At 41.7% G+C, this 286,805-nt stretch overlaps 7 protein-coding genes across 16 annotated transcripts; 4 read left to right on the forward strand and 3 right to left on the reverse strand.

Annotated features, from left to right (window-relative positions):
* Positions 1 to 1,999: 1,999 nt before the first annotated feature.
* NIPA1 (NIPA magnesium transporter 1) lies at positions 2,000 to 28,259 on the forward strand. 2 transcript variants are annotated; one of them, XM_080375351.1, is made up of 5 exons: positions 2,000 to 12,869; positions 16,115 to 16,162; positions 20,071 to 20,161; positions 21,460 to 21,620; positions 22,931 to 28,259. In XM_080375351.1, exons 1-5 carry the CDS (start codon positions 12,500 to 12,502, stop codon positions 23,440 to 23,442), a joined length of 1,182 nt encoding a protein of 393 aa, XP_080231477.1. In that variant the 5' UTR covers positions 2,000 to 12,499; the 3' UTR covers positions 23,443 to 28,259. The 2 variants fall into 2 exon arrangements, with proteins under 2 accessions (XP_080231477.1, XP_080231478.1); XM_080375352.1 differs by lacking the exons at positions 2,000 to 12,869; positions 16,115 to 16,162 and adding an exon at positions 16,174 to 17,839.
* A 4,176-nt stretch (positions 28,260 to 32,435) lies between these two features.
* Positions 32,436 to 44,802, forward strand: NIPA2 (NIPA magnesium transporter 2). The gene is made up of 8 exons (XM_080375354.1): positions 32,436 to 32,715; positions 35,307 to 35,363; positions 38,939 to 38,999; positions 39,358 to 39,580; positions 41,272 to 41,328; positions 42,143 to 42,233; positions 42,779 to 42,939; positions 43,829 to 44,802. The coding sequence occupies exons 4-8, from the start codon at positions 39,442 to 39,444 to the stop codon at positions 44,464 to 44,466; spliced, it is 1,086 nt and encodes a 361-aa protein (XP_080231480.1). The 5' UTR covers positions 32,436 to 32,715; positions 35,307 to 35,363; positions 38,939 to 38,999; positions 39,358 to 39,441; the 3' UTR covers positions 44,467 to 44,802.
* A 2,798-nt stretch (positions 44,803 to 47,600) lies between these two features.
* CYFIP1 (cytoplasmic FMR1 interacting protein 1) lies at positions 47,601 to 123,799 on the reverse strand. Of its 2 annotated transcripts, none has more exons than XM_080375303.1 (31): positions 123,575 to 123,799; positions 105,409 to 105,532; positions 105,130 to 105,219; positions 103,684 to 103,761; positions 102,527 to 102,628; positions 101,118 to 101,299; positions 99,662 to 99,758; positions 99,386 to 99,514; positions 98,007 to 98,111; positions 97,754 to 97,845; positions 96,396 to 96,513; positions 95,594 to 95,716; positions 93,113 to 93,238; positions 92,642 to 92,808; positions 91,197 to 91,344; positions 89,157 to 89,310; positions 87,806 to 87,962; positions 87,144 to 87,240; positions 86,715 to 86,791; positions 86,513 to 86,621; positions 85,849 to 85,968; positions 83,658 to 83,857; positions 76,506 to 76,593; positions 64,086 to 64,229; positions 62,432 to 62,522; positions 54,738 to 54,868; positions 52,370 to 52,442; positions 51,088 to 51,182; positions 49,705 to 49,943; positions 48,692 to 48,839; positions 47,601 to 48,223 (listed from the first exon to the last, which is right to left on the reverse strand). In XM_080375303.1, exons 2-31 carry the CDS (start codon positions 105,523 to 105,525, stop codon positions 48,059 to 48,061), a joined length of 3,762 nt encoding a protein of 1,253 aa, XP_080231429.1. In that variant the 5' UTR covers positions 105,526 to 105,532; positions 123,575 to 123,799; the 3' UTR covers positions 47,601 to 48,058. The 2 variants fall into 2 exon arrangements, with proteins under 2 accessions (XP_080231429.1, XP_080231430.1); XM_080375304.1 differs by lacking the exon at positions 123,575 to 123,799 and adding an exon at positions 111,718 to 111,739.
* On the forward strand, positions 64,236 to 76,387 carry LOC308058877 (fibronectin type III domain-containing protein 9-like). The gene is made up of 2 exons (XM_080375373.1): positions 64,236 to 67,870; positions 69,861 to 76,387. Exon 2 carries the CDS (start codon positions 69,997 to 69,999, stop codon positions 70,666 to 70,668), a length of 672 nt encoding a protein of 223 aa, XP_080231499.1. The 5' UTR covers positions 64,236 to 67,870; positions 69,861 to 69,996; the 3' UTR covers positions 70,669 to 76,387.
* Positions 123,800 to 130,302: 6,503 nt separating the features above from the next.
* TUBGCP5 (tubulin gamma complex component 5) lies at positions 130,303 to 157,840 on the reverse strand. 7 transcript variants are annotated; one of them, XR_013926006.1, is made up of 25 exons: positions 154,726 to 157,839; positions 151,683 to 151,736; positions 151,496 to 151,604; positions 149,336 to 149,432; positions 148,615 to 148,725; positions 147,984 to 148,063; positions 147,364 to 147,499; positions 146,214 to 146,331; positions 144,695 to 144,784; positions 144,080 to 144,173; positions 143,521 to 143,767; positions 143,116 to 143,318; positions 142,262 to 142,377; positions 140,653 to 140,921; positions 139,570 to 139,768; positions 137,960 to 138,148; positions 136,837 to 137,019; positions 136,472 to 136,556; positions 136,248 to 136,368; positions 135,065 to 135,243; positions 134,177 to 134,302; positions 133,498 to 133,586; positions 132,361 to 132,461; positions 131,235 to 131,349; positions 130,303 to 130,939 (listed from the first exon to the last, which is right to left on the reverse strand). XR_013926006.1 is itself a non-coding variant. In XM_080375312.1 (24 exons), exons 1-24 carry the CDS (start codon positions 155,055 to 155,057, stop codon positions 131,303 to 131,305), a joined length of 3,363 nt encoding a protein of 1,120 aa, XP_080231438.1. In that variant the 5' UTR covers positions 155,058 to 157,839; the 3' UTR covers positions 130,303 to 131,302. The 7 variants fall into 7 exon arrangements, 5 of the variants coding, with proteins under 5 accessions (XP_080231438.1, XP_080231437.1, XP_080231440.1 ...); XM_080375312.1 differs by having other exon boundaries at positions 130,303 to 131,349; positions 147,996 to 148,063; XM_080375311.1 differs by having other exon boundaries at positions 130,303 to 131,349.
* A 50-nt stretch (positions 157,841 to 157,890) lies between these two features.
* On the forward strand, positions 157,891 to 190,585 carry CHST7 (carbohydrate sulfotransferase 7). The gene has a single exon (XM_080375331.1). The coding sequence runs from the start codon at positions 184,132 to 184,134 to the stop codon at positions 185,536 to 185,538; it is 1,407 nt and encodes a 468-aa protein (XP_080231457.1). The 5' UTR covers positions 157,891 to 184,131; the 3' UTR covers positions 185,539 to 190,585.
* Positions 190,586 to 197,279: 6,694 nt separating this feature from the next.
* On the reverse strand, positions 197,280 to 280,453 carry SLC9A7 (solute carrier family 9 member A7). Of its 2 annotated transcripts, XM_080375379.1 has the most exons (17): positions 276,930 to 280,452; positions 243,721 to 243,920; positions 242,324 to 242,401; positions 241,551 to 241,627; positions 240,423 to 240,535; positions 238,959 to 239,064; positions 238,528 to 238,669; positions 234,593 to 234,698; positions 234,148 to 234,236; positions 233,923 to 234,036; positions 232,653 to 232,764; positions 231,160 to 231,313; positions 224,151 to 224,210; positions 219,186 to 219,249; positions 216,568 to 216,650; positions 213,066 to 213,171; positions 197,280 to 208,025 (listed from the first exon to the last, which is right to left on the reverse strand). In XM_080375379.1, exons 1-17 carry the CDS (start codon positions 277,192 to 277,194, stop codon positions 207,777 to 207,779), a joined length of 2,118 nt encoding a protein of 705 aa, XP_080231505.1. In that variant the 5' UTR covers positions 277,195 to 280,452; the 3' UTR covers positions 197,280 to 207,776. The 2 variants fall into 2 exon arrangements, with proteins under 2 accessions (XP_080231505.1, XP_080231506.1); XM_080375380.1 differs by lacking the exon at positions 224,151 to 224,210 and having other exon boundaries at positions 276,930 to 280,453.
* Between the last annotated feature and the right edge of the window lie 6,352 nt (positions 280,454 to 286,805).

Raw genomic sequence — 286,805 nt, forward strand, 5'->3', positions numbered from 1 at the left:
TAATTTGAACTTTTAATGAAAGAAAAGGCTTGCGTGAGAAAGGTTGTCTCTTCAGCTGCTTAAACCAGAAATTAAGTATAATGTTATGTTTTCTCCCAAAAATCTTAACAGATGATAGCTCTAAAACTATCCACAAATCAGTTCATTTTCACAGCTATTTAATTCAGTCTAATACATAGACTAGCAATCTACACAGGGATGGAGATCCCACCCTTCTTCTTGGCAAGAAATCATAGGGGCCCCAGCAAGAGAGGCAGGGGGATCAATGAACCCATGTGCCAGATTGCCCTTGAGCTGTACCACTAATTCAGAGTGTGACAAGGTATAAACATGCCCAAAGGGCACCTCTTTTCCCATGATCATCTCAATGGGGCAGTTATATGGGCAATGGGGCGGCAGAGTTTCTGCCAGCACAGTAGCCCTTCTCACCCCTTCTTTCTATCTGCAGGCTGCCTCTGGGATGAGGAGTGATGCTGGATGACACCTGTAGTGGAATGAAGCTGGGTTAATTAGCATTGATAATATACAGCTGTGGGCTGGCTTCAGGGGCGGTGGGTTGGCTGATGTAGATAAGGTGCAGCTGTGGCTGGTTAAGATATTGGGCAGCCAGTGAAGAGAGAGCAGCCAAGGAAGAGAGGGGAGGAAGAGAAGGGGAAGAGAGCGTGCATGCATACCCTGGGTGAGGAGAGATGAGGAGAAGGCAGCAGAGGGACTGGCATGAAGAGTATGATGGTATGAAATGGTAAAAGACCTTGTTGCAGCTTGATAGTTTGGGGAGTGCTGCAACAGCCACCTACCCCTGTGGGCTCCCCTTCTGGGGGTAGTAAGGGAGGACATGGCAGGGCTTCTCCAAGGATCTGAGTACACTCCTCTCTGGTGCAGCGATTGGCACTGCTGAGCAGCTGGTATCTATTGAGTGGGTCCCTGGGTAGGCAGTAAAGGTTAGCTGCACCTGACTAGTGAATCCTGTATCCTTATGTTTTGCACCTGGAGATGGCAGTCCATGATGATACCAGTAAGCAAGTCACTCAGACTCTGTAAAGTGTCATATAAAATCCTATTTATTAAACTTAACACTATAAAGAGAGAGTATAGATAATCTTATGTCCCTTTAGATGGTGGAAATACTGGAAACACCAAGTCACACAGCATTGAACAGGCCTCTGGTCCACACACAGCACATTGTGCAGACCCTCTCTGTGGAAAAGGTTACATCATGTTGGTCATTCAAGCTATTATGGGATTTTCTTACAAGAAAACAACTTTATTCATCATTGCTACTGTCCAACAGAAAGGATGGTTACATGAGGACTTTATGCTGCGCTGCTAGATAAGGGCAAGGACACAGAGGTGGTGAGATCACCAGGACTGGGTGGAAGCTGTTGCGGTGGGCTGGCAGAGGCTGTCCTGCAGCCAAGGGGGGTGCGCAGCAGGGCACAAGCCTGAGGGCCAACCTGTACATGCAGCAAAGCACAGACCTGGGCTTATTCACGTTGACTGTTACGTGGATCACGAACTCCTCGGTGTACAACGGTCTGCTGGTCAGGACCACCACGCCTTGCCCAACTCCAGCTGAAGGGTTCAAGGAGTGGGGAACAGAGGTTGCTCTGGGTGCAGTGAATGTGAAAGAAACCTGACGGGCTGCTGCCTGCGTCTGCACGGCTGACCACAGCTTCCTGCAGGCTTTGGAGGTCAGCCAGGAGCAGCCGGGGGAACCACAGCAGCAAGCTGCTGTGTGCAGCCTGGGAGCCAGTGTGTAAGCTTTTGGGGACAGACCCTGTCATAGCCTGGTGAACAGGCTCCATGGCACTCAGGCCCAGGCCCCAGAAGATGTGAGCTCATTGCCAGGGAGCAGCCACAGGAGAGCTACTCTAGAAGGGAAGGCAAGCCAGGAGCTGAGGGTGACCACAGCGCAGGCAGTGCCTTCAGCAACAGGGGATTAAGTCCTCTGAGCTGGGCAAGCAGGGCAGGTTGGTGACAAGCAAAGGCAAGGTGACAAGTCCGGTCTCAGGTGAGTATTAAGAGATGCAAACAGTTCAGGCACACCAGGGACCTAGCTGAGAGCACACACCGCTATGACACAGCTCACACCGGCCTCGAGCTCCAGCGGAGCTCCTGCATCAATGGGCAGGGAGTGTGGGTGGGGGTCCCAGCTGAGGCTGGTCAGGGCAAGTCACACCTACAGGGCCCTGACAGCAGCACCCTCCAGCCCTCTCACACAGCATTCTGTTGTTGAAGAAAATGACAGTCCCCTTTATCTGGATGCCCAAGTGATCTGACATCTTTCAACTTCTCCAAGAAGCTGAGGACTTCTGCCTCATAGCAGCCTTCTTCCTGACTTCTACCTTTCCTGTACAAATACAATGAGTCACAGCTGTATGATACAATATTGCTATATCAGCATATACTTTCACTAGAAGGCCATATTAGAACTGCATGGGAAGGATGAATTTGAGCATTTTTTGTCTGAACCATCATTTTAAACTTACTTTATGTTTAACACACAACTGGCCAGACTGTCAAACTAACTGACTATAAAAATGTGTGTGCTACAGTGACGTTACTGATTCAGTTTGTAAGTATTTATTATATTGAAGAAAAATAGTTTCATAGCAAGGACTTTGTTCATTTATTTCTAACATATAGGGAGGGGACTGAAGTTAATGATTGCTGTTGCATAACATTTCGAGAAATTATCTTGATTTCCTGTTGTTCCTACACTTCGTTTCAGTATAAGAGATCGATTGCAGTAATATTTAAGTGTCTGACTAGAAAGGAGATAGAAAGCACAAAACCACCTTCAAACCCCTTCAGAAACATTAGTCATTGGAACACAGGTGAGCAAGAAGAGTAGAACAGGAGAAGAGTTTGAAGTTTGAAAAAAAAAAAATCCAGGAGCAAACCACCACTAAATAAACAGCAGAGAGGGAGCTCCAGAGAAGGAGAGGAACTCTGTCAACACTCAAATACCAAGTACAAACCAGCAGCCAAAATGACAATTTTCCTAGCTGTTATGTTTTGTATGAATGATGCAGATTGTAGTTCTTGTCATGTGATGACAGGAGATAGACCTAAGGTGCTCTCTGATGGAGGGAGCACCTCTGAGCACCACCTCAAAGGAAAACCAGAGCTCATCAACAACAATGCACTGAAATGTTTACCCCTAAGTCGCTGCTAGGCAGTGGACAACTGCCTAGAAGGGCCAAAGAAGATGGATGGATGCTGCCTGCAGTTTCTTCGGAGTGACCATCTGTCCCCACAGGCTCCCTAGCTCTTCCCCTGGGAGCCAGCCAGGTACTAGCACGACCTCACCCCTACAGAGACATTTCCTGTGGCAAAGGAGAAACTCCCGTCATATATGCATACCGCGCCATTTGGGCATTCAAATGTTGTCATGCTATTTTGGGATGCAGAGAAGTGCCGCTTCCTCCTCGGCAGTGTGGGAGAAGATGCACCAAGCCAGCAGTCTTCAGATTGCTTTTCTACATCCCCCCCACCATAAGTACACTCTGGATTTGGGGCGTTCTTCCCATGTAAGAGTTGCTTTTGGTTTGGATGGGTGCAGGGGGAGTGCTGGCTGGAGTGCAGCAGGGGACATGGCAAGAAGAGGGCAGAAGGAGAAGGGGGCAAAGATGCTCCTGACAGCCAGGCTGAGAATGGAAGCAGAAGTCTGTAACTGCTGCAAGCCACAGAGTGAAACCAGTACCCTTCATCAGGGACACCAGGACCAGAGAAAATAGGAGAATGCTTTTCCCAGCAGCTCTCAAAGTCCATGGATTGCCTTAGCCACAATTCTTGGTGCTGCCTGTCTCCTCATCCAGAGGGAACCTTTTAAGCACTTCACCTCCTGACTCTGTTCCCAGGCCAACTTCTTGCTTTCCTCCTTTCCCTACTCATCTCTCAGCGGCTCCCCAGGGACAGGCCACCTTCCCTCACTAGGCGTTGTATTCCCCAGGTCCCTAAAGGAGCAACCATTATCAGTTTGAGAATAGCTGTGCTAAACCGCCACATCTTCTCCAAAGACTATAAACAGTAGCCCACAGCCCAGGGTCCAATTAACTAAGTAATTTGTGAGGCTTTACTGAAGAAAATTGTTGCCAGGCAAGACAAGAAAAGCACACACACACACACATAAAAGTGGAATTTTTGATGTTGATTGATATTACTTAATAACTCAAGGCCTCAAGAGAAAAAACACTAATGTGAAAGTTAGAAAACTGAGGAAAAAAACCAGAAGTAGTTAGAAGACAGCAATTCAACACGACAGAGGACTAACCTGCTCCAAGGAGCAACAAACACAGGTGTTTTCCCGCATGACTGACAATGGTGTGGCCAACAAGAGCATGTCACCCTGGGGTGCTGAGCCTTGCATGCTAAGTATGTTAGACCTAGCTATCTTCTGTGCCTTCACCAATGAAGAATCATTCTGTACTCAAAAGCCTGTATATTGCTGCTTGCAATCCTCTGGGCATGGAAAAAGATACCTAAACATTAGCAAATCAGTGGAGAAGACAGCTCACAGCCCAGACACTCAGGTGGTATTGAGGTGTGCCACTTCCTGCTCAGCACGCTGGTGTTAATAGATCCATGTGCTTCATCTTAAGTACTGAGAAGAGCTCAGGACTGAATCTCAGCGGCTCACTTGTAATGCATTCATTTCACAGTTCAGATGAGCAAGTGTTTGCATGTATTTGCTTTAAGCACTACTGCAAATAGCAGGCTGTTTTCTTACTTGACAGAAAAAAAATTCCCATCTACTTTGTCTCAGCATCTCAGCAGGGTGGTCATTTTCTCAAACTACTGCATGGCTGTAGCCTATCTGCTAGCAGCAAAGCAAGCCATGGCTTTGATTCTGCTGCTACTCTTTTTCCTGTTATTTAGATCATTCGGTAAGAGTTTGTGTCACAATATAGGTGCCCAGGCTCTACAGGGAAGAACACTTTTACATCCCGCTATATTGTCATCAACCACTCAGCCACACTGTCATCACAAAGGAAGAATAAGCTGATCCTTGGTGGCCCCCCATGACTTGTACACGATGATAGCTTATATGCACAGCACTCCTTAGCCATTCCCCCAGCAGGAAGAATTGCCGTGGGTATAGGAACCTGCAGAAAGAACCAACCTCTACCCAAAATGTGTCTTCCTCCTAAGCCAGGCAATAGTCCTGGGTGCAGTGCAGTGTTAGTGAAGTATACATCTGGTTCCTGAGTCAAGTTCTCTGTTTTCCTACTTGATACTGCAGCTGGCCTATTTCCTTTTCCCTACACATCAGACTAATGGCCATCTCAAAATCCAGCTGGCCTTTTGTTTTTTGTGGAATAGGACCTCTGACAACGGTGGTTGAAAGCCTTCCCTGCTCTAACCTGGCAGGTGTTGCTGCACTTAGCATTGTCCCTGAACTCAGAGTGGGGCAGAAGTTAAAAACAACAAAACTAACAGATGAAACAATGATTTATTTAAGGGCCAAAAGAGGGAAGTCTCCCAGATATTAATTTCAGGGGTTGGCAAACTTGGTTGGCAAAGTCAGCCAAATAGAGTCCAAAAGAAACATTAAGGTAGAGAATTATTCTTTTTCAGCTACTGGCTAAATCACAGAGAGGAAGGAGGTTCAGGCACTCCTGCTGTTCTATTGCTGAAGTAGCAATTATCTTATCTGCCTTTCACAGTGCTATTATGCACTCAGCCTCATTTGAAGGAAAGATGTTCTGAGACAAAAGATTTAAAAATACTCTTTCATTCGCAAGTTCCTTTTGTAAAGTGTTGGTTTGTTCTGTTTCTTTTTTTTAAATCACATTTATTTGACATAGGAACCTCATCATTTCATTGAGTTTAGGATTAGATCATTAGACCTGAGACACTATTATTTGTTACAGCCGTCTCTGACTCTCAATCACAAGTTCTCATGTCAGCAGTGGTTATCATTAAAATCTTCATTAATATACTCTTAATCATTAAAACTAGAGATAGTATGATGTACACTAATGACCACTTTCTCTCTCTGCAGTCTGTACATAGGAAGACTTGCCCCGAATGTTGATGCTACCTACAATATCTGCTGGACATCTCATATAGCCAGTAAATGGTTTTAGGCACTTCAAAGCTATTGACAGCTAAGCACAGGGGTTCCTGTTCTCGCAGCTCATTCTGACAGTGTAGCAACCCTAATGCCTTTTGTGTGCAAGTCAGTTGTCAGGGTACCAGTAATCATGATCTTTGTATACCCAGGACAAACATAACACTGTGCCAACTATCAGAAGAACTGTAAGAGGGACTGACCCCTTTGGAATAAGTATTTGAGGAGCAAACACCATGAAAGAAATCTTTAAAACAGATGCGTGCCAGAGAGACCCCGAATGTGTAAGTAGAATACCTGAAACAAGAAGAAACTCAGTAACTCAGTCTAATAGTTCTCCTGTGTCCCTGGTACCTCATCTGCCAAGGACCAGAAACATCACTTCCATTTTCACCTAAGTTAGTTAGCATTCCTGCTGACTGCTTTGTGTGAATTCACACCAAATTCAACTCAAGCCTTTTCAAGTCATCACTAAAACCCACTTTATGTTAGGATCCATGACATACAACAGGGCATTAATATTGACCTATCACATAATAGGCACCTTAACTACCGAAAATGACTTTTTAGTGTAGACATTGCCAGATTTAGAGAAGATGAATGTATTTCCCTAGAAGGTGACAATGCCTTTCTGACATTACCTGAAATCTTACTGTTACACTTAATATAAATATAGCCTTGTCTTATGAAAAGGTGCAGATCAGCATGTGTGATGATTGCAGAGTAACACCGAACATCTGCCAAACACAGTGTGACTAACCTTATGCCAATTAGTTTCCTTCCAGCTTAGCTAAGTAACTACCACAGCTGCCTTTCATTACCAGCTCTGTTTTAAATATTCAGCTTGGTTTCAAACAGTAAATATTAACTACTAAGCAAGCTGGCTCTGCAGCTGCTCTGATTTGGAGCAGAGGAGCTTCGTGGAAAGCCTTCTTCTACCATGCACTGCCTAGTAGACTCTCCCTAGCAATGGTTTGCATCAGCCCATCACCATTTCTCCTGCTAGGACTCTGTTTAAGCCCATTAGCTGGGAACCCCAGCTTATCAGTACTGTTGTCCCAGAGCAGACAGGCTGTTTCTTTGTACCCTCAGGGGCAATGGTGAGTGAAGTCAGAGAGGTAGCTTTGCTACTGAGAAGGCACATATTTAGTAGATAAAACATATTACTAGGACGGTGACTTATTGTAAACACCTGGAATTGAATAACTGGGTTCCTGGAGCATAATGGTTTACAGTCTGCAAATGGTTTACAGTCGGTTGAAAGTGCAGCTTCAAGAGGCAAGTAGTTAAATATGGGCTATTCTCATGGTGAAATTGGTACCCTGTTGCTCAGTTTGATAACAAAAAAATCCAGTTCAGATACATTGCAATGCATTTACAGTCTTCCAACAATATTGCCTTGAAAATCCATTCAAAGTGCCCATATAAAAATAAACTTTACAAGGAAACTCGGGCTTTGGTGTACAGGATGCACTCAGCCTTACAAAGATTGATCTCTGAGCTGGCAGCTGACTGCTATATGTCCTATGGCGTCTGCTGGAAAAGATTCTTTTCTGAGGAACAATGCAGAAGAAAATCCATATAGATATTGTTAGAACTACCCAGCAAATCTTATGAGAGAGTTTACTTGAATAAGAGGAGTGTCTCTGATGTTCTTCACCTGAGACAATTGGACTTGTCCAAGTCTCCAAGGTACACCCTAAAACTTGGTCTCTACTCATTGAATTCAGCAGCTTAATGGGAAGTCACTACCACCACAGGTGATGCAATGATTATTACACCCTAGTTTGGTATGCACCTTATGAAGTGACATAGATCACCATGTCAATGTGACAACACATGTAAGTCTGAAATACAGTCCAGAACTCCCTTTAGCTGAAGCAGAAAGTTAATGCAGCTAATTAACAGGGAAAGACAGGCAAATTCTTCGCAGGCAAGATTGTGATAGAACCTTCTTTTTTTTGAGGATGATGACCATACCTTCATCAGAAGAGTTGTTGAAAAGGTTCATGCTAAAAGACTAGTAGCGTGTGCTAGGCTTTCACCATTCTTTTAAGACAAAGAGTATACATGTACTATATTCACCACATTAAGATGGTGTATTCAGCTTCTGGAAATCAGCATGGAAGAGTGTGCCCTGGTCAGAGTTCGCAGCTAATGCAGGTGGACTATATCATATGCTACAAGATTAACTGGAAAATCTGTGCTTTTTCCTGTGTTCCCTAGTCACTGAGGACCTAGAAGTGATTTCTACATAGCAAATATGACTAGACATGTTAATTAATGTGGGTTCTCTGCAGCATGATCAGAACTAGCTGACTAGCCTCTGCCTGCTGCGTGGACAGATTCTGTCTGAAGAGATCTGTTTTCCTCACAGGAGAGCTGAAAGGGTATGATCTGTTTGCAGTACACCTACCATGCTTTCTGTCAACAACCTAACATCAGTCTTGCACCATCTCTTCAGGAAGCATGCTGAAGTTCTCCAAAACTCCAGAATTATATGTCGCCACTGTCATTTAGCAAGCAATTTGTTTTCCATGGGCAAAAGTGACAGTACTCATTCAGACCAGACTTTTAAGAATTGCACATCAATAACAAGCTCCACTGCATGAATCTTGGACCCTTTAACGAAAGAAACCTAACCTGCCCTCACTTTTCTGCTCCAGACTGCACTGGATTGTGCTGATTTGCAGCCCGTTGTTCTGCCCTGGAAGAGAGCTGGGTACACCTTGTAACTCATAGGACAGAGACCACAGAAGCTTGTGTGACCTCTCATACTGCAGATAGGATTATAGAGCAGCATTTTGTTGCAGCTTCAGACATTCAAATTCAGACGTCAAGGCTGAGCTTGATTTTCTTAGTTCCAGCTCCAGCAGATGTTTCCAGGAGTCATGTGGCCACTGTCTATAATGCAGTAGAGCTCAGTGCTACTATTTATTTTCACAAAGACCATTATGGACTTTAAAAGCCCAAATCTGGGCCCAAAGACTTGACACTATCTTCTCTGGTCCAGGTCGACAAAGTCCTTATTAATGGAGCAGAGAGCAAAAAATCTGGCAGGACCCATGAGTGCAGTGCAGTAGCTTTCAGCAGGTTTCCATTCATTCTCCTATCTGCCGGTATGGATGCCCACAGCAAATCAAGAGCTGAATTACAACCAAGATTCAAGTCACTTCCTTGCCAAAGCAGGACCCATTCATACCAGTGATGGCCCACTTACACCAAAGCCACTTTTATACTCCAGGCAACTGCTCCTTAGAAAGGATTTTTAGGTCATCTTTAGGCCTAGATTCAGTGGACCATTACACAAGGCTTCATATAACTGCCCTTACTGTGGTCTTTGGCTCTCAAGGGCGGGAAAAAATAGCAAGGATTGTCACTGTCTTCTTGGCGTTTTCTTTGCAGTCATAGTTCCTACGGCTTCAATTGCTGGCAAAGTGGATCTCTACGGTGCTTCTGCCAAGCAGAATTACTGCTGTTGCCTCAGGGTCTGATATAGCTGTTGGTAAACTACCACCCTGCTCTCCCAGCTATTTTGTAAGGAGCTTCAGATTATCTTCTGGGCACAACTGCTGTGTTCTCATACAGAATGATCTGATTTTCCTCTAGCCTAGATAAAACACCAACCACCACTTTAATTAAAAAAAAAAAAAATTTACGTACATAAAATAAACAGAACAGAGGAAATCCAAGGCATTACAGAGGAAAAAATACAATCCTTTAGATCAGAGTTTTCTTCCCCTTCAGATCAGGGAAAACCCCATCCTAACCAGAACAGGTCCATCAGCACTGCAAAAAAAGAGTGGAACCTCTACAAATTTTGCTCACTCATTTCCAAGAGACTTACTTCAATCATTCATCCCTTCCTCTGGGTAGGAGCCCTACATAAGTCTATTAAATACTGCTCTTACTTCATGACTAATCCTGAACACCCATACTCTACCAGAGTAGAGTTGGCTACTTTGATAAAGCACCCTGTACAATTTTTATACCAGCTCTCACATATTGCTTGAATTAAGCAGTAAGTGGCCAAGAAGTGCGGAACTAGATGTGCTATCAGTGCTCAGACTGGAGTTGGGTAAGACCGATGGAGAGGAGCAGAGTTTGTTGGAGGAAATACCGCATAAATCTGAGCTTTCTCCTATGCAATTTGTGTGTTCATGAGACATCAGACTGCTGTGACATCAGTAACGCTGCAATATTATAATGTATAAGCCCAACTAACCCAAAGCATGTTGTTTTGCAATACTAAAAACACAATGACACAATTCAGCAGGAGAAATGATGCTATCACAATGAAACTCAGTCTCAGAAGACTAGATGGACTGTAGGAGTTTATATACTGTATATATGTAACGGTTTAAGAAAGGTCATCTAATTTCCATTCAAGTAATGATAGCTGTTATCTTTAAGGTACCTTTATGTTTTGGTCCAAAATGTTTGTAAACTAGCTAATGCAGATTTTTTTGCATCAAGTGATCTCGTAAGACATTAGTGAAGTCACGCTCTGTTTTTCAAGATATTTGAAAATTTAATATTTATCAGTGCTGTGCTTATTACTTTAGTCTATGACTAATCCTTAAGAACACTACATCTATCATATGGCAAGTGTAATAGTAACTAACTGAATAAGGCAGATTAAGCGTATTTAGCATTACCTACCCAAATATGTACTTTAGAAAGGCATACGTAAGTTTTACAATTAGGAGATAAAAATGACATGGCTAGAGAGAAATAAACTGTTTTTTTGATTTCCCAGGCACCTGTTTTTATCTTGGTTCAGCCAGAGAAAGATTTTGAATATAACAACTGGTCAGGTTTGAGCTTTGTTTAGAAACTTGCCTGATAATTAGATGCAGAGGCCGTTAAATATATATCATTTTTCCACTGTGCAAGCACAAATTCTTTCCTGTAATAAATGTCAACGTACATGTTACTAGGCTGTATATAGATCAGAAATGGATATTTATAATTAGCCTGCATTTGTCTTCACCTCTATCTTTGTTTCCAAGGGTTGCTATGGATAGCTGTTCTTCCACCTCCTGTGTTCTGATTTTACAGGTCTTGTGAGTCTCACAAGGATGAATCCTCTCTTCTATAGCATTCAATATTAATACAATGACCTGATGAAGCAACCTAAGTGAAAATATGGGCAATACTGCAATAAGTATTACATGTTGCCATTAAACTTGAACAAAAGACTCTTGCAGCCTTCCCGTGCCTTCCTAGGACAGCCACCTAAAGCAGCGTAGGCAAACTGAGAAACATGCTAACAAGAGAAACATTCTCAGTGGGTTGCCTCTTCTCTAAACTCCTATTCCCTGGGGATGCTAAATGTTATGCTAAGAACTATGCCCAATAGTTATAAAGACAAAAATGTCCACTTTCATTTACACCAAGCCAAGATACCATATCCCCTTTCCTTCAGTGGATATTGCCACAGTAATCCATTTATCGATTGATTTATTTCAACACTCATCTGGGAATGATAAGAACTGCAGTGAAGTACATGCTACAAAATACTTCTGCCTAGCAAGGAAGATTGCTTTCAGCTCAGCACTTCATGCTTTGAGAGACTAAATTCTCTCAAAGAGAGACCAGTGGCCCCATGATGGCCCAGGGGTGTTGCTACCAGAGGGACCTCCAGCTGTTCTCCGGGGTGGCAGGACAATTTCTGTTGTGCTCTCCCAGAACCTGGAAGTTGCAGAATGATGGCTGGGAGAGGCTGGGGGACGACTCATTTTGAGCAGCCAGCCTCACCCTGTGCCATTAGGAGAGAGTGAACTTTTTCCTGGAAATAAATGTAGATTCTGGGATTTACTGCCCGACAAAACCGGAGTGATTATGGATCCCACCACTTTCAGGCAACGTGCACGACCCCTGGCAGCAGCCAAGCTTTCCCGGTCCGTAGCCACACGCTCCCTCGCTGTGTCCCCAGCCCTGTCCCGCACGCTGACCCCGTCGGTGGCCGGGCGGATCGAGCCACAGCTCTGGGTCACGGGCGGGGGCTGCAGGTGGCCTTCGGCTCGCTCCAGCCCAGCTGCCACAAGGCGCCGTGCGCTCGGCTGGCCCGGGGAGCCGGCACCGATTTTAAAAGCCCCAGGGGAAAGGCAGAGGCACCCCGGCCCGGCAGCGCTCCTGCAGCCCGCGTCCCTCCGCGCATCTGCTCGCACCCCCCGCACCCCCCCGGCCCGCGGACACCCGCAGCTCGCTCCCGCGGGGCCGCAGCTCCTGCCCCGCATCCCCCCGCCAGGGAGCCGCACCCGCGCCCCAAGCCGCTGCGGGCCGCCAGCAGCAGCACCGGGGCCGGCACGGCAGCGCTCCGCCCCGTGCCGCCTCGCCCCCCGCGGTGCCAGTGCGGAGAAGGGCGCCACAGAGCCGTGACGTCAGAGCGGCGGCTGAGGGGGGAGAAATGCCCTTGCTATGACGTCATCCTGCTGCCGTCCCCGCGCGGGACGGGCGCCAGCAGCCGCGGCTGCCGCCGGTGCCCGCCCGGAGCCGCCCCCGGCGGGGCGGGTCGCGCAGCTCAGCTCGGCGCGGCGCAGCGCAGCGCAGGGCGGGTCCCGGCGCAGGAGCCGCTGCCGGGTGCGCTGGGCCCGGGCAGCCGCCGTGCCAGCAGCTCTCGGCGGGGCGATGCGGATGGCGGTCGGTGCGGCAGCGGGCGAGGGGGCAGCGCAGAGCCCCGGCCCCGCCGCCGTGTCGCTGGGCTTGAGCGTGGCCGTGGTCTCCAGCCTGGTGAACGGCTCCACCTTCGTCCTGCAGAAGAAAGGGATCGTGCGGGCCCGCGGGCGAGGTAGGGGCCCGGCGCTGCGGTGGCCGCGGGCGGGAGCGCCCCCTCCTCCCCCGGGCTTCCCAGCCTCCCGCTCCCTCCGCACCGCCGCCTCTCCCCGGTCTGCGGAGAATCGCCGCCGGCACCGCGCGGGACGGGTCCCCCCGCCCGGGAGCCGCCTGCCCGCCCGCCCCGGGGACGCTCCCTCCGCTCGCCCCTGCGCAGCCCCCGCGGAAGGACCGCGGCGGCTCCGCGCTGCGGCGGCTCCGGCCCGGCCCGGCGGGAGAGAGCCGGGGGCAGCCGCCGGGCCCGGCCCGCGGAGGGCAAGCGGGGCCTCCGCGGGACAGGCTCCCTGGGTCGGGGCAGACCCTCTGCCGGGGGGGAGGCGGTGTCGCCTGGAGCGGGGGGCACCTTCCGGGCGGCAGGGCTGGGCGAGCCGGCCGTGGTGCATCACCCTAAGCGCGTTCGGCACGGCAGGCCGCCGGCTGGAGGGGGCGGCAGCGGTGTGAGGAACGGGCGAGGGGCGGCAGGTGGCGAGCGGCGCGGGCCGGTTACCGCGGCCGTCAGCAACAGCTCCCGGTGCAGCCGGGGCCGGGCCGCTGTGTGTGCAAACGCGTGTCGCTCCTGCGGCGCTGCCATGGGCTTGCGGGACTTTGCAACCCCTCGCTTTGGCTCCCGTAGTTTCTCGCCACCAACTGCGCCAGCACGCCTCGTCACCTGTTTATTCTGGCTCTTCCATGGACACGGGCGATAAGTGCCATCAGTCACGTGGTGGTTTCCTTTTTGTAGGGATGGGAAGCACACCAGCAACGTGAAACCATGTCTTTCTTTCATTTTTCAGATTGAAATCCCATACCTCATTGTTGTTTCCTGAGATTAACAGTCAGGAGCTGACTGTGCAATCTGGGCAGTTTAGCCAAAACAAAGCTGTAAATTCACAGAGTATGAAGATCTTCTGTATTTTATTCTGAAATTGGCGCTCCTCAAAGCATGTAGCCTCTGAATAGCATTTGCTAGTTGTATCTTGATGCTTTGAACATAGGAAAATGCAATATATTTGGTTGTTCTTAAAACTGCGCTGTTACACGAGGGGAAAGTTGTAAACACAGGTTGTGTGAGGCCTCACAGGTTGCGTCAGGCCTCTGAATTGTGTATCTGTGGTCAGTAGCTGTTCTGTAGGTGATGGTGTCTGTGTATGAGCACGTGTCCATAGGTTCTGGGAACTCTTTCTTACAAACAAATCCTTTTTAGTGACCACGACGTGCTAGCTATTTTCTCTCTCTATGTGTATGTATGTAAAGGAAAAAAATTAATATATTTATCTAGATATATGTACACACGCACATGTCTTTGAGATGGTTAGTGTTAGGCAGCAGTGCGTTTCCAGTGGGTGCTGCATCTGGCATGTTCAGGGTGGATGCGGTGGAGCAGAACAAGCTTGCAACTATGTTGCTACTAGCAGGCAGCCTGATCTAATGAGCTTTTTTTGCCTTCTGTGCAATAACCTTACGGTTAAGGGCCTCAGACAAATGACTGTTTTGCCAGCACAGTCTCCGTTTCCCTCCAAGATGGCTGTAATACACTTTTATGGTCCGCAGAGAGATCGTGTTTGTATCATAAATACAAACCTTTTTTTTTTTTTTTTTTTTTGTAAGGGAAACAATGAGGGAATGTGAGAGAAAGGAATGACTTTCCATCCCAGGGCAGTTGGAGGAAGTTTCTGGTTTGTAGTTTAGCGGAGTCTAATTACTCCTGAAGAGTTTTCAGTGGAGCAGTGGGTTAAGTGGGTGAAGGCCGTGTGCCTGCTCTGGCAGCTGTAAAACATCCTGTTTTGAAGGTATCGCTGGTGTTTATTTGCATGTCTTGCCGAGCAATTTGTAGTGTTTCCTATTGCCGTGCTCAGTGTGCAGACATCCAGGGAAATACCCTAGGCTTCTCTCTGTTTAATGGTGTGAACCAGCACGGTTCTGTCTTGAATCTAGCAGTCGGAGCTGTGAGCCCGAGATAGTGTCAGATGATGTCTTTTTTTCCATTGGTTTCAGTAGGTGTTGTATAATTAACAAGGAGGTACATGGAGTCTTTTTTGTCTTCTCTCTTGAATCAATAATATAGTATCAATGCAATTAGTAATCCTTGCTTCGACAGAAACAGCCACGGATGACAAATATTTTGCAAAGTTGTCTTTCTTGAGTCAATATTTTCTGTAATTTGTGCCCCCAACAGTGGTTTTATTTTATATGCAATAACAAAAGTCTAAAAGATGATTGCACCCACTCTAAAGCTGGCCATTTTCATTAGTCATTTTCTATCTCATTTCAACTATATAGTGTGATTTCTAAGTGCTTAATATTTTATACATCTCCAGACTTACAGATTATTGTGGTTTTCTTTCATTTGGGATTTCAGCATAGGTACAGTACTGCATATAGCTTCAGAAGCTGTTGAGAGAGCATCTTTCCAAATAAATGCATAGCTGAATTGCTAGAAAGAGGAGCAGAACATAAGAGCAGAACATGATGCTTGGTGAAGGTCATGCTTGGTGAAGGCTGGGCTTTAGGTTGGTAAGCAGTCATTAGCCTTGATGTTCGACAGAAGCAGGACTTATAAAACATGGTGCACAGGTTCCCTTGGTGCATCTCATGGCAAGAGCCTATAACCTGACAGTGAAAATAATCATCCTGGAGCTTGGGAGGCACTAAAGGACAATCCAGAGTTTTCACTCCTCTCTTTGAAACAGGGCAGTACATCAGGAATTCAGAAGTTTCAGTCATAGCACTTTCCAGTGCTCAAATACAGGAGGATCGCTTCACACTGTGGTACTGCCAAAACTGCATGCCAAAACAATTTCTCTGCTACAGTTTCACTGAGGTTATATTAGCAACCTAATTGGTGCAAATCATGTTTTGTTTCCATAGGTTTCCCATTCTCCTAGCAGTGGTTCTAATCTGTATGTTTAAATGTTAGATGTCATCCTCAAATGCATTTGGTGACGTTTTGGATGCTCTTCTATGTAATACTGCATTAGCATCACATAGGTACTTCAAATTGGAAATCAGAACTTCTGACTAATAAGTTGCCTTAAGATCTAACTTGGACACTTAGGCCAAATCTGAGCATCCTCTCTTTTTTCCTCTCACTCCATTGCCTTGAAGAACAGGGTTAAGATGAAGGTTCTCAATAGTTGAGACTGTTGAAATTGTTCTGGTTTGTAGTTCCAATATTGCAATTTTATATTTTTCTAATATGTCTTCCTATACTTCCTCTTCCAGGTACTTCGTACTTAACAGATATAGTATGGTGGTCTGGCACTATTGCAAGTAAGTATCTTAAAAGGTTTGATTTTTATTGAAGGGAGAAATTGCACTTAGATGGTGAAATGAGACATCGGGAAATTGAGGTTCTCATCTTGAATCTCATGCTCGCTTGTCATAAAATTCTCATCCCTCAGAAATACCCCACCTTTAGTAAACTCTTACTCTGGCTACTGTGTCTGATAGTGTTTGAGAAGGCAAAGAGCTGGGACAAACCTGAGTCGGACATCTTTCTGCATTTCCAAACCATCTGGTACTTGCAGCCTCTAGAAGCCACACGCTGCTCTGACTCTGGGTTCCTGCACTGTTTGTGTCTCTGGATTGCACTGGTCTGCTCAGTTTTTAATAAAACTCAAAGCTGAATAAGAAATTGTCACTCTGCCCAAAAGGGCTTGTTGAGCACATGTTATTTTTTAGATCAGAAAGCACTTAGCCAGCCTCAATCAAAAAAAAAATCTTTTTGATTTCTCATCTGACAGATACAGTTTCAGTTTTGCTTTTAATCTACAAGATTAATATGAAGCCTGGTGTGGTGCTGATATGGGATCAGTGTAATTTTACTCTTAGTATCTTTGTAAACTCTGCTCACACTAAATTCCCTCTCTGATGTGAATCCAGAGCATGGGGAGCAGCTGGCTTTCTCCTCTTGCAGTTCAGCCCTAGTTAACTCATGAGCTTAAAATCATACTCCACAGCCCACCTTGAAACCCTAACCTAGCCTCTTGCGAATTATTTTGAAACATCCTGATGCTGTTTCTGAGAAGTACGTGAGTCTAGTTGTGCCCCTTGTTTCTTGACAGCAAGGTAACTTTCTGATTTTGTTGTCCTCAAGCTATGCAAAAGGAAAGAAAACTGGTAGATCTATTGAAGGATAAAGTTCACAGCAAGTGTAGGAGCCAACAGACTTCAGAGGAAAGTCCTCAGCTAATTTAACCTGCGTTTAGGTAGTTCTGTGTCAGCTTCCTCCTCTGCTGGGATCAATACTGCCTAAGTAGCAATAAATCTGTGCATTAATCTCTGTCATTTATCACTCGTGAGGCTCCCATCTTGGATCTCCAAGCAGAAGGAGTTAAAATCGGAGAGGTTATAATTACAGGAGTTTATCTTGGTGAATCAGAGAAAACTATTTCATGCTTAAAAGAGCTGACCAAATCGAATGAAGGCAAAACAGCCAAAGGGAATGATATCAGTTGGCTTTTGTCCAGTAGCTAGGTGCAGATATTTCAAAAACAAAGTCTCAGCAAGTTTACAGAGGAACAAGGGAAGAATTGCTTGAAGATATTATAGATTCAGAACTGCAACAATGTCACAAACAGCGATAGCAAGGGCCAGGTAGGCACCTGTGGGATGCAGAGAAAGGCGATGTTTGTGGAATTAGCGATTTCCCCAGTTATCTGGGTGAGATTATAACAGCTGACATAATTCTCTCCAGCAGGGCATTTGGAGTTTGGATGACTAACAAAACCCACATAAACTCTATCAACTTATTTTCACGATATTTGTTCAGATGGTGAACAAGCAGTTCTGTGTTGGCATGCTGACTCAGCATAACACTGCCTAACCATTCTGGGGCCTTGGGATGATCCACTGGATTACTGAAGACTTCAAAGGAAGGGCTACAGATTCTGCTGAGGGACTTTTTCTTACACTGTAGTCAAAAGAGTGATTGCAGCATGTGTACAGGTATTTCAATGAGCATTAAACTAATTAATTGGCTAATTAATTAGTTTCAGTGCAGGTTTTGACAGCAGTGTAGATGCGGCTGGCTTTTATAGTGGATACATCTATTTTAGTGCTTTATTGCAGGTGGGGAAACACACTTGTGAAGTGCATCTCCTGTTTGTCTCCACAGACTGGGATTTTTTTACATTGTTGAGCAGTCTTGTAGCTCCTGAACTGGACTTTTAAGATGAAACTAGGCTGGAAGATGCACTCTAGGAACATACCTAATGCACACCAGCTCCAAACAGACTTTCAGTCCATGGGAGCAGGCTGAAGTTAGTCTGAAATAAACCCCCTGACATTCATAGAGCAGACGTCTTTGCTGTACAGGTCTACTGCTGGTCTCCTTGCTAATGTAGACATACCAGTGTGCATGAAGTTTTGTGTTGCAATAACTTTGGGGATATTGGTATTCCTTTAGCAAATTTACAGCTTGGTGTGCCTTCAGGAACTGAAGTAGAGTCTTGACTTAGAGCACTGAGGTATCTAGAGAGGAATTTCTGTCCAGAGAGGACTGGATAGGTGTGCAGCAAAAGTCCTCAACATCAGCTAGATGGTAACAATTACTGAGATTCTTTTTTTAATCGGTCTTAATTCAGTCCTGGTCTGTCATTTGTGGTAGTAAGAGACTTACTATTACTCCATGGTGGTACTGAAAACCTCTGGTAAGTTCAGTTGCCTTACAATATGTGCAGTTTGACTGAAGCTTCAGAGACCTAATTTATGGGTTGGTGTTGGTACCATCTGTTAGGACTCTTCCAACAGAAAGCTAAAGTGCCTGACCTCCAAAAAAAGCAACCTTCTGTCAGTCAATTAGAAATGTATTGTAACCTGCAGAAACACAGTGTGCCAGCAGTGACCTGTCCTCTGTGCAAGATCTGCCCCAATGCCTTCAGATGCCTTGAAGATAATGCCAAAGCTGCCACATATATCTACGGAAAACAAGCCTGAGCCTGATAGCTGATTTACTCTGTTCCTGGGGCAGGAAGACCATCACCAATTCTTGTGCTCCAGAAATGCTGCTCATTAACTTCTCTGGCTCACTCCTGCACGTAGGGAAAGCCTCAGTGAATTGAATTAGTATAATTTTGCCATACTCTGCAGTTTTGTAAGTTTGTTTGTCCCCTTCGTGTTTCCTGTAGGTTACACAGGTCTTCAGCTCTACTGCTAATGTGAGCTAATTTGGTAAATTAATTAATGTTTGCACAGTGCTTTGCAGGCGTAAAGAACAGGATGATGGTAATGATATTTGATAGTCAAGGGCAATGACAGCCTGAGTATAAAGACAGCTTGGATTCTTGAAATGTTTTGAAATACAGATAATGGCTTTTAACATCATCTGGAAATTTGAGCTGTATGTAGTTTGTGTTCAGTCTCAAGGTTCTTGCCAGTTACCACAGACCCTGTAACTATGCAAGCATCGCATTGCCCTGTTATGAACTTGCCAGCACTTGCAAAATCATCCATCTTTTCTTCTTTAACTGAAAACTTGAACACACGAACTGTTTATCAAAGCTGTGGTGTGCAATAGTGTGGTACCTCTTGGAATTTGCTTTTATTGGGGGAAAGAAAAGAATATGACTGTGAGGCTGTTACTATGAATCGTCAGGGATCTCTTCTTTTTACCGTGGTCCTGAATCACTTTTGATGTTATATAGTGTTGTGAAAATTTAATGTGGCCTAGTGTGTGTTAAAAAGCCCTCACGCATGTGCTTAGTATTTCATTAGTAGATGCCTTTCCTCAGCACTGTCCTTATTTCTTCCATGTGCTCCTGCCCCGCCCCCCCCCCGCCCCCAAGGTAACACTGCTGTTAGGAACTGTAACCAAGTTACATGTATGCACATTCTAAAGATGAAATCATGGGTTATTTGTACTTTTAGCCTTCCTTATATAAATATGTGAGTGCAATCCATGAGTGTTTCTAAGTCATAGTCTTATTTGTAAGTTAAATGAGATTTACTGTGCTCTCTTGGATCTTCTTGTGTGGCAAATATAAATCTTATATTAAAAAATAATTTTAAAATATAGAAAAATTCCAGTCATTTTGTTTAAGTGCAAAATTAACAGAGCTAAGCAAATCTGTAACATCTGTTTTCTAGTTAGGTCAGTCTTTCCCAAACAGTATTGGGTAAGTTTTCATTGCTGCTTTTTACAAAGGGATTTAAAGGCTTATTTCTGGTTCTCTTGGCAGTGGCCCTGGGTCAAATAGGGAATTTCTTGGCCTACACTGCAGTCCCAACTGTGCTAGTGACGCCCTTGGGAGCTCTTGGCGTTCCATTTGGGTAAGAGTTTGCTTTTCTTGTTCTTATCTGAATGTTGTTACTGTTTAATAAAATGTCAGATAGATTCAGTGATCACTGGAGGTCCACTGAGAAGATAACAGGCTTACGGCTGTTAATGATGTGTTACAATGTCCTATTTTCCTATTTACCCCAGCAAAGCGGTGGGATGGGAAGCTGGGGGAGGCAATAGTGAAGAAGGCGTTCCTGAGTATCTTCTGGTTTAACTAACACTATGATCTGGAACAGATAAACTTTTTTTTTCTCTTCACTGTGGTTATTCTGGACTCTTCTGCCTATTCTCTTACTCGCAGTTCCCTTACTATGTAGATCTTTCCTTTTGTCTCACATTCTTTCTCTCCCCTGCTTTCCACAGCCCACGTGATTATTGATGCTGATTCCCATTTAATTGGATTTGGCCTCTTTCCTGAAGCAAGGGAGTCCCTTGCATATGCACGCCCCCAGCTTCTTGAGTGTTATATTCATGGGGTCGGTGGGGGGAACAAAAAATGCAGTGAGTGTTCCTTAAAAGGAGTTTAATTATGCAACTAAACGTTTTGTGAATAGCTAGACTTACAGCTGTGAAACTACTGCAGTGTAGAAGTACAATTCTTCAGAAACAAAGCTGTGCGCTGCCTCGAGACTTTTCTGTTGGCTGCTGTTGGCTGCTGAACTGTGCATCTGACTGCACTGGTCATCTGTTTCAGAGTGTAGATTGCTTTCTATGGGCTTCGTGCTGTCTTTAGTTTCATACACTAAGCAGCATATTGATGGTGCTCTACTTACCACCCACTATTTTGTCCAAAGCCACATAATTTTGTGTATTTTGGTCAGCTGGGTGTCTAAGCAGAGTCCTGTGTTCTTTGTAACCAAAGGTCACTTTTATCTCATGACTGCTCAGCACCTGTAAAATGGGGCTTCATGACAGCTTACCAATTTGTTAATGGGTAGATATCTGTCTCGGGTGTCAGATGCCTGGTTTGGGGGGGTTGGGTTCTTTTTGGAGGAGGTGATGTGCTGGTGTTCTTTGGGGTGTTGTGCCTGGGCTTTTTGTTGTGTTTTGGGGGGTTTCGTTGTTGTTTTTCCTGGCAGGAGGCATCAAGGATTGAGTAGGACTGCGACTACATAAATCTTTCTTAAAATAACTCAGAAATGCATTTTGAGGATCCACCAACATTTGGTCATGATCCATCAACATTTGATACTATCCCTTTAAGAGGGAAATTCATGTGGTGCATCACTGTTAGAGCATTATTAACAGAATGTAGTCAAACTTTTAATTTTCTTCCTCTTTGTGAAAGGTCCATTTTAGCTTCTTACTTACTGAAAGAGAAACTGAACATTCTTGGCAAGCTGGGATGTTTGCTGAGCTGCGCTGGGTCTGTTGTTCTCATCATCCATTCCCCAAAGTCCGAGAGTGTAACGACTCAGGCTGAGCTTGAAGAGAAGCTTACAAATCCAGGTACTTTGTTCTTTTATTAACTCATAATGATTTTGTGAGTTTGATCAAGAGCACTTGAGATGAAGGGGCTTACCACTTCTACCAGTCAGGAAAATTGACTTGTGAAGAAACCATGACCTGACAGAGACAGACCAGTACAGCTTTTGTGCAGGAAAATGATGCCTTGCTGTACTTGGAACATCGCTGGGATACATGTGCGCAGAAAGGAAAATGTGGGTACTTTTGAAAGCATTATCCTGTGCAGCAAGCTCAGAACAATGGCCATTTGAACTTGTGTATTTTTCTAAAATGATGAAAAAGTGTATCTTGCTACTTAGAGATGAAGGGTACAGTTCTAGGATCTTAATTTAAGCTATCTTATGCAAAACAAAAATGCTGATTGTCTCTTGTTCTTTAATTCTGCGTTTTCTTTTTTTATTAAAAGTTTATGCTAGATACCAGTTATGTTCCAAGCAGACTTCTTTGCACAATAAAGGTGTGTAGAAATAGACTGTTGAGACATATGCTGAAATGCCTGTTCTTTCTCACAGAGAATGTGAAGCCTCACTAGCTGCTGGAGGACACATACTAGTGCTAATATGTGCCAAATCCACTTTTATTTTTCTTGCATAAGAGCTAAACTGCCAACTATTGTTATTTCCTTTAATTGCTTTAGGTGAGAGAAACTCAAACCTAGTAACGTCAACTATTCGAAAAATCTGCAAACAAAGAAAAGAAAACAAATACCTTGATCTAAATTTACCGTTTCAATCTGACCAAAATTAATTGGAAATTAATTTCTTTAAAACTGTAAAGCATGAATTGTTTTTCATCAGTCTAATCTGTATACTGATGCTATTATGTAAATGATAGGGCCTTCCAGTTTGTCCATACTCATCTTGCTCACTTCAATGGGATCTTAACTTTATGTTTAAGTTCTTGCTGGATCCACCTACCATGCTCTGTTGCACTGGTTATGAATGAGGTGTTATCACTGCTGTCTCTCACGGGGGGCTTTAAGGAGTAAAGTCCTGATGCAAGAGAGAATAAAATTTAAAAAGCCATCTTAAATCCAGTTCAAATCTGCAACAGTGTGTATTTTACTACATGATGATCTGTTTTACCCAAAGAACAGAACAACATCTTCAGTTGCAGGTGCCCACGACAACTCTTAAAAGCTCAGTGATCTGGAATGGACCTCTGTTTGATAGCAAATCTTAATCCTGTTGTATATATGAAGTTCGCTGGTACAACATGATTTGCCTGTCAAAATCTTTAGAAGGCTAAGAGTTTTCACCTTGCTATTACCTTGTTTTCTTTTTGTTTTCCAGTTTTCGTGGGTTATCTCTGCATAGTGCTGCTAATGCTTCTCCTGCTTATCTTCTGGATAGCTCCAGCTCATGGACCTACTAATATCATGGTTTACATCAGTATTTGTTCTCTGTTGGGCAGTTTCACTGTTCCCAGCACAAAAGGCATTGGGCTGGCGGCTCAAGACATCTTTCATAATAACCCATCAAGTCAAAGGGCTCTGTACCTATGTCTGGTACTTCTGGCAGTATTAGGATGTAGCATTATCATTCAGTTCAGATACATCAATAAGGCACTGGAATGTTTTGACTCCTCTGTGTTTGGTGCCATCTACTATGTTGTGTTTACCACCCTAGTCCTGTTGGCTTCAGCCATCCTTTTCAGAGAATGGAGTAATGTAGGAGTGGTAGATTTCTTGGGAATGGCTTGTGGTTTCACCACAGTATCTATTGGAATTGTTCTTATACAAGTCTTCAAGGAATTCAACTTCAATATTGGGGATTTAAATAAACCTAACATGAAGACAGATTAAAATAATTTTTGAGGGGAAACTGGATGGCTCAGGGAAGGATGCAGAGCCTTTCATTTCTAGGTCACTGATTCAAATATGATTCAGGTTGGTAGTTACCCTGTGACAATTTGGTGGCCTACGTGAAATGAATTGGAGGCTCCATCCAGTTTCAAAGGAACAGTTGTCCATGTACCCCAGTCAACACAATAAATGACCTTAATTGGAACCACTGATTGAGTCAGCATAGAGACCAATGTATTTCCTTACTGTAAAAGGTAATCCAGTAAAAAAGATCTGGGGATGTTCTGACAGACCTGTTTGTGAAAGCTTGCATTGTGGCTTGTGAGGTACTGTTTCTGTGGGCAGAGAACATCAGTTTCTAATGCACTCAATCTGACACCTTTCATGAGTGATATATACCTTAAAATATAGTGGGGGGGGGGGGGGGAAGTGAGTGGGACAAGTTGTTAATCTCAACATAGCAATGTGTTCACCATCAAGGCTGTGAATTCTGAGGCAATTGTTGGTTGAACCGTGGACTGCAAACTTGTCCCTTTTAGTGACTGTTTTGGCAAGTTGGTCTGCTATGCAGTGAAGACACTGGGGAGTTTCAAATTGAATTCTTTACACAGAGCAGTGGACCCTTAAAAATCATTCACTAATTACTTATCAGCTGATAGTAGTGTCCAGGTATGCATTTTTCTTTGTAATTCACGTGCATTAAGACATACTTTATTCATCTGAGAGTTTTTAATTGGGAGCAGACAGGAAGACTGTGAAGGATGTGGAAATGATGCACAGACCCATTGCCTATATGGTGGCTCAGAACTATTTCAGTGCCTTTGTAATCCAAAATTACTGCATAAATGTGAATGTATTTTTTTTCAGATAGCCTATACTGGTTTAATAATTCAATTTCACTGTCTATAATATTGGACTGTATTCAAATTCTAAACATATAAAGCATCCAGAAGGAGCCACATGTTTTTGGAAGAATTTACAAACCTGAACTGAAACCCTTAGATGCCTTGACAGCTTCTGAAAAACCCATCACCCTAAAGGGAAGAAATAATCTACAGGGGGACTGTTTAAAGCAGTCCAGCATACCTTTATTTTAGTTAAGTGACTAAATACAGGAAACCATTTTGTGAAGTAGCTAATAAGCAGGGACCACAAAAAATTAAATTTGAGAGAGAAGAGCACGAGTTTTCTCATAGCTCCAAAAAAGCTGGTCCAATCCTCTCGTAATGTAGGAAAAGGAGGTTAAAGACTGGAAAAGCGTAGGGAGCTGACCTTCGGAAAACCAACAGGGGTATACATTCAGATCCAGTAATTTACAGACTTCTGTGAACAGTTCAGCCATAATATTTTTACAAGTAGCACAGCTTAAGCTATGATTGGAATGATTCTGAACTCTTCGGTGTAAACCATTTAGAGAATATTGATCTGTCAAAGAAAGAAATAGTTAATTTTCATGTTCTACTTATATTTGGTTTTTAAAACATCATGAGACAAATGCTTGTAAGGAAAGCTTGAAAAGTAATGAATGTTATCTCCATTTAAATACAAAATGGAAGAGTACAGTGGAACTCAACATCTCTAGTTCAGAAGGTCTCTTGAGACAAATGAAAACCGCAACATGATTACAAGACAGTATTTGAAAAAGTTCGTGACACTATCGAGAAATTGTGAATGTAGCTTTGTGTCTGGGTGACAGGAATGCAGAAGTTAGTTAATGCGAAGTAATACTGTTCACTCTCGTGATGTCTTTTGTTGACCTGAATTAATGTTACCTTAAAACTCAGCCTCTGTTTTCATTTAAAAGCAATGTTATAAGCCCTTCTCATGACAGCAATAATTGTGAACAGTGAATCCTAAAGATTTAGTAATCTGAAGGGACTGTTCTGAGGGAGTAAGAGCCCCACTATGTTATTTGGAAGCTTGTTTTATAACTCCAAATTGCAGCTGAATGACTCTTGAGTTGCCAGAAACACGTTGTTATAGGTCAGCACAGAAGCTAGGTATCTCGGTGAAATGAAACAGTCCTCACAGAGAAAAGGCCATCTCCTTTACATGTTATGTATGGTTTCCAGAAAGTTTGAGGATTGTAGATGAGGTGGATTGGACTGTGAAAGCTGGTTAAAACTAACCTGTTCCATTATTGACTGGAAGATGGTATCTTGGTTTTCAGTAGACAGTTACGTTTTGTCATATTGATTCCCTTTTTTCTGATTGAAACTGAAATTGTACATAGGTTATGAGACCTGTTGTGACCTACTCTTTAAAACAGTATTAGCTGTTTTCTGAAGCAGTCAAGTTGTCATTTCAAATTCAGAGTTCATGAGTTGCCTGTTGGTTTGGTACTAGCCTTTAATTGCTGAAGACTTCTGTGCAAATCTTTAGATCAGAATGGAAATGATTGTGGTCTCATCTTAGTCCTCCTTTGGCCATATTTGTTCGTCTTGTTTTGTTTTAAAATTCACTCCTATTTATTTAGAAAGTGCCTATCTTAGTATGTTAGGTGCATATGCAAGTTAGTAGTAAATATTAGATCCAAAATAATTTTGACTGCCCTGTCTAAACCTTGCCATCTTCTACACCACACACACACACGTTTACTTGATAAGCGCTCACTATGCAGAGTAAGAATAAAGTAGCAGCCATGTTCTGTGGTCCTCTGACCATCCTTACAGCTGATAAATGTCTGCATAGGTTCCTTCGCTTCTCCCCAGCTGCTCCTCATCTGTGATAAGCTTTCTGGAAGAGTCTAGTTAACTTAATTGTTTAAAACAGAAATGTCAAAAGCCAGCACATAACGTGAAAAAAATTCTCGTGGCCTTGCACATCATTTATATCTGCAGCCTTTTACATCATGAATGCTAAAAATTGGAAACCTTTAATTTTGCTACTTTGTTCAGTATATAGCAGCGCTCTTTTCAGTTCTGCTGTACCTGGATCAGTTAATTTCTAACTTTAGAAAAATATTACCATTTTCTGTTGTCACTGTTGGCATGATTCTTCCCCCCTCCATCCCATGCCCTCCTTGTTCTAGGTGTCCTACCTTTTTAGTCCCGTTGCTTTTCTGATTTAAAAGGAGGCACTGTTGAAGTTGAATTTTAGCCATTCCCTCTGGTGGTTGGTTGTTTTTTTTTCACCCCTCTGGCAAGTAAGCACTTTGAATAAGATAGCAGAGTTCCATCATCTCAGGGAGCAAATGTGCATAGTTGTCTCCTGAGCTTTGGTGTCCTTCATGGGTCTGCCCTTTTCATGTTCTCTTTGCATTATGTCTGTTGATAGCTGTGAGCCAGATGACTTCAGTTCTGATTCCAAAGCAGGAGTGGGAGAGGCTACACATACAAAAAGTGGACTCATGACAGTGGTGGGATGTATTTGAATTGAATTCAAATCCATACGAAAGGCGTTTCACTCCGTATTTCTGGCTTCTGTTCTATTTGTCAAACATATTTACTTGGTACTCACTTGAAGATAGATTTTTGATCATTATCCCTTCAGTGTATGGAGGATTTACATGTGTCAGTCACAATCTTTATTAGGTGTCAAACACACAAATCTCTCAAATGTTCAGTAGGAAAGTAGAAACCTTTTTGATACAACCAAAAAAAAAAGTTTGTTACACCTTAAATACTTATGTAAAGAAGAAAAAATATCTAAACAAATTATCTGCTGTACTGACTTTCCAGGACTCTGTATGTGTAAATAGAACCTATTTATTAGCGAGCTGCAACTAACATTAATAAGAACCTGTCATATCACAGTTTGGCAAGTGACGCTTCCTATTAATTATCTTGGTTTATATTGAACATACATGTTTCTCTGAAGTGACTAGCACTGAAAAATGAAAACACTGGATTAATCTGTTGGAACACTAGAAGCTGAGGCTTAGGTTTCCATTTTATTTTAAAAATAGAGGCTTTATATTTGAAGAAAGATTTGGGATTAATAAATATGGGGTGCTTTAAATGGGCAGTTATTTCCATGTTCTACCCCTCTCACCTTTCTGTTTCATAAAGATAAAACATCAAGGATTCTACCAATCTTCCTTGGTTGTCTCGAGATCGCATAACTGCTGAAGTTTTACTGTTAAATCAAATGTTATCAAATGTTTATCTATTACCTGTGTTATCTTATCCGTTACAGAGATTAGTCTTTGTAAAACTCTTTGGTGCTACTGAATATGGGCTTAAGTGATGCAGAATAGCAGTGTGTACTGCATTAGGCACCAATGATGTCAACAGTTATTATTGCTAGTGCCCAAGTATTTCAGACAGTAGTGTTGAAATGTTACAGATTAAGAAATCTTTTCTAAAAGCTGCAAATAAGTTTGGGGGTTTTATTGTTATTGTTGAGTTGGGTTGCCCCCCCCGCCCGCCCACAACATTTGCTCTACAGAGTGGAAAATATTACACAAAAGGGGTATTTTTAGGTTAAATCCTTTTTCAACTGTGGAACTTTTGTTGTTTTTATTTATTTACTTTTATTCTTTTCCTGGAATGTAAAAAATAGTTCTAATGGGATGTGGGGAAAAGGTGGATGGCAACAAACATACAGTGTTACGTTTGGTTGCTTCAATGCTATTACAATATAGTTACTACAGATTACATAAAAATGGTTTATTTTATTAGCTTCCAAATAATGTATATATAGATTTGTTAATGGCTTACAAGTCAAGCTTACTCTCTTTGCTTTTTAAATAATAGTTATAGGCATGTTGTATTTGCCTTGTGTAAATTATAAAAGGCTATTTATTAAGTTTTCTGATAACTAATCTATTTATTAACCTGTATTGTTTTAAAATAAATGATTTATTTCTAGCTCAATGCTTGTTTTGTGGTGACTCTATATCGCATGGGGTGGGGTGCTGTGTGAAGTCTTTCCCACACGCCCACCTGCCGTACAGCCTAATTTATAAGCCCAAACTATTTCCATTACCCTTTCATAAAATAGCAGCCTTGTTTTTACAGAGAGTAGCAGATTCTTTCATGGGTACAGATCAGTTGCCACACAAAGGGCTCAGCTGTCATATAGTGGTGTCTACCAGTAAGGGATAGTCTTAGTGTCTTCATTGTACTGAAGTTTGTTCACCGGTAAAATGAATGCTTCTCTCTCAGAAATGTTTGTTGGGGCCTGAGTCACTTCAAACTGTGTGGTAAGGGTTCTCATGTGCTCTGTTCCTGCATTACTGTACCTTGGCTATTTGCTAGAGCTTTTGTTTCAAGATCATCTACTCCACAGCTGGGTGTGCACCAAGTGGCAACAGCTGTAAGGAGGTCTGTGTCACCGGTCTGATTTACTGTCACAAGAGCTTCCTGTAGAAAGAATCACTTGAAGAATTACGGTGGTTGCCCAACTAATCCTTCATCTGAAATTCCTAGCTCCTTGTTTCAGGTACTGGCAAATATGTGACTTTCGGGCATGGGTTGTTCTGTTATATTTTTTTTTAATGGTAGCATTTAGGATTAAGAACTGTTTCAGTCTTTGTACTTGTGTTTTGGGGGATGCATCAGTATTACCGCTGGTCAAAGTTGAAAGTAATTTTTAAAGAAGAAAATTAGCTCCTCTCCAACATAAAATGTTTCATGCAGTGGAAAAGATTGGCATGGAATCTTTACTGGGTATGCCACTGCAATTTTATTTTTTGATGATATTAATGCTACGTACAAAGGCAGACCAGAAAACTAGAGAGGCTTTCCCTTCTACATGCAGCATCTCTGATTTTTAAATGAATATGTATTTTGAGAACATGCTTTTAGCAGGAAAATTCAGTGCTCTCATCTCTTTCTGTGCATCTCTGGAGTTAGGCCTCCAAGGCAGCATTGTGGTAAAGGCAAGTATGCCATTTACACCGCTGTTACTGTTGAAAGTCTGGGACATGACCAATCCTGAGCCTATATCTCTCTGCAACACAGTTCGTATGGGAAGAGTGTTAAAGACGGACATCAGATAGTGCCAAAAGGGGGGGAAAAAAAAGCCCCAAGGATTTTTCTGAGGTTTGTTCTAAGAGCTTAAGTGTTAAGTGGAGTTCGTTAAGTTCCTCGTATGTGACAGTGCAACTGTTGTATGAGTAGACTTGCAGACATGGCTTTTTGTTCTGCTCAGCTGTCTTTGTGAAATGCAGCAGGGATGCGGCCACCGGAGACCCTGTTACAGCTGCCCGATTCCCTCATCAGTTTTCTGCCAGGTGCAGACCTCACTGGATTCAACACCCTGGTAGGAGTTTCAAAACTGCCAGCTGGCACCTTTCTGCCCAGGGAGCGTGTACCAGAGAGCAGCTCCAGGCAGCTGGTACGTGGTGGCTTTCATCTCACCCCCTTCGTGATGTGTGCGCAGCTGGAAATTACTGCACTGGGGTCAGTTGGTATGCACATGCGAGTGAGACTGCCTGCTAACCTGGTAATGTTTCCTGAGGTTGTATGGGTGGCATTTTTGCTCTTTGTCCTTTTAAACCTTTTGAGATGTTTAAAGCCTGTCGGTAGCCTTGCAAAAGTACCTGCGCTAGCTGTCCTCTCTTGTGGAATCCATTGAGCACAAAGATGGCTTGTGCTGCTGAGTTACCCCCCAAGAATGGGTTAGGTTTGCATCCTGGTTTTGGCTGGGATAGAGTTAATTTTCTTTCTTGTAGCTGGTGCAGTGCTGTGTTTTGCATTTGTTGTGAGAATAATATTGATAACATCCTTTTAGTCATTGCTAAGTAATGTTTATGCGAAGTCAAGGACTTCTCAGTTTCTCAGGCCCTGCCAGTGAGGGGGCTGGAGGGGCACGGGGAAACTGGGAGGGGACACAGCCAGGACTGCTGACCTGAACTAGCCAAAGGGATATTCCACACCATGGGATGTCACGCTCAGTATATAAAGCTGGGGGAAGGAGGAGGAAGGTGGGGGGTTGTTCAGGGTGATGGCATTTGTCTTCCCAAGTAACCATTTCATATGACGGAGCCCAGCTTTCCTGGAAATGGCTGAACACCTGCCTGCCAACGGGAAGTGGTGAATGAATTCCTTGCTTTGCTTTTCTTGAGTGCGTGGCTTTTGCTTTACCTGTTAAACTGTCTTTATCTCAACCCACGAGTTTTCTCACTTTTACCCTTCCGATTCTCTGTCCCATCCCATTGCGGGGGAGTGAGCGAGCGGCTGTGTGGGCTGAGCTGCTGGCTGGGGTTAAACCATGACACTTTGGCAGGTTACCACCATTCTGATAGTTGGAGTTCTTTCCAGATACTCAGCAAACGTGTCTGAAATACCATGCTGTTGTAAATTACTCAGAGGTACTTTGAGTACTTTCTACTACTGAGCACAACCCCTGGCTTTGAAGTAAAGTCTTAATGATTTGTGCCAAAGTGAGAGCGCTGAAAAAAAAAAGTGTTATTTTGTGTGAGCAGGTGACAGTATGTTAAGCGGAACTAGCAGCCGAAGAAACATGAGCAAGAGGGTTAACAGAGTGACTGAAATCCCAGTCTAATGCTTAAAGGAGTCTAGTTAATATTTTCAGGTGTTTATTACCTTCATTCTTGTTTTAGGTTGGTTGAGAGGTGGTTTTGAAGAGGAGAGAGTAGTAGGAGGTGAGTGGAAGGAGAAGACTAAATCCACTTGCTTCAGACATGGTTGCTGTTTAACTCAGTAATGTTAACTGCGTTTCTAGCATTTGGCATGATCACAGGCACATTAATTTCTTTAAACTTTGAACTGTCTTAGATATCAGTACTTACCCTGTTTATACTGTACAGTTTGGCTGGTATGGTTGTTAATTTTAAAAAGAAAAAAATCCATTTGAGGAACCCTTTTCACCAGCTGTTGAACTTTTTCAAAGACATGACAGTTTTGTTATCTTCTACAACACAAAAAAGCCAGCCTCCTACTGTGTAATTACGTAGGTAATAACTGCATATTTCTTAGTGGGTTTTATATAATAAAACAATATTTTTATACGAACACACACATATATATATATAAACTACTTCACAAGTGCAAAGTTCATGTCATGAATACCAGATGAGTTTTAAATGGGGGAATGGAATGCTGCCTTAGAGAATAACACAGGCCTAAAATATATCCATTTGCTTTGGGTGGTGTAGAAATTTTTATTTTTGTGACAGGGCAAGGGACCATTTTTAATGAGAAAGAACACAGCAGGTGCTGTGACGAGCAGCAGCTTTATTATGGACATTCTGTGAGGGAAAGCCAAGACTCCTGCTCCGGTTTTGTTTCCACGTTTAGCAAAAGTGAAGCAGCTGCTTGTGCAGGCTACGGTAACGTCAAATCCTGAGGTGCGAATGATGGAGAAGCAGGGCCTGCTGTCACTAAGGGATATGACAAAACAGTCTTGTTCCCCTTGAAAACGCAGTTGCATCTTCCAGGTGGAGCTACCACAAGTATTTTGGCAGTGCCAGTTACACAGACCTAGTTACAGGGCGGCTGCAGAAAGCCTGTTTAAATAGTTCTGGAGAAACCTGGAGTCTGAAGCTTGTTATGGTTGTTTCAAAGACTCTTCGCTATAAGCTGAGGAGAAATACTTGCCTGAACAGAAATATCAGTCTAGCCATATGTATCAATCCTGCTTCATGTGAGATTAAAGTATGTTTGGTTGTCAAGGGTGCGGCAGGAGGACGGGACCTGGATTTAATGGGTTAATAAGCGCAGCCATGCCCCCAGCCCTGTGAAAAGTCTCTTTCCCTCATTGCTTACGGCGGGAAAGTGTGTTTCTTTCCGCGGAAGCGTAAGAACTGGGCTAAGGGGATGTTAGCGGGCGCGCCTGGGGTGAGACGCGGGAATAACGCGGCCCGGCTGCAGGACAGGGACAAGGACGGCGCCGCCGCGGCCGCCCCGCCCTCAGCCGCAGCCGCCCGGACGCTCGCCCGTGGGCGGCGGGGCCCAGGCGGGCCGCCGGGGGGCGCCGCGGAGAGACTGCTGCCGGCCGTACGCGGCGGCGGCGCCCCCGGGGAAAGGAGGGGGCGGGGCTACGGCATGGGGCACGTGACCCCAGGCGGGCGGGGCGCGCGGCCCCGCCGCTGCCTCGCTTTGGGCCGGGCCTCGCCCCTTCCGGCGGGCGCTGCCGGAATCAGCGGGGAGGGGGCGGCCGAGCCCAGGACGCCTCCCGCTGCCGTAGCCAGCCTCGCCCCGCTGCCGATCCCCCCTCCCCTCATGGCGGTGGAGCGCCCGGGCACCGGCCCCTCCCACCGCCCGCTCCGGCCTCCCCCTCCCCCGCCTCCTCCTCTTCGTTCGCGCGCGGCGGCGGCGGCCGCGGGGCCCCTCTCGGCGGGGATGTGAGGGGCGGAGGCCGCAGGTAACCGGGGAGAGGGGAGGGGGGAGAGGGGGGAGAGGGGGGCGGGCCCGCCGTGGGGAGCGGGCCCAGCGCGGGCCGGCTGAGGGGCGGGGGCGGTGGGGGACCCGGCCGGCCCCTCGGAGGGCGGGGGGAGGCGGTGGTTGGGGGCGCCCGGGGCGGGGGGGGCGGTGCCTGCGCACGCGAGGCGCGTCCCCGCCCCCACGTGCGGCCCCGGGCCCCGCTACGGGAAGGGCCGTGCCCGCGCCTCCGCGCTCCGGCTGGCCCCGCCGCGCAGGGCCCCGGCTGCCGCCTGCCTTCCCCATGCCGCCCGGGGAGCGGTGAGGGGCGGCCGGGCCGGGCCGGGCGGGGGGCGCTGAGCCTGGCTGCAGAAGCCCGAGGAGACCCTCGGCGTGTTGGTTTCTCCGTAGCGGGAGACTTGCTGTGGTTTGGGCTCAGGAGGGCAAGACTGAAAAAAAAATCAGTAAGTACAGGCTGGGCGCTAGGCGCCCTAACCGGGCAGAATTGGCAGGTTACACTACGCAGGTTCTGCCCGAGCCCCTGAGCTGCTTGCCTCTTGCTGTCGGGGAGCTGAACCAGTTTGTCTTCGGGTTGAGTTTAGCTGAGGTCGAGGGCTGGGCAGTTTGGTTTCGGATCGACTTCAACAGGACCGAAGATCCCTGGTAGCGCTTTAGTTTGCGGTGGAAACAAATGAACTTCAGCTTTGCGTTGTAGTTCGGAATGATGATTTGTGTTCATTCTTACACTCTGAAGACATAGGCTGGGTCTGACTCTCTAGTCCTTGATTACTTTTTTTTTCTGATCTTTTTCAACCAGTCAACCTTCTCCATTTCCCAGCAATATCTTTTAACGTTACTTTTAATTAAAACATAATAAATGTAAGCCGTCATGCCTCTTCCTGAACGCTTTGATGTGCCTCATTGTGTAGAGTTAGTTTGGTTTTTTTCCCCTGAAAGGTAGCAAGTTCGTTGATAGAAAACTATTGCATAAGTTTTCATCGCTATCATTGTGTTTAGGACTAGTGTCATACCAGTTCTGCCTTGATTATAGAGTTTTTAATTCTTAGGATAAAATCCCAGCAAATAAAAAGCAGGTTATAACAGATTATCAGTCACGTTAAAGGACTGCGTTACCTTAAATTTGAAACTGCCTGTCATAAATATGAAAGGTAAAATTTCAGTGAACCTGTGCTGGTGACTCATTCTGCTGAGAGTGGAGGTGGTGTACTGGGTACGGCAAAGATGAAGCAGGTCACGTCATCTACTCTTAGCTTGAGTCTACTTTGATAGACCTCTAGGAAACAAGCCAATGTGGTATCAGCTATAAAACATCGTCTGTAGTTTGTTAATGTAGTTAATGAATAGCACTGTTTTAGTGTGGATACTTTTTAGTTTTATGTGAAAATGCTTTAATTGAAGGTTTTTATGGAAGAAGCTTTTTATAGAAGGGAATAATGACAAATAGCAAATACGAAGAGTAAGATGTACAAAAATTTTTAGTGTGCTATTTTTCTTGTTTTCTCCCAGTTTCTTAAAATGGAATGCTTGTTTTTGCTTTGTTAATAGAAATCTGCTATAAAGGATAAGTTTCCCCACAATTTAAAACTTTTAAAATATTCTAAATATAAAAAGTTTTAAAAACAGCTAGAACTGTTAGCATACGTTTTGCTTTCTGAGTACTTGTGCTAGTGCCTCTAACATTATATTATATATATAAAACATTTTAAACAATTTTTTTTACCTTGCCTATATAATAAGTAAATAATTATGTGTAGAAGTTTGCACACTCATTTAATTTTGACGAAGCTGGAAAACTATATCTGTGTTGGGACAGATGTACAGTGCGAAATTCAAGGTACTCTTTCCTAAATAATGCGCACAGAATCTTTGGGTACTATATGTGTGCATCTTGGCCCTTTAAACATGCACATGATAATTTTTGAACAAGCAGCTCTTATATCTTAATGCTATGTCATATCAGTCTTTTCAGTGTTCTCTCTGCGCCTGTTTAACATTTAAAAGATATGTTCACAAGGGAACAGAGCATAACTGAGGAAGAGGAAGACTTGGATTAAGGAGTTAGGTATATTTTAGGGATTTTAGTAATCTTACGGGGAATATTTCTGTGTTCGTACTCCCCACCGCCCCAGAGTTCTCTATATAAACATCCTTTGAAAACTCACCATACCAAAGCCAGTAATTAAATCTTTATATTAGTTTTTGTAATAAAAGTGCCTTAGCACTTAAGTTACAGAACAAAACTGAAAGGGCTAGGATAGTATTTCAGTAAACTTTAGCATGTTACCTTCTAAAGAATAGGTTAGATCATAAGTTACTTTCTTTGATTAGTGAGTTGAAAAGCAAAGGGACGAAATGCTTCAGGTGAGACATACAGGAAGATCAAATGTAAAGTCACACTATGTTATTCAGCTGGTTTTAAAACAAAAATCCTGTCCCTTTTTAAAGCATAGATGAGAAAATGTACAGTATTGTGTGTTGTGCATGCAAGTAAAATTAACTTGAAATTATGGACATATTTTTTTTTGCTGAATTTCTAAAATGTAAATTAATGTTATTTTTAATTTTGTATTTTAGCAACCTAACACTGAAATATTTAAGAAGTTAATGCTTCTGGATTTTGGAACAAAATTGGTATGTATTATGAGCCTTTGAAAGGCTGATCACTGAACATTGGGATTTCTGTTGTTAGGGAGTGTTTCTGTTCGCTATGGTTTTACGCCTGTGGAAAGGAGGAAGGGAACACGTAATAGTCAATGTGTATTTGTTAAAAGCAACTTGTTGATTCAACCCCTTTTTCTTCCCTGAAAAGTTGTATGGCTAGGAGGGCATTAAATAGATGCTGTATTTCAACATTACAAACATAAAACTTCCCCTGGAGGTTTTCTAAATAAGCAGAATTGAAAATAAAGTACCACAGAACAGTTCAAACGATGCTGAATGGCTGTACCTGGAGTAACTATTGTTAACGTCTTGTCAAAACAGACCTTTGTTTAAAAACCTTCCTCTGTGAGTCATGTTTGTTTAGTATTAGTGATCTGGCTGAAAGGACAAAGGAAGAATTAATGGCATTGAGCAGGGAAGGGTTGCCAGTGTGTAAATTCAGATGAGTATTTTCAGGAAACATTTCTGAAAAAAAAAAAAGATGCTTTTTGTAGGAGTAAGTGAAAGTTATTAGTAGTAGTTCTGTAGAAACTAATTCAGAGGCTATACTAATAGGGAAGTGTATGTGTCAACAGTAGATGACTTCTCAGGAAGGGCTATGAAACCCACCCATTTTGGATTGCATGAAAAGTAGTCTTTCGCTGTATTGCAGAAGTAATAGTAACTCAGCTAAAATACTGTATGCAGCTTTGGAAGTTGCATTTTCGTTTCAAAAAAAAACCAGTGAGCTGTTGGGAAAGGACCCAGAGGGTGGCACAGCAGGAGGTACCAAGCACCTAACTTGCAGAGTAATTTTAAGATGTGAGTGCAGAGACAAAGAGAGTTGTGTCTTTTCCAAGTCCAGAGTGGACAAACATAATGGGCTTTGGTACTGAAAGTGAAGATCTAGATGAAGATTATTAGATAGTGAGAGTTCCTAACAGCATCAAAGCATGGCTGCGGTGTTTATGAATTTTCCTTCCTAAGTATTTCCTGGGAGAAGCTTGGCAGAAGGGGCAGCAGCGAATGATGCTGTATGTGGCAAAGGGTTGAAGTAAATAGCCTGCTAAAGTCCTTTTTAGCTTAGTGGCATCATCCCGTTCACAGTTAAGAAGATCAGGTTTTAGATAAGAAAAATGTGGAATCTACCATTTAAATACTTTTAGCATACATTTAGATTACTTCTAGGAGAAAAGACTGTCTACTGAACTCTTGAAGGCTGCTGGCAAAGTAGGCAAAGCTGGAACAATCCACAACTTACAGCTTGTGGAAGTGATGCTAATTTTCTTTGGCTAATAATTCCCTCATCCTTACTTAAGCTTATCTGCTTTTAAATGTAAAATATTTTACTTCATCTCATGACACGACTTCTAGTGTTTAGAACTTGCTTGCTACAATAAACATAGAACATCATTTGAGCACTGTGTATGTGCTGCTTTTGGGATAAAAAGACTTTCGAGCAAAGAGAGAAAGAAGTGTTACCTTGTGGTTTAGACCAGAGAGTCTGTATCTCATCAGCATTTGTGATACTTCATGGTTACATCTTCAAAATAAGAAAACAAACTTTGTGGCTAATCTGGGCTTGCTTATGTCCCACAGTTTATTTCAAAATGCTTTTTCTCCGTCTCTCCCCATCTGATAACCTTCAAACTCAGTGTATGTTCCCTGTGTTGTCTATCATGGCATTGTTGCCTACAGAGTTGTGACTCTTGATGCTAGAAGATCCGTACAGTTCATAAATGGGTGGGTTTTGGAGGCATTGTGAATGCTGTAGCTTCTGTGGGTAAGGATAGTCTTATCCCCTCGTTACATCTTTGAAATCAGAGCAGCAAACTAATATTCCTCCATGAAACTGCTAGTTTCATACATTACAGCTGAAATATTCTCTGTGTTAAAATCAGCTGTGAACTTGATTAAAGAACCTTTGCCAGAGCTACACCAAATACAGCTAAAACCCCTGCCAGCTTTAACTCTTGTGGTTTTTCTGGCTTCTCTCCTGTTTATAACTTGGTAGTGGCCCTGGCTGCTGGAATGAGACAGCTTTGGCGTGTCCTGAAGCTGAAATGCGAGAGGAGCGTGTATTCTAGAAACTGCTCATTTCATAGCATTTTCTTTTCATATTTGCAAAGACAGTCATTTTTCTTGATGAAGTTTATAAGGACGCATTAGTTCCTCCTTTACTAAGTCTTAGGGTTAGAATTAAACCACTGATTTCCTGAAGTGTAAAACTTCCCATGTCTGCTATTGCTTTGACTTTGCATCTATGCATGTAATTTGCATGTGTAGAACTGACATCTGGCCTGTATGCAAAGGTGAACCAGGGGTTCACCGTGACTGTGCGGCGGAAATGGTCAGCAAATGTCAACATCTGTATAAACCTCAGATGGAAGTAGGGCAGTCCAGCCCAAGCAGAAATGGGACTGTTTTCCTATACTTCTTCACCACCTAACTGGATGCAAGTGAGAGGATCTGTGTTCAGTTTTAATGTTAACCTACCTGTAGCTCTCTGCTAGGTTTTTCCTAGAAGTTTAGCAAGTTAATCAAAGTTGGAAGCAAGAAAGTACAGGGAAGAGTACTACTGGAAGAAAACATGTTTTGAAGAAACAGGGGCAGGAATTGAAATGGTGAACTGTCATGGAGACTGGAATATGATGTTATCTAGTGCTGGGCTCAGTGGGTGCATCCATCCCTCACTGGGCATGAGACAGGGTGCTTGACACCAGTGTTGTACTCCTGCCTGGGGAAGCTGCTGCTGGATCTCAACATTAAAGCTGTGGAACCCAGATTCCAGTAAGCACTGAAATGGAAACATTTTATTCCATCCTTTTCTTTCCTCTCTTTTAAATCAGAAGCTTGTTAGTGCAGCTTACGTCATATGCCACGCTTCTGAATATCTGTAAAATAATTTCTTAGGGAACCAAATGCTAGTCTTGGCACATCTGTCGGTGTTCCTAGGAAATAACTTTTTTTTTTTTTTAATCTATATGTGATGTTTTCCTTTAGAAACAGTTCTATATACTATGGTAATTATCAGTTCTCTTGAAATCACAGCCTAACAATAATTTCATTTTCCTTCATATTATAGAGAGGTTAATCACCTTGAATCTACTTTGAGGTTTTTTTTTCCTCCAGTTTAAGTGTTATTTATAGAAATATCTTTACATTCAAAATCTTTTGTGTTAAATGGAATCTAGAATATCCTCATTGCAGCATGTAACAGGAGATGTACTAAATTTTCTTGTTAAGCTAGGGACTGAGCATGTAAAATCTTTTATCTTCTACTTAGTTATTGTTGAAGGTCTTAACTAATTAAATTTGGAGTCTTAGCAGGCTAGGTGAAAGCCTTTCAATGTAAACTCTGAATTGTTCCTGTAGCTAAGGTGAAAAGATGCTTCATAAGGTGTGGGAAACTTTTTGTAGAATACATCAACAAACAGATATTTCTGTGCCAGACTTCCGTGTTTGTTAGAGAATAAGCACATGTGTGTACATCTCAAGCTTGTTTGTGTTACAGAAATTACTGTATGATTAAACATTCATTCTAATCCTTCCTTTCATTTTTCTAGTGAGTTTATATGGAAGAAATGCTGTGGCTGTTCTCAAACACCTTCACAAACTGATTTCAACGTAAGTGTTAGATCAGTATCATCAGTTATATGGTGTGCTGGACATAGATCTGTGTATTTAATGAAAAGAAAAATAAATCACACTTCTTCTGAGTTTTTCTTCACATTTCTCACAGAACTTTTATTTGTTAGGGTTTCAGTTTTTATATGCCAGCTCAGAAACCCTTCCTTCTGCGTGTTCAGACTTTTTAGTCACTCATCCATGGTTCAAGCTTACACATCCTTCAAAGATAGCCTTTTTTTAAAGGCACTCATAGCAGAGACCGTTCACAGAAGAACCAGTCATATGAACTGTTGAGGATTTTTCTGTATAGTATGTGTTTCTACCAATTTAATTCTGACGTGTTTGTTTTGCTCAGGTTTCAGTGTTGCATCATCTTGTGTTGAGTAACAGAAGTTCTGCAGTTCATTGATCAATGTGACAGGCTTTAGTAGATTACGAGATGAGCGAAACTCGTGGGAGATATGACTTCTGTATTGGTCTGGTGTTGGCTATGAGTTCCAGTATTTTCATCGGAGGAAGTTTCATCCTGAAAAAGAAAGGCCTTCTCCGGTTAGCTAGGAAAGGCTCCATGAGAGCAGGTAAATAGCCATTTAAGAAATATGCGGACGTTTACATTTTGTTGTTTAACAAAAGGTTGCTAAATTTATGATCTTGTTTTGACTTTATTACAGGGATATGAAACCTGAAACATATAGCTGATAATGTGTTTTTCTCTGGTGTCAGATACACCTAACTGTGTGATACATACTATTTAATTTGCATCTAATGCCCTCTAGGGACACTTGTTGAAGGATTCCTTTGCATGTCAGTTAAGTCTAAGTTGCACTTGCAAATTGAACTTGGAAGCAGCACTCTTAACCACCTACATCTGTGCTCCTGAATGAGTGAATTTAGGAGAATGTTAACTGCGTTTGAGTGTCGGGAGATTTTTTTTGGAAAACTAAAAATCACATTGTGTGTAGCGAGCGGTGTCCCTCAAGGGTTCATACTGGAAGCAATACTATTTAATATCTTCATCAGTACTGTAGGCACTGGGATTGTGTGCTCCCTCAGCGAGTCTGTGGATGACACCAAGCTGAGCGGGGCAGTGGGGCAGTTGACACACTAGAGGGAAGGGATGCCATCCAGAGGGACCTTAACAGGCTTGAGGAGTGGGCCCATGCAAACCTCACAAAGTTCAACAAGGTCAAGTGCAAGGTCCTCCACGTGGGTCAGGGCAGTCCCCAGTATCAGTACTGGCTGGGGGATTAAGGGGTTGAGCGCAGCCCTGTGGAGAAGGACTTGGGGGTACTGGTGGATGAAAAGCCGGGCATGAGCTGGCAATGTGCGCTCACAGCCCAGAAAGCCAACCGCATCCTGGGGTGGCCAGCAGGTCGAGGGTGGTAATTCTGCCCCTCTGCTCTGCTCTGGTGAGACCCCACCTGCAGTGCTGCATCCAGCTGTGGGGCCCCCAGCGCAGGAAGGACATGGACCTGTTGGAGCGGGACCAGAGAGCCATGAAGATGATCAGGGGGCTGGAGCACCTCTCCTGTGGAGACAGGTTGAGAGAGTTGGGGCTGTTCAGCCTGGAGAAGAGAAGGCTCCAGGGAGACCTTATTGTGGTCTTCCAATACATAAAGGGGGCTTGAAAGAAAGACAGAGATTTTTTCACCAGGGCCTGTAGTGACAGTAAAAAGGGGCAGTGGTTTTAAGCTGAAAGAGGATCAATTTAGGTAGGATGTTTGCAGCATCCTCAGATAATATAGAAGGTAGAATCTGTATTTTTAATTCAGTACCTGTCACCTCTGCTTCTAAAAGATGGTTGATCTTGAGATACGTAATTCATACTTCCTGGTTTGGAATGAGAAAGCGTGACTACATTTCACATGTTTGTACATGCACAATACCATGTAATCCACACTTGACTTCCACAAAGCAGCTCTTTTGTAAGACACACATAACTTGGCTTTTTGTGTCATTACAGTGACTGGAAGGAACTTTTTCAGGGTGATGCAGATATGGTCATCAGTGCTCTTTCTAATATAAAAGAAATAAAATAGAACTGATTTTCAAAGTAGGCTGTAGGAGGTATGTGCACATCAGAAACTGAAGATGCTTTGATTTCAACCTCTCTAGCTATAAAGCCTAAGTATCAAACAAAAGGCTGCCCGTGTTTTTAAGGGCATAGGCTGCAAAACAATGTATTACGGTGATGTTACCAGTGATGAGTTACTGTTTGTCTGTGTATATTTTTAATGGAGTTGCTTAGCAAACATTCTTTTAATTTTAGGTCAGGGTGGTCATGCATACCTCAAGGAGTGGCTGTGGTGGGCTGGACTTCTTTCAAGTAAGTATTAAAAATATATTAAAGTATCAAAAATATAATCTGCATTATATAATCAAAGTAAATAGCTATGCCAGAGATGGCAGCTATGCCAGAGATGGCAGCAATGGTTACAAAAAAGGAGCAAGATGGGGATTCTACAGTGCATGGTAATGCTATCTGGTGATTTGAATTTGATTAGTACAGCTCTAGTGATTTTAATATAACTTCTCTCACACCAGAAGTTCTTTCATTAATTTAACTGCCCTTTGGACAGTGGAACTAGGCAAACATTCATCATCATGTATCTCTCCGCTAGCATATGGGTTCTGGCTTTTGTCTTAGCAAAGAAGTGCTTATATATACAGGATTCTTTAGAGGAGGGCATATTTTGTGATGATATCCATTTTATGAACTTTTTTTTTAATTGCTTAAGCTCTCAACTTATTGGCTGTGTTCAGGTAACTGTGGCTTAATGTATGCATCGCCCTGTATCCTGCTATTGCAGATTCCTCCATGCAGAAGTTCCTGAGTCAAGTTGGCAGGCTGGGGAGCTACAACATAGACACCAAAATAAAACACCTTCTAATTTTGCTGAATTAATTTTAATACCTGTTGTAGTCCTCCAGACTGTTTTTTAAAATAGTGGGGGGGCGAGGTGTATTCTACTAGTACTGTTAGCTGAACGCTGTAATTAGAATTTTCCATTTTCCCCTTACTGCGTGTTTGTGTCTACAAGAACACATGCTGCACTGATTCACAGGTTTGTTGCAAAAGACAGCCTAACTCTTGGTTTTTTGTTTTGTTTTGTTTTTTTATTATTATTATTACTCTGCAGTGGGAGCTGGTGAAGTAGCTAACTTTGCTGCCTATGCTTTTGCACCAGCTACATTAGTGACTCCTTTAGGAGCTCTCAGTGTTCTTGTAAGGTAAGAAACACTAACAGAAAGCAGTTGGTTTCAGAAAGAAAAGTAAAATATTTATTTAGAAATATGTCACAAAACATGCTGTAATAAATGTGGTTTGTTCTTAACAATAAATAGAGTGCTTATAAACATCAGGAGTAACTTTTAAGTTTCTCCAAATGTGAATTGACTATGCTATAAAAGGGGTTCTATCAATGCATCTACACCTCAACCTGTGAAAAGCTATCATCTCCTGCATTTCAAAAACATGTTGTATACAACATTATACATTTTTGTTCTGAAGTAGAGTTAAGATTTTTGTCTTCTAACAATTATTTTTACAAGTGCTTAGATACAGAAATTTTTGGGAGGCAACACAGAAAAGGGGTTCTAGGAGAGATGCCAGATATCAACAGGTAATTCTGTCCATAGCAAGTACCTTGAGATAGAAAACCGACTATGTAGCTGTTTTAAAGCTGCACATTGTGTATGCAAGGGACCTGTAAGTTTATGACCAAATGAATGCTAGTACTAATACCATGTTTGCTGGTGTATTTTTTTCTTTTTAGTGCCATTCTTTCATCCTTCTTTTTAAATGAAAAACTTAATCTACACGGAAAAATAGGGTGTTTGCTAAGTATACTGGGATCAACTGTAATGGTAATTCACGCTCCACAAGAGGAGGAGGTAGAAACATTGAATGAAATGTCCCACAAACTAGGTGATCCAGGTAAGAAAAACGGTGGCTTGATATGCATGCAGCCCATTATTTATTTACTGTAGTTTCATTACTGCTGCTTTTAAGTTCCAGGAAGATAGCCTGTGTCTGCTTCATATTGTCCAAATGAAGTGGAGATTTGAATTCTGTGACATAATTCTACAGGGAGCTTTTCATGATGCCAGTGAACTTGTCTGGCCTTGAACAGAGTATCTTCATGTGAACCACTGAGATGACAGTTTAAACAAATGCAGCAGCACAGCTGGATAAATACAACTTCTATAAATTTTGATTGAAGTGTCAGTCTCTAAGCCCAACTTTGAGCTATCCTTAAAATGACAAAGTAGGTGCGGTGGTGTCTGCTGAGAAGCGTCATCATGGAGACTAGCTCCTATGCTGACGTAGAAGATGAGGTACACACAATTACACATCTGCAAAATACTATGTATGCAAAGACAGTTTCCATTTTTAAATGCAAAGAAATAACCAGCACAGAGACCAAAAAGCTGAACTTAACAACCTGGTTATTGGAAATCTGCCGATGAATGTAGCAGCCTGCCAAAAGTTACCTCCCTAAAGCACATTCAGACACAAGCAAGTATCCAGTGGCATCTACCGCTGAATGAGTCTGTGTGAGAAGTGACTGAGCAGTCTAATTCTGTAGTCATCTTACCGATGGGGTAGTACAAGTAATACAGCATGTCTGAGCATCCTTCTTTCATTTTAGCTAGCTCACTCTAAAATCGCTTAAACTTTGGTGTTGAAGGAGTAATAAGAAACATTGTGAACTCTTCTGTTTAAGCTGAGCTGATTGCATTGTTAACAAGTGTTTTCTCAGTACCTCTAAGCCACTTCTGATCGTGTACGTAAATAACACTGTTTTTTTTCCCCCCAACCACAGGGTTTTTGGTCTTCGCAACTCTTGTTGTCATTGTGTCTTTAATTCTAATATTTGTGGTGGGACCTCGCCATGGACAGACCAACATTCTCGTGTACATAACAATTTGCTCTGTAATTGGAGCATTATCAGTCTCCTGTGTAAAAGGTTTGGGCATCGCTATGAAGGAGCTTTTTGCAGGAAAACCAGTGCTGAAACATCCCTTGTCTTGGATTCTGCTGCTAAGCCTTATTGTCTGTGTGAGCACGCAGATCAACTATTTAAACAGGGCTCTGGATATATTCAACACTTCAATAGTGACTCCGATATATTATGTAATCTTTACAACATCTGTTTTAACTTGTTCCGCCATCCTTTTCAAGGAATGGCAACACATGGCGGCTGATGACATTATTGGCACCTTCAGTGGCTTCCTGACTATTATTGTGGGGATCTTTTTATTGCATGCCTTCAAAGATGTTAATTTCACCCTAGCAAATCTGCCCCTCTCTTTGCGGAAAGATGACAGAGCAGCAAATGGTACTTTGCTGAGCACGTACGACTGCTTTAATCATGATGAAGAAAGTTCTGCCTGTCTCGGTGAAATACAGTCCACTGAGAGTCTCTCAGCCAGGAGAAATGGAAGTCTGTCGGCCTTCTGAAAATATCTATGTGTTACTTATGAAAAGAACAATTCTGTAACTCTGGACTTTTTTTCTGCTGTGAGATGTCTGAGCTTGTCTGGAAACAGTCATGTACTTTTTTTAACAGTATGTATAGACAATCGTTAATTTTTAAGTTTGATTAGTTTGGATAAGGAACACTGAAGGGGTTTTTATTTGCCTTATTTTTACTTTAAAAAAAATACTAAAATGACCTCAGTCCACAGCTGGTTTTGTTGCTTAAGTTATGTGTAAATACTTTCATTTCATTCTTCTGTTTTAAGATGTATTGCACTAATGACAATTTTATCAAAAATAAATCGCTTTATTTCTGCATTGGTGGTAAAAAGATTACAGTGAACCTGGATCCTTTGTACTTGTGGCCTGACTGAACACTGAGTGACTGTGAACACGCTGAAACAGGAGCTGCAATAACTACTCTTGTCCCAGTTTGTAGAAGAGGAAAGGGAAAGCTACAACCTAGCAAGACTAATCCTTGACAAATACTGCGTGCTAAACTTGCAGGACTTGCATCCAAAAAAAAACCCCAGTCTTACCAAATCAGAGAGTAACTGTCAGGCAGCAACAAGAAGGCAGGAGCTTCTGCTCGGATAGCTGAGGCTGTAGCTCCTGCTGTGCCAGTTCATGCAGGAGGAAGGATTTGAGTCATCAACAGGAGCCAAAAAAAGCTACTCCCTCTTCTGCAAAGGAGACCAGATTCTGGCTGGTTGCTGCCCCTGCGCTGTAGAGCTGCTCTGTGTTTTTAATGTTACAGCTTGAACTCACAAAATTGCAGTTTTATTTGCAGTAATACAATTTTTTGGCCCTTTTTAAAAAAAACTTGTCACAGCCAGTAACTGTAATGTAATGTTATTACTTTAAAAAGAGGTGAGGCAGGTAGGTGGTAATTCAAGTTTGCAAAGGCAGAAAATAAAATTTAGTCATATGGGTTTTATAAGAACACTTCTATCATAGATGCGAAGGTTAGATTTTATTTGGCACAGAGACAATTAGTTACTGCTGTGAGTTGTCAGTTTTAGTGCTTACCGTTTTAAGAGTATAATTTAAGATTATTATTAGGACAAAAAAACCCAGTTCCCACCTGTGAAACTAACTCTGCAGCCTTCCTTTGGTATATGTCATACATGCCAGAGGTGCAAAGGTGTCAAGCACAAAAAAGGTTCCTTACATTTTGGTTGAAGAGCAGGATTTGAACTTCCACCTAATTCTAAGGGACGTCACCGTCAGCAGCACGCAGTCCCGGCAACATGCCCCTCTAACCCTTACACAACAGAGGGGAGCGGCAGGGAAGCACTCAAACCCCTGAGCAGGCACTGAACTCTGGGTGCTGCTTCTAGTACCAAAGCAGGGCCTGTCCAAAGAGCAGGTTACAGTCTCTTGGTTTATGTTGTGTTAGGCACCCTGGCCTCCAGCCTCACTGGTTTTGATAAAAATAATTAAAAATTGAAAAAGTTACACCTTTTGTGCACCTCGCTGCATTTTTCCTTTGACATAGGAGAAGCAGTTACACCAAGTGAAGAGGTTTTAGTTCCCATCAAGTATTAATAATGCTGTCGGAAAAAAAAAGTAACCCACCTTTGAAAAACTGGAACCAAACATCTCATGGGGTTAATGTCCAAATTCCCTATACTGAAGGGAAAAATACCAATCATAAAATTTAATTAATGGTAGTAGTTTAAGATGTTAGAGACCAATTCTCCTACTGCTGAAAGTTAACTGGAAAGAATTAGAACTTATTTTACTCACAGCATCATTAGTTACTTTTAAATAGTTCTTAAGACAGAAAAACCCAGGCTTATTAATTAACCGTTCCTGCACCACAATGTCAAGCCAAAGCCCCAGTTGCGTAAGTCTTAGCCCTAAACCAGTTACTATCTCAACAAATTAAGGAAGTCGTTCATTTCCTTAATTGAAGCCTGAAGCACAGGGAAGCATTTGGTCGACTAGAAATGTTTCTTAAAGAAAGCTGTCTGTTAAGCACCTTGTAAAAAAAATCCTGCAACAAGCTGCCATAACAGAGCACAAGCATTTCCTACTTCGTCTGCCACGCACTGGGCAGCCTGGTGTGTGCTCTCACCACAACAGAGCACTCCGGAATGGCAGCTTGCAAGCTGGGAAAACCTGCGGTAGTGGAAATTTGCTTACAGATTGCCTGGCAAATTTCGGTTCTCTTTTGCTGAGGATTTTCAGTTAATTTCATTTCTTCCCTCAAAATCCAGTTCTCTGTGCCACCCCATTACCTGCACAATCCTCACCTCCCGCACGCCGCCTCTGTCAGACACTACCCATTACCGGACTGGATTCCATTGCTGTGAAACAGCCGACAAAACCTGAGCAGGAGAAAAGACGTGCTGTAACCTAACCTGGAACTAGCAGCCAGAGGGATGGGAGAAAAACAGGTTGTCAAAGGGATGCATTCTTGGTTTCATACTAGGGGTGGGAAACATTAACCAAATAATGTCTCAGAAATCCATATCCTGGGTAAAACGAGCGGTTATCCTGATGGTGTCTGCTCCAACCATCTTAACTCACGTTTGTTTGGGGCTGATCCTAACAGCCAACTGAAAAGCTCTGTCAGGATCCTGCAGAAAGCAAGCAGGAATGGATTACTACTTTTGGATGAACGTGTTGCTTTAAAATTCAACTTCTACAGTTTCAAAGCTTTACAAACAATTTTACTGATGCGGTGTTTGCATAATACAGTGAATGTAATTAAACAAATACTTTCCATAAGTAAATCATGATTAACATCATTAGCGCTTATGTACTGGGATAGATTACACCTGATCACTGTAGTCAAGATTCCTGTAAACAAGAATTCCTTATCACTTTTAAGTATGTATTTTGGTATGCCGGCATGTAACACCAACCAAAATATAAATTGTGTTAGAACCTCTCATTAGGAAAGAAGTAAGCGGTCCTCATTCGAATTAATCAAACTACTGCCTTTTAAAAAGATCAGAATACTATCAGTCACCTCCATGTTAAATAACTTTGAAAGCAGTCACCTTAATTAGCCTTCATTTCCGTGATTACTGATCTCCAAGAATAGTTTTGCAAAGAGGAAAAATAATCAACAGACTAGAAAAATTATTCACAAAGCACCAGCAGAGTTTGTTCGGTTTTGTTCTTTTTTTTTAATAAAGGCTAATTAAGCAATTAATGCTGTAATACAAACAATTAGGAATCAATTTCTAAAAATTTTTTTTCTACAGAACCCAGTTTCTTAACCCCCACCCCCAGCTATTATTTTGATAGCTTTGGGGGAAAATTATGCCAGTCCAGTCTGAAATGACCACCTCAGTACAGGAATGCAAAGAGATTTCAAAAAAATCTTTTACAGTCGCAGGTTTTTAATCAAAGTGTATAAAATTTTAGTCTAGAAAAATAAGTATGGATTGTATACAGTTACTGTGCTTGCAGACTGAAGAGGACAGCACACCACTCAAATGGCACAGGCATACTGAAAAAAAGTATTCCTTAAAACTGTCGGTGTGGTTTTTGCTTCTTGGTTTTTTTTCCTCATACTTTTAGCCTAAAGAGGTGCAAAAAGTATTGTTAGGTGGGAAGTCTAGTTGCTGGCAAGGGACTGATGAATGGGTGGCTGGAAGCAGCGCACGTGTTCCACGGGTGTGCTCTCTCCATCGCCGGACTTCAAATACTTGTCCAAAATAGCAATTATTTCATCATTCAGAATCTGGAACTTGCGAATTCTCTCAACCATTTTCTTCAAAGGCTGCAAACATCAAAAAAACAGACACAAGGGAATTAGCTGTGGAGATAAAAAGCCTTAGATGCAGAAGCAGCAAATGCTGTTACCTCACCTCTTTCAGGAACGTTACAAATCTTTTTCCCTTCCACTGCTAATCCAGTGAAAATCCAAGATGCGTTCTGGTTTTTGACAGTGCTGCTTCTTGTACAAAAAAGGGAAATTTACAGCAGCCTTTTTGTAATGTGAACACACGTACATGAGATGGAAAGCATTAAGAAAATCCCGTGTATTCAAGAAATCAGAACTCGACCAGTCTTCAAACTCCTGCACTAATGCCTTAATCTTTTGTTCCTAAAAACCCTGGTGCCCTCATTTTCAGCATTTCATTTTAAAAAGCGATTGCGATAGCTACACTGCTTCCGAGTACAAATGGCTCTGATTTATTGTTGTCTTTGTTACCACAATGAATAAGAACAGATGGTTTCAACTCACCACATTCTTTATAACCTCGTCTTTGCCATCATGTTTTTGGACTTTCAACAGGTGGTAGCAGAAATCCAACACATCAAAGCGACGCTGCTGTCCCAAAAGGACAATGATCATACAGCCAGCCCAGTGCAAGCCGTCTCCGAAGCACTGTCTGAAAGGGCAAATACACCACAAAGTACAGTTCACCTAAATCTTCAGCAATGTATCCACAACAAATGCTCTGTTATCAGCCATTATACTAAATAATGATTATGTTGGACATTAATCCAGAAAATACTGCAAAAGCTGCTGTATATTAAGTTCTCTTTCCAGATGCCACAAGCGATGCAAATGGATGCTTAAAAAACTGGAAGCCTCCCCTCCTCCAATTTTATGCAAAGTAGAGTTACTCCAAAAACATTTACTCCCCATTAGACTTCAACAGCATTGCATTTCATTTTCAAAGAAAACAGAGTGGGAATCCAACACTGCTCTGTTCCTTTGGGCAGTGTGCATGAAAGGGAGCAAGCGTCCTATGCTGCGGCCTCCATAATTGCTCGGTGAAACACACGCTACAGCTCAGCAGTTTTTCAAACTAAGAATATAATCAAAATTAACAAAACCAAGAACAACAGTCCCTGGTTAACTCTTCATGTTAACTTCCAAGTGCTCATTCTTGTTCAGATTTCAGAGAAGAAATACTTGTTCGAAATACACGCACAAATTTGAAGTTCAGCATCCGTAGGGGTACGACCGCTATCGAAAAAGGCATGCTAGGGCCTGTTTGCCATGGGATCATTCATTACACACTGGCAATAAATACTAAAATAGAGGGTTATTTTCATTAAAGATACAATAATAACTATGTTCATGGATTATGAGCCCCTCCCAGTGACAGCAGCACTTTTCCTTGTTTTCACACTGAGCTCTTGCAGACAAGCGAACAAACGCCTTCATTCTGGGGCCCCCTGCCAGTTACAGGCAGGACAAGCAAAGTACTGTTGCCTGCAGGTGGACAGCTGGCAGCTGGTACGTACTCCACTGTGAACTCGTGTGTTCCCACGGGGATGCAGTAGACAAACTGCATTGCGCTCCAGAGGCGGTGGAATTCCACACACTCGTCCACGTGCATCACCCCATTGCTGGGCAGGGGCCCGCGCCAGATGGGATCGTCCAGGAAGGAGCGGATCCTCGTCAGGATAACCTCAAACATGGACAGGCCGCAGCAGAGGCGTTCTTTGGTCAGCAGGTCCCCTTCCCTTGCGATTGCTATTTGCTGAGGTGGAGAGAAAGAAAGTGCAAAATCCTGGTAAAAGCCACTTGACCACAAGACTTTAAACAAACTGAAAAATAAAATGCACCGCATTTTTCAGTCTCACTTGGTTTATTCTAGGAGAAATATCTCCTGACTTTAAGTGAGGGCAGAGGCCACTAACCTGGGGTTCAGTTCAGTGGAAAAAACATTCGGAGAAAATTGTAAAAGCCTTTTCAAGCAGACAGGCTTGAAAGTAATGCTAACTGCAGTAATGCTAATCCTGGACTGGTCTCAGGGAAGATCAAAGAATTCTCCGCCTGAACGGAGGCAGAAAGCAAACCCAAAGAGCTTAGCGCTCCACTGCTCATACGGGCAGCAGCTCCTGCCTGCACTCCTCTGCGCATCTCCCTCGGCTGCTGCTGTTAGAGAGGGGAAAGCTCAAAAGACAGCACAAACAGGCTCAGACAAAACCCTCGGAAGCAATGCCGGTTAGGGCTTGTCCCAGCTTGTGCTGTCACATTGAGAGCTCTCTCCTACTGCAGCGCCTGTGATGACAAAAGCAGCCTGACATCTGCTTCAGAGCACTCTGCTCTTCGTTTCTACTGTTCACATCTCAATTGCTTGTAAACGGCTAAGGTTAGCAGAAAATTAATGTACCCCTCACACAGAGAAAAGAAAATAGTGCTGAAGCTGCAAAGGCAGTTCAAAAACATTCTCTTTGGCTACTGATTCCAGGAGAGGTCAACTCAAATGACAGCTCATTTTCCAAGAGTTTCTAATCATCTGGCTGAAAGAGGACTAAATTGTTTAAAAATTACAGATATATATATACACATACACATGAAAACTGATTGCTTTTGGTGGCATTCGCAGCAGGACCTCCCAGGCTGGCCCTTGTATTGAGAGGGTATCACATAGCAACATACATACGAATTAGCATTTCCCCCTAAAACGTGTTACCTCCACCCCAGCCTCAAACGTTTTAAAATTCTGAGCTTTAACAGGTTTACCAAATCCATGGAGCTAAAAAAAATCCAGTTGAATGAACAAGCCAGATGTGCACGTTGAAGTTCTGACAGAGTTATCAGCGTGTGTGAAAGGATAGGCTTCTTTCTGATGCTCAGAAATTTCTTGAATTGCCTCTGACACAAGTGAGACAGATTACCTGAGGTGTGCCTAGTCTTTCAATAAGAGGAACCAAATGTAGTGGAGCATATTTTGATTCCAGTCTTTTCATTTTAGCATCAAGTCTTTCGCCCTCTGAAAGGAAAAATAAATAAATTGGGAAAAAAAAAGAGAGTGCACTGATGAATTGCAATCAACCAAGAAAATTCTTATTTTCATACAATCCTTATTCAGTACAGAAGAAAACTGGTTATGTTATTTTCATAGGTAATTTCAGCTCTAAAATAGCTGGTTAACCTTCAATATGCTCTTAGAAAAATATATATATTTTCAAATGTTACATTGGGTGTGTGCAAACAGAAAGAAGGATTTGTTGTAGAATACATTTGATTAACTAACTAAATTCAAGACAGAATATAAGGCTCTATTGTGCTGCTGCTGACATATTTGACTCCCACTTGTACTAAGCCAACAAACTTGTCCTTATCATACACAAAATGCTTGACTCTAGAAGATGTGGTATAATGAGGGTGGAATCTTGTGCATGGGAAGGCTTAAAAAAGCAGCTGGCACCCCCTCATCCCTGGCAAGTGGGACATGTTCTCCGGAAAAATGGGAAAATGCTGTTTACAGTGGTCTGGTTAGTTTTATGCAGGGATGCAAGTAGCTACGGTGAGTCTGGAAATATTGTCATAGATTTTTAGTTGATGAGATTTCTCTGAACAGAGCAAATCAGCTGCTGTGGCAGCGAGAAACTGAGAGGAAAGGACACAGAGGAGTAACACTGAAAGAAGAGAAGCATGAGAGGAAAAAAAAAAAGCTCACTTGCTGAAGATGAAGGATGAGGAAAGCATCTACCAAAGGAAGCAATCCTGCAACATTCACTATTGCATGCCTAGTTTAGTTAAAAGGCGTGTAAAAAGTCTACTGGGATCAGGGACCACTTGTATTTACTTACTTGCCGGCAGACCTCCCATACTCTGAATGATCAAGCTGACCCCACTTAACTGACAATTGTAGAAACTAGACAGCACCTTTGGAAAAGCCTCTCGCCATATCCAAGCACAGGGGTAATATTGCCCTGGCTGTCCATCCCACCTTCCCCTACCACAGCATTCCTCCTCCTCCTCTTGTAATTTCACTGAGCCTCGCTAAGCAGCATGTATTTTCCAGCCAGGCAGCCAGGCCTGAATCTGTCCCCTCTGTCTGGTAATTGACAGCGCTGTTGTGCAGGATGGCTGGGGATGGTCACCGAAACCGCAGAAGCAGGCAAGAAAAGTGGAAGGCGTTACCCAAGGAAGGTATTTTCATTTAGCTGATACCTTTGACGTGAACTCTGGGCAGGATATTTTGGAATGGCGCCGCGTGCAACAGGTCACACACTTCCTCTAGGGACTGGAACGAAAAGGAAACGAGAGGCATTTAGGAATGAAGAATCCCCAGGTCACACCAGATCCCAAAAAACGGGCTTTCCAAAAGCACACCAACGCCGTCGCGGAAACACCAGAGGGCAGCCAGCCTCCATCGCCACTGCACGGAGCCACTCCAAGCTCTCCTCTCCTCATGGGATCGCTCTCAAAGATGATTTGATTTCACCAGGTTGCCTTGGATTCCCAAATAAACTCCAGCAGCTCTCCTCCCACCCTCAGCTGGCAGTTCGTAAAGAACAGGGTATTTATTAAAAAGACTAATGCAGAATGAGTAATTTTGGTGTGAAAGCGGCAGACGGCTCCTGCACAGACAAACAGAGGGGTGAAGATGATTCACTGCTTGGTTATTTTTACCAATGCTATTCCCACAACCCGTTACTGTGGTGGGAGCGTATCCCCACCATCCAGGCTGAGATGCACGGCAGCAGCAGTGAACCACCTCTCAGGAATTATTTTACACCTTTAGGGAGGGGGGGAAAAGACGACAGGTGTCTCCTGGTTCTTGCCTGCTGTATGCATGTGCAGAGAAAATGCAGAGATGACCAGAAGCAGCCGCATGACTTTACTAAGCTCCTCTCCTCGCTTTTGGAGCAGAGGCCCTGCGCATTTGTAATCCCTGAGCACCAGTATTGGAAGAGATGTTCATCAGCCACACTCTTGGCAAGGTCGGGGTACTGGGGCTCATGTGCCTTTCCCAGGTTTAATTCCTTGATGCCAACACCATGAAGATGCATGTGCTAGGTCGCCAAGATTAACAAGACCCACGCAGCAGCAGAGAAGCACTACAGACCTACATTTTGCACTGGGGTAAAGTCTAGTTTACTGACGATGGACAACCACAATGGAAAAATACCGAAATACGTGACAGGACACTGGGACATCACCAAGGACAAAAACAAGAGAAGGAGCAGTAAGCAGGGGTGTATGACTAGTGTCGCCAAGGTGGCATCCCAAAGAACATACCTCCAGTGCTGGTGTCCCTTTGGCACACCCTCAAGCAACCCTCCCAGGAGGCAGTGAGGGACCTCACCTGCCTGGCCTTTCACCACATACCCTCTTAGCCCGAATCCAAAGTAATCCAGGTTCTCATTTTGTTTCAGCTATTCCATTACTGACTACGGGTTCGCTGCTTGTCAACTGGCCAGTTACTCTCCACCATGAGGAAGGGATCCTCTTAACACCATGAGCAGGACTCTGAGGAGCAGCATGTCTTCATTACCTTATCTAACATCAACAGCTTTACTACGCCCTAGAGAAGGAGTCTTACGTGACGATTTATTTTTGTTCAACGGCAGGCCCCCAGCCAACTTGCTGAGGAAATGACATAGCTGGTTTGCAGTCAGCAAAGATCTCTAGATGATGGGCAGCCCAGCCTGAGCAGCACCGTGTGCTTGCACAGCGTGGGCAGAGTGCCCTGTATGCAGGGTGGAGAAGAGCCTCCCCACCCAGGTCTCAGAGGCACAATGCAAGTAAAGGAAGGGGAGACAGCACACCTGTTGCTTTTCTGGTCCGTAAGCAATGCCCGTGTTTCCCTCCGCAAGCACCCAAAAGTATGAAGAAAAGGAAATCAGATGTCTGGCCATTTTGTTTGAACGGAAGATAGTAATAATGTGGAAGAAGGGTGAGAAAAGTAGAGGGTAGAGGTAGGGATAAATAGCAATTGTAGGACCGTGCCCTCAGCAGCAGGCAGCTTTGCATGCTGTAATGCAGAGTCTAGGCATATAGGAAGCAGCCAAAACACTGGACGTGTTTCCCAGCTTTGTTCAAACCAGGACAGATGGAACATCTGGCAGAGCAGGCACCACTGTCAGCCATTCAGGCAGCAAGAAGGATGTCCAAGGATGTCCATTTTAACTTTGTGACATTTCAGATGACAACGGGAATAACGAGCAGGAAAGGAAAATAACAGTACCAGATGCACAACTCATTGACGTAAAGAAAGTAGCTAGCCTGTGACCAACTGCAGGAATACCACATGTGATCATAATTTATCATGAAGGTCATGATATTTGATCGTCAGGTACCATACGCAAGGCAACGTCTCTCATCCAGCAAGGTGAGGTGTCACTGCTATCTTGTAGACATGAAAGCCCCTGCAAGACTGTAAGAGATCAGAGCAGGGAACTGTTTCTACCCACCTGCCCACCAGCAACAGCAAACTCGCAGATTTCAACCTTGTTATTTATGACGTTAGTAACAAAAATTTAAGAGTACATTTTGAGAGACAGATGGGTTTTAAACTAGCACAGCAGGCACCTACCAGACTCTGTTCAATAAGGAGGCAAAACAGGACGGCATTTCCCACTTCCCGCAAATTCTGGAAGCAGACAGTCTTCAGTTCTGCGTATTCAACGATGTCCTTCAACTGATGGTGAAAGAACTCCAAGATACCTGAAATCAAAAGAGAAGAAAAAAAATTCAATCTCAGGAGATAGGACAAAATCTAGTGATGATCATGCAGGCACACCCTGGGAAAGCAGGCAAAAAATCCTGGACACATAGATAAGAGTCATACAGATCAGGACTAATTTTCCTTTTTGCCTCAGAAGCACTTCAATTTTCTAACCAATTTGCCTATTCAAAGGTTGCACTGAATGTGCACACGTACACTGTATCAGCACAACAAACTGAGGGTGCAAATTTAGAGTTCTCTCTGGAGTATCAGCACAAGAGATTTTTTTATCTCCAGACGTGCAGCCTAGGGGAAACTGAAAGGAGCAGTATTTAAACACATTAAAAATCAGAGGTGAAGAAGTGTTAAGGCAGCGGTGTGCTTTTTAACTGGATAAATCATGCACAATGAATAATATTTAAGTGAATAAATCATGAGGTTCTAAGTCCTGGAAAAAGGAGCCAGTATAAGAGGTAAGAAAAGCATTTCCAGGAACAGGAAATTCTCAAGGGCTATTAGTCCTGTTCCAGCCTCTGTCCCCCAACCTGCCACTCCGCCCAACACGTTCAGGGCACAGCTGTTATATTCAAGGGTGACAGAGCCAGCAAGGAGCTGAGTGCTAAAGGTACAGGGAACAGGGGTGCTGTCAAGCTATGACTCTAACAGTGCCACAAGCAGCCAGAGGTGATCTGCAACCTCACAAAACAATTAAATACAGAAGTAACAGGTCCAGCTCTGCTGGCAAGGGTACACAGGATCCTGCTGACAAGGGTACACAGGATCCTGCTGACAAGGGTACACAGGATCCTGCTGACAAGCACCATCAGAACACGGTTTTTGTCAAAGTTTTGCCAAAAGCTGTTAAAATACAGCTAGAGTTATGATTTTCAAAGCCATGTAAATGACATAAACATATGTCTTTTCCACTAAGCCTCTCCCAAGCAACGGTGATGTGTAATATGCTGGTGGATTTCCAGTTCCTTCCCCGCCAGCACCAGAAAGGTTGTGCAGCCCCTTGATTAGAGACAAGCCAAAGGAAGTCTGGGCTCAGCAGCTTCTGCAGAGACCCGATCTGCTTAGCACTGCGGAGGTTAAAGCGACGTGCAGGATGGGCGAGGAAGAGCTGAGAAGGTCAGACAGCTCTCTGACTTTTTACAACTTAATTTTTACCAACATTTTTCCATCTGTCTCTCCAAGCCTAGCCCTTTTAAAAAGCTACCAAAACCCTCGACTGATAACAGAAGAAAGAAAATATATTGTGCAAAGCTTTTGAATTGCATGCTATATACAGGAGTTCATTTCCATTACACTGAATTAAATCAGACAGTTAAATCTCCACCCAATCACATCTAAAGCAATTGAGAGGAGACAAGGAAAGAGAACACAGATGCTTCCCACCACTTTCCCATGTGTTCCTTGGACGCAGCTGATGAACACTTCCCATGCAGGAAATTAGACTTTGGTATTTAGCCAGGCAATGGCTGAGAGGGGAGCGCACAAACATAAAATACAGCCTGGAGTTTATCTATTCCGAGGAAACCCCTCAAATTCAGCAGAGGAACTTGAAAGCATACAGTGAAGGAGGGAACTGTGTAGCTAACCCACACACTTCTACAAAAAGCCTCACATCATTAAAATCAGTAACATGGGACATCAACATGGTAAAATCAGTACATGGCAAGGGGATGCAGAGCTGGCTCTGTTACATCTCACAGAACTGTTTGTCAATAGAAAATCTGCAGTAAATGAGCGTTCCCACGTGCATTCAGTGGAAATACATTTCAGATCTAACTTCAGTAGTTTAGCAACTTAATAGAAAAACAACTGAAAAGCTAATGGAGAAAGGTCAGATGCAGCGAGTGGTTACTAAGCTTGATTTATTCAAAGGAAACACATTTAATCTAGCTAAAAAGCAAAAAAGTAATGCCAGTGCATCACCAACTCCCTCCTTCTCATAACATGGGAACTATGTGTTGAAAAAGGTCTGGAAAAGACTGCTGGTGTTCATTCAATGCTGTGATATAAAGGCCAGTGGTAATTCTCAGGTGTCTGAGCTGCAGTGAGCACTTGTTTAAACAACCCCACCTGCCACGGCAATGGGATGCTGCAGTGCTGAACACTGGGACTCCTATTTTATAGGGGAAGTTGAAAAGGCAGACTGATACGGCAGAAAATTTTTCACAAAAAAATTTTGATGTTTGGAAAAAAAATGCAAACTCAGGGAACTGAAGCAAGCTTTACCACAAGTCTACATTGTGTTTTAGTTACACGCCCTACTATTTCCTTTGTGGTTTTCTCTGTTAATGAAAGGGCTTCCATGCCTAGCAAGAAAGGTCTTCTAAGGATCAACTGCTAGAAACCAAGTCAAATACTTTCCTCATAGCAAAATTCTCTGGCAACAAAAGTCCATTGTGTTATCCTGGACTTAGGTCTGTGCCACAGAGGAAATCAAACTACAGTATCTACCAACGCTTCTGGTCTTAGTATCCATGGCACGTACACAGAGATTGATAGTGAACCAAGAAAAGGGATGGAAGAGTCCCCAAAACACAGTGAGTAACTGTAGATTTCTCCACATAGTCACCATGACAAGAAAGCACTATCTGAGCAAGTAGGACACCGGCAACAAGGACACGACGTGGGAACGTTTTTTTCTTTTAGCTTGTATGGCGAGTGGGAGCAACTTGGTGACAAATACAAGCTGAGCAGAGCAGCAAAGACTATTCTGCTACTGCAACATGGAAACAACCATCAGTCATGACAGGGATGGAAAAAGAGGGTTTTTAGACGCCCCTCAACCACCTGCCCAGCCTATGGATTTTGTGAGGAGTTGAAGTCCAGAAAGACAATGAGAAAATTTTATCAGTTAATATGGGCAGTGAAACCCTGAGAATAACCTGTGTTACCTACAGCAAACATAAAGGAGCAGGATGGCACAGAGTAGCACAGAGGACTGTGACTGGCAACTAGAAACTGATACTGAAGGTGCAACTGAAACCAAAACAAGATATTTAGCCCACCCAAAAGCAGCAGGATAGCAGAAGTCAGAGGCTTGAGGTCCATCCCATAAAAATTACATTCTCTTTTATAATCATCCCAGGTGACAGAGTCCCTCTCAAAGTCCTTAAAAGAGATCCTTATTTCTTTACCCAAAGCCCCAGTCTCCATATACAGATACATAAATACACACACACTCATGAACAAATCACGTCACTACTTTGAAAACCTGACATCCGTTATTTAGCACGCAGTTGTTCCAAATGCTGCTATCAATGGTGTACTGCTGCTATCAATGGTATACTGCTTCCCCTTAGATGAGGGGCTTGATTTACTGGCAAAACAGACAAAAGTTTACAGAGCTACATAGGCTGTTTCTGATGGAACAGAACTGACACTGAAAGCACGATCTGCTCCCCAGTGGAGTCCTGTGGCAGAAATATATCATCGTGTTTTCTTTAATGTTTGAGCAATGGCATTCTGATTACATTTCCTTATACTGTACAGTACAGAGAGCTGTATTTTTATGAATGACTACACGTGCATACTGAAGCCCTGGAAAAAGAACAAGCGTCTTCGGAAAGTTAGTTTCACTTAACTGCATGCAATCTTCCTCCTTCCCCTAATTTTATTTGTGAGTACAATTCATAAGTTACTGCATTAGTTACATATACACAGCATTTTGCAAGGCAAATGAATTAAGGTTTTTTGCTCCTTGACTCCAAGAAAGCAATCTTAATTAAACCCCTCTATTCCTGCAGATGGGATGATGTTAGGTGTCATAATAATCGATTTTATAATCCTAGTTTCCGATTTACACAGATCTCAACAGAAGCAAAGGCTGTTGATATAAAACAGATCCAGTAAAGTACAGAAGATCAGTAAAGGATTAGGTTCCATCTCTGCTTCAAAAATCCCATCTCAACAGCACTCAAACAGCAGATGCCAAGCTTCAGCTGTGCAGTCTGTACACTAATTAATTTAGGAAGTCAGACCAAATTAACACAGGCAATGCAAAGTTGGTTGGATTTCTTCACTTTGGTCATTTGCTATAAAACTATCTCAATTCACACCTAGAAACTGAAATCAAACACATTCCAGCATCTGCAGCAATACTGGTATCTAAAAGATTAGGACAAAAATTAGCTATTAATCCTAGAACTTAATTGCTGACTAACAACAAACTAGATCTCAGATGTAATTCTTGGTCTAGTTGTGTTTTGGGCTATTTTCTGCTGAGTACCGACTTGACTATCCTCCAGTAAAATCTGCAATAGCAAAACTGTTCCCAAGAAACTGGGTGCTGTAATGACCTTTAATTTATTTCACTTTCACAGACTTCCAAATGCGGGCTACAAATCCTTCTTTGGCTCACAAGAGACATGTTTAACTCCGCACGTCTGCAGTCATGCCACTCCTTTCAACAGAAATGTCCGTAAGGTTTAAACATATACCTGTATTGGGAATTATGATCACAGAGCCTGGGCACTGTGCTTATTTTGCTAGAAAGAAACATCCCATTGTTCTGCATCTCTAATGAGTCTTTACTGCCCTCTCACAATCACCTAGGTGATTTGGGTTGCCCTCAAAGTCTTTCAAATAGTCTGCAATTCCCTCCCTGCACCAGCTTTGGGTGTTTTGTTTATTTTATTCCACCCCCCCACCCCCCCAAGAAGAAACATGGAAATGCTATACTTAGGAAAAAAATACACATTTAAGCTACTTTCTCAGCAACTTTCTATCTTGCTAAGCTCATCAATTATTAAAAAAAAACCAAACAAAAAAGCAACTGTCTTTTGGAGGGGTGATACACCAACGACAAAAATCCAAGCCTCATCTCATGGCAGAGCTGACGAACTGCTCTCCTCATTGTGTCCAACGACAGGACAGAGTGGCAGGACATGAAATACTCATCTCTCCAAAGCAAGAATGCCATATTTAAATAAAAAAATAGCAGGAGATAATATTACCTCCAAGATGAAATTACAAGTTTAAACTCTTTACAGGAAAATATTCCTTTAAGAGCTTTAGCGACTTTAAAAGGTCCCTTTAAAAATCCTTATGCTTAATGTATTTTTAGACAAATATTTTTATGAGTACAAGATGAGCAAGTTCCCCACTGCTTTAGACTGTTCCTATGGAAACAAACCCATTGGCAAACAGGAGTCCTGAACAACTCTGATGCCACTCTCTGTACCCCGCTCCTTTTAGCAGGAAGAAATCACCATTTAGAAATCCAGAAGTCTAGAGGGCCAATTATGCAGGCATCAAGGAACTGCAATCAACAGAATCCAAACAAAGCTCTCCAAATCCTGAAGTGTATGAAATAGCAGGAGGCTTACTTACTGACCATACTTAAGTCACTTTGTGCATGGAGAATGGACTCACGAAATTAATTCTGAATTGATAAATGCATGTCACATCAAGACAGCTGAGAATCCACATATTTAATCTGTAGATTGGAATCACAGTTTTGGTCCGTATGTGTAGGTAGTGCCAATTTTAAAGATTAAGATGTGATTAAATGATTTGTTATGAAAGAATAGATGCAGCATAGAGATGTGCTCCATAGTACTCAGACTTACTACTACAACTACTAACTTCTGCCGGAAGCTTCTGGAGGCAGATAGGGAACAGACAGCTGTTGACATGTATTAGCTTGCATTTGGTGTGGCGAACTAAGTAAACAGGGTGGGGCAAAGACTGCTACAGAGGAGAATTTAGCACAGAAAGACGACAGTGATTCAAATCAAGCACAGTCTGAGCCTGCCCTTCTACAATCTGGCACTTCCTCCCAAGACGCCAGATGAGGGCTAAAGTCTACAGCGTGTCATCATCGCAGAGCACATTTTCCTTTATCAGTCAGAGCTGCCCAAGGGCCGACGGCTCCATGACGGGGAGGTGTCAGAGAGCAAAACGCGATTCTTCAGTGATGTGAGAGAGGGATGGAGGTGCCCTGAGATTCCATATGCCTGTTCTGCCCAGTGTCTTCCAAAGTAAAGGTAAAGGCAGCATGACAGTGCTGCAAGGGCTGTCACTGTCATTTCTTGGAAGAGACTCTCCAGGAGGCCATTAAGTGTCCCCTGCTAGAAATAGTTCAGAACAGGAAAAATACACGTCAAGACAAAACCTGTCGGGAACAGGGACAGTGAAGGAGCGAAGAATCAGGTGGGTTTTTGAGATCTAGTTCCATTCCAGTTGCTATGATCTTCCAGCATAAACCCCAAAATTACTCTGATCTTTTGGTACAATAGGCATCTAAACCTATGGGATTTCTTTTGCAGGAGTAAATATGAGGTCAAAGCAGTTTGTGTTATCTACAAAACAGGAAAGTGATGAAGAACTTTAAAGTACTTCAATCAATGCTGTGAAGTTTACCATTGCACCAGTGAAGTTTTGCCTTTCCTACAGGATGGATTGCCTTTTAACCTCAAGAGAAAGTTTCTGCTTAAGTCCCTGGGTATCTCCTCCCAAATACTTACTCCTTACAGGTGAGGATTTCTGGAAAGAGACTATGAGCTTCCTAATGTCACCTGTAGCATCACAGACCCTGGTGGTGCATAATCTATATGTGAGAATACCCACTGCTTTTGTGGTCAGACCTTGGTGAGTGGCTAAAAACCTCAGATACATTATTTTCATACTGCTAACTACCATGATTCATCCATTTCTATGCTCCAGGGAGAAAAACAGCAAAGAAACACTTAGTAAGTCCTCAATTTCATTTAACATTGGTAATGAGCATCAAGCAAGCTGTGGGAAGCACAAAAACCCAACCTCATTCCAGTTGGACTGGCATTTAATAAACCTAAGCAACTCTGGAAAAATAAAGATTCTCAGGAGGTGGGTGGCACATGGAAAGATTAATTTGTGTTAATTAGAAGTTGTGGAGGAGGAATATTTTGAAGGGGGGGAAGCAGTTTCAAAATTTCAGTGATCAATGTGATAAATACTAATTAGCCAATTATTTCTGCATGGTGGCAAGCAGCTTTCAAAATCATTTCTTCTGCAACTGTCACACCTCCTGTTAAGTGGCTAAGACGTGCCCCACACAAGCCTAAGACATAACTATTCCAAGCAGGACCAGTTTGCCTCTCAGCAATACCACTCCTTTTATCTTACATCCGATAAGGGCAAACGAAGAGGGAACCGAGGCTCTTCCAGAGAATCAGTGTTATCTCAACTGGACATTCAAACAGAACAAGTGAGATAGACTAACTTGCAGAGGCAAAAGCTTGACATGCGAATGAGAAAGACTAGAAACAGAAGCTACTGTGAACATCCCAGCTCAATATCAGTTATGTCGTAAGGCTGTTTATATACAGACTGCCATCCTCTTGCCCTAAGCAACAAGCCTTAAAACTCTGTGATGTACTAAGCCCAGGATTCAATTATTCTTGTTATGAAAAAAAAAAAAAAAAAAAAAAAAATCACATCCCAGACTAAGTGCTGATGATCAGGAAAGAGAAGAGAGGGAGGGAAAGACAGAGGCACACATGATCCAGAAGACAGTGACTACTATCATCTTGTTAAGGCTTCTATGGTATCATCAAACACGAACTAACCTGGAGAACCATACTCATGTCTTGGTAACCTACAGATCTTAGGCATCACTTCCATTAGGGTCTTGACATACTGAAGAATCGTCCCTTGTAACTATGAGAAAACAGACGTGTGTAAACATGTCAATGTTATTGAACTAAGAAACTTTACAACAAATTGCATTCAAACTACACATGAATCGAACAAGCTCTAAAAATCTTGCATTTAATTCTGTCAGTAATCATCCTCAAAAAGGCAGCTTTCTCAAATGCATGCAGTTGCACTTCGCTTCATACGGCATTAGCCACCTTTTGCTGCTACAGGAAGAGTGGCACAACAGCTAAGGCCAGGAAGGTAAAAGAAAGAGGAAATGATGTTCTTCTCCTACAGACTGTTTCTATTGTCTAAACAACTTTTAGATTTTTGGTTAAAAAGTTGCATTTTAATGCTTTCAAAAGCAACAAGAGAAAAATCCTTTGCATTAGGTATGCCTGGGACAGCTCAAACTGGCTATTCTGGACATACCAGTTAAGACACACCCAGGCTACAGCCAATCTGCCCTCCTCCCACTAGAACCCTATCTCATATCTGACTTCCTCGTATCTGTCTCCCTGCACCTGAACATCTGCATCAGACATCACCAGGATACCTCCCTCCAGGACTTTTAACCTTCTTTATAAATGCCTAAACATTCAATGCCACCTTTAATAAACTGAGATGATTTACCACCCAAAAAAAATGCCCCCAAAACTAACAAACCAAGACTCGACCCCAAACCACAAAAAGTATCTGTTTCCCTTTTTCCCTGAAGATTACACCACAGCACCCCTTCAAGCAGGTTCCAGCACTTCTAGAACATCAAAAACATTCTTGAAATATTGTGGGAATTAGCGTAAACAAACTGCCGAATGTGTCCCATGGCTGAAGGGAGATTATGAATGCTACAGCTACCCTCTGGTACAGCTGCATTATTTCAGCAGCGTGTTCCTTACAGGCAACAGAGAGAAGGAGGAAAAGACAACTTCTTTGACTTAAACTTATCTGCAATGCTTTGTGACTGTATACACAGATACTAATAACACAGCGAACAGCCAGTCCCTCAGCATTCCCCTAGTTACAGAAAAGGCCTTTTCCCACACAAGATACCCTGGCTGTATGGATAACTTCTGGTCTGAGCATTCTTTTGAACATGCTTGACGCGATCCATTGCTCAGATCAAGCACAGAGATTAAACCTTCTTTGTTACGAAGGCATCATCTGTCAAAGATGTTATTAATGAAAGTCCTGAAAAAGTAAGGCAGAAAGCACACTCCAGTTGTTCTCAAAAAATATCGACAAAGTGAATTTACAGTACAATCTGCAAATTGAAATCAACTAATCTGAAACATTCATACTTTCCCAGAGCTTACCCAGGACCTGACTGCATAGGTCTCCACAAATTAAATTCATCTCCAATGAAGAGTCCAAGTGTTTCAAAACATTGCTCAGGCTACCAAGGCACATCTTCTATTGCTCTCACAAGACACTGAGTGCTCTCAAACACAGTTTATACTGAATTTCAATGGAAGCAATGTTTTAATTAGTCTTATCTGAGATCTTACTTTCACTTTGTTGTTCTCAGGACTTTCCTGCCAGAAACCATTTGTAATAGCAGAAAATGAAAGACAATTGGCATACCAGGCTCTTGACAACTTTCAGCAACTCCTCCATCACCACAGCAATACCCTGATACCCAAGAAGTCTACAGATGACTTTAAAGTGAGGGGGGCCAACAAAATTCCTGTAGTTGCTGTAAATGCTGGAATATGCCAAATTCAGCGCCTAAAACAAGAGAACAGATATGATTAATTTCTGCTGACTGCATCTTTATAATAATCTCATTTAAACAGCTTTTTAAAGCATACTAAAAATAATAACTTGGTATCTCTCTCTCTCTCTCTCTCTCTCCAAGAAGTTAAATGCAAAGCTTCCCTTTTCTAAGGCAGGAACTCCAACCAAAATGTCTGTAGTAGCAAGAAAACCTTCTAAATACTGTTTTTTTCCACTTACCATTTATAAAGCCATGAACATTTCTTCTTTTGTATTTTTCTATTTACATAGGTATAAAAGGATATGAGTACTCAATGCCAATGTTCAGATCCCTGAATTTAAAGCACAGCTTCTATTCCTCGATCATCCATTTTACGTACAAAACATCTTGAGAGAAGTTACTTCATTTTTCAGTTCCTAATAGGTGTTTTAAGTCTCTGAGGACTCAACTACAAAAAAAGCACCTTCTGCTGTTACTGCTCTCTGCAACTAATTAATAAGGATCTCTCTTTTTCAAATCCCTTAGCTGTACACAAGATCAAAGCAAATCTAAGCCTGAGATGCAACCTCATGGAAATTATTCTGGAGTTGTATAAATACGACCAGGTGCTTTACCGTATTAATGACTATTTCTTCAAAGTGAACACAACTGTACAGACTGACGTTGTGTAGGGATTTAGGAGCTGTTTGCTGAACCTGCAGATCAAAAAGGAGTTAGCTAACGTAACATCCTCCATTTCTGTAAGTGTACTGTTCTCCTAACATCCTGAAATTTAATTTTAAAAGGGAATCTTGTTAACCATTCTCGCAGAAAGTTCTGTTGTGTTTCCTTTTCTTTTATACAGTTTTCATTCTAATATATGCATGAAAGACAGAACACTTAGACTTTCAACTCCACACACACCAGCTGTAACAGAAAATTTTCCTTCACCAGTATCCAGGAAGAACACTGACCTTCCCTTCAGTGCAGCTCCTACTCCAATTAACCATGCAAGTCAATACCAGATGCTGTAATACATGGCACTGCACAAAGAAACCACTAGGATTCAAGTCATGAAACTTTATCAAGCTCTTGGAGGATTTTGGTCTCATAAAAGAGCTTACAAATCATCTATCAGAAGAGGTCAGGATAGAAGATACACATTCTTATTTATGTTGTAAATCTCTATATCTCCAACATGTTTTGAACTGTGGTCTTAGAAATGTAAAAATTAGATTCTAGACTGATATATAGCAAACGCAAATTTGGCAACAGGTTCTTGACCATCTTTTGTGGATGCCCTAGATGTACTTCACAAGCCCTCATGGGTCAAAAATTGTTGCACTGTGAAAGAAATACATGAAAGTACAGGCTCAGAGGAGACCATCTAAGTCAGAACAAGAGAGAACTAGAGATTCAAAACCAACTTTTTGAATCAGCCAACTCCTGACCTAAGTGAGAAACTTCCCATATGTTATCAAAACACACATAAAAACACCACATTAATTTTACCATGCTTCAACAACCACAAAGTTATAACCAGCAATTTATTTCTCAATGTGAAAATCCAAGCAGCTGCCAGTACTGAAATTTAGTTAAAGATTTAGTTATATTTCTTGCAGGCCTGAACTTCTGCCTCCATCTGTGTGATGAAACTATACAGCAAGACTGCCTGACCTACAGAAGGTGGGTTTTGGGGGTATTTTTTTTTTCTCACTTTGAGGGTCCTGGTGAGCAAGAGGCTGACCACAAGCCAGGTATGTCCTCATGGCAAAGGCAGCCAACAGCCAGCAAAGCTGCATTAAGCAGAGCACTGCCAGCAGGGCAAGGGAGGCGATCTGTCACCTCTACTCAGCATGGGTGAGACACACCAGAAATACTGGGTCCAGCGGCAGGCTCTCCAGTACAAAAGGGACAACAGGAGAGGCCAGCGGTGGGCCTCGAAGATGATTAAGGGATTGGAGCACCTCTCCTGTGAGGAAAGGCTGAGAGAGCTGGGACTATCCAGCCTGGAGAAGGCTCAGGGGGATCACATCCACATGCCTAAGTGACTGATGTGGGCAGTACAGGCAATGGAGCCAACTTTGCTGCACGGTGCCCAGTGACCGGACAAGGGACAACTGGCACAAACAGGAAATCCTCAGAAAAAACTTCACTACTGTGAGGGTGGTCAAACAGAGAGGCTGTGGCGTGTCTGTCCTCAAAGATATTTAAGACCCAACCAGACACATCCCTGAGCATCCTGCTGCAGGTCACCCTGCCCTGGAGAGTCCCCTGACCTCAGCCACCCGTCAGTCCAGGAAGTTCTGTTCTAAGGACTGTGGCCTTGTGCTGATTTTGTGGAGGAGGGCCATTTCCAAATGAAACACTTTTCTGGGAACACAAACTAAAATAGACACTTGGTTAATTATTAGACTCCTAATACACGATGCAGTCCTGCTACTACATCAGAGCCGGCTAGAAGACTGAACCCTCAACACACCCCACCACACGGACAGCATAAAGCTGCACCCCTCTAGTACAACGTGTGCATTTCCATAGCTCTCCACAGGCACAAGAGGTTTCTGGGGCATCAACAGGGGATAGAACTGCTAAAACCTTAGGAAAATTTGTACCGATGAATGTCCCCATCCACTAAGCACTTAAACAATTGTCCCTAAAAAGGGAGATTTAATCTTTTGCTTTTGCTGTTTCCAGCCAGGTAGGTCTCCACAATAAATATGCCCACACTATCTATTTAACTATAGCACAAGAAGAATTTTACAGAATTTTACTTCAGTAGGTTAAAGTGTTTTACTGCTATAAGGTTAAGGGGAAGGAAATCTTCCTCACAGAGAAGAAATTTGTCATAGAAAAGCAAGCCCTAAAAACTTGATTTCAGCATTTAAAAACTCACTAATACATAACAATAAGAAGCCAGCCAATCTAAAAATACATCTTTCTTTAATGTAACCCTCATGGGGAAAGTACCTAAAATGGTCCACCTGTAAATGCTGGATTAGCGGAGCGTTATGAACTGTGACAAGGGATTTAGAAAACACCACCACACACCACCACTGCTTCCCCCCCATGACGCACAAAAGCATAAAATGCTTAGGGAAGGAGCCACTAACAAAGGGGGGTGGGGGTGGAGAGGGAGGGAAGGAAAGAAGGAGTTCATTATTTTATAAGCTATGCTTGCTCCCTCCCCTACTTAAAATAAATAAATAAATAAATAAAAGAGTTGCTAGTTGCTGATGTCATCAAAGTGCTAACATTAATCACTCACAGCATCACTGGTACAGGCACAAGAGCATATAACAGAGATGTTCAGGCAGTACACTGTCCAAGGAGAGGCAAGCAAGAGAGGGGGGAAAAGACATTTTTCTCCTGTATGTTCTTTGAAAAGCAAGGCAACAGCATCTTTAGACAAGATGTGCTCTTGCATGAATTTAAGTGGAAGAGACAAAGAAACCATGCTACCAGCAGCACTGCAGAAAAAAAACTGAAAGCATGAAGCAATGAGCATTCAGTCCAGGGAATCCGAGGGGAAGAAAAAGCTAACTGGCAAGCAGAGATCAGGCAGGAAATAACTCATGTGAAAAGGGATACAGAGAACTTAGTGTTTATATCATTTCCACAGCAGCAACACCGTACGAAAATTCTGTTCTGAAATTTCCATCAGGAAGTGACGGTAAGTACTGACATTTTAATCCATAAAACATCAGATGGGTTTTCCAACATTTACATGTCAGTAGTTATGTGTCTTCCAGTAACTGGTGTTTTGTAGTAACAGAAATGTATTATTGGTGTTTAATTAAAATCCAAACATTCTACATACAAAATCCCATGAGGATGAAACTATTGTCTCTAGACTGTGTTAGGAAGAGTTCTATAGAAAATAAATTATAATTTTAAGTAATGGGGATCTATCAGCTAAAGAGAAGACAACTGAGCAAGTAAAAGCTCTCATCTTACTAATGTGCCCGATTTTAGTATCGGTAGAAGCTGGGTAGATGCCAAAATGTGTCTGCCTAATAAGTTTATTTGATAGCAAACTCGGATCCTTTATATTGTTGCTGTATCAGAAAGGGTTCACTTATCACATGATTAGAATAGCAGCGTCTACCCAGATCGGTCATACCTAAGGTTTTACATTATAATGAAAATAAATGTACATCTTTTTCTTCCCACTTCCCAAAAAGTTTAATCCAAAAGCCATGAGCAGAAATTTTCGTACATAAACAGTCATAGAATTCTTACTATTAATGTAATATAACTATCAAAATCTCACTAAAATAATTCATATTTTGCCAGCCCCCTATATAGTATAAAATAAAAGTATTACAGAATAATTTCAGAATGTTATGAACAAATCTTACAAGCTTTCTTCAACAGGAGAATTTTCAATAGCTAATTTAGTCAGTGACTTTGCATTTTAAATATGATCATAAAAAAAATAAATTGATTTTTACAATGAAGTCATAAATAATTAAATACAGTGTTACCATCACGGGCATTTATCTTCATTTAAAAAGTAAGAGACTTTCGCAGTGGAAAAAACTTTCACGACTACCACTAGAAACTGACTATTAACTAATATGATCAGATTAAATTGCTGAGGTAGGCTCTTTTTCAAAAGTTACCCTACAACAGGAAAAAAAACCCCAACATGCCAAACAAATGAAAACACCCAATGGCTGTTATTATAATATATTCTCTAATAGCTGTGTTTAGAAAATTGCAGAAAATAGATGTTTTCCTTTCACTGTTTACTGTGGTAACACAATGAATCTCAAAATATTGGAAGTTTTTTTAATTTTGATTTTATTGTGAGGAGTATAAGTTCAGTGCAGCCAGCCTATGGAATTACATTCAACCACTTAAGAACAGAAAAGAGTATTAGTAATTTTTTTAAAACCCATTATTTACCCAAAAGGTATGCTATAGTGAAAGTTGTATTTCACTAGCTAAGCTTAGCTTGAGAAAGCTTTTCCAAGAGGCCGACTAGCATCAAGACTAAATATGGTGATACTGATGCCACCGACGTACAGTCATCACAGCCACTGCAGTGGCTACAGATGTGCTAACTCACCAGCAAAAGGTGGAGAATATTGGCAAATAAGAAACTAATGTAAAATTATACTGGAGACAAAATAGTATCTGGTGATGCTTCCACATACTGTTTTGTTTTTCAATTGATTGTGACTGGCAAAAATGAAGCCTTGCGGATGGTAGAGGAATTCATCCCTCATTATCCACTCCTGCCACTCCTCTCTTGCCACTTAATGTAAGAAAATTCATTACTCAAAAAAGCAAGATTTGAGATTATATAAACCACCAAGTAAATAAAATGCAAGATACTCCGACTAGAGCAAAAAACAACGGCTGCATTTCTTTTTCAGACATTGAAAAACAAAAAAACTGTGAGAGGATGTAGTACCCCAGTTGCAAATTCTGCAAAACATACTGTCTCTCATGGAGACAAGATACAACTGATCGCCTGTACAGGCAGCAGCTCTGGCCAAATTTCTATAAGCATATGTTTATTCTTTCACTTGAGAAAGAAATACATAGGTTAAAATACCTCTCTCAAACTTCATGAACTCCCCACTCCCACTTTTACACAGCAGTACCAATGATAAGAGCATAGTTTCCTAATAAACTCCTTTCCTAAATTACAGAGCACTACGATTAAGATCCTCACGACATCCCCAGCACTGCAGCTTCTCAAGTTACCTCCCTGGGAAATAAACATCTTCCCTTTCCACAGCAAGGTCAGCACCAGGCAAGAAAAAAGCCCACCCCAGCAACATCCCAATGGGAATAACCGTCCAAAACATCACAGGAAACACAGCGACGGTGATTTGGCCAAAAATGACTGGTTGTGTCGACAGCTTTTATAGCATCATGTACCACCCTAACTGGAACAGCATGCTATCCAGTTACTCAAGAAAGAGCTTTCAGAAGGAAGACAGGGTGCCCACCAGTCTCTCCTCCTATGTTGTTGAAAACCTAACTCCACTAACAACATACATTGTGTGTGTGACCTGCCAGTCCGCAAACCCCTCCAGTGACCAATGCAGAGTTTTTAACACGCTGGAACAAGACCCGGCATCTGCGAGCAACACCAAGAAAGAGCTGGCACTGGGCATCTGGCTCACCAGCAGCATCCTGCTCCTCATCATCGCTGCAATCCTCCTCTATGGCTGCCTGCACCTCCTGTGCCGCAGGAGACATGAGTGCTTGCAAGGGCGAAACAGTACCTCCAAACAAGACCACAGGAAGGTGTGGACCAAAAGTGCAGCATATGACCCAGAGGAGCTCAGCCGGCAGAGCCAACTGATGCAGGACATTGAGGAAAAGCATCCAGGTGGCATCCAGCTAGCCACAATCATAGGGAATCCCTCAGCGTGCAAGGAGCCCATCACAGCAGCTTCCAAAAGCTGGGAACAAGTGCCAGCGACAGGACAGTGCTCTGCTACAAATTAAGAGACCTTTTGTCAGGGAGATTTTTACTACATACAACATTCCAACTGCTTCAAATACATCACGTGCACAGCTGGCACTCACAACGGGGAGCTCCAACCGCTCACTGCACGCCTGGCTGCCCCTCCGGTGTCACGTCCCTTTCCAACAGCCTATACGCAGCCAGAGGTACTCGGAGGCAAAGGTTCAGATTCCCAAGAAATGAGCACTCCATTACTCAAAAATGAAGCATGGAGCAAACAACTGGTTTACATGTCAAGGGGATTTTTTGGTTGCTTTTCTTTAGCCTGAAACAGCAAACAAATATAAAAAAGAATCACAAGTGACCAAGAAACTTTTTTTTTTTTTTTTTTTACTAGCATAAATAAAACTGAGTAGAAGTTTTCAGACCACAACCCAGGCTGCTGTGCTACAGGCAAGTGGAACATACACCCCGAGTGCAGTGGTTTGCCAGCGTGACTTTTACCCCCACAATCCCAACTGCTTCTCAGACTACACACGGCAAACTACCACACTCAGACCACTTCGCCGACCACGGTGCTCTCCCATAGCTCCCATCTGAATGAGGTCAGTCTCAGCATGTAAGCTAAACTCACCAGGATTTTAAGAGTATCTTCCTCTATCTTTGAAATTTTGCCTGTCTAAAACATAAGCAAGATAGTGACTCTGTAAAGGACACTTCCAACGAAACTAAGTAAATACCCTCGGCTACTGTATTTCGCACACTTCTGCGCCCACCACCAGCCACCTTCTGCGCCACTCCCTGAAGAAGAAATGGAGTTCAGAGCAACAACTCCTGGCTCTTCCTTTTCTCTTTCTATTTCAATTCTAATGATAAAACTCATTCACCAGCTGCAAATTTCTATACAGCCACATAGTACATTTTGTGTAATGAAGGGGCAAGGAAGTAAAACATGCCAAAACATGTTTTATTTTTGTAACAAGAAAATCTGCCGATCATCACACTCTGCCTTGAGCTTCATGGGGCAAAGTGCCAAGAAGGACCCACTGGACAGAAATCTGTTCACCCTCACAACATGGCAAGTTTTGCCTGGCTTACGTGTATAAGTCACCCTGTTTTAAATCTCTTAAGTGCATCTGCATTCCATAAAAACATATTAAATCTTAGTATCGCTGTATAGTAAGGTATGTCTAAAAAACAAAAATACACTGTGACTGCAGGCATTTTAAACTGGCATTGATATGAACATATGTGTAAAGTCAGCTCTTGTTGACACTGCCTGGTTGTACCAGTAAAGGCTGGAGAACTGCTAGCTGGGCAGCTGCCATCCCTTCCCACTGTGCCCTGGAAGCCAAGGGGTTGTAAAATTTTGGCGAGAGAATGCCTGCTGAACATTTCACAGCAGGCAGCGAGTCTTTTCAGCTACTGTATTTTGACAACATTTCCCACAACTTGTGAAAGATACCGACTCTCGTGCTGCTAGGAAGACACCAGCTGGCTAAGGTCGATGCATCTTCTTTACTTCTTTTCTACTAGGATAGGTAGGATAGACAGGAACGCACACTGAATGGAGGCGAGTATTACTTTTAGAAAATACTTCAAAAGGTGTCTTTATTGTGGTGTTAGCAATAACGTGTTCTCCACCTCCTACATAGCATTTCTTCCAGCTGACATGTTTTTCTTTGTCTTACACATCAGTCTTAAATAAACTGTGATGATGACAAGTTTACTGCTGTTTTAAATGAAGGCATTTCATGAAACAGACACAGAAAAACTACCTTCAGAGCATGAAGCCAACACTACAGGTGCATTACCAAAAAGAGGCAGCTGGGTAGCAGGGACAGAAAAAAATGCTTTAAAATGATCTTGTAATCAAATTAACAGTAACACTTCTCTTACTAGGATTTCATCAAAGAGAAAAAAATATTTTAAAGGGATGGAGCCAAAAGACATATTCTCATCTCTGCCTGTGTCTGGGGCCCTTGAAAACCTTTTTATTTCTCAGCATCTCTGTTTCTTTATTTGGGTTTTAAGGGAGTCCAACACATGTATTTATATGTTATACACACATGTATATACTACACCAAGAACAAGGAGCAGCTCAGTCTTGAAGCAGTGTTGAGGCAATTCACCTACTGAATTGTGTTATTTATACACAAACACATATATACAAAAATACATATGTATATATCAGATTGAGAAGGCAAGGAGCTACTATGGAAGTGCTCCCAGGAATGGGATTTATCTCACCTAAATATGAAATCATTTCACCCAAGGAGTTTACTGTGTACTACTTAGACAAACATTCATAACACCCCATGAGCAACAGACCATCTCAACTGTTGCAAATGAGCAACGCATAAGGAATGCCATCTGACTTCTGCACTAGCATTGAAGAACTTGCGTCACCACACACTTACAGAGCTACACAACTCTTCAACTCTTGGTCAGAAAGTTTTATTACATATTTGTTCAGGTTGATTCTGGCAATTCTGTGTTTTAGTAGTTCACTGTCCAGTTTTAACAGTGATCTAGTAAGTGGCAAGCGTTCTAAGAGATTACTAAACTTGTAACAAGATGCAACACAGTGCAAATTGGTTTCAATTTGGGCACCAGCAATAGATAAAAACCATTATATTCATACAGAGAAGTATTTTCCAAAAGGGGTCCTTTTTCATAAAACAAATGAGTTAGCATCTAAAACACGTGGAAGACATACAAGAATTAAAATCTCTGGAAAATGTTGTATAAGCCAGAAAGGAAGCTCTTAAAATTCTGTTCTACGCAACCTCTACAAAACCAGGTATTTCATCAACATGTAAATTTAGTATCAAATCCCCAGAAAAGACTCTTTAGTATATAGTATACTTATACTAAATACACTATAAAGTATTTTATGCATCCAGCCCATGTTGCCAAATGTCAATCTGCTAACATTCATTTTATTAAGCCCACACACTTCACCTGAGTAATGGGATCTCAACGACCACGCTCAATGAGTTTTTAAAATACTGCAGCTCACTTAAAAGGCTGCTGAACTTTTGCAGGTTGGCTTCTTCCCACTTGACATCTCTGCTCCCATGTCAGACAGGAGAACTAAGTTGTATCTGTGGGCTTCTGTTTTGTTAATTGGATGAAGATACCACTCAGAAAACTTTAGACGCAACAAAGAATGTGGACACACCTGTATATGCTAAGCATCCATACACATAAATATAGATCAAATGCTTTGATCCATTTAGAAATATGTGAACACTCTGAGATCAAAACTAAAAATTTCTTTAATTACTCTTAAGCAAGCACATTGCTTGTGCAAAGCTTCTGCACAGAAAGTATTTCACCACTACAGTCCAATACATGTATGTATGAGTGTACAAATGCACAAGAAACCACAATGCTCTTGTCTTGACCTAAATGAACACCATGCATTGCTAAAGAAAAAAAAAAAACAAAAACCAAAAACAAACCACAAAGAACCCAACCTCCCAAAAACCACCAAAAAGCTCAAAACTAACCACCACCACCAAAGTCCAATAAGCAAAATAAAAAGTCATATTCTTTGGCTATATGATCAATGTGAAGTGCTCACCTGAATATCTTCAGTTGTTCAGAAACTCAAAAAAGACAATGAAACAAAAAATACATAGCTACTCCATACTTCACTATTATCCAGGAGGCAATTCAACGATACAACCATTAAAGGACCCAAACAGGGATACGCTCTGTGACAAGCCTAGCTATATAGTACACAGAATAACAGAATGCAATTATATCACATGCTAGAATGTGTAGCCTCTATCATACAAGAATTCCTTTCTGTTTGTTACTTGCTATGTACAGTAGAAATATCCTGCTGAAATTCTATTCAAATATCCTCAATTCCAAAATACATTAGATTCAATAATAAAACCGTACTCCTTTAAAAATTTAAAACTAGTCATATTTGCTAATATCTGCATATCTAGTTATGATATCTAGTTATGAAACTTGCTCCAGAAATGCATTTAAGAATCCTCTTGATTGCTCCTGCTCCTATAGAAAAATAATCAGATTTCTGAAAATGTATAGCTCTCAGAGTAAAGATTACTAAACTCATTTTAATAATGTAACCTGACTGATAAAAAAAAAAGGGTTCCCCAGTTAATCCACTGTCACCCACCCCACTGTATCATCATTTAGATAAATTAAGTTAGCAATCTCTACTAAATTTGGGGGAGGGGTTGCTCTTTAGACCGCATCTGGTGAATTCCTAAAATAGTAAGGAGCACAATAACTCTAATGTAAGAAAATCCCACTTTCCTATAATTTACTTTTCCTGTTGGAAGTACAATTATATAAAAATATTCATAGTACCAGACAATCAGCTGTTACATTCCACATTAAAGACATATGAACCTTTTTCCACCTTCTTTACATTTCAAAAGCATGAAAGTTTTACAAATGCAGCAGATATATTAGGACTGAAATTTGTAACTCCTGAGCTATCTCTTCAGTTCTCAAAACCTAGCTGGCTGGGCAAACCACTACACAGAGATTGCACCGTATAACTAGGATATGACGTGCAGAAAATAATAGTAAGAGAAGGACTAATTATGCTCATGTTTAAGGAGGAGCTAGATAATGAAAGTAGCTAGACATGAAAATGACACAGCGCACTTGTATAATCTACAAGGATAATTGAGTACATAATTGTAAAAGTTTTTTTTAGCCAACAACCTATAATTTGGTCCTTGTATTTTTATTGATCTTTTCCATACTTTCATTTTTCCTCCCTGATAGGCAAAAAGACAACGCAAAATTAAGAGTGACATCTTGTTAAATATTCTCAACTGATTTGCTGAAGATAACACTGCTGGTTTTTACTGCTGTTGGAAGCAGATCAGTATTTTTCACTGGATATTAAAGATGCAGATATACGTTCATGTGCTATGCCTTTAACTGTCATTAAGACTCAGGTAGTAATTCTGAAGTGTAATTAAATAAATGTGCAGGGATCAGGGAGAATAAATCTATCCCTCCAACATACAATACTGCACACATGAGCACAGCATCTCATCCTCTAAATACAGGCCAACATTCCTCACTTGGGTAGCTCCATGAAAGCCCATGACTATTGTCTTGCACCAAGCACTTTCTCAACTTGTCACCCACGTAAGCTCTTTTCCAACCTCAGCATTGGGCATTGCCTTAAGGCATAGAGTACACGACTGCGTATCATGTACAGCTCTACTGAAAACTTGCATAAACCTTCTAGGCACTTGTAATCTGCAACATAAGAAAGATGACGCTAAGACAGGAGTTGAGATGGCCAGAGGGCCAAGTTCATCACAACTTTAAGGTCCTTGGGTTGAAAATGCTAAAGAAATGTTACACTTTAAAAAAAAAAAAATTAAGCAGTTTCTTATCTGATAGTTTAGGATGGTCAGAATTCATATTCCTTTTAAGGCAGACAACATCTGAAGCAGTTTTTCCTATCTGTTCCCTTTTCTCCTGCCGTCACAGTCTTTATTGCTGTAACAAGGGAGCAGCTGCACCCAAGATGGGCTCTTGTTCTCACTTCACCAGATGACTAATTAATTTTTTCTTTGAGTCTGCTCTGCCACTATAAGCAACTGCGCAATGCAGGTGGTTGAGAGAAGGACTTATTTTGAGCTGTGTCAGATACGACTAACCGCCCAACTAATCACTTGCACTTTGGCTGAAACATATGGCAAGCTTCACAGCAAAGTCTGAAAAATAGGTGTAAGTTGAATTTAAAATACTCACAAAATGCATTTGAGTCCATTTTTAATAACTTTCATATTCCATAATTCCTATAATTAAAAAAGATACCTTTAAACATTAGCAAACCATAAACATAAAGAGAATTAAATCCCACCTTCGATCCGTAGAGATACTGTGGCTGTGCATTAGGCTGCTTATCTCTCTGGAACTCCTGAGAAAACGGTAGCACGGTCCGAACAAATCTATAAAAACAAATTAAAGAATTCATTAATTATACTTAGGTTAGTAAGTCTGTGCCTAATGCACCTTACCCTGTATAATACCACTTTTCTCTACACATAAAGCCAAAGCCAGACTGGTAGCCTTTCAGCCCACATTGAAACTGGGGAAGCATGTCGCCTGCATTGCCCAAAAGCCTGGACATAAATCATGAGGCAATCCTCCATCGCTTACTGGGACCCTGTTCTTCCAGTGGTGCGTAGGGTCCCAGCATTTTTCTCACCTCTACTCTAGCCCAGCCCAGCAAAAAGAGAAGCAGCTAACAAAGTAGCAATAGCCTCTCAGAGACAGTAAGGAAGTTCCTTGCGCTTCCCTTCCAAAATTAAGTTCCTGAGACCAAACTACACCTTCAAAGAAGAACGTGGCATTTCTGTTTAGTGTTTCGGAGCTCTTCCCCTCAAAGAAACTCACAGCAGGAGAAATACTTTAGGTTAATACCTTTAAAAAAGGGAGGAAGGCCATATAAAAAAACCAAAACTCATAGCAAAGGTAACGTTTCAAAAGTTTGATCCTACTTTAGCGTGAGCATGTACCAACGCAAACCATATGTACCTTTACCTTTTGTCCGCTGTTAAGAGGATGACAAGAGAACTACAGATGGAGTACTGCCAATGATAGGATCAAACAGCCCACTCCAAACTGAGGGCCCCAGAGTCAAAGAACAGTGCTTGGGCAGAACTTGGCAGCCATGAGTCCCCTGGTGAACAGGCAGCACCGACCCACTCCCCTGGTGTTGCCTGTTAACTGGTTAACGTGGTTAACGCATGTTTTGCAGCACTACAGTTTTAGTACAGAAGGAAATTAACATCTACTATAATTCTGATTCCACTTAACTTTACTAAACCGAGCAAAATTATTGGTACGTGTGTTTACATGTTGGATGGGTACTTTATTTTTTAACTCTATAAAAAGGATTTATTGGTAAATGGTGCAAAGCTGGACATACACAAGAGGAAAAACAACTATAAGAAGTGTACGTCAAATGTTTTTTGTACCAGATCAGGCTGTTCTGAGAGATATTCGAGTGAAATAAATGCTTCTAGGAAAAGGTTTGAGGAAAGGAACTTTGCAGTACATTATAGTATCGCAAGATACAATTATATTGATCTGGTTTTGTTTAAAATACGTTTGAATTTAGTCAGCAGACAAAATAAATGCTTCATTAATAAATTTTCCTAGAAAGAATATCTAATTTCTGGGTTTAATACATCCATTTTCTAGCTGAAAGTAAAACCAGCTGTGCTAATAAAAAATTATTTCACCAAACATGTGTAAATTGCACAATGTTGCTTACAATTACTTCCACTGTGTTTACTTCTGAGTATCCTGAAACATTCTTATGAGAATCTATAACTTCAGGACAAGATTTTCTGTATTTTTTTAACCTACTAAAAAACAAGTATGCCCACATTTTCAGCCACTTGTTCAAATATATTTTTAGCTCTGTCTTTCCAAAAGTACTTGTACTTGAAGTCCAGAAAGTGCTTGCATTTAGAGCTTTTGAGGAAAAAAAACAGATAATTTGTGTGTATTATTTTTGATACTCTACATATATACAATTTAAATCTTATATTTACATTTCCTCAGTTTACAAGATTCCCCCATTCTCTCCCATTTACACAGCAACTGGAAACTTGAGATTACTTGAATCTGTTCTCTGCATAGATACTTCATTAATGAGCTTACCAGAGATGTTGTTAACATTTGATAGAATTCAAAGTAATCTGCAACATATGTCAGTCCCAGAGATTACTCTATACCCCTTCTTTCTCTTCATCTCTCCAAATCCTATTCCTCTTTAAACTGACATCAATTTTCAAGCCCTAAGACAATTGCTAAAATTAAAGAAATTGAAAGAGATACCATGTCATTTGAGATAAGACTGGATTTCAGCGTGTAGATGCATTGGGCCAGAGATGATCTGTTACCACTAAATTAAAACCCTCACAAGGAAGAGTGTTTCAGAATCTAAATCTGGGTGTGTCCCCTGACTTTGGAAGTTGTAAATGTAATTCTTAGTCTTTTTAAAAAGGTATTATGAATATATTTGAATTACAATGTCATTAGTGTCTAGAAGCAAACCAGTCAGCCTCTATTTGTATTGAGAAGCAATCACAGCCTCAGAAATTAAATACTGGAGAAAAACTTCTGATGCACAGTCCCCGAGTTTCACCAGCTCTATACAAGCCCATGTAACTCTTGTGTGTTCCCCGGTGTTCCTCTACATTCTTGGGGGGTTCTCCATCTCTAATGTTCTAGAGTAGCAGCAAAATAGTCTCAAAGCTTTCTTAGAGACTCAGAGCAAGCACCAATTTTACACTTTCTTGGGTGAAAGCTGCCAAAAGAGGAAGACAGAGGTTAAGCAAAGGAAGCAGGAGGGCCTATGGCTATGACTGAGGATACAACAGGCTAAAGAGACTGCATAATTCTAGGTGGTATGTGACTAATCCAAATATATCATTGAGATTAATATTAGAGATTTCTTCCCTCAAAACTAAGGGCTATACAGAAACCTTTACAGTTCAGCATGATCTGCTATTCTTCAAACTTTTTGTGTATGTTTGGGGGTGTGGGGGTGCGTGGGGTGTGTGTGTTCGTTCTTTCTCTCTGACATCCTGTTGGTTGGCTTCTTCCTGCTCCTCCTCCAAGAAACAGAAACATCTCTTTGAAGGACTGAAGCTCTTTGTATATCAATGCTAAGGCCAGGCAAATTTTTACTTTCTCTCAGATACTGCTGGACGCAGGTTTTGGCACACTCCAAGATAATCAGGTCTTTTAGTTTTTAATCAGTGTTGATGATCTTACAGCAGTACATCCATTTTAATCAATGCAGGCTGTAAGCAGTCGAATTACATTAAGCAGATGAAAAGCTTGCTGGCTTACCAAAGCTTTGTGACAGTGATTGCTGATGGACAACATAAGCCCCAAAGTATTTTAGGGATCAAATAATTTTATATTGGTGTTTCTGTAATACCTACCAGGATGGAGTTCATAGTAACCACTTTACAAACTAAATGATTCTATTATTCTGTGATTCTAATCAAAATATCTATTTAAGACAATAAGGAGAAACCTACAAGAGACCACTTTGGTCAGTGAGCCTGCTGCCTTGCTACTGCAGGTACCAGATCAGACAATCAATCTCATTCATGAACTTTCTGAGCTTCATCTCAGAAGTAATAAGAGATCACAGTCCTCCCTCCTACCTTGTACAGAAAGTGTTCTTCTGCACTTCCCTGTCTAATCAGTATGAACACTTATTAACTTCCAGTCTTCTCAAATTAGTTTGTTCTCTCTCCCAGATGTAAGGGTAGCCCTACACCTCCTCTCTTACGGAATGCTATATCTAACCTGTCACTCTTGAACATGCATGTCAAGACAGAACAGGAGGCTACAAACTGAAGTGTGAGGAAACAGAGCATGAATGAGTAACAGATATCTGCCACTCCATTGCTATCACTTTTCCTTTTGGCAGAAAGACTTTTTTTGGGTTTTCTGCTGTTTTTTTAGGTGGAGGAAGGTACTTGACTACAGTCCCCCCTACTTTGCACAAGCTTATATCCCTGCACCATTTGGCTCTTTGTAGCCGAAACTAGGCAGTTTTCACTGCCAGTGCTACTTTTCAGGTTTGCTCCAACAGTGTCTGAAAGGGCTGAAATTTTTTCTGAACAGTGACTACGCCAGTACATGTAAGACAAGAAGACACAGCTGTTCTCTTATGAAAACTAGTCTCAAAAGCAGTATGAGAGAGACAGAGAGCTCAAAAAAGGACAGGGGAGAGGCATACAGGTAGGAAGACTGAAAAATAAAAAGCTTAGGTTTTGTTCATTCTTTGAAAAATCTGTATCCTCAGATGAAACATGTCATGCTGCATTTGGAAAAATGCTATACGCATTAATTTTTAGCAGAGAATACAGATTTGGATAGTCTGTTGAGAGGAGATGAAGCTACAAGTCTGGCTACTGCCTCCAGAATCTCGCGTCGTTTGTGTCAAGAAAGCACAAAAAATCCTCAATCCAACTAAATGTCTAGGCTGTCTCACACTTGCTCCTCTGTTAGCCCTCAATACAAAACAACCTATCATGGGAGAAGACCCAGCTTAGAATTAGTAAAGAAAACGAGGCAAAAAAAGGAATACTACAAATAGTGGAAAAGGAACAAAGGACAAAAACCTGGAAGTTGCCCTTCTGTCATCTGAACCCTATGGACAGCCCTAGTCCTCTTAACTCCATGAAGATACAGCAGAATGAAAATAACACAGATGTAAGCATAAGTGTGACAAAGATTCCTGGTGTGGAAAGTCCTTTAGCTTGGAAAAACATGTAACTGAGGGCCAATACAAGAGAGGGCTCTTAAAAAAAAAAATCCCAAGCAGCACAGAAAACACAAGTGGGAAATGGCTGTTCATGGTTATTTTCAGTATAAGAACTGGCAGGCAACTGCTTGAGATCAAACTAAGAGAGGGGTTTTTTTTTGTACAGCACAGTCTCACTGCAGACTCTTCATTATAGCACACATGAATGCCAAAACCTCACATAGCTTTAAAAAAAGGACTGGACAAAGCAATGGGGGAAGAAAAACGACCTGTAAAGGGCCAGAAATGCACTAACTTTGCACCATTTTTTTTTACAGAAACACCTGATCATTGCTAGATGTTGGCACATATCCTAGGAGAAAAATGACCACAAGCCTCCTCTGTTCTCATAACTGGCCTCTGCACGGCTGCTGCTGGCATCAGAACACTGGACTAGAGAGAGCCCTGACCTCACCTACAGTTCATATGTTCACGCCATTATCCAAACATTTGTTCTCTTTCTTTCATGATTGATAGCAGGTGGATTAAAAACACCCTTGGATTTCACTGCTAATGCCCATCTGCAGAGGTCCCCTCACTTATCTCCCCTATTTCTTCTCCACAAACTGTTGTGTCCAAGTTTGGACACAGCTGTGCAGCTGGCCAGCATTAATGAGACTAAATTTCAGAAAATCGGCAACTGCAATTATTAAATTGCTAAATCTTTTAATAGCAGCCTCACTGTTTAATCTCAGTACATTATCAGATATATAAAAAAAAATCTTAAGTCTGAAATAATTAAACATGCAATGTGTTTCAACACTTCTATGTGCATAGCCTTAGCCTTTGAACCAAACATCAGGGTTTCTAAACACTTGAACTCCCTGACAAATGTTTGAAATTATCACATTCAAGCATTCTTGGGAAAAGAGCTTCAAAAGGGTCTGGATACAATCTGACCAAAACACTAACTTTAAAAGAAGCAGCCTTACACCTAGGCTGTGGTCAAATTAATAAAAGGCAAGCCACAGGTATTACATATGTCCCAGGAGCTCTACCTCCAACTCTCCCCCACCAATAACGTCTGCTTTTCATCATGTTTATTTCTCTTTCTTCCATGCTTTAGTTGTTACTTTTCTTCCCTTGTTTACATGTAGCTTTCATGCAAGACATTACATGACCTATCAAGAGTCAAGAATTAATCTAGCAGCTCTGACAGAGCTCCTCACTGTACGCTCCTGTATTTGCACACAATAACCTATACAGTTGAATGCAGAGAAAGTTCATAAATTTAAAGTTCATACTAACAGCAAGGCGGTAATAGACATAATGAATGTGCTTAGGAACTACAAAAGGGCTAGAAACTCTCTGTTCCCTCTCCCAGCACAAATATCAATGGGCACTGTGTAGCATGGCAACACACACATTAATTCTCTCCACAATGCTGTTTTTGACCGAAACCAAAGTAATTTTTGATGAAATTGGACACATGGTACCCATACTGCCTAAGATCTAGCTCCCTTTACCGTCTCTCTTAAATTAATCACCCTGAATTAATTACCCGACAACCCTGAGGATCAGCCTAACTCAATTTGTGTATACATTTTTTAAACAGACAAACAACAGTCCCACAGGATCCTGCTAGTGTCCTCTGGCGTTCCTGCTCGCTTTCCAAACATTGTGGTCTGCGCTACGTCAGTCCTTATAGCCAGGATGAAAACAGACTGAACTGTTACAGGAGGTATTAAATGCCTTCCACTGAGGCCGACAAGTGAAGGATCAGCATTCCATCAAGATTTTCTTTTAATATTATGCTTATATGATTCTTAATACATCGCACTGAATATTCCAGTATTGACCTCCAGATATATCAACTGCACAGTAGCTTCCTCAGGAATACATTGAACTCTCAAATGTAAACAGACAAATGTAACAGGATTTTCTTGGCTACAACTTAACCACCACAAAAGCATTTCCCTTTCTGCCCTGGCCAGAACCCTGGATCTGAGATGCAACATAATCACCACAAAAGGTATCAGACAGGGAAGGCTCTCCAAGCAGACAGTGAGTGAAAGATGAGAACAGGCTTCAGCTTCCTACAGATCAATATTCAGTATCACTTTACTGTCACTTCAGAGTACTTTAACCAAAACCTGAGTAAAGGCTATAAAAGCAACACAAATCCTAAAAATAGCAAACAAGCAAGAAGCCCAGAAATGCAAAGTGTCAAGCACTTACTCAAATTTTAGATCCTATCTTCCTCTTCCTATTTCCATTACTCAGTCACCTTAGAGGCTGCAACTGTAGCTGCAGCGAACACGGAACTCTTCCCTTCTTGAGTAAACAATCCTTTTCTTCACATTAATGCAGAATCAGGAATATAATTTTATTTCCTTTACCTCATAGTTGAGGACCCTGTTTACCAAAGTATCTTCCTGATACACACTTTGCAATATTTTTGGACACAGTATATTTTTCAGTATATCATAGCTAAGCCATTAAAATGTCAGAATTTGGATGCTGCGGTTACATTTGATTTCTGTTGCAGGCAAATCACAGGCTTTCATACATTTGACAATATTCAGTAAAATGATTCATGCTGCTTCATTTCAAGTAAAGCATTAGAAATGGAAAACACACTAAATGAATGGAGATGGACTTGTCAGCATTTGCTGGGAAAGAAGCTGCAGGAGAGTGGTAGAACTGTTGCAAACAAAAGGCTGCCAGGCTAACCTGTTAGTGGATCCATTGTAGCAGTAGTTTGGAAGGAAATCATAATTGAGTTCCCAAAAGACATGAAGAGTTATTCTTCCGTAAGGGGCTGACACATTGTGATTGGCTTCTCTGAACATGGCATCAAAGCTGTCCAAGGTCATATATCTACTCAGAAGCTTGTGAGTCATCTTGTTTATCTCTATCAAGCCATCCAGCTCCTACAAAAAACAAGAGGAAAGAAAGGAAGTAGTGCATTTAATAAAGTGGATAAACTCAACAAGTATATAAATAACCTTGAGCAAATAGAAAACTAGAAAGAAGTCAAAATGAACAACTGAGCCTCCCCCAGTCTCTAATGATAAGCTGGAAAGAAGTGTCTTGGGATTGTTTTGTAACTATCTCCCACCAAAAACCTCTGAGACTTTAAAGGTATTCATTAAAATTGGTCCATACTGCAGATGGGTCTCAAACACAGATCTGTGCTAACTCCTCTTCCACTGAGCAAAAGTTAAAGCCACAACATTATTTAAAAGGGGTCATACAGGACAAGAAGCATCCTCTGCATTTCCTTCTTTGCAAGCTATCACAAAGTAATTTCTGCTCAGTAGGGCAACTGGTGAACTAACTTCTGTAGCAGTACTGGTAGCGATAACATCACATTTGCCATAAATCCCTCTCATGGTTTACTCCAGTGAAGAATCTACTAAGATGCAATGAAAGACCAGACCAGACATTTACAAATGTGACTACACGTGCTGCAGCCTACACTGAGCACTGCCGTTCATAATGTTTCTCCTCTTGACAAGAAGTTCCTGGTATGGTTTCTGGCACTTTCTTTAAAATAAAAAAATAAAAAAAAATATTAAAAAAATAATCCATCTCTGATATCAGACACTGAAAACACCAAACACAAAGAACACAACCTCCCACTGAATAAAAGCCCAAGCCACTGCTTTTAAAGATTGCTGTGCAATGACCTAGTAAAGGAATGTCCAGTGGCTTTGTTTAGCTGTGCATCAAACTCCTTGACATCTTCCCATACCATGCTGCCAGACTTAAATGCTCCATGTTTTCAAAGGATTTTCAAACCTGTGAGTAACAGTTAATTTAAGGAAAAACAACCACTATGCTCGTTATTACAGTATTGAGTCCAATCTGAGGGAAAAAAACTAGCTCAGTCTTTTAACCACCTTCATTTAATTTATTTGTCTTGAAAAATTGCAGAAACTACTGATTAGTTAAGCTATTAGATCTGTTTCTCACTGAGGAAACCAAGCAGTTTTCAGCAGAAATCATTTTGCAGAAAATGAAAACAAGGAGGGGCGGGGGGGGGGCGGGGGGGAGGGGAGTGGGGGGAGGTGGGAAGGAGCACCTTAGGTCTGCCACTTTCCAACTCAAGAAAGACTAAGAACCTGTGACCTGGTTGCAGCAGGTTTATTCTTTTCTGGACAAGGAAAGAGCAAGATTCTCAGTCTCAACAGGATTGGGACTTGCACAGTCCCATGTATGGCAGCATATTGCAGAGCACTGTGTCAGGTCAGGCCAAAGCATGGTTTGAACAGAGATGCAGGTTAAGGCATGGGAAGAAAAAAAATCACAGCACATCAGAATTAATGAAGTACACTATATACTACAATGGCAACAGAGGATTTGCCAGTATAATCTATGATGTAGCTGGAGGTGACAGAAAGAATGTCTTTTGCAAAACTAAGCTGCTTCTGGTAGGAAGGTTGTGTCAATCTAGATGCAGTAAACCAGACAGACTTCAACCACAGCACTGTATGATTTCACACTTACAGAAAAATTAAATCAAAACATCAGAGGTTTCTCTGATTTATTTCTAGTAAGACTGCTTAAAGTATTTCCCATTATATATATTTAACTAAGGTTTAGGATAAAACAGGTTTGTCTGTTAGTCATTCAGCCTCTTCTTTCAGGAGTGACTGTACAACTGTTTGCTGAGAGAATACTTACAGGACTTCCAGCAAAGCTGGAGAAAACATTTTTTGCTTCTACCATTAAAAAACAAATACAGATGTATAACGGAGGGAAAAAAAGAAAAAAAGGAAAGACTAGACGTCTATCATTGTCAATGCAAATAAAAGAAACAAAAATTAAATTACATTAAAACAATAAAACAAAACAAAACTAGCATCTAGACCCCAACTGCAGTGTTAGCGTTCTGGCAAAACTGCAACACACCACTCACCACAATCGAAGTCAAATCCTCACTTTCAAACCGACCAATTGCCAGTTCCATTGACCTGTACATGGCTGCCGAAATTCGCTGAGTGATCAGTCGGTTCAGGTCTATTGACCTACCAAGAAGCTAAAGAAAAAAATGCTATGAAGTTTTGAACTGAAAGTCAAATTACGAGACAAGCTGTACAAGGACTATGAGACTCCACAGATTAAGACTGTCACATGGTGAACTTGCGTTCCAAACACACAGAAACAAAGCAGATGGACAAAATTTATAATTTCATGAACAAATGAGGTACTACAATTTGCATCCCAATTCTCACAAAAATAAGTAAAATCACATGTTGCATTCACATCTGAGTATTTATATCAGCATTTTATGCTTCCATGACATTAAGCCAACAACATACTGAAAACTGGTAAGATATTACTAGCAAGACAACACTACCACAGTTGACATTCCTATTTGGCTTGTGTTTGGCTTAACTGCCACAGATATTTGTATGAAGTTGTTTTTTTTTATTTACTCCTTGTATGACAAAAAAGCTGATCTCAAATGTCAGTTATGCCACTTAAGATGACAGAATATAAAGTTTTATATACCTACACAAAGCCACACTGTTGGAAAATTGCCAAATATCTCCAACACAACACAGCATGAGTTAACTCACTTGGACATGTCTCTGTTTCAGCAGTGTCTCGTAACGGTTGGACTGCAGCAGCTGAATGGTTGCTCCCTGATTCTTGCATTCTGAACGTAATCGTTTATCCAGAAGGAGGCTATTAAGAAAGGAAGAAAACACTTCAAGTATATTAGGCAGCAAATCAGAGCAGAAATGCATGAATAAAAGTTCTCACTACTGGAATAGGTACCTGCCAGCCATTGCCTTGTAGTATGCAAATATCTGGTCTGCCAGCTTGTAGACAAATTGGTCAAAACATAGGTTCACCTTAGGGAGGAGAAAAAATTGTGCATTTAGAGATACTTAAAAGCAAAAGAGGGGAGTTTATCCAAGACTTCACACTGTTCATCAAACATAACTAAGAAAGTTAATGCATCCAAATTTCCCAGTACAAGAGAAGATGACATTCACTTTTCAGCATTAATCTGAGACGTTTTGCACAGGTTTACAGGTTTCCTCACAACATATCACCCAAACAGCTACCCATCTTTTTGGTCTTTCTCCTCTGTTTATTATCTCCAACTGTTCCGAATCTCTTGTAATAAGTCTTAGCCGCCTTTAGCATAATTTTCCCATTCAGGTACAGACTATTTCTCTCTAGTAGGTAAGGTTACTTTACCTCTGCCTCAATCTCATCATAGAGGAACTGCTTCTTAAATTTAGTAAGTGCGTAATGAGCACTGTCATTATAAAGGTCCAAAGAATACAGAACATACCTGAATGAAAAAAAAAAAAAAAAGTTACATGTTTACAGAAATTATGATCCTTTAGGATAGTGCAGTCAAAGTGTTGTAAGCCGGTCAATATTGTAATCTACACGGGGTTCATGAAAACAGGATTATTTTTTTTCATTTGAGTTTTTATATAAAGTATCACAATTTCTCCTTTATGGAAGTCTTTTGTTAGTTCAACAAACTCTATAGGTAAGTTTTCAGTGTGAAACTTGTTTTCTAGATGTAGCTTTCCATCAAAAAGGAATGCTTTTACCACTATGAATGCTATTTGACAGCTTTGAGGAGTAAGTACAGAGAACTTAGGGAACAACGTATTTGGCTGGTGCAATGATACTTTTATATAAAAGGTTTTGTATTTCAATTATTCACCTCAAAAAGAAAATTTTGAGAATCTGGAAATTGGCAAATGTAAGAGGAAAATTTCGTAAAGGTTTAGAATACCTTCTCTGTGACTGCTTATTAAAAGCAATTAAAGCAGTAACATTATAATAAGGAATGGCAATCATTAAGAATTATCATTCAGTGGAAGAGCACCAGTAGGTCTTACTCCATCATTGACGCCTCTTTGGTCTCCAAAATATGGTCCGTCAGAATCCAAGGCATGGACATCTCAATGGGAAACTGGATTCTTCTGCCCATGGTCAACTCTAAGAAGAATTCCCTGAACCACAGTTGGGACAGATCACAGCATTGCTGCAGGGTTTCTTTCAGAATAAATAAGGAAGAATTATGCTTCTTATAGAAATACATCAGGAACAATACAACTGTGATTCTGATGATGCAATGTGAAACAAAAAAAGCAGGCGTGAGTCACTACAGCTATACATAGGCCAGATACGTAAACCAAAGTCAAAATATAAAGCCCATGACTTTTTCAAAGAGTTTTGAACTCCACATTGTACAGACAAAAGCATGGAAGTGGAGCGGACTACCAGTTAAACAGAAAAACTATGCACACGAGTAAAGGGGGATTCCTCAACTGGGGGCTGAGAAACCTGTACACTGAACTTGGGAAGCAGTAGGTGAAGGAGACAGAATTGTACCGGATCCACCAGTACCATCTCTCCCTCTGGAGGACTGAATCGCTCCGTATGTTCCTGTTGATTAGATGGTCAGGAAATGACAGACACACACATGAAGGAGGGATTAAAACAGTTTCTGAGGCTGCTGCCAAGGGTGCAGAGGTGTGCTTCCCTCCTCTCCAGAAAACATTCATCACAAGCTTTCTTTTGCAGAAGGCTTGAGAACCAAAACGGGAGTGAACTTTTTACACTAAGATCTTCTGAAGACCTTTTGAAGTGCTGTTCCCCAGTGGCATTATGACTGACATTAACGGACTCCTCCTCCTCTGAGGGTAAAGGAGTCCAGCAGCAAAACAAAAATGAAAGACAACACAGCATGGTGATGACAAAGACTAGATACATTCAATGTCAGTAGGTGAAATCTTTAGGACAGCATGTTTCCGATTACAATTAACTGAATAGTAAGAGCAGTGAAATGACATCAAATTTACCACAACAGAGAATTTGTTTCCTCTGTACTTAAAACAAAAAAGATCCCCAAAACCCCAAAACACAAAAACTACTTCCTTTTTATAATTTCAATGTGTATAAGGCTTATCTGTCCCTTGTTTATATAAATAATACATACATTAAAAAAAAATAGAAAAGGGAGGTAACAATATGAAATTTGATGTATTATAAACAAATGTGTAACAGGTCAAAATAAAAATCCCACCTCAATACTGAATATCAAGTCTCAGCAAAAATTTGGACAGACAAAGGCTTTTGATAAATAAACCAAAAATAAGTTGACTTAGGCAATCGGAAACATTTTCCAGGTCGTGTTAGAGGTGTTAGGACATGCTAAGCTGGACACTGATCATCTACATATCTTACCACTGAAATTTATCAAATGAGTGTAGAAGAAAGACTCGCGATGGAATTTTTCTATGTCCAATATGGTGGGCCCCTCAAGGCTACTTCTCAAGGTTTTCTTGGAACCACTTTTGTCAGCAATGAGGGACTCTAACATAGTTCTCACCATGTAAAGCTGTATCATTAAAGGAAACAATTATGGTGGAAGGGGGGGGAAAAAAGGAAAATACACATGGTACATTAGTCGAGCAACACTGAGAATTACTATCAGTAAGCGACTGCTCCACTTCAAATTGAAAACCAGCACTGTGTGTGTAAAAAGCCTTTCAGGCAAGAGGAACAGACGCAACGCTAGCCTACGCACCAGCACAAATGCCTACCCATGCCAAGGGGACCTCCACTGACACTTAGCAGCAGACCATTTGCAGTGGAACAGTTCATGTCACCACAAAAAGTAAAAGTAATAAGCAATGTCTTACCACCAAAGTTTAAAAGAGGCGGATAGATGTAGGACTGCCTCAGAAACTTGTGTGTCACATGCAATAGCTTTTCCAATCCCAGAGACTTGAGCTGCTTCAACAGCTCAGCAGAGTTTAAGGACTCTGTCATAGTGCGAACCATGTAGAGCTAAAAACCAACAGACAGGGGCAGGCAGGGGAGAGAGAATCCGTTAATAAAAACACACGGGTAAATAAGGAAGGGGAAACAGAAGCAGAGAAAATGTGTTAGTTTGTTACAAACGAAAAGCAGCACAGTAAGCATGCAGAGGAGGACATACAGAAAGGTTTCTTCATTCAGAATAATCACTACAATCTGGTACTCCCTCAAGCAAAGGGAGAAGTTTCCATTCATTTCAGAGGATGCTCAAAGAGCCATTAGCTTCTCAAAATTATTTTTGCAAAGATTTCCAAGTATTACCAATCCATACATAGCCATTTTGGAACTGCATGAAACTGAGAAAAACTTATCTGAAATCCATATATTTGACCTCCCTTCCTCCTGTCAGCTGAGACAGACAAGTGTGCCAGCCCAAGAGCAGAAAAAGCAGACAGAACCATGTACTCTAAACAGCCTGTTGCAGCCAGTGAAACAAAGGCCTTAAACATACCAAGCACAGGAGCACACTGGTGGTGACATTTCAATTTTTTTCCCCCCAGAAAATCAGAAACCAAAACATTTTTTACAATTCCCAAAACAAAATCTTCATTAAACCCATCTCACCACAATTTAAGCAACTTCTTATTACCCAAGATCATTATCCACACATGCTCTAATCCCCACAGATTTCAGGTATTGAAACACCGTCTTTACAAACCACAGTTGCCTTCAATTTTTCACCCAAAGTGCTCAGTACCTCATTTTCTTAGATGAGCTATGTATACCAGACCATACACTCTCCAAACAAATCCACAAAGAAAATAAAAAAGAGAATTATATGGAGGTAACAAGAATGAGCATTTAGGTATGGGATTTCAATGACTAGCACAGAAAACCCATTTGAAATACCTCGTTTTAGCGGCAGCAGCAGATCAAATGTATTTTAGGGAGTAGTTTTATCATGCATTACTGAACAGTAAGAGGGATCCTGTCAGAAGTCAAATACTCTCCTAATTTTACAGGCAATCATTTATATTTTAAACCTACATAGACATCTACTGAATGATGGGATTTAACAAAAAGAAAAATTACTAATAATCCACCAGCCATACCAGAGATGGGAGTCGGTCAAGAAATAATTCAAATAGCTCAAAAATATTATTTAAAAAACATTATGAGCTCAATGAGAAAATATTTCTTCCCAGGAAGTCAAATTAAAGAGATTGAACACTTGGAAAAATTATGCAGAGTAGAGAGTGACAACAACCCAGACAGAAATTTTGGTTAAATATATGTAATTTTGTAAACATAAATTTAATCAGAGAAGATTTTTAGCATTAAAAAAACCACACACACACAAAAAAAAAACCCCAAACCAGCAATTTTTAAGTCATTCAGGCCAGAGAGAAAACATTTCATGCAGTAATTGTTGACAGATTTCACAACCACCAGACAGGAAAATACCTGAGTGCTGGAGGGTCCCACTGCACGCCTTGGGACTTTGATGTCAAAACCACTTTTGGGGTCCTTCTCCCCCCTTAGAGCTGGGTCATTGAACGGCTCATGACCCGCTTCCCAGTCACAGACTGTCTTTCTTATGGCCTGCAAAACACTGAACACAATTCACACCACTTCAGACCAGTATGCAGGCAAGTCCATTGATGAGAACATTTTTTTTTAAAGCATTCTTCCACAAGCACAGAAACTTTGCAACAGCATTCAGAAGCTCAGGGTAACTCAGAGCAACTGCAAATGATTTTGCCAACAACTTCAAGAATGCCACATTTATGAAAGAAATACTCCATGCTGTTTATCATAACGGACAGTCCAGAGCCGCCCTCCTCCGTCAGAAGGAAGCTGACCTCTGGAACTGGTTCATCAGAGACAAAAGCCACTTGTCAAGAATTCACCTCTGGGATCCTTAGCAAGTGCATCAAGCCATTTTGTTCTAAACCACAAAAAAGCAAATTATTCATTTCAAGTAAAGCAGATTAACCAAATTAAAGAGACACAAATCTGGCTTGAAATTAAAAGAAGCAGCAGAATTCCTGTTTCCAGCAGGACTCCAGAATTCAGCTGGAATTGATACAAACAGTTTCATCCTCTAATTCCAAATACTGAACTGGACTCCATTCAGATACTCGTCAGAAACACAGTCAGTCGTTATCCTGTGGCATGCTGAATGATGAAGCAAATGCCTCCTCCCAAAATACGCAAGTATCACTGTTTCATGAAAATCTCTGGGCAAAAAGAAATTAGCCAAAGACTTTCAACTCTTAAGAGCTTTGCAGTGAAATGTGGGAGTAAACAAATTGTAAACAAGTCAAGATTAAAAGCAAATAATTAGGCATTAAACAATAAGGTCAGGAAATGTCACCAATCTGTGGGCAGATGAAGCCCTTGGAAAAGAAGTGTAAGGCTAATAAGCCAAAAGCAGCAGAAGCTGAGAAAGAAGGCAGGATGCTAAGAAGGCAAAGGAAAGACTATGGGGTCAGATGTAAACATGAGACAAAAGGAGAGGAAACACTGGAATCATAAGGAAGGTGGACAAGAACACCTTTCTTCACAATAAAAATACTAGTCCTGCTTTCATTATTGCAGTACTTACCTTTCCTTAAAATAAAATTAAAAAAAAATATAAACTACAGGGAACACAGAACTTCCTACGGTAGTCTTAAGTGGCTCAAGACAGCCTGGGCTCTTACTGTAGCCACGCTGGCAGCCATTCGTTTTTGACTTCAGACTTCTTCAACTTCCAAAGCACATTCAACAAAGCTCTCTTTGAATACCATACAGACTAGAAGGGGGGTACTGACTTAAAGAGCAGAACTTAACAGCTGTGCAATTCCGCAGCAAATTTAGCGACATTTGGGGGAAAGAATACAGGAGGAAGAAGGCAAGTATGCTACCTCTGAATGACATTTTTCTTCTTTTTAATGGCTTGTCTTAATGGCTCTCTAAGTGTGACCTGGGCAAAATCCTGAAGAGCTGCATAAATGGTATGGCGAATGGCATGATTGAAAACACTTTCCATCCTTCCCATCAGCACCTGAAGACCTTTGATCATGGCAATCACCTGGAAGGGGAAAAAAAAAAAAAAAAAAAAGGTGTATATTCCTTATTTTGTTTGTATAGTTGTTCCAAAAGCCCCTTTTTAAATACAGAAAATGAGAAAAGGGGAATTAACAAGTTCCAAAACATAAAGGAGATTTTACCTGTGCACCTCCTACATATTGAATGGAGAAAAACATGCTCTTTCAGAGTCGATACAGGACATGCTTGTCTTTTTGCAATGAGTATAGAAAATACTTATAGACAATATTCTCCTTTGTATAGAATTAAATCTTCGGAAAATCCATGTAAAAAAATATTTATCTTACCTCAACCAAAGCAAACTTCTCCTCACTAGTATAATTGTATCTTGTTGCTCTTTCATACTCTTCTGCATTGTCAGGACAATCTTTATTAGAGTATTTGTCCGTTGGGTGTACCAGCTTCCATGAATACTGCAGTTCACACAGCAGAATAGCGAGAAAAAAAGATGGAAAAACAAAACAACAAAGGCCTGAGAAACACAAAATATAGCTGGACACAAACAACAGGCTTTAAGAAAAAAGCCAGTGTTTTCAAGAGTATCTGAAAAGTATTACTGACACTATTCTCAAAACCTGCACAAATTCGGAAACTACTATCTAGTGGAAATGCCAAACAATAATTTGCCTAACAAATTTTCTCGAAAGCTAGTGATCCTGTATTAGCTCAAAAAATGCAATTCACACTCAGCAGGTAACGTGCTTCAGGGTATTTTTTACTGAGCAAATGGTAGCATAGGTGAAAGTTTCCTCTCCACTTCAGGCACAAGAAACAGAAAGACCTTAGAGCATTAATTTAAAAAAAAAAAAAAATTCCATCACACTCGCACACAAAAAGAGGAGCCTCCAACTTGGCCAAATATTCACATTTAGAATTCAAAATACACCTGGAAAACTATACAGTTTAGGGGTGGGGGTGGGTGGGCGTTATGTTTACTAGGCTTAAAGGTGTGAAAATAGCTATATTATCTGTGACATCATCTGCACAGCATGTATTTCTCTTAAATACTGTCTTTTCAGTCACTGCAAAGACAAAAATGTTCCTGACCCGTGTCAGGCTGATCTAATATCCATCAGGGTACATACAGTGAAAAATCCTAGTCCCATTTGAATAAAGTTTTCTCACAGTTTGACTTCAGTGAAGAGTGAACAGATTACACAGCAATACAAATTTGCCTACTACAACGGATTAGTATTTGCACCAATTTACCTATGGCAAAGAGAAGCATCACGCCCTGCAACCTAAGTGCAACAAAGAGGACGAGGGAAATCATTAAACTAAGATGGAGCATCTTGCGGGCATTCAGTTAACGGGGTTAAGCTGGACATCAAATGCATGATGAATTTTTTTTATCTGAACATGACATATGTAACAAGGTTTATGGATACTGAGTGACTGCAGAAGACAGGTGAATAAGTAGGATACTTAAGGTAAGAATAAACTCTCAACAGGAGTACAGGGAGAAGGTAAACACGAATTTACATGAGAATTACTTAAAGGAATACATACAAATCAGAAAGACAAAGAAAAGCAGTGATGATAGGGAAAAAAAACCAAAGGACTGTGGTCCTCAGAGAGTTTGTCCTGGAACTCGGGAGGATAAAACCAGGGCTAAGAAGAAAGCCTAAATGTGCTAAGAAGAAAGCCTAAATGCAGCAGTTTGCAATGACAGAAATAAAGGCAGCAAGGCTGGGAGTTGCAGAGGCCAGAAATAGATGATAGCAACCTCTCTTAAGAGGGAGAAAAGGAGAACAAAATTTTCACCATAAAATACAATGTTGATTTAAATACGAATAGGATAATACAGGAAAAAGCATGACTCATCTACTGGCTTTTGAAAGAGGCAGTTAAAAATACAGAAAAAAAGAAAACCGGGTCTTTAGCTATGCCCATTCTGACTGCACTGGATTCAAGCAGTACAAATGGCTTGATGTTCCCTCTCAGGCAGAGGAGAAGCAAGTCTGGCTTCTCTTATACAATATGTCATCTCTTTCAACGTTTCCTAGAACATGCTTTGGTGCAGGTGAGACGTGCGGCTTTTATCTAAGTGTCTGCAGCAATAAAAAGGACTCCTACATCCTCCTCTTCAATTTCTGTCTTGTGCGGTTTCTTATCAGAAAAAGCACAGTCACTTTTCTAACTAGCATCTGTTTTTAAAATAGATTATTAAAACATAGAGAAACAACTCTGCAGGTTATTTCCCCTCCCTCACCTCTTCTCAAATTTTCCTTTCCCCACATTTACCTTCCTTTTGACTAAAAGCCTAATATAAAGCCAATGGGAGCCTTTCCATCCATTTTTGTGATGACGTCTAAATATAGCCAGTTGAAGCTGTTCTATCACATCCTGTGTGACTGCACATTGGTATGGATATTTCTATCAGAATACAATTTTAAACAATGTTTAGAGGAAAATAATGAAGTCTTGGTCTACAAAAGGTATGTATCAAGAGCAACACGAAATCATCTGGTTAAGGCTTACTGGTGATCCCCTATCCATTAAATATAACAATTTGAACGTACTGTATGAGATTGTACAAGCTACTGGATCTTCAAAGCAGCAACATTACTCCTAACCTCTGAGAACTTCATGTGCCTGCCTCTGCGAATGTGGTTTGGAGCAGGAGAAGAAAAGGAGTGAAGGAAGAAGGAAGAGGGGAATTAAGGGATCAAAACACAACACACATTTTTCATTCTGTTGAAGTAAAGCCTGTCCAACCTCACCAAGCCACCTCTTTTTCATCTGGTTTTATTTCCCAGACAACATACCACTTCCATAACATGTGCACTCCACTGGGAGAGAAGCTGCAGGCCTTGGAGAGAGAGATCAAAGAGTTTCCGATACTCTGCATCTGTTTTCTGAGCTTCCTGTCGACCAGACCCAGTCACCACCTAGCACATTATTAAACAACAACAAAACAAGAAAACCACAAACCCACATCAAAACGTGCTGTATCCACCACCCATAGCCAAATTTCTACACAGATTTCTTTTAAGCATTAAACCAGCATTATGGACCAACACCTGCATTAATATCAGCCTTTTCTTCTACACTTACACAGCTAAACTTCAGATTTTAGTCAAGACGTATTGTTGCAGATGAATTAAAGACGTAAGTCATATATATATTTAGATATGCTCTATTTTTATATATGTATACATGTGTGTGTATACATGTGCGGGGTTTTTGGGGGGGTTTTGGGTTTTTTTTTTGGGGGGGGGGGTGGGGGTTAACTAATCTCTTAACTTTTAGTTTCATTTAAACTGTTATGGGCACCCATTTGGAGTCGGGGTTAGACAATGTATTCCAAAGAAGACATGCCAAAATTTCTAGGATAGGGGTGGGGCAGAATAATACTGCAGTTTGTGAGATGTATCATTACTGTTTTAAATTTAAATAGCACAAAATCATGCAGAGATTGGGTACTAGGCCCTGCAGCCAGCTTTTCTTGATCCAAGTCAGCAAGCTTTGTCAATTGTCTAGCCTAAGGTTTACCTGCTCTTCAGATACTTAACAATAACTGTTAATCAGTGACATGAAATTTGCACATACAGCTCTAATCCCACAAACCTCACTGTTGCTGTAACGAGCCAGTTCTGATATGAAACGCATATGGTCTTCTCTGATTTGGATCATCTGCTCACAAATATTGTATTGGGGACTGCTGCTGGAAGACGTGCATGTCCATCTGTTTCAGAAGACAAAAAAACCCCACCTAAATCAGTTTAGGCAATAAACAATACAACTGATACTGCAAAGAAAGATCCGTAATGCGTGACCTTTTTTTAAAAATCGTCCTTCTCCTCTGCTTGAGGCCTTTCCCCTTTTCACACCTCTACTTCTGACCCTGCACAATCCATTAGGGATGGACTACCCTTCTGAGTTCAAATAGCACTTCTTCAAAGACTTAAAAGCCCAACTTTTTTCTTTTTGTGTTTGTTTGTCTGTTTGTTTTAAAGGATGTTGCTATTAAATACAAATCAGCATCTCTCTCCAGGAGCATACACTTAGGGACAGGCCTGCAAAGGATTGAAAAGCAGGGCAGAAGTATAGGTATAGGCTGTAAGATACATTTAGTTACCTTCAGATTGTTTTTCATTACACTTGCTTAACCATGAAGAGCTTACAATAAGCTCCCAACTATAAAAAAAAACATTATTAAATACCATTAACATGTTAACAAGAGGGACACAAAAGACATGCTACCAAGAATGTCATGTTAAGTAGCCTCATATTTTTAGTAGTTTGATAGGCCCACTGTCACTCATTTTCTCTTAGCAATTACATGCAGGTTATAGGTTTTTTCTGCAGGAATTAAAACACAAAGCACTGCATTCTAAATTCATGTAACTGCATGGAGGGAAGGTCTTGGAGGAGCACAGAAATGTTCACTAAAAGAAAGCAATAACCATAAACTGTGGAACCATTTATGTAAAAACTGGCTGCATTTTCCAGTCATTTTGCTGTGCTGCACACCTAGCCAAAAAAAAGAGGGGAGACAAGCTAAGTTGCTGCTCCATATACAATATACACATGCCTATTTACCCATGCACTACTACTGCTCACCTTGCTTAGCAAAATCCTTCATTTCTTTTAAAGAAAGTTTCATATTTAAAGGAAAAATAAAAATGAAATTAGTGTAAGATGAAATTCATTTCTCCCAACCCAGGTGATAAGAAATGCCACAGATAAAAGAATAAGCTCAGCAGCATAGAAAGGTCTTTAAACAACTTGTTTCTTTAGTTGTAGTTATTACATGAACTACATTAATAGTGAAATACCCACACCAAAAAGTAGACCAAGATAAAAATCCTATTGCAGTCCTTATCGCAGACACACAGACTAATGGGTGATTATGAAAATCTACTCCAAGGATCTGACTTTCCGCAGCCCAGATGCTCCCCTCTTTGTTTCCTTCTCCCTCTTACCTGGATTTATTTTCTTCGTAATGGGCACTGGTCTTAATGTATCTTGCAAGTTCAATCTGCATGTCACCAAACAGCGGGACAACCTGCAACTGCTGTACACAGGGAATAAATCAGATTAGATAAAATATTAAACACAAATCTTAGTGAAAGAAAACCTTTATCTACCCATATTATAGTCCAAAGTGATCTTTATTCTATTTGATTATATTTAAAATGCAAGGGCAATTACCTTGAAGATCACATCTTAACCAACCTTAAAGAACTTGTCTATCTTGGCTAAGTTTATCCTTTTCTTTGCGTCCAGCTTATAGATGTTACTGACACTTCCATCCATCAGGTACAATCCAAAGCCCATAACCTGAAATAGAAAAAAAAAAAAATAATCAAACCTCTCTGTAAAAGGACCTCAGAGGTAAATAAATACCTGCTACACTAAGACCATTCTTCATATCATTAAAATAAAAAAGTAGTATTTTAAAAACAGTCCTGAAACACCACCTTCCTTCAAAGAGAAGTATTTTCAAATACACACATTTAGTATTCTTTTCCTATATGTACATTAGTAGTTTCTACACTAACATTAGCCTGATCAGTTATCCTTAAAAGATGCTGCTTGTTTGTATAAAGGTTTAGCACACAAAAGAAGCCAGACTGTAGTTTCAGTGAGGTTATTTTTACACAAGGTTTTTTTCATTTCCATTTTATTAAAATTCTGTGCATGTAAAATGATCTGTAACAGAAGTTTAGATCTAACACGTCTGAGTGATTGCCTTTTATGGCTTTCGGCACATCTCTGAATTTTACACACAAGAGCTCAGAAGCATCAAAAAAAAATATCTAATGACATTTTGCCCAAATTATTCATTAACATGAAGTTACAATTCAGTATTTACAATAGCAGGAGCTGAGCATTAGCCACTTAATGTGTTCTAAGCAGAAGTCCTAAATATGAAAGACACATTGGACATCCCTGCAGACAGAACACAAATTCTCGAGCATTTGTATGCGGTTTCAGGATGCTTCCATTTGGTCCTAGAAAACAGAGCTCTTCAGAAGTTAAACACTGAAGTGATTCAAAATATTTGTCATGAGGCAAATTTTCTGTTCTTACTCTATACCTTTTCTTCCACTGCAAGATATGCAGCTGGTATCAGCCACACTTCACATTGCCCAGCAGCCTCTTATTACATGTACATATTCTAGTTAACTAAACTTATCTACTTACCAACCCTAATTTTAAGTTACTTGTTCCCCAAAATAGGTAATATACAGCTTCACCTCCAAAAGCTTTCTATAGAAACTTGCCACATATCTAAAAATACAATGTAGTAGTTCCTTTCTGTTGTCATTAAACTTCATAGACACAATTCCATAGAACTGGTTTCCCAGCAAGGCTACAGTTCAATTGAGTCAACTTCAATTTATGAAAAACAAAAATGATTACGAACTTTCTAAACACAGTTAGCATGTAATGTAATAAAAAGACAGTGGGGGGATGGGGAGAAAAAGGAATAATTTGTGGTTTTTGGTTAACTGGTCCCTTTTAAAAAAAATTACAAACAATCAGGAATTCAAACATCTGTGACTTGCCTCAACCATTCTTTTTTAATTTTATACCTAAAGGAAACCTACTTTCAAAAGCATATGTTTCTCACTGGGCGTTAGATACATTTTGTTTTCATAGTAGTCCATGCACAAATTCACAATATCTGCAAGAAGCTCTTCATAGCCAACAATCACCTCCAACTGCTGCTGTAAAGACTGGGAAAAAAGAAGAAAAGGATATTAATCAACTAGTTATACTCCCCGGCAAACAATAATTACTACCAAACTGGAAGAGTTTTATTTTGCTAGTTTTGTAAAGCATTAGGTAAAAGACAATTCTGCAAAAAGACACTTAAATCTTACTTGTGTTATCTTGTTGTGGTTGGCAAGGAACATGGAGAGGTTCTGGGATTCTTGAATGGACTGAGGATCTGCCATTTTCCTCAGGAACTGAGCAGCTCTTTGAAAACAGAAGAAAAACCGGTATATCCCTTCAGCAGGATGCTTGTAGCAAATCCATCCCCTCTCAGTAGAAACACACCTGCCTCCAAATCTGCCAGGGGAACTCTAAGCTGTGTAAGTGCCATTCTGTAAGTGCCAGTACAATGGCGTATCATTCACTGCTCGTACAAGACTCAATCTCAGTACATCTCCCACTTCCAAACTTCTGAATCAAGCAAAAAGAGAACTTGGCAGATGTGGTCAGTACTTGTTTGCTACAGCTTAATAAAAGTGAGTTATCCAAACATATACTGTGGATTCAACAAAGCTGTCAAGAGCCTGTTTCATCAAGGATGAAGGGAAGACTTTTTAAGAAAACAGTTAAAAAGAAAGGCGAAATTTTACTATAAGAGAAATATGGACTTAATTTATCTCAAATGAACTGTTTTACAATCCCAAATCACTCCCTGCACCCTAGTTAAAAGGCCAAATCCAACCCAAGCCAAGAATCATTGGATATATCCCTCAACTGACAGGGACAGCAGTGGCTCTATAGACCCAAGACACGCAACAAGCCAGGAAAAGTCAGTCTTCCAGAAAACAGTTTGTCCTCCAGAAGCACGCCTCCAAAGAAAAAGAAAGGCAAAACAAGTTTAAGAGGTCTTCAGGCACAACTACAAAAGGCAACTACTGGCAGAGGTAGAAATTAAATCTCATCAAAGTGGAAGCAGGACAAATAAAATTGGCTAGTTGTTGGCTGAATGGTTTTCTTTATGAATGACCACAGACGATACAGCTGGCAGAAAGACTTTCTCTACTGCTCTGACCACTGTATTTGACAAAAGATACCTGATACCATCTGGCAGCTCAAGCATAAAACTTGGTCACTGGTATCCCATCCTTCTCCCCTCCCTGCTACACCTGCGGTCATGACAACCTTGAAGGGCAAAGCTGAAATGTCTTAAGAGTAAGTGTAACAACTCTCAGTTACAAATGTCGAAAGTGGATACCAAAAATAGAATAGACTAGAAATAGAACAGAAGTAGCACAAGCGACCAGCAAGCCATGCTCCTCTCAAACTTAAAAAGAAAAGCTTTACTGAGCAAAGTATACTCATTGTGTTTCGCATACACCAAGACAGAGGTGTTAGACAGCTTGGCAGTAAAAAGCAGAACAACCTTTTGCTGCTGGAAGAACAGCATAAAATAACCCAGGTTTACTCAACTGCCTAACTGCAGTCAGCGCATCCCTACTTCCCAGGTAACTGGTCCCCCGTTTTTGAAGAGCGAGCTGTCGGCAAAAGAGCAGCTGCTGCCATCTCGTGGGACGCCTGTACCCCGCAGCAGAACCGCCAGCCCTGCGGCTCCTTGCCACTCACCGCTTGTAGGCGGAATGGTCGTTCTTCACGCTGCACTTCATATTTTTCAACTCATCCAATACCGCAAACATGTTGATGAATTTGCCCAGTGTGATCAGATACGCTTCAGACACAAAGTCCTTCCTCCTCTCCGCGTGGCACAAACGTCTCACCTCTCCACAAAATCGTTCAATAGCGTTTCTCTAATGGGGGAAAAAAGAAGAAACTGGGGGTAAAAGCCATGATGTTTCCAGGAAAAAAGTTCCATCGCCTAACTGGAACTGGTCCAGTGAAAAGCACCACTGAAAAGCACCACTGAAGCACAAAAATGTTTAAAGCCTGCAAGGCTAACAAGGCATCAGCACAGGCTTTTCAGCTCCACCCCTGTGTACTCGCAGTGACTTTCACCACAGAGCTTGCCTGGCACAAGAGCCAAGGTTGTTCTTTACAGATTGAAGTCATAAAAGTTTAAAACCCCTTTGAAACAAGTGATTTAATGCTCTTCAGTGAGGAAGTGTATATGCATTAAAAGGCAGACTATAGGTATGTACCCTTAAAACAAAAAAACCCCACAGCACACTGTACATGCCTAATCCCAAAATCATCCTGGCACGTGTTTACTTCAGGGCTCATTTCCAAGCATATGTCAAGGTCATTTCAGATAGAGCCTACAAGTACAAAAACCCCAGTAACTTCGAATGTAAAGAGGAATCTGTTCTGACTTTACAGCGCTGATCTGCTTGAATGAAAGGAGACTGTTTGTACTCAGTAAGATCCGCCAGTTGGGGAAGACAACAGGAAATACTACATTTCGTTCTGTCTCCTCTTCCTGTGTGCTCCAGGGCTCACAGGCTCTAGCTGCTCCAGCTCCTTCCAAATAATGCCTGGAAACATCCTCAGTCCATTGAACCAAATGGCAAGCTGCCAGCACGGGAAGAGAAAGCAAGACAGACTGCTATTCTCCAGAGCCTGTGTAGCTCGGGTGGCTGGAGGGTCACAACAACTGGGTTAGTTCGTCTCAGTTAAAAATTTCCATAGCAAAGTTGCACCTGCTGCTCTGGTGTCCAGACTTGTGGATCACTCACTCCCCAACAAATGTTTTTTGTGTCGAGATTCTTTTAAGTATACATGTGAAATGTGTTTTATTTCCATTTCCTTTCTTCCTAAAGTGCCAGATCTCTGTCCCCATGTGCTATGTAGGCACCATACGCAATTACCTTTGATTTTATGCTCAAAGTCTTAATAGAGATTGTCTGAAGTTTTTAAGATAGTCATTAGAAATTCTGCCCTTCTGTGAGACACTAAAGGGTTGGGTTTTTTCCCCGAAGTATAATGACTAGGTTCAGTATCTGAGCACACAATATAAAGCATACAAAATAGGAATATAAAAATACAAGCCCACTGACAAATTTTGTTTCCGTTCCTTTTACCTGAAAATACATAAAATTCATCAGTTTTGTGACTTCTGGCTCCAGAACTTCCACAGTTTTCTCATAAATTTCTACTCTGTTAGGCTGCTCGTTGCACTTGACCTGAGGATAATTAAAAACACCATTACACTTGAAACCTTCCCTGAGAAAGCCTCAGAAACTAAGATCCTGAGAAAATGCATTATCATCCCAAACAGACAAACTTGAGGCGTAAATTTCTGGATTTGGTAATTGTATGCTAATCTTCTAAACTTAACTGTGTGTAAAAAAAAAAATTAAAAAAATCTAAGATATTTCTATTACCTCACAGCAAATAATTTAGTTGTCAAACACCTCTGTACAGTTAGGACAATGCTCTTCCCACATTAAGCCACTTGCTCAAAATCAAGCATTAAAATATGGCCAGAACTACAAATTAAAATAGATTATCTGACTTCCACCCTAAAACTTTAAATCACAGGATAAGCTTTCTTTGCATTTCAGTACAAAAATAATCACATCACAAACTCCTTACAAAGCAGGCAGATGTCAACTCATGGTTATAATTCTGTTTCATTTTTCTGCCGCATCTTAGTATTTTTCCCACCTCACAGCTGTACAACCATTCCTAGATACTTCAGGCTGACTTGTCACTATTCACAGGCTTTTATTTTTGTATACAGATCAAAAAACCAGTACATAGCTCTGACATTCAGAAAACTACTACTTAGGATGTCAAGAAACTTAAATGTTCAACCCAAACGTTAATTGTTACATGCCATGCTACTTGTAAAACCTGTTCTGCATTTAAGTATTGAGTTGGGGAGTGGGAAGGGTCTATTCTCTTGAAAGAAATTTTGACCTCAAACAGATCCAACAGTCAAAGGTTTTCCTTCTAGAGCATATTACCCCTACACTACTCTTGAACCAATCAGTCAAGCTGACACAAAGCCCATGAGGTATTGCTAAGATGCCTTATCAAAAAAAAAAAAAAAAAAGTCCAACTGGTCCCCAAGTGCTAAACCACTATTCTATGGCATGCCCAACTTAAGAATTCAGGAGTCAAAGTAAACTACATTTTGGCATTTATTGAAAAAGTTCTACCTGCATCTCCACTCCAAAACAATACCAAGACAGAAGTTTACATTTTGCATGACACGTTAATTTTCATCCTTTACCTGAGGAATGGCTCTTGAGCAGCTTCTCCATGTGTACAACATGACTGCATACTCCTGACCTTCTTCTAGCATTTCATTCTGTAAGACAATACAATTAGCCATTGTAATACAAAAGGGTTAAATCCACTTGTCTTCCATTATTCCAAACCCTCATCCAAACAAACCACAAAATGTGTGTGTACAAAAACACACGTATTACAAGCTGAATGATACATCATCCTGTACACATAAAAAAATATTACCATAATTCATAGGCTCAGCTGGCATATTACATCTATCAGAGCTGACCAGCTACTGATGTCCATCTTAGCTATAATCCAACAGCTAAAAAAAAAAAGATCCATTTATTCTCAATCATCTGGTTTAGCACCCAATCAATTCTGAGAGAATTCACATCATCATCTTTGTACCACTTCAGCCAGCGAATACCTACGAGATCACTAATCAACAACTGCAGCAATTATGCTTACTCCCCAGATCAGATTGGGTTTTGTGTTGCTCTTTCTTCCCTAAACTAAAGACACCGTGATCTATAAATATAAATAAAAATGCTAATCTGAGGGGGGAGGGTGGTGTGGTGGTGTTTGTCTTTCTTCTTAAACTTGGACGCTGCAGGTGGAATGGTCAAGGATGAAAGAGTCAGCACATGCAAAGCAATATCCTTTTTCACTTGTCAAAGGAGAGGTCCAACAACATCCAACCAATCAGAACAGGTTAAGGAGTTGCTAGATAAATTTAAAAGTAGATTAGTGTAAATTTACATAATTTTCAGTAGCATGTCATCAGGTGCTTGATCTGCGCACTCCACTGTTTGTGAACTGACCTCTAGAATTAACAGGACATATTTACAAGAGTGCCATGAAATAACAAGTTCAGTACCGACCAGCATTTGCAGCCTGCAAGTTCTTTTGTATCCCAAAACAGCTACACCATCAGCAGACATGGAGTTACTAGCATGAAGACTTATCTTCTATTGTGGAACTGTTAAAAACCACAGAATACCTAACACAAAAAGCATGTCAGTAAACCACTAACACACACACTCCTCAGTGAGGAAGCCAACAAAAACCCTTCAACACCACTAAACTGACAGATAGTGGAAACTTGGCAGGATGGAAAGTAGTTTTTCACTCAAGTTATGGCAGCAAGCTGTCAATACAGCTAACTCACTTCAAAACACTGGAAATTCCATGCACAACAAAAGCAGGAAACTTCTGAGCAACATTGGTTGATCAAGAAGAAAGATAATTTTAAAATTATCAATAAGTATATGTGTGAAAAAAGAAAATCTATGGACTTTTTTATCTTACTGCCTCCCGGAAGTGTTGGAGATAACTTGGTTTCTGGTTTTCTGTGACCACAATTCTTAAAATGAACTGCAAGAGGACACGTGCCTCTCCTTTTATTCCAGGTAATACAAAAGTATATATCTGAACATCTACTTACCATGCTAGAATGGACTGTAGCTTGCTCAATGTATCTTGCAATGCCAGTGACAAATGCATTTCTGTCTTCAAAATTAGTGTTGAAGTTTGGCTGCAGAGAAAGCAAAATACAGAATTAAATCTTTGGTAGGGAAAAGCATTTATATATATATATATACACACACACACATATATATAAAATATAAACATAGTTTGGTTTTGTTCTTTTGTTTTTTAAAGCACATACTCTTCTTAACAGCAACAGGAAATGGAAAAACTTTTTCCTACGATGACAACATACCTGGTAAAGCAGGGATGATGGTGGGGGTTCAATACACGGTTGCTGATCTGGCAGTGGTAATTCTTCCAAGAGATCCACATTGGACAAGGCATCTTCCAGTGTTACTTGAGCAGTCATTTTGCACCTGGTTAAAAAATACATACATACATACATGTAACTTTCTATGTGTTACTATATACACAGAAAACAAATGAGTAACATGAAAAGCAGGCAACTCCTTATGTTGTGGGAAATGTGAAGCTTCCTTTCAACCATAATGGAAGAGAAACAGTCAAACTGAAACCCATCTGGTTTTAGTATACAAGTTTAAAAAAGGCTTTTAGGACTAACATCCTCCTTACTTTTACGAGTTGAGAAATGCTTCTTCTCCCCCACTGCTACACACCAGAAGTACACTAAAAATAGAGGAAAGGATGACATCTAATGCTCGGTTTTGAGTCGATGTGTCCTCAAACCCTTATGCACAGATCCTACTACCAGCTCATCTTCAGGAGACCCGGCTGTCAAAAGGTGCCAGCAGTCTCCGGTGTTTCATGTCCTAGGACACCCAGATCTGCTTTGAGTAGTTAAAGAGGCCTAAACCCCCTCAGGATCATGACGATCTCCATATACCTCCAACTGCTGCCACTGCATGGGGTTTTGAACCAAGAACAGCAATGAAAAGCAATTTCGCGAAGAAAGCGCAGGGTGGAACAACTCATCATCCACTTTTGCATAATGATCTATTCATCCTCCTTGGTGGAGTGAAAGATTCCTCATTTTGGAGGTAACACCTCTAATCAAGCTGTCTCTTTTTGTCTGTAAGGCTTTGCAAGCTATTTTCCTCCACTTGCCAGAGCGCAACCACGCACCTACTGTGAAAGGAGTGGCTGAGCACTGACTGCCCTCAGCTCTAAGCAGGAGGGCAAGAACACCGAGCACCCGCAGTCCAGAGGAGCAGGTCCTGCCTGGCAAGGGGGGAACAAGCAGATCTTGCCGCAGCTCACCACGAGAGCCAGGACGGGCTGGTTGTTCCACCAACTCGCTGCACCTTCAGTGGCCTGGCAGAAAAACCTCCTCACTTTCTCTTACCTAGTTATGTTCTCCTTGGGAAAGCCCCACAGAAACAGCAGCCTTATCTCCAAGGAATGGCTCAGCTGACAAAAAAATCCCAACAAAACAACAGACCAACCCCAAAACCCAAAGCAAAGAGAAGGAAGCAGCCAGAAGCGATTACCTATCCACCTTCAGGGACCAGCCCTGCATCCCAAGCCATTGCCATGAAGCTAACACACCAAATACAGAGAGAGCTCACCAACAACTTTAAACAACCACCATCAGAAAGCTCCAGAGGCGTTTTGCTTCTTGAAACCCCAGCACAAACCTTGCTTCAAGCCTGAGCATATGAGTTTCTGTTAGAATAAATAAACAAACGCCCAGACTGCGCAACTTGTGATCCCTGCCATAAAACAAGGAAGGACTGGACTGACAGGAGTGCTGGCTGGCAGACCTGCACTGGGACACTTGCCCAACACCTGCCTACACCCAGCTCAAGCTCCATCACAAGAACCACAGTTATTCTCAAATTAGAGACTGGCAAAAACCACAGCGTCCTCCCTTTGATAAATAAACAAATGCCAAAAAAAAAATTTCACATTTGGGCGAAAGTCCTCACAAGAGGTCAGACTCAAAAGTTTTACCCTAGAGGAAATGGAAGAGAGTTGCCAATAAATCAGATAAGCAACATTCTAATTTTTGGTCTGAGTATCTATAGATCAAGCTTTAGCTAAAAAAGGAAACAATGCTTCACATAGGTTTGTTTAACTGAGAGACTCCTGCCAACATGAAATGTTTCCTCTCTTGATCCCCCCCTATCAAAGCAGACACACCTGGCTGTGTGGCTGCTGTGGGACATGCCGGGAGTGGGACCCATGGCCCATAGCCCTCTCTCCCACTGCACCACACGACAGGTGAATGGCCACAAAGCACTGGCTCCAAGGAAGCACAGCAGGGGCATACTACAAAACACTTCTCCACCCATGCTCCAAAAACCATAGTGAAAAACGGCTGCCTGTTCTACACCAAAAATTACTGCACCTATCCAGGTAAAGGGGAGCTGACATTGAGTACAAGGAAAGTATCAACACCCTCTCCCCAATCCACACATCTTCCTTCTTTCTCCTAAAGCACAGTCCATCGATGACTTGGGTCCCTGCTTCAGGAGAGCCCCAGGTGTTCACAAAAGCCAGGCTCCTCAGCACTACAAACACACCTTCTGAAGACACGGCCCTTAGTCCCTGTGCACGCCATTTCAGAAAGCACACCTGCAAGCTTTTGGCCTCAACATTTATAACGGCACAGGAGTAATCCTCCAGCATCAGCTTTCTATGTTCAGACTATCAGACATTAGACCATCCGTGGATTTTTTTTTTTAATACTTGGAAAGTAATTTAAAAATAGAAATGAAAGCATAAGCAAAACCAGAATCCCATCTCACTTACTCTGTCATTTATTTAATAGCACAAGTGTGGGAAAGCCCCATCACCAGGTCAGAGGCACAATCTAAGAAACAAAAGCTTCCTGCTGCCCTCTGGGTTGTGAAAAGAAATACAGGAAGATGCATTATTCCAAGCCCTTCGGCATGACTTCCCAAAGACAGATCAGCATTTTTCGAACCGGGAAAACAAGCAATTGGGCACAGACTGTTACAAAAGGCTTCTTGTTTTAAGGTCTCTCACCGACTGCTCCACTTTGTAATTTTGCCAAAGGTATCTACACTCCTGGTGTTCCATTGGCCAAATTCAACGCTCCTGTTCTCCAGCTTTTTACTCCGGTACCTAGCAAGATGGGAAAGAGGAAGCAGCTCCTTCGTGCCCAGCTCTGACACACTTCCAAATGTCGGAAAGCCATGATTCATGCTTCCCCTCTGCCCACTGAGAAGCAAGCAGCGGAGGTTTGATAACAGCAGTGGCAGCAGAGGGACGGCTGGAGCTCTGCTACACTCACGCTGTGTTAGCCTGGAGACAATGTCCCACAGCCAGGTGACACCACCATATGGTACATGCCACCCCCTTGCCTGATGCGGCAGCCCTGTGACAAGGACAAAAGATTTCCTTTAAGTTTGAGGTGGTTTTGCCTATCTTTTCTACTGTTGTTGATAAAACAAGCTCCAAAAGACAACGGCTGTTTCTAATGTACAATGATGGAGGGTTGGCAAAACCAGAAATTCCATGTGTGTCGTCCATGTGTCCCATCCCTAAGTCTCAGAAAAATTAATTCAAGAAAACTAAAAGACACAAAATCGGATAGTCTTGCCACCTTTACAGTCATTCACTATGAGTACTTACAGCTGAAACTGCTGGACAGGAGAGTTAATACTTTAACATATTCCTTTTTGGCAGAGAACACAAACTTCAAAGACCTACTTAAAAAGAGTGTGCTTAGGAGTTTACCTTAATGAGAACAGATCAAAATGCCGTAGTCATACTGATAATTATAGCTATACCAGTAAATTTACCCAAGCTGGGAGCACAACTTTCTTACTAAACTCCTACAACGTTGTGTTTTCAGCTTTGTACCTACCTGAGATTTTCCAGGATGGATTTTCTCAGGTTGAAAACATGTAAGAATTACTTCTGAAATAATCCTCTTTTTGTTATCTTTGTATCATGACCCATCATTACAGCACTGAAGTCAAGATGCACTCAATGAACATGTTTTCCTGGACATACAAAGCTTAATTAAAAACCATTGATTATCTGACATCCTCCTTCCAGGAGAAAGAATCACATGCACCAGCAAGCTGTTTTCCTCAGTTCTGGTGTTTGATGAGCACACCCATCCTTCGAAGCAGGAGACAGCACCGTCTGCGCCAATTCTCAGCTCCCTTTTCTAGATTTCAAAGTAAGAAAATCCCTGTCTCCTGCACAGACAAGGTTCAGCCTTACAATGCCAAGTTCCACCGTGTCCATGGATCATGAGCTATCAGTCAGAGGGTTTTTTAGGGAAACTCTGGGTATGTTAGTGCAAGGCCACTGACTAGCTTAAATTAAGATATTCTTCTTTTCCTCCAGTTCTGAAGCAGATGAGCACTGGGTGAGCCTTGTGCTGTGGAGAAGCTCGCTGAGCTGCCTCTGTCACATTTTGACCACAAGAAAAAACAACCCAAAAGAAAGGTGCCAGAACTTGATGCTCCTTTAGTGTTGTTTATAATTTGATTTAACTTCTGAGCTGGATTATTATTGAAACATATTCAGACAAAAGATTTGCCAGTCTTTTAAAAAGTCATAATTCTGTACTGTTGTTCTCAGCTGTGCAACTGTGTGGCAAGGAGTGTCCTGCTCACAACATCCCTTTGGTATTTAGAGGAGATGAATGTTAATCCTAGTAGGGACACTGCTTCCACAACTCCATCCTTACAGATTAACATCCAAGTCTTTGCAAAAGATGTACATACTTAATTCCAAGCATATCAGAAAACACCCAGCATGCATCTCTCAGCCTTGCTCTTTTAGGCCTCCTGAGGCTTCAGACTATTTGGAAAAAAAATAAATATGAATAGGAGCAAATTAGGGGAAAAAGTCTTTGGGGGGAAAAAACCCCAACCAACCAACCAAAACCAAACATAAACCAAAAACAAACAAACAAAAAAAAAACCAACAAAAAAAACAAACAAAAAAAAAAAAAAACACCAAACCGAACATGAAAAGTGATCAAAGAATAGAAACCCAGAAGGTAAGGACAGAGAAAGCAGAAAGCAGAGAAAAGAGCATTAACTTCAGAATCACTGTGAGAGTGCTGTTGAATTACTGCTGTAACACTATTCAACTCTCAAGTTCAAATGTAAAAAAAAAATTCCCCCAAATTCTGCAGAGTTAAGCAGTTATGAAAAAAATGTTGAGTTTGTAAGATTTCTTCCCGTGACAGAGTTAAGCAGGTCAGATTATTTACCAAAGGGAAGTTCAAAAGACTCAGGCACTCAATCTATAAATAGCTAGTACAGGAAAATGATACTTGATGGTAGGAGATAGTTCTTACACGTTTTCAGCAACGGCACACACAATCCAACAGATGTGACCTGTAGCTAGCAACCAAGTTTAAAAAAAATATATATATATGGGTAAAGCAAATGAACTTACGTAACTGTAGGCTTCTCGAGACCTTGTTATAAATGTAGAAATACCACACAGCTCCCCTTTAACCTCTGCCACAATCATGTGGCCACTACTTCTCCAGAAACAGCCTCTAATGGCCTTAAGAGTCTATCCAGCTGAGCTTTAAAAAGACACTGATTCCCAACATTAAAAGTTCAGCCTCAACTGGGTTTGATGATACCTAATTACAGATGAAAAATAAAGCCCTTCACCACAAAAATTATCAGATGAAATTCTATAGCTATGTCAGACAAGATCAGGAGATGACAACAATGGTAACATGTAATTGCAAAACATTTAAAAATACCAAAAGGTATATTGAGTATCCTGAAAATATATTAGGAAAGAATGGAAAGTAAATCCTTGGAGAGGTACAAATACCTATGCTGTTTAAATTTCTTGGACACTGGCATTTGCACCTGGACTAAGGTTGTCAAGTTCCTACAGAAAATAGATAAACAGTATAATTCAGTCATTTGGTAACCAAAAAAAAAAAAACCAAAAAAACAACCAAAAAAAGTAGAGAGTATCAAGCTACAGTGAAAGCAACTCTTCCTCAGAAGGCACTTTAGACTATTTTACAGCATTTTACAGATTTAGACTATTATACAGCAAGCAGAGGCATTCATTTTATCATTTTATGGCAAACCTGGCTCTCCTTTTTGGAAAAAGTAGTAACAAGGTTAAACTTCCCTCAAATAAAAATAATTAACTACTAAATCCCATAGCTGACAGGCATCCTTTGCACCACTCACTCAAAGATTTGATACCCTGAGAACACCTAAGCACCCTCACCTTGAAATCTTTTAAGGATTTAACCTCACACAATCATCAAAGCAGTAAGCCAGCAGTCTTTCCACTTGAAATGTGGGGGATTGCAGCAGGTAACAGTCTGGACACAGTGACAATTTCCAGGTGTTTTTTGCTGTCAGCTTCTTACAGCACATCTTTTGCCATACCGCTGCATACTGGAAAGACCAGGCAATGGACACAACTGGGTCTATTGCTACCACACGCTCGTCTCATGCCCTGGATACCACGGCAAGGGAAAGATGTGGATTAAGCATGCAATGCCACAGAGCGGGAACCTCCGATATCACACATGGAGCCACAGCAGCCAACCTCACCACCCAGGGCTCTCCAGCTGGTAAGATGAGCAACGGAGCATCTCACTTACGCAACAGCTCAGCTGTTCATGGACAGTGATTTCCTTTTATCATTAATCTGCAATTAAAAAAAAAGTATGAAAGAGACAATGATGTAAAAGAAAGCACTTTCTTTCTTCTTCCTAGGCTGTCCCCACAGCAGAGCTAGCAGCGCAATATTCTCCTGAGGTCCTATCCTCTTCAGAGCAGCCCATCTACTGCTGCTTTCTCTTCTGACAGACCCTCTCCCTCCCTGCCCCAAACACAGACACCCCCACCTCTGGCCACGCTTGGCCAGGCAGGCAGGAAGAGCTACCTGGGCAAAGACTGGAGCCAGGGTGGGAAGAGTCAGAGAAGGAGCAGCACTGGCTAAGCTCCTGCTGAAATTAACGAAAAGGAACAGGGTGCACAGGGAAATAGAAGAGTGCAAGTGCTCTTCCAGGAACAAAACATAAAACAAAGTCACCATTCAGATGGAAAAGAGAGGGCTGAGCACTGAAATTGTCACAAACTCTTTATTTTTACAAACTGTACAAGCCAGACCACAGGGAGTCATTCACTTCACATTGTTGGACACCAGTATCTTAAATACACATCTCAAAAAACAAAATTAAGAATTCCAAGCCTGTATTTTCAGTCATTTAACCAACAAGCTCCAATAAAACTTGGAAGTTTAAAATAAGCGTGAATCCATTCAAAATGCAGGTAGTTACACTTCAAACAGCCTGAAACAGTTAAGAAAAAACATATCCCGTGGCCACCGTAACTGCAGGACAAGTTCCCATTGTTCGAGAGGAGAAGTCGGGGGGCCCAGTCACAAAAGGCTGGATCAGCAGTTCTGGGCTGCAGCTGGCAGCCAGGGGCTGCACACCTCGCTTTGAGCTGGGATCAGCAAAGCCTGACCCACTCAAGCACAGTTTCTCTTTCTCCTCTGCAGCAGAAGTCACCATGCTATGTTCAGCAATATGCTAGTGCAATTGCCAAAGTGGGGCAAGAAGAGATGCTGCAGCACACCCTGCCTCCCAGTGCACAGAACGGGCCACAGACGCACTCAGTAACACAAACGCTTGAAACCAGCATACACCCAACACCAACAAAACATATGCAAATATTAGTGTGAGAATACAGCCCAAGAAAGCAGAGGTGTTTGGGGACGTTCAGGGACTGTGTTTGGTAAGACTGTGCTCTAAGTAACCCCAAAAGATCTCAAATGTGAAATCTGTAAGTTGAAAAAATTACTTCGTATCCAAAAAAATGGAGAAGGATCATGCCAAAGAGTGAGATAATTAAGGTGGAGTTTAAATGACTAACAAAAAACTGCTGGATTACAGACATTTCAGAATATTTTATGACTTTGCAGATGAGAACGCCATTTCATTTGACTGAAAACAGGTGTCAGAAAGGATGCTCTGTATCTTTTTGCAGCACTGGACACATTTCTTAATTTTGCTTTTAGATAGATGCATTTGATCTCCAAGTGCTTGTACATGTTCCCAAGCCCAAAATAAGACAAAGAGGAAGTATGTCTGCACTTTAAATAGTACTTCCTTTGACACTGCCTCTCTTCTTTCCTAAGCCTGCAAAAGCACCTTTGAATCAAACTAAAACAGAATCTCAAGGCTGGCACATACACTGAAGATTACAATTGCTGTGCAATCCATTAATTGAAACAATTATCCAAATGAGTTGTTTTGTTTCTTTAAAATAGGCATAAAAAAGCAAGCAAAGCTTACCCTACTTTACAGGACAGAATACCTTTATGAAAATCAGGAAAATTCTATTCAGAACAGTTAAAGAGGGAAAAGAGAAGCATATCCTTCAAAAAGGAAGAACAAAGGCATTCCACAGTCCATGTGTAGGACAGAAACTAAAACAGAGATTAATTTTACAAGATGACTGAATGGCCTGCTGAACCAGGGTCTGTGGGACCAATCTCAGTGAACTCCATGGGAGCGAATGACAACATTCCCACAGGAACAGGCTTGGTCTGCACAGCAGCAGAAGTCAAGTTTTATCCCTATAGCTACACATTTTCAGATTTCTTCTGTCACATTACGCCATTCTTCTAAGCTACTGGCTTGCAGAAAATCAATTAAATTCTTTTTCTATGGAGAAAATTTGATCCAATATTCTATGTAATGTTCCTACTCAAGTTAAACTGTGAGACTCTGATCACAAAAGGCCCTGTGAAGGGAAGAGCTAACAAAAGGAACAGATTTTCTCTTCCAAGAACAGCACAGTGATTACTGTAATATTACTTTTCTTTCAAACCTCCAAGATTGGTCTCAAAAATTCCCTTTTAGTTCCATTTTAATTAAACCTCAGAAGCGTCAGCTGTTCAACAGCATACCTATTAATCCAGACCAAGCAGAAAACATTTTAACAGACTGATAACTAAAGTGCTTCAGAGAACAGCAATGTGCTGGATCTTCACCGGCTGACTGCTCTTTTTCCCTGTGCTCTGGACAGCACAATCTGTCTTTTTGCCAAGGGGACCAGCGTAAGATGTTCCTTTTGGGACTGGAGCTCCTCTTCGTTCCTAAGCAACAGATTTGCATAAGCTGAAGGAGCAAAGAAAAATGCTTTTCACATCATTTAGTGGCCTGCCTGATTAAAGTAAAAGACAGAAGATAGCAAACAGCAGCTGACAGTTCTGTGTGTCACAGATTTGACATACTGTTAAGCTTTCAAAAATACATCTGTGATTGGAATAAAAAAAAGGCTCAATAGGTGCAAAAGAGAAAACAAAAATTCTGGCATTGAATTATCCCATCCCAGCACCATAGCAATTCCCAGAACACCCACATAATGTAAACAATTAATTTAGTATTAGACACCTACGGGGCAGTGTGGCTCACATTAACTGCTTTGCCCTGCCACTGTAGGGGCGCAGAGAGGGAAGCAGGCTTCCAGGCACAGCCACAGGTTTGAGGGAAAATGTAAGGCTAAAGCACAGAGGTTTTATGTTTGGTGGGGCTTTTTGAAAACCTCAACTGTCCAAACTAAAAGCTCCTTGTGTTCAGTCATGTATGTTTCTTTCATGCAACCTTCTTCATTAAGGTAGCCTACATTGCTACCTGTCCAGCTTCTGTTCCCTGCAGGGAAACATCATGACAAGCAGTCCAGGTCTCTTTACACAATACTTACACTATGACTGTGCGAACAAGGTTCAAGCGCTCAGTGATACACCACTCTTACCGCCTCGAAAACCAAATTCTGTGTGATACTGAACACTTCAGCAAGCAATGGCAGCACCATCAGTGCAACCTGAAAGCCACACTTTCATGAGTCAGTACTGTTCCTCCCTCCCTCCCACAAGATAATTAAGGTCAGGAGGACACCGCTGCTAAGGATGCTGTCATTTAGCTGAAATGGCTTGCTGACACACTGACCACCAGCACTCAGATGATGATCAGTCATGCTTGTCAAGTAACTATAGGCTTTCTCTTCCAATGTCCTGGATGAATTCAAGCACATTTCCAATGACAGGAAGGCCTGACACTCAGTATCATCAGGTTATAAATGGGAATTCTCAGGCTCTTTGGACAAAGCCTACACCAAGCCTGGTGAGCCACGGTAGGACACAATTGCTTTTCTTGATGCCTGCCACCAGCTGCAGGTCTACTAGCTACTCCCTTTTAAAGCATCAGTAAAAAAACTCCCACAATTAGAGGACATCATGCAACCCTAGCACTCCCATATCACAGCACAAGGCTGGAGTCACCACGTTCTTGCTAGCAAGTCAGCACAAGAGCAGATTTATTTTTTCCTGCTCTGTTAGCAGCCAGCAGTAGCACATAGATGAGTACATACAAATTCTACAGCAGCAGCACCTGCAGCAGACAGCAAGTCATCACCAGGTATTCCAACAGGAAGCCTGGCTAGTACTATGCATCTGCAGCATCCTTCCGTATCTTGAAGCTCTGGAGGAGGGATGCAACTTGCTAATGATAAAATACAGGGTCAAATGCTATCCCCATGCAGGAATCTCAAGTGCAGTGTGATGCACACACTTCAGAAATGGGAAACTGGTTCTCCTCATCCCCACTCATTTTATTTGAGAATCCACTGCAATGATATGGGAGAAGCTTAACCCTGTAAAGTTTGCTCCAAAGTCATCCCACACATGCGAACAAGGAGAGAGGGCCTGTTGCTGCAGCTTGGTCTGCAGCACGCAACTCCCTCTGCAATGGCACTTGCACTACAGGAATTCACAGAGGGCTTTGGTTTGGTTTGGGTTATCTATGTACATAAGCCAATATAAACTAAAAAAATCGCTGTTGGTGGGGCTAGATGGCTGATGGGGTTTGTGCTGATTTACTGATTAATCCTTAGAGAGCTGAGTTAGTTCTGAGTGAACATGGAAAAAAATTCATTAATCCTAAACTTACGTACAGATTAAAAACCCTTCTGCAATACTTGGTCTCTCTTCAGGCTAGAATGGAAGACTGAACTGTTGCCTCATTCTAGGTTAGGTGTGCCGAGATCCATTTTGCCACACTTACTTTAACTTACTTTTAACTTTAACACTCCCTGATATTACATCTTTGAGTTGCACCAACTGCAACTTACATTTTGCTTGTCCTTCAACTTCCAGTTCTCTTATTGCTTCTTGACTAACCTCCTCTCCTTCTCTTTTTCATACTCTTTTCCTCTCACTGAGTTCACTCCTCCCCTCCCCTTTTGTTTAATCTTGTTTTTCTGCTTTGGCCATTTTACTGTGACACTGCTGTTATCTCCTGCAGCTGTCCTCAGCGCACATTTCTTCCATACTTCTGTTTCTGATTCTTACTGGTGCTGCAAGGGTGTGTAAGGAAGCAATGCTGCACAGCATTGCTTTGGGCAAGACTAAAGTTTAGCACAGAAGCTAAGCACTGAAGCACAGAGCTCATGGCAGGTTCAGCAGCTGTGAAAAGCTCTCTCGTTTCTTAGCAAAGATAATACTGCCAGTGTAAGGATTCTGCAAAGAACAAGGAAGAAAGCAGCAAGAGCAATAACCACCCCAGAAAGCACAGGAGAAAGCACGTGCACACGGAGTTAGCCTGGCATTGCTCAGACACAGCACCCTTCATCCTGCAGAAAGAGCACCATCACAAATTGCTCATGCTCATACCTATTCAACATGGGTTTGGTTGGTTGTCCTTTATATTTGGTGTGGAGGAACTGCTGTTACTTTAATCAAAAAAGGGCACACCTGTGCACACACACTGAAAGGAGCAGTGGACAGTGGGCTGAGCAACAGTCTGTCACATACAGGCGAGGGGGATGAGCCACAAAGATGGAAAGACAGGAGTCTGGAATCTTCAGATTTCCATCTAAGCAACAACACAACCCCTCAGCCTTACGCAAACTGTTCATTTAAGCACGTGAGTTCTGGAACTGTGCTTGGATTTCACAAAACTGGGGAGAAATAAAGAACAAAACATGGTTTTCTCAAGGGAGGGGAGGACAGCACTCTCTTCCTGAGCCGAGTTCCAGACATGGTTGCTCCAGGACCAGCCTTACCACTTCCCAGCGGAACCTGCTGGGCAGTAGCCCCTTCCTCCATGCAGGCCACCTGCCACAGCACCACTGGGGGCAACTGCCCACCTAGGGGCAGCCCCCCAAATCTCCCTTCCATAGCTTTTGTGTTATGCATCCAGCTCCGTCTTACAGCATATGCCCCCCAATCACGACAGGCATTAATTATACCCAGTGGGAAGTTTAAAAAGCCAACGAAGGCTTCAATAAAACTTACTCTTTAAAACAAAGGCTGTGTGCTATCATTCCCACTCCTTCCCTCTACCTGTAAATACTTAGTGAATCAACAATATAACTCTCTCAACTTTCATTTAAGAAAAAAAAGTAATTACACCACTTTATCTGAAAAATAGGTTGGAAGATATGTTAGGCAAATTTGTACTATTTGTGCTTAAAAGTAGCTTTTCATTTAATATCCAACATAAGAATAATGTGCAATTTTGCAAAAATTATGGTATTTAACTAGAACAGGCTTCAAAAACTGTTAAGAAAAAAAAAATGTACCACTGTGATCACTATGGGAAAGAGGGGGAGAACTAAACAAGAAGCAAGTTATAATTTAATAGTTCTCTTTAAAAATTAAGGAAATACTACAGGACAGGGTGGAGGAGAAAACAGAAATAAGCAAATAGCTTTTAATTTCTTAAGCTTTCTTTTTCCTCTAAAAAAGCTCATCATCTGTAACATTTTATACTTTCACTTTTATACAATGCATGAAAATATGCAGTTTCAGTGAAAATTCATCAAAAGCTTTACTTCTGATACCACCTAATAAGCATCCACATCTGTTTTACCTTAAAGTTTACCTGAACTTTAAACTCAGAATGTATAATTCAGTGTACTCTCCTTATCGATTTAATATATGTCAGTGAGCCCACTTAAAATAATTAGAGCTATACTGAAAGACTATAAATCAAGTTCAGGTCTACATCATTTTTATTTCCTGCCAACAAAGTGTCCATGTCCCTATGAGAATTAAAGTATTTTAAAGTGACATACAGCACTACAATATTTTTACCTAAACCCTGGAAACAAATATACCTGTAGTGCATAAATTAAGCACCTCCAAAAGTTCCTTGTACCATTTACACAGCTGGAATCACACTACTCAGCACATCAACTCTTGAAACTCATGTCCAAACATAATACCACAGTACTGATTTTGAAATCTGAGTATTTGTTTCTAAAACCAAAATGACCATTTATTTTTTTCTTTGACTTAATATTTTATTCATTCATAAGAACATTACTGATGCTCAACCTGCTAATCATTTGTAGAGAATGTCTTACTAGATAAGCATAAGTCTAGATCCTGCCTGAAGTCTTAAGATGCCTTTCAGTGGAGGGAGAGGAATGGGAATGGCATTTTTTGCTCCAAATGAGTAATTCTTGGCTTTAAAAAGTTGCTTGATCATTCTATTACCTCCTGGCCAATATTGCTGAAAAGCAGACCAGCAGAAACCAGCCCTGTGAGAGGCTTGCTGGGACACATCCCATTAAACTGAGAAAATCTCCCACATCTGGTCCAAGCATGGAGAAAACATGCAATTTCGTGCTCACAAACCAGGTGGAAAGGAGGGCACCACAGCCTGCTGCCCTGGCGTTTACCTCTAATGAAAGCAAGAACAGAAGCATCAGTTCCTCACGTGTTACCCGATAACTGGAAATAAGAAAAGCTTTATTAAAGTCCACAGGTAGAGCCTCCCTCCCCTCTTGCGGAGGACATTCGCTTTAAGCTGTACCTATGCTAGGGCACATGTCCTGGCAATGCACACACAGAACCACAGAGCAACCACACAACTGAAGGACCACCATGTCCACCTTTACTTCTCTCTGGTTATCAAGAAGAGTTTAACAGGGACCTCACAGCATGACTTGGAGGGTTGCAAATCCACACCTGGCAGACCACAGCTGGGTAAATGCCACACAGGGAGTGCCCAGCAAGCAGCTCATTCAGGTACCATGGGAGCCCTCCCTGAGCTCAGTGCCTCACCAGGCCGTGAGACTGATGCCCCACTGGGGTCCCTGCCAGCAGAAGCAGAGGTCTGGCACAATGGAACAACCACAGAAAATGTGGGGAAGGGATACAGCAGCAGGGCACAAGCACTGCTCCTAGCTATCCCCAGAAGCAGGAACCACCACCTCCCAGCCAGGAAAGCTTGGAGAGCTGGGCTCCGTGCCCAGTACCCCCAGCCAGATCTGCTCGCAGCTCTGCTGCCCACAACCTGAAATCATCTCTCCCACAACGGTCTTTCTGTAGAAAGGCTACACAGCTATAAATGCATTTGCTGTCCTGCTGACCGTCAGCCTGAGGAGAACAGGATTTCTACTGAGGTGGCAAATGCCTGACAATCATTTGTGTCACACCCACCTTCACCGAGACCCTGCTTTTTCCAGTTAGAAGTCTGAGACGGCCACTTTTCACAAAAAACACTGAACTGTTTGAAGATGGGATTTTCTCTACAACGCACACGTTTATGAATGCACATATACTTACAGACATAACAGAGAGCAAACAGTACATGCTGACACAGAGAAAATCTCTTAAGTTCTATGAAGAAAACAAGCTTCAGAGGTTTTTGCCAGCATGTTTACAAGAGATAAGGAGCTACCCAAAATATGAGTTACAGCATTTCTAGTGCCAAGATACAGAAATATTATCTGTTATTTTGCACCCTCTGCCTTCCTGTAGCAAGTCTCATCAATGCATCATACCTGTATTTTACCACTGGAAAGGGAGGTGATGTGGATTAAAGGCATTATACTTACACCATGCAAATCAGTACACACTCTCAGTTATGAGTATTACACAGCAAAGCATGTGCTTGACCCCCACAAACACCAGCTTCTAAGGGCATATGTATAGTAAAGAAGCATCCTAAACCAATGTCAATAGCTTAAAATACCACTAAGTTCTCAGGTTTTGTAGGTATACAACCCTATTTCACAAGGTTGAAACATCCTCCTTTCACTTTACTGTGTCAGTTTCACACACATGCACACAAAAAAAAAGGACAAGCACAGGTGGCTTTCACATGTTATATACTCAAATAATAATGTAGCCATACTAACAAAATGCCTTGCAAGAATAAGGTCTGTCAGAGGCCACTTGTAACAAGGTATATGTTCTAAATATCAATATTTTCCAGATCTCTTAAATTTACTGTTCCCTCTCTGTGTGATCTGAAAGCACGTCCAAATGGAAGCTCGGGACTGTTGAAACGAATCACATTCCTACCATCTGAACCACTTCACTGGCCATTCACGCCTGGGTTGTGTCAAGCTCCTGCAGCATCCCTAGGTAAACAAGCACTTAATTTGGTTCAAGAATAATTGCTTATGAAGTTGGGGCTTGCCATAGTAACTACAGCTATTTAAAATATATATAAAAAACAAAAATTCAGAAATGCACACTGTCACTGTTTCAAGAGAAGCAAAGTCAATCATATGGCTGAGTTCCAATTCACTATGGTATAACATTATATGGTATAACTGCCCAACATTAAAGTTTACTTTACTTGTTGGTACAGCAAAGGAATCACATGAAGAACTTGCCCTGAGAATGCAAAGGAACGCCTGTAGGATGAAACTGTCTTGTTGTGTGCATAAATACATGTGGAAATCATGGTAAAATCAATTTGCTCTTGTATAGCATTGCGAGCAATTTAGCAGCTTTTGGGCCAAAGGATGAATAAAGCTCAATCCAAGAAAAGAAGTTTTGTGGAGATTTTTTGTTCCAACTTTGCAGCTCAAATCCAACCGCCCTGAAGCTTCTACCTCAGCCTGAATATCTTGGATATCTTTGAGAAACAAAACAAAAAATAAAAATCATATGATTCTGGGAAGAGAGTTATGACAAGATTGTGAAACCTACCCTCGGGAACGAGCCGCCTTCCAAGACATCTCTCTTGCAGCATGAATAAACAAAGCACTAAGCAAAACCTAAGGAACGTATCAAACAAACCTCTAACATAAAACATCAAACACATAGCTGGAACAGGTATCTGTTAGCTACTTAACTACACTTTGAAGTCGTGTAATGGGTCAAGAGAATTCACGGGTTCAAGCCCAGGGGCTCATTTCCACCTAAGGCAAACTGAAGAAACAAGGACCTTTTTAATGAACACTTTGGATAATACAGGTATATCACTAAAGGACCACAGCTTTTGAAAGTCACACATTCAGAAGTTAAAAACTGAGAAGTCTGGATTGTCTGTGGAACATCCCCTTTCTTATGGCAGAGATCGGTTTTTTTAAACACCTATTCATATAGTCATATAAACAGTAATTCAGCTCCACTTAGACTCAAATATTGTGATATTTATTAAGTTATAAGTTTTAAGTTAACACGCCAGAACACATTTCAAACACCACTCTGCTCTCCTTTATCATGACCCTCAATGGGAACTGACCAAACCCAAGGTCTGTAAACAAAACACACAAAGTCTTAGTCATCTTCAGCAGGGCAGTTTGGGGGTTAGGGGGTGGGGGTGTTACTTCTCAAGATTCCAAGATCCTTCTTCTCTAAATAAATAAATAAACGAGGCGTAGCAATCTAAAACCCACAGAGTACAACTGAGATATTTCACCAAACACATAACCCTTTTAAATAACTAAACAAATAAAAAAGAAATCTAAGCTACTGCAGAGGAATACTACTTAGAGGGCATACTTAGAGGAATACTTTCTTAGAGGGCAAAGCCAGCAAGCTTTAACGATACTGGGACTCAGCCTTCCTGCTGTACCCCAGTGCTATACAGGCTGTTTCTGAATCCCTCCTCCTCCCTCCTGGCAGCTACAGAGACAACTGGCTGCCTACACCAGCTAGACTTCACAGACCAGTTGTCTGGGAACGCTTAAAGAGCCTTTTACATTAGACCAGGAAAAAACATGTTTGCAAATGCAAAAAAGAGTTTTTAAAAGGTAAAAAACCCCAGGACTTAAAGCCAAGAACCAGAACACTTAAATAAGGACTGGGGATGCAATTTCTAGCATATAGCTCAGAGACACTCAGTCTGAGCATAAAACAGTTCGTTTAAGTGCAATTAATACAAATGTAATCCAAAGATCACAGAACTGCATTACAGCATTATTAGAAGTTCCACTTTGAAAAACACGCTAACCAGCACCACTGCAGGTGTACGTGTTCAGTGAGTTTATTATAATAAAGTTATGGCAAATAAGTAACTGGAACGCAATAAGGACTGGAGTTGCTCATTAGCCTAGGCTTTCCATTTCCCACAGTTTACAGCAAAGCGTGGTATGACCTTCTAATTAAGGAGAAATTCCTCCAGACGGCTTTCCTCCCCCTCCAGTACATGCTCTCCAGCCACCACTTCAGGCAGACTGGCTACATCCCACAAAAACAACTTCTTCCTAACAGCCTCCCTGGCGCAACCAACTATTTACATGTGTAAGTGCTACTCAAACCTGTCATCAAAAGGCACAGGAATAAAAATCAAGGCAATGAGCGCCTACTGCAAGGCAGAGCCGATTAGCAAGAGCTGCTGATGAACTGCACGCACGGAGTGCGATGAACTACACACGCACATCACACACACCAGATGAAGTGCGTGCGTGTTTTCATCTCCTTGCTCGGAAGGACAGGCAGTGGAGGGATGGGGCACCAGACCATCCATCGGGGGAGTTCGGCGCTTATGTTGCTGCTCTCGCTACAGCAGAGTTATTTTAACTGGATACAATTCAGCTTCCTCAAGAGGAAGCCGCTTCATGTCCTTACACGGACGCCAGACCACCGCCTGCATCGGAAGGGCAGGACAAGCTTGCAGATGGCTTTTTATTTTTATTTTTTACCCACCTAACCCGCTCCCGGCGAGCCTAGGAAGCGGAGCTCCGACCACCCCCGTGTGACAGACGCAGGGGCTACGCACAAGAGAACGCGTCGCCCCCACGCCCAGACGCGGCCGACACCGGCTTGTAGGTGACTGCCCCCGGGGCCTCACCCGCTGGCGGGGCATGGCCACCTGCCCCCCGGCCCGCCGCGGCTCTGAGACGACGCCCGGCACCCCGGGGCCCGGCTCCGCCCGAGCACCGGGAACCCCGCGGCGCCACCGGCCCCGCCAAGCCGGCAGCCCCGGGGAGGCCCCGCGGCGGGGCGGGCCCAGCCCGCTGCCAGGGGTCAGCCCTCGGGAGCGCCAGAAACAGACCGGGGGGGTACATACATCGATCGGAAATAAGCGCCCGGGGCTCACGGCCGCCCGCCAGCGGGGCGCGGAGGGGGCGCGGAGCTGCCCGGCGCCTCAGATAAAGCGCCGGTACGCGGGGGAGGGGGGCGAAGCCGCCCCCGACGCGGCGGATCCGCCGCACCCCGCGGGCAGGCCGCTCCGGGCCCGAGGAAGCGCTGCTCACCCGCTCGCCGCCGGCTCCCGGGAACGGCGCTGCCCGGCGCCGGGAGGGGCCCGTCTGTCCGCCCGCCCAGAGGCTCCGCTGGGCCGGGCCCGGCCCGTCCGCCGCCGCCGCCAAGGGTCGCGTCGGCCCGGCGGCTCCGCTCCTGGGCCGCGCCTGGCGGGGAGTTTCCTGTCTGAGTCACTTCAACCGGGAGCTGCGCAGGGAAACACCCTTCCTGCCGCCCCAGCTCCTCCTCCTCCCGCCTCATCCCAAACCTGCCGCCCCTTCCCCCCCGCCGCCGCCGGCTCCGGCTCCTCCTCCTCCCGGGGCGCCGGCAGCCGTCCCGGGGCTACCGCAGGCGGCAGAGCGGCGTGCCCGGCTCCGCGGCCTCAGCCGCCTCCTGAACGAAAGCCCTTTGCTGGGCCATACGCACAAGGAAATCTCTCTCTATATACGATGACAACTACATGGAAGAGGACGGCACCCCCCTCGTACTTGTACACAAAGCAGAGAAAGTCCCACTCGGCGCCCGGGTGCCCCCAGCATCACCGTGAGAGCCCCCCGTAGGGAACACCGGCCGTAACAGGTCACTCGCTTATTCCCACTCCCCCACTTCGGCGGGGTGGCGAGGGAAGGAGCCCGGCCGCAGGGACGCAGCACCCAGCCTTACCGGGGCACCGAGGGGCAGCCCCTGGGAAACACTGCCCCGTGCCCTCCAGAGGGCGCCCCTGCCTGCTTTTTCCCCACCCCATACGCCGCGGTTCAACGGGAACTAAACAGAACAAACAAGAGCTGTTTTCCACTGCCTTCGACAACCTCCCGCCTTTGTTTTTTCCGTAAAGCCCAAGAAACACGTATCTAACCGCTCATTTTAAACCTTGCTTACCTTTTTCCATCTAATGTTCTCCCATTTCAAGTTCTGTTTTTATTTCTTCATCTAATGAACTTGATGCTGCACCACAACAGCAAACTGCCCACTCTTTTTCACTGAAGTTTGTCAAGATTGTTCTTTCCATCCGTTATTTTATGGCAGAATTCAAAAACCTTCTTATGCAGGGGTTACGCTACATTGAGAGCATGGAAACTTCCTAAAATTTTTTTTAAAGCCTATCTGCTTGTATTTGACTGCTCCAAGTTGCAGCCAACATTTTATCTACTCTTGAAAATCCTCTCTAATCATCAGCAAACCACAAAACTACTGCTGTAGCAAGCAATTTTAGGTCTCCGTTTTCAATATCTGTTAGTGGGGCACTATTAATGATTTTTGTGCTGAGAACTGAATAAATAGTCCTTTATTTTGTGTAATTTTTTTCAAAGAAGTTTCTAATGTATTAACTTTCCTCAAATAGCCTTTCTGTAATAGCATCTACAAGAAAGCCTTTGGAAGAAGGGTAAGTTGCTAAACCCCTTAGTTCTCATTATTTCAAGTACTCTAAATCCGATTATTCCACCCATTCCATATCATCGAGAATTCCCACAGCCTGTGGAGAACTTATGCATCGCTGCAAAATACTATTGCTACCATTTCATCGTATCACTGACACATCTTCAGTCCTATTTTTTCCAGTGCTGCAATAGTCTTTTCTATGAAACAGTTTCTTTTCTAGGATGTGGCTGCTTACTTTGTTTGTATAAATTCATAAGCATTTTGAATACATACAGCAAATGAATGAATTTCACCCATCACAGCTCCTTATCAGCCTAGCTTCTAAACCCAGCTCGGTCAAAACTGTAGAACACAACCAGAGCTGGATGCTTCAGTTTCTAAAATGACAGCTGATACTGTCTGGTGCAATCTATCCCATGCCCTTTTCCATAAACCCTGCTTGGGGCAATGAGCTCGCGGAATTAAAGAATAACTCACTTTCATAACGCAGGACTGGCTTTGTTTCCTTGTCCTGGGTGAGTGAAAATTCAGAACAGCCTTGTTTTAATGCAGCCACTTGGCCTACATCAGCAGTGAGACCTCTTATCAAGCCACCATGCAGCAGCAAGGACAAGGGAACTTGCTCCAAGCAAAGCCAAAAGCTCCCTGCGAGATCTGATCAAGAGAAGCTTGCCCCTAGATGGGTGACACTTCACAGTGCTCCTGTGCAAGACTGCTACTGCAGCTCCCGTGCTTGCCGAAAGCCTCCCGGTGCCGGGAACAGCTGCTTTGCATGATAGCAAGATGCTGCCACCAGCACCATACTGTCCTGGCAATAACAGCTTGTCCTAAGGATTGGCTGATGCACTTGGTCTTGCCATCCTCCTTCTAAAGAATCTGAGCGAGCGAAGGAGCTACTTCCCCACTGCTGAAGCAACGTGCTCTTTATCAGCGTTCTCATACTCAAGTTCACAGCTACCCATAAGGTCAGATAAAATAATACTGATGATGATATGCAACTAGTCAAGATTTGTGTTGCTTTTCTATTACTTGACATCGGAATATGGAGGACAATCAACATTTCACCATCTGGATGTCTATGTTCTCATGTAACATGAGGCATGCCTATCAGAACCATTTTAAGAGTCTACATCACACCATTCCATCTGCCTGATTTAATTCTGTAATGCCCCTGTGACTCCCTGTTCTTTCCACTTCTGTGAAATTTAAGAACTGCAATGACAGCACTTGATTAAAGGTGTCCCGTGCATCTCCATGACCTGCATCTTCCTCTACCATATCCATCCTTCTTAATTATTCTTGCCACACTGAACATGGGACTTCTGAGCATAGCTAAAGACGTATGTATCTACATATTCCTCACCAAGCCGTTAACTCATCTCCTATCCACTGGAAGTTAGGTGTGGTTTTTATAAGACGAATGGCTAGACTTTGGAACTCAAACAGCCCTTTCCTGGGTGGCATTTAAACCTGATATTTAACCCATACCTGTCAATGACCTTTAGTGAATTCTCTAACACTTAATGTATCACACTCCCGGCAATTTGTGTACCCTACAACTAAAACCAGATGAACATCGATAATATGGTAGGAACAAGCCCAATGTGATCATGTGAAGACTAAATAAAGCCTTTGCTCAAGGTCCTATGCTAGCCACAGACACCCACAACTCTACTGCCTGAATTCCAGCTATTTTATAATTTCTTTTTGGGGGCTTTATAGTATTTACCCAAAGTCAATGAAAATCTTCCACAGGAGCCACAGGAATCCACGGAAGAGTTCCATTCTACAGCAGTCCGAGAGCTTCAACAGGAATCTTCTGGTCCTGCCATGAGGTGTCTGCTGTGTCTAAAATGTTGATATACTCCCTGGTTTTGCACCTTTTCACTCAGATATTTTAAAAGCTTAATAGCATACCTAGCAATTTTTTAACCTGCTGAGTCCACAGAGATCTTTTCATCCTCAGAAAGGAGGCAAAGCAACACAGGAAACTGCCATGACCTGACACAGAAAGGCATTTATGAAGCCACAACGGGCAACGGCCGCAGTGACCCCAAGAACAGGGCATCACACAAAACTAGAAAGAAATAAAATGGGTCATTGTCTGTAAATCAGTTAAAAAAATGATATCCAACCTCCGACAACTTATCAGCCACCTTCTCCATACTCTAAAGGACTGGACAAGATTTTTCACACAAGAAGTCAGCAGACTTCATTCTGTGCCAGACGTGGCAAACAGTTCAAAGCATAGCAAGGCTACAAAAAGATTATATGCTTCCACACTTGTCGTTTTCAGCTCTCAGAATAAGATAGAAACCTACATAAAGGGCACAGCACTTGGGAAAGTTTAAGCAGAAGAGACAAGCAGAAAGCAGCAGCCAGCTCAGAAAGTGAGAATCTGCCCACAGGAGGAAGCTCAGCCAGCTACGTAAAGACGTAACTCCTACCACCACTCTTACCAGGGGCTCTCCACTTCACAAGGCCTTACGCAAATGCAGAGTGATCTGGTCACCCGCACCTACCTCTGACTCCAGGAAAAGCCTTGACTTTTTTCTCCTGTCCAGGAAAACCCCTGAGAGCATACGCGCTGCCAAGAGCACAGCGGACAACAGCAAGCATGCTGCATATCCATAAATACTCATTAGCACGTGACGACACCTGCAGCGCTCTGGTTCCGATTTCCCTCCTAGTGCTGAATGCCACTATCTCAAATGGATCTGAGCAAGCAGGGTTTCCTAGTTCTGCTTTCTAGCTCCCTGAAATGCTAGACAGAAGTTCTGTTGCTGACTCAAAGGGATTTAACTCTTTATCAGTATAATAGGCCCATGTCCCCCCAACTCTGCCTCCCAACAACGCTGCATGCTGTGCTGCCAACCACGCCAGAGTCCACCTACCAACTCCCTAACAGACACGAACAAGCACTAAATCCCTTCTTGGTTCTATTATGAGTTAGATTTATTTTGCCCATTCAGGACATCAGTACAGAAACTAGGGCGTGTGTGTTAGCCAATTCATCCTGCCTCCTCTTCACCCCAGCCCTGCCCCTCTAATGCTGGTAACTTCATTAGCTAGCTAGACCCCACGACCTGTGATCTCCTACAGCCTTCCCAGCAATAAATGCACAGTGCAGCAACAAGTCACTGAGCACTCCAATAAATATTAATTGTATCAGTGAGGAAATGTTTTTCTGTACAAGAGTATAGAAGGAAAGCTGGAAAATTTGTAATCTCTACAGTTAGTAAGATTAAAAAGCACGTCAGAGGAATTTTTTTTGTTGTTGTACTTAAAATCAGCCTGCAATTTAGAGATGCTATCTTTAATCCATGCTACCATGGAAACCATGCAATCAACAACTGATTGCTAACTTTTTGGGTATCAGTAGCTTGACACAAGCAAGTGGTTAAATAGGGATTATTAAAACTAAACAGCAAAGAAAGCATTACAGAATTTACTGAATCTCTGCTGAGATGTGACCTAGAGATTGTGGAAGCCCACATGAAAAAAAAAACAGGGGAAGTACTGAGACAGATAGGTAAGGGCTTCTATGCCGTAACTTTTATGAGTGCACCCAGAAGTTAACAAGAACAATTACAGACGGAAAAGAATATAAATGAAACTGTGACAGCATCCAATAATGCAGTGTGTTCTTTTCCAAAGAATTTTAGACCCCCTTATAAGCTTAGAAAGTTCAGTTTCTACATGCTTTGCTGGGTATACTTTTTGTGCTTTCCTTTAGCTAGACTTGACAATTTACGAAACAGTTGACTATGACAGAACCCCCTTAAATCTATACACACATGCAGTAAATTAGGCCTTGTTTTTCTAACATTTCTGCAATTGCTTACTTGAAATTCCAGAAGTGCAAGCAAAGCATACTGAAATGCAAGGTCTCTTCCATCAAAGAGGAACTGTATCCAACAGTTAAAATTCAAATCAGATATAACAGATAAAAACAGGAATTTGGAAAGAAAGTCAAAAAATGTCCAGAAGGAATGGACCAGGATAGAATCCAAGTAACAACACTGTTCTGTAAAAAAAGGTTACAAGGAAATACGAGCAGATAAATAGCTAAAATACCCCAAATCTCACTGAAAGCTCTTTTTTTTTTCCTCAAACAGCTAAACAGCCATTTTAACTACTGCCAGGGGACTGATGAAAAGGTCCTGGTGGCATCACCAGGCATGCACATTAAAAGAAAGGACTTATTTTTCTGTGGTTCTAAAGAAAGAGAAAGGAATGTCAAAAGACAGGCTCATTCAAGGGGATTTGTTGGCTGAATATTACTGACACACAAAAAGCTAAGCATGGAGGATGTCTGTGGCTAGAACTGGCCAACATGGCCAAAGCTAAGATTTTTACTGTGGTTTTGTGACAACAAAAGAGCAAACAAATATTGGAAGCTGGCTGAAAAAATGGCATGCAGGCATTGCTCACCTCCAAAGTGCACAAAAGTCTGCAGAATGCAAGGTTAATCCCTAAGCAGAAAATCAGGTGAAACAGCAAAATCCTTCACTTGTATGGGTCTTTCAAATAAAATAAGTAAAATCTGCAAAGGGATTTACTAGGAATTATTGTTTCAATAACATGGAGGACTGAAGGATTTTTTTCTCCCACATCTAGCTAACGTTACCCAAGGCAAGTCTATGAAAAACAGTAATTTCACTGCAGGTAACCACTGCATAGAAAGAAGAAATAAAGCAATCACTTGTTAGAATTTTTAAAAGCACTGAATACAAGATGTACATACACTCAGAAAGTAATGAACCCGTGCATACAAGTGCTGAACTTTGTAGTATAAGTTTGCCTTTTAAAATCATTAGTATGCCATTCAGTTTTACTGCGAGTGAGCAAGAAACAGTTAATAAAGAACTTACTCTGTCTCTGCATGCAATAAGTAACATGGAATCTCAAATGAGAACCAGTCATGGTAAACTGGAAGTACGAATTACTTATGTTAATAGGTGTCCGTCTACCACAAAAAACATCCACTTGGAAAAGCATGTCATGTGGTAGCAGAGGATATTACAAACATAATGTTCTCTAAACCAAAACTTCTGCTCAAAGAACATGCTATGGGCAGCATACAGTTTCCCATTGTTATACTTAAAAAAATAATATTCTTTTTCCTGAAAACATTTTATGACTATACCTTGGAAGAACCTTTTGAGATCTGCTGTTCAAACAAGAACCCCAATATTATTTTCATGTAAAGTAATTATTAGTTCACAGCTGAAAAAAAAATATTTCTATAATGTGAGCCACAGAGTCTTACAGTTGGTAGTAATATACTTAATTTACCTCACAGAAAGAGCCCTCAAACTTTAAGCTAACAACTGGATTTCAGCAGAAACACAAACAAGGGTGAAATTCCAATTATTAAATCTTTTATTTATTCAAATAAATAACTAAATGCCTATGACTTTCACTTTTAAAATGCAAGTGTAGTGATGCCAGAATTACAGAGAAACTTTACAGAGAGGAGACAGGCAAGTCATCTTCTGCAGAACACACATTCCACGTTTACTTCTCTAGAAATGCACCCTTCTGTATTACAATCTGCTGCTTTACATGAGATTAGCTATTAGATGTCAGGTTTGTTTGCAAAAGGCTTAGGAGGAGAACTGTCAAGTCATATATGACCAACTCTGAAACATCTCAACAATCCCCATACTTAAAATTAATACATTACACACTGTGATCTTGACCTTACTTAAACTGACAAGAGCTACCACTAAAATTAGTAAGCATTTGGTCACTTAACATAAAAAATATTGGTATTTTATAGCCTGCAATAATTCATTTTGGTAAGTTCATCTTGTATTTTTTACATCTGCTTATTGTAACAGTCAACTATTCCCAAAGAGTTCTTAAGAACCACTAAGCAAATAAGATGAACGCTTCTTAGCCTTTTTTCAACAGCCAAAAATTAACTCAATCGACCTTCTGAATAATAAGAATTGAGTCACACCACTCCACACTGCCCTGTGGCCTATTGAAAGCTGCAAAATTAATGGAAAAAGAAAATCAGCAATTATTCATAAGTAAACAAAAAATAAATAATTTTTACCGCACAAAATACATTTTACGTATTTTCAAGTAAGATTGTTTATACAGGACGAATTTTACACTATACATGTATTTTGATGTTGAAGCATATACATACAGAAAAAAATACTGCCACAACAAATACACTTAAATACCTGTACATTATTTACATTTTAAAATATTTTACACAGCTCCAAACCATCAGCATCATTTAGTTAAACACATTTCAAACTGGAGTGTAATGCTTACAGTTTTTTAACAAGAGGATTTCAGTATAAATGCTGCTTTCAGTTCTTTATCAATTCAATACTCAGGTGTTAACTTTGTTCCATGCCAGCCATCAGTGACAAAGCTAAAGATTCCACTGCAAACCAAACCATAAAAAAGCAGTTAATATTTGCATTTGCAGCAGTCTGTAAATATTTATTGCAATATTCAATTCTGTAGTTTAAAAGGAAGATACACGTTTATTTTTCAAATTTTAACAGTTCAGGATTTAAGACAGACATTTTATGCATCTCTGACAGTTTATAGACAATATTTCACCAGTTTCATCATCAGTTATAAATTTGTTATCTCAGGTGGTAAGAACTGGTAAGAAATCAGCTCCTTCGTTTGAAATACTAAATGCTGTACATAAACAACTGAGCAGCACTCTTTCAGAATCATAGAATCATGTAGGCTGGAAAAGACCTTTAAGATCATTCAGTCTAACCATTAACCTAGCACTGCCAAGTCCAGCACTAAACCACATGCCTAAGCACCTCACCTACACGTGGTATATAAATCTCTTAGAACATGCACCTACATCCCAGCTAACTCCATTTAGCAGTTGCCCCCCAATTCAAACTAGCACTGATTAGCAATTTAAGCTAATATCAGTCTGCAAATAGAAGCAGAGATATGTCATCTTCTGCTGTTTCTGCTACCAAGGAAGTAGCTTCCAACAAGTGGGCAGAGCAAGGAGGTCTGTGCAGCTGCAGCTGAGGCACCATAATGTTAAAATTTTATCTGTTCAAGATACATCACAGCTGTCACCCAACATAAAAAGAATTCTCTTCCATGCTCTCCAGAACTTAGTTTCATTCATTTGTTCAGTAAACTGCTTGTCACTTGCTTGGCTACATGAACATTCCCTCATCGAGGAAACAGGTAAACTGAAGATAGACGTCATAAAAAAAGCAGGACACGACTACTCTAAAAAATAATAAAGTTAATTTATTAAGAAGTAAGGCTTCATGTCCCTCTGAATACCTCACAAAATGAGAGTCTTTAATATGTACTGACAAACAAAACCAGATTAAAATGTAAATATGCTCCTAATAAAGCTTGTGTCCCAGTAAGTGCAGGTATGTGAAAAGTCTCATGTACTTACAGTGTGGAAAAGAGCCTCGACAGACAGCTTTGTTGAGAACAGTTACAAGAAACATGTGACAGTTTTTAAAATCAGATTCCATCTTCTCTATGGATTCCATCCTACAAAACAGTTTTAAAGAGGAATGCTTAACAGAGTAGCCACTACATTAGCTTCTAAATACGACCAAAACTTTACAGTAAATGACAAAAGTACTCTTTGCATAGTATTCTGGCTTGAACTTACAATTTTTCAGTCATGCCTGTGTATATTACTTCTAGAAAACAAAGGCAATTTTGTCAGGAGCATCTGCACATTATCACAATGCCATCAGTAATTTACTCATCATCCTAGAAATCCCTGAAGCAACTAGGAGGAAACATGTGGTTCCAACTGACAACTATTATTCCTACATAGCTTTGTATTTCAAGACATCCTTTACTGGCCCCTATTGCTTCAGAGCTCCCTGGGATAAACCAACACTGCCAAATAAAAGGACACCCACACTGTTTCGCTATCAGCCAATTACCAAATTCCACTTTGGACTGTGCCAGCTAGTGCTCACCAGAGGAGGGAGATGATGTAGTTCACAATAGTCTCTCCTTTTTCCCCTCTCCTAAGAGCGCAGGGATGACACTACTTCAGCTATGACTTTTTCCTGCCACATCCAAGAGCACACAAGCACATATCCTGAATTTCAATCTATCAGCCTTCACAAATTATTTCTGACACTTCCTATCAGAAAAGCACTCCAAAAATAGCAACTTCCTGATGCCACAGGACAACGGGATCTAAGTTCTAGGTAGCATCTGTGCCAAATGGAATTAGTCCTGAAACACATGGATGTTAAGCCTGTCCACACCAGTGGGCCTCAGGGCCACAGATAAACCCTTGAGTGTTAGACATAGCCTTGGAGACTTGCCCACTATGACTCATCCTTCAACCAGCAGGTTACACTAGCTAAAGTATAACGTATAAACTGGGAGAAGAATGGTTGGAGAGCAGCCCTGCAGAAAGGCATCTGGGGGTGCTGGTCGGCAGCAGGCTCTGCTGTTAAACACCAAACAAAGTCCTGTTATTTCACATAAAAAATATCTCAAAATCACATTCTGAGCTGTGAAATCATGACCATGTAGAATTTTAGGTATATATACTTACTTCCAAGCCCCCAAACCAGCCTGCCAACGGTCTGCAAACATCAGTACTAAATTTAATACTTTCATTATAGCTTCTTTCACAAAGCTCACCTAAGATAACAATTAAACCAAAAGGAACAACTGTCAGAAATCCACTGTTAAGCACAAAAATTTTCATTATTAAGCTGCAATACAAAGGTATCCCATGCCATTTAATGTGATCTGCAGAAACAATCTCTTAAGTACAATGTGATTTTTCCAAATTTAATTTGTGTTTGGCAATTGCTCTCTAATTCATTTCATGGCTGACTATTTCAGTAAGGACTATGCACAGACAGTATGTGGAATAAAAACCTACCATGCTATTCATGTACCTCCCTTTCCTGCCATACCAGTATGTATAATCCTCATGACATTAACTATTTCAGTTTAAATCCACCCATCTCAGAAACAAATGAGTCATGTAAAATCCAATATAAATAATTTATATATATCTTCTCTCCTTGACAGAATTAAGCCAAGACTCGCAAGGGAAACTGGATCTCAATATTAAGTTTGGAAAAGCTACCACCATCTCCTCAAGAGTACCTATATATTGCTTAGTATGTATGACCTGCAAAATAGGCGGACAAATAGTACTAAACTATTTTCTTGTCCTGCTAAACTCAACATATCAAATATGGCCACTATTTTTCACCCACCTTTTCTCTCAGTAGGCAGCGATCATGGATTGTAGACAGGTATCTATAATGAATCTTTATCAACTGATCTAAATCCTTGGCTTCTTCTACCTGATGCTGAAACTCCAAGCCTGTACTGTGAAGAATCTTAAAAAGACAACCACAATTACTAAATTCTATGTTGCACACAATTGCTTGTGACTCTCTTCCAATACTTTTGTTTGTTTGTTTATTTTAAGAGCCTAAAATTGCCCAATTCATTCATTCTTCCATCTGAAATTTTAGGCTCACCCTCCAAATTACCACCAATAGCAAACAACTTGAGGCCTTCTCATAACTGCACAATGACATTCCTTATATATATGGGAATACTGCCATTGCACAAGGGCAGACAGACTATCCCCAGAGCAGCTGATTTGGAGTCTATTAATTTTACTGAAGGCAAAAAAAATGCAATAGTAATAGCAGAGCAGGTATGAGTCTACGTGCATTATCTTCATATTTGAGAAGTCATGTATACACTTTCGGATCTGCATACTAGAGGTTTTTGAGAAGGATCCATTTAACTAAAATGTGTAGTAACACTTCTGTAAGCATAATAGCTCTTAAGAGAGTAACAGCTTACAGAAACCTGTTTTTTACGTGACTGTGCTTCAGTCTTCTAGCATTGGGAGAAACAAACAAAAAGAACTAGTAACATCCAAAGATCAATCATATACATGTAGAACTTCTAAAGCATTTTTAGAAATACTGCTTTTAAAACTGCCAAGTTAAAACTGAAACATGTTAGCTCAAAATCATTTTGCAGAAAGGACATTAGACTAAGATTTTGCTTTTTTAAAGGAAAATTAATATTGCGTCTCCAGTTACACATTCTTAATATAAATGAAATTGTGATTTAAGACAAACCCTAGTCATGATGTAGTTGTGCAGGCTGTTAACAAAATGCATAAGTTTCACTCTTAAGAGGAACATGCGATGTATTTGTTGTTTTATACTTTCTGTTTGCACTCCAAATAGAGGAAGCGTTCTTTGTTCTACTACAGTTCCTTCCTTTGCCTGTGGGTTTTCTGCAGCACAGACTAGTTCTAAAAAGAAAAGGCAAGATTAGTATACTGAAGTGCTTATGAAGACAAACTGTAGCTAAAATATCACTTAAAAGTGAAATGTGTTATTTATTATTCTACACACAATACCGATGTAAAATTTTTCTTGCAATTCAGGTGTGTTATTAACATATAGCAACAATACCATGAATAGTTTGACAGTGTATGTACAAGGTAATTTGATAAATACTAGAACAGGAAATGCTATTTAGGAACTAAAGATTATATGAAAGGGTAAAAAAAAAAATCTACATTAAAAATGTGTATACTATCAAATGTGTATATACAAAGGGAAAAAAATTTAAGCACAAAGCCATACCCATAAAATATAAACAATAAAAAAACTAAGTAAGTATACACAAAAAAGTGTATTTAGGAAAAGAATGACTTAACTGGTATACAAAACGCAGTTGAACCCATCAACTTTCTAATTTATTCTTCTACAACATGAAGCGTGCATCTACTTTATACAGGACAGTAAGAGTATAAAAATTAACCTGGTGAAGGAGACACCAAAAGATCTCTTTCCACAGTCCCCCAGATACTTAAATTGCAGCTTAGAGTATGTATTCCCAGCTGTCGAGCTTACCATTTCAATCTCTAATAGAGTATGTTTTCTTAAATCGTTTGCAAGGCATTAGTCATAAAAACTTGAACTATACATAAAGCAAAACATCTGGGTGTGGTAGACAGACCTTCTTTCAACAGCAAAGACTGAGGAATGAAGAAACAAGTTTCCAATATAACTAACTAGACCTGAATCAGAGACAAAGGGAATGCATGAATACTGTTGTCCCTGAAGCTGAAGTGAAAAATATGCCCTGCTTAATACATCTAATTTGCAAAGCTAATAGAGATTAATATTTTCTAGAATTAATCACATTCTAACTGGTTTATACTATTTACTGCAGAAACCAGAAGACTATTTCTATTCTCAGACAACAGAACAAGTTTTTAGAGTATCTTTCACTGAAGATGTTTCTTACCATCAAATCGTAAAACATCTAGACTATACTTGGCCCACTTTATTTGCAGTAAGAGCAGAAAAACTTGATTGTAAATTTTTTGGCACTCTAAGCTTATAACTATATCCACAGGCCAAGGAACCTAAGAAAAGGAGAGAACAATCAAGACAGAAAATGTAAGTCACTTTAATACAACATTTCACATATGTTCTAGAATAAGAACTACAGCAATTTTAACTTACTACCTTGTAACTCAATGTCAAACCATCTAAGGTGTGGACAGGGAGTTTCTTCTTTGCCGTATCAACACTTTCAAATGATATAGACAACCTATTCAAGGAAACAAGTGATTTAATTCGTGATAATCTGTTTTTAATTAGTGGTTAGTTTCATTATTTTTTTTTAATTTCCTATTGCTAAATACCAACTGTCTGATTTAATCTGAAAGACTTGGGTAGAAAAGATGACAACAACTCAAAACTTCATTAGAACAGATTTTTTTAATGAGTATGCAATAATTAGTATTACATTACGGAAGTTAAGCACATTAGTACAGGTAGGTGTGAAAGAAACATCACTAAACTATATTTTGCAGGATTTTGCATTTTACCTTGCACTGTCCTCTGGATAGCGTTGCCCAACCGCTTCCTGAAGTTGAACATTTAAGAAAGCAACATTCTGCCAAGTCTCCTTTTCTCTAATTTTGTCAAAAATAGACGTATAGAAGTCATACATGGTATCTCCAGCTTCAAGTAAGAAGAAGTTTCTCATTGCCTGCAAATATTCTACAAGCCTAAATAGGAACAAATATATAACATTCCCTCAGTCTTAATCACGCAAGTGAAATCAAGCTCAACTGTTACAGAAACAAAAAAACTTAAAGCTTCCTCACTACAAGAACTCACTGTTGAACACAAACTTAATTAAGTCCACAATAAATGCTTTGCTTAACCAACAGACATTTCTTCACTTACATTCACAGAAAACAATATAACCAAACAATTTTTTCCTGTAAGCTTGAACAGCCCTGCTAACTTTAACGAAGTGCTCATGGTATTCAGCTATCTTACAAGGCTAGGCAATTCTCAGAAATAGCTTGAAGTTTGGAAAATCTGTCCCTCTCTCTATATACATAACTTATGGAAAGAGATGCAATTTTCAGGGAGAGCTGTCTAAGAAGATACTTTAATATAGAGCCCCAGAATGTTATGATATGGATTTTCCTTTTTTGATAAAGTAGGAAGAACAGTACTGCTACAACTCTCACAAGAACTATGACTAAATACATCAAGTATTTTAGAGAGATTAAAAGTATGATGACTTATGACCATATGAAAGGTAAAAGGCAAAAGGACATTTTACTCTGTTATATAAAGGGTACCACATAATACTCTTATGCCTACTATACATGTTTTAGTAGCATAACTGAATCTCGTATTAGATATATTCCAGCTTCCTAAAATTTGTCTTCCAGTTTCAAATGACATTTGTTCGAAACATTTTCCCCATTGAATATCCACTGAAGACAAATGACAGTTTTGGTGCTGATTTAAGCTAGACCAAGTTTTCATCCAGGATTTTATCATGTTAGATACCCCTTTCCTCCTTAATGATTTTATTGTTGGTTATCAAATTGGAGAAGAAACACAACATAAAATTGATCCTTTTAGTGTATGTCATACCACTGGTAATTTAAAAAAAAAAGTTTGGGAAAACCAAATCTATTTTCTTACCTATAATCCTTCTTTAAAGTTTGCATTAAATTACCACAGCATTCCAAGTATTCCTTGTCTATATGGGGATAAAGGCAAGACCTCAATGTCAGTTCAAAAGTCTGGCAGGTCACGGATTCTGAAGATCTATCCACGCAAACATCTCCACCAGTAAACTTCTCGTGAAAGTCACTCTGTTCCAAATACAATCTTCAAAATAAAACAAGCTACTTAGGGAAGAAGGTCTGTAGTTCATATGGTATGCAAAATGTTACACTACCAAGAGTTTTAATCAAAATTGGATCCTCTGCTCTAAAATATATGGTGCAGCAGTAATAAAACCTGTTTCTTAACTACAGTACACATTAAGCCTGTTCAGTGGTCCTCCACACTGTTTTTGTATGACCAGGCATGAGAATGTCAAAAAGGATGGCATACTATAATCACATAATTGCTCGAGGAACAATTCTGAAAAATAACATCAAGTTCAAACACTCCACAACTTAATAAACAAACCCATTATCTTAGGAACTTTTAAAACTGTATGATGCATATACAGCAGTCAGATAAACTTCCCAGGAAAGAAAAATACAATTAAAGAAACAAAGTAAATATTTGAACACCACCAACAAAAAAAGCAAAACCCAACAACAAAACAAACAAAAAAGCCCACCACACACATGGATGAGTGTGTTTGAGGCACCTTAAATATGCAGTCCCTACATATTATCTGTAATATTATGTTATGAGAAGAGAGTATCTGCAGTCTGCACTTGGTAAGTTTGTAACAGAAATGATAAAATTATTATAATAATTTTTAAAAAGATACTCGCTAGCTGAATCCATCATAAAAGAAGTCCAGCTCATAGCAGTTACTGCCTTGAATGACTGGATGAGTCAGATACTGAATTAATCTATCAATTTTGAAAAACAGAGCAGTCCCAATGAACAAGGGAAGTAATAGTCTCATATACTATTAAATATGATTTCTTTACAACAAACTCCTCCTAGGACTGAAATGAAAACATGTAAATCACCAACTAGTATTTAGGAAACACATAAACAGCTATTTTCTTATTTGTAATCACAAAGAAAGAAAGATTTTCAGACTTCATCTTTCCTGCTAATTTCCATAATGAAGGAAGTCATATAGAGCTTATAAGTATCTTGAAGAACAAAGAATTTTTATGCAATTAACAGGAATTTTGGAAGGCTTTTAAAGTTAAATTACTTAAGCCCAGCACAACTGAAGCTGCATTCTTCAAAGAACAGATTCGGTACAAATCAAAGACTTTTGTACAAATTCCAAGCAAACACATTTAAAAGTTTAGAATTCACAACAGCATTCACTATTAAAACACTTATTTGCTAAAAGCCCGTTATGTTAGGCTACTCCCATTTTCTACGATAACAGACAGGAGTAGCAGATTCTTCGCAGATTTTGTTTTTCCTTAACTAAGCACAAGGGTAGTCTTTAGTTAGCTTCTGTCACTGATTGTTGGTGCTCCTCTTTACTCTGCACTTGCTTCTTTTCAGCAGCAGCAATAAAAATTTGGTTTACTAAATGTCACCTGGTAATGTCATGGCAGAATATTGCTCTCAACAACACAGTAGGAAGATTATTCGTTTACCTGGCAAAATTAATAGCCAGCAGTGGGTCATGGACATCATCCAGTTCCAAGTGTCTTTCTGCTATAGACTGCATCTTTATCAGGCTCTGCTTTGTGGCCTGCTGTTCTGTAATAATATCTGGAACAGACTCTTCTCCATGCCGCAGGCGAGACTGCACCGATTCCAAGAACAGCGTATACAAACTCTTTCGTTCAGCATCTAAATTGGACAACACATTCCATGGTAAGATTTTAAGAGGAAACATCCAAACTAAAAGAACTCCACAGTCCAACATTTACTTGAGGAAAAAACTCAAATACATACTGAAGTAAGTATTGGTAAAACAGTAGGTCTAGTCCAATACAGGTATATGTTCAAACAGATTGCTGAATGGGTGTCTGTAATATGAAAAATTTCTGAAACTGTTAGAGAACTTCCTTCTTCAGGTGCAAAGACAGTTAATTCTTAGCACCTGAAACAACCCTTCAGTATCCACCAGAATACACTATATTCTCACACCAATGTGGGAAATAAACCTAGAGAGTGTCCAAAATAATTTAACTAGTTCTACCACTAACATCAAGAAACAGCAAAACCAAAAAAAAATTATTAAAAAAATATCAACATTTGTTACATTGTTGTACGAGGTTTTACAATGATTCAAGATAAATATCCTAAATATCCAGTTATTTAATCTAATAGTAATTAGTAAGCACTAAAAAAAATAAAAAGTTCCATATGCTATCAACCATTAATAATGGAAAACAACAGCTTTACTTTTAGAACACACAGCTGTTTTCTTTTGTCTCATAACAAAAAGAAACAGTTCTGCAAGCACATGAAAACAAGTTTCATTAAAATCTGAAGCAATTTAAAAAATAAAGCAAAGGGAATACTCAAATCTTTATTCACTTTGCTCTTTTCACTTGTTTGCATTGGAAAAGTAGGTGTTTTCAATCAGACTGAAAGTTTCCAGCCACGATACTGACACTCAACATGGAGTGCTATATTATTCTAAAACCATGGAAACACTACTACAAAAAAAATACACCTTTACTGTTTACATACCCTATGGCATGATAGCCCACAAACTGACATCTCACCTCTTGACGCGGCCTGCTGTGGAGAGCCATCTTTGCACTGAAGATTCTTCAACAGCTGCATGGATTTTCCAGCCATGATGATTTGCTTCAGCACAGGTTTCAGAAAAGAGACCATAGTGTGTTGCCTGCTCGAAGGGGCCTGATCACTGCCAGAACTAGCGCTGGCATTATCGCTCATCTTCTCTTCATTCTCAGTCTTCTCTGACACACTATATAACGTGTAGGTAGCATACCAAAAATCTCTGTGATTAACTGGAACATTTTTGTTTCTGGAAAGAAATAAAAAGCTGGTGAGTATTTCCCTTCCCAAAAGACAAAACTTCATTACTAGCACATGTGCATTATCTTTGCTCTGTACTTTGCTTTTCTCTTAAAATAGTCAAGAAGCACTGTCAAAACCATGTAAGGTAAGTTCATTCATATCACAAACTATCTAGACACCTCTAGAAAGGATGATACTTTATCCTGCTAAAGCTATCAGCTCAAAAGAGATAAAACAGTTGTGCAGCCAAATAAACCCCCCAAACATGGCAAAGAGAGTAATTATAATTAGATTTGTTCCGGAAGTTAACTATTCATAGTGACATGCATCCTTAATAACAAAGTGATTAGTGACTGACTTGCAGATTTATTTAAAACCCACAATGAAGCAACTACAACTGGGAAAACTGAAAAACTGTAGAGTAGGTGAAACTCAATTCATAGTTCACTTTGCTTTTTTGTATTGTTTACATCAGACACTCAGTTTGGTCTTTGAAGTCAGATGAAAAATTACCTAAATGAACTAAAATGAAGCACAAATATAAATAGAAGTTGAAATCACCCCTGCTGGTAGCACTGAAAACAACTACAGAACCACAGAAAGAAAAGTCAAGTAGGATGTAACAAGGACATTAATGATCTCAGCTACTGACGATCTATTACAATAGTACTGAAGTTGTTCACTTACTTCATGCTCACCTTGACCTGCCTTAACAGACAGAGGTTCAATTAAGTTTGGCAGATAGAGGAAAATGGATTTGTAATTATGAGCCAAAACCAATTTCTATATTCACTTTCTACTCCAAGCTGTCAAAAAAGGGACCAGCAAAATGTAGCATATAAGCAGAAGAAATATTAACAGCTCAAATAATGTTTAGGATATATGCATGTAATTCAAGACACCATATTGTAGTACAAGTTGGAAGCAACGAGTATTTTAAGTCTAAGTAGCATTTGATTTATAACAACTACAGATTAGTAGAAGAATTAAAAAATAAATTTTGTAATTTTTGCAAATGTCTTGGTTTTGAAAAAAAAAGTTTACTGGTTTTTTTAGAAGTCAACACACTCGGAGTCAGACTGCTAATTCTTTATTCCAGATGGAAAACCAAAACATTTGATTTCTATGTCAGAATAATACCTGGTACAGCTCCGTATCTAATGCAATTTCCCTAATGGGAAGTTTAAGACAAGTTATAGAAGTATCATCAAGACATTAATTCTACTTAAGCAAAATAACAAACATGAAAATCTACTTTTATTGTCATCTTCTATTTCCTAGGTTCTACAACAGGGTTTGTATTCATACTTGCCCAGTGTTACCTGTGTCCAGTATCAGCATCCCTACCTCTGAATGATAAATTCCTTTGCAGGATCAAACAGATTACCATGGACTATCCACTCATCCACTATCTGCAAGTATGGCCTCACAGTTTCAACCCAGAGAGAGAACAGAAGAGATACCTGAATTTAGAGGGAGGGAGGAAGAGAGAAAGAAAAAGTGGGGTTTTATACTAAACATTAGAATCAATATGTCAAAGCCTAACATCTCAATTGTGCAATCATAGTTTATAAAATATACACTACACTTAAGTGTTTTTAAAGAGAAAATGTTAAACTAAAATTACAGCTTTAGTAGTTTTAACGGACGCCTGCATTGTGCATGCTTCCCCTTGTTACTTTTGTCATCACAGTTGGACCCAAACAGCAGTTTTCATTTTTTTTTCCACTCTAACATCTCTTAAACAGTAAGGGATAGTCATAAAACATTCTGTGGTTTTATAATATAGAAAACAGGAAAATAAAAGGACATGATAACATTGACTATATTTTCAGCAGCATAATCAACAAATCACTGCAAAACCCCAAAACCCAACATTTCAGCATTAACTGGATTAATCATCTACAGACATAGGAGGGACAGCTATTCCAAAGCTCCCTCTTTTGTAACAGATTCCTGACCTGTGATTCCCCGCAGTTCATCCCCTCTCCAAAAAGAACTGCTGCTGATCTCCTCATAAATCTGATTTTGTCCAGGTTGACTGGACACATGTCAGAAAACAGTAATAATGTATTATGGATATCAAATCTGTCCTCAATCCTGAGTAGCTGAAGGCTAGTGTGCTCCGTCACCAGAAAGAATTCTAAGTTAGGGCATTTTCTAATGTGTTGTTCTATTAAGGAAGGAATGATTTCCCCTACCGTTTGCTCAGACGCTTCTCCAACACTGTCATATTCAAGAATAGCTTTGTAGAGAGTATTAAGCAGATGAGATGCTCGTACAACATTTCTAGTGTCAGGTGGCACTTCCGCTACTCCTGTGCTGAAAACTTTGTGAAGCACCTTCAGCTGTGCCAGCCGGGGAGACAACTTATCTATGACTATTGAAAGTGTGACTGTTTTATCTGAAAAAAAAAACCAACCCAAAGATGTATAGAAGTAACATTCAAGAGAAAATCAGATTTTGTCAATGCTATTAATGAGATTTTGAAATGCTGCATGGCATCTTTCAGTTTCAAAATGTATCCACATAATGTTTTTCATGTTTCCCTCTTGTAAAAATTTCCTTGTGTGCCCCCCTCTTGTAAAATTTCCCGTGCACTGTACCTTTGTTGATTATGCATTTTTCAATTTCAGTAAGTTCTTCTTTAAAGCTAATGAAATATTTATACAAGGCCCACATAAAAGCTTGGTAGGTTCTGAATGGGGCTTCAGTAGTTTTCTTTGGAGTAGAAGCTGTTCCATGCATTATGCTTTCCGGGCTGTGTCCCATCACTTCATCAATAAACTTCTGTAGCCTAAACACAACTTGACCATATGCCGCTATCTGTTCCAATACAGATCTCAGGCAATTCTAGGGGGAAAAAAAAAAAATCAAACTTTTTAGAGTCATCTAATTAAAATCTACATTTTATAAAGCCTAAAAATGAAATAGTAAGATTTTTCAATGTATTAAAATGTAATAAAATTCTGCCATTTCTATCACTTCATCACGTTCTCAGACATGGGAACAGTCCATTCAGTTTTATTAAATTGCATGTCCTTGGTTTACTCAAAACACAACTGTGGAAATGTAATTTTTCCACAAGCAGTTTAATTTGCTATTCCTCAAAAATACCTCTGCCTAATGACAGACGTATTCAGCTGAGATTCAGAAACAACTTACGTGTGTTAAATGAGTTACAATAATATCATTCCGCACAGCCACTTTTCCGTCATTCAGCTGAAATATAAAAAGCTTTTTCACTCCTGAAAGTAGCCTTGAAAAGAAACAAAAAGAGCAGTAATTGTTTTCCCTTCATGGACTCATAATTATATAATTAATAAAACAATTAGCTCTCCCTGCCTAAAGGTTTCTTTTCTTCGAATAAAAGGGGACTACAGATCAATTAACACTGTAAGCTGTTGTTAGAACAAGAACAACAAAACACTAGCATCCAGTAAACATCTCCTAAAGCTCCCTTACATTTGTAATTTCCAGCTATAGGATGACTCCAACCTGCCTTCTAAAATTGGACAGTGTACTAAGAATCCATAGGGGCAGGATAAGAACAAGTTGGTTCCTCTTAACAATTAGACTTGAAGAACTAATGCATACATGAAGTAGTAAGTTACTTTCTTCTTTGTGAAAGTGAATGGTTAACACACACAAGCATCATCTTCATGTCAGCTATGGTGCAAGCTCAGTAATAATTCTTTCTTCAGACACAACTTCAAATCTCTCATTCTCTTGAAAGAAATACTAGAACTTAAAACACAAGCTTTCTGATGTTGCTCTTACCAGAGAGTTTCCCGTATAACCTGAGTTTCAGTGACTAGTGTTCTCTCCTCTGGCACATATAAAGGATCACTGGTGTACAAGTGGTGGTCCCTTAGAAAAAAGGAAATGAAAACAATTTAATGGCTGAAATAACAGCTGATTCACTGGAAAATAAGAATGAAACAATAATCTTAAGGCTCAGTTTTGTTCTTATCATACCTGAGTAGATTCAGTGCTCATGGGGGCGTTTAAAGTGTATAAACAAAAGCAGAGATTGCTTTCGTATTCTTAAAAAAAAATACTATGGAAAGCATTCAAATATCACCTAGTTGTACGTAGCAAGACAAGCAATTAAGTAAGAAACACCTGAAGTACTGAATCTGCGTTGTTTTGTTGTTTGTGGGTTTGGTTTTTGTTGGGTTTTTTATTATTTTTTTAAATTCTTGATCCTTGATAATTTTTTATTATTTCTTATTCAATACTGGGAAAATTTGTAGTTACTTTCTGTTAAAAACATTAAGCTAAAAAGTAAAATGCCAATTCCCCTAACCCATACAAGAAAATTCACACTTCAGCCCAAAAGTTTAATTAAGAAATGGAAACTTTGACAGCCACCTAAAAACTTTCTCTTATGATCCCATGTTATGCCATTCTTTGTAAGCCTTTCACAGTATTTTTCATATTTTAGCAAAACATAGAAAAATTATTTGCATTTGCAGTATTTTGACTTGTTAGTATCATCAGTGGTAAAATTCATGTAATCATGTTAAAAATTCAAAAATTCAAAATAAGTAATAGTGGTTATATATCGTACATAATATATGTAACACACATCTGCTAACAACACTACAACAGAAACAGCATTGCTTTACTTATGTTCCCGATTTCTTATTGGTTCATAAATGGCTAGATAACCAACAAAACCTAAAATAAATTTAACTCCTCGATTAGGAAATTCATTAAATTAAGGAACCAAAGACAAATCTAATGATCTGTATTACTGCAGTACCGATACATCAGAATTTGGGACAGAGGGAAGAATCGGGATTTTTTTTTTTTTTTAAACTGAACTTCCTTCTCATTTTCTTTCCAAAACCCCAATGATATACTGCTTTATGTTCCTTCCACACACACAATCTGTGTTTAAGCCTAACTTTGTAAGGCAGGCACCAGAAGCAAACAAAAATTTAAAACTGTAAGGAACTCCTCACTTTCAGGATCACTTACAATCCACCTATATTAGTTCCGCAGAGACCTTCATAAGGGTCAAACCAAACAAATTTCAACAATAAGATTTGCTTCTTTGAAAAAAGAAAGCCCTCTTTCTGATATGACAAATGTAATAAAAACTAATTAACAGGAGAAGAATCTATTAATAGAAAAAACAGCTAATTTGTTCATCTTATTAATTTGTACCATTTTAATTCTGTTTTCAACTAAATCAGTAATAACTATACTAACTTCATGCTTCCACATGACTTAATAAAGTCATTATGTAGCATTGTACACCCGTGAGGAATAAGTGATACTGTTTTCTTACCAGACTGCAGCCAGGTTGGAATGCAAGTGCAAACTATGTGAAAAGCGAGGAGCTCTTCCTGTCCAGTACTGAGGAACTACATGCTGCTCCAGCCAGCTGCGAGCATCGGGTTCACCAACTGTGAAAACAGGTGACAAACTGTGAGATACTCTTATTTTTTCAGGAAATGCTTATAAAACACAGGAAAAAAGTTATTGATATGCCTATCCACTCGGCTGCGGGAATCACAGATCTTTGCAAAGGAATATAATTCACAACTATTTACACTTTACTGCACTCATATATACGATACCATCACAGACAAGTAAATTTACACATAGAAATGCCTCCTCTCCTAGAAAGTGCAAAAGTCCTACAAAATAAATTTGGAGATACATGTAGTTTCCAATTCTTCTTCAGAAAATATGCTTCTGTCTCAAGCAATCCCCAAATATCTACAAAACCAAGCTGACTTTAAAAATAAACTGCCAAATATCAATTTTGTTACTATGTTCCTTTTTATTATGTATCTAGAACATTTCCTAAAAGCGGGATTTTTTTCTTAAATGTGATTATCAAGAAAACTTAACCTAATCCCAGTTAGACAGCTACTGCTTATACAACATATATAATGAAATCTTCTTATACAAAGTATCCTGTATCCTACAACATTCTATGCAAAGTATATAGCTACAGTTAATACTCCCTGAAGCCATTCAAGAGTAAGCCACTAGTGTTTTAATTACATAAAATTACTTTTTTTAAAAAAATGCTTCATACCCCAAACTGAGTCAACTGTTTCCATTGTCAACCAAGTTTTATTTCAGCATTCCGATACTTAATAATAAACATTTAAGTTATATCCATACAACTGTGTGCTACATTTACTGCATAAATTTTCCTTTCTATATTGGAATATCCATGTACATTTCCACAGAAATAAAACAGAATTCTTCTCCATTAGCAACAACAGAAATCAGATCAAACCTTCCATATTGCTTCTTTACTGTTAGAAATAACAAAACAAAAAAAATTTAGTGAATAACAAGGTACACCTTAAAACTACAAATACAGGTCTAAAACACAATACCTCAATAAAGAACAATAAAGCTGCGTTAGCTTGCTAAGTTTGAGTATGTGTGACTATATCAGAATTACTGCTTATTCTAACCTTTCCAGGAAACGTTAGGTACTGTTTTCTTATTTGGATCTTGGTCTTCTAAAGGCGTCCTGTCTACTTGAATACCAGAGTCCTCTCTGCTCAAAGGCTGAGTGTCTTCCTCCTCTTCACTTTCTCCAGACCAATCCTGAAGTGCAACAAAACCCCGTACGCTTCAGTACAACACAGGAGACAGACTCACCTCCTATTCAAGCCAAACATAAACTATTCTCCTTTCTTCCACTATAAAGTAAATCCAGGACACTAAGACTAACATAACTGTCTACCAGAGACTGATTTAAGTTATCCATAACATTAATAAATGGACAAATGAGAGAACTGGAAGAGATCACAGAACTACAGCAAATTCTGATTAGGAGCAGGCAGGGGTCAGCAGAAGGAGCCAGTTTAGGTGCAGGACTAAGTCAAAACATGGTGAAAACCAAAAACATTTGTATTACTGTTATTCTGCTTGGGTCTGTGTATATTTCATGGTATTAAGTAAGTAGCAACATACCGGGGAATCCTACCAGAATGAATGTGCAGAGCATACAAATACAACCTAACCAGATCTCTAACATACTTCAAACCAGTTTATACAGTTTGGGGTTTTTCCTTAAGAAATTACTTACTGGTGTATCTACACCTGGGCCAAAGTAGATTTCTTCTCCTTCCATCAGATACTTTCCCCAATCAAATTCTTCTTCCTTTTCTAAGAAAAAATAAATGTATAAATAGTAAGTATCAGTTAACTCTTTTCCTCTAAAAACATTTCCAAAGTAAAAATTACCTTGTTACTCTAAATCTAAATCAAAAGGCATTCCCTTCCACTTAAGTTACACCACTGTTCCTTTAACAAAATTACATACTTTCAACATGACATGTAAATTGTGACATATCAACCACGTACATTCCTTATTTATTAGTTCTCAGATTTGTCGCTTACAGACTCAAAATATGCAACATAGTGTGCCATCAGCACATTTATCTGCATTATGTTACACTACCCTATGCTTTAATCCTGGAAAAACATGCAAGAATGCAACACATCAGTTATTGCAACTAGTCCCATTTAGCTTGGTGGAAACATTCTAAATGTATAATTTACATATGCACAAGGATCCTGGACTGTAAACAACATAAAGCAAGAACTGTCTTACTCTTCGAAAAAGACACCACATACGTGTGATGTGATACGTAATACTTTAAAAATAACAATCACACTTACAATATATTATATCTTAAACATGAAGCTTACTCAACTGTAATTAGTGTTGTTTGAGATAACCTCTTCATATTCACATTCCTGGAATGGGCTGAAAGTGCATTCAAAACACCGCCGAGGGAATGTGCAGAGATCATTCAAAAAGGAATCTTAAGATGCAAGATTTTCTTTAGGTTAGTCTGAAATATTCTTCTTTCAGTCTATGATACAACACTGTAAACAAATGGGGGATGGTATCCACTCAAACTTAAGCACAAGCCTCATTTTTAGGCAGTGAGTGAAATAGTCCTATTTTAGAAAGCAGGCAGCTGGGATCTCCCTCTGGAAACCTTCAAAGGTATTTCCCTTTCCTTGCCTACATAGGGAACATAGGAATTTACATCACCAAAGCTGTTTCAACAGACCTCCTATTGAGGTGCAAGCCAAGAGACAGGATAGAAACTTATTATGTGGCTTTGAGCATGTAAGCACTGCTGAACAGGTGGAGAATGTAGGTAAGTGATAGCACTACAAGCCAAAAAGAGCTCCCAATGTACTTTAGTGGCTGGAAAACTTCATTAGGTGATGTAACATAAAATGAGGGCAGGAAAGCTTTGCAGGCTACTTTAAATGTATAAATCACAAAAAGACAATCAATAAAGCACCTTGAAGTGAAGGAGATAATTAAATGGAGAGGAAAAATGTCCTTCTCATCAGATTGTGTTAATGGATCTGTCATTAGCAATATGACAGATATTAGCAAACATCTTGTACACTTACCCACTTCTTTGACTCTTGGTTTTTCCACATAGGTGGTGTTGGATGGAGAATCAGACAAACACAACAGAAGAGACAGTATGGAATAGTGTGTATCTGTCTTCAAAACACATTAAAAAAGAAAAAGCAAGTCAGTAAGTGGTCTACAATATTTTGGTTAGGAACAAACTCAGCCTGTTATCTGAAGGAATGCTCCCCATTAGTTCCCAGTCCTGAATTACAAAAATAACATCTGCAACATGATATTGAATGTTATCCATTCTCTTTTGCCTACTAATTGCCAATCAATATACAAATACTCCAAAAGTAGCCACAGCATAAGCCACCTCTTAGTGAGCTGATAATCAGAGAACAAGGAAAAGAATTAAGAGGAACCCTGAAGTACTATAAAAGTTAAGAAGTCACCAGGGAACAAGGAATAATGGACAGCTACATTAACATGGATGGGGCACGATGACACAGGTAATTGGCCTGCAGGAAACTAAGTCTTAGGTTCCCTTAGTTGTACAGCTGATTATTTCAGAGGCTAAAACACTTTGCTAAAATTGCTACATTTTAGTATCGTGTTCACACTATTTTCCCTCAGAAAATCTACACAAAGCATTAAGGATCCATCTTTAAATCCAGTATTGCACTAATGCGGTTGGCTTTCAGTCTGGCTAGAGTACTGTGCCAACATTGGTATGTTGCAGAGATTTGTGTTATGGTCTACTCCTTAATAACTGCTTACAGCGTAACCATTCCTTATTAAGGAAAGATTTTTCTTTAGCCTGAGTCTAACTTTCCAAAGTTCTTCAGCAGACCATTTCATATCCAGACACATGGAGATTCTGCTATCTACATTATATACACTTAGACACATACATACGCCCACTTACAAAGCTGTTTTAGAATGACAGCTGCTTGTATTTAAAAAAAAATAAATTCAAATTTTGATAGAGCAGCATCACACTCATCTAGTATATATGGAATATAGTATGTTCCCACTGAACATTACTGACTCTGTAAGACTTCATCAAAGAACACCAGTAGGTCATTGACAGAATCACATGTGCAGGCTGGTGTTTCACTTACCAGTCATAAAGCTGATAAATACTCAGTCTTCCCAGTTATGTGCCACTGCTAAAAACTAAATGCAGGTTAACTTCTCAAATAGGAGATATTATCTACCCCCAGTTCCATTTTCAAAAGAAAAGAAAGAAAAAAGAAAGAAAAAAAAAAAAAAAAGAGGACAAAAAAAGGGCTCTTTCAAATCTTAGCATACTTGCAACATTCAAGTATCAAGTGCTTGCTTGGGCTTTTGGTTTGGTTTGGTTGGTTTTCATTTTGACTCAAAACAAGCACAACTAAAGGTACTTTTTCAAAAATCTGCAGAGTACAGTATAACTACTGATGATATGTGTAAGCTATTGAGGGTTCCAAGGTTTTCCCCACAAATTAGAAGAAACCTAAAACAGTGCAAAGAGGTAAATGTCAGTTCAATGAGAAGTAAAATCAGATGACAATTCAGAACACAGCCTTGTTCAAGAGTATCATTACATGGAATAGCACCTCTCAAATCACAAGCTTAAATTTCCCAGTATCAGGGACTTTCAGTTTTCAAAGATCAAATTCACTATTGAACTACCAAACTGGAAAGCAACCAAGTGAGAAAACTTCTACCATATTTATCCAGTCCATATCCTAAATTGATGTGATACAAAGTGTATCAAAGGTGAAATATATACATACTCTCAATAAGGAAGCTACAGAGCAGGAGCACTCCACTTGGAAATACTAAAATCAACACATTCAGATGCGTTACTTGAGGTAAAAAAATGGGCAAAGAACTGCTTAGTTCTCCATTGTTTTAGAACAGATGGGAATCCAGATCTATCTAGATTCTAGCTACAACATTTGAACAACGTTGACCATAAAACGTGCTCTGCAATGAGATGATGTCATTTAAGTGCTGAAACCCTGAAAAGACAATAAACACGTTTCTAAAATAAATGGGGAAATTAAAAAATACAACACTGAAAACCCATGAAATGAACAGCAACTGCAAACTCCACTGCTAAGTCATCTGAATTTTCCAACACAACATTACAACTAAGTCCTCTTCGTCAGTATAAGCACAAGAGTTCTGAAAAAAAAAGAACAAGGAAATTGCAACATACTTACCTTTGTTTCTTCAACACTTGGGAGGGGCAAGTTCAGAAATTTTTCTGTTAGTCTCTTCCAGCTTGCAGCTTTTCCAAGGTCAGAATGAACTATCAATTTTTCATGAATTCTAATAACAAAAATAGTATCAAAAATGTTTCCAAAAAAGTGAACCAATGCATTATTAATCCTTAAGCACAAAACTTACCCTTCTATCGTCCTCTCCACTTTGTGACTGTTCACATCAAGAAAACGGTGAAATCTGTGTAAGAAATCTGTATTAGACTATGTTTAAAAAGGAAGCTTAGGTAAGAAAATAAAGCTGATTTACATGTACGAGGACATTAGTAGTTTAATAAAGCATACTTCATTCAGCAATACAACAGCAATAAGCATCAAAATAATTTAATCTCAGTGTCTCCTAACTCAAGAAGGATTAGCTACAATTGACCTTAAAGGTGGAAAAATGGAACACAGATTACATTTAACCAGTGCTTTAACCTGAGTGGAAAATTACTACTGTATCAGCAAACTAAGCAATTAAAGTATGCCATCAGTTAAGTCAAGCTGAGCAAGGAGATCAAGAAGTGTCAAAGGCATCTGTGTCAAACACACAAAAATTATCTGGGACTTGCATCACAAACACAGGCAAAACAAACACCCACAGGGGAAGGCCTCTAAACCCAAATGAAGTTCCTTTATAAATAGTAGAGTGCCTAAAAAAAAAAAAAAAAAAAAAAGAGCTTAATCAAAATAAAAATATACCACCAAAGGTATGTATAGGAACAAAGTAAGAACCTGTGAAAGGTAAGATGGACTTTGCAGAAGAAGTTAGTTTATGAATAAAGTTCTTAAGTTAAACAGACAGAAAACCAGGGAATGTGATGTGACAGCAGTGAGCACAAGGTCAAGATATTCTATATGTAGTTCCTCAAAGCCAAACTAGTATTTTGCTGCAGCAACTGCACAGAACACAGGGGTAAAACTCTCATGACCACAGACAGAAATGAGAAGTACTGGATCTGAGTCAGGAGCAAAAGTTAAGCTAAATGGACTGAATTTGGAAAGACAATCTAAAATTACCTCCACGTCCAAGTAATGAACTGGATAATGAAACTATAAGGCAAGCTTTTTAAGGCAAGTAAAAAAGGATTTTTACTAAGTATCACTGGAGGATGAAGATATGCCCATACTAAAGAAAAGAAAAAATTACTTTGTTAACTATAGACCCATTAGTTTGATTTCAGCTCTGTGTAAGGCTTTAGAATAAAAGCACAATAAAATGTAACATTAATTACATAGCTGACATCTAGGTTAAGAAAATGTAGCTTATCTCATTTATTACAGCACATTAGCTTACATAGGAAATCACTAGTTCAAATGGAAAATGGTGGTAAGCAGAAGAACTTGAAGATCTAGAAAACCAGACTGGTAAGACAACAATTAAAAAAACAAAACCAAGAATCTGCCTGAAAAGAAAAAAAAAATGAGCTTAAGGGAAGTTATTAGTGAAATACCTTTAGTCTATCACTTAAAACTTTAATTAATAACCCTAACCTCAAAAGAACCTATTTTTTTAGGCAAGTTTGGAACATCATGAATAGAGGAGGACTAGCACGCTGCATAGAAAGAAACATGAATCTGAATCATCAGATTCAGCAGAGAAACATCATCACATCTATCAATACAAACCACAAATTTCACAAATTTGGAACTAAAGAGTTTCTGTCACAACCTAAGGTCTCACAGTCTGGAAAAATGGTATCAGTAAATCTCAGGCTGACATTACGCACACATTTCTTAGACAACAATTCTGGCACAAACCCCTTCCTCTTCCCAAACCTCCTTGTCTAAATAGTTTGTTGTCAACTCTGCATCACTCTCTCTGTTTTCCTGCCATGTTGTTTTTTTTTAAAAAAAAAACAACCCAACAATTCCCCAGCTTAAAAGACCATACAGCTACACAAGCAAACAGGTCACTGAAACAGTGAAAGATGTCACAAAAGGATATGGAAGGCAGGGCACATTTACCTGGCTCAAGAAACCCTGCTACCATTACCAATCTGCAGACACTGCTACAAGCACCTATTTTGGTGGAGCTACAAAACCCATAAACACAATCCTATGACGCATTACACAAAATATTTCTGGTAAATACAAAGAACACGGGGAAACAGCATTATAAATAACATTTCTACATTCCCAATGAATACAACTAGCCGCCTCAAAGTTCAGTTTAGAGCTGAACTTGTCAAAACACTGGCTACAGGTCATACCCAGCTCTCCCACACCTCAGACTCATCTTTGCTGTTGACCAGTGGCTGTTTGGTTATTAAATAGTCTTATTTGAGCCTATTAGTAGTTAGAATTCACAGCCTGTCTTGGTGTAATGGAGTTAAGCTACTGCTCACCCCAAAAAATGGATTTAAACAGCATTAAAAAAATGTAAGAACCTCCAATTTTATACGGATTAGGTACTTGGTGCATGAAGTTAAGCAAGTGCATAAAACTACGAAAAGACAGCAGGTAGTGATAGTATGGGAATGGAAATGGATCTTGTAAAAATTGGCAGCTGACACAAACGGTAACTGTGGTAGCTGAAAAAGCTGCGTGTAAAACTTTAGTAAGGCCATGTTAGATGGCAGTGTAATAGAATTAAAAGGATGCAGATAATGTGTATTGCAGGTTAACAAAGACCGTGCTTATGACAAGCTCAAATAACATCAAACACATTATCTTCTGCATATAGATAGCCCTTCATATAAGCAGCACAGTATTCTTGGCCAGAAGCTTTATCTAGATTTGGTGGAGTTCTCTTTATTTGCTCTTTACATATAACGACACCCTCCAATAAGCACGTCGAAGAGTACCTTTTTAGGGATCAGGAGAAAAGTCCATAAAGACCGAGGTGATAACCCGATGGAGTAACAGCTCCCGGCCCGCTGCCCGCACCCGGCCGGCAGCGCTGCCCCGCACGGGGCGCACGGAGGGCGGACGCGGGGCCGCGCTCACCCCGCACCCGCGGGGCACGCCCCGCCCCTCCAGCCGAGCAGGCACCAGCGGCTGTCAGGGGCCCCCGCCGCGCCGCGGTCCCTCAGCGCAGCGCAGGGGGGCCGGCCCGGCGCCAGCCCCTCGCCCCGCCCGGGGCTCCTTCCCCCGGCAGCGCCGCGGGGTCCCGCTCGCTCGGCCCCAGTCACGGCAGCCGCGGAGCTCCCCCCCCCCGGCCCGGGGCGCGGGCGGCGGGCGCTGACCTGAAGTTGGACCAAGCGAAATTCAGCGCTGTCTGGAACCGGGAGCCGCCCAGCTCCTCCTCAGGCAGGCCGGTCACGCAGCGCACCAGCGCGCGGACGGCCCGGTCCTGCTCCTGCTCGAACCGGCTGCGGCGGCCGGGCGAGGTCAGCAGCGGCGCCGCCATGGCCGCAGCGCCCGGCCAGGGGGAAGAGGGCAACACCTCCGGGAGGCGCCACGGAGCCTCCCTCCGCCGCCGCCGCGCGGGCTCCCAGCACTTCTCGCGAGATTTCCCTCTGTCTTCTCGCGAGAGCCTCCCGCATTCCCCAGGGATGTCGGGGGGCAGGAGGCGCATGCGCGGGGCGGGAAGCGGAGCGCGGTGGGTCGATCACTGCTCGGTGGCGGGAAGGGGCTTTGGGGGCCAGGCTGGGAGCCTGCGTCGCTTGGAGTGGCGCTGGGCCCTCCAGCCCCACTTCTGTAGCATCTTCCTGTTACGGAAGTGTCACTTGTCTTCCGAAACGCCCCCGTAAAGCCGTGATCACCCAGGACGAGTAATTAGCCATTAGTAACCAGCCAAATAAGGACCTGGGGCTGGCTCTGCGTCCCAGGGTTCGTTTCAGCAAATATAAATGCAATGCTGGTCTTGACAGGAGGATCAGAAGTGGGTTAGTGAGGGTGGGACAGACCAGGACTCTGGGTTTTTTCCTGAGGGCTCTGCGCTCCATGTCACACCAGCTACTCTGTGGCCATTTTCAGCCCTACTTACTTGGGACGTTATTTAAGAGACTGCATTTCAGCGTCCTGTTGAGACCACCCTGTAGCGCCAGGGTGAGGCAGCCGGCTGTGTGCCTGCCTGACTGAACCTGCACAGCTGGGTGAACCGCTGTTAGTGGGTGTGCAGGACACAAGTGTGCACGTCGGGGGTGGAGTAAGAAACCAGTTTTGTCCTAGTTCCATGTCAAGCGTTCACTGAGCAGCTTAAACTGCTTATTTTTGTTCCTCCGTATGGTTCTATAGGGCTTCAAGAACAACAGGCTGGCTGTGAGATTCCTTCTAGAGAGAAACTAACCAAATTGGTGGGAAATATTTATTGACCAATTCCTGTAACAGCCCCTGCTTCGCAGTCGTCCTGGCCTTTGTTGTTGGGCTTTGTCTTGCTTCATCTCATCAACAAATACTGAACTGTAATCTGGCCCGCCAAAAGTTCCTCTTTTCCATTAAAACATTTATATTGGCACAATGAAAGGAGGAGCCAACGGATCAGGAGCAGCGGTAGAAAGAAGGTCTCAGAAATGTCCTTTTAAAGTTAAAATATATTTAATATACCAACTTAATGTGAAGAATTATGTAAAAATACAGTCATTAGTATAATTTTACAATCCTAACAATAATAAAATAACCTTGAAATTATTAAAAGTTATAGCATCTTAAGAAACACTGGTATGTTTTTACCCAGGTAGGCTAAATCTTACCTTGGGGTTCAGATGCAGAACTGCAAGGACATGATGGCCTCAATGCACCTGCAGGCAGGATGCTCATCATGAACGTCAGCTTAGAGGGGCTCTTTCTTATAAAGCCTTAACTTACTAAACATTCAAAGGAAAAGTGTATAAAACTTTACTGGTGCTCCTACATCTCCTCTGACATTGTACTTTAGATTAGCAGGAGTCTTTTTACTCTTTAGTTGACATAGCCAAACAATGTTTTGTTGTCTTAGATGTTAACTAAAGGTCTACACAGTCAGTAGCCACTGCAATGGTATGTACAGTAGTAATTAATAGTTGGAATACTGTGAATGACATTTAAACAAATTAATTAGATATTAAAAGCTTCAAGTATTCTGTATATAATGTTACTGTGGTTGTCACTTAAGTCCTATATATTTAATAAGCATACTCATGCTATCACTTTGATTACTGTTCAGAGGGGAAGTTTGTGGCTTTGCAGCATGACTGGAGCATGTTGTGTCACCTGTGCCCTTTGTGGTATGAGGAGTGAGTGTGGCAGCCACCCATTTCAGCACTCCACCAGAAGGAAAAAAAAAACAACTAAGATTTTCAAAAGTATTTTCACAGCAAGAATAATAGAATCATAAAATGGTTTAAGTTGGAAAGGACCTTAAAGATGGTCTGGTTCCAGCCCCATTGCTGTTTGCAGGAACACCTTCCACTAGACCAGGTTGCTCAAAGCCCCATCCAACCTGGCCTTGAACACTCCCAGGGATGGGACATCCACAGCCTCTCTGGGCAACCTGTTCCAGTGTTTCACCACCCTCACAGTGAAGCATTTCTTCCTAATACCTAATGTAAATCTACCCTCTTTCAGTTTAAGACCATTCTCCCTTGTCCCTCACTATATGCCCATGTAATAAGTCCCTCTCCAACTTTCTTGCAGTCCCCCTTTAGGTACTGGAAGGCTGCTGTAAGGTCTCCCCAAAGCTTTCTGCAGGCTGAACAGCCCCAATTCCCTCAGCCTGTCTCATAGGAGACATGCACCAGGCCTCGGATCTTCATGGCCCTCCTCTGGACTCACTTCCACAGGTCCATATTTTTCTTATGTTGGGGGTCCCAGGGAAGGGACTTAACAGCTGCCTTGTGACAAGCTGAGTGCCATGAAATGTGGGCTTTAGTGACAGCGCTTTCTGAAAGGTTTCCTGCTTCCCAGTTGCTCACATTTCCCCTCACACCACACCCTCAACTGTGCTGTCTGTGGATCAGCATGGTGACCCAAATCAGGGAACTGATCCAGGTTAAAAACAGTCTTGTTTCTGTTTTGCCAGAGTTTTAACTTGGATCAGTTCATTGATCCATTCCTTTAGAGGTGTCAAGAACTGAGGGAAGAACCACATACCCTAAAGCCCCCAGTCAATGAAAGTACACCCTCCATGGCTGGTGAATCAGAAATCTGTGGCTGGTTTTCAAAACAGGATACAAGGGCTGGGACAAATGTATAACATCTGTGCTGCCTCAGTCATAAAAGTCTTTAATGCTACTTTCTTTTTTTTATTATTTTTTCTTATAAGCCTCATTTCTGTTTTTTGTCTAATTTACAGTAGCAAAGCTTGGTATTTGATTTCAGCTGAGCAGGGAGAAGGCACAAAGACGCTCTCAAAAAGTAAATGTAAATTATTTCTTAAAATAAGATTTAATGCTAGGAAGCTTTTTCATGTGGTAACTCTCACTTCCCACCCAGCTGTCCTTCCAGGTCACACTGCTATGAACTAGATGTATTTCAACTAAGATCTCCCTTGCTTATAGGATTAGGTCATATCTGGGAGATGTGTCCCTCTCTTTAATGTCATATAGACACCTGTGTCCAGTCACATATTGGAGGAGGAATTGTAATGCAAGCCTTTTGTCGAACTGTGTGTCCTTTAGAGAAAATTCTCTGAGCAGGCAATCTCTCCCTTGTTTCTCAGCCCCAGCTGATGAGCCAATGTTAAGCAGGATTCTAAGGCAGGAGAAGGAATGCATGAGGTGAAACATGGCAGGCTGCATGGACCACCAGGCTAGCTAGCCATGTGAGGGTCACGCTTCATACACAAGACTAGTCTGGTCTCCCATAGCTTTCATCAGTCACATCTGTTAGCAGCAAAGCATAGGATAAATTCCACAGGAGGGACGGACAGTATATTAAAAATACTGTTTAAAAAAGTACTGAAGAACTTAAGTTTTTTTCATATTCAGTGTATCTATACAAATAATTATTTGATAATTAGCTGGAGGGAGTTACAGGAAACTTATTTATCATAAATATGTTGTGGCTATACTTCTCTTTAACTTTAGGATAGAGATAATAATATGAGTGCTGAGCTATCAGTAAAGAGTAAGACCTGCCTTTATGGTCATGCAAAAATCAATCTTGGTGACTAAATACCAGAGAGGGCTACAAGCTCATGATTTACACCAAAAGTTACACTCAAGTACCTCTGACAGGCAACAGGAAGATGATGTACCTGATCTTTATCCTTAACAGGAAGGAGGTCATCTGATAACTTTCTGCTACAACAGTTTTTAAAGTATACTGTAACGTCTTACTCTCAATTCTTCATTTGGTGGAGAAACTCACTTTAAGTATGCAGTTTATAATGGTTTGCATTTCCTGATAGTAAGATATATGTTTAAATAGACATTTCAGAGCCTTAGTTAAGAGTGTCGTCAATTGCAGATCCAACAGATTTTTGTGCGAGACCAGTAAAGATTTGATGCAGTCCTAAAGGAAAAAGAGGATAGAGGAGTGCAGATAAAGAAATTGTAAGGGTACCAAGCTGACTAACTCAAAAGAAGATAGTAGGACAGTAGGGGTAATTTGAGGAATTTGCTATTGAATCAAAGATTTAATATGCAGTTAAATTTCTACTCAAGGGTGTTGTCTATTGAAACAGAATGCATACTGCCAGTCTTCTAATTACGCCATTATCAGCAGCTTCAGCAAAAGATCATCGTACAGTTTTCATGCCCCTAAAGCATTATTTTGACTACACAGCAGACTATTAGATAAAACTCTTGACTGTGTAACTTTTTCTTGCAGACCTTGGAGGATGGGGTGTGCCAGCAGTCACCCTTCAGGTATGCGTATTGCTGAAACCTTACAGACTTGTAAAGTTTTCTTTATAAATCAGAAAACAAACCCTACAAACATATAACATGGTTGGTAAAGAAAGAGATAGAAAGCAGATACTGGGCTTACTGGAGACCTTAAGGAATGCAGCCAGCACATAAAGAAATGTGAAAAGAAGAAGACCTTTTTTAAAAAACAAAGAACAAGCAAGAGATGTGTGATATTTACATAGTCTGGTACAGATTAAATAACATAGATAGAGGGTAACAGACTGTGAGGTTCATCTTAGGCTTATGTGATGCGTCCCATCAGGGCAGAGTGGTAGCACTGTAATACCTAGTGCTGTTTGGTTGAATGGAAGACTCAGTCACAGAACATAGAAATCATGTTGTATCCAGGGTCACTATCTCACTGTCAACAGCAAATTGTTAGAATATTGAGCTATCCCTAGTGTAATAGTTACACTTCAACAGTAGACTGTAGCTTAGTGAAACTGAATCCATGGAAAGCCTCTTTGCTGAAATAATGATGCTTTACTCTGAATTTTTACTTGGATATAATGCATATTATAATTCAGTAATATAATTGAAAAAGGTAAGTGGGGTCACCCTGGGCCCCAGGTTTTCTTATCTGTTTGTGGATTAGGCTGAGGAACTGTTCTTTTAATCCTCTGTGGGAACTGGGCTTGACCTTCACAAATGCTAGCAAGTGTTCCAGTTTGTGGAGCCTGTCACAGGCATTTATATTCTAGTTCTGCTTTCCTCACTTTTCCTAACCCATTATAGCCTTTAACTTTCTTAGACAGTTTTACCATATGCTGCTTTTTTTTACTAAACTTCTTTTATTGTACCCTTTCCATATTTTGCTCTTCTAGAACTGTCTTGATTATTCTTTTAATTGTAAATGTACTGGCTTAAGTTTCTACCCATGACAGATCCTTCTGGGAGCATGTTGTTATTCTATTCCTATGTGTAAAACTGTTACAACCTGTGTAGTGGTACGGTTGCTTGGTTTTGTCAGCTGCACTGACGTGCCCTCACTTTATAGAGAAACAAGAATGTGGTAACAGCTTCTTCCCTCATACAGAAAAAAAAACCCTTATATCTGGGCTTTTAGGACCATCTAAATCTTCTCGGATTTAAATGCAAATTTATCTTGTTCAAAAATGGATCTGGCCATATAAGCTTTCTTTGTAAAACTTTTCAATCTATGAAATAGTGGAGCATCTAACTTTCAAAATGTCTTAATCAAGAGTTTCTTAATGCATGTACTAGTCATGGTAGACAAAAGGAAAGCAGTAGATATTGTCTACCAGGACTTTAGTAAAACTTTCAAGACTGTCTCCCATAAGATACTCATAGAAAAAGCTTTTGGAGTATGGGGTGGATAAGCAGACAGCGAGGTGACTGAAAACTGGCTAGACAGGCCCAGAGCATGGTGACCATGGCACAAAGCCTAGCTGGAGGCCAGTAACTAGCAGTGTACCTCAGGGATCAACACTGGGTCCAATCCTGTTCAGCATCTTCATTAATGATCTGGAAGACAGGGAGGCGTACACTCAGCAAGTTTGCTGATACCACGAAACTGGGAGGAGTGGCTGATACACCAGAGGGTCATGCTGCCATCCAGGGAGACCCTGACAGGCTGGAAAAATGGCTAACAGGAACCTCATGAAATTCAACAAGTGCAGAGTCCTGCACCAGGGGATGAACAACCCCATGCACTAATGTATGCTGCTGGATGCCCAGCTGGAAGGCAGCTTTGTAGAAAAGGCCCTGGGAGTCCTGGTGGACACCAAGTTGAACATGAACCACCAATGTGCCCTTGCTGCAGAGAAGGCTAATGGATGTCCTGGGCTGCATTAGGAGAAGTCTTACCAGCAGGTTGAGGGAGGTGATCCTTCCCCTCTACTCAGCACTGATGAGGCCACATCTGGAGTACTGCGTCCAGTGCTGGGCTCCCCAGTATGAGCAAGACATGGACATACTGGATAGAGTCCAATGAAGGGCCACAAAGATGGTTAAGGGACTGGAGCATCTCTCCTATGAGGAAAGGCTGAGTGAGCTGGGACTGTTTAGCCTGGAGAAGACTCGGGGGGGGATCTTACCAATATGTGTAAATACCTGATGGAAGCAGTAAAGAAGATGGGGCTAGGCTCTGCTCAGTGGTGCCCAGGACCAGTGGCAAGCGGTACAAACTGAAATACAGGAGGCTTCTGAATATCAGGAAACACTTTTTTTACTGTGAGGGTGACGGAGCACTGGCACAGGCTGCCCAGGGAGGTAGTGGAGTCTCCATCCTTGTAGATACTCAAAAGCCATTCAGACATGGTCCTAGGCAAGCATCTCTAGGTGGTGCTGCTTGAGGAGGGGGCTTGGACCAGGTGACCTCCAGTGGTAGCTTCCAACCTGAGCCATTCTGTGATTCTGTACCCATTGCAACCTCTATCCACCACTGGCCGTGGACCCCTTCACATCTTCTAGCATTACTCTGTGCACACTAGGCTTTTTCCATATCACCGAAAGCGTTACTTTCACTGCTAGAAACGCAGCACAGCATGCCAGGGCATGTATCACAACAGAAAATGCCCCGTCATTCACCTGGGAAGGAAAGAGCTCCAGAGATATCCTCAACTACTGTAAACTGTATAGCTTCATGATCGTAATGGTTTGCGTTAGCTGACACACTGATACCAAGTCCTTGACCACTGTTTCTCACATATGGCAGACCGACCAGTCAGAAATGAAAAGCCTGTGTTTGTTCTTGTGCCTGTCTATGTTTAAGAAGAATCTAATACAAGTGAAGGCAATTAATAAGAGGGCTAGGATTTGATATTATGATACTCCCTGTTGGAAGAAGGGTTCGCTGGAGTCAAGAAGACGCTCAATATGAGTTATGCATCTTGCTCTACTTTATTAGTTTCTAACACTAGTTATATAGAACCGATACACATGCATATTCGTAAAGCAGAAATATAACTGGTTAGTAGTCTCTAAATGCGCGCGGTTCTCACACCCCTAATTATCATGACTAAAATAAGCATTCTATCCATGTAGCTAATTGTGTTGCTGTGCTTCAGCCTTGTAGTTTGTTACTCCCTATTTTCCCATATCGGTCCCTATCTTTCTTGGCCCTGCACCTGCTTTCCCAGCAGCTGTATCTTGTTACAGCCACGGCCTGTTGGCACAACATAATGACTTGGTCTCAGGATTCAAGAATAGCTCAAGGCCACCTTTCTTGTTAATTTCAGCACAGCAACTTCAGTACAATTCTGATTACAGGCCTATTCTAATACCAGGCCTGGATTGTGCAGATCTTCAGAGATTCTAAGGCCATGCTTCTGCAGCCATTCTTCTACAACTCCCTGTCCTATTTGAAACAAGCGAGCAGCAGTGGTCCTGGTACCCAAACACGCCTCAGTCACCCGGTCCCAATTCTCTACTGCCTTCTACCTCCGCAGTCATCTGCAGCTGTGCAAAGGGTAACAAAATTCCACCAGGTCTCATTGACTTGAATTGCCCTCCGAAGTTTCTAGGGGGTGCAGTTTGGAACCTCTGCAGAAGAGCCTACATAGTTTTCAATTATTTCCAGACATGCTTGGGTGAATCTGTTAGCAGCTCCTGGATGTACAGCTAATCAGCAAATCTGAAATAATTTCAGGTGCTTTGCTGGAATGAGAATATCTTGTCTATTGGGCTGGGGAGGTTTCCCATTCTAAGCTGTGACAGTGTTAGTATCATTAAGGGCATTTCTTTTTATTCAGCTGAGTAATAGAATTGCAATGTGTAGTTGGGGCTGCAATGGTGGTGGCAGGATTTGAATCTGATTTCCAGGCATAGAACAGAAAACACTGTGTAAGGATGACATTCAAGAATTAATGAAGTACAATAAATTAATCTGGGCTTTTCCTTGAGCTGAAAATTTCTAATGAACATATAGCAAATGACATAATTGCTATATAATAGGCTAAATTGTGGGAAAATTGGTGATTTAATATGATTACAAGTTTAAATAATTGAAAGCAACCTTCATTTTTTGTTTCAGAGAATTGCAAGAAATCTACGAGTTCCTTTGTCTGAGCTGGCAGCAGAGATTAAGGCAACCTTCCTACCCAAAACACTGGTAATATCCTTGCCTAAAAGAGAGAAAAATGACAGCTGCTCAGAAGTTTCTCAGGAACTACCATGGGCTTTCTAAGAACTGTTTTGATCCAGTGGCATCTGGAAGGATGAGAGATAGTCCAGATGGTGAAAGAGGTAGGCAGACCTCAGAGCAGTCTAAACAAAAATAGCAGCGTGATCCTGAGAACAGGTATTTGTGGGGTGCTTGGTGATAAGGGCCTTGGTGATGAAAACTGTGTCAATTTGTCTGATTCTCTGTGTGTTCAAAAAAGCAGAATTCTGTACATTCTTTTTAGTACGGAGGACTGTGCTGGAGATGAAGATCCTTCATGATTTTTCCTTTTAAAACCAACTAAGCCGCACCAAATCCCACACTTCTATACTGCACAAACATTTTCCATTAGCTGGGATGATGCCTGCATGCAATATAGTCCCACAACTTGTGCATGTAGCACATGACTATAGAAAAAGGAGTATTTGCATTATATCATGACTGCAGTTATACAGACAAATTAGTATTTGCTTTATGCTTTACAGTATAGCTGGCTTACACATTTTGCTGAGCTTACCAAATGCATCCTTTTGGAGACGTATAAATTATAGATGCATAAATTATAGAAATTGTGAAGGTTTTACTAGCCCTTTTACTCAGGTGATGCAGGAACTAGGAATCTTCATCCAGTGACCAGCCAGCAACTAAGCACCACCCAGCCACTCACTCGCTTCCCCCCACAGTGGCACTGGGAAGAGAATCAGAAGGGGGAAAGTGAGAAAACTCACTTTTGGGTTGAAACAAAGTTTAATAGATAAAGCAAAAGTTGCGCGCACAAGCAAAGCAAACCACGGAATTCATTCACCACCTCCCATCGGCAGGCTGGTGTTCAGCCATCCCCAGGAAGGCTGAGCTCCATCACACGTAACAGTGACTTGGGAAGACAAACGCCGTTGCTCTGAGCATTCCCCCTTGTTCTTTTTCTTCCCCCAGCTTTATATGCTGAGCGTGATGTCTTAAGGTATGGGATATCCCTTGGGTCAGCTGGGGTCACCTGTCCCAGCTGTGCCCCCTCCCACCTCCTTGTGCACCCCCAGCCTCCTCGCTGGTGTGGCGAGGAGCAGAAAAGGCACCGACCCTGTGTGAGCACCGCTTGGCCATAGCTGAAACATCCCTGTGTTACCAACAGTGTTTCTGGCACAGATCCAAAACATAGCCCCATACCAGCTACTATGAACAAAATTAACTGTATTCCAGCCCAAACCAGCACAATCCAGGTGATTTATGACTGAAATACCACAAGTGTTTAAATGTGGGGAGCAGCCAGTGGGGGGGAGGATGTTTATCCAAGTTACTTATATGATTTTCCCTGAAACTTATGAGACTAACCAGAGTTTACCCACCATAACCTCTCACAGCATTCCCAAAAAGACACAGGCAAGGAGGGAGGATTTGGGAATGGATAATAATGTTTAGCAGATCAATCCCAAGTGATAAACCCCAGGTAGCTCTGTTGCTAGGGCGGACATAATATTTTCATCTGCATCCAACTTCTCTATGCTCAGAGGATTTCCCATTGCATAAAGCAAGTCACACTGATGACAGAAATACTGGGAGCCAATCTCAACAAAAGCCTCAACAAGAGATCAGCTTAATCTGAAGAATGCAATGGCTTTTTGCCAAAACACAGAAGAAAGCCAGGTCCTGAAAAGTCCTGTAGATGACATCAGTAATAAAAACTGAATGGAACAATGTGAGATTAATGAGTGAAACTAGTAAAATGTCTGGTAAAATAGAGAGCTTTTAATATCCTTAAAATTACTATTAGCAGATGGCCCAGTTCAAGCAAATTATACATCAGAACAAAAATCACCGTCGTCCACTTCCAGAACTCCTGTGACAGAAATCTGTCAGCACTGTCTCAGTGCTGTTGGAAGCAGAGCAAACATTGACTCAGGTAGAACCCCTCAGTGAAAGAATGACTAGAGTTTATTTCCAGATCAGAAAAAAATGGCAAACATACAGTATTAAAAAACTATTTTAAAACTGGAAAAGGTGAAGGTTCTTGTTATAACTTCCCACAGCATGTGTTCCTTGTGGCCTTTAGGGATGACATCTAGCACCTAGGTAGCAATTTTAAAGCAAAATAGCAATGATGGTTTCTTTAAAATCTTGGGCATGTTTGGACCGGTTCTGAGTCTAATCAAAATGGTGAATGATTAAGTCAGATTTTGCTGTGTGAATTTGCTTCATGGAGCTCTATTACAGATACATAAAATGCCATGGAAATCTCCAACAAATGCTGCAAGAAGACATTTCTGGAAAATCTTAACAGTTACAGGCAAATGTACACGCCCTATTGGCTGCCGAACTTGGTCATGATGCTACTAGCATGTAACTGGAAGTGCATTTAAACAGGGAGGGCCAACAGACACCTTTCCAGTAGTCCACCAGTAAAATACAGAAACAATGTTTCAGCTACAACTGCGGAGAAGCTTCGGTTTCATAACAGCAGCAGCAAAAAGCAAGACATGTGAAAACATGAGGGAACTACTTAGAAAGCAGAGAGAATAACAGCAATAGCAAAACAGCTTAACAGGAAGCAGCAGCAGAAAGAAGACCAAAGCAAGCTTCATGAATGCAAAACAGGTAAAGAGACAAGCAGTCCCCAAAGAACATCCTGAGCTCTGTACAGAGCAGCTAAGCAGGCTGCCAGGAGTGGCTGGAAGGTATAGAGTCTGCTTTCCACTTTCTACTGGTCTTACATAGAAGAGTGCTGCAGCTGCAGAGACAAACAGGCTGGTTTCATGCACATCTTACTGGCTTGGGTGCCACACAGTATGAATGTAGCTACATTGTTTTTGGGATCAAAGTCCAGAGACAATGTAAACACTTCTCATGACTCTGAACCCAAATGAATAACCTGAACCTGTCAGATTCAAATGGATTTCTACACCTACCTTACACAGATGCGTCCAGGCCACACTCCAACTGCAATAAAGAGCACAGCGCTATAAGCAGCCCAGCAATACAACACTGTAGTGCTTCTTCATAGAGCTGACATGCATGGTTCAGTGATGGCCTTCCACTTATGGACTGTCTCCGTATGGGCTCTACATGGCAGCTTAGGTGCTGGTAGGACTTACTAGTTTGGATGCAAGTCATACTTGCAGACTGTGGCAGCTGCCACTGATAAAATTTCCAGAATTAGAAGTGTGATGCACATCACCCTTACTGCAGTATTATTTCTGCACTCCTAGCCATGAAGAGGATAACTATAGCAAGTAGCTGGATTTCTTTGACTTAGTTCTTCTGAATGCCCCAGTCTGTTAAAAATATTATTTAGTGCAAAAGGAATCTGTTCTTCAAGAAAAGAAATCAAAATGTATTGCTGTGTGCATTCCAAAACACCTGACTGCATAGAGAAGTATTACAGAAATATAAGAAGGAAGAAAACAGTTTGACTTATCCGCATAGGCAATAAGCAATGATGTCTAAGCAACAAACAAACTTCCTAAATTAAGAATGTCCCAGAAATACATGCTTTCAGTGCAGACCTCATATTTTTTAGTGAGAGGACATGGAAAACCACTAGGGTGACTAATAAAAAGATTGAATTATTCTGAAGTAAATGCTCCTAGGAAATCTCTTCTTATAACATCCAGAATCCTAACTAGGACAAGCCCACATCAGCATCAAGCACAGCGAGACGATTGGCAGAGACATTTAGGGCACCATCAACATGACTTCCATAGCAAGTGATAATATGGATGCCATCTGGAAATCACAGAAAAGGAGTTGGATGTGGATGAGCTTCTGTCAAAGTTGATCTCTATTTTTTCCTGGTATTTTTTGTGCAAGTTCCCAACTGTGATTATTTTTATATAATAAAAATCCTCTGCTCATAGAAAGTCTAAGCATACTTATGGGTGGAGAAGTTTTGAGAATTAAGTGCTTCAGGGGAGCAAATGTTAAGTTCTGTGAGGTTTCATGAAAGGATTTAAGCTGGCTGGCTTTGCCATCATTTGTCATGATGGATCCTAATAACATTGCAATGCCTTTTTCTCTGCCATGAACAGCAGAAAGCTGTAGAAGGGTTGTGGGTTCCAGTGTCTATTGCAGGTTGTTATGATGAAGCATACATTAGCAGCTTGTACTCCTGTAGGTCCCACAAGCCATTCAAGTACCTAACTTGTCTGAAGACAAGTAATTCCTGCCCTGCCTGGTTGCATATGAATTAACTTCCTTTTGAGGCTGGAACGCCTGCCTATTTTCATTGGACTTAGTTTTGCTTTGTAAGACTGAGATGAGACTTGAATCCTTTTAAGGAAGAGCACCTCATTTTATCACCTCGAAATTCTTACAAGTCCCTTCAAACTTGTCATCTTTCTGTCAGCAGAAATGGGATCCTGCAAGCTGTAATCGGGGCAATCCCCAAGTTACCGTAATTACTCTTTGTCTAAAGCTAGTAATAAGCTGCATTTCTTGTTAGCACTGAAACAGTCATAAAATAAGTAGCTGTTGAGGCCTGCAATACAGAAAATTTTAGGCTTGGATTCTCAAAAATTCAGCTCTTAATTAACCTTTTTGTTGAAAGGGAGATGTTTGCACGAAGTAAGTGAACTGTTTATTCGTAAATTGATACTAATAGAGGGCAGGTGAGGTGGCCAGCCTGGACTCTCCAAAGCACAGTGGCAGATCACTAATTGATCTATCTGAGACAATGTTTCACAAACCAGGGAGTCAGAAATTAATACCATGTTTAAAACTGAAGCGTAGAGACCATGGGATACAGGATGTCTCCAGAAGTGCATTTATATTCAGCTGAATTGCCAGTGTGCCCAGAAGTTCGTCGGAAGAGCTTTGCTGTAAACAGCAGGTTGTAGCTCGGAGGATGGTGCCAAGGCATAGAGCTTGTCAAGGGAATCAGCTCCCGGCTCAAACCAGCTGCAGACATGTCCTGGCAGCTCCTAGCTGAACAAAACACGGAGAGGACTTTGGGAATTGCTCCAAACACAGATAGCTAATAAAATTTGTGGTTGCTCTGCTTCTTTTTGTTTGTTTTCTGAATCTACTTGCTAGTTTCTTAATTTATTTTACTTTTCGTTTGGCAAATGTCACCCAGTTTGGAAAACATTTTCAGCATGAGCTGGCAATAGCTCAGGTGGCCTGACTTAAGGGGAGAGCAATACAACAAACTTCCACTAAATTGCACAGATGGTATTAAGCCACACATGCTTAAATTAGAGTCTGTCCTGCTACCTTCTTGAAGAAAGTAGCGCAAGGAGAAGCTGTGAAAGAAGAGGAAGAGTTGCCTCGTAAGCAAGTCAAAGTAGGAGAGAAGCCAGCCTAATACTGGCTAAATAAAACATGAAACCTTAAAAAAAAAAAAACAAAAACAAAAAACCAAACAACAAAAAACCAACAACAACCCCCCCCAAAAAAAAAACAGAGGAAAAGAGGTGGAAATTGAAAAATTGTAACAAAAAGCAAGAACATCAGTCAGCAATGCAATGAAGTTGTTGACCAAGAAGCAGACGCCAATAAATTGGGGCAGCTTCCAAGGATCATGGAACTAAGATAACAAAGCTCAAACTGAGAAATAAGGTGATCTGATATCTGAGGGCAGATATAACTTTTTTCAGGTTACTAGAAACTTGAATAAGTTCTTATGAAAAAAACTCAACTTGATCACCTTAGATTTTAACCAAATGCTCAAATTGTATTCTTGTGTCCAAACCAGAATGAAGTTAATGCTACAATAATATAAGAAAAAATGAAAGGCAGGGAGAGGCTGAGGAGTGCTTTGCTTTACTGAAAGTGGGTCTCCAGGGTAAACCAGCAGTAGCCCAGCTGGGTGCTGCACAGACTGAAATGTCTTGTCTCATATCGAATCTGCTGTCTGTGTAGGCGGGAGTCAGGGAGAGCCTGCCTGGGGGGCAGGAAGAGGATCTTGCATCTTCCAGTCTAAGGGTGTCAACCCAGTGGGACAGTTAAAGTAAAAAATACTGGAAACATCCTCACATGCAGGGGAAATATACAGAAAGACATTTGGGAAAGAAAGAGCAGAATCTTGGAATCTTAGGCTGCCAGAAAGAATTTGCTCAGTTAAGTGTGCAATCTATGTCTGGGATGGGGATACTGCTCAGCATATTTAGCAAATTAAGTTCTTTCAAGGAAATACAAGTAGAAACAGATCGCTCTTATTTGAAGGGTGGTGAAAAAGGAAGAAGCACTGCACTCTGTTCTTCATCAGTCAGGAAAAAGTGACTTGGCTGGAAAAGGCAAGTGAATTACTGAAGGTATGCCTGAGTAGGAACAGACATGCCTGAAGTGTGGTAGTATCCCATTTCCACTTTGCCCACCAAGAGATTTCTCAGGCTGTGCTGTATTTGTCCTGCTTGACCTGTATGGACAACATGCAGAGGCCCTTCTGATTTCTTCAAGGACTCTTAGTAAGCAAACACTGGATGCGAAGATGCATTGGAAAAGTCTGCCTTCATCACTTAGTTGGAATTTCAAAACACTTATTAAATGTGAACTAATTCAGACAGGACAATGCAGATTCAACCCAGCTCTCATGGGTGAAATTTTCAAGTTCAACAGTGGCTGGAAGACCACAAAGCTGTGTCAGAAGACTTTAAAAGCTGAATACAATGATGAGAGAGGAGGCTAAGTCTGCTCAGATTCAACAGTCCCAGTGCAGACATCTGCTTTGGCACTGGGCTTTCTTGGTAGTCAGTGGAGAGCAACAGATGTTTCTGGGCATGACTCATCCCACTTGAAACCTGGTGTTCGTACTAGATGAAACAAACTGCACCTTGAAATTGCCAGCTTCTCTCCATTGACTGTAGAGAGTGGACAGGGTGATCGGCTCAGCTGTAAATGTAGATGTATAAACATAGATATATAGATACACAACACAGATGTATAAAACCAAGTTAGAAGATGAAGTGGATGTTGGACCAGAGGACCTCCAGAGGTCCCTTCTACCTTCAACCATCCTGGGATTATATAAAGCCTAGGCAAAGTGCTGACATGTAAAACTGGAGCAGCCAAAGGCAGCTGCCTCCCAAGGCATGTACCCAAACTAGCTGCAAGTCCAGTCTTCCACAGCCATGTCATGAGCAACAGCCATGAGGGGTCAGTGATACTGTCACTCCATTTACTCATCTGGGTAAAGAAATGGAAGCTTCGACAAGATAGTACATGCATAAGCTTATCAAGAGGTTGTCAAGAAAGCAAGGAAAGACTTACTGAAGGGTCGGTGCTATTAGAGACAACCTTAATTTTGTTAAAATTGATCTGTGTGCCATTGGTCATTTTCAAGAAGAGAGAGACTGAAACTGTGGCTCTTGGGAACTGAATAAATGATTTTTTACATGATGAGAGTTAGCCAATTACTAAATAGTCAATATTTTATCCCTTTGTGACCAGACCAACAGATGCTGAACTGATGTCCAAGCTGCTGAGAAATATAAAGTGCCTTGGGCTGGAGGGAATAGATGTGCAGCTGCCATAGGAAAAGGGAAAGTTGGAGGACTGCCACCAAAATGGCATGTTTCTGAAGAGACAGTGATGGCCAAAGAAGCAACTAACTTGGAAAAGGTCACCTTATTTGCCTGAAAGTCTCATTCTGCCACTAATTTCTGGAAATAGATCAACTCAGAGGAGTAAGTGTAGTCATCTCCGAGCTGTTTATGAGTCAGAGATTAAAGTGGGCTGATGGGGTGTGAAGAAGTATGGAGGTGTGAGGAAAAGAAAGTGCTCCTCTGTGACTGCTGTCAGATACAGCATCTAACTGCCCATAGGTTAATTGCTTTACAGAGGAATGTCATACCCTTTGTAATCATCATAGGATTTGTTTTTCAGTATTCTTTAAGTTTGTGTTTCAGTGCAGTTGGCCAGGCTGTCCAGGACCACCTTGACCTACGATGGCCATAGTTCCCACCAAATAAACCACCTTAAAATACCCTCCATACTTCTAATGAACTTGAAAAAAAATCAGAAGTAACCTTTCTTATGTGTCCAAAACACTGCTAAGTACCAGCAAACAGCTTGGACAGACGGACATCCATGGCAGCTGTCTTGGACTAGCAGCTGCTTAGAAGAAGGAACTAATATACACTGCTTTCCCTTTCCAGCACTTTCATCCCTGAGAATTTTATCAGTAAATGCAAGGAAAATATTTAGGATACAGTGACAATGAATAAAGAAATTTTTGCCTTGTTCCCCCAGCCCGCCAAACCCACCTACTGTACTCAAGATCTGCAGCCCTCTCTGGGCTGCAAGGTGAGGTATGCATTCATCTCCACAACAGTTTTCCCTCTGGTGGTTGACATTCCTTTCCAATTCACATCCCAAAAATGTACATTTCTTATGCAAATACATTTTGTTAACCAAGCCAGGAATGTGGCTAAGAGACAACTGAGGAAAGAAGAAGGAAAAACAAAATGTCAAAATCCTTGGTGACTATTGAAAGTACTATGTCTCACTCCAAAACAGGCAGAGAGAGAAATATGGATGCATTAGGTTGGCATTGGCAATTTTATATTCAATCTTTTTATTGCTTTCCTGATATATTGAGTTTGTGAGGGATCTGATTCTCCACTAAGCAGTTTTAAAGAAGGTAATCATGGAAGGTAATATCTGTACCTTTGTGCTAAATTAAACAAGCCAGCTTATGTGGCAAGGGAGTAGGTGTTCTAACAGACCTATTTACTTGAATATTCTCAGTTAGTCTCATTTAATTTCTTAGTTCCTTACAAAAGTATTTCCTCATGTTCCTAGCCAACATAAATGTTCACAGCAGCCAACAACTGCTGCCCCCAAGGAGCACACAGGCTTTGCTGCCGGTCAGCACTTCCAGGTCCCATGCATGAGATGAGTTAAGGAACAGCAGCAGATGTCACAGCATGGCCGATGGGAACCAGCAGTAAGTCTCAGAAGCATGCATTCCTGTACACAGCATCAGCAAGGACGTGGTGCAGACACCAATCACTTCAAAATACACCGTCCCATACCTTGCAATGCCTCTGGAATATCTGACTGTACCCTGAAAAAGCACAGCATCTCCAGGCCAGGGCAGGGAATCCTGCGGTGTTTGGTGCAGTCTAAAATCACTCATACACACACACAGAGCGGGGGGAATCAAGAAAGGCTTTGTTGGTAAAAGCATTGCAGAAGGAGCCCACAGCCTTCCATAAACTATAAAAGCAAAAAAAAAAATGAAGTCAAAAGAAACCTCTTTCCAGCACGCTTTTGTAGTGACCATTATTTAGCTGGTTTTCCATCTTGTCCCAAAGCATATTTCCATGTTTGGTTGTTTCTCTCCTGTTGGGACTTGCTATGATGCTGCCAGCAATTACGTGCATTGTGGGTGCCAGACCACATTTATGCATTCTCAGCATCCCAGCCCCTTTCAGCTCCTGAAAGTGGGGCCTGCCCCCTGCTCCCCAGGAGCTGCTGTGGACTCTCTCCTGGGCCAGCAGGGCCACCAGCTTCCATCCTCTTGGCTGAGCTCAAATTTACTGCTCCATCCCCTCACCTCCAAACATGACTCCCTCTTTTAATTTGTATTCTCCTCTTTCTGTGCTGGCTGAAGTTGCTTTAAGCTACTGACCCCCATCACTTATTTTTCAAACAAACAAAAACCCTGATGGTGAGTACTTTAAATGGAGTGCCCCCAAATTTGACCCTCAAGTGAATTCTGCAAAGGTTAGCCTGAGTGACTGTCGTAAACGCAGCTGCCATCGCAGGAGCCTGGAAAAGCCCACCTCGTGACCCATTTTGAACACACAATCACTGATTCATGGCAGAAATCTCATTATGGACATTAATTTTTTTGAAGAACTGCTGAGCAGCGGATAACAGTGTATCTTCAAATTAAATCCAGTTCAATAAATAGCGCAAAATTAAATCATTCGTTGTCTGGTCTGCCTTGAGCTATACTTAAGCCCTGTGCATGATTAACAGATTAGAATGCGAAAAAAAGCAGCTTAATCTGTCTGCTGCAGAGATACTTTTATTCCCCTGTGCTGCGGATTGTTTTATCTCTAGATACACCAGTAAAGCTCTGCCTGTAGGTCTCAACAGATGGTGTGGCTAGAGGAGCACTGAATTTTCAATTTATCCTGAAACATGGATATATACGTTGTGTCCTTTTGATGATAATACTGTTTTCAATTCTTGCAAAGAGCTACATATTTGTCCTTATTTTATTTATTACAGTAGCATTCCCAGTCAAGATCAACACAGACAAGCAAATGCTGAGAGGCTCAGACATGGGAAATGGCTGGTCCGAGGCCGTGCAGTAATTCAGTGTAAAAGAAAAAGCAACGGCATCCAGATAGCCTGAATCCTGCTATAATGCCTTATCTGTAACAACACACTGTCTTCTATGTGGCTGTCACTTATCCTTTGAATTAGCACTTTATATTAGGACATTTAAATCCTAAATGTTCCTCACAATGTACTTAAATTAATTAACAAAGCTGGTGTTCCCAACCTTTATTTTCTTAAATGGAATGTGTTTTTATTTTTTTGTCAGGCTGCATAGCTGTATGACTACACTACTGCACTTAAAAGTAACTGTAGCAGATTCATATAAGGCTCAATCCAACAGGATATAAACTGAGTTTTTCCAGTGCAGCAGGAACATGTTTCACTTTCAGCAGAAACAGAGAAATGACAGCGTTCAGCATTTTGCAGGATGAAGCTACTATATACTTGCAATGTTACATACACTGTGTATAGCACTGGAGACAAAGAATATTAGGCACAAATTGAGACCATACTCAGGTGCCTGGAATGTCACCACACAGTCTTCAGCACCTAAATAACCAGAACATCAGTAGCATCATTTGCATTTAATAACTGAAACTGACTTACACATAGGTGCATATCAGAGTAACAATGAGACACACTGGCATATTCATGTATTTTGAAACATGCAAAAAATATCACCCTGCTGTACCAGGTGATGTTTTGCAGTCTGCTGTGATACCTTCCCTCATTTATGCCAGCTACTTCCACCAGGTGTTTTCTGCCAAAGTGCCTGAACACATTAGAAAGCTACTGGCACAGGGGAGTTTTCAACTTGAGCAGTGGGATTTTAATTTAGTAATTCTTTTAAATGACCAGCGTAACTCCCTCAAACCCCTCTGTGGGCTTACAAGCTATGCAGCCAAGTCAGACTTGTACCACGTCAGGTACAAAATCCCAGTGACAGCCTGCACCAGCTACAAAAGCAGTGGGAGCTACTGAGTCCCACAGCAGGGTGATGTTACATCACCTGCAGCTGCTGAGGCACAGTCTTACATGAGAAGAGAAAAGCTGGCCTAGAAATATGTTTATATGTCAAATGGTTTCCGTTTGGTAAGATTTCATGCAATTTTCCTCTACCGAGATTTCAAAAATGAGTCAGGTGATTGTTGAGCCAGTTCTAAACAGGAAAGTTATCCCACCTGCTATGTTAGCAAGAGCAAGGATAGTCAAATGGTTTTAGGTAATACTAAGGAATAGCAGAGATGGTTAAATTAATCATTAGTTCTTTATTGTAATTTTCCACTTAATTGATGTTTGAGCAGCTGGCTTTGTTGTGTTAGAGGTTTTTTTCCTAATAGCAATTTTTGTAGTGTCTTCCACTAAAACAGTGGCATCATGTTTTTAAGACCATTATATTGGAGAATATAAAAACCTGGCTTTGTACATGTCATACTCTTTTTCTGGAGAAAAACATCAGAACAGCAGGGTCTGCAATGTGGAAAATGGTGAGCACTTTTTCAGTAGCTTGTTTAGAAATACCTGCATTTTTAGTGACCTACTTCAAATTCAAGTGGCCATGAGTCCCATACCTAACTTATTTGTAAATCTTGGTTGGAGTGTGCCAAATGCCTAAAAAAAGAATCAAGTGAATCTGAGATGTCTGATATTTGAGGAAAGACTGACTTTCCAGACTCTCCAAAACACAAAAGCATGTGAAAAGAAAACAGCCCAATATCAACAGCTGTCTCCCAGATGTTCCTCAGTTCCCGTTGACGCAGTGAGAAAATATCATTTTATGTGATGAGCTCCTTGCCTGCAGTGCCAGGCTCTGCCCTTCCAGAGTCCTGAGCTCTGAGGAACCAGAGTAGGTGAGCCCCTGGCGTTTCCCACCTTTTATTTTCACTCTCTTACTATTATTGCCAAAGGGACATCCATCCCTATGTTCTTTCTCTTTTTTTTTTTAATGTTGTGACAAGGGAAGTGACAGCTTTGTGCGTGCCACGTGTAAGAGGCACACAGCTATATGCAGCCCAGTCAACCTCAGCAGCCACAAAGACACAGCCAAAGAGACTAGCAGTAAGGCCACCGTGTCTCAGCGTCTTTTAGACATGTCAAATTTGCTGCAAACATGCAGATCCGCTGGGCTCCCACAGTCACCCTGCGTAAATCCAGCAAGCATTAGTCCAACTAACCATTGTAAGTTTGTCCAGGATGCCTGGACAGGCAATGGTGTGGGCCACCAGAGGTTCAGAGTACAGAAGCTCAAGAGGACACCAGCAGCGCTCCAGTCAGAGCTGCAGGGAGGTCCTGAACTGCACAGAGTGATTTTTAGAGCTGAAGGCTGTAGGGCTCGGGGGAGAGAAAAAAAGCTGTCAGTAAGGCCAATGATAGGTGAGTGTATGTGAGAAAATTTTCCCCAGATTTAACACGATCCTAAGTATTTCAATAGTCTCTGAACTATTCTGTGCACCTAAAATAACATAGAGATTTGAGACTGTTGTGTGCTCTTGATTAATTAAGGGTTGTTAAGAGTCCTACTGAAACTATTTTGCTAATGTTTGTATTCTAAAGGTTCTGTGAGACTAATGTGAGAATAATAGGAATAATCCCATCATCATAACAAAAATTAAAGGGAGCTCTGTAACTGCTTGAGTTTGTGATTCAGAAAAGAATAGTTCTGTTTTTCTGTTCAGCTACATTTTACATTTATTCAGTAAAATTCTCCAGTCCTAGTTTAGACTTCTGGATCAAACACAAAGTCATTTTTTAAGAGTTTATATAAGAAAAGGTAATCTTGGTATTAACAGAATCATTCTGATATTGAACTCACTGTACTGAGAATAGCATAGTTAAAAAAAAATCAAGACCTGACTTTAATTTCATTTATGCTTTACCTGGGTTTATTGCAACTTAGTATTATATTATGTGGTGTAGTTTTGGTGTCATCCTTTCTTGACTTAATTTTATTGCATTTCAACCTCTACATAAAGATTTCTACATCGAAAACCATAATAAATCACATTTCTATCAATAGGTAACACAGGTAACATGAGTACACCACTCTACCAAACTGAAACTATAAATGTTTTGTGTTGACAAGCTTATGATTCTTGCAGCCACATCCAGAGTCGCTTTCCAAGGATGTTGCTTCTGTACTGATGCAGGCTGACACAGAAAGGGATATTGTGAAGAGCAGAGTTAGTATGAGTAGGAAAACCACAAGGCACAGACAGAAAATACCCTTTAGTCTGTTATAAAAGCTATGTTATTCAAAGGGAGACTGAGAAAATTAATTCTTTTTCATTCCTGAACTGCAAAATCATGCGTTTTAAAATGGTAATAGAAAGCAGCAGTCTAGTTCGATAGGCAAATTAATTGGAACTGAAATATTAGCCATGTGCTGTTTTATTTGGTCTGGGTTTTTCCCAAACTGAAATAAATAAACCTATACTGAATTTTAAAATCTTTTCACACTTTTAATTTCCTGTAAATACTGTTTCAGATGTTCTGGATTACAGTGGAAACCTGTGTATTTTTTCAGCTGAGAAGCTGAAAACTTAGCGACTGATTGCTGATGAGAGTACTGATGACTTAAGAACATCCATAATTTGAAAACTTGAGATATGTCACTATCATCTATTAAACATATCAAACTCTTTTAATTTTCTTCCCTATGTTCTCATTCAGTGGCAGCATAAATTGAGACAGACAGCACTCAGCAAAGCCACACAGCTTGGTGTTGATGCCAGTTTTACCTTCATCACAGGTCAGCTGGAGGCATCGCTAATTAAATCAAAAAAGACGTTAAATGCTTTCTATTTGAACATGCTATGGGGCAGAAGAAATTGTGGTTGAAGCAGTAAAACTCCATCCTGGAACATGTAGGGCTGGAACTCGGATCACAGGGAGCTCTTATTTGGGCCATATGGAGAAGGAAAACAGGTCACCTAACACAAATACAAGTAATTTGAATTACTTTAACTGTTTTCACAGGAGCCTTTTAAAGAGAAATTATTTTTTTTTAGGACTCCCAACAGGATAAAGATAAATTAACCAAATAAACAGACACAGGGCATCCTAGATCCTGGACAAAATATTTAAGCAAACTGATCTGTTTGACTTCCTTGCAGAATAACCGTCAGGGTTCCCCAGGGGAAGAGGGACAGCACCGAGCAATCCCTAGGCATCATCCAAACCCCTGAAGTCAGTAAAGCCAAACTACTGTGAAAAAGAGTAACTTGGATTTCCCTACAAACTATGATCCCTTTGGCCCGTTTTTGTAAAGCTTGTAGTGAAGGCCCAAAGCAAGAGGCTACCACCAATTTTTAAATCTGTTGGACTCTAATTAGACAGCTGAAAAAGGCATTTACGGACTGCTGACTACCAGTCAAGTTGGGAAGCCCCAATTAACAGTGTAGCATACTGAGGGAAGACTTTCTCGTTAATAACCAGTAATGACAGCCAGGGAGCTAAACTGGTTCCCAGAGGTTCCAGGAACCCAGAAGTTTCCCAGAATTGCTACCTTCTTGCCGGCTAACAATTTCCTCTTCAAAGTCAGATCATCTGGCACAACCATACACAAGAATAAATTTCAAATGAGTTATACGTTCTGGCATTTGTCTTTCTCCCATACAGGCACAGTAATGTGTCCTGGAAATCATTTGCATCAGAAACTCCCAATTTACAAAATTATCTTTAGAAAAAGTGATGGGACGAATTTATAAAGTAGGTGCAGTGCTTGAGCCCTCAGCATTTTCATTTGCACATGCCAGTACAGATTTGCACATAAGACTGAAATGAATAAAAAGGCATACAGATTCTCAGTCCCAAAACTACATTCTGTGCATGAAAGTGTTGCCGCCTTATGAAGGCACAGCAGAGCTGTAAGTATTTTGCTACAATTGCTGTCAGAGGGTATTTCTGGGGAAAAAAATAATCCCCAGTTAAAAATAGGTCTCAAATTTTCTAGTTCATTTCTTCGCTTGACTGAGCTATGAAAGATTTAGTTCCCTAATTATACTGACACAATGGCTTAACTTGTTGAGTTGCAAAAGCTTGCTGTTGTTCTTAATCAGCATCTCTAGCGCAGCAAGAGTAAATCTGTGACAATGAGAAAAAACAGAAAAAGATTCATAGTTTCTGCCATTAAAAACAATTATTTCCCACGCATTTTAGGGTTGAGGCACTTGTACTCGAAGCTGTGAGACCCCAAACACATTACCATTGGAGTAATTTTTCTTTGGCAGCTACTGTAAATTGCCGGGCAGCAGGAGGCTCGATGGAGGTGCTGGCTGTTAGTGTCGCGTAAGCCCGTTTCTGGGTTGTGAGATGGCTGTCTCACTGCTAATGGGATAACAGAGCACACTACGCAGGGGAAAGGCTAAAAGACTTCAGGTTAGAATCATCCTTGGGATAACTTAGAAAGACTCAAGTTACATTAGCATTGAGTTGGATTGTGGAATTGTTTTCTTCTTTCATTGCTACCGATTCATCTGAATTTCCACTGTTACACTTTCTCTTGTACCTCAACAAATACATAAACTTGCTTTGCTCTGCCTTTCACCTCCTGCATTTTCTTGCTGCATTTCCTAGTAGCATTTTCTATCACCTTCAGTAACGGCATTATCTTCCTTTCGTAGAGGAAGTTAGAGGAGCTCACAAGATCACTGACGTCATAAAAAAGACCATGTTTTAAATTTAAAAAATAAAAAACCCCAAACAAAACAAACACCTGCTTTCAATTTTTATTTTTTTTCCCATTTCAATACCCAGATCTCACATTCTTGGAAAAGCCACATCTTGGAAAACCACAGACAATCCCTACTCTGACACTATGTTGTATATTAGTAATAGATTCATTTAAAAAAAAATCAGAAGTGGAAATGAAATGTGTATGTTTCCCTTGGGTACAGAAGAACTTTCCTGGATGGGTACCCCATCAGGCTGCTGCAGTCGGTTCAAGCGATGCCAGACTGTGCCATCAAGAATCCCTCAGCCCAAAAGCAGGCTGCCAGTGCTGGATTTGGCTTCATCTGACCACTTCCCCAGCCCACGCTCTGTGCCCAGCTCTCATGTCAGGCAGTGGAGAGCAGCAGCGTGCCTAACTACAACTTTACCAGTTCTTAGTTAAGAATGACTGGAGAAATTCAGCAGAGAGAAGGGAGCAACACACCCCCTCCCTTCCAACTCCACACATGCTACTTGTCCCCAAACTCAACTGCCAGCTCCCCTCAGCCTGCAGGGGCACTGAGGGGTCTCACGCCTTCCTACTGCCCCGGCTTTTTTGGAGGGAGCTGTTGGACGGTATGATTTGCATGGTGTCTACTTGATTATATTAACCACAACCTGAATCTGTACACCTGGCTTCTCTCAAATCAACCTACAGAGAAACTCAGAGGTCTGGACTTGTGCCAGTTTGACTAGCAGAAGGAGTACACAGACCAAGACAGCTGTGAATGTCACAGTTCTCCTGCCTCATTTCGTCTTTCTTGCAGGTCACTCTTGAAGAGTGACATTGAATGTACGTGCAGAGAGCTAAATTACCACCTTCTTCATGTGGCTTTGCATCTGAAGCCCCTTCCACCCGGCAGCTTGCCAGCCCCTGGGTCAGAAGTCTCCTCCCTTTTTGTCTGACTTTCCACTTTCTTCAGATCCTCTAAATTTCTGCTGAGTCGTTCAAAACTTCTGTGATATTTTTGATGTTTTGCAGGCCCTCAATCTCTGTTCTGCTTTGGGGAAAACTCCACTGTGAAAAACCCCTTCTGTGCTGGCCGCCTCAGCTGGAGTCAACAGCTTCTCCATCCTGCTATTCTCAAAATGTTCCTTCTAAGACGTGAGCTACCAAGACTGGTCTCATATGGGAAACGTGGTATTGCACATGTTCAAACATCGGATGACAACACAACTTCAAAATAAAAATACTGTCCTAGTTTGTTGGCATCTTGAAGCTTTTTTAGCTGCCATTAACCACGGACTTCCTTTTGGCTGAAGTCTGTGAGTGACAATATCTGCAAACAGAGAGCTCATTAACAGCCAGGATGTTTGAGGGCAGTGCTCCCCTCTGCTAATATTTATCAGCTAATCAAGCTATTTTTAATCACAAAGAGCTCTTTGAAAACGACAAGAGCATGCGAGAGCTGAAAGATGGCTAGATATAGAGGCAACTATTTCTATTTTGAAACCTCTGCTGAGAAGATAAAAATGATTCTGAGGCTGAAATGCGGTGTTCCAGCTTTTACTGTCTCTCTTGTCAGTAGAAGTACCATGGGAGACAGAAGAGCAAAACGTAAGTTAGAGAGATAATACACAGGAAGCCAATGTTATGTTAGATTAAAAGCAGCCAGTACTTTCAGTGACAAGCTTGGAAACTAGAAAGGAAATACTGCTATACTAAACTATGCAGAACACGTTATGCCTATATTCTTCCCCACCCCCACTCCCTTTATAAAACAACATAAAACACAGAATTATCACCAGGAAATGGCAGGAGCTAGATGCCAAAACGGCCAGGCTGCTTTGCAGACCAGTGAAGAACCTGCCTGCCTCTCTTGGGTCCTGAGCTGTCCTGTTCTTGGAAGGCGATCCAGAAGATCATCTGTATATATAAATGGTGCTTTATGGTTCATGGAAAAAGCCTAAATGGGGGAAAATCATCCCCTTCACTTGTGCTGGAGAGAACAAATCAACACAGAACTGAAAAGCAAGAAAAGTGAAAGCTGATCTCTTCCCAGCTCTATTTGGACCAGCAATCTACTCCCCAATGCTCATACGGGGTAGTTCTCATGACCCCTCAGGAAGGCTGAAGCTTGGCGATTTCAAGCCTAGCTTAGCTCAGGCGCCTGCTGGGTGGCAGAATGAATACCAGCTTTACTGGAATGTCCCTATGCCAAAAAAGCCCTAACCCAAAACAACTGAAGTAAACACTTAGAGGCTAATCCTCTTTCAGTAGAGGAACTGATGTGAGGGTGCATAACAAAACATTTACTGTGATTCTTTTTTGGTTTGATAATCTTCTAACAAATGACTATGTTTTTTGTCTTAGTAAAGATGTAGCCTGTGGTAAAGTGATTTGTGTCTTTTACCTGTTCCAGAACAGTTGCCACAGAAATTTGTAGCTTCATTGTCTGACAAAAAAATCGGCGTAAAAAGTAGTAAATGTAGTTTTATTTCTATGGTTTCTCATTTGTCTGATCGGCTGTCTTACTCTGTGAGATGTTTCATTCTTTTCAAGAGAGCTTTGCTTTAGTTAGGCAGTTTTAAGACCTTAATTTTCATTTTTAGACAAACATGTCACAGAAACTAATACAAAACTAGTTTAAGGTCATGCATTTTGCACTGTGGCTCCTTCGTCAGTGATGGTGCTGATGCTACTGCCAACCCAATATTTTATCTTACAAAGGGGAAAGCCCAGCAGCTCAGTTATCCATTCTAATCCGCACTTCTCAGGATCCTATCTGGGTAATTTTTCCAAAATTACTATTTTGCATGACACCACAGGCGCTGGAGAGATACCTCTCAAAATACTAGCTATGCATGTTCTTTGAATAGGGGAAGATTTGTTGTCAAGTCTGTGACCTGGTTTAGGCAAGCGTGGTTTTATTCTGTTGTCCGCCTTTAGTTGCTTGAGGGTCTGGATGAAATGCTGGTCTTTACAGAGCCAGAGCTGAAACCCACACTGGTGTATCTTGCTATTTAAAAAGCCCAAAGCCATAACAAATACAAGCAGTGACATGTATGTTGGGGCAGAATTTCCCTTCCAATGCCATCATTTCTAAATCCTTCTGCTCAGGAGCCTTCAAGTCTTGTTTGGCACCATCTACTCACTCAGCACACCATAAACTGCAGGAAGCCCAGTCTTTAACACTTATTTAACAGAGGTCAAGTAAAGTGTCAGCAGGCAGACTGCTGGCTCGCCACCTGGACAGAAAAGAAGCATGCTTTTTCTTTCACATTGCTTTGTACTCCCTGTATTCTGCCCAATAAATTTGAAATGAGATTATTCTTTAGCTAGACATTCAGACTGTGTGCAGCAGCTGCAGACTTCGTATCTATATATCTATACTATAGAAGGAGCAGTTTTAGAACCTGTGTAACTAGTGGGTCATTTCTGCATCCTGTTGTATGTGGTATCGTTGACCAAGGTTGTGTCACGTGCCTTACCACAGGTGCATGCATACCGCACGGTCTGTTCTGAGAGTCAAAGCATCACACACTGCTGGTGAAAACTCTGTTATCCTCGCTGTATTTCACTCTACACCATACTCAAATATTAGTAGCGTTTTACAGAGGATTCCATCCACTTCCTAGAGGTTAGGACAGCCAGCAGCCCTCACTACACAGTCAGCAGGTCGGGGACATTGCTTTCCTGCCAAACAGATGCCTGGGATCGTGGTCCATCACTTTCTGTGAGGAACTTCCAAGGTCAGCCAGGGGCTGGGCATTTTGAGACTATATATTCTAATTTAAACACCTGAAGCCAACCTCTTGTTGGCTCTTCATCCCACGAGAGATTTATTCAGGCAAATCTCAGACATCTAAAAAAACTAGAAGTCTAAGTCTGAGCCGGTAACGTTATGCTGCCGCTGCAATTAATAACGAGAAGGGTTATCAGAAGGCTATCGGACATCCAAGACAGGCTGAATGTTTCTCCGTGGGTGCCCATTTCTTCCTACCAACTGCAAAGGGTGACCAGCTCAGACAGACACAAAACTTTCAGATTAATAAACTGGAGCAACGAGCCGCGATCGAGATGTCCGTATCCCATCACACACACACACAGACAAAAGCGCGGCTGAGCAATCCCGCCGCTCTCTACAGCGCCAACCTGCAGTATCCCTGAAACTCCCTGCAGATTTTAACAGCTGCCATCCGTCCCAAAATCGCATTCGCACCTCGCTCCGCTACCCCAGCCTGTTCTTTCTCTGGGGACCCGGCAGGCAACCGGACCGAACGCTCCTCCTCGGCACAGGCTCAGCCTGCCGGTACCTGCCCCGGCTAACGCACCTCCCCTGCGGTGCGCCCTTTGCCGGGCGGGGTGAGTCCCACGGTGCCGAGCGCCCGCCGGCCCTGCCCGAGGGGAGGAGGGGGCCGGGCGGGCAGGAGGAGGGGGCGGGCGAGGGGCGGCCCGGAGCCCCGCGCAGCAGAGCGGCGGCAGCCCGGGCCCCGCCGGCGGCGGCTCTGGGGGCGGCGGCGGGGGCAGGTGCGGGGGCTGCCGCGCCGCGCAGCGAGGAGGAGGAGGCGGCGGCGGCGGCGGCGGCGGAGGAGGAGGAGGCGGAGGAGGAGACGACAGCGACGACGGCGAGGGCTGGGCGGGCGGCGGGGCTGGCGGCCCCGAGCCTGGCCGGCGTGCCCGTGGGCGTGCTCCCGGCGGGGAGGGCCGCCCGCAGCCCACACCCCCCGCCGCCGCCGCTAACTTTGCCTCTTCGCGAAGAGCCGCCATCCGGCAGCCAGAGGGTCGGCGGAGCCCCGGCGGTCCGGAGCCGAGCCCCGCGATGAAGGGCCGCCGGCGGTGGCGGTGGCGGGGCTTCGCCGCCGTGCTGGTGCTGTACACGCTGCTGCTGCTCCTGCTGGTGCCCTACGCGCTGGACTACGGGGCCAGGCGGGGGCGGGCGGACGAGGAGCCGCTGCTGCGGCGCTGCCCCAGCCTGGAGGAGGCGCTGAGCGAGTGGGGCTGGGAGCAACGGCAGCCGCCGGGGGACGAAGAGGAGGAGGACGAGGAGGGCGGCGGCGGCACGGCGGGTAACGGCAGCGCGGCGGCGGCGGCGGCGGGGAAGCGGCACATCTACCTGCACGCCACCTGGCGCACGGGCTCCTCCTTCCTGGGGGAGCTCTTCAACCAGCACCCCGACGTCTTCTACCTCTACGAGCCCATGTGGCACCTGTGGCAGGCCCTCTACCCGGGGGACGCGCTGAGCCTGCAGGGCGCCCTGCGCGACATGCTGCGCGCCCTCTTCCGATGCGACTTCTCCGTCCTGCGCCTCTACGCCGCCCCGCCCGGCCCCCGCGACCCTCTGGCCCCTGCCCCGCCCGCCGCCGCCAACCTCACCACGGCCGGCATCTTCGGCTGGCGGACCAACAAGGTGATCTGCTCGCCGCCGCTCTGCCCCGCCGCCCCGCGGCCCCGTCGGGAGGTCGGCCTCGTCGACGGCGCCGCCTGCGAGGAGACGTGCCCGCCGCGGGCGCTGCGGGAGCTGGAGGCCGAGTGCCGCAAGTACCCGGTGGTGGTCATCAAGGACGTGCGGCTGCTGGAGCTGAGCGCCCTGCTGCCGCTGCTGCGGGAGCCCGGCCTCAACCTGCGGGTGGTGCAGCTCTTCCGCGACCCCCGCGCCGTCCACAACTCCCGCCTGAAGGCCAGGCAGGCGCTGCTGCGGGAGAGCATCCAGGTGCTGCGCAGCCGCCACCGCGCCGAGCCGCGGGGGCCGCCCCGCCAGCAGCAGCAGCAGCAACAGCTACTGCTGCCGCCCGGGCTGCTGGGCGGGCGGGCGCCGCAGCCGCAGCACCGTGCCGAGTTCTTCCTCGGCGGCGCGCTGGAGGTGATCTGCCAGGCCTGGCTGCGCGACCTGCTGCTGGCCCGCCGCGCCCCGGCCTGGCTCCGCCGCCGCTACACGCAGCTGCGCTACGAGGACCTGGTGCGGGAGCCCCGCGCCCAGCTGCGCCGCCTGCTACGCTTCGCCGGGCTGCCGGTGCCGCCCGCCCTGGAGGCCTTCGTGCTCAACATGACCCGCGGCGCCGCCTACTCCTCCGACCGGCCCTTCCTCATCTCCGCCCGCGACGCGCGGGAGGCCATCCACGCCTGGCGGGAGCGCCTCAGCCGCCAGCAGGTGCGGCAGGTGGAGGCCGCCTGCGGCGAGGCCATGAGCCTCCTCGCCTACCCCCTGAGCGGCGGCGACGCCCGGTAGCGCCGCCGACCCGCGGCCGGCGGGGAGAGCCCGCCGCCGGGCGAGGGTGAGGGCGGGGGCGGCGCGGGGCCGGGCGCGGAGCTGCGCCGCGGGCGGGCGGGCGGGCGCCGTGGGGCAGAGCCGAGCGCGGCGGTTCGCAGCCGGCGTGGCGGCGGCCTCACGGGCCGGGCGCTGCCGCGGAGGGCGGCCCTGGCGGGAGCGGACCCGCCTCGCCTCAGGCACGGGCAGCGCTGCGGGGCCCGGCCCCCCGTGCCCGCCCGTGGCCTCCCTGGGGGCCGCGGGCACCCCGCGGCGGGGCGAGGGTCGCTCGGGGGTGCCTGTGGGCACGGCGTCGAGCTCGGAGCCCTTCTAGCGGGACAGCACGTGGAGCGCCTGGGGGGTTCTTCGTGAAAACTGCGCCAAAGCTTAAAAATCCCACCGAGGCAGGCTCCCAGCAGGGCACCGGGCGCTGGAAAGGTGTTGCTGTGAGAGCATCGCTGCCGCCGAGTGCTGTGACAGGCTGGGCTCTGCCCTGTCCCTGCTGGAACACCTGCGGGGGGCTTCTGTGAAGGTGGCTGCAGAGGTCAGTGGAGGCCTGGGTGGGCAGGGGGTGCCCTCCGGGCCGCTGGCGCCCTAGGGAAGGGGGTGCCAGCTGCAGGAGGGGGAGCCGTGTCCGACTGACTGCATCCATCGTCCAGAGCCGCAGGGTGAGTGGTTACGCAGAGGCAGTAAGCGTTGGCCGGCTTACGTCTGTCAAAGATGTTTGCAGCAGAAATGCTGTTTAGAAGAAATCTGTAATTCTTTTTGAAGTAGGATTTTTTTTTAATATATTGATAGCGTTAGGCAGTGATGCTCCTGTGAGATACAAGTGACTAACATCTTTCTTGGGGACACGCGTAGCAGTGACTGTAACTGGAAGGCGAACGCTTGGTATTTCCATTTTGTTTTCTCAGCCAGATGAGAGAATCACTTTTCTTCCCTTGCTTCCGGGCTGACACATTGTGCTGTGCACAGGGTCCTCCTGGTCACATCCCTTCCGAACAATAACATCCTCTCAGCTGGCAACTCCTGGACAAAAGCAAGCGTTTCCTAAGAGGCTAAGACAAATTAATGGTGACGTTCCAAAATAAAAACTTGTATTTAAAAAAAAAAAAAGAAAAGAAAACCTTAAGTTTTATTTTAGATTTTAAATGCCGTTTTCCTGTGGATACCGTGCAACTTGTATGAGAAGGGTGTGCATGTGTGTGTGCATGTACAAATACCTTTTCTTTATTTCTTAATTTGGGGATAGAAGGTTCAATTGTAATTTAGGGATGCGGTACTGTAACTGTACTTAGAGACTGCTTTTGAGTCCATTACAGTCTGGCTGTGTTTAAACGTCCCTGCAAGAGTATATAGGGTTATAGGGATGTTTATGTGCAGTCCTCAAATGCAAACTGAGAACATGAACTTCAAATGGAGGATATTCCAGGATCAGGAAGAAAGCAATATTTAGATATAAAAGTGCTGGAAATAAAGGCAGTTCAAAGACATTCTGTTCTCGTGGAGGAAATGTTTGAACTGCGTTGTAGGTTTTTGTGCTCTGCATATTGTGCTGTAAAACATGTCAGTGAGTTAGGATGAACCTTCATTTATTTAAGCTCTTTTTCTTCCTTGACCCTCCCACATGACAATGCGTTGGCACACGTTTCTTTTGTTATCTGACAGGAAAATGTAGTCATAAAAATGTTTTTGAGTAAATCTGTCCATTTAACGGCAGCATGCTTCATACAATTCTGCGTCCTTTGGCTTGTGCTTGAAGTAAAAATTACAGGGGCTTGTTCTGTGCTGGAGCAACCTTTCTTATTACCTAAGGGACGTTTCTGTATTCTTTCACAGGCGCTGCGAGACCAAAATTTGTCGCTGGGTGTTCTAGTGGTATTTAATAATTGTATTTGTATAGATGGACAATACCTGTCTTAATGCCTTGATGCCCTGCATTGGCTAACCTATTTTGGAAAGCTTTTCTGGGAATACACCCAGCCTGGCTTGCACTGACAGGTTTGGGAAGAAAATAAGACTTTCTTGCATGCCAAAAGATGATACGGTACTTACATCCTTGTGTCAGATGGAGATTGAAATCCAGTGTACCCTGATGATCTTTTTAGCAAGTTGCAGTCACGGATTTGTACAGTGCAACTGTTAAGCATTCACTTCACCTTGACAGGGCGTCTCATCTTGCTGTTTCAGGTGGTAAATGCCTTTCATAAGAAATTTTTAGAAATCCACGCTTAGTTTCACTTACGCTGGTTCATCATGATGAAGAAAGAAGTGTTACCATCTAGTGTAACTTGATGCTTAACAGCTGGGAGGAAATCCACTAATTGCAAATTATTTAGTATTCTCTGAAGCAGTTTCTGTGTTTGATGTAGATGCGTTTTCTGTATCAAGGCTTCTCTCAACAGAAGTTGCTCACTAACACAATTGCTCTTTATTAGTGATTCAATTTTTTTTCTCATCCCAAGCTGCTCTTGTAGGGTTTTTTTATATACTGTGAAAAGGGCTCTGTTGGGCAATGTGTACAAAATACAGCAAGTGCAATTCGTGGGCTGCATTCAGGGCACCTGAGTTCAGTAGAAGACTCTGCAAAAACAATTCAGAGGGAATTTCCAAAGCTGAAAAAGGAGTAAGTAGCCCAGAGTGGGATCTTAGAGCAGGATGTGCAAGAGCATCTAAGACTGGATGACAGTTGCTTAATGATTGAAATTGTGACATGTGCGCTTCAGTCACTAGAAGGCTTTCTAGAATTCCCCTGCCTCAGGAGGACAACTAAGGCTCACCAATAAATGCATCCCATTTTTCTCTCCAAGGTGTTTTGGTGGTGTTGGAGAGCGTTGTTTACAGCATATACTTGTTGGCCTTGAAACTCATACCCTGAAGAAAAAAAAATGTACTGTCAAATGTCAGTGTGGTACTTACCTGAAAAGACAGAACAAGTCTGATTAGGACACCCAGCGTGGAGTTTCACTGGCAGAAGTCTCTGGAAGTAAGCAGAATTTGCTGAAAGCGGGATGTCTGTGGTTAAACTGCATTTTGAGAGCAGCTGGACATTTATGGCTCGGTCACCAGCTTTTTTACTTTAATTGGGCTCAACTGAGACTTTGAAGTGAAGTCCCAGTTCTGCTAAACGATGTAGAAAACCGAACCATAATGCATCCTTTAGAACAGAGGATGGCATGATAAGCAAGGGAACAATAAACACATCTTACAGCCAAGCTGGACTTGGCAGGCTTAGAATCGGAGAGCAGGACCAAGCCACGGAGTTTTAGTAGTTCAGGCTGAGATTTGGGAAAAATGCCTAGTTGTGCTACATTACATATAATGAATTAACAACTTTCATGTATTAAGAAGACATAGTAGGAAATGGGAACAGACCCGACAAATGCTCACAGGGCTTATTTCCATTGTCTGTTTTTACTTTTGGTCATCATGTATCTGCCTTAAGGAAGGTAGAAACTTGAGTATTGGAATTGTATGTAAAACACTGTGATATTTCCACACTGGGATTGCTCTCTTACAAGATTGTCTGTATTTAAATTGTTGCTTTTGGGGAAACAACTTTTTGACACTTGTAGTGACATACTTGGGAGAAACACTGGAAGTCCAGAAGTCCAGAGCAAAGAAATACTTAGCACCGCCTTCCTTTTCTCCCTAGAATATTACTGATGGAGTTCTTGTAGATACCTGTGGTACATACATACATATTTCAGATACAACATAAATGGTTTAGTAGCTCCCTCAGCTGCAGTATCTAACAGAAGTGTTAGAATGGTCGTGGAGTTACTTAACAGTTTCACTATTGCATGAGTCATTTTAGCCCTCCCCCCACCCCCCACCTCCATCAGTCCGCGCATCAAGAGAAGTTCTGAGTTTCTCCATTAAGTTCTCAATATCACCACTTTCTGTAAGCCCGATGATAAAAAACCAGTGCAGAATGTCTGGATTTATTATGGTAATACAATTAAGCAACACTTTGGTGAAGAACGAGTTCGTGAAACACTTAAAACAAGCCTGACAGCGCATTCTGTTCCTTTCTTGAACCCAAAGAGTTGCTGCTGAGACTCTGATGGTAGCTGAAGTATGGGGACAGTAAGAATGGTGCATGTTATTTCTCAGAATCACCTTGCAATCCATGCAGCACTGGGACTACCTTAGATGTTATTTTGCCATTCCTATCTAACTTGACACGACACCTGGCACTGCGGAGGAGGAGATGAGAAAAATACAATTGTCAAAGCAAATCTTGCACTAGTAGAAGTTTTCAACACCTCATGGGCGATCTGTGTGTGAGTGAGGGGCTGGGGTCCAGGTTGTCCTTCTCTTGACTGTGGTTTAAAGAAATTAATATTAAATCCAAACTTGTTGAGGTGGTGGGTTTCAATGACTAAGGGACCTGTCACTTGTCGCTGAGACGTACCTTTGGCAGTCTTGGCTCTGGACAACAGGCTGGAAGCTGATTAACGTTTTAGTACTTACAGTCTGTCTGGGTATTGAGTACTGGGGAATTCTTGCTTCCAGCACTGAGGCGTTAAGCTCTGCTGCTGACCTGCAGCGCCTGCAGCGCTATTGCTTGGTGTTGGTAAATGGGAATCGGGTCTTTCCCCAGCATTTCCAAATTTGTTGCCCTGTTTCTAGTTGTCCAGCTTTGCCAAACTTCAACCATACGTACGCAGAAACTTCTTGGGCTTAAGGTTTGAGTCTCTTTGGGGAACTGCAGTCAAAACAATGCATGTTCTTTGGAACCCAGGCTTAGGTTGCGGTGCTTTTTTGCCTATGTTCAAATACTCTCAGAGATGTTTCTTTGAAATAATTTGTTGCTTCAGTACTTTGGGACAGGAACTCAAATTTGGGTAGGGGAAACGGCCTCTGTGTAGAGGATGCCCCCGTGTTTTGTTTTTACCTTTGCCTTCTATTCTGATTTGGCCAAATAAGTTTATGTTTGTAAAAAAAAATATAGCATGTGCTCAAGTGGTTTTGGTATGTGTGTTTATCTTTATAGCAAATAAAATCTGCATTGGTTTTATCTGCAGTGAGCATGCTCACACCTCTTTCTTTCCCATAGGAAAGCTCACTGTGGTACAAGACATAACGGCAGTGGGAATCAAAGCCATGTAACTACGGCTGGGGCTGCAGCGCGGGTGCTGAGCAGAGAGGAGTCTGCTGTCCCTGCGCTCCCACCAATGCCTTCTCTAGTCCCTCTTGCCCTTTGCTGCTAGGCCTAAGGAAGACTCCTGAATCCAGCGTTCAGCTTTCCAGTGCTTAATAATGGAAAGGACTGTAGGTGAGAGGGAGAGGACACTGCTGATGGATGAGGTAAACACGAGGGGACAGGGGAAAGGAACTGCCTTTGAGTCATGAGAGGTAGATGGGCAAAGGGCTTGAGTGTGAGAAGGCTGAGGGACTGGGCTTTCTTGAGGAGGGGCAGCTGGAAGCTTTAACTGCTTTAATTGGAAAAGGCATCCAGGAGCACGTGGGAGGGAAGGAAGGGACATTGGAAGAGCAAGCTGGGAGATGTAGGGACTAAGAGCGGGGCTGCAGTGGGGCACTGGGAATTGCCCCAGGAGTGTCGTTCCCAGGAGATCGCGGAGGAGAGTTCAGGGGAATGGAGAGCAGGGTGAGGCCGAATCCGGATTGTAGTGGAAAAACTGGCAGCTCTCCAAGTCAGGTCTTGCTTCTTCCCTGCTCCAGTGGCTGTGCAGACCACTGTGCTGGTCCACGGGGCAACAGTGACTTGCCTTCTGCTGTCCCTTTCCCAGCCCATACAAACACACTTCTCCTGCAAACCAGGCTCCTCCCTTCCCCCTGCATAAGGACTTTATTAACGGCCCCACAGCTCTCCCAGCAGCATCGAGGTGGGAGGCATGGGAGGAAGTGCTCGTAAAGCTTAAGCTTGTAAAAATGGTCATCCCCTGCCTCCCAATATTGTCAGGCCCAGCTTGTGAGTACAAAAGGTGGTGTGAGAGCTGTCTCATCCAGCTGCCTTTGCCTGAGGTGCCTTTGTGGTCCCTTCTGCAGTGGGCATTGCCACCAGCTGCCAGAAAAAGGGGTCTGGAGGAGGCCTTTGTCCATGTCCTTGGTTCAAGTGACAGATGTTTGCACACTGGATTTAAAAGTCCTGGTTCTAGCAGTGACTTGTGTGTATCACTGACATCTATTGTTTTCAGTATGAGCGTTATTAAAAATTCCAGGAAACCTCTTGTATGTGCACACTGTTACAGAGACATTCGATGTGTGTGCTGCAAAGTCAAGCACTGAAGGAAATCTGCTGCTTCCCCTTTCATGCTCCTTGACAGTCATATATATATATATATATCTCTCATCTCCCAGGTGGTTAGTTTTTCTCCTCTGCAGCACTTGGTCAGCACGCAAGGTTAGACCCAGCCGGGGCAGGAATGGGTTGTGCAACGTGTCCGGCACCAGGAGCATTGCCTGGTCTGTGTCAGGAACTGGAAAACATAGCAATCCAGTAGGAGACTGAAGGAGGAGAAAGTATGGGGCCAGCGTCTCATGGCTGAGGTATTCAAAAGCTCTCAGAGGAACTGGACTCAGCCCCTGGCGCCAGACTATCTGTGAGATGTTAGGCAAATAAGCTAGCTTTTCTGAACAGGCCAAGTCCGTATCAGGCTCACTGGAGCTGAGTGATGCATTTGGTATGCTGGAGCTGGCTTCGCAGGACCGCCGTAGAGCAGCAGGCAGCGAGCAGGTGTGCCTGGTCAGGAAGCACCGGTGGCTCAGGGGGTGACCGAACCCTTGAGCGAGCTAGTTGTGAAAAGGGCAAATGTACAGTGGCATTCACATGTTCTCTGTCCTAGCCACCCAAGTCCCACGAGGATGAATTCAGATTTTTAACAGATAAAGAGAAATGTCGAGTGAAGTAACAGCCCTCTGTCTTGGAGAAGAGCAAGCCGTGTGGCTTATTTAGCCTCAAAGTCAAGGCTGAAAGAGGACAGCGGTGCACGGTGGTGTGAGCAGCACTGTGGGAGAGAGGTAATCGAGCTACGAACAATACTGGCATAAGAACAGATTTTTGTACATGAGCAATGAATCACTTCAGCCTGGAAGGTGGTGGTGTTTTTTGTAACCATGAGAACAGCATGGCAGGAAGGGAGGGAAAAAAGACACTCATTTTAAAAGACGACTCCACTAATTCAGAAATAGAAAGGAACTAATAGGGTAGACAACCCTGTTACAGCACGATACAAAGCTATGTAGTCCAGGAGCCCCGTGATCCATGGAAAGTTCTGTACAGAGTGCTGAAGTCTCCTGAAAAATCAGCTTTGATGTACAAAAAGACCGGAGCTTCAGTTTAAAGATGCTTTGTACATTTTGGTTCTGCTCTGTGAAAAGGAGGCAATGCTGACCTTCACGGAAATGTTGTAAAATAGATTGTTATGGAGTACTCTTTCCTAGGGGGAAATCTGGTAATTTTGTCTTTGCCAGTATTTGAATAAAATGTATCAGAGCTGTACAATAAATCAAGAGGAAAACAACCCCCACACCATTAATTCTGTAATTTCTGCCCCGTGTTTGTTCGAGAAGACGGGAGCTGAGGGGAAAGGCAAGGCGGTGTGTGTTTGTGTAAGCAGAAGCTGTGTGGTTGTTCACTTGCGATGGATAGAAGTCCTGGCTGTGTAAGCAAGTGTAGGGTGTGGGGCCACACAGCCCTAGCACTACCCTAGCTGCGGTAAAGCAGTCTTTAATGTTTTGCCATAGATCTGTGAAATTACTAACTTCTTGTTTATTTATGCACATACACTAAAGAGTACTAGTTTCAGGTGTGCTCTGGATAGCATTTAAAGTGCAGCGAAGATGCAAGTGCACTTGTTAAAATAATAGGAAAGGGCTGTAGGAGACCAGCCTAAGTACAGCAAAAGCCTTTCTGATGGAAGTTGTGGAAATCTTTCCTTGGCTTTTCACAATCATTTCAGCTGTTGCTTGAGCAGGGATCACTTGGGTGAATTGTGTTCCCCATCCCCTTCTTTTTTTCTCTTTTTTTCCCCTTAAAACCAGTTTAAGTACAGTCAGTGATACTTAGCTTTATCTCAAATGGAGTTAAAGATGAGAGGATGGGACATTGGTCCCCTGTCCCAAGCTGTTCTTAAGATCATTAAGGACGGAGACTTTATATCCTCCAGTGGTCATTTACTCCATTAAGTCAATACATTCACTGTTAAAAAGTGCTCTCAATCATCCAGTTGAATCATTCTTGATTCAGTTTAAGCCTGTTGCTTCTCTTGCTTGATGCAGCAAACAGCCTGCTACCATTTCTCTGTGCTACCTCGGCCTTATCACAAGCATGTGACTATAGGATTCTTTTTTACGTAACAACAAACAAACCCCAACTACTCAGCTTTCAAGCCTATTAGTTTCTAATTCAGGTCTTGGTTTTACAATTCTTGTTTTGATAAAGTGCTTTGGTTCGTTCATCCTTTCATACTCCACCTGACTCAAGCCCCAGTTCTGCCTTAACGCCACTAGAGCAGATAACCATTTAGTTGTACGTCATTTATATAACCTCAGTTTCTTGCATGAAAAGAGGTGCTTTTGCTTACCTGAAAATTGGTCTTGGCAGTTCACAAAGGGGTTTATGTCTAAGATGTGGAAACCAATAGAGAGCAGGACCCAGCCTCAAGTTGCTTCTTTCTGATCAAGTGAGTGACAGCTGGTTATACTCTGCAGCAAATGAGGAGTCACTTTAGCATAAATTTCATCTTGCATCTTAAACTGTAAATTGGAAACCTTATCTTCCTATTGATTCTCCATAAATTCTTAGTAAAATAGTTCTGTTAGTTGGCTCTTCTAAGAACTTCCAATTAAAGCAGCTACATTCAGATTGGAGGTAACTAGCCGATATTTCTTAGAAATGGGAAAGGAGCAATACAGGTTATATGTAGCTGCCTTGATACTTCTGCACTGGAAAGTGGCCATCCTGCTGCTTTTAGCTCTCTGCTGTAGGTTAGTGTGTTGCTTGTGAACTGGTAACGCTAACCCTGAAGGAAACAGCTAGTCAGCAGTTTTAAGACTGAATAAACTTGGCTTATTTCTAAACTGAGTTTCAAGTTGCTTGGAGCTGTCGAAGCATGTCCGGTCATGCCTGTACCTACAGCTCCACAGATTCTTCCAGGACTAATTCCAGTTCTGAGACACTGAGGTCCCCAGGGCTGCCCCTGGAGCACTCCTCAGTGGGTGGAAGCAGAGTGAAACCCCTTTACTGGCTGCAGAGCAGGTGGGTGATGCCCCATGCCTCAAGGCGCAAATCCCACCGTTCTGAAGAGTTAGGCTGTGCCTTCAATAAAGTTTATTTCAAAAATCTTTACTGTTGCAAGGGAGAAAAAGGTCCAGGGGTAAGTGGGAGAGAAGTCTCTCGTGATCTCTTACAGAACAGCTGGAATAATTTTGAGCTAGATGTTTAATTAATAAAACTTCTTCATCTTCTAACGATGCTTTGATCTGAAGAATGCAGAAGCAGTGTAGGACCCTACAAAATAATTCCTGAGACTTATTTCTGAATGTCTGGAGGGTTTCATCACTGCTCTACTCATGAAACATTTATTTCAATATTGAGTGGTTTTAAACCAGTAAAGGTAAGAACTATCTAGAGAAGGTGGTGGTTACTCCGTAAACTAAACCAGCTGTAGTACTAGAAGCATCTAACTGTGAGCAGTAATCTGAATACCTGTAATACCCTAAGTGCAACTAATGCAGAGCAAAGTTTACATCCTTTGGACAGTCAGGTTTTGGAATAACTGCCAAAACGTAAAATAAGGCTGATCATTGTGATCAAGTGTTTTTATATGTGCACAGTATTGTTCTCCAAATAAAGTGTGAACTTCTACAAGAAAAGAATGCACATCCACCTTTGTGAATTTTCTTGGATAAAGGCCCAGGACAGACCACCTTCCTGGTGGTCTTTCAGCTTTTTTTTTTTCCTTATTGCTGCTTCTGCCCCATGCAGATATACCATCTTTATTGAAGTATGCAACTATTGATAGCTTTTAGTAACCTGAGGGCAGTTATCTTTACATTTGCCCATAACATTGCAACAGTTAATTCCTTCCCAGTGAGGAGAGAACTACAGAAGTTTGATGGTATTCCCTTCTCCTCCCTTTCTAAATACCAATAACCAGGGTAAATCATGTCTGGTCCTGTTTATTTTTCCAGTAGGGTTTTACCAACACGTGTTGCACCTGAGGAGACTTCCTTCCATGGTTCATTAGACTGAACTGCACTTACGCACCCCAGGCTCCCCTCCCTTTCGCTGCCTTAAACTGCTCAGCACTGCTGCTTCTCTGGGGTCTGACCCCAAACTCCTGCTGCTGGCTGAAAAGCCCAGCTGTGCTGGGTTTGGCTGCTTCATTTTGTTCATAGTAGCTGGTATGGGGCTATGTTTTGGATCTGTGCCAGAAACACTGTTGATAACACAGGGATGTTTCAGCTATGGCCAAGCGGTGCTCACACAGGGTCGGTGCCTTTTCTGCTCCTCGCCACACCAGCGAGGAGGCTGGGGGTGCACAAGGAGGTGGGAGGGGGCACAGCTGGGACAGGTGACCCCAGCTGACCCAAGGGATATCCCATACCTTAAGACATCACGCTCAGCATATAAAGCTGGGGGAAGAAAAAGAACAAGGGGGAATGCTCAGAGCAACGGCGTTTGTCTTCCCAAGTCACTGTTACGTGTGATGGAGCTCAGCCTTCCTGGGGATGGCTGAACACCAGCCTGCCGATGGGAGGTGGTGAATGAATTCCATGGTTTGCTTTGCTTGGGCGCGCAACTTTTGCTTTATCTGTTAAACTTTGTTTCAACCCAAAAGTGAGTTTTCTCACTTTTCCCCTTCTGATTCTCTTCCCAGTGCCACTGTGGGGGGAAGCGAGTGAGTGGCTGGGTGGTGCTTAGTTGCCGGCTGGGGTTAAACCACAACACCACCCCACAGATCCATACAGTTGAAATCCCACTCTTTGGATAACCCAGCCAGCACTTGGTTTCTGAAGGTCAAGGTAAATGAGGACACGGGTGGGAGCAGGCAGCTGGAGCTCCACAGCCACATCCAGCCCCGCGGTGGCTGTGGAGCCTCCGGGAGGAGGCTGCCTCTGGCAGAGCAGAGCACACCAGGCAAGCTCAGCCTCCTACCAAGCACAACTCTCGTTTGCTCTCTTAAAACCCACTCACCACACAAGACAAACACGCCGGTATAATCAGTATAATAGGACAGAAACAATTTCCTGCACAGGATGGCTAGCAGACAGCGAGAGGTGGGGCATGGTTAAGCATGGAGAAGAGCTCTCTCCTCATTGTAACAAAACAACTAAAAGCACTGCTGGAAAAATTAGGTTGGAGTTTCTAGAGAAAGACAAGTACATTTCAGTAGTGTGGTTGGTACTGAAATTTCACACCATAAACCAAGTTTCTGGCTGTAGGTGGGGCATGTGTTTAATTACTCATAATTTCTAGAATAAAGCCTGTTTTCAAGATAGCTGTAGTCTTACCTTAGGTTATGATTACTTGTTTCAGAGTGTATGTAATTATTTAATATTTAAATACTATTTCTTGTCCTATAACAAGAGAACAGACTTGGTTTTGTTTAAGATTTTTAATAGAGATGGATTTGATAGTTTTATTTCATTAATCAGATGGCTCAGAACACATAGTGTATTTAGAAAAAGTCACATTCTTTAAGCATTATGCTACACAACACTGAATGTAAGCTGTCACTTTTTTTTTCTTAAAAAAAAAAAAGAAAAAAAGAAAAAAGAAAATGGGTCCTAACTTCAAAACCATACATGACTTATGTTGCTTAAGTGCTTACAGAAACCACTTTGTCTTGGAGCATGGATTAGTTTAGCAGGAATAGCTTTTACTTCATGAACCCATTCTTGGTTAGGGAAAACAGAAGGTAAATGGATTAACAAAGTTCAGCTGCTTTGAGACTATTGAGCTCGGTCCTATCATTGCTGTGTTAACGTTAGAAGAGAAGCTATGTCAGATTGACAAACACCTCAATATCCTTTATTGGTTATATTTAAGAATACATAGAATGGCTGGGGGAAAGAAAATATGCAGAGTGTCTGTAGCTCTTCAAGCACAGTTTAATTCTGATCACCATCTCCTATCCGTATTTTGACTCCTCCCTTGTTTGATACAGTTCAAATATTCAGCAGTTAGCATACTGGTGGTTTACTGAATACCCTTAAAAAGCTTATTTTCAGAAGGAAGCTCCCACCTATTTGAGGAAAACATACTACAAAAGCAAAAGAAGAATGGTTTATTTGGACTGAACAAAAACAAACAAAAAAAGTGGAAAACAAGTAGCATTAAAAGCACCGATTCTTGGGCCTCCCAAACAAAGGGGCTCTGTCATTGTAGGCAGGAAATAACTGTAATTTTCTTAGATCTCAGTTCTCCACGATAACAGCTGGTAATGTTGAAGAAGAGTCCCTTTCTCATTAAATAACAATTGTGACCTTCATAACTTACCTGATTACAAGCTTTCATGTCCTCCCACAGATGCTATAACCTACTTATGACCGTAAAACCCAACACGCTTCTCACTTGCAGGCTCACTGCAGAGCTTCCCTTCCTGACTGCAGGACAAACCGGTGCAGGGGCAGGCTGCTCTCGCCGAGTGCCAGCTGAGTACTTGCACTGCCTTGTCAGCAAGCACACACTTTGCATACATGGTCTGGTAGTGAACTGGTAAAGTCACACTCCCAAATGGGGAGCACCTGTGCACTTCAAATTTTCCATCTGGAAGGGATCAAGAACTTCTTCCTAAAACAAGTTCCAATCTCTTTAGAAACCTCATCATTGACCAGAATGGAAAAGTACAGTCAAAATGCAGCAACTCTTAACCAGAGGCTCTGCTTCCAGCTATTAGTAAGGAAATGAAACAACAAAAATAGTGTAAGATGGGTTTCACCTCCTTTGACTGGAACCTTAATATTTGGTGCTGAGATTTGCTGATTCTCTGGATCATACTGCCATCAGAAAATAAAGTGACTCACCGCATGCAAAGCCCAGCAAAGCCCTCAGATTGCATCACTGGGAAGAGAAAGACTGTCCCTGCTCAGAGATGGTCACGCTGTGAGCGGAAGCCTTGCCAGCCATTTCATAAGCTACCAAAAAGTGCCCATTTCTTCAGTGTTCTTATGGAAGAAGTACAAGGTGTGAGGGAAATATTTATCCTGAGGTGTAAATTCCTGTTTTCATTAAACTGAAAAATAATCCCAGTGCTAACTGGTCACTACAGTAATAGATTTCTCAATTTGTATGCAGCTAGTGTGGTTTTGGTGTAAAATGCATGATAAGATAATGTAAGATAAGTAAGACCGCCCACTGGTATCTCACCCTGGCATCAGCATTCTGCCCAAGCTCCGTCTCACGTCCCCTCAGAGGACAGGCAAAGCCACCTGCACGCTGCTGCTTTGGACAGTGCTAGCGAGCAGCTTCTGGACCAGACCCCCAGCTCCCCAGCCCGGGCTCTGTGCAGGTATGGCAGGGGGTTAACACAAGGCACCTCTTTCCAGCATTCGTCTCTTTCATTGCAAAGCTCTGACTAGCTCGCTGTGTGTGTACGAGGGGAAAAACCTCACAGCAATGGTACCTGACGCAGGCTAGCAGGGCACGCTGAGGGGAAGCCATGCAACAGAAAAAGTCCTTGGTCCTCCCCCAAATCCTCAGCTGTTTCAGGGAGTGCCTAAGGCAGAGGCCAGGTTCGGACTGTGTTGAACAGCTGTCGGTGCAACTGGTCTTGTCAGAAACGCTGACTTTTGAACCTGTTGATACACTTTTGAACAGCAAGTTTCACTATTTGTTTAGAGTAACAACGTTGCCTTTGGTTTTGTTTTGCTGCTTCACGTCAGCTGGTACCCTCTTTTTTTTTTTTTTTTTTAGTAATGAGTGAATCACCATTCCCTGTTCTCCTTTGCCATACCATTTTTAATTTTACAGAACTATCAGATCTTCTTTTGTCATCTCTTCTACCCAACTGAAACAACCCAGGTGTTTACTCATCACATGAAAATTGTACCATAATTCTGGTTACCTTTTTGCCCTGCTCTGTGCCTTTTCAGATTTTTTATGTCCTTTCAAAGATGACCAAAGCCACATGGGATGCCGATGGCAGGGACACAGGGGTGTCTACAGCAACAGAAGCTTTATGATTTTGACTTCAGTTCCTCAGTTCCCAACACAATCTTCTTAATCATTCCTGCCATCTTGTGAACACTAATGAGAATGATTCCAAGCACTTTCTTACAAGAAAACAGCTATTTTATGGGCTGTTGCACTTGCACAGCTGGAGGTGCTTCTCACTAAACACTACCTCACATTCTACAGTCAACCTTGAGTTCCATAATCCTGAGTAACTGAATATTCCACATATTTTTCACTTTCCTACTCACTCCCTCCTCCAAATCCAGCAGCACAAACCTCTGCATGACACTGCTAGCAACTTCTCTCCATGATGAGAGCTGGTGAAAAGATAAGAAACAGAACCAAGAATCAATGGTCAGTTATTAATCCTAATATATTCTTCTTCCTACAGTGACTAAGACAGCATTAGCTAAGACCTCTTGCAAAAGGACTTTCCACATATCATCTTGTAAAATTAAGTATATCACCCAGACCTCCTTTGTCTGCGTGATCATTCTAAAATCACTGTAAGAACAGATTTAGAAGTTGTAACTCCTCTAATCACAGCCATATTGATGTAAATCTGTATTTTATTTCTCTATGTAATAATGTATACTTTTAGTTGCTTCTCGCAGCCTTTCCTAAAATAAAAGTATATCACAGCAACAGTTGGATGCTCCCAGGTGGGAATCATTAATTACATTTTAAGGAAGGGAACTCCAGATCAGTTCTGTACTGTAAGAAGGCGGCTGCTGAGTTCCTAGTTTTGCCTTGAGGGAAGACCTGCCAGTATCAGTCCTTTTCACTTCTGAGCTGAATTACAGAGTTTATATGTATATCAAGCCACAGCAAATATTGCACGACTAATTATCAGATAAGAAGAGACGAGACATTTCTGACAACCACAGATGACAAATATGATTATTTGTTCTAGTGCAGCTAACTATATAAGTCAATGTAAAGCAACCAACTCCACAAAAGCTAACAATACCTTGTACCTGCTACTTCCCCGTGACTCCAATGTCTATGTGAAGTAAGGGAATACCAAGAAGAAATGGAAAGACAAAGTACTTTGCTGACCTAGAATGGTAACACCATCTTCATACCTAACCTGAAACTCGTTGACAGAGCAGGAGCTCCAAGCAGCACTAGCATTTCTTCTCTTGAGAAGGGTATGGATGGATGAAGCCTTAAATCAGCACGCTCAAAGATAAAATTACTGCAGTATCTTGTCCACGTGATTTAATGCTTAGTTAAGTATGTACACAAACCAGCCCGTGGCAGAAAGCCCAGCAGGTGTTTATTCCCCCTCCTCCGCTACTACCGTCCCCACAACACGGACAGCTCACATAATATTTTGCCTTTTCTCTCTTCCCCACCCACTGTTGCAGTTGAACAATCATCTCTTGCCATTTAACCTCATTAGGGTACTGAGCTCCCAAGGGAGGGCTCAGAGCACCTGCACACCATTGTTGCCCGCAGTGCTGAAGACCAAAAAAGCCAAATCCCGACACCACAACGAGCTGCTGTCCTCCTTAAATCCTCATCACAGCTTAAACTGCAAATATTGGAAAGACAGCTGCTGCTGCAGCTAACACTATGAAGAGGATGTATCAGGGGATACGGGATAATATTCCTCCAGTTCTACAAACCTCTGCTTACAGTAATTACTTCAGCATTGTGAAAGACATTTGGTGCAGTAACACCCAATTTCTTGCAGACAAGAGACAAAAACTGTCCCTAGGAGGGACAGGATTCAATATACCTTATGGCCTGCCCCAACACAGTGCTTGGCCCACCCCCAGCTCAAACCTATCATACCATGCAGGTTTTAGGTGCTTCAGTAACAGACAAACAGAAATTACCAGAATTCCAAAAAGACCATCTACCATAGCAGTCTTAAGCCAGACAGCATGATACACTTTGGATACCTGGTGTGTTTTTACTTTTGAAGCAACCTTAAGACACCTCCTGCAACATTATTGATGTGCTCATATCTTACCAGAGGGTAAGAGTTATGAGAGTGGTAGACTGATAGAAGTCAGTTTAAACACTGCTTTGTTTATGCTTTGTGAACAGATCGGAAAAACAAACAGAAAACCTGTAGCACGCATCCTTTCACTGCACAGGAAAAGCATGGCAGCCTGTCCCCTTAAAGGAAGGGAACAAATCTGGGACATCCTGGCTTATGATTTCCCTGCACCAACGAAACCATCCCAAACTAAAAATCAGACATACTTACCTCAAGTGACCCCATGGGCTGGAAGCTGTTATTTCACAATGACTATTACTAACCAGCTGATATGATCCAGAAGAATATCTTCTGGTATTCTGCTTTCTGGTATTAATCTGTGTCAGCATCAAGACATTCTGCCAGGCAATTTAGAAGTGAAATTCAGAATCAGACAGTGGATGATAACCTCCTTGATTAAACAAAAATCTGGAAACAAAATCCATAAATATGTTATAATATGGAACTGCATGACCTACTTCTCTCTGCCTCTGTAATAACAACTCCAGAGACTTTACTAGTTAAAGAAATAAATGCAATCTATTTCTCATAGCCCGAAGTTAAGTATTTTAACATTGTAGCAAAACCCTTTTAAGTTGAGCATTCACTTTCTCTGAGGGAATGCAAATCTGGTGTTTTTCCGAATGAAAGTGGGAAAGTTACTTTTAATTGCAGTATTTCAAATTATTGCCATCTAATTAACCGAATTTGTATAAGCTAGCAATTTAGCATAGCTTTGACATTGTGCTCAGGCACAAAAGTGAAGTCTGACTGTTCCTTCCCTCCATTTTTTTAAATATGTAACCAATGTGTTTGTATGTGATGCTTTAAGGCTCCAAAAGATTAAAAAAATGCAGGAAATTAGGAGCATCAGAAAACTAAGTGAAAAAGCATTATGTTACCAAAAGCTAGACCTAGCCCATACGTCTTTAATTTCCCTTGGAAAAAGATTGCTGCTGCTCCTTTGCATGCACCAGTATAAATCCTTTCTTGCTCTGTACTACTGTACGTGAACCTGGGAGGGGCACTGGCTTTATCCACACCGGCACAACCAGGTATTCAAAAAGCCAGAGCTTCTCTCCCTCCCTGCACCTTTCTACACCAAGTTCCCTGATGTGGACAGTGCAGGCAACCAATGAAGCCCTTTACTCCAGCATAAATTATTACGAGCTGTCTCTCCCAGTGGTTTCAAGTCCCTAGATGCAGCTTCAAACCCAACGGCATTTTGGAGGTCTGCAAGTTCATGCAGGGTGGTGCAAAATAGATTATGATCAAGAAAGTAGCATAGGATAAAGGTATAGAGGATAAACCATCCAAACCAGACAGATTATTTTATTACCTGATTTGAGTATTTAATGGCTTTGTGAGAACTATTTGATTTCTATTGCAAGATCTTGTATACATTGCAAGTATCAAATGAAAATATGAAATTTCATTTGAGTCTGCAACACAGATTCAAATATGCCTGGCCAAGCATTTACACCCCGTAATTACACATTACACGTTTGTACGTGTGCACACGTTGTAAGGCACCTCCACATTTGTCAGACTACTGTTACCCTAGAACTGCTTTCAAAATTACTAAAGGCTTTTTAGGTTCAAGAAAACATAGTAGTGATACAAGGTAACTTTTTAAAAAGCCTTCGAAGTTACTTTCCTTGCCCTGGAGTAGAAGTAAGTCAGCGCTTCCCTGTGAAAGCCTTTGATTTTGTGATGACTTAGGATGGGGTAGTTTACTTACTTTTGCATTATCCCATTGCCCTTATTTTAGGTTCAGATATGCAGATGCCTACAAAACTTCTCAGCATTTAAGACTGCAAGATTAAGGGTAGCAATTGTTTACAATGCTGTTCCCACAGTGAAGCTGCCTGTTTAAGCCATTTCCTGGCTTTGTAATTCACTATTTCCTCCACACTTTCCTTCTCTTTCACTTTGCACGCTTATTTCTACTGGAATTTATTTTTCATAAGGGCACTCCCAAAAATCCCAGTCCAAGAAGTATCTGTGGTTTCTCACTGGGCAGTATTACTCTCCTCCCCAAACTTGGGAAGCGAGGCCCTCCTCCTGCACTGCAAATAACATTTGCATGGGCGGCATCTTACGAAGAGCATTTTTCAATATAGGGACATTAGAAATTGTTATTCTACTTGGTTTTTCTCTTAGAAATGTGTTCAAGCTACTCAGCAGCCCTGTCCTACTTTCTGTGGCTCTGATTACGACTGAGATGATACGTGGCCAGTCTGGGGTATTTCCCGCCTGCTTTCCTGCTGGATGCTCTGTGCCTCCCGGTCGCAGTTTATCTCCCCTTGCCTCTAAGTTTCAGCAGGTTGTGAGTTCAGTATTTTGGAGGGGAATACTCCCTGCTGATACATCTGTAAGTTCTCTGGTTTCTCCCCGAAAAAAAGGTCCTCCCCCTGCATCTTAAAGAAAAGCACATGAAGCTGAGGCTTCCGAGTACTCAAATTCCATTCCCACACTCGTGCAGAAGCAGAGACCATGTCTGCCAAGGCTGAGGTCAAGCATGTTATTCCTGTGAGCTACTTCAAACAGAGTTAAAAGAAACACTGAACCTTTCTTTGAAAGGCATGTGAAGTGTATTAGTTTCTAGGGGTTTACTGCTCAGAATTGGACTCAAAGCAGCTCCTCTGACCAATGCTCTCTGAAGAGAGACTGCGATTCAAGTTAAACCCAAATTATACAAGAAGGACCATGCTTTCCATACGAATCTACAAATTGTCTGATTATAAAGATTAAAATCACAGGACCTGGCCTCCTAGTTATTGTAAGCTCCTCATGTTATTAAGGTTGCTAGGTTGCTAGACTTCTTACTACGAGGTCTTTCCTTCCCCCAGGAGTAAAGCATAATAGCTATCATTTAGTAGTAGACATTATTTTAACCTTTGCTATGCACTTGATTCAGATCAGGTTCTTTGGAAGTTCAGCCAAAAAAAGTATAGATTCCCCACCCCACCCCCCGTTAAAATTTCTGCAGTCCCTTCCAAAGGCAATTCCTTCATCCTTCAGTGTAACTAAAAACAAAAACAAAAACCTGTCAAAACCTTGCATCCTTGACTTTACCCTTGTTCAGTCTTTATCAGAAAAAGTAGCTTAACACTGTACCCTTCCTCTGCATAGCAGACATGTAACGTACAGCATAAACACTTGTCATAGCATTCCACCTTTCTGATCACTTGAGATCAGAGTATCAGAGCTATTGCTGAGGTCAGTGTAAGCAGCACTTTGAATACCTCTCACAAAAAGCATCCTGAAAAATCTGGTGTTATGCCTGTGTTTGTAGCGAGGCTGCTATGGTACTGCTCTTAGTCGCAGGTTCTACTCATAGGTACTCGTCTTTAACTGATGAAGTGCCTGTAGTCCTACGCAAGTTAACAGAATTTGTTCTTTCGCACAAAACGTGCGGTGTTGTACAGGTGACTCAAAATATGACCATTTCTCACATACACTGAATTAACTAGCAAGCAAAGCACAAAAATGCCAGTTTTCTAGATGTTTTAGCTTACCTTTTGTTGGCAGTGAAGTCCAATTTTGGAAGGGGACTTAAAATGGAAAATGGATAAAAATCATGGAATAAGATGTGTTGTTTTAATACATGGATAAAAAATAAGCTTGTGTATATGGGCTTATCCTCACCATACTGGATAAGCATTTTAAGTAATTTTTGAATGTGAAGTTAGGCTATTATATTCCTCACCTTGCACCAATGATCCGCCTATTTTGGCTGCTCTTTCAGAATCACATTTTAGGCTTACTGGTGAACTTTATTCAATTGTATATTTTTGCCATGGGAATTAAAAACACAGACAGAGAAGCACCCGCACTGGGACGGTTTATTGATGCTTTCAAGAACTTCAGTCTTCCTGAGGAAGCTAATTAAACAGAATTTCCATTTCCAGAATCTGTACCTGATCTTTCTTCCAACAAATCTCTCCCTGCATCAGGCTCTCTTTTCCAGCCAAAGCTATTTGGTAAGCTTCAGCTTCCAGCTGCCTGTAGAGATTTGCCTCACTGTATTAAGTCCATTTATTTTGGGTACATTTCACTGGCTCAAGCCCAAATTTGTTTCATATGACTGAGATAATAACTCTAAGCGTTGTAGAAGTCTCAAGTCTCGCTCAGCATTGACAGTATAGGTCCCAAAGACTTCTCCAAAATGAATGCAATTGTTTTTGTAATTTAGGAGGAAACTACTTCTACTGCCAGAGCATCTAAAAAAATATAGCATGAATCACTGCTATCTGCTTGGTCTTCCTTGAAAGCAGAAGAGAACTGAAAAGGAGTTCTGCTCAAGTATCTTCATCAGGGTTTGTTACTCTTCACCATTTAACAACAGAGCTCAGACTGTATTGGTCTTCCAGTTTTTCCACAAAAAGGCTTCTGGTTTCCTCGCGTCTCTTTTCTTAATAACGGCAGACACTCAATACAGATCAACGCCCTTTACAAATTTACCTTGGAGGGCCAGACAAGGAGGTAGATAACTCATGAAAAAACACATTTGAAAGAAAACACACTCGACAACATGACTGCAATGTTTCTCTGCAGCAGTGACTTCTTGTACCAAAGTTAGCCTGGTGAATTTAATATCAAGGAAAAACAAAGTGGGTATTTACTCACGCACAATTTTATGAGAGGAACAACTGAAATGGCAGCAAGAAAACCACACTTTTTAGACAAACTGATATTACATCACATTAGTGGGCCACAGAACTCTTTAAAAAAATAAACTTTTTGAGACATGAGAACGAAGTCACATTTTAGCATGCTTTAAATAGCTGAAGTGCTCTTCAAAGCATAGTTTTTCAGCTATTGGCAAAGACACTGATTATCTCCTCATTTGGAAATTAAAAAGCATTTAGCAATAAGTTAAAGCTAGCCTACGTTAAGTGGGCTAAATACTAGGCAAAGATTTTTCCCTCTTCACATTTAAGATAATACTACAGTTCATTATTTCTGTAGCTTATATGTTGTTGTGCAATGCCCCACTGAAGTTTCATATCTACTCTGTGAAAGAGAACAAGAGTGGACACTTTTCTTTTAGGATAGTCACAAATGGTAAAGCCAGTAGTATTTGTTTGTCTGTTTAATTAGATGTTTGCTGTTTATCACACACAAGAACTGTAAGCAGAGTCCATGGATTCTTCTGAGCAATATGAAACCTCATGGTTCCATGCAAGTTTAATACTGTCTCTCTCTCTGCCCCCACCACTCCTGTCTGCTGTTTTCCCCAGCCCAAGGTAAGTTTCCAACTATCTTCATCCAATTTTGAGAACCTTAAGGGCCAGAAAGATTTACCTCGTGATTTCTACCCAAGGGAGCCTGGCTCCAGACTTGTGTTGGGTCAGGTACACCTTAGACCACAGGAAGCTGGATGTTTTCCTTTTGAGGCACCAGAAGTTAGGCTAAAAGTAATAGTCAATTTGCCCAAAGCTAAAGGGACAAGTAGCTCTCATTGCCTTCCTATTTAAACACAAGGCCAGCGAAGAAATCTTTTCCCTTTTCCCCTGAAATACATTAAGTACAGCTTGCAGTTAACAGATTCCCCATAGTCTTGCATTCATGAATCTGTAGTCCTAATGTATACTGTCCCGTTTTACTTTAGTTTCTCAGCCTCAGAGAGAAGTTAACAATGGATCTCTCCACATTCAGATACACACACATCCTTTTTTATCTCATAATTATTAATCACGTTTATATTTCTTCTTCCGCATTCCCAAGCTAAGCCAAGACAAGCTCAGTTCTATGGACAATGTTTTCATGTACCTCTCTTCAGAGAGAGCTGCTGCAGCTGAACAAGACAATTGCAGCGTGCTAGTTATACTTGGATTCAATATGCGGTTGAGAAGAGGAGAACGACCAGTTTTCTCGTTTGTCTGTTTTCAGACATTTAGAAAACCCCACCGTCAGCATCTTGAGTAAGAAAAACAGGTGACGTCTTCAAACCCTAGTAAACCACTTATGCATGTTAACTTGTTTAAATAAACATCCCCACCTCAAGTGATACAGTGGCCTGCAGTCTTCCTTGATCCATCCACAGAGGAAGAGTTATTTTTACTGAGTCAGTAATCACGCGTTGTCTTCCAGAGGAAATACTAGCCGGGTACCCCTGCTTGTAACTTCATGATCTGCTGCTCCCAAATCACGTTCCAGTGCTTCCTCTGAATTACTTTTTGTTCTCCTGCCATCAAGGCTAGTAGTAGCTGTATGGGGGCCAGAAGAACCATTTGCAGTTATTGTTGTATCACCGTATGTCACAGTAAGGTCACCATCATTCAGAATAAAATCAGAATCCTCTTCTCTAAGCTGTTCTTGATTCTGGAAAGAAAAAAGAATAAAAGTCTTTGTACAGTGCACAACATCTGGTCTTTGCCAAGAAGGTAACCGAACAGAAGAGTTTACCTAGATGTCAATACAGCAGCAGTAAGCGGTAGAATTCCACCTTAAGGAATGTTAAAAATAACCTTGAAGCTGGTGTTTGCAAATCAGCTTAGCGCTCCCTGTATAACTACTGCTACTGTGGAGAGATGAGGGGGAGCTGAATCCAAGAACTAGATTATGAAACCAGTAACTAGGGATTTAATAGCACTGGAAGTTTACCAGAAATATAGGAGAGATGAGCAGTATACACTGGTTTTTATGTGACAGTTTAGAAGGCAGTACCGGCAAGAGACTGGAGACCAAGCACAGTGAAGTCACTCCAGATACAAAGTCAGACTTGCATCTGTCACTAATTAGTCAAGTTCATTAGTAAAAGACATGCAAACTGGTAAGAACTCATTAGGCCCAGGTTCTTTATAAAGGTTTTCTCAACAAATTTTGGTTACAGATCAAAAACTAATCACATTTTTTTAAACTATCTGCTTACTCTTACGTGGTATTAAATGGAGAATTACTTGACCTCACTCTTCGGAAAACTCCTGAGCCATAAAAGTACAAAAGACTGACACAAGAAAGCACTTGCTTCATAGTTTTGTAACTAATTCTGGTATGTTTTCTTTTCAAAGTCTTTTAAGAAAATGGCCTATGAAATCCTGTGAATTTATTTTGGCAGAGATGGGATGAAATATATGGTCAGAGACTAGAAATTGCTGAAGTGTAACAAAACAATTTCCCCGAACAGCACAATACAATAGCAAGCAACTGTACCAGGTTTCATTCCTGTTTAACATGATCTTGGTAAAAAACAGAACAGCTGAATTGGTCAGAAAATGCGGCCTCCTCATATCTGAGGAAAATCCTATCAGTACTACAAGCTTGATTTCTTGCAACTGAAAGCAATTATCTCCCCATGTATATAGCTCCATCCTGCTCAGCGAGAGCTGAAATGTAAGCTTGCGTATTGCTGTCCTCTGCAGTAGGCTGGACACCAATCAGGCTACATTCTCAAAATACATTAATTTTCTTCAGCAATTTTTTTTTTTTTTCAAAAAATTCAGCAAAAGGAAGGAGGGTGCAGGCTATGTGAGAGAGGATGCCTGTGACCAGCCTGACTAGAAAGCCCTACTTGTATTGCAGAACAGGAATTCAGGGCACTTCAGATCGAACATGCCAGTTAACCTGTCCATGATGAGAAATGCAGTGCCTGGCTAAATAAAACTTCTTGGGAAAGCTTCCTGTCATTATTTCAGAATGATAACTGGCCAAAATAAAGCAGCAAAAGCCTCTACAGGATACAGAATATTTAACTAACGAGGATCGGCAAAGGTGTCAGGAGTTTACCAAAACCAATGGAAGAAATGGTGCAGTTCAGTGTTGGGTGCAAGACAAGCCCTACTTAGAATGAATGCTAATCTCAGAACCTCCACGGCATCCAAATTTGGCATTGCTTATTAGAGACAGGGTTACTGTGATAGGAGCACTGTTCTCAAAGAGCAAATACCATTTAGGACACTTGCTTTCTTTGATTGCAGAGAAAACACTGAAGTACTGTCACCATCTTAGAAAAAAAGGCAGAGATTAAAGGGTTCATCTATAGTAGGCAGAAACAGCCTTTACAAGGTTTCCATTGCAAAAAAAGTAAAAGTCTGAGGGACAAGACCAAGATGATTAGAAAAGGCACACAAAATAACGGGATGTTTAAGATAATCTGATATCCCTATATATTGGTTTTGAAGAAGAGACATTTGAATAAAGATGAAAACCAGAAAAATTAGCAAGGAGGCGGCAGTTTGCGACTGCTGACTGGTTATGTTTTAAGAAGTCAGAGAAGCGCTAGCAGAGGTTCCTTTCAGGGTGTTTGCCCTTGAAGAAGCACCAAGGGGGGGGAAGGCAGGGCTTAACAACACACCAGGAGGGTACTGTGATACCAAGGCCAAAGCTCCCAAAGCGTCTCCTGTCTCCACAATACTATTCAACAGCAAATCCTTGCAGCCACCTATCAGATAAGAAACTGGTGAGAACACACACTACACTAGAGCTTCCCTAGAAGGCTGAAAAGCTCGTGGAAGCACAATACTGAAAGGAGAGGGCCACAGACTTCATGCTATATGGCAAATCCTAACTCAGTCTTTGCTGGTTTGTCCCAGGCTATACTTACATGTATGTAAACATGATCAGTTCCAGAGAAAACACTGAGCTTTCTCTCAACGTGGTGAACAAACATTGCTTTGTACAAGCCAAGTTCCACTCATTTATTTCACTTCTGAACAGCACCGCAAGCAGCAGGCAATTTCATACATTTCCCCAGAGAACATCCATGAACAATCCCATGTAGTATACAGATTTGCTGTGTTTGCAAGCAAAGAGGATGGGTGAATAAACCTACTGTGCTTCATGCAGCATGAACAATTCTTTCAAGACAAGACAGGAAATGTATCCAAGTAGATCCCTAGAGACTTGAAATTCTTCCAAGAATAACCCTAAACTGGCCTCTGCAATCCCCTACAGTTCTGTAGGAATAGCTTCAATTCACTCAAAAACCATAGGTCTGAACTTCACTACTTAAAGTGACAAATTAGAATGGCTAAGTACCTAAATCCAAAATCCTACAAGAGACTGAACTTTGCTTTGACATGCTGACCATAACCCTGAGGGACCTCACAGCATTCTGTCTCATTTGCGATAAAATCTGCTCATGCTCCTAAGGATGCGTGCTGGAGACGTTAAAACAGCATTTTAAACATTAACTACAGCAACATTTCATGCTTTTAAGTTCCAAGTTGGATTCTGTTTGGGTGGGAAACACTTAACGGTGAGCCTAGTGGCACAGTCTTAAAGCAGCGGGAGAACATCAGCAAGGAATAATAACGACAGCTCTGGGAAAAAAAAAAATCAACTGTGCCTCGCTCCTGCATGGTGACTCAGAACCTCACATGTACGCCATGCAAATTCAAGCTTAGAGGACATGAGCTCATACTTAGGAATAGGGGGGAGGTACACTAGGAATTAGTTGTTTGAGTTTCCGACTTTAAAACCCACCCTGTGGCATCTGATGAAAAAGATGTGCTGCCACTCAGAGAAGTGAAAATGAATTCTCAATAAGGTTGTAATAAAGCCAGAGGGGGGAAAAAAACAACAAAAAAACCCAAGACACCCCCAAAAAAACAACAAAAGCTGAAACCAATACACAAATAGACAGTCAGTATAGCCACATACTTGTATGCTTTTTTTTCTTTCTTTTCTATGTAGATCTTGTAATTGCTTAGACATGCACCTGCATGAGATCTAGGATTTACTACTTTTTTGAAACACGTTTTCCAGCTATGTTACATTCTGTTGAGTATTTACAGGCTTTTTTTTGGTTGCTTAATTCAAAGCCTTCAGTCTTTAATTCTCTCAGTTGCACCATTCAATTTTCCTGGAAATACCTAACAAAAGCACAACTATTCCCAGCAGTTTCTGTCCCCACAAAGACGTGGCACACTCACTTGCTTCACCTGCACTTACAAAGAAGGTAAAAAGATTCCACAGCTTTTTAGCCAGTTACAAGATGGTATAGCAAAGTGCTGTAGCAAAGCCAGCCATGCAAAGAATGAACAGTATTAACGCAATTGCAGAGTTCAGAAATCTTGAGAAGAAACAAAAATAATGTCTCAAAATTATATTATTTCCTAAGACTAATGCATCAATGCACCAAAATAGGAACAGTAAGAGAGAATACAATGTGAAAGTTACATGTTATATACCTTAACAAAGTACACAGCCTTATAAGCATTTTTAATTATGAAATTAACACCCCAAGTGTGGGGTGGGTGGGTGTGTGCACCACAGAACCAATCCAATTAAAGCTTCCACTTGTAGTAGTAGCTAAGAATGAGAAATAAAGAGGGGAAAAAAAAGACACCAACCATTAAGAGAAAATGAAAGGCAAAGCTTGCCTCTTCATTCTGGTTAGATCCTCAGTTACTGAATAACTAATCTTATAAGATCATATATAGACAGACACATGGGAAACACGCAATAGGCTAATTGGTCTGATGGATGCCGCCTTCCAGCCTAGATCTGTTAAGATCTCCAGTGGCATTGCGAAGATGGGAACAAGGCCAACTTCTTGCATTGCTAATAGCTCTAAACAGGCAGCAGGCATTTCAAATTTCTTTGAAATTTTACTATCAGGTAAAAGAAAGATGCTAATGATTCCAGAAAGATAAGCAGAGAAGTATTTCCAAGTTGTAAGTGGAATTCATAACTCTCTAGGGAAAGATTAAGAGCCATCTAGTCCAAGACTACTTGAACATAGCAGAGATGTGACCATTCCAGAGAACCTGCAAGTTTGAGTGATCCCACACAGTACTATGATTTTATTTACTATCGACGCAAAAAGTTGTAGACTTCAGAAGCATTGTACAGATAGGAATGACATGTATCAGGATCCTGCAAGAGTAATAAGAGAATGAAGCATCAATTGTTGCAAGACATGGCTGTAAGGACAGTATAGTAACCTGCCAGACTGAGATAAGTAACTCATTAACGGTTTCTGAAATACAATCTCAAATTTCACAGTGGAAACAATGAAAGGAAGCTCTACCAGATTTCTTTCTGACATGGGTAAATGTGTCTGTGCTTTCTGAAGAAGTGCAACCTTAGAAGTAACAGGGAAAGAATCTTGTCTAAAAGTGTTGAGAAGGGACTGAATATTTTGAAGTGATTCACTGAACTGGTTTGTTGACTAGGTCTGTAATTTTCCAATGTCCTTAAATGTTAATGTAGTAATTGAACAATAAGATCATCTCCAATTTCTACCAATAGAAGCTGTTGCACCGAGGGAGAATATCTTTGATCTTTTCTGCCTAGGACAAACTAGCCCTTTCTTGTGTGTATAACGTACCAACTTTTGCCTAAAAAGAAAAACCCTTGCTTTGCTGAAGTTGAATAAATAAAAATCAAAACACGGCAGTATTAAGTCATTCTACTTACGTCATAAACCTGGGGACTTGTCAGACAGCGGGCTATCAGACCACACCAGCTGGGTAGAGTTGTGGTTAACGGGGGGCCACTGTGAGTGAGAATTGGCTTTAAATAACTTTAGTTGTTAAGGAAAACATGTCAGTGCTTGAAAACCACTACTGAAAATAAAGACAATTGTACATAAATGTGGTTCTGCCTTTGATCTGTGTGCTACTCAATAATTGTATATAAAACATCCATTAGAAAAAATGTGCATTTATAAACATATAAATGAAAAAATCCTCCCCAAACTTTTTCCCCCTTCATCCTTTCAAAGGCAGTTTCTTTACTCACACATTTTCTGCAAGGGCAACTAGCTAACTCTCTTCTTAACAGTTTCAACCAGTTGCAATGTTTCCAGCTTTTGGGCTCTCTGGAGTGGAAAGGAGCAAGCAGAGGTAACAAGTGCTTTAGTGTTAATAGGTCCAAGGGGATTTCTGCTCTGCAGATGGGAGCGCGGTGTCAAGGTTGCAAAGTAGAGATAACTGGGTGAAATACCTATGTGGCTCAACACAAGGAAATAAAGAAACACCGTCCACCCAACGTCTTCAAAGCAATGCAGCCACTTGAACTCCTAGCTGGTCACTGAGCCAGAGATGCGACCACAGATCTTACTCTGGTAAGGCTCAGACACCTCTGCAGTGCACACACACATACCATGCAGAGCCTCAGAAAGGCAAAGGGAAAACTGCATGGCAAGAACCACATAACACAGTGTGGAAGGAAAGCAATACTACCTACATTGCACTGGGGGGGCACAGGGTGGGAAAGGAAGGTGCCTTTACACTTCTTTTCATAGGTCTGCCCCCAGTTAAATCCGTATTTGTTCGTACTAGTACTCTAGACCGATGGTATGCCTGAGGAAATAAATACTCAGGAGTCAAAAAAGGTGTCCCCGCTACAGAGCAAGGTGCTGATCTTGACTGGCACAAGAACAGAGCTCAGGAGGAGAATGCTAAGACTTCCAAATATTGTCTGAAATCACCACCACAGGCTTTTGGTTGGGTTCTATTTGTTTTATTATTATTTTTTTTTAAAGTCAGTCTAATTATTTTAAATGTAAATACATATTGCAGGTATTCTAGTTACTTTTTTAGTCCTCTAAGCATAGAGAGAATCAAGTCCATTTGTGCATGTATCAGTTTCCCTGATCATCTCAACAGGTCAAGGTGCTTAGGGTGAAGAGGGGGTTAAAAAAGGGGCTGTTTTAGCAGAGATGTATCCCTCCCCTTTAGCAGGGCCTGGAGCAGAGTGTTTACTTGAATATATAATGGTATGATTATGCCACTGCAGAGTTATGTTTCCTCCTTCCCTCCTCCAGTAACAGTGCGGCTACACCCAGTTCTGGAGAGAAATAAACTTCGTCCTCATGTTAACCTACCAGCCTCCACATTGCCCTGTGGCAGACAGGCATGCAGTAACTCGGTCATAATAAAACAAACCCAGTAAAAGGCATCTGGTGCTTCATCAAAGTTGCAGTTTTCTTTGTGTTTAACAATTGTGGGGGAACCCAGGGAACAGCCCATGACATTAAATGAACTCTACGTTCCACAGGAATGAAGTTCCCAGTTATCCAACCGCACAGAGCTCTGTAGGCAATAGCCAGCGTTGGAGCACACTGCTGAGTGCATCCTACTTGCATCTTTTTCAAGTTCCCTTGCAAAGAGTGAATTTTGAGACAATCTGCCTTTCTACCCACAAACCAAGTGAATGCATCAGCAAAAACTATTGTGACTTTTAGCCATGGGTATAGAGGTGGCAATTCTAAAGATGATCCCTTCCATGCAATTTAAGGCCACCCAGCAGATGCTTATCTGAATGCCTTCTTGCAACAGGAGCAGACTTTTACTTCTAAGATAGAGTAAGACAGCTCTGCCTCTGGATGTCAGTTTCCTTAGCACAAACTTCACAGAAACCTTCCCCAAAGATTGCTAGTTACCATTGAGAAAGCAAATGCACTGTCCGCACCCTTTTACGTTTCCGTGAAACAGCCAATTAAGCTGCAATTTTCAGCTAGCACTCCCCCTGCCCTTGCTGCAGCTGCTGGGGACTGCAGTCGTGCTAGCGTCAGCCAAGGGGAAGTCAGCATTGCCAACTGCTCCTTTTCTAATCAGCACATCCCTTTTTTAAAGGCAGGGGAAGAGGATAGCTCTGCTTCTTTCTTGAAAAAGACAGAGAAGAAGCCGTCAGCGACAGCCAGATCCTTCCGTGCTCTTACCACAGAAGTATGGGGTTTTTTTTAAATAAAAAAAAGTTGGCCTCAATACACTTTGACACCAGCTACTACAACTCAAAGGGTTAACCTGAAATTACTACCATTTATGAATATTTAAACTACCACATACACTCCCTTCTGGGCTTTGGCCCAACACTACCGCTTCTGAAAGCATCAGTCACTAACAGATCTTGTCCTGAACGGGCAAGTGCTAGTAGGATCTCGATACTTTCAACACTATACCTGGGCTTCCCTGGGTGGGAAATCTCGATGCATGAGGCATGGAAGGAAACTACTGTGCTCCAGTCAGGCCAGTGATCTCTCACCAACCAACAGCCAAGACCCCAGTGAAAAGGCTCACTCCTCAGATACAAGCTGCAAAAGATTAAGGCCCTGTCGCAGGTATTGAAATATGTTTAACTGCTTCAGAAACTACTAGGAAATGAGAACTGAAACTTCTTTGAATTTGGGGTTATAAGTAGCTTGCCATAGCCACAGGATCACCTATGGCTTTTTCCACTAAGTGAGTGTAAACTGTTAAGGAGGGGCAACTGTATGATATACTGATTAAGAATATGCTAATTAGATTAAAAAAACAAGCATGAAAGACAGGACAGCTACATAAAAATTGCCTAGAATCTTAAACAAAGCTATATACATAGTATAATAGCAGCTTCAGCAAGGTTGTACAGGACTATATATACATATACACACACACAAGGACACTCTCTGCTCTAACGACCATAGGAAGTTCTGGGTGTACTGAAGGGAATAAGCTGGACGACATGTAGATTTTTAGTTCCAGAACTTCCTGTGTCAGCAATGGATTTCCAAACAGGACTTCATCACAAAAGCAGATGGCTCTTCAGGGCAACGAGCTGGGGCTTAGACATGTACAATGAACTGGAAAACCAGTTTGTGCTATAAGCATCAGCGAAGATGAGAACAGATTAATGGAACAAATCAAAGGATCTGAAATAATTAATTGGCTGTCTTACTGTTTAGGAAGGAACTTCAGCTCCTAGAACCGACTGCCTTCTTTCCTCCAGCAAGTGTGACATACCGTGCATTAGAGAAAAGAAAGGTCTGTCTTGTGAGTCAGCAAGTTGAAGCTTCAGTTCTGTGCCTTGAACATGTTAAATACTTGATCTGTCTCCTGTCTGACTCTCTCAAATACTTAAGGCATATGGGTACATGGAAAGGAAAAAAAGTGAACATTTCACTCCTTGAAGCTAGGCTGTGTTTTCAAAAGGATACTTATGGTCAAAGCTATACCATAGCCTGAAGAGCCAAGCACTTTCCTGCTTTGTTCTGTTCCTTCTTTCAGAATCCGGGCCATCCTAAAAATAAAATAAAAACATATTAAATTGTTTCATGCAGAAAAAAACCCCTAGATCATACATTCCAACCATTCATGTTATAATCTCCTGTCCAAACAAGCCAAATTACTTCAATACTGCACTTAGACTCAGAAGAAAGCTATTTAGAGACATGCTTATACTGAGAAAGTTACTTTCCCTAGAAAGACCAGAAATGACTGCAGAGAATTTTAGGCTCTCTTCATTGTCCTCAAGTTACCTTAACAAGCCCTCTACCACTACGTTGCCTTGAGTCTGAAAGCTTATTGCACGGTTAATGCAGTAACGGATATATAAATAAGTCCAAAACTGACAAATAAGCCTCATTGATGTCTCATCCCCATCCCCCTCTCCAAATAAATGAGCTGGAATAGTCCAGATTTGATTCCTATTCATTGCTTGGTTGGCTCCTTTAACTCTAGGTCTATTTGATGTTCTTTCCTTAAGCCTATCACTTCCTTGGACGAACAAGGGAATTTACCATGCCTGATCAACTTGCACAAATTTGATGAAATCTATCACATTTAAAAGAAACATGCTTAACAGCAAATCCATATAAAAATCACAACTGAGGAAGGTCATGCAAACTTCATAAGTGCTAGATCAACCTCAGAAGTGCTAACAGCATTAAATATAATCCCTTTACTAGCTGTGCTGCAAGCCATGGCACCAGCTGGTCTGCAGCTGCATTTGTTTTTACTTTTGTTACTGTTTTGGGTTTGATTTTTTTTTTTTTTTTTTTTTTTTGGCCACAGACCAACAGCTAAACACAGGAAAACAGATGAAGTGAGAATGCCTCATATGAATCATCTTCCAAACTACTGGAAAAGAACAAGACAGGATTGTCCTGTGTACTTCTGATTTGCACGAAATCCCGGATCCACCAAGAGTTAAAGCCTAGTACATTTTCAGCTTCCTCCCCATCCCAAGTGATATATTTTCTTTAACTGTGACTTGCTGCTAATCTTGGCTTGCTGAAAGAAAGAGGAATCCAAAGGGAACATAGTAATGGACTCCATTAGGAATGCAATGCACAGCTAAAGAGAGAAACAAATGGGTAAGCGCTTTATGTCTACATGGGAAAAACCAAACAAGATATTTCCACCCAGACACTGAATAAGAACAGAATACCCATGCTCTGTTTCTCATTAGAGCAATTTCTCAAATCCCGACAAGTTCAGCCTGAACTGGCCAAAGCCATCTTACTGCGATACCGCTTCTTAACCTTGGTTTTATGCAGTAACTGTGGCCTTCATTGTAAAACGTGTTTTGAGGCCTGGCTTCTTGCTTCCAGATAGCTACTGAACCAGGTTGACCTTTTTTGGTACCCAGACCCACCATTTCAGAATCTGTTTTGCATGCTAGACACAGGCTTCTACAAAGAACACAGAGAAGCCTAATGAAGTTTCTGCAATGAAAGAGGTGCTTCCTGAGCAAGCAACTCTTACCTGTACAACCTGTGACTGAAACAAAAGGCAAGGTAGGAGAAACCACTAATAAGAAATCTCATTCCAAATACAGCAAGCATCCCATGCTCATATCTGTGACCAGACTGAACACCAGCATCATACGACCTGAGGTGTACAAAGCAGAGTTCACACACTTCTGCACCCGTAAGCATCCTCTGGGTCCAAAGTCATCCATCTTTCCTGTCATTCAACTTTCTCTAGCAGGTTCCTACATAAGCAACCAGTTGTGCTACTGAACAATTAGTGCCGAGCAGTACCCTGGGAGACTGAAAACTAAGGCCTGGGCAGAAGAAGCTCCCAGTTAAACCCCAGGGCATGTTGGTTTTTCTCCCCAGACCTTTCGCTCCTCCTGTAAATTCACTCAAATTTATAGATGAGGAAACCTGAAACTTCTGCTAGCAACCAGATTCTTTCAATAGCATTGTTTCCCAATAGCATATTGCAGGGGAAAAAGTCAGCTCTTGGGTTGTTACTGATGCATAGAAAGCTGCACTAAAGATTCACAGCACAGTTTGCTGAAAATAAATGACAAATTTCCAGTGCTCCTTTGCCTCATACAGGTACTAGGAAGTACAGGCAAGACCCAGCTGGGTTGTGGTATGGTACACAGCAGCTGAAATCAGATTAGCAAACTTAATATTTGATTCTAAGCAAGTCCAAGGGCCAAAATTTGGTATTAATTATTGAACAGAAGCTAAGAGGATTATCTATAGGTCAGTCTTGGGGAAGACTGTTTATGCTGTAGTATGTTAAAAGCAAGCATATTGGGTGGGTGAGGGAAGAGGAAAGCACATTGTTAAACAGAGTGTATTAGTAAATTTGGGAAGGTTTTTGATGCCTTATATACATACATAGAAAAATTTGAATGCTGCAGCATTACACCCAACACCACAGAATATTCAAGTAGCGCCTACCGAAAAACAAAGTAAAATGTATTACTGACTTGCCAGCTAGGAGAGAAAGATTTTACCCGTGCATGTAGCTTCTGTGGTTCTTTACTGTCTCGGTTATAAGATCAGCCTAATAGAGACGTTACGTCATTACTTACTCCTTGTAAGACTTGAAAGCTGTCATTAGTAGGTGGAGGATCCTGATCTGGGTCAACTCCAACCCTACAGAAACATTAGGAAAACAAAGCAAGTGGTGTTACTGAGGGTGGCAAATACTGTAAGTTCAGCAGAATGCATTTTGAAAGCACTTTAAGCACCCAGCAAAGCTGCATTCAGAAAGATTATAAGAATAGTTTGAGGAAGAGCTGTCCATTATTCTCCTGCAGTTACACAGTTATAAACCAGATACTTTTTCACTCAAGCAGCAACTACCTGTAGATAACAGCTTTAACTCCATCTCAGCATCAACTTTAACTGCTTACCTTTGTTGCCAATTCTTTCAGGACACTGGCAAATACTATTTTTGGCTTAGAAGGTGAACTGTGGGTGACATCCTCTTCAATGGAGAACATCCCTCATGTCCAGCAGCAAGAAACCACATACTAAGGATAAGCCCAGCCTAAATATTTGACACAGCAAATAACTTAGCTGCCAGACAGGCCTGAGAATAGCTCAAATACATGATTTTAGAAAGCCCCACACACCCCCCCAAGTTTTAATGCACTGTGTGAAGCAACAAAAATACTTTATAAAGACTCATAATATTAGTTTGCTGCAAGTTTCATTCACCTAAGACAACACAGCCACAGTGGATTAACGCAAGGTCTGCCTAGTCCAGCCTCCCACCTGAGGGAGGGTCTGTATAATGAGACTGTTGATGTGTACAGAATAATATGTTAATGAGAAACTGTCTACTGGCTTTTGCATAATTAGCAAGCATCTTATTACTGAATCATCCTTTCACATAGTGCTCCTGTCCAAGATGGGTATTTAATCTTTGTAATTATGTTCAGGTTTTTCTGGTCTATTTGTTAAGGTTGCACCTGTCTAGTTTTAATCTTACTCATGCCTTAATCTGTGCTCCCTCGTAGAACTCAGGCCTCCAGCCTCAAATGTTAGGTAAGATTGTGAGTCTCAAGCATGTTATGTTTCCATCCTACCATGTTGCATAATGAGTGTAGGAAAACGCAAGCACTAACAAAAACATACTGTCTGAAGTAGCTAACTTCTTAATTTCCCCTGTCTTGGAGGGGACCAAGCTGATTAAATGCAATTTCTTTGTCACTTAGGCTTCGTGTCAGCTATTTCTAGCCACGGTGCTTATGCAACATCCCTGAGGATTACAAGAAACCAAGAGAACCTTGCTGGTAAGACCACACCATTTGTGTACCCCAGGAACACATGCTTGTATAAGGCAAGCAGTGATCTAGACATGATTAAACTAAAAGGGAACACCTTCAAATGACTTCCAGGGCAGCATTTTCTATTTTTAATTGAATAACAGAAGAAGAAAAGTTGGCATTGAACTGAAGTTTTCAGTCATCCTTGTGGACTCACAGCCAACCCAAGGCCTCACATGACTGAATGTAGTTCAGGGAAAATCCAGAAGGCCATTCCAAGACAGCCCATAGTAGCCTTATAAAGGGCTAGTGCTGACGCAAAAAAAAAAAAAAAAAAAAAATCAGCTTGGATTTTTTCCTGAGTCTCTCTTCTTTCCTCATCACTTCTTCTTTCCACATAGTCACCCCAACCCTTAGGCACATTTGGCCTGGGAATTCATTGGCACTGACCAGCCTCGAGTCTAAAAGGCTTCACCAGTTTAAGGGACACTGAAGAGACAGGCTGGGTACTGGATTGTAACACATGCTAAAATAAATGCCACAAACAAGTTCTGAAAGGTTACACGGGCTTAGATGTTACTGGTTAGGCTATCACTAAACAGTGAAGACATGGTAAGAAGGGTTTTCTGCAGACAAACTAGTTATCTAATGAAGCCTCATACAGAAAGCTGACAAGAAACTTCAGGAAACCCACTCAGTATGGCAATATATACTAGATTGTGCATTCCTTTATAAATACACAAAAATAAAAGAGAAAGATTTGTGGCTTTCCAAACTCCAGCTGCATGTTGGGGAGGTTCAATGCACTGTGCAGAGCAAATACACTCACGTTAGCTGTGCAGCTGGCAGTATGAACAGGGAGTTCAAGCAGCTCATTCCAGAAGATGAACATAGCTTACATTCCTCAAATAGTTTTAACTCACTGGGCTACCCATTCACTTTACAGTACGTAAGAAAACCACACAATTCAGAATGTCTCAGCTTTTACTTGACTTCCAAGGTTGTGCAATTGCTTTGGGAGTTTTAACTGCCCTTAAGCAGGGGAAGGGGGCTTAGTGGAGGACCAAAGCAGGATGACTATACAGTTCAGTGAAAAGTCATAGTATATCATAGGCCAGGTATTTGGGTTCATTGTTGTGCTGAAGAGAAAAAGGGAGCTTTTCTATATTAACATGATTCAACATTTGGAAAAAAATTCTTACTACAGACATTTCTTTCAATATTTAAATAGTCCATTGACACAGACTTACCATTTTTTTTTAAGTTATTATTCAAATAAATTTATATTATGAGTATTTCTAGTTAATTCTTTTCTATAAATCTTTTTATTAAGTTCATGTTTCAAAGTGTGTTCCCCAGTTCACAGATTAACACAAAATATACTGCTTTTTGAATTCCCACAAGTACTTTCTGTGTCTTTCAACCAGCATACTGTGTATCTTATCCTCACTCCAGCATTAATTGTATAAGAAGCTTTATTTTTTCATAGCAACTCTGCCTGTTTAAGTTTCAAGGTATGTACACCCTGGTCTCATGACAAGTGCCATGTTTTTGCAGGCCCCACCCCCAAATTTATAAGAAAGTTTCATCTTCTGTCACTTGAAACAAAACAATACCAAAACCCAGTCAAGTCTCTTCCAACCTCCTTTATAGTGAAGCACAGAAAACATTTAGTTACTTCACCCTTACTTGCTTCCATAATTAAAAGTACAAGTAAATTGATGCATGTATGTTTTAAGCATAATTTTTTTCTGGTAGGTAAGAGAAAAAAAAAATCTCACACCCTTAAGTACATTTAAAAAGCTTCCCATAATTTATACGTGTTGTGAATGCCAGTATCAGTTGTCATTTACTTAACCAGTTTTTAAATTAAGAAAAATTATTACTGGATTGATTGACACAGATCCCCTCTCAGAGATCAGAGGCACAGAGAGGGCAGCCTTGCTAACGACTCTGGTGTTTTGCTCAAACCCCCCAGCAGCAAGGCAGGTGAGTGAGCTCTGGTTGAAAAGAGTGTTTTGTTGAGGAGGCACAGCCTATGGGATGGGGACTGAGGGGTACATCAGCTGCGGAACAGCCAAGACCAGGGCAGTCCAGATGCCAGCAAGCATCTTTGTTTTCCGCTCCATCCTTTCTGAAAGTCCATTGCAGCAGCTGCATGTGGATTTCCTGAGGGGGTACAGTAGCAATTCAAATAAGTAACTCTCAAGAAGCAGATGTCAGATGAGGAATGAGCAGTCTTTCAGCTGTAACAATACATACATATCCCAAAACTTGTGAAAAACCCATCTATTTACTCCATTGGCATCAATTCAGTATTTGATAGATATTTTAATACTTCACTACAGTACAATACTCAGACTTCAGTAATACATTAAGTTCAGCCATCTATTTCAGCTTTAGGAAGGTTACTGGAATCTGTAGACTAGAATATGCTACAGCAAAAATTAATCCAATTTAAGTATATTTCTTCACTCCTTCCTAATTATTTTTTTTCCTCTTTTTAAGGCATAAAAGGCTTTTCATGCTCTAAGAGCTTTGTAATAGCAAAGGGACTACCACTGAGCTACTAACACCCAATATCAAAGCACTATGTTTCTGCTCTTAACTGATTTCTGACCCTCTCGGTCCTTATTCTACAGCTACAACTCCAGCACCACACATAGGAGACCAGTTACTCAGTTTTGATCCCTCAAATGCTAAGCCTATGTATAAATCATTAATTTAAACAATGTTGTAGAAAACGGTTGACAAAATGTGGAATGCAAAGTGGAAACTAAATGTACAGAAAGGAATGGTAAAAAACCACCAGATAGAACTACTTCAAGTTTTCCACTATGTTATTTTAAAAATGGGTGGAACCATTTCTTCCAATATTTCAAAACCCCTTTCCAAGGCCCTGCAGCACATAAATGACAAGTTACCAGAATACCAGGCTTTAATACATTCTAGCATATGTAATTACTGTGGCAACAGCCAAGAATGACTGTAACAGATAATAGATCTCAGATTCTCCATACAAGCTAATACACTGCATCTCTGGCAAATTTAGTAGTTTGCTGGGAACCTTCTAGTGTGACAGGATACATGAAAAACTTACCATTGCCCCACCCCAAAGAGTTTTCTTTACATAAATGTTCTGTACACTTTATAGGTACATATATATGTATACACACATACATTCCTCTATAGATGCCAGTTAAGAGATTTCTCTCATATTTTCTTCTTTCTTTATCCATGTATCAGTCCTAGAGACCACCAACCAGAGAAGATTAGGATTCTGGTTTATCCGTGCTCTTATTAGCATCCTCCGACAATGCAATGTGATAACCCTTAGTCTTTAAAATACATCCCCGAAGAAGCTGGGCTAAATAATATATGAAGTCCCTTCCAACCTGAACAGTTGTATGAAATAACCTCAAGGAATGCTTAAGAATACCTGTGTGATTAAGGATCATAAGATCATATCCATGATTTCTCAGCTTTCAAGTCTTCCCAGGCCAGAGATGCTAGTTTTGCTTCATTAATTACCCCTACACAGAGTTAAAGGATGTGGTGTTTTGTGGGTTTTTTTTAAGCTAAAGACATGATGTGTGATCCACGCTCTCCCAGTTCAGAAGAAGAGAACAGACTCAGAATTGAGGAATGAACATCAACGGCACTCTGTAGAAAAGGAGAAGCAGCAGCAGCATGCCGTATTTTAGAAAAAGAGCACACAGTGTTACAAAGATGAAGAAAGCCAAGCACCAGGTTAATTTGCTATCAAGGAAAGCACAGTGTCACCTGAAATACAGCCAGCGGCTTTCACTCATCTCTTCCACCGATGGAACATGGTCACCAACTCTGGTACAGTACAAGAATGCAATGTGAGTAACAAAATGCTCATGAGATGGTAGCTTTACAGAGCTCCCTAGCAAAACAAACCAACAAAAAACACCCTACCCAATCAAAAAAGACAAAGCATACAAGAATAAGAATTGCAAAACAACAATAAAGTGACAAAATTCACAAAAATTAATAGCAACACTTTATGATCAAGAGATCCAGTGATAGTCTTCATCTGTTCAGATTCAGGCTGGCAAAACACCTGCATTCATGACAGGCTACCTCCCCCAGAAAATTAGATTCAAGAGCTCTCAAGAGAGCTGCTACACACAGACAGAGATGATTTAAGACAATTCCTACCACTTTGGACCTGTACATCATCTAAAAGAGACAAAGTCATTAGAGAAAGTAATCACAAGAAGCTATGCATAGATGAAAAAGACCATCAATAAATGGCTAGTTTCAGAGCAGTCCAAAACAACTGGTAATACATACTAAATCACTCCATTGGTTTAACTAACTGTTTATTAGCTATCTTTAACATAATTGATCTTGAGTCATAGCAAAGCATTTTTACTCCTTACTTTGTCTTTTTCAGTTGTACTTGAAAAAAAAACAAACAACAAAACACAAGTGAAAGCATGTTTGGTTTCTAATATTTTCCATGTAAATCCCTTCGCAGCTTGTGGGTTTTTTCCCCCTGCTGTTTTTCCACAAAGGCATGCTACATGAACTATATATTCCTTAAGTGAAATAAAAGCCCAGATGCTCAGAAATTCATAGAGGTCTCACTTCACAAAGAGCAGGTATACACACCCTGATTGCAGGCTGACATCTTGACATACCAAATATTTAAGGTTGCGCTATGAGGAGTATGCACTCATCTAATCCTTGAAGGCAGAGGTAAATACCAGACTTTGGATAGATTTGTTTTGGATTCCTGGTTCAACAGCTCTTCTCCCATACCAACATACACTCCAGGTCAGAGCGCTTTGCTCCAACACTGCATACGCAGCAAAAACTAAAATTAAAAACCGCCCAATAACTTCCTTTCTATGATTTCTTTCTCTTTGTTGTATCTTTGCCAAGTCAGTATACTGAAGTTTTCCCAGATGTCTAATAAGTGCAGCATTTTTGGAAAATTTTAGCTATTTTGGAAAAGTTCAACTGTTTCTTAGAAGATGGCTAAAGAAGAAAAGCATTACCATCACCATGTTTAAAAAAAACATACAAACCCAAATCACTTAAAAAAAAAAAACTAACCAAACCCCTGGAATTAGGAAAAGTTGTTTCAGGTTGGGTTTAGGATGTCTTTGGGTATTTCTTTACTTGACCTAACTAAATAATGAATCTTGAAACTGCCTGCTGAGGCTTGTCAGAGCATGGCAGTTAAACCCCTATCACCCGTGTGCTCTAGATACATTTCAACACAATTCCTATGGGGTCTGGGCCTTGCCCGCACTTTCCCTCTGGTGTGAATTGCTGTGTTTCAGAACACAAGAACAGAGACAAGGAAGCGTCTCCCATGCTTACTTCCAGACATCCACAAGAAGAAGCAATCGCTTTCCTACCAAGGGAAAGGCCCAGAGGGGTGAGACTGGAGGTTTGGAGGCTGGACTGCACCCCCATTGGGAGATTAAAGATTGATGATTAGAAACTAGAGACTGAGAAAGAAGGAAGAAGACAGGAGAAACTAGATTGGGGAAGACAACTTGAGAAAACAGTGCAGAAAAAGATCTGGTGAAAGGAAAAACCCCACAATAGAGGGCAAGGGACAGTGCCTTGGCTTTCAAGGGCAGCAGGGAGCAGCTAGAATGCAGTGAAGGATCCAACCTGTGGAATAATGGAAACTGGCTGCAAAACAGAAGGATGTAACCTCCTATCAGACATCCCCCACTCCAGTCCATAACATCACACAAGGCTGGATCCCAGCATCAACGCTTGCCTCCTGCCGTCACAGCACACTGAGGCATGGTATTTATGAAATACACATTTTATTGTTGGACCACCCTGGGTAAGATAGTAGAGTATAACCTGAGACTGCCACCAAGCTGTCAGTTTTACAACCATCCCAGATACTTCAGTAGGTCACACAGGAGCTATGTGAAAGTTAGTGTTTGCAGATTTTTCAGTTTGCTCGTTTAAAGAAAAAAACCAATCACTAAATAGAAAACTATTAAAAAGATTGTATTTGCAGAGTCAGACATAAGGCAGTAAATATTTAAGTTGACATTGCCTGTGCAAATCGTAGAAAAATACCTAAAATATTTTAAATTGAAAGATCTAATGCTTTAAGATTTAGAAAAAGGTTGCTAGGTATAACTGAAATTACTTCATTAAAATAAACATGAACTTCCTCATTTGAAACAGATTATGAAGGAGAGGAAGCCATTAATCTACATGTTGCTTCACTCAATGTGGAAAGAACCAGGTCAATAACCTCGAATGAAAAAAGGAAAAAAACATTATTTTGCAATACAAATGCCAGGAGTTCCCTTTTTTCCTGAGAAAGATAAATGAAATAGTAAGTCAGTTACTTTTCTGAAAAGAGGAACTTTGCCAGCGGTTTTGATTTACAGGGCTCCCGAGTTTGCTGAAATCGTTAAAACTTGAGACAGGAAATTGTTTCTTTATTTTAGTCTCAAAGGATGAGACTATATTTTTAATATCCAAGTCATGTCCTAGTTTTTAAGGAAAAAAACAAAACCCTATTGCTAGAAAAGTGTAACTGTTTACCACTCACATGCTTGGGTATGTCTCACTGATAGACAGCAAAGAAATTCAAACACATGATGTTGTGGTTTTAGCTCCAGTTTCTGGTGTTGATTTTTAATTTGCTCAACATCAAGTGGCAGAAACCAAAAAGCATCTAAAGACCTCATTATTTTTTCCTTGGATTTTGCTGTCATGACTTTACTTTCCCAACCAGTTGAGCAGTAAACTGAAGTTAAGATTCTGCTACAAACCATAGATCCTCTGCTTAGCTGTACATTTAAGCCTGATCAGTGGACCCTGGTACACTGGTAACATACCTTATCTGGAAAGATATCTGCTCTTCTGATTACCAAAGATGTTCAAAATAGAGCAAGGAGGGGCAGCTTGCATTTTTGCCTATTTTCCTCCTTATATTGCTTTCTACTTTACCAGAACTTAATTTTCATGTTAGCCTCTCCATTCCTTACCTACTTACAACACATTTCACATCATGAGAGAAGTTCTTTACTTCCCAGAAGTAAAGAACAAAGCACGCATCCCATTGCTATGTAATTAATGGTGCAGCCAGAGGCAAAGGCACATGCAAAGCAACTCTGGGTTTCCGTAGGCATTGCCCCCTGCATGCACACAACTGCCTCCTCATCAATGTAGCAGTATCAAGCCAGCTGAAAGTTTGAAAGTCAGCTCTCTGGTACTGTTCTATTTCAGTTGTGCAGGCACTACCTTAAATAAAACACCTTGGGGTTGACATCTGTCTTAGCTCCTCTGACTTGCCCAGTACAACAGACATGCACCTGCAGTTCCTGGGGAAGAAGCTCAGCCCACCACAGCCCACAGGAACTATTGAAGGGGCCACCCAGAACCCCACTGATGGGCAGACCAGCACCCACAGGATTACAGTAACCCTACACCGCCACACAATGACCAGGCAAGCTAAACCACCCTAAAGGGTCAGTCAGCCTGGTCAACTCCTTGTTAAAATAAGCCCTTGTTTTCTCCTCACCTTCACACTGCAGCAAGGCCACCTACTTCATGAGGACTTTGCAATGGCTGACAGGCTTTCCATCTTTCCTTCCACAAAGGCCAAAGTCAACCAGGATACAACTGGTGTTAACTTCACACCAGAATTGGACTTTTAGGAGCCCACACAAATCCTGACATTTAAGCCCACACCTAAATGGCATTAGTTTCCTATGTCCCTTCACTTTACACAGGAAGCAAACCACCTTTTATCTTTTAATCTTTTCTGCTAAACAATCCTGTATAGGACCATTACTTATTTCCAGCCTCTTGCAATTTAACTTAATGGGCAGGTGCCAAGGCTCAGAAAGCATCCCAGGCCACCCCAGGCACAAGCTACCTACTGCACAGCCTCAGTACTGCATCAGCACTACACAGTGCTGCTGAACAAGGCACTGAGGCAGCATCTCATCCTCATCTCCTCCTGCCTACCTCTTCCACGAGGTATCAAGTGATGGAAAAGATAAAGCAGCATATTTCTAAAATTCAGCTGGAAACTAATTTGTTCCTTTCTTAAATCTGCAAGACAGGACTTCGCGCTTTCCAGCTGAAAGGGCTCAATCACCGAGCCCTTCCAGCGCCGTTACTAGTTCTCCATCAGCTGCACACAGCTGCCACCTCCTGGCACAAATCTGATTCCATGTGGTCTCAAAACGCGCCGTCTCCATCATTAACAGAGCAGTGCTTATCTAGGCAGCTGCAGGCAGACCCATGCAGTTCTCTAAAATGCTTCCTATGCAGAGTACCACTGTTCACTTAACAGGGAAGTTAACCATTTATTTTCTGCCAACCATCCCAAACAAATGACAGTTAGAATTACTGCTTACCAGCAAGGGTGGGTAAGTCTCCCCAAAAACTACAGCTGAGCATTCAAAACTATGTTTTGGCCAACTGCCTTTTGGCAGCTACTGCTCTAAGAATGGTATCATAGGCTTTCCAGCTGTCGGGTCTTGTTGGTTACTAATGATTTTTGCAAGTATAGCACACCCTAAGGGCAGGCCTGGATTGGATATGGTGTTAGCTGTTCAGGAGAAACTGAGCCAGGCTCCTGGAATCTCATTACTGAACCACATATAGTCCTGCTAAAGGAGTAAGTGCATATTCTTGGATGCTTCCATAAACTGCTTCCTAGGCTCAACGCAGGGGGGAAAGCTGTTACCTCAGAACTATTTTCCAGTTGGTCAGGAGCTGGACCGCATGCTGAAGTTCAGTCCTGTCCTACTGCTGACGATTTAAAGAGCCCTGTGGCAGAGGTAATGGTTGATCACACTCAGAAGCTGCCTTCTGATACAGGCAGACTGAACACAGCTCCTCTTCACTTAGCAGCACATCCTGTCCATGGCTGAACGACAAGATTTGAAAGAAACACTCGGCTATACTCCCTCAACAGCAGAGGTGCAGGCAGCAGGCTCAGGATGCCAGCACCTATGCCAAGACCTGTTGGAGTCAGTTGTGAATACCTGGTTGCAGCCACGCTTTGGAAGATGCTTTGGAATCCACTAAAGGGGAGATCAGACAAGGGGTATCCTCACATCAGCCATCAGAGAGGCTGCAGGCAGATCTTGGCATACTTCGTTCAGCCATTGCAAGCAATCTGCAAGCAGCATTTTCACTGCTGGCCTGAACTCATCTCCCACTCCCTGGCACCCCACACCTTAGACAGTCTGTGCATACTGCCGGTTATGCAGACACTGTGCCTGCCCTGCTTGCAGAGGTGTATTAGTACAGTTGCTCCTTGTATACCACCATCAGACAGAAATCTTCTTTTGTCAGAGGTGCCAAATGAAAAGCTGCACATGGCACTGATTCCAAGTATGTTTTTAAAATTGCTACACAGCTGTCACATGGGAAAAGAAATGGTCAGGCTGAGCTTAGGAATATCATTAGCATGTGGCATCCCACAATCATTAATGACAACTGCACTAGAATTGGTTTTGTTGTCAACTTTACACCAGGTATTGCATTACCTTTTGTTAGCAACATGAACCCTCAGAAAGCCCGACTACATGGAAGTGATGCTTCTTTCTGGTGTGCTAGCCAAACACCTGGAACTTGCATTTAAAGACAGTTTTAAAGGACAGGAATGGATTCATTTGGCACCAGAAAAAGAAACTGTGATTTCCCAATATTTGCTGTTAGTCAGACCTGAGATACTGTAAATCACTGCTGAAATACCTGTCTCCAGCTGGAAGCATGCTACCTTCAATGAGAAGGGTTCACAAGCACTTCTGGGAGTCTTGTGTTTGTTTGTTTGTTTTTTTGCTAACCTAGAAAGCACCTGCTACCAGTTGCCACATGCAATTCACTCAGGTTTTCCAAAAGCAGCCCCAGTCCCTAAGAATGATTAGTTCTTCCAAAGACCGAAACTGGTTTTTCCTAAGATTGTTTTCTCCTATCCTACCACAAGACAACGGGGTACAAATTCTAGTTGGCTCATTTAGAAAGCAAGATAAAGTAAGCTTTCAAATGTCAAAAAGCATAAATAATTTACATATGAAATCCACACTGAAAAATTTGTACAGCATGTATTGTTTTAATTCCATTCTCTTTACATTTCCTCCCGCACCTGCCAGAACTTTCACAGAATGATAACCTATGCGGTCTTCAAAAATGATTCATGATTCTCTAGCACTGCTGTTGATAAGCATCCTTAAATATGAATGAATGCATTGCAGACCAAAAGAACAAAGTATTGTCCAGAATTTAGAGGCAAACTTGTTTTCACAGGTCTCCTCAAAACAGGAGAAAACACACCCAGAAGACTAGCAGGATCCCATTCATCCCGGTTGTTTAGACAACATCTCTCCAAACCTGATGTTTAAAGTGCATTCAGTTTAGCACCACCAAGGACTTCATTTAACTTAAACATAACAGGGCCATTATCAAGAGCCAAAAGACAGAGAAACGTCTTAGCATAGGAAGAGAAGTTTATATGTAACTAGATAAATTAATTATTTTCTTTCAAAATAGGCCACACTCTTCCATATCCTACTGGGCTGACAAGGACCTAGATACCTCCTTGCAGCATGTCAGAGAACTTTAGGCTGAATCCCAGCAGCATCAGTACCTTTTCTTCACCAGCCTGCACTAGCACCTTTCTCTATAAAACATACTGTTCTAAATACCTAGAACACCTCTAGCAAGCATCAAACAAGTTCTGTAGGACTATGCCTGAACAGCACAGTTGCCATTTGAAAAGTGACGTTTCCCCAGAACACAGTTGCATACTGACCTGATGTTCAGCCATGACAGCATGGGAGTTGTACCTCCACCAACAATCCACACAGTGAAAAAGACAATGAGAAGGGTTGTTGAGAACATCATTTGATGTGAGTAGGTAGCGGTATCTCGTATAGCCAGAGCAAATGCCATGGCTCCCCTGAGACCTATGCAAAATAATGAAATAGCAGAGCTTCAGAAGTGCAACCGCATAACACAGCATCTTTCCTTGCTCCCTCCCTGCCACACACACAGAAAGTGACAGACAGAAAGCACTGAGCTCTGGCAAATTTCAGTTCCCTCACTTTCCCTGATAAATTATGCCCTGGGATGATTTAGAATGTAATTTGCCCTGGGAGTTTTCTGTAACTTACAGAATCCACACCTGCTAAGAAAAAGCATAAGTACTTCCAGAAACTAACAGGAAATAAATGTAGAAACAAACAAGTTATAGACAACCGCAAAACATATGGAGATCAAGCAGCTCTGAATCCAAATGAAAACACACACTTTTCCAGTTGGTTCCATAACTCAAGCACGAGTTCCTGAAGTTTTATCAGCTGGGAAAATATTCTAGTTAATAACATGTTCACATGCAGACTGTATTTCCCCCCTCCCCTGCTCTTGATTATGAAAATCCACCAGCAAGGACAAGCCATGACATTTGGCCATCTGCAGACTTCTTAAGCAGGGGAAATCACAGGATGGTTAAGGTTGGAAGGGACCTGTAGAGGTCATCTGGTCCAACTCCCCTGCTCAAGCAGGTTCACCTGGAGTAGGTTGCCCAGGACCATGTCCAGATGACTTTTGAGTATCTCCAAGGATGGAGATGCCACAGCCTGTCTGGGCAACCTGTGCCAGTGCTTTGACACAGTAAAAAGTATTTTCTGATGTTCAGAAGGAACCTCCTGTGTTTCAGTTTGTGCCCACTGCCCCATCACTGAGCACCACTGGAAATAGCCTGGCTCCCTCTTCTTTACACCCTCTTGTGTATAGAGGCATCCCTGGCACTTCTTGAGGATGCACACTCTATTATTTGCTTTAAATGACAAACTTAAATTATCTGTGTGACAGAAATCATAAGGAAGTTTAAGTCAAATACCTCACTTTCTCAACTAAGTGGGAGAGGGCATCCATAAATACATATCTGTTTTCTCAGCAGTTATCTTTTCTGCATGACATGTATGCCATCTCAGCCAGAAATAACCTTCTGGAGGAGATGCATCCCAATTCCCCCATCCCCTTCAGATGCACATCAAATGAAAATACTCTATTCCCAACATGAGGTGACTGCTTGCTGCCAGCAGCTGGCATTTCAAGATATTACTCTTCCATGACATGACACACTTTCCATGAAGGTTGAAAGATCCGTGATGGTATGCTGCAATGACCATTAAGTCTTCTATTCAGGATGCATGGTCGTGGGTTATAAAAGCAGAAGGCAGTACTATAAATTGCTTATAAGTTAAAAATAATATTTGCTTTACCAAACATTTTTGCTTTTACCTGAAAACATCATCATGTGCTGAAAGTTCCAGCTGATCTTATGCCTTCTGCCTAGATTCAACAAGAATGAGAGAGGATAGATGTGTGCAGCTCTGCCCAAAAAGATTGCAATCTGTTCACAGCTGAGGGTTAAGGATTACACATTCCTGAGGTATGCACCCTTGAGTACCTGGCTCTGACACCAAGCTTCTGTTTTAGTGAGAGGTTTACATCATGATACCAAGTGTTCTTGTTATCCCTGTCTACATAAAACAGACTTTCACCAGTTATGTGCCTACAAAGTTCATTGCACAGAATGCAGATTTTAACTAATGTAACCAAGTTTTTATAATGCACATATCAACTGCAAAAATGAAGACGACTTTACTTCAAAAATTCACTTTAAACAACTATCACCACCCCCATTTGATTACGTGTTTCAAACCAACAGAAATGCAGTCCTACGTACAGAAGGAAAACAAACATAAGACCAGCAAGTAGCCTCTCCATTATAGCTCCTGCAGAGGCAAACTCTCCTACTGGCTGGCAAGCACTACAGAGTACAGTTACTAAGATGATAAATCCAAAAAACACTTGTGAACACTAGAATGAAGTTCAAAAAGAGCAGTAAAAGAGTACTGCAGAAACTCATTACAGTAGGTGCTGAGCTCCTTCCCTCCCTTACTGTAGTGTAAAACATTCCGTGGTTCCAGTGAAGAACAAGCAAGCTGAATACACCCTCCATCACCTAAGGAACACTTGGGGACAAACCAGAGCAATGTGCTGAAATCCTATAGAACACCAACACAACCAGAAGCCCACCAAACACTGAACGTTTGCTGCTGGGATAACATCATCAGAAGAATGAAACAGCTCTTATGGAAAAGGAATAAAACCACTTAAGAGCTCTAGACACCACTGGGTTGTTGCCATAACTAAAGCAATACTGTCTGCAGGAAATTATGTCTCTAGGAGAATAAGATTTCTTTTGTTACTATGAACAAAAAGCTTTGTTCATAGTAATAAAAGTGGGGGGGGTCTGTAAATACCGGGGGCCGGATTGAGGACCCTGGGGGGCCGTATCCAGCCCGTGGGCCATAGTTTGAGGATCCCTGCTTTAGGGCTTTGATGTAAGGGAAAAGCAAAGATTGTTCTCAAAATAATTGCACCTGCAAGGCATCAGGGTAACTCAGATCAGCCACCATCCTCTATTTGGTAAAGCCAACAGAAGCCACAAGTTTTCAGGCACATTAGTCAATAAAGAAACCTCACACAAAGCAAAAAAGGATACGAAAGCTCCAATGATGAAAACTGGGCTGAATATGTGTTTCTGGAAAGTAAACAATGCCAAACCCATATAAGAAAATATGAAGTTCTCAGCCAGGAAGTGCAATACCTCAAAGAGCTAGGGAGAAAACAATCACATGTTAAAGGCCAAGCAAAAAGATGCTTTTCAAAAACAATACTATATGAAGTACTACAGCAGTACACTGTGTAAAAGGTGAAAGAGTCTTGCCTGCTTAGTGCGACTTCTCGATTCAACTGACAAGTTATTGTAGGTATAATGCGCCTGGGTAATTCCACAGAAGAGGACAGCAACCACACCTGTGAACAAAACCACATGTAAAAATCAGCCCGTTTACTGTGTGAGCTCAACATATTTTCCCTTCCCAAGATCTATTATATTTACACATTATCCTTAACTTTGAGATTCTATGAACCTTATTTTCAAGTGCGTTAGATTCCAGGTTGGGGAGGTGGTGTTTGAATCAAAACCACTGGTCTTAAAAGCCTTTGTTACACAGTGAGCTGCACCTTCAGTGACATTGTATGGAATGTAAAAAAAGCTTTAAGTACCAACATCGTGTTTCTCATAGTAAAGCTTCTATGAGAAAATGGAAAAATGGCTGCTAAGATGGACAGGACTTCTGTCTCCATGTGCTTGAATCCCAATAACTCACCAGTAAATCCACAAGCTTCTGCAAGCAAGAAAGTGCTCCAGGACATCAAGAAGAAGAGAGCCGTTTCCAGCAGGGGGAAGCAGTGCAACTTGGTAAACTTCGTCACGTTAAGTCATTTGTTAAGGGATCAAAAAACAAACCCTTTGGCTTCTCTATACCCAGTAATTATGAAGAACACTTTTATGCGCTAACAACCAATGCTAGATGGAAAACAGAACACTTCTAGTGCTGAAAAACATCAATTCCATCACATCAAGACAAACTTAAGTATCAAGGTCTCCTCTCTTAACAGTCAATTCTGTCTGGTTTTGCTGCATATCCATGGCATAACTGGCTCCACCTCTTTGAAGTAATACCTTACTCTATGCCATGTTTTCCTGCAAGTGCCAGCAGGGAAGGGATATATACCTAGTGTTCATTTTAGATTGTGTGTCTTGGTTTTTTCAGGTGTGTGTGTGGGGGGTGTTGCCCCCCGCCCCATCCTGCCCCCTCCCAAATAGAGATACCCCCCTCATCTTTGAATAAGTATCAGATACATTCAGAAGCATTTAATACACAGGACTGTTCTTGATTACAGCAACCCTAAGCTGACAGATTTTTTTTTGCTCAGATTTGTTGTTCTGTCTTTTTCAGCAAGCGTGTCTACTTCTGCACTTTTGAGGCAAAAGAAGAATTCTGTCTACAACAAAATATATCTCCTCTCCTTGTATTGATGCAAGAGTAAAAGCCAACTCAAAGCAGCTCAGTCTTTCAATGGGAAGAAAAACAGGTTCATCATCCAGAGAGGAGCAAAACTTGAGGAACAAACACACACCAAATTAATAGTTCATACAGCTACTGAAGAAGTAGAACAGATTTCAGTAATGTTAAATATAGTACTTCACATACTACAAAAAAAGTTGTTAACATACTTATAGAATTTTGGGGTTGGTGGGGGTTTTTTTTCCCCTTATCACTACTCTGGCAGCAGGCAAACACTGAACAGCTCAGTACCAGAGGTGCAGCTCTTCTAGAAGACACAAAAAGAAACCATGTGCTAACAGTGGTGGAAGGGAGATCCCTGGTCTTTCTGAAAGCTAACAACTAGCAGAGTCTTCTCTGAAATTCAAGTGGGAAGACAGCAAGGACACTTGAAACAGTAAGGTGATAGCACACTCCCCTGGTCACATGAAGGCAATTGGTACTTCAATGGACGAATGAAGGCTGTGCCATCATCCACCATTGCTCTCCATGCGTAACACAGCTGCATCCTGAGCTCTCTGCAGCACTACACAATCTAAAGCTAATGCCAGGACTGCTGCTTGGGGCATCATAGCTCCATATGGGATAGGGATGCTAAAAGCAATGAGCAGCACTGCTTTTTACAGATAGTTCACAGTCCTGGGAAGTCTGGGCCTCACAGCACTCTTGACCGTCTCCAGCAAGCAGCAGTCAGGTAGCCCACAAGTGTTTAACACTAGAGGCAAACAGCTGGCAGCATTCCAGTGGAAGCCTGGTTAGGACAAAGCAATCCTGAGGTCAGCCACCCACTCCACACCTACACCTACGTTTGTTGGCATTCCCTGCTAACTTGCAGGAAGGCAAGGGCTCCAAAACACATACTCCAGCCACACCTTCGGCTGTGACCTTACTTTTTCAGAAGGCTGCCCTCAAAACAAAAGCCCAAACAGTCATTAAAAAAATATTATTCTCCATGACAGTTGTCAGTACAGCATTTAGAACAGCTGTTAATTTTCCACACAGTCACTTTTCCACATAAACCATCTCTCTTAAAACTTTTAAGGATGTACTGCTACACTCAGCTGAATCCCACCACACGCCCAGACTACTTATATTCTAAGATCCTGCTTCTAAAGTGGCAACATCCACCACAGCAACAATTAGAACCCATCTTCCCACTGGGCACTCAGATAACCCCACCACGAGCTTATCCCAGTGCCTGGCTCAAAAGGCATTCATGGGTGCTTAAGAAACTGGATAGCCACAGTCACTGCACAAGAAAGAGGTTGAACCTTGTTCCCTTGAAGATAGGTAAAGGCCCTCATCAGAACCAGTTCCTCATTTTCAGTTGTTTCCAGCAGCTTTACGAATCAAATCCTTTATTCCCATTGCTGTCATAGGTAGCCATAGCAAAACATTTCATTAAATCTGAAATGAAATGCTCATCGTTTTGGAGGAAGATGAATGTGAGAGAAAGCTAAGAAAACAGGTTTTATTATTTCATATAACTGACCCAAATTGAAGTGTAATTCAAATTAAATTATTTCTGTTCTCTTAACTTTCTTTCTTTATTCCTTAGACATGGTCTTCTGCTTCACTTCATTTCAACCAGGCAGATTCTGCAATTTAGAAAGAAAATACAAAGTGGTCCAATACCTTAACTGTTACAAAAACAACCACAGATATTGAGGTCAAGACAGCTTGCTGAAAGCCAGAACAAGTCCTTGTGTTTTACCTGCATAGATTTGGAAACTAAGTATTCTGTCTGTTTTCAAAGGACAACGCATGACTGCATGAAACCCCTGACTCACAGGCAGAGTTGTAAGTGCCTCAGAGCTATGGGAATAACAGTCTATTAACTTCACTCATGACTTAAGTTACGGATTCTAATCAGCTATGAAGAGTAAAATCCAAATTTACAGTTTCCTTCTACAGTACTGCATGACATTAAGTATTTTTCCAAACGAAAATAGTTAAAAATTGTATAATTTGGCGACCCCACCAAAAACCAAAACACCACCACCACACACGAAAACCACCACAGAGACTGTCTTTTGGGCAGCCTCCTCCCTCCCAGTCTCATATCACCCTCCTAAGCACAAACATTAGAAACAGCAAGAACCAACTGTTGCTTCAGAAGCATGATTTTACAAAATGGACCTGAATGCATTTCAGCTGTAATTGGTAACCAGCCAGCAAGCCAAAAATCACAGCAACAGCATTTGAGTATCTAGAGCTATGGATGGCCAGATGGAGAATCAGAGTTCTGGGTCACATCTGTTGCAGAACAGTGGAACAAGAAGACCAAATATTAAAGCATCAACAGCACATCTTCCCTCTTATACCTGAAGGGTTTCCATTATGCAGACATACCAGACAAATCTGCACAGTGTGTATATATATAAAACAAGATACAGTTGAGACATTATTGCTTAGAGATGAAGACTCACAGGTTCACAATTATTGTATAACTTATCATATTTTACCCCTTTAGGTCAATGTTCAGAAGTCTAGGCAGATCAAAGCAACTTGAGACATGTACAAATACGGTTATACTAGCTAGTCTGCAAGCAAAGAAGTTTAAATGGTTCCTGAAGAAGCATCATGATTTCTGGAGCAGGTCAGGGTTAAGGTCTACTGTCTGAGCCTAAGACAAAACTTAGGTAGATTGCTTGCTGAGTACCTCAGAACTCTAGTCAAATAGCAGCAGCAAGCTTCAAGAGAATGATCACGTTATGATGTTAACTCTGGTAGAGATACAATCTTATTCAAGACATACAGCATCAGATTTCCAGCATAAAGTTTAAATACAGGACAAAGAACTCTGTAGGGTCAGAAATAGCTATTAATGATTTTGCTGAAGACAGAATCAAACACTGGTTATCATACAAGATATCTTTCAAGCCTAATAATAAACATTTCATAAAAAAACCCTGGACATTAGGACATGCCCATTTAGGGCCTCCCCTTGGCTCCCAGTGTACAGCAACATCACTAAAACTTCTAGTGTCGCCACATTTATATAGGAAAAAGCAGATTTCTGTGCGTACCTATAATGCCTTTCTATAGGCAAAGGTCACAGGAATAACGATCACATCTTCAGACTCAGATTGAAACAAGTTAGAGTCAATTTTGCTACAGATGGAAGTAGGAGAGTCTTGTTAATACCTGAATGTGGCATCTAGTCTGGAAGAGCTAAACATGAAAAAGGATATCAGAGCTGTCACAACCCCCGTCACTGCTCCCATCATGAAAGACCCACTGAATATTCCCAGGAAAACACCAACAGACTTGAAAAATGCTGCTGCATCAAAAGCATGGGTATTTTCACCTGTTGGCTGGTAAGCAACAATAGATCTAGAAAGAGAGTGACAGAATGAGAAGTTAGAAGGGGCATCAGAAAAGTTTTATTCCATAACAGCAACACCTGAGCAACAGAAGAGACAATCCCATACTGAAGGCAAGTATGCCATTCCGGTATATATAAGCATGAGGGATCTTGGCAAATGCTTGCCATGTTTATTAATTCAGTTCAAGACAATCCATTTGATTTTAAAATTAAATTTGGCAGAAAAAGCATTTAATTTTAGACAAATACCAAAAACAATTAAGTAATTCCAGAGTAGAAATTCAGGTAGTTACTTACGAAGATAATACGATGGCAACAGCATCATTCAACACGCTTTCCCCAAACAGAAGGGCATAGAGATCGACATCAGCATGCAGCTCATTAAATATTGCTAGCACGGTAACTACAGAAAGAAAAGAGAAAAACCATGCTGGCTGACTTCAGGAATGACTGCATGAGCTGACGGAGCAGACTTGCCAGTTTGCCTAAAGCAACAAAACTCAGGAACCAAAGTACAGGATCAACATTAAACTGGGAAACAGACTGGTTTTATTTACCTGTAGGAAAGCAATTCCACCATCAGTTTTAGGGCAGCCCCATTAGGAGGTGGCTCTGTTGTCCTCCCACCTGCACAGTGTTTACAGGGAAGCCCCCATGATCAAGGGGCATGGGGCAGACGAAGCACATCTACCAAAGCCCTGGTTTTGTGTTGGCTTTTGGGTTTTTTTTTTAGAACATGTTCCATATAAGATAATCAACAAAACGTTGTGCAGCTCTTGCTACTTTTAAAGGCTGCATGGATTGTTGACATAGCTTTATTATTTCAGGCATTGTAAAACCGTGCTGATAATCCTAAGTGTTCCCCAAAGCATACACTATGCCATAGGAGTGCGTATTTGTGCAGAATTTGAAAAGGGCAAGACTGCTAAATATTTATAAATGTCCTTTCGAGAAACTGCAGTCTGAAATGAAAGACCATGATCTTAAAGATGTTCCCATATATAAGCTTCAAAAAACACATGGTAATTTTTTGTATAAATCATGTGCAAGCACCAGCTGTTCAGAGCTCAGCTCAGTCACAGGAGCTACTTCCTATTTTCACACAGATCACCGCTGAGCACCTCAAATAAGCTGTTTTAAACGCCAAGCTTCATACTTCACCACTCCCTGCTCTGGCCCCTGACACACCAGCACTCCAGACTGACCTGTCAAGCAAAGACACCCATGTCAGCCTACTGGACTCTGAAGGATGACTAGATTATTTTGGCAAAGACTTAAATTACTGCCAGAAGAGCATTCTTCTGCTCAAACGTGTAAAACATTAAGTTCATTTGAAGAAGAAAAAAAAAGTTCCCCACCCCTGAAGAGTCTAAAAGCCTCAAATATTGCTCTTAAATTATCTAATGTCCTAAGCAGTGTATCTAAAGGAAACCCTGCTATCCAGACAATGTAACATTTTCATCCATTTGCAGTCTTAAACTTGAAGCATACTAAACAAAGAACCTACTGTGGGGGGTGGGGGGAAATATGTATATTTAAAGTATATCAGCAGGAAAGTTCCATTTTTCCTCAAACATACCATCAATTCATATCAGTCCAGCAAGAAACCGACAGATAGCATGCATTTTAGAGAAGAGGATCACAGATAATAGTATAACATAACCAAAAATGAAGTGCTGTTAATATCTTTGTGCTATGCAGCAAAAAATCCTAGCAATAGGATTATTTTGGAAGGTTATTAAAAAACACTCAGCAAGCTACCTGGATCAGTGGCAGATATTATCGCTCCAAAGAGGAGGCAGTCTGTATAATAGAATTTATCAGAGAGCTGACCCACCAACTTCATTAGTTTCACAACCCCATACATGAGATTCCTGAAGAGAAAGGATAAAAATCCAAGTCAAAAAAAGTTGGTGCATTTCAGACAGGCAAAAGAAAAGCAGAAGGAACAGTATTTCAGGCAGGCTTGGTAATGCTACAGCTCTGCGGGACACTGCCATAGTTTAACACCAAGTACTCAAAATTAATTTTCCTCTTTTCCCTATGAACAAAGTCAAGTGATAAATGATCCAGAAGATACCATTTAAAACTAGTAAGCAAAGCATGAAATCTGTTCACACAACTAGTACACAGAATCTATAGGCTGTTTTCTTTTTCCACCAAAGGGAATATTTCCCTGCTTAAAATTCCCTTCAGTATTGCTTCTCTTAACACAACACATAGGCCAAAAGCTCTGAGCTACAAATAGCCTTCAAAGTGTTTCTCTAGTGAAATTCTTCCATGCAAACCCAGGTTACCTATGCAATTCAGGATTTCTGTGTTTCAGAACATCCACACACCAGAAAGTAATATCAGCAGCATAAGAGATTGTATGCAAGTAAACTAATGTGACGAGCTATCTTAAACTAAATGTGTGTGTACATATACACATGGAATTACATATATATATATATATATATATACACATGCAGAGAGAGGAAAGAGAGCACACATGCACATGTGTGGGCATTGGAAGGGACATCTCCAAAAGTTTGATAGCTAAAGTTCTATTACAGTGTTCATGATTCAAGTTTAAAAAGTCAATTCCAGCAAGAGTCTAACCAGGTTTTGTTTTGGACTGGACCACTACATCAAAAAACTCACTGCTGCTCTTCAGTACTGTGGACTTGTCAAGTGATTCAGACTTGACAACATCATTTCAAGGGGCAGTATTGTTTGGAAAGGGATAAATCTCAGCAAAAGTTGCATTTGAATTTTGTCTGGAAGATACACAAATAAAATCCTCAAACAAACAAATTACAAAATTGCCTCAGTCTGGAAGGCTCAACATACATTTTATCAACTTAAACTTCAGTACAGAAAGGAACCAGTATCACAGAGTTCACTTACCCAATAATAAAACAAGAGACTGCTGTTCCTAAAAAGGCATAAGCCAAAATGGACCCCAAATTCCTGAAAAAGTGTCTCTGTAGAGGAAAAAGGTTTATATAATTATTTAAAACAAGTTATATCACCTGTTCAAAAACACACAGTGCACTACTACACTTGCATTAATACACAGAACCACTACTCCACTTCAGAGAAACACTTCAATTACTGCAATGTAAATTCTGTCCGGCTTCAATGAATTGAATACACCAAATCTGAAACGTATTACATCCTATGTGTGGCTAATTGACGGGAAGCTTTCCACACAGGTGTTTTCATAAGAGACGTAAGAGAGAGCTGCAGAACTGAAGATCAGCACCAGTTCATGGTATCTTCAGGCAAAAGCAGAATCTGAGTACTTCTGCCATTCAGACTCTGGCACATCCCCACTGGGATTCAGGTTTGGGTCCACTTCTCAGCATGATTAAGTGAAGAACCAAACCAATTCCTAGCAGGACATCTTTTATTTTAAATGAAATTGACACTAACATCTGGCAAAGTTCAAAGAAAAACAAATCAGCAAGATTAAATAGTTTAATGTGTTCATTGTAAAAAGTACATTTTCTGTTAAACCAGTATGACCTATCCACCATCTATGAAGGAAATGAGATTTTTCTTACTGCCATTAAAAAAAAATAAAAATGCTTGAAATGGAGACTGCATTCCTGAACAAATCAGTAGTCTCATGTTAAAAAAAAAAAGCAGCCATTCTCCTCAGAAATTATTACACTTACTTTCTTCAGGCTATAACCAGCATGAAAAATAATAGGAGGCAACAGAATGTTGAAAAAAACTTCTGGGTCAAATGTTACCTAAAAAAAAAATAATGAAACTTTAATTAGAAATAGATATATACAAATTGTAAGGTCTTTTTTTATTTTCTGACAACTACTACTTTTGGTCGTTGAAATCGCTAAGTTGATACTCCAAAATACTAGCCAGCTTTATACATAAGCAGCAGCAAAAAGCTGCTGCTCTTCTTGGTAAACAGCATCTGGAAAAAAACAGGCACTATATCCATCACCAATGATAAATCTTGCAATAGTCCCAGTTTCCTTTTTTAAATTAAAGAATCCTAATAGAAATTACACTGGAGAAGATCTCTCTTATTGTGGTACGTGATAGTCATGTATCCTGCAGATGAAATGCCATTTTAGCTTATGGGTTTTTGCAAGTCTAGCCACTGCACAGTTACTGTTAGCCAAGCAAGTCAGATATGAAACTGGTTTTCAGGAATTTGGTTCATACATCACCTCCATCTATTTCAGTAGAAGCTCCAGATATCCCATGAAAGACTACGCTACAGTAAGGAATGAAAAACAACATTTAAAATCCAAAACAGAAGACCTGCATACGTGTGAATAACTAGGCTGTCCTCACCTCCTGTCTAAGCACAGGTTAGAATACAAACCCAGATGTGCATTCCAGAACAGGATTCATTTCAGCAAACTTTAAAGATCTATAGTAGACACGTACATATAGACAGACAACTAAGCTATCTTTGTAGTCACAGAAAGAAGTCTTTTTAGGTTACAAATCTTTATGTCTCAATCCTGTACTTCAAAGTCTAGCTTTGATACGCATAAAAGGTGGTTAACCCCTGACACTGAATAGAGTAAGAAGCCAAATAGCAGATCTGGGTAACAGGAGACAGCCAAATTTCACTTCCAATACCAGACTGTCTCACTTGGTGGATTATAAGGATGTAAGCAGTAACTATTTCCTGACAATAAACAGATTTTAAAAATCCTAGAAAAAAAAATGCTAAGAAACAATCACTTTTAACTAAGAAGCAATCATTTTCCTTAAATTTATTATACAAGGCAGCATAACAGTTTTTTTGTTCAGCTGGTCTTCGTGAATTCCACAGACATTAGAAATGTGCACTGAGTGCTCGAACAGCAATTCAGGGCTTTGGGAAAGCACTACATACATGCAACAGAGCACAGTCTCACCAGCAGTGATATAATACAGAAGGTGCTTTTGAATTAAGCATTGAAGTACTGTCACTACCAGGAATACAGACACTTGATACTACCCAAGATTCTAACGGGATGGAGATGAGAGGAGGGAGGGAAGCACAGGTAAATGAGAAATACTCAACCAAGCACAAGAAACAGTCCACCCCCACCTTTCGCAACATGTCATTCTGCTCCACGTTGTGGATCTTCCCAGGGCTTATTTCCCCTTTGAGCGTGTACTCAAAGAACTTCCCGCTGACGTTGACCAGTAAGGTTGTAAACGGCCTGTCCTCCTGCGAGCAGCTGAACGGCTTGTCATGGCCACTGGTAGAGGGAGTCCCGTATCTCAAGATCACCCCAACTATGAGTCCTGGAAGAGAGTTAAAAATCCATGAGGCTGATTTGCTACTCCTGTACTAAACTTTCTAGTTTCAAATAACATCCAAGGTATAATGCATGAGCCTTACAAGTGTACATGCATCATAAACATTTTGCAGTGAATCGTTACTATCCGTTTCCTGTAGAGGAAGAGATGCCCTGATTATGTTCAGAACTACCGATGAATTTATAAGATCTGGTATCTGTTTGAAGTGACAAACAAGACTCCATTTGGCTTTTTGTCTTCCTTACCCTCACTCTCACCACTGCACAAGTGGGTAAACACTAGAACACATCAAATACTTTTCACCTGCCTAAGGACAGAACTGCATAGTATACATATCACAGATACACCATTCAGCAAATAATGACTGCTGAAAACATGTGACCATAACTGAGCTGAAAGAGTGATGTTTGCCATAATATTTTACAGCTGCAGCAAGGATGCAGGTCTAGTAATTCTGTGCAACAAGCATTGCCTGCTTGATCTCCTGCATACTTTGCAAACATCACAACTAAAATTCAGATTACATACATAAAGAAGCCAGCCACATATCTTGTGCAACCATTTTCCACATTTCACAAAACCAAAAATAGAGTAAGGTAAAAATGAGCAATCGTAAGAGGCACGAGATTCAGAAAGACAAGAATTACTCAGCCAGCCTACATAAAATCCAACCAGAAAACATTATCAATACAGGATACATTGAACACAATGACAAGTAGTAATTTGTAACCTAATGTAAAGACCATGCCAGGAGGCCGAAGCACAAGGTTTTAGCTGAGCACCATTCCTTTTACAATGTAGTAAGAGAACAAGATGACTCCAGTCCTGCACAGAGAATGTGTAAGAACAGTCAAAGTGGTTTTGGTCTGGTAAGTAAACAAATTGATACACACTTACTAAAGGCTCCCCTGTCATCTTAGGATAAGCTGCAATTATTTTTTTTTTATCCTTGTTCCAGACAACTGCCAGATGAAGATGGATGTTTGATCCTTCTGTTGACAAGTCAATGCTGGTTTTGTTCCCCGTGTCTCTGCATCCACAAGTCTGTTTCCCCACGTGGTAAATGAAATTGACAGGTAATAACCAGAGAATAAATCAGAGAACAAACAAAAAATATCCTACCACACACCACAAAAAAAAAAAAAGACAGATTTCTCTTTATGACATAGTGTAAAGAGTAACTACACTGTACCCCAAGAAAGCCAACCAAAAGAACACACCTCATTCTGTTCCAAGTCCAGAGTGGAAAAAGTTTTAATGCAAGACAAGGTACAGCAGGTAGTAGCTGTGACACTAGTGGTGGCTTGCCTCCGGCCCTCTTTCTCTATGATCAAGATAACATAGCAGCAACAAGATCATTAAAAAGTAACTGAAAGATTAAGATTTATTTTATTTAGAAAAGAGAGAAATACATACTCAAAGATAACACAGGGGAAGAAATCCCCTCAGCAAGATAAATCTACTTACTGGAATTTCAGATGCTGACAATTTAAATACAGAGGTTTATAGAAGCATGCTCTTAAGAACCCTGGAGAATTTTACAGTTACACATGATGGATGCGGCAGAAACACAGTTCTGCATGACATGACAGGTTACAGCCAGTCACCTCCAAGCCACTTGCACTACCAGCTATGGCTAGAGACATCTTCACCAGCCCAGCCAGGCGAGCAGCCAAAGCTTCCTGCTGCTCTCACCCCATCCCACCTAGGAAGGGCTAGGCTCACAGTGTATCTGGGAGACTGACTATGTTAAAAACCCACCTAATCACCATCAGCCAGAAATCCTGTAGTAAATCAGAAGCCAGAATGAAAACTGTACAGATGAGCTTATGCACAGCAGCGGCACAAAGCCAAATCTATATTGATACTATACTGAGAATAGAGAAGGAGACACTGATGTAACTAGCTTCATAGGCTCAGAGACTATCTTTAGTGAATTCATTCCAAAAGCAGATGGGAAACTCCCGTTGCTATTGCATTAGTAAGAGGCACTGGAGAGCAGATCCTGATTGCATTACACAACTGGATATAATTCACTTATGCATTTTGCCCCCATAACAAGATATAACAGTTATTTTAAAAAAAGTTTTAAAGATACACCAATTACATCCATAACTGATACACAGCATTTGAAGTGAAACATTTTTCAGCCCTTAGTGTCCCACAGCCCAGCTAACACAGCTATGGGGAGGAAATTTTCTGTTTTCATACACCTTCTATCGATAAAATACCAAACTGGATGACTTTTGCACCAAGCACCACACAGTTTAGGAACACCTGATCTGTGCTGCCAGGCTGCTGTCTTGCAGTAGGATGCAGCTGGGACCAGCGTGGCCAGTGTTGAGGCAAGAGGCCAGCAGATGCAGTCAAGTGGCTAATGCTATCCATGGCTCAGCTGCTAAAGGAAAGGGGTATGAAAACATAAGGGGCCCAAGAAGGCCACAAAAATTCCATGGCCAGCGTCATTAGCAAACAATACTAGGCACCTAGTAGTTCAAAAGATGGATTAGAAGAAGGGAAAGTTCCCTGACCTTACAAAGGTACAGGCATACCACTGTATTTATCATATAGTCCCAAAATAACAGGTTTTGAATAGTAAAGTAAAATGTGTCAGCTGGACACATTTCATAGACATGAGCTGCAGAAATCTTTAAGTCATTAATGTTTATCAAAAAAAAAAATCTTTATAGAAAATTGTATGGAAGTATTTTCAGTTTTTCAATTAATATCAAGTCTTTCACCCACTAAAAAGTTACTGGACTTGTTAAATGATTTCTACATCCCAGCTTACCTGATAAAGCAACATTAACAAAGCTTATATATTTAGTCAGTCCCCATGGTCCCAAAAAACTAAAAAACCCAAGCACTTTTCAGGCAGACCAAAAGCCTAATTTACAACTTCAAAAAGGATGCCCTTCTAAGCCACCTGCCATCAGGTGTTATACAGAAGGCTAGGGCAGCTTCTATAAATTCTCACTGAATACTTGATTTCAACCATTTCCAGAACATCAGGTTGCAACTGCAGAACAAAAACAGAAAAGAAACCTGGAACTGCTCAACGTGTCTTGCCTGTACAACGCTGATTGTGCAGCTGGTACACAAAGAACATCGTACTGGAAATTAAGCATTAAAGAGCTGGGAATGTTGTTTCCCTTGTAAAACAAATCACTACTGATAAAAAAAAAAATTAGAGTTCAGACATAGTCAATCTAACAACACACCATTTAAAGTGGCATATTTACTTTTGGTTTTGTTTGAGTACAGACGTCACCGAAGTAAGAATATGAATTCAGATAGGCATGCACAACCGCAGGTGTCTGTCCCTGGGCAGAGCCATGCTCTGTGTGGTTTCCAGCCCAATTCCCTGCTGATGTAGCCCTGAGGTTTCAGGGAGCTTCAGCAGGCAGCAGTCTACAGGAACTAGAAGTATTTGCGCTCCACGACAGGCAGTTCAACCAGTGATTTCAAACTGTGAACCACTGAACTGGATCAATCTGTGAACTCAAACCAGTTTAGATACAGTTTCTTTGATGTGCTCCTGGTAAAAAGCCAGGCACCAAATACTGAGGGTCCTTCCCTAGGCAGTGCAGTTTGTATTAACCACACTTCAGCCTGAAGGAGACTCAATCTTATTGAAGTTTCCAGCTATCTGCTGGGAAGATACAGGGATGGATTCTTCCAAAAAGTGCATGGTGATTAAGACTAAAGGCAACAAACTTTATGCAATGTAGTGGAAGAATAATATATAAGGTTTGTTTTTTAAACAGTGAAGTGGCTAAGCACCAGAATAGGTTGTCCACAGAGGCTGCATGATCTCCATCCTTGCATATAGCCAAAACCCATGTATGGCCCTGAGCAACCCAAGCTGTGAGGGCCTGCTGTGAGCAAAGGGCTGGACAAGACTACCTCCAGAGGTCCTTACCAGCCTAGATTATTCTGCAATTCATACTCTTTCCCATGAACATTTGGACTCCTAAGACAGGTACTTTATGCTGCAAATATTTCTCTAAAAGCACTTTGTTGCTTCCTGGGTCAGTCTTGAGGTTTTCTGTTGCTTCGGAGTTGGTTTTGTTGTTGTTGTTTAAATCACAGACTGCACTGCTGACTCTAAAATTAAGTCAGAGGGGAAGAAATGGTAATATAAAGCCAAAGTGATCCAGCAGACCAGGAAGGGTCTTACTTCCTCAGTCCATCCTGACTTGCCCCTGCCCTGGGCCACAACTCAACCTATGGAAAGCAGGCAGAGGTGATGACCAGGAGATGTTCAGCTACTCTGAATGCCACAGAAATACAGAAAAGCAGATATCATGATACAGCAGAGAAAGCATTGTTAGTAGTCTTTTTTTTTTTTTTTTAATGTAAAAACAAAATTTGAAAGCAACATTCCAGCAAACCATGGACTGGTTTGTCAAGTTGGGCAGCACGGTCAACTGACATCCAGTCTCATCTTGGCACACAGCCTGTCTCCCCTTAGCACAGCCCACACATAGGCACAGTAGCACATTTTCGGTACTTGGACACCAGCTTCCTTGTGATGCAAGGCAATGGTGACTAAAATACCCATTTGCTTTTGAAAAAAAATCACATAAAGAATATGTATAAAGGATTTCTTGCATTTGAAAGTCTAGATTTTTCCTCCCCGCTCCCAAACTGAACTTTTTACCAGCTTGAAGACAAAGATACAAAGATGAAGAGCAACTTGTCAAGAAAGACCTGTAAGTATTTTCAGGGCAAAAGACTTATAATACACAGTATTTATCACTTGTTTTACTATGGGATATTTCTGTGCATCAAGATACCACAGCTGTAAAGTTTTACTTTAAATAGCCTGAAACACCAACAACGTATTTTTCCTAATACAGGGTCAATCCTTGAACCTCACACTCCACACCTTCAAATTTGACAGTTATTTATGACAAAGTACTGATTTCAGTACTTCTTATGAAATAATTCAAGCACTTTTTCTGATCCAGAACTGAGCCAGTAATGCTGCACATTAAAAAGAAAAGTCAGACCAAATATTACACACCACCTCCAAAACTGCTAGCAACCCACTCTTTATACGATTTGCTTGCCATTCGCTGTACCAGCCTGTACAGGATTGCAGAGGAACTCTGCTGTATGACCCCTTGAAGAAGAGTTAAGCAAGTGACTGCAGAGCTCCAGACCTCCGTTAGGGTCTCACACTTGGCATCATTAATCTGCTAGCTCCTTTCTTAATGGTGCAATGCTGCCAGCATGGCATTCATCAGCCTGTCACACTGCTGCAGAAGATGCAAGACTTGAAACATGGGAATCCTGTTCTGAAATAAACTGCCAAAGACTAGGATTAATGTTCATCAGTGTAAACACAAGTCATCACTGCATTTCGGGGGGTGGGGGGAGCATTTTTCAACTGGGAATGGAGGCAGGTGTTGCTGATACTTGAAGTCTGAAGGAAATTCTAGGGATATACAAAACCCAAAATGCTGAACAACAGATTCAAGGTCACGTCTTGTCATTGCCTTAGGGCTACTTTAGATAAGGAAATTAAAAGAGTAAACAAGCTGGGAATTCTTCTTTGTAGGCAAACTCAGCATACTGCTATAAAGGGCATCTTTGTAATAAGCATTTCATTTCACTTTTTAACTAAGCCAAACTAAGCATATTTTTGAACTTAAGTAAACAGATTACTCGGGGCGGGGGGGGGGGGGTAGTTATTGGGACACTGCACAGAACAAAATGTCAAATTAACTTGCTGGCTCTGTGCTGTCAGACACATGCACCATACACACCCTTGCCTTCTCACAAGCACTGGGTTCCAAAAAACCCTCAAGACTGTCTGTGATGGTCAAAAAAGCCTTCTAACTGCTGCTCTGGTTTTTCCTAGGGAAACTAATTTTTTCAGATTGTATCACATTATTGTGATCCACATACTCATATGTACAGTGAAATGGTCAAAAAAAAAATCATGAACTACAGAAGCAAGCAGATATGCTTTATTCTGTAATGCACATTCTTACTGATGATGGGCTTAAAGAATGAGTTTAAGGTAGAAAAAAAGTAATTTAAAAATTCAACTATTAAGAGACTTCAACAGAAGACTACTTTAGAATTTCAAGTTAGTTTCTGAAGAATTATTAAAGTTTCACATATAGCTTCACATTTACACAGGACTATTATAACTCCAGATCAATATAGTTTGTTCCAAGTAATGCAGAGGGATGAATAGACACTATTAGCAAGGTGACACCCACAGAAGCACGAACATAAACAAATGGAAAAATGATAACCAGTAAGAAAAATTGTTCCCTGTATTCTCCCCTAGAATCTAAAATCTGGAAAACAGACTTAAAAAAAACCCAAACAAACACAAAAAACCACCACACACCCACAAACCACAACCCCACACCATATATTGAACAGCCTAAACTGAAGGCTCAGCCCTGGAAGAAATTGTTCTCCTGTGGTAAGAACACGTGGCATCTGGTCCAAGCACAGGACTGTGAGTCAAGGCTTCTGACCCAATTCCCAACTTCAGCAGTGACTCAGTGGAAAAGCTCAGACAAGCCACAGAAGACAATGTAAAGAGACACTCTCAACAGAAATAAGATACCACAGTTATAAAAGGCACAGGTATTTGTCAGAGATTACAGAGAAGGTCAGAGTCTGCAACTACACTCACATGTTTTCAAGTTCACTTACCGCATAACCATTGTTCCATGCAACACAGATTTAACAAAACTTCCGCTGTTAAATATTTTATACATAACATTTTAAAAGATTCTTTATACTTTCAAAAATATAAGTATCCCTCCTTAGCTATAAAACCCAAAGCAGTGAAAGCCATACACACACTGACACCACACATGTTCCTAGAGGCGTGAAGAGTAATGGGCAACCACAAAGACACTAGCCTCCACCCCTGCATGGCTCCTTTCCTTGCCCCATGCAGAATCAACTCTCTAATAGGGCAGCAACTGCAACTGGTCCCAGTCCCTTGCAGCAGGAACTGAGCTGAAGCATTTATTTCAACATAAAACTTCTAAAGCAGGTGAGGAAACCCCCTAAACACTGAGATGTTTCCCCCAGGCACACTGGTGACCATACTGGCAGGCATCTGAGAAGAACAAGCAGCAGGAGCAGCAGCAGCTCTAGGCTACATAGCAGAAAACTTCCTATTTAATCATTGTGTTTTGTTACTGCTTTTCTCCCCATTTGCATATGCATGCTAGAAAGGTTCAGCATCTCTCAAACATGTGGCCACAAGTTCCTCAGAGTCTGAAAAAGAATAACATCAAGCTGCCTCTTACAAGAAGCTCTATAGTAATATCCCCTGGCTCAGGCACTAGCAAGAAATGAAGCTTCCCAGTTTTAAAGAGAAAGTGCAAACAATAATTATTTCTCTCCTAAAATGTGCTGTAAAGCTTCAGCAGGAGCTATTAATCTGTTATTGCAAGGAGTCAGGCTTCAATCTGCAACCCAAATGAAACTCGTTAAGCAGCAGCAATCTCTTTGCTGACACTGTCATATCATTTTGAAGGTTTGACTTAAGGAAAAGATGAAGAGGGAAGGTGCAGGAAATACATCCATCTTGGTATGGCTTTGGGTTCAAAAACCCCACAACAGCTACAAGAAGAGCTGTTAACTACAGATAAGCCTGTTTTCTTGCTATGAATTCTGCATCCCAGCCTCAGGCCTTTGCTCTTTTGAAGGATATTTAAAGTGATGGATTTGTGTGGAGACCTCCATCCTAAAAACAAAACAAAACCACCCAGCCACCCCCAAAAACAAACCAACCAACCCACCCACCCACCCACCCAAAAAAACCAACACAAACCAAACCACACAACATGTTTCTGGGAGCTTCTGATTAGGACAGGGGAGCAAGCAAAGTCTTAGGAAGAAAAGAACTTTAAACAAGGCGAATGAACTAAAATCTGCATGAGAAAAGCTGTCAGTTGTCTCAATGATAACTTTCTAGTACTTCTCTCTTCCCAAAGGTCTTTTTTGTGCCAAGCCCTATCTATTTTCTAACAACAAAACCTCCTACCTGTAGAACAGACAAAGGTTTCGAGTTGACTGAATTTTCAAGGAAATCTCTTTTGCTGAGGCAAGCCCCATGCTCTGTAGCTGTGGGCAGAAGACCGCTGGCACTTGTAAACAAGACGGTTTGTGGCTTGTAGGGAAATGCACCAACCCAAAAGACAGAAACAGTGGCAAGATAACAACTCTGGCTTTCTGTGATCATTACGCCTGACCATGTAAGTCTTGTTACTGCAACAGCCAAACACACACCCAGAGCCTCAACAGCAGGCCTATCCCGTCTCATAGGGACAACCTGCTGCTTACAGGTGTCTCCCAAAGCAGAGCTGAAGCCACATGTTTCCTGTGTTTCACCTTTCTGGGCGACTGCTCTGAGCATGGGGACTTCAGTGGCCACAGCCTTCCTACAAAACCACCACAACTTCCAGTCCCAGTCTACAGCTGTTTAACCTGCTGACCCAGCTACTGACATCCACCCCCTTTTACACACTAGAAACCAAGAAAGCCAAGAAATACTCTTCTAAGACCTTATGAACAGTTATACAGAAGATCAAAGAAATCAACTTTACTTGCTTTCACATATAGTGTAAAATTTAAGCGGTTGGTTTAGTACTAACTGCAGGCGCCAGGCGAATGACTGTTGCCACAGCTTGTGATACACGAGCAGTTTTATGACACTTCTGTCATCCTGACTGATTCCCATGAGCTAGAGAGAAGAAAGATTGCACTTTGAGCTGCAACAAGAAAAAAACAGCCAAAAGCTCAGCCTGTTCACAAGCAGCACATTGTCCAGAGGTCCTGCAGCTACAATTCCCAACCTCCTATGCAGTCTGTTACCCCTCTCCTTCTTCCCTCCTGAAATGGTACAAACTTCATCTTACTCCAGTCAAACTCACTCTACAATTCTTAGTCTCTTAACTTCTTGCCCTGCTCCCACTACAGATGATGCCTCCTTGCCTGTTCCTGACAGATCTCAGGCACTGTTCTGGCCTGACATTTTTGCCATCCCTTCCAGCCTTTTTAGCATCAGTGATGCCAGCATGGGCCCCCAGCAATCATATCTGCTTCGGCTCTCCTCTGCATCCCTCCTCAATTCTAATCCCAGCATGTCTCACTATTGGCACAGACAGGGTTAGGAACCTATGATTTCATGTCCTTTCCTAGTCCAAAGGTGCCAGCTGAGCGCTAGTAATATCAGATGTATTAGAGGTAAAGAGCAGCCAATTCATGCTACATGGAATAATCTGACCCATTGACATCCAGGGCAGCTACTGAAATCACAGGGTCTTGGTGGAAGACCCCTTGGCAGGACAGAAAAATGTAAAGAGTACAACATCCTTCCAAAGCCTGATGTCACATGAGCAGAACCACTGTGCACATGATCTTGCTCTTATCCTAGCCATTTTAACTGCATAAAGCTATTTATGCTGTCTTTGGGCCATTCATTCCCTTCCCCTGCATATTCTCTCAAACAAATACAACCTCAAGAACATAAGAGATTCTCGGATTGAACCAGTAGGTTTTCCCACACAAGCTGTCTGAACACAACACCACCCAGCCCCACACTAAAAATCTTGGGTTTGGACATGTACATAATCACTATAAAGCAGTTCTTGCATCTGAAGGTGGATGCGTACCCTTTCAGGAAGATACCAAGCCAAAAGGAGGAACTTTCTATTTCACCCCATGCTTTCTGGGCTGCTTCCGACAAGCGTCACCAAAATGTCCTCAAAACTTCCTTAGGTTGTTTCTCAGGATGTGATTTTCATGAATGCAAGGAGTTAACTATGTCTAACTAGTTCAGTTAGAAAATTGTTTAAGTCAACTTGCTTTTAAGAGAATTAACTGCACGTGGTATGCATAAAAACCTGCAAACTTAAAATGTTTGCCATCAGAAGCATGAACAACTCCCACTTCCCATAAAATTGGAGGACAGGGGATGGACTCACACCCACACACCTGAGGTAGCACAGAAAGTAATCAGGCCATGAAACCCAGGACTGCAGCTTACCATTCACATCCTTTACCATTTTTGCATACATTTTTGAGTTTAACTAATCAGCTATATTACTGCTCAGATGTAGCCTTCATGGCTTTTTCTTTTTACTTTTCCATTTAGATTTTTCAAGTGAAATACAGCATCAGCTAATTCTGGCTTCACTTTCACTTCACCAAAGATACGTTTTTCTTAGACTTAGAAAATGCTTGACAGGATAATACAAATGCCAATGACAACAACATGCAATACAATATAATGCATTTTGTCTAGCTTACAACTGCCATCCCAAACCACTAAAGAGTACCTCATTTAATAGCAATGTGGCTGTTATAGCTCTGGTATCAGATAAATAGTTTAAAGTAACACAAAAAAACCCCAAGACATTGGTTTGTGCAGGTAGCAGGTTATACCACCCTGCACTTAAGTGCTGAGACAATCTACATCTGTCAACATTGCTCATCAGGAGAGCTACCCTCAGAGCATGCAAGTCTTCACAAGCAGCTCTTTCTTTTTAAAAATTACACACTAGTACTATCGCTTTTGGACAATGTGGTATAGAAATGGATGATTATCTAGACAGAAAAACACCTCTTGAAACTTTAAGTAGTACTTATTTCAAGATTTGTCACCATATGAATTTGCAAGTTAAATGGCAGTGCACGTGCACTTATTAATACCTCACAGCACAAAAGCTAATACATCAAGACTGCAGATTTACTTCGGTGGAGGTAAAGTATCTAGGGCAACTCATTGCAAGCTTCTGTTTTGCCTCCACCAAGCTCAGGTTTTGTACCACCACTCTGTACACCTTGACACTTAGGGAAGCCACTGGGATAAGTGAATGGCTTTTACCCAGAGCCAGCAGGAAACACAGCTGTTATCTCACTGGCTTTCAAGCAACCAAGCTTACAAGCTAAGACGAGAAATCTGAGCCTACCTAGGCTTACCTGTCCTCCTATTACTGCTCCATGCTCCACATCAGAAGATAACTAACTTACCCTTTCATCGCACGGCTCAAGGCTTCCAGCCCAACAGGGTACTTCCTACATCACAGAAGCTGTTTTAGTACGTCTCAAAGAATTAGAGTTCATTTACACCCCATAGGTAGACACCGGATCTCCTTTGTGCAATTCATGTTAAAAAAGCCACAGAAGTGCTATAAATTAAGTTCATTTTTTACGGACACTACAAGTCCCTGGCGCACTTGAATAGAGTTCTGATTTAATGACTTGCCTTTTAAAAGGCCACTAATAGTTTGCAAGAGCTCCCACACATTTATCTTTCAGGTTGTTCATCAATATGGGTAGGAAAAAAGAACAGTAATCAACCACGAGCAAAACAAGTTACAGTGTTGAAGTATAAGCACCAACTTAAGTCTGACAAACAAACCTAATACTAAAGTTCAAGCTCAAGTTCCAAATCTAAAGACATCTTAAGACAGAAATGAGATGTTCTTACAAAGCATTTGTATATATACTAAAGATATTTGCATATGTAACTAAGGAGAAAAAGAAATTACCAAAATTTGACTTAAACCTCCAGGGGAAAGAGAAAACAATTTAAAAATCACATTTTTTCCTTTAGATGTCAGCTGAAAGTTACATGCTAAAACTGCTTTAAGACCTAAAAAAAGCCACTTCCGTGGGTTTTTTGGAAGGGTTCTAGAAAACTCCCAAACCACGTAACTTACAGCAATGCTTTCCAATTTCAGCTACACAGCTTCTTACATAAAAATAATCTGAAGTTTTATCATGTTTAGCATGGATTTCCTCGGTGAAATATGCCAATGCAATGACAAATAATTTTATTAAGTTCTACATTACTTTCTGCTGGCTAAGGATTTGCAGAAAGAAGGAAGTCAGCTTCTTTGCTTAGACTGCCTGAAAACCAGAAAGGCAGCTGTTTCAACAGCAGCCTCCAACTCAAGCTAGAAAATTTGGAATGCAAGGTGCAGAGAACGAACACTTTCTACTACCACAAGTTAGTCGAGCTGGTGGGAACCTGCAGACAGTTAGCAATACTGAAAATTGACTCCTGCATATCTGAAAACGAAACCAGAGCTCAGATCAGAAGTTTGGAAATGAAAGAGCCGTTATGTTCACAAATGCTGCCTAAACCAGTTTACTCAGGCTGTATTTCCCCAAGATTCCCCATAGCTTCTGTCAGGAGACCCCCCCAAAAAAAAAAGTTTCTCTTCATGGAGCAGTCCCAGATGTTCTTTTCTAGCACATCATCAGACCTTTATCTGTAGCTTCAACTGTTGTGGGCTGCACCTCCCATGCATCTCCTATGCATTCAACAACCAGCTCCCTCTGGAAAAATCTAGATCCCAGTGAGCCACTCTGCATCAAGCAGACAACCAGACTACACAGACCGTAGCACTGCCTGGGACAGGCAGCCTCTGCCAAGCCACTTACCTCTTAATACTCACCCTCCTGAAAAGGCAGCCCGAGACTTGCAGTATTTCCCACTGATCAGGAGCAAAACCAATGTCCTTCTCTGTTATATAAGATATTATTTCTGCAAACTGCTTAAAAGTTTAATACAACAAAAGTATGGAGCTGTAAAGTTGATGATTACTGCTTTACCCTCCAGACATGGTGTTGCAAGCACATCTCTAAATTTAAAGAGCCTGGCTAGAACTCCAGCAAAGCACAAGGTGGTTTTTAAAAGAACTGCTCTTGCTCCAGAGAATGCAGACTATCAGGCTTATTAAATATTAAGGCAAGACAAATTGCAGAGCTGTCAACAGACTCAAGACTTTGCAATACAACACTGACAGACTAGGTGAGGATACCACAGAGACCACTCAATGTTGCTGCAGATTTTGCAGAAAGCATGTTTGCATGAAAGTAACTTGATTTTTTGCAGACAAGGAGTAGAAAATAGTTCCATCAGAACTACCACATTTCACAGTTCCAGTTTCTGAGGAAACGTCTCATAAAGCAAGGCAAGTTCTGTCAAATAAAATTTGGACGAGTTATTTTTCTAGGCTTAAGTCCTATCCCTATTAATGCTTGAGCTTTAAAATAAATTTGCTGTGAAAGACTAGCTAAAGACCTCCATAAAAGTTTTTTTTAAAAGGGAACTCAAAGTCAAGACTTCTGAAACAAGTGACAATACTGAGAAAAGACTCTGTATTGTAGCTGTTAAAACAATCACTTACTACACTAGAAAGAAAAAGCTGAATTAGCTTACAAGTCTCTCCAAAGAGGCTTCCATCACAGTTCTGCCATTGGTTATGAAAGATTAGAAAAAGTTCTCGGTATTTACCTAGGCTTCTATATTCACCTTGATCAAAACTACAAAACAAACTCATGGGACACCAGAAAGCCCACAGATGCTGGAGCAGGGAGGGCAGCATGACATAGCTCAGAGTGAGAGGAAGAAGGCTGGGTGATGACAAGCTCAGAGAGAGAGGAAGAAGGCTGAGTGATGACAGGCTGGTAGAAGCAAAGACAAAAATGCTCACCAAGAAGCAAAGTGCAAAGAAGCTGTAACAAAAACTGCATGGAGCTGCATCCCCCAACTTGTCTCTTCTCTCCATTACTGCTACCATTACTTTATTTTCACTCCAACCATACATATTTGCACAGAACACAGTTTTCTAAGGCAAACTGAAGTGTTCCACTTTGCATATGCAGCACAATAAACTTTATTTCAGTTTGCTTCAGAAAATTGTTCACCGCTCCCAGAAGTCAGTAGGCAGAACGAGAACATTGCACTGGGTTAGACAGCTCAAACATGAAATCCAGCCTCATTCCAACGCATATCTTAGCTTTACTCTAAGATTGGACCTGCTACAACTCAGAGGAAGCTGCTGAGTGCTAGGACTATGTCCAGTTTATTAAAATTTGGAAGAGATATTAGCAAGGTGGGTCTCTTCCAAGAGTGACAAAGCCTTAAAGGGAAGCCATTCTGTCTGCAGAGTCAGATTCCAGGGTTGAGTTTATAAGAGCTTCCGGGTGATGCAAACAACCACAAGTGACTTTTTGCTTTTTAGTGGGCTTTCCAAGCTTCACTGACACAGAAAAGCATATCTGGGAGCATAAAGAGAAGAAAATCCCAACAACAGGCATCAAAAAGGGACAACTAAAAGAGACTGAATGAATGCTTTTGATCTTGTTCCTTGCCACAACTCCTTACCTGCAAAATGGAGTTACAGCACTCCCCTGCAAACACATCACAGAATTTAACAGTTGTGTGAACCCCCAAGAGTAGCAATCATACTCCCAAAGAATAGAAAGAAGAAAACTTTTTATAGAGATGTGTTACATGGTAACAGCTGCATATACACATACAAGCTCTCTTCCAGACGCTAAGTAGAGACAACGCTGTGATTAGTGTAGACCTTTCAAATCAACTGCATGAGGTCATTTTCTGTTTTGGGCACCCTCCATCTACCATCAGTATCTAGGAATTGACCTTAATTGCCGCTAGAAACACAGTATCCTCAAGCCCAAGGTAAAGAACAAGGTGGGCTAGCGCAGCTAAAGCTAAGGCAGGGTAAGGTACACTGACACAAAAAAATGATGATGCATTTTCTTAGAGTGGACACAAGCAGACCACAGGTTGGTCCAGTACAAATTCGGAGTGTGATAGTCATTGCTTTTGCAGTTTCCAAGACACCTGGTTAAATACCCCAAGAGTCCACATGGCCATGGGATATAATAATATTGGAAATTGTTATTCGATTTTCTGTGCCAGAGGCAGCATGAAAGTTGGTTCGTACAAATGTTCTACACAGGCCAGTTCCTTCAATGTAACCTACCAAAATCATAAAATAGGAACATAAAAAAAAATACTAAAAAAATCTGTGACATAACTATAGCGATGCAAATTCAGCCTGACAGATAACTGGACAACTGATGCCTACAGAAGTGCAAATAGTCAATTGACATCCATGATTTTTGCTGATAAGTGGTGTTCTCATGTCAGGAAACAGTCACACCAATTCCCATCAAACCAGGGAACACACATACATTAGCACAGGTCTGCAAGAAAGCACATCACTGTGTGCTCAAATCTACTACTACCAAGGATCCTGAAGATGGCAACTACAAGCAAAATAATTTCACTGGAAGTCTGAAGAAAACAGTATTCAAAATCTGCACCTAGATGGCTTATATAGCACCATGTCTTCATCAAGGGAAGATCTTCTCCCCCTTGCTTCCCTCCCTCTAAATAATGTATCTCAAATAGCTGCTATTTTCAAGCTTAGTTTGCTATTCAAAAGCTCTTTATGCAAGACCTGTCATTTGTAACAAACTGTCACTAGCAAAATACCATTCAGGAAAGGTTCTCTCTAACTGTAGATGTCTTCAAAAAAGCACTACTAACATTTGCCGCTTTGGCAGCTGTATGGAAGTCCCTGGGTTTGCTTGTTGACTCAACGAAAACAGATTCCATAGTGAAAACCGAAAGGCACGAAAACCATCTTCAGACGAGAATATTAATACTGTGTACAATAAATAACACCCACACAAGTGTTATATTTTTTAATACCATATTAACAGCAGTTATGTTTGGTTTGTGCAGTTGCTAGACCAGCTAGTAGCAATGGAATCAGAAGCCCCAGCCAGTCACAAGAGACATGTCTGTTCTGATTTGCAGTCGGTGCCTGCCACACTAGGTATGCATACCCTGCGAAATGCTTTACCAAATAATCCCGTTCCAATTTGTTATTTCAAATTAGATAAAATATTAGAAAGCTAGTACAATGTATCTAAAGTGTTAGTAATAGTTGAATCAGATTGTTCTAGCAAGGGCAAACCGGTAAGGTGAGATGTTATTTAGTTGCTGTGATACCGGAGCATTGCTAAGTGCTGCATGCTAGGTAAAGAGTACAGCAACTGCCCAGGGACCATTTACTCCTCATTAACGCTGTATTTAGAAGGGACTAGTACCACTGAGGATAGAACCACTAACGAGCTTTATCAGAACACCCTGGGAAAAAACCTGCATTTTCTACCACATACCATGACAGGGACAAAGTGGAACCTGAAGGCACACAACTCTTGGTCACAGTACTATTTATATTTGCAAACACAAGGGAACATTTCAGACTCTGAAATCAACTCTGGTCTTCAGCCAGTACAGCAAGGTCTTCCTTCTTCAGTGCTCCCGGCACAATACAAAGCATCATTCCACTCAGAATTGAGAAAGTCTTTTCGATAAGGCTTGTCTGACAAGACAAGCGCAGTTAGCAATGGAAAGTAGAATTAAAGTCTAAAGTTACAAGCTTTAGTGAGAAATTAATCAATCAATCACACTTCAGAAGAAAGATACACTAGTACATCACGTGCTGTCTTAGAATACACTCTCTTCGAGTACTTTACTGTGCTTTTAATAAAACAAGTATGTTACCCAAAGCTAACATTTTTTTCCAGCCCAAATACTTCACAATATACTGACAACTGAACGAATGCCAGGGACAATCTATCCATTCACGACCGCTGGAGTTCATCATCCCCGCTTATTCTTCATCCTTCGCAGATGCAGTAATCCTTATGAATGGAAGCTTTCTTTTAGATTGTAAATAACAGCAACAGGGCCATAATGAAAATCCATCCAAAGAAAATCCAAGCTTTCTGAGCATGCACTGAAGATTTGCTGATCTGTACAATGGCCAGCTAGAAAACATACACTCTTCAAAACAAAACAGGAAAATGGTGGAAACTGAGTCAAAAAGGGTTTACGAAGCACTACATCATTCAAATGCAGTTATTTCACAACCTGCAGTGTTTTTGTACAAAGTTGTTTCACAGCACCCTCCCTCCCAAATACACAGAAAGACTACCTTTCCCCACTCCTTTGTGTCTAGGGATCAAAAGCTCACAGAAAGAAGGAATGACAAAAATAAAATGAGGTTATGGATAGGCTGAAATGCTGTGGCAGGCACTGTGAGGCATTCTGCTGCTTCTGTACAGAAAGTATGTTCATGTCAGCTCCTGACAATGATATGTTCTGAAGCTGTAACAAATAAAGTAGTTCTTGAGAAAAGAAAAATTACTGCTGCAATGCCTATTCACACTAAGGACCTCGAGAGACTTACCTCTTCAGCAAGCCTTTCCCTCAGCAGCAGGCAAACCAGCTGCAAGGTGCTTTTGCTACAACCCAGTGTGAGTGAAAAACTGTCTTCCAAATTCTAAAAATAAATTACACAATAGATAATACAACCCAGTAAATACACATCCATTGCATTTTTTAAAGCTTTTAACAAGCTGTATCAATTTAAGCAAAAACACTTGTTATGAAACATGAGCAGGTTAAGCAAAAATAAATGGAAAAGCAAATTGGATAATTGCTTCTTACAGTAAAGCATTACCTAGCTATTAGGCCCACAGGTATACAAGATCAGAGTTAATCATCATAAGGAACCAAGCAGACTATTTAGCCTATCATTTCCTTCTGGAAGAGAACAACTTTGAGGACAAGTACAGCATTATCATTGTCACCATAACATTTCAAGTTGAGATCCAGATAGGTGCAGGAGAAAGTGTCATCTTCTGGATGGTTTTAACAACAAAACACAGACAAAAGGTGTGTGCCCTATTAGTCATGCTAAATGCAGACAGACTGAACTGCCAGATCATTGAGAACACGCTCCTCAGACTGCAGTCAGCCAAGTTTTAGACCACAAATATAACAATTAAAAAAATCTGGCAAGTAACATCATGAAATGTATAAAATCTCTACATTCAGAAACCAGCATAATGACTGGGTACTACTAAAATATTTGCTTTGAGCACTGGTTTCAGCTTTGGTTACTCTCTAAGCAGAAGATCATCTTTTCCAGAAGTCTAAGTCCCACAATCCTCTGATCACAACAGTAACTAAAAATCTTGCATTGAATCAAGCTGAAGTAAAGGACTAAGCGGATCCTATGAGATGAGTAATGCACACAATACCCAATACTAAGACAATCATGACAAACGTCAAAAAAACCACAAAAAGTCCAAGACACACCCACCCCCAGTTAACCATTTTGCCAATACTCAGACACCCATCCCAAAAAAAAAAAAAATAAAAAAAATCAGGTCTCCTTATAACTGTTACCTAGAAAAAAGGCACAAGAAGCCACTCACACACCTTTGTACCAGGTTAGAACTCAGCAATGGGGAAGGGGCACTCCAGCACCCACATGCTCTCTAGCACTCACAGCTCGGTCAGGCACACAGCAGACTGCCTGCTTTGCACGGCTGCTATAAAGCAAAAATAACGGACATGTTACAGGCACAGCTGAGATATGCAAAGTCAAATCATGTTTAGTTTGGGCCCTATACAATCATTACAGGAGCAAAGAGCATGCACAGCATCAACTGCTTCAGAGCAGAGGGTTCTGCTTTCCCCCCGCAGAAAGAGGAGATGACACTGGTGGAAATCACTAAGGACAGAATCACAGCTTACAATCCAAGTTCCACAGTGAGTTTCCTGAGCAGCCTTGAGCAAGCCTTTTCTGTTGGGTGCTTCAGATGCAGTACTAATTTTCCATCTTCAAGTGGCAAAAAGTATGGCTTTACAATGCTTGGATGCTAACATGGTATTTCATGGAGCTGTATATACATAACTTTCTTTATCCATCCCATATACACAGGTATTGAGAGAAACTGCATCCTAACTGATGATAGTCTGACAAGGAGCACTGGCCCAAACGCTCCCCTGCTCCCTGCTATCATACCATCCCTTCACATGTGCTGAACAAGTAGGAGTACAAAGAAAAAAGCAGCAGTGTAAATGCATAACTAAAAACACTTTTATGGGCTCAGCAATATAGTTTTAGCAGTTCAGAGATGGTGCAGCTGACATCGACTTCTGAGAATGTATGCCACAACAACAGACTAACCCCAGCTGCAGCAAGAAACACCCTCCCCAGTTAAGTTCCTGAGGGAAAGTGTTCTTTTTCGGGATTTCCTATTTATCACCTCAGAGACTTGAGGTTACTGGACTGTGACCCACAGACTATGTAGAAAGGTCTGCCAAATAGCAATGAAAAGCTCAGACCAGTAATCAGAATCTTTTTATTCCTTGCAGGAAAGCTTCTGGTTTCAGATATTGTTGTCACCCCTGAAAAAAAAAAAATCATATCCCTCCAGAATACTTCTGTCATAGTATTTTAGTCATTATTACATCCACAGTCAGCCTCTCAACCCATTTCAATAAGCTTGACTGTCTTTCTCCTTGGCTAAATCTCTCTCCACAGACACAATTCAGCCAAGCATTTCTCCTTGGGATACCTGTTACCCCAGCCATTTGTTCTGCAACTTCTTCAGTACTGGCTGATTTCTTCACTGAAGCTTACAACAAAATCACTTGATACTCAAGCACATCAAACCCCAAGTCATAGGTAGATTTTCCTGGTCAATACAGCCACTTGTAGCAGAACGTGTCCTGCAAATGTGACATCCCAGCTGTAACCCCAAGCCCACTGAACTTGGTCAGTTCACATTACAGCATGATAGTGAGCTTTTTTCCAAGATATTTTATAAATAGGATATTGATTTCAATTGAATTCTCCTTAACTTTGAAGCCCAGCATTATGGAATGGACCTCTGGCAAACAGCTGTTAACAGGAATCAGTAAGGTCTTCCCAACCCCTTTTAACAGCCCCAGAACACCCCCTGCTCACACTAGCCCAGTGCCTCTGAACCACGCAAAACCCCTTCCTGCTAAGAAACGTCTCACAAATCTGTATTTGTCAATGAGCAGCTGTTTTGAGTTTCTCAGCCAGTAAGGCAAATACAATGTAATGGTAAACACCTATAGTGAGAATTGTCAAATTTAAAAGTACACTTAATAATTACTTAAGATGCATCAGATTGCCATTGGCCATGTATTTATTTCGACATATGATCCACAGACCTTTTATGTTCTCCATAGAACATATTTCAGGACAATAGAAAGAGGGCACCTAAATTTCTTTAGTTCACAAGTTTCTGTGATGTCATTAGAAAAAAATTACCATTTCCACATGTGAAATGGTGCATTTTCTATACTAAATGGAATGCAAGGAAATACTGTTTCAAATCAAGTGAAGCATCAGAAAACTGTTCCCATGCTCAGATACAGAGTATTACACAAGAACAGGCTATTCTGGAAAGCCAGTACTTCAGCTCTGAGGCGTGCTTGTTGTATGTGGGTGCACACACGTGCACAGAAATGTGACCAGTTCAAGGATCCCAGCATTCAGAAAACACCATGCAGATATTGCATCATTTGGGTTCTGGCACTTTGCCATCATTACAAAAGCTGCCAACTTTTGTTCTTAAGTATTGCCATTTTCTGTAATTAAGGGTTCTGAAAATCTCAGAAGATTAGATTCACTAAAAGACTATTTTTTACAAACTCATTATATCAGTGTTACAGATTAACTCAAATTTCCTCAGTTACCATTTCAAGAAAATGCTGTAACATAGTCCTGGTAGTAAATAGTCATCAGTGGTCCAAACTTTCTTCTTATAGCTGAGCAATCTGTACTTTGCCCATGAGTAAAACTTTAAGCCTTCTTTGGAAGCCCAGGGACTGAAAAGTAAATCTTGCTTTTGACAGGGCCTATTAGCAATTTAAACAATGTTACTTTAATTCTTTTTATAATTAAGTATTCCTAGAGACAGTGGCATCTTTACCTTTCACTTCACAAAACCACCAATTCATATAGCATTAATTAAAAAAAAAATCTAAACCAATACCCACAGAACCAGGAGGACAGCTGAGAACACAGCAACAAAGCAGGAGAGGGCTGAGGGAAGAGTTACTTATAACAAACAGCAAAAGTTTAATCTGAATGCAATACTTCTCACATGCCTTGAGAAGCAGAATGTTAAAGGAATCAATGTTGCAATGAAAGCCTGGACTGTGGGTGTGTAAAAAGAGATAGGAATTCATATCTTCCATATATGTTACCTAGAAAGAACCTGCACAGCTTAAATTGCTCACAGGTGAAGACAAGGTACAGGTAATTTCAGCAGTGCTCAGGGAACCTGCCTAAATAATGGAGAAGATTGCAGTAGTAGGAAGAAGACAAATACGACAAGTTATTTCAACCATTCTGAGCTTAAGCCCATTCCCACATGTTCCCAAGAGGTAGAGAAGCAAGCAAAGATTTTTAGTTTAGACTGGGGAAAGAAAAAGAACGGTAGGTCTGATACATAGAGAGGAATCCAGGTTGTCAGTGTTAAGATAAGCTATTGGATGCACCTTGGAGAGAAGCAGAGAAAAAACAAGGAAGGAATTTTAGGTGATTCTCACAGAAAAAGTAAAGTACTTCTTTCAGGAGAGCTAAAAGACAAAACCCGAAAAGAATACTCAAACCCACAGGAACCACTGGAGTGCAAGATTTATCTGTATCAACACCTCACATATGAAGTAAGGGGGACCCCTCACCCGCACATAAGAGGGTATCTATATGAATTCTGGTAACCTCCTTTCCATCCTCCAAATTTCTGGGGAAGTCTAGTTTCTCTCGGAGCTGTGGAACAGGTAGCATCTAACTCAGAAAAACAGCATGTGGTCTGGTAACAGAGAAGAAGAGACAACTTATGACTTTGCCCAGTGAGGGTAGCAACCCAAATGCTTCAGAGGCAGTTTTTTTAATTTATATGTCTGGTTTTGCTTTTAAGGACATAACTATAAGTTTAAGCAGTACCTAAAAGATTGAGGTCCTGATGGGCGGACGGGACCTTAGCTTCAACAGGCTAAAAAAAAAAAAGTGTTCATAAAAACAAAGTAGATTGTGCTCACACCTCCTGCCCCTAGCTTCCAGTCTCTAGGAGAGGGGAGAGGGGCTCTGTCATATGTACACACAAAATGTAATGCAAAGTTTCCCCTTATCCCTGATTATTGTTGACAAAACACTCCTGACATCATAAGCACCTGATGCAAAGAGATTAAGTGTTTATGTCTGAAGTACAAAGAATGAGAAGTGTAACTGTCCCATGTTTTACATTTTGGAAGAGATCCCAAAACCATGAGGGTCCAAAGCTGAAAATGTTGAAATAAATGCACTCAAGCACTTTCCAACAAGAGCAACAAACTCATTTTACGGTTCCCTGAGGGGAAGGGGGACATAATCAAGTACTAGGTGTCACCAAGATATCTATGTTGACATTTCTGTTTCATACAGGCAAACGTAAAAACTGAGTATGCTGCAATTATATTTAGTCACTGCAGCTTAACAAGCAGGTCGCCATTAGAAAATCACTCACTAACTCTTCAGCCATGGAGAGCCGAGGAGATTTTATGTCCATGAATCTCTGTAAGAGTTCATTAGGAGGATGATCACCCACTTGATTTTTTGGAAGCCAAAGAAGTCTGTGTTCTAAGGAGGCTCCTTCTTCCCAAAAGGACAGACTTGGGAGTAGCAAACTCCCTGAGAACTTGGTAAGTCAGAACTTCAGAGAAATATTAAATCTGGTAGAGAAACACATTTCCATTCAAGCTCCTGAAGTCTGAAGAATGCGTCTGGGGCTGAGCAGGTAAACACATTGTGAACATGGTTGAAAAAAAGGTTAATATTTTCTAGAGATAAAAAGCTTCATAAACAAAAGTTGCCAAATTAGATATACCGCCACAGAGAGATGGAAAGCAATAGCGGTTAGGCTGAAACACCGTAGTGACACTCAGTTGCCCATATGAAAGTCTATTCCAGCATTAAGGCTACTTCACTCACATCATCACACCTTCAAAATACTCATCTCTTCCCAAGAATGACACTGTAAACAGTGTCTGGTGGGAATATGCTCCCTGCAAGACACCAGTATTGCAGATAGGTATGACAAAACCATACCTCTTACGCTGCGCAGCAGCCACAACTGCTAAAGTATAAAGCTTCAAGACAAGCTAAACAAGCAGAAGTGCCCACTTCAATTCTGTGAGCCAGGAAAGGATGCTACAGACAACCTTGTCAGACATGTCTGTAGAAGGTCACATACAGTCACCCTCCTCTGCTCTTAATATATAACATTACATAATATTCAACTAGAATATCAAAAGATAACCCAGGAGGAATCAATCAGGTGGCACTTGCACAACAGGAATAAGCCTTTACACTAGTTTTCTTCCTCCGTGCTTATTCCTGTATTTTCCAGCAGCTACAGAACTGCAGTGTAGGAGGTGATGCCAACTCCATGCGCTGCGTCACATCTCCCATGAATGCCCCTCTTCCACCGCAGGTGGTACATCCCTCCCGACTAGCCAAGGAGCTCTCTGTTTGCCAGTTCAAACTCCTCTATTGAGTCCAGCTTCTAAAGGCTGCTTAGAAAGAGTCAATTACACAGCAAAGCTAAAAGCCAGCTGAAATAAGTTGCTATTTCAGGCCAAGAATAACAAGTTTAAATATGGTATCTCCCAATAAACACAAAGCATGAATTGTATTCTCTCTCAAATACTTTAGGTTATCAACTTCACTGCTTATACACAGACAAGCAAATACAGTACCAATTAGGTAGAATCTAGCTAGGTCTTTCATGATTGTCTTTATATGAAAAAGCCAACCTGATCACTTTCAAACATGCCCAGAAGAAGCCTCTACTTCTCCAAATGTAATTTTTTTTAGGTTTTTTTTAGTACTTTACAGTATATAGAAGTACAATTTGTAACTCAACTACAAAAACAGCCAGATCCTAAGACTGCAAATAACAGTACTGGATATACAGGGAATGTAAATGTGATCTCCAGCCTCAGCAGATTTTTGGATGGGGCAAGTGTCCAACTCCATAGCAGGTGACTTGCATGTTCAGCAAAGGCTATAAAGCAAGCTCCTCAGGTGCAAGAAAGGGCAAATTCTGCAGCTAAACACTAACAATTCACTCACTAAGGCAGCAATTTAAGGAAGAACAGTCAAGCTGTCTCATGGATAAGGAAACTATTCCCCAGAGAAAGCTTATTACACAATCAGTCAGCACAATGAAATCTGACATGAAGGAAAGAGCAAATAGGAAGGATTGTGCAGCAGTAAAAACAATAGCAGAGAGGTATATGACACTTTAAATGCAGGTCCCCTTTCACTACTGAAGGACTTGATATCAAGCATTAAGTGGGGAAAAAATAATTTCTCAGAATTAGTGTGGAAACAGAGTATCCATTCTAATGGACTCAAAGACGACAAATCAGAAGCTAGTCATATCCGTGTGGGATACTTGATATTTTTAAACTATCACCAGTTACAAGATCTTTCTATTAGTATCTCATATTCAAAGCAATGGCAAAAGGTTAACATCAGTTTTCATACTTAATCCAATTCTTGAACTAATGGCATAGCATCCAAGCCTCAGAAGCAATGACTACCCTCCCATTGCGTTGGCACTAATCATGGCCACAGCCTGCCCTGCTGCAGAGCTGACACAGGAACAAATCTCACACACAGGGGACACCAAGCCAGCTTTCTCTTCAGCTAGCTACCGACCATAAGAGTTGCAGGTGCATACACTGCACATCCACACACAGCACATTGAAGACTGTCATCTTATACAGACATGTTAATTGCATTTTAGAATACATTTATACATCTCCTTTGTTTCCACCCTTGTGTTTTTTTTGTTAAGAATAGTCCCCCAACTTCATAACAAAAAAGCAGAACAAGTCAGAGAGCAGCTACTTTTAAAAAAACCCCACAAACCTCCTCAGTACTAATTATTTTTTTTAAGCATAAGTGAGAAGTGAAAACAACTATGGAGAAGCACGGCATTTGGAATAAGCATAATTTACTTAAACATTTTCACAAAGCCAGCAAACCCAGGTGTCCATCAGACCCACAGCTCTGCTGTTCAAAGTGCCCCCTCCAAGGGGCTTACAAGGTAACAGAGGAGGAACTAATAATACATTCATTATGTGCACTTAAAGCTTGCACCAGGTATTTCAGTGACATCCAGCTGCCTTTAAAACCATTTGCTACAGACCTATTTCAACAGGACAGGGGCATTTTGGGAAAAAAAAAAAAACAAAACCAAACCAACTCCACACCTACATCCTGATTTCAGCTGGCATAGAATTAATTTTCTTCTTAGAAAAAAAGCCACAACAACCTACAAGCAGAGAAAATGACAGCTATGGAGAAGTAGCCCAGACTACAGCAGATCTGCAAGCATGGCATTAGGGGCAGGACAGCTACCCCATTGCTGGACCATCCTGCGTAGTGGTGTAGGCAAGCCCACAGACACCTCCTGGCAGCAGTGCTGCACCTACAAGAGCTTTGCCAGGGTAGACCTACCAGGTACAATCTTTTTCCATCATTGCTCACACACACAGCTGTATCAAGAGAAATGCAGAGCTTAAACCCAGCCTTTGAAAATGAACATGAAATACTGAAGCCAGGAAGCAAGCACAGAAACCACACACCTCCATCGGCTAAGAACAGTCCATCTCCTCTACTCTAATTGAGAGGGAGAATTCAACTATTTCTCCTTGATAAAAAAAAACAAACAAACAACCCAACGCAAACCAGCTTCTTCCACCACAGCTTTCGAAGGCCGTTTCATACCATTTCTCTTTTCTCCCTTCCCATTCGGTTAATTGCAGGCTGAAGTGCTTTTTAATGGGAGGTACTGCAGTGGATTTGAGATAAATTACCCATCTCTGTAGACACAGAAAAGATTTGATCTGCTGAGAACAACTGTGTATTTTTTACAACATGAAAACCTCTTCAAGAGAAATATCCTGAAAAAATTGTATCGCATTCTTTCAATATAGGCATCATTTAGTCTAAAGCAGGGGGAGAAAGGCTATATTCAGTATCAAATGGGAATAAAGCAGTAATCCTAAGTCACAAATAAGGACTGTTGAAAAAAAAAAATGAAAAAACTAAGCCTACAAGGTGGTATTTCTGGCTTGTCAGTGTAGAAACAATAGGCTTGAATTAAATACTGAGGCTGTCTCCTGAACACACAGGGACAGTTCAACAGTGCAGTGCCGGACGCTGGACTCACAGCAGTCAGCAAATGAGCAAGGAAAGAGCATCCATGGTACCCAGCACCTGTTAAAGGGCTAGACAGGAACTGCAATCTGTTTTTTGCTTCTGGCCCCTAACAGGCCAAGATACATAGTTCTGGACTGCAGCACCTGTCCTATAGCACACCATAGCTCTGAGGATTATCTTTTTTTCTTTTTTTTTTTTTTCCCCTAATCATGGTTGACCTGTGGCCCTTGCTTCAGATTTCTCGTTTCTAGATCAGTGGGGAGTAGATATTGCCACCTCTACCTAATGGAGAGAATGGTGGTTCAGATAGCAGGGCATGGTGTTGAAAATATCTCCCTACCAGACGCAAGGGAAAGTTTCCAACCAGCTCCTCAAGATGTCATCTTGAGCTGCTCTACAGAATAGGTCAGTAAAGGGACTTCCAGAAGGAAGGATGGGGGAAAAGGGCTGTTATGCACCCACAAATTGAGGTTTGTGGGGACAGAGGACACAAGAGGAGCACAACTAGCTGAACTGTGACACTTCTGTCACAGGGAATCGAGCTTCCCCATCCCTGCTTCCAGAGCTATTTGTGTGTGCTACAGAACACCATCCCAGTTTGGAGGCAAGGCCAGTGCCCTGACAAGGGAGAGTTTGGGCCCCACCACATCAGAGGTAATGCTTATACTTGTTTCCAGTTGTGCTGGGAGCCTACGCAGCAGAAGTTTAGAGTTTCATGTCTGTTAGTGAGCCCAGGACATGCAGTAGTTTAGAAATACATTTCACAGGTTGCACTCCTGCACCTAAATGCTGCTCAGGACCAGTTGTCTAGATGAACCAGAAGCACTTACTGCTGTGTGGGTAATTGCTTTGGGTGAAGGTGATTTCAGTGTTAAGATGCTCTAATCTTTCTGTCGCACAGAAAGTTATAAAGGTCTATAAAAGACATACTGCAATAGAAGGCACAGCTATAATCATTTCAGTCCAGCATAACTTTTTTTAATTAAGTATTGGAAAGAACACTATCTGAATTGTTCATTCTGTTTTGCATAAGGTATAAGCCAATGCAGTATTGTGAAACTCAAGAGATAAGATTACATGCCAGTTGTCACCACAGCCAAGGAAGTGCTCCCTATTACCCTTCCATGATCATCCATAAAACAAAGGCCTAACTTACCAAACGGAAAGGGGACAGCTGAAAACCCAGACCTGATTCGTCCCATCTACCTCCTCCCAAAACTACACAGAGCTCCAATGACTAAGTAGAGCAGCACTGAGATGGGAACACCATCAGTACCTGGGAAGCAGCTCTGGCATCCTATAGGACTTGAAAGCTTTTATACACTCCCTCAGCATCCCCTTCTGTTTTCTTACCTGCATCAAAAGCAGAAGCTACTGGAGTAGCTGCAGACACTCTGCGTCTACAGAGGAGCTCAGTCCTTGTGTTGTTTCAGGAAGATTCATTGAAGGACCTGTTTAAAGTTATATTTCTATTGTAAGGTAGCAAAGAAAAATTGGAAATGGTTGCAAAACAAACCTTCTGAAATGAAAAGGAAAATCTCAAGCTCCTACAGGGCCCAGAAAAGAGCAACGCTAATCTGTCATACACTGCAGGACCACCTCACTGTCTGACCACAAGCTTGCACACCAGATAGGTTACCTACCCTCAGTTCAGCATTCTCCTATCAACACAAACAGTCACTGAGCATGCACGCAGGAGCAGAAGGCAAGCGTGTGTGCAAGCTGTTCGTTATTACAGAACTGGCATCTGTTTGTGATAACTTACTAATTCAGATGAGAATTATAGTACATGCAAAGGAACACCTTCCCCTTCAGCCTCTGCCCGGTTCCTACAACCACGTAGTGTTGTAGAGCAGTACCAGCTTTAACAGCCAGTTATGTCACCAAAGGCTTCCTCACATAGAGGAAATCCGGGACTGACATTTCTCTCTTCTTTGGCTCATTCTGGTGATCAGAAGGGTATTCTGGTGCCCATTTGATAGAATATCTCATGAAGCTGAAGTTAAATAAAAATGAACTAATTTATCTTTATTGCTACTAAAACCAGTGCCCTCCCTCAAAAAAAAAAAAAAAAAAACAAAAAAAAAAACCAAAAACCCACCACATCAAAAACCCAACCACCAAAAGAAGCCCTACACAAAATCACTGCTCTGAGAACTACAGCCAAATTGTACTCCAAAGACACTTCAGAACCATTAACAATTTATAAACCATCCAGCTACACCCCCCACCCCAAAGAGCAAATCTGAAATACAGGTAGGTTAATTACAAAGATATAGCATGTCTTCCAAAATCTCTCACAAGATAAAATTGTAAGTTCCATCCAGTTGCAGGCCACAAAGCAAGTTTACAGACAAGATTTTCAATATAATTAAAATGTCCTGAATGCCAACAAACTGAGAAAGGTTCACTTTGAAAGCCTGTAACCAAGCTACTTAAAAAAATATCCAGGAAGAACAAGCAGGTTGCCAGAGAAAGAATAATGTTCTCAAAACTGGATACTCAGAGTTATACTCCTAAATCTAGTATTAGAATGCTTATGTGAAAGTGGCTTACTAAATATCAAAACTGCCATTATTTATATCATCTCTAGCACATGTGGAGACTAGAACCGTAAGAGAGTACTGCAGCCAGATAAGCTAAAAATAAGCCTTTCCTGTATCTGCTCCATGGATTCAGAAACTTAGTCTGACACAGAGTATTTCAGAACAAATTTGATTGTTTTATCCTGAACATTTACCTCTCACCTTGGATTTCTGATCCACAAAAAGTAAAAGAGGTTTTATATGCCTTTTCATATATTGTTATTCTTTCTCTCTACCCAAGTCCAGTTCTGCTCTTACTTTTACCTGCCGTGCTACCATGTGTGGCCTCCAGTCAGCTCTGGAACAACTCTACAGTTAAGAAGGTACCTGGTAGGACGGACACCTGTGCTGATGTGTGGGTTGCCAGTTACCCAAATTATCACTCATGGGGACTAACTGCCTAATGGGAGTGATACCACTGGAGCTGCTGGGACATATCCACACATCCAAATAGCTGCTTCCTAAAAAGCAGAGTGCTAGGGAGCCACTGTCATTTGCCATCCTTAAACTCTCAAGGTGAACGGTCCATGTCCTGTGGCTCTCTAACGCATGGGGATGCTCCCCAACAGGGAGTGGAGAAACCTGCCAAACACAGTTAAACCTCCTCAGGAAAAAACATCTCAACATGTAACATTTGGGATTCAGACCAGCACAAAGAAAAGACAGCATCATGATCGCTATCACAAGTTGGAATATGTGTGCCACCAAAGTTTGGTTGTCGGTTTTGTTGTTTGGTTTTTAGATTTTTCTTTTCCCCTCAGAGGAGCTGCAGAACCTCTGCAGATATTCAGCTTTCACAGAGCAACACCCTTGTTTAAGTTTCAAGACCAAAATTCAATTGTGTTTAGCACTTGGCAAGCCAAATGCACTTTGTGGAATGGCGGGTGGGTAATCACAGTGCTATGGCACAGTGAATCATCAATTCAAATCAGCATTGCACCTGAACCTGAGGCTTTAGGCACAAGGTACTTTAAGACACTCAAAGAAGTTAGGTTGCTTCCACTTTCATGTACACAGCTGCCAGTAGTATGTACTGCTGAAGTCTGTGACTTTCATACTGATTCATTAGAAGCATGATTTTAAGTTGCACACCACAAAAACAAAAAAAAAAAAGCAGCACTGAAAGTCATTAAACACTCATGTAAACTCCACATTATTTCACATGTTAACAGACGTTTCCAGAGAAAGACATTTAACACACCAGAATAATACAGACAGACGAGCAGTGACTCTGTTGAAGAGACAGTGACAACACAGGAAATAATAAACACAGGAAGACTCCACAATGATTTCAATTACTTTTTAACTTCAACCAAAGCAGCTAGCATGATGGTTATATAAAACACAGTAAACCTGGATGCTGGTTAAAGCTCTGCCTGGAGGCAGCTTCTCTGCTCACCATTTCAAGCCACTGTCATGCCACCCAATGCCTACCACAACTCAAGGAAAGAGGTCCCATCATACATTACTGTAAATTAGCATGGCTAGATTAAAAAAAAAAAACAACAACCACCAAACCAAACCAGAGAGAAACCCAGCTCCACTACCTCTTCTTAAAGAGCAAAAGCAGCAAGCAGCCATCAAGACCCACAGTTCTAACCAGCTCAGGTCAAATATGTATTTGATCCAATGCAATCATCTAAAGATTCATCACTTTGAAACCAACGGTTTTGGAGGGGTTTTAGGTGCAATAAACCAGTTTTTCCCAGGTCACTGTCTCCATGATAAAAAATAATCATCACTGAAGTGCTAGCTTATTTCTCCTGTAAATGAAAGCCACCTCCTCAGGTAGCATTGAAAACTGCTGTGATAGAAACACTTTGATTCTTCCATTAGAAAAACTGAGTGCAAATAGTGGAAGTGCTGTAGACTTGACCATAAAACCATGTGAAATTTACCTAGCATGCAGAGTTTGGAGCCTACACCAAGAGCATGTTATGAAATACATCTTTAAGAGAGCACCTAGATACTCAGAACTGTTTCATGCTAGACACTTATGTTTTCAGGACCACAAACTCTTTGGTTGAAATATTGCGTTATGATTTTGTGTTTAAGTCAGACTGATCAAACACATACCTAGTTTGAAAAAAGTGCATTTCCTAGATACCAAGTTATCAGCAAAATAGAAAGCCATCTCTCCATTTAACTGTTATCCTTTAAGTGACAAAGAAGGAAGAGGAGAAACTCCCTATTTGAAGAATAAAGCCTGGCTATCAGAAGTATAGCAGACAGTTACCATGACACTTGCTATGTTGTTTTCTTTGCTCTAAAGAAAGTCTGCAAAATGCCTAAGTGAAGCCAGGTCTCAGCAGAGCTTTACTAGCATGAAGGCTAACCAGGCTAGAAAGAAACTGAACTCACTAAACATGTTTCCTCAGATGTTCAACATGACACAGCAAGAGTCAGTTTGTTCAGGAGGGAGAAGAGCACATTTTTGGTATAGTAAAGGGGTTAATTTAGAAGGTGAGTGTATTGAGGAATGATTTATGAAAACAAAATTATTTAAGCAAGAGCACACCAAGAACATGCAATGGCTTGAGCCAATCATTCTTTTGGCAGTGCTGCCTGTGGGGTGGAAAGGGATATAGTATAGTGCTTTTCCTAATACACAATTTTAGCACTTTTATGTCAAATTGAGAACACAGCATCCATTCAATGGATCAGGAACTGGATATTAGAGTCAACTAATTTGAGTTTTAATGAGAGGCGGCAGAAGTTGTGCAGTTGAACAAATTCTTGTTTCCCACACAGCTTATCAAAATGCATACCCAAATGCCCTTGATGCTCTGGTACTTGTATTGCATACAGTAGCACTCCCACATACACAAGATTTCCACCATAAACTAAGCCACCTAAATCACTGAAATGGTCACAACACAAATGAACTTTCTGAAGGTGACAACACCAGGGTAATACCTAAACAACACTTTCAATACCACCTTACCCTGTCTCTTCCAACCAGCACATATACAGTTAATCTACCACCTCCTGAGCACTATTCAGCTGCTAAGCATTACCACACTAGTGCATAACTAACATATATGCCCAACTGTTAATCTGTCCGTTTTCAGCAACAAGCATATGTGAAACACACAGCGATGCAGCAAAGAGATCGGTGACTAAGAGCAAATCGGGATGGTTTAGCAGAAGCATCAGCAGAGGAAAATTCCAGTGTTCTGCAAGCAATCACATTGCTCTCAAGCGCTGTAGTACTCATCAGGGAGGAAACTGTTCGCTTTTCCCCCCCTCCCCTTCAGGGCCGAGTTTCTTATCCGTGGTTACCCTCAATGTGCTGATGCTGACCGACACGGGGTAGGTGTTTCAGCAGGAACCGATTCAACTCACGGAGGAGACAAAGCGCCCCCGGCGCCGCAGCAGCAGCCAATCGCCGGCAGACAAATCATTTTTTAAAATGGATGGCCGCTCCTCACCGCAAGTGCTTATCGTCTGCCTGGCAAAGCGCGCACGAAATGCAACTGCGCGACTTGGCAGCGGAGCCAGGCCCCGGCTCCGGCTCCGTGAGCGGCACCGACACAGCCCGGCTCCTCCGCGCCGCCCGCCCCGCCAACGCGGGGACAGCACGGCTTCTGCCGCGGGGTTCGCTGTCCCTTCACCCGCATCCACCGGGGGGAGAGGGGCCGCAGAGGACAAACCCAGCTCGGTACAGCCCTTGTTCCGCCAGGTGAGGATAGGCTGAGCGGTAGGCGCTGCCCAGGGCGCCGGGTGTCACTGCGGCCAGCCGGTAACCAGCAGGCTCAGGGCACCGGTGACAGCCGCACGCCAGCAGCCAGCCCCAGAGCGTGAAAGTTTAAACACGCTCCGTTTCACACGGTGTGTCACAGCACGGCGAGGGCGTCCAGATAGCGCTTCCCAAAGGCACCGCTGCGACACCTGCGCGGCCCGGTACGCCGCTCGCTGGCAGCGCCCCAGCACGGCGGCTTTCCGCGGCGGGGGGCTGCCCAGCCGCCGTGCCCTGCCAGCGCGGCCGCTCCAGCCCCGGCGCACGGGGGCAGGGCGCACCTTCGCGCAGGACACCACTCCGCCGCCGCACGGGAGGCAGCGGGCCGTACCCACCCCCCCTCCACGCCCCCGGCCCGAGGAAAGGCGCCGGCGAGGGCGGGGGCTGCAGGGGCGCCGGCACGGGCGGGCTGTGGCGCGGCGGGGCTCCCCCTCCCCGCGGGGCGCGGCCTACCCCTGCGCTGCCGCCCGCCAGCCGTGAGGGGGCCGCGAGGCCGCAGCGCCACCGCACCTCGCCTCGCCTCAGGCGGCGGGGGCGCGGCGACACGGCGGGGCGCGGCCGAGCACCCGGGCCCGCCGCCGCCCCCGGCTCCTCCGGGCACCTGCCGCGGTGACAGCGGCCTCTTCAGCGGCCCTCAGAAAGGGCCGCCCGCCCGGGGAGGAGGGGTGTAGCGGGGCTGAGGCGCGGGCGGGCGGCGCTGGCCGAGGCGCGGTGCCGGGGCCCCGGCGGGACTCACCGTAGATCATGGCCAGGCCGGTCTCGTGGAGGAAGCGGACGCGACGATGCTTGAAAAGCCAGATGGTGAGGATGGTGAGGGTGAGGAGCAGGATGAAGGTGAGCAGGCTCACGCTGTCCTGCCGGTGGCTCTCCTCCGCCTCCTTCTCGGTGGCGAGCTCCTCCATGGCGCTGCTGCTGCCGCTGCTCCGCTCCGCCGCCCGCAGCCCGCCGGCTGCCAGCAGAAGGGCGAGCAGCGGCAGCCGGCGGCGCAGGGACAGAGCCATGGCGGCGGGCGGGCTGCCGCGGCTCCCCGTCCCACACCCGCGGCGACGGCCCGCGGGCACTGCCCACCGCCCGGCCGGCCGGCGGGGGAGGGAGGAGGGACGGCGGGAGGGAGCGGCCCCGGTGCACAGGAACCCGCCCGCCGTCGCCTCCCCCGGCCCCTTAAAGGCGCAGCCTCGCCGGCGGCGGCCTCGGCCGGGCAGCGTGGGCTCGCCCGCCCTGAGGGCTCGATGTCCTCCCTGCCCCGGGCCCGGCCCGGCCGTCCCTGCCCGGCGGGGGTGAAGCGACGAGGGGGTGAGAGCCGGCCCGCCCCATCCCGCCGCGGGGCCGGTTTTGCTGCGGGAGCCCCGGGTGACGCCCCGGCGGCGCCAGCAGCGCCGGCAGCGCTGTGGGGTCGGTGCCGGTCCCGGTGCCGGACCGTTGCACCGTGAGCCGGTGCGCAGCTGTTACACAGTGCCGTGTTGAAAATCACGGTCCTGGAGCCCGCTCTGACCCTGTCCGGGACCGAGCCTGGCCAGCGGCTGGTGGTCTCCCTTGGACCTAGTAAGGAACAAACGCAGGCACTGGTCGCTCGGGGTCCCTGAACTTGCAAAAGTCCTCCCAAAAGAGTGAGAATATACTCACTCTAGTGTTTTCCCACGCGGGGTTTCTTCTTGTCTTTTTCTTTATTATTTTTTTCCTTCCTCAGATACAGGAAAACTTACTGAACACAAATTGCTAACTTGGGGGTTTCCATCCAAATACATCCTACTGGAGATTTGCTTCTAGGAAGCAAGACAATTGTAGGAAATTTATACAGCTAGTTAGTATTTCTCATTTGAAATTTCTTTGCTGAAAAAAACAACCAAAGACCAAAGCATATGCTTACTGTTTTAAAATCATCTCGAATCGGGGGAGGGAAAGAAAAGTCACTTCTGCTTTTTGCAAACAAAGCAACATCAGAACTTTCTCCTTTAGCTTTTTTCTTTAATGAATTGCAGACCTTTCAAAAAAGAGAGAAATAAAGAAAAACCAAGGAATTCTGAGTAGTGAAAATGTTTGGGTTTAAAGAAATATGGAACACTGTAAAACTCGTCTTTGTGAGGGTTTTTTTGTTTGTTTTTATCAGTTTCAGCAGGAGTGTGCTTTTTCTTTGTCTACCAGAGGAATTCCCTCCCAGTTCCCAGTGGTGCTGTGAGCAGCACTGACATTTCTACTCCTGTAACATTTCTCGCAGAATTATTTTCAAATGCAACTTCTAACAGGTATTTTAGACATTGTTTTGCATAAAAAGAAAGCAGAATACCTTTGGCCACATGTTTAATTAGTTATACGGCAGATCCTATCTTTTTTAGTGCTGTCCTCTTTCTTAACGTTGCTGCCTGGCCGTTTCAGATGGTATTTATTGGTGTGCTCTAGTTACAAGAGTCTCTCTTCCAAACTTTCTCGCCTCTGGCCAGTGGGTCAGGAATTGTCTCTTGTCACATATGCTTTTGTTTAGGACACTCCTTTTTAGAAACACTTCAACATGACAGCTATGTAAATCCACATTTTTGTTTATATGTTGTCCTTTTAAATATAGTATTTATGCAGACTTCTCAATATTAAGTATAGTATTTATGCAGACTTCTCAACAGCCCTCAGAATCCGGTATAATTATGTGCAATTACTTTTAAATATTTGACTATGCAGGGTTGAAAGTTTGCATTGATAGTGCCATCATTTGTAAACCTCTTAGAGATGAAAAGCATTCATTTGCCCTGAAGACCTAGCTCTTAAACCTACATGAACCATTAAAAACTATTGCCTCAAGACTGCCTTACATTAAATCTCACATTCAAAATTAACATTTCTGGTGTAATGAAAGCATTATACTGCTAAATCTTTATTGTGTATCTTTAGGATATACAATCTACATGGAACATAATATGTATCTTTAGGATATAACAACCTAAAGGCCTCAGAGCAGACTACAGGTATGCGAAGCAGTGCTAAGTATGTGTAATGCTAATAAAGTTGTAAAATAAAAGGCTGAATGGCAGTAACAGGCTCTCTACTGTTTCTGATTTTTTATTGTGTGCTGCATAGCGCTGAGTAAAGCCTGTCACTAAGTGTATGGTGGCTCTTTTGAAGAAGACAATTTCCATGTATATTGTAATTTCATCTACCTCTCAGCTGAGCTGCAGTCAGGGTCTTAAGTTACTTTCTGCAAAGTGTTCCACCAATAACCTGGGGTTTACCCTTCAACATTCACACAGGTCACTATGCGCTACGCCTCTTGCTCTCCAGGCAACAATGAGAAATATCCAGGCAGTTCTTTTAATAGTTAAGCATAATAGCTCAGTGTTACCTTTCCCCCCGACCCCCACCCCCCCAGCTGAACTATGTTGTTTGTGGAGGAAAGCATTCATCCATAGTTTGACATGTCAGTGCTACCATCAGCACAAGCTTTAAACCACCACATTCACATTTACGAGTGTTTTCACTGCTGCTTTGTCCTATAGCCTCTGCACAGGTGCCACCTTATCCTAGGAACACCTCCACTGAAATCAATACATCAGTAGGTACTGTCCCAAAATACTTTTACTGAGTTTAAAAAAGCGTGTTCACCACAATCAGACACATCTCATCCTTACTCTGGACTATATGGATGTTACTAAATCCCATACACAAACTGGAGATGGGAGTATGATTGTTTCTGTCTGTTTAGGGTGCAAAAGTTTAATAGTGATGTAATAAGTTCTCCTCAACTCAGTGTCTGTCCAAGATGTGGTTGCCAGAGAATTTGATATGTACAGTATATTTGGTTCACAGAGGCCAAAGTTTGCTGTCTCTTTACACTCGTGGATTGGTATCACGGTGCATGAATAGGTTGATTTAAACAGGATCATCTGGAGCATATAACATCAAATATGAAAAAAGGTATCAAGTCAAGCTTGTCTGTACAGCACTATAAACCAGGCTGCATCCTTCTAAGAGAGCTGTATTCACACACATCAATTCCTTACAATGGTGTAGCTAGCAGATTGCTGTGGTGTTTTCAGTCCATTAGGAACATCAGTAATCTCATGTCAAGGTGTAGCTCCATCACTGTAATAATGCTGCGGGTATGGTTTGTGTTCCAAACTTTTTCTGGCAGGCCTCCACTTGCCTTCCCAAGATGTTCTGCTCTAAACCTCCTTCATGTTCTCTACAGGTGGGACCTGAATGTTACCTCTGCCACCAGGCCACCATGTATGTTGCAGAAGTCAGCCTGCCTGCTTAGCAAAACTATCATTTTGTTCTGTACCCACTTTCTTTCCATTTGTTATTTTCTCTCTGGTCCCAGGTAGAGGTCTTTGATCTGCTTGCTGTTTGAGAGGCCACGCTTCAGGCAGAAACAGTGATGTGTGCTTCGGGAGATGGAAGGCAATAGCCAAGTGGGATCACAACAGAGGTATCAAAGACTTAAAACTAAAGCTATGAGATCACACTGAAATAGAGCAAAGGACAAAATCTAGCCATTCAACAGAGTTCAGTCATACCTGGAGGGATGCAGAAGGATTTTGATATTAAATGCTAATAAATGTGTGCATTTGCACGTAGCTGATGATTGACTTGTAGGATTGATTCACATGAGTCTGACCAAAACACTGTTGAGATAGATATGGATCAGCCCACCCCATTACCTTTGGCCTACAGTCTTCTCTTACTAAAAAGTTCACCACGCCAGAATCAGCATCAAATAGCCATTCAGCATTTTTATAATTTCCTTTGTTAGGAAAGTCATTGTTATCACATGAACTGATACGCACTTCAGGTTTATTCTTATTCCCAGAGTTTGAAAGTTACGTAAGGCAAATGCAAAGCCCTATTTTCAAGCCCTGCTCTCTCTGTAAGCTGTTGGCAGTAACATTGTCCACTCTCCGTCAACAGCACTGAAGAGCTTGCACTCTATTGAGACCTTTTCTGTATTATGCAAGTCTGTTGAGGCTGACCCTTTTTTGCTGACAAAAGCAGCAGTTTTGAGATTTTCACTGATGTAACATGATGTTGGACTGCCTCTGATAGAAAAAGGCCTCACAGTTGCTTCTGCTTTTAACAAACTGGAAAACCAAACAAATCTTTGTCTTAATATGTGGCATGTTTATGCAACTTCCCTTGCACGCTCAAATTTTCTAGCACATTAATCCAGGATGCAGTATTAAGTGATTAGCAAGCAGGTCAGTCTTGCAGAGCAGCTAGCACATCACCCACTCTCCTCACCACCTCCCCTTCTTCCTCTTTAAGCCAAAACCTCCCATCACAGTGCTTTAAAATGGCAACCCATTTTGAACCTACAGCCAACTTCTGGCAATAGTGGGATCACCTTGTGAGCTACCTTCCTGTGTGTGTAAGGTATCCCCACACCCCAGGACCCCATAAAGCATGCCCTACTGCAGACATGAATTAAAGAAAACCAAGTGTTCTGCAATTAAATTCTGAAGAACATGTCAAGGTTTTACTGAAAAACAAATTTGTTTGAATCCCCAGTTTGTTTGAAGCGCTAACAATTGTGACACGTGTCTCTGTTGGTACCAGTTCTGCAGAGGAGTCATATATCCAAGAACATGTCAGAACTGCCATTTTCCATCAGTGCAAATGCAGAAATTAACATTAGCCTTTCCAGCAGACAGAAGTCTAGCTAGTGTAAAAGTTGTTCTGTGCTATTTGGAAGGTACAAGAGTCACTCACTGTGCAGCCACATCTTGCAGCTTTTGTGCCATGGTAAACTTTCAGAGTGTCAGAGAGGGATATGACTTGAAATTTTATCTATGGAAGGGTGCTCTGCCATCTCCCTCATACCCAAATGGATTGCTTTGCCCTTCTAGCTGTATGTGATACTAGGAAGTGTCATTCTACTAGGGACAAAGGAGGTTTTCTCTTAGAAGGCAGCAGTTCATTACCCTTTGCAGGTGCAAATCATAGTTATGGCTTTCAATGTTATAATTGCTCAAAAAAGTAGCTAAGTGATACACATCACTCATCACTCCCCACCACATTGTCCATAAAAATTTAAACAAGTGAATATCCTGGTGCCACAGCTCAACTTGTGCCAGAAGAGTCTGAAAAAGTTCTGGAGAAGAGCAAGTGAGCCTTGATTGAGGCATGTGAATTACAATTTGACCTGCACAAAATTAATCTTGTCTAGCCCCATGAGGAGTTATGTGGACGTCATTTGAAACTGCAGGCATGCACATGGATGCCCTGTTACTGTCAGCTGTCAGTTGGCCACTACGAGAAACAGTGGCCTGTGGAAGGTTTCCTCAAATGTAGTTATAAAGTGCAAAGGAGAAAAAAATACAGGTACAGTGTTGTGGCATTCGAATTGGTTATAAAATATTCCTATTCTATACTTGTACAATTATACCAAACCTTTTGACAAAGATCTCCTAGAAAAGCCCACTGTTCTGTTCTTGATAGAGAAACAGAAAGTCAAAATTACATTTGATTAGATCTTGATTGTGCTCAATATGCTGTGCCCGTAGGCACTGCATAGGCTAGAAAGTAAATCTTTGCAAGTAAAGTTATGCTGAGTCTCTTGGCTTCATCTGAATTAGGCAGCCCAGAGGCATGGCTAGACATATGAAAGAAAAATGTTAGATCTATCTTGGGAAGTTATGTCTGAAGGTACTTATTTTTGCTTTTGTTCTGGAAAAAATAAGGAAACTTCTAGTTTCTTCTGTAGGAGAACAAACTCTTACAAATATTAGATCCTAAAACATCCACAGAGAAGCAGGCTTGAGTGATACATGGCTCCCATCATGTTGGATACTGTGCTGTACAGTTTTGGAAGAATCATAGTGGTTTGGTAAGAAGGTCTAACTTTGCCTGCCATCTTTTCATAGGGTCTTCGTTGAAAGGGCTGAATTATTAAAAACATACTAATACAGTCAGTTTGTATAATCTAAGCAACCTCCTACACAGATAATAAAAAACTTACTAAGAGAGTGACAGAATGTCAGATAACTGGCCAGTAATCACAGGATGGCTGAGGTCGGAAGTCACCTCTGCAGGTCATCTGGTCCAACCCCCCTGCTCAAGCAGGGCCACCTAAAGCCAGTTGCCCAGGACCATGCCTGCATGGCTTTTAAACATCTTCATGGATGGAGACTCCATAAACTCTCTGGGCAACCAGTGCCAGTGCTCAGTCACCCTCACAGTGAAAAAGTGTTTCCTGATGTTCAGAGGGAACGTCTTGTGTTTCAGTTTATGCCCATTGCTTTTGGTCCTGCCACTGGGCACCACTGAAAAGAGTCTGGCTCCATCCTCTTTAGACCCTCCCTTCCGGTATTTATACACATTGGTGAGATTATCAATGTATGATAAAATGAGATTAGATCATCAATGATGAGATTATGAATGTAATACCTAGTTTAGTAACAATACTTACCTCCAGAGTTTTCCAGACTGGCGAAAGAAAATGGTGCTGTGAAAGGATGAGAACAATTTAATTGTGAATTTTTATTACTGTAGAAACTAAACAACTGATAGGCTATTACTGCTCTCTTTTTATAGGGTCTGCTAAATCATGTAGGAAATTTGGAGACATGTTTCTCAAAAGGTTATGCAAGCAGCCAGTTCCCTACAACCTGGGAGAACCCTGAGTCAGGAGGCAGAAGGGGCTGCGTAGCTGAAGGGTGAGGATCAAACATAAGTGCAGAACAGGAACAGATGATGCCTGAGAGCTGGTTGTTCTTTTCCAAGAGTAAGCAAACTTGGACTGGTAAGGGCAGTGCCACTGGGCAAGTTTTAGCTTCTGATGGACCCTGGCTAATATCGATGGCAATCTCTAAGGGAAAACATGCTGGCTGCAACAGCTGAGCCCTCTCACAACAGATCTGCATCTACTGGACAAATTGTGATAGTAGGGCTGGGCCAAGTTGTGACAGAATGTGAAGTCTGGCAACTCCCTAAAAGCGTGCCTATTTGAGGTGGAGCTGGATATGGATGATACAGATAGGGGTGTTTGTTACTTGGTTGACTGCTAGGCTGCTGGCCAAAGGCAAAGAGGAGAAAGACAGCAAAAGGTTTGAAATCAAAAGACAGAGAGCAGTTGTCAGCTGCTTCAAGATGCAATCAATATTACCTGAAGCTGTACCCACAAGATAGGAAAAGTCCAAGGCAGATGCGTTAGCAGAATCAGCGTCACAGTAGTTGGGTCAGACACAAGCCACCTCTTGCACTGTTGTAATAAAGGATTTGATGTTACACTACAATGTCTTCCCTGCTTATTCCTTATTTTAGTGGATAGGATATTTCATTCTATAGAGAAGGCTTTTCATGATAATACTATTTGCATATTCCCAGTTCCTCATCCTTCTCCAGTTATGTGCTATTTGAGGTAAGTTTCAAGTTGGGTAACAGAATAAACGGGGTATTTATTGTGGCATGGTTATTACAGGCGTACAAAGCAGGGACATCTAGACACCAAAGCAGTGTCTGCAAATGCAGTCAATACAGATACATCTATTAGGTGTGAAGTACTAAAGCATTTTTTCAAAAGCAGCTTAGATAATAAGTACATTGCATGACCTCTAGTGGTATTAAGCCCAAGGCACCGTCAAAGACACTCGTGGTCTGATGCGGTTGGGGAAGAGCTGAGGTTACAGAGGAACTATCACATACATGCTAGTCTTATGCTGCTGTTACCCCCCCTTATTGCCGGCTTTATGCTGGCCCAAATTTTGTCTCACTGCCAAGATAAGATTGAGAAAATTTTTTAATTCAGCAGAAATTGCAAACACCAAGCAGAGCTAATGTCTTGCAGCAATGCTTTCATCATCAAGTAATCACACATGGTCATTAATCTTTCCTGCTGTCGTGCTTTAACCCCAGCCAGCAACTAAACCCCACCCAGCCTTTCACTCACTCCCCACACAGTAGGACGGGGGAGAGAATTGTTGCAGAAGAGTAAGAAAACTCATGGATTGAGATAAAGACAGCTTAACAGGTAAAGCAAAAGCCATGCATCCAAGCAAAGCAAAACAAGGAATTCATTCACTGCTTCCCATCGGCAGGCAGGTGTTCAGCCGTCCCCAGGGAAGCTGTCTCCATCACACATAACAGTTACATGGGAAGACAAAAGCCATCCATCCAAACGTACACACAGACACAGACACACCCTTTTCTTTCCCCCAGCTTTTATTGCTGAGCATGATGTCATATGGTATGGAATATCCTTGTGGTCAGCTGGGGTCACCTGTCCCAGCTGTGCCCCCTCCCATCTCCTTGTGCACCCCCAGCCTCCTCGCTGCTGGGGTGGGATGGGAAGCAGAAAAGACATTGACTCTGTGTAAGTGCTACTCAGCAACAGCAAAATCATCCCGGTGTTATCATCACTGGTTTTGGCACAAATCCAAAACATAGCCTCATACTAGCTACTATGAAGAAAATTAACTCTATCCCAGCCAAAACCAACACATAATAAGGAACCAAGTGCAAGCCAGAATGGCAATGAGAACCAGCAGGTAAATTCGGCAATGTCTTCTTCCCTGCAGCAACTCAGAAAGTCAAGGAGGAGTAACACTTTCTTTTAACATCAGAAGAAGAATAATGTTCTGTTTCCCTGCTTTTGTGGGTCCTAGTCCCTTGAAAAGGTGAAGCTGCCATTGCCTATATCCCCTTAGAAGGTCCAGAGTCTCCACAACAAGAGAAGGAGGCTAGGAATGACCCACTGCCTGGGACACTGACTTTGGTAGCAGGGAGAGGTAGGACCAGGGCTGTCAGAAAGAAGCTACTGGCACACAGATGAGGTGGAAATGGCAACGAACGTAGCAACAGAAAACACTGAATGTGACTATGTGATTTGGAAACGGGGCTTTCCCACAGGGTTTAGCTAGGAGGAGACCAGCGTTCTCACAGGGGAGGTGCTGGTGCAGCCTCTCGGCAGGACAGCCAGCAGGTTGCAGGACACCGAGACAGATGAGTTAGGTTCTTTAGAGTTATGGGGCCTGTTCCCATGGTTTCCTTCTCATCCATCGTATTCTGTGGCCTCTGAGGCATGCTGAGTGTGCAATGAGTCAGTTGCCAGCAGCTCATCTGTGGAGAGTATTCCAGTGCGCTGCCGCAACTGGGAGAGAGGCACAGACATTTTGACAAAGTGCAACTGCTCATTATGGAAGACATATTTTGTTTTGTTTGCACTTAAGTTCAGTTTCACTCACATCCTGGGGTTTGAGGCCTTTCTCCAGTGCAATTCTTTTACATTCATGGCACCTGGCTGTACTTTTGATGTTTTCTAATTATTTGCTTTTGGGCTTCTGTTATTTGCTCTTTAATCCTTTGGTGTGTAAATAGCTGTGAAATAGAGGAACTACAAAGGAAATTATTTTAAAAGGAAATGATTTTAAATAGGTGATAGAAAAAAATGACCACAAACCGATTTAATCCAGAAAATTAACATTGTGTTTGCCTTATTTTACAAAACTTTATATTGGAACCTCTTTTCATGTGCCTGTATAAGATTTTTAATGGATTTGTTTCAGGGTATGATCCAGAGCTACTTACTCAGTATATTTATCTAAATAGATACATCACCTTCATAATTAACAAGTGACTATGATTTAACCAGCAGTTTGAAGCTGGGTTGTTCTGGCAGACACCTCTTTAATGT

This window comes from Falco punctatus (genome assembly GCF_963210335.1).
Source record: "Falco punctatus genome assembly, chromosome: 2".
In the NCBI taxonomy this organism is placed as follows: Eukaryota; Metazoa; Chordata; class Aves; order Falconiformes; family Falconidae; genus Falco; species Falco punctatus.

Bases quoted from the DNA above. Each gene is read 5' to 3' on its own strand.
- TUBGCP5 (XM_080375311.1), bottom strand. From the start codon at position 155,057: ATGCGCCTCCTGCCCCCCGACATCCCTGGGGAATGCGGGAGGCTCTCG. The intron at 151,605-151,682 runs GTAAGTTTTGTG...TTTTGTTATTAG, and splicing joins GTGGAGAGGACGATAGAAGG to AATTCATGAAAAATTGATAG. The intron at 134,303-135,064 runs GTTTGTCTTAAA...TGTCTTTTTAAG, and splicing joins ACAACTACATCATGACTAGG to ATTCTTCACAGTACAGGCTT.
- CYFIP1 (XM_080375303.1), bottom strand. From the start codon at position 105,525: ATGACTGCTCAAGTAACACTGGAAGATGCCTTGTCCAATGTGGATCTC. The intron at 85,969-86,512 runs GTGAGTTAACTC...TTTTTTCTTTAG, and splicing joins TGAAACAGAGACATGTCCAA to CTTCTTGGTAGGTCAATAGA. The intron at 48,840-49,704 runs GTACGTACCAGC...TTGCCCTTTCAG, and splicing joins ACACACGAGTTCACAGTGGA to ACAGTGCTTCGGAGACGGCT.
- NIPA2 (XM_080375354.1), top strand. From the start codon at position 39,442: ATGAGCGAAACTCGTGGGAGATATGACTTCTGTATTGGTCTGGTGTTG. The intron at 41,329-42,142 runs GTAAGTATTAAA...ATTACTCTGCAG, and splicing joins GTGGGCTGGACTTCTTTCAA to TGGGAGCTGGTGAAGTAGCT. The intron at 42,940-43,828 runs GTAAGAAAAACG...CCCCAACCACAG, and splicing joins CCACAAACTAGGTGATCCAG to GGTTTTTGGTCTTCGCAACT.
- SLC9A7 (XM_080375379.1), bottom strand. From the start codon at position 277,194: ATGGCTCTGTCCCTGCGCCGCCGGCTGCCGCTGCTCGCCCTTCTGCTG. The intron at 243,921-276,929 runs GTGAGTCCCGCC...ACTCTCTTCCAG, and splicing joins CGGCCTGGCCATGATCTACG to GACTCATAGTTGGGGTGATC. The intron at 231,314-232,652 runs GTAAAAGCAAAA...TATTTTGCATAG, and splicing joins GCACATGATGATGTTTTCAG to GTCTCAGGGGAGCCATGGCA.
- NIPA1 (XM_080375351.1), top strand. From the start codon at position 12,500: ATGACGTCATCCTGCTGCCGTCCCCGCGCGGGACGGGCGCCAGCAGCC. The intron at 12,870-16,114 runs GTAGGGGCCCGG...TTCCTCTTCCAG, and splicing joins CGTGCGGGCCCGCGGGCGAG to GTACTTCGTACTTAACAGAT. The intron at 21,621-22,930 runs GTACTTTGTTCT...TTTGTTTTCCAG, and splicing joins AGAGAAGCTTACAAATCCAG to TTTTCGTGGGTTATCTCTGC.
- CHST7 (XM_080375331.1), top strand. From the start codon at position 184,132: ATGAAGGGCCGCCGGCGGTGGCGGTGGCGGGGCTTCGCCGCCGTGCTG.
- LOC308058877 (XM_080375373.1), top strand. From the start codon at position 69,997: ATGGGAATAACCGTCCAAAACATCACAGGAAACACAGCGACGGTGATT.